At 38.9% G+C, this 283,910-nt stretch overlaps 12 protein-coding genes and 2 long non-coding RNA genes across 29 annotated transcripts; 6 read left to right on the top strand and 8 right to left on the bottom strand.

Moving 5' to 3' along the window:
• Window positions 1–14,118: 14,118 nt before the first annotated feature.
• On the bottom strand, window positions 14,119–20,844 carry PNSL5 (cyclophilin 20-2). The gene is made up of 7 exons (XM_010252333.3): window positions 20,637–20,844; window positions 20,306–20,533; window positions 19,731–19,881; window positions 19,523–19,611; window positions 14,964–15,018; window positions 14,619–14,704; window positions 14,119–14,506 (listed from the first exon to the last, which is right to left on the bottom strand). Exons 1-7 carry the CDS (start codon window positions 20,658–20,660, stop codon window positions 14,354–14,356), a joined length of 786 nt encoding a protein of 261 aa, XP_010250635.1. The 5' UTR covers window positions 20,661–20,844; the 3' UTR covers window positions 14,119–14,353.
• Window positions 20,845–54,549: 33,705 nt separating this feature from the next.
• Window positions 54,550–61,411, top strand: LOC104592825 (ACT domain-containing protein ACR6-like). The gene is made up of 8 exons (XM_010252331.3): window positions 54,550–57,940; window positions 58,186–58,242; window positions 58,854–58,899; window positions 59,066–59,180; window positions 59,289–59,356; window positions 59,688–60,299; window positions 60,602–60,706; window positions 60,792–61,411. The coding sequence occupies exons 2-8, from the start codon at window positions 58,196–58,198 to the stop codon at window positions 61,116–61,118; spliced, it is 1,320 nt and encodes a 439-aa protein (XP_010250633.1). The 5' UTR covers window positions 54,550–57,940; window positions 58,186–58,195; the 3' UTR covers window positions 61,119–61,411.
• LOC104592827 (putative glycosyltransferase At5g11130) lies at window positions 55,501–56,444 on the bottom strand. The gene is made up of 2 exons (XM_019197030.1): window positions 55,684–56,444; window positions 55,501–55,633 (listed from the first exon to the last, which is right to left on the bottom strand). The coding sequence occupies exons 1-2, from the start codon at window positions 56,442–56,444 to the stop codon at window positions 55,501–55,503; spliced, it is 894 nt and encodes a 297-aa protein (XP_019052575.1).
• Window positions 61,412–65,443: 4,032 nt separating the features above from the next.
• Window positions 65,444–76,491, bottom strand: SWI3A (SWITCH/sucrose nonfermenting 3A). Of its 2 annotated transcripts, none has more exons than XM_010252328.3 (7): window positions 76,333–76,491; window positions 75,705–76,225; window positions 69,638–70,138; window positions 67,747–67,916; window positions 67,600–67,649; window positions 66,189–66,349; window positions 65,444–65,786 (listed from the first exon to the last, which is right to left on the bottom strand). In XM_010252328.3, exons 1-7 carry the CDS (start codon window positions 76,406–76,408, stop codon window positions 65,589–65,591), a joined length of 1,677 nt encoding a protein of 558 aa, XP_010250630.1. In that variant the 5' UTR covers window positions 76,409–76,491; the 3' UTR covers window positions 65,444–65,588. The 2 variants fall into 2 exon arrangements, with proteins under 2 accessions (XP_010250630.1, XP_010250631.1); XM_010252329.3 differs by having other exon boundaries at window positions 69,638–70,135.
• A 3,300-nt stretch (window positions 76,492–79,791) lies between these two features.
• Window positions 79,792–111,736, bottom strand: LOC104592823 (catalytic/ hydrolase). The gene is made up of 10 exons (XM_010252327.2): window positions 111,493–111,736; window positions 111,278–111,349; window positions 96,639–96,718; window positions 95,100–95,199; window positions 94,959–95,012; window positions 81,066–81,143; window positions 80,867–80,964; window positions 80,675–80,732; window positions 80,433–80,554; window positions 79,792–80,264 (listed from the first exon to the last, which is right to left on the bottom strand). The coding sequence occupies exons 1-10, from the start codon at window positions 111,700–111,702 to the stop codon at window positions 80,108–80,110; spliced, it is 1,029 nt and encodes a 342-aa protein (XP_010250629.1). The 5' UTR covers window positions 111,703–111,736; the 3' UTR covers window positions 79,792–80,107.
• Window positions 104,337–111,259, bottom strand: LOC148800906 (uncharacterized). The gene is made up of 3 exons (XM_088901861.1): window positions 106,043–111,259; window positions 105,540–105,970; window positions 104,337–105,466 (listed from the first exon to the last, which is right to left on the bottom strand). The coding sequence occupies exons 1-3, from the start codon at window positions 106,344–106,346 to the stop codon at window positions 104,936–104,938; spliced, it is 1,266 nt and encodes a 421-aa protein (XP_088757987.1). The 5' UTR covers window positions 106,347–111,259; the 3' UTR covers window positions 104,337–104,935.
• On the bottom strand, window positions 111,600–136,236 carry LOC104592822 (uncharacterized). Of its 6 annotated transcripts, none has more exons than XM_088901857.1 (13): window positions 135,821–136,236; window positions 134,631–134,693; window positions 134,231–134,325; window positions 130,116–130,937; window positions 129,924–130,023; window positions 129,676–129,753; window positions 128,752–129,558; window positions 126,362–128,650; window positions 126,211–126,277; window positions 123,753–123,868; window positions 123,219–123,527; window positions 122,131–122,175; window positions 111,600–111,671 (listed from the first exon to the last, which is right to left on the bottom strand). In XM_088901857.1, the coding sequence occupies exons 1-12, from the start codon at window positions 135,894–135,896 to the stop codon at window positions 122,165–122,167; spliced, it is 4,833 nt and encodes a 1,610-aa protein (XP_088757983.1). In that variant the 5' UTR covers window positions 135,897–136,236; the 3' UTR covers window positions 111,600–111,671; window positions 122,131–122,164. The 6 variants fall into 6 exon arrangements, with proteins under 6 accessions (XP_088757983.1, XP_088757985.1, XP_010250626.1 ...); XM_088901859.1 differs by lacking the exons at window positions 111,600–111,671; window positions 122,131–122,175 and adding exons at window positions 132,655–132,702; window positions 132,787–132,886 and having other exon boundaries at window positions 122,921–123,527; window positions 130,116–130,928; XM_010252324.3 differs by lacking the exons at window positions 111,600–111,671; window positions 122,131–122,175 and having other exon boundaries at window positions 122,921–123,527.
• Window positions 136,237–150,113: 13,877 nt separating this feature from the next.
• Window positions 150,114–154,562, bottom strand: LOC104592821 (large ribosomal subunit protein eL8y). The gene is made up of 7 exons (XM_010252322.3): window positions 154,456–154,562; window positions 154,014–154,064; window positions 153,703–153,904; window positions 150,987–151,156; window positions 150,753–150,881; window positions 150,578–150,670; window positions 150,114–150,498 (listed from the first exon to the last, which is right to left on the bottom strand). Exons 1-7 carry the CDS (start codon window positions 154,456–154,458, stop codon window positions 150,367–150,369), a joined length of 780 nt encoding a protein of 259 aa, XP_010250624.1. The 5' UTR covers window positions 154,459–154,562; the 3' UTR covers window positions 150,114–150,366.
• A 3,900-nt stretch (window positions 154,563–158,462) lies between these two features.
• Window positions 158,463–192,895, bottom strand: ARP2 (actin related protein 2). Of its 4 annotated transcripts, XM_010252320.3 has the most exons (15): window positions 192,619–192,895; window positions 191,551–191,661; window positions 190,126–190,260; window positions 189,951–190,022; window positions 189,742–189,820; window positions 189,530–189,579; window positions 184,766–184,869; window positions 179,117–179,185; window positions 178,968–179,031; window positions 169,239–169,307; window positions 168,678–168,761; window positions 167,508–167,566; window positions 160,959–161,025; window positions 158,947–159,030; window positions 158,463–158,796 (listed from the first exon to the last, which is right to left on the bottom strand). In XM_010252320.3, exons 1-15 carry the CDS (start codon window positions 192,658–192,660, stop codon window positions 158,716–158,718), a joined length of 1,170 nt encoding a protein of 389 aa, XP_010250622.1. In that variant the 5' UTR covers window positions 192,661–192,895; the 3' UTR covers window positions 158,463–158,715. The 4 variants fall into 4 exon arrangements, 3 of the variants coding, with proteins under 3 accessions (XP_010250622.1, XP_088756383.1, XP_010250623.1); XR_734457.3 differs by lacking the exon at window positions 160,959–161,025 and having other exon boundaries at window positions 192,619–192,893; XM_088900257.1 differs by lacking the exon at window positions 169,239–169,307 and having other exon boundaries at window positions 192,619–192,893.
• A 3,665-nt stretch (window positions 192,896–196,560) lies between these two features.
• On the top strand, window positions 196,561–198,271 carry LOC148800905 (uncharacterized). The gene is made up of 3 exons (XR_016083589.1): window positions 196,561–197,385; window positions 197,494–197,994; window positions 198,166–198,271. It is a non-coding gene; the product is annotated as an uncharacterized LOC148800905 (long non-coding RNA).
• A 9,518-nt stretch (window positions 198,272–207,789) lies between these two features.
• Window positions 207,790–228,103, top strand: LOC104592817 (DEK domain-containing chromatin-associated protein 1-like). The gene is made up of 11 exons (XM_010252319.3): window positions 207,790–208,539; window positions 208,659–208,692; window positions 213,425–213,504; window positions 213,669–213,728; window positions 216,003–216,113; window positions 216,201–216,281; window positions 216,389–216,463; window positions 220,482–221,016; window positions 227,039–227,136; window positions 227,235–227,265; window positions 227,671–228,103. Exons 1-11 carry the CDS (start codon window positions 208,066–208,068, stop codon window positions 227,799–227,801), a joined length of 1,710 nt encoding a protein of 569 aa, XP_010250621.1. The 5' UTR covers window positions 207,790–208,065; the 3' UTR covers window positions 227,802–228,103.
• An 11,172-nt stretch (window positions 228,104–239,275) lies between these two features.
• LOC104592816 (omega-hydroxypalmitate O-feruloyl transferase-like) lies at window positions 239,276–242,080 on the top strand. Its single transcript, XM_010252318.3, has 3 exons — window positions 239,276–239,544; window positions 239,696–240,169; window positions 240,659–242,080. Exons 2-3 carry the CDS (start codon window positions 239,729–239,731, stop codon window positions 241,514–241,516), a joined length of 1,299 nt encoding a protein of 432 aa, XP_010250620.1. The 5' UTR covers window positions 239,276–239,544; window positions 239,696–239,728; the 3' UTR covers window positions 241,517–242,080.
• Window positions 242,081–247,541: 5,461 nt separating this feature from the next.
• LOC104592815 (MATE efflux family protein) lies at window positions 247,542–275,181 on the top strand. 6 transcript variants are annotated; one of them, XM_088901520.1, is made up of 14 exons: window positions 247,542–247,664; window positions 247,831–248,157; window positions 248,223–248,344; window positions 248,489–248,641; window positions 248,794–248,990; window positions 257,668–257,803; window positions 258,301–258,397; window positions 259,165–259,265; window positions 267,829–267,992; window positions 270,568–270,639; window positions 270,743–270,877; window positions 273,113–273,208; window positions 273,292–273,413; window positions 274,381–275,181. In XM_088901520.1, the coding sequence occupies exons 2-14, from the start codon at window positions 247,850–247,852 to the stop codon at window positions 274,442–274,444; spliced, it is 1,767 nt and encodes a 588-aa protein (XP_088757646.1). In that variant the 5' UTR covers window positions 247,542–247,664; window positions 247,831–247,849; the 3' UTR covers window positions 274,445–275,181. The 6 variants fall into 6 exon arrangements, with proteins under 6 accessions (XP_088757646.1, XP_088757648.1, XP_010250616.1 ...); XM_088901522.1 differs by having other exon boundaries at window positions 247,544–247,664; window positions 248,794–248,972; XM_010252314.3 differs by lacking the exon at window positions 247,542–247,664 and having other exon boundaries at window positions 247,671–248,157; window positions 248,794–248,972.
• Window positions 275,182–281,478: 6,297 nt separating this feature from the next.
• LOC104592814 (uncharacterized) lies at window positions 281,479–282,605 on the top strand. Of its 2 annotated transcripts, none has more exons than XR_016084305.1 (2): window positions 281,479–282,026; window positions 282,285–282,605. It is a non-coding gene; the product is annotated as an uncharacterized LOC104592814 (long non-coding RNA). The 2 variants fall into 2 exon arrangements; XR_734454.2 differs by having other exon boundaries at window positions 282,192–282,605.
• The last annotated feature ends 1,305 nt before the right edge of the window (window positions 282,606–283,910 follow it).

Below are 283,910 nucleotides of genomic sequence, written 5' to 3'. Positions count from 1 at the left end.
AAACGATGCAAGTCCTTTTTTATTCCTCAGTTCAACGTTGTCAAATGTGATTCATGTGAACCCAATACTTGGTGGGGTCTCTGGGTTTTCACTTTTCAGTGGATTCCACCCGACTCTAATTAGTTATTAGTGGACTCCACTCCGCTCTCTTACTTTTAAGTTTTAAGAGGCCTTTTTTACCCTTTGGCGAGTTCCTTGGAAGATTATTTGACTCATTAGATGGTCATTAACATTTTTTTTGTCGTTTCAAAGATGATTATTAACTCGGGTAAGGTTTAAATTATTTGACATAACGCATCTAATACAGGCTGCATGGTTGGAATATGTATGTTTTGGAATTATTTCACCTGTGTCAATTGTCAAACCATATTGCCAATATCATGTTGTATCGCACATTATAGGTCCATCTCCAATCAATACACATCAAAACAAAAAGATACTAGTTGCCACACGGCAAAATGGGTTTTCATATTACTGTTTTCCACTTTTTTGGCCCATTATCTTCACCTTAGAAAATCTTTGCCCTTATGGGAGAATTCCTTAGGCTGCGTTTGGTTTGAAGGAAAAATTAGGGAAAGGTAGGGAAACCTTTACAAATCTTGTATAGGTTTCCCTACCTTTTCCTTCAAACCAAACATAGTTTTAGAGAAAACTTGAAATTCTGCATTAAAAAGGAAGAAAGCTCATTAAGATCTACAAATAAAAATCTTCTCAGAAAGTTTTAGATGCAAGAAGAGGAAAAAGATTTTAGGGGGAGGGGATTTCAATGTGTTTTGTTTTCTTCCTTTTAATAGTGTTAGATCAGGAAAATTTAAAAAAAAAAAAGCATTCTTGAACCATGTTTTTTTTCCAGAGGTAAAAACAATTTAATTTTGTTTCTGAAACAATCCATTTTATTGAAACCATCAAAATAGTGATCTATAAAACAAACAAATTTTGGAGTACAGATATTATGTGATTTATGAAATATGATATGAATCACCAGATAAAAAACAAGTTCTTCAAATGGAAACAAAAATACACATACAACCAAGAATATGTTTTCTATGTTTTTGACAATTGAGCTGTTTTCAAATCAGATGGTTTTGATTCATTTTTGCAACTCACAACAAGAAAAACAATTCACAATAGAGAATACCCCCCCCCCCCCCTAAACTTTAGAAGATCTACATATTTTAGCTGTGCAATATGCAAGGTTATGTTGATTGCTTGTTAGATTCATCATGTTTTTACTTGTAATAGATCTACAATTTTTTCCGAAAAAAAAGAACATTAAACTGTGCAATATGCAAGGGTATGCTGATTTCTTGTTTCTTTTTTTTTTTTTTTTGCAAGAAAAAATTGGAATTCATTTAACAGAAAGTTAAGGGAACATTTGGATCCCTTTACATGGTTTCTCAAAAAGATTGGTGAGGTGTACCAAGCTGGCATAGCTATTTACAAAAGAGTTCGTATGCCTAGCTCTCCTTGCCATTTCACGGGTTGGCAAAATAACATCCCTGCTTATATACATGATTTTTATATTATCAAAAAGAGATAGAAGTTCCAAAATATGGTCGTAGAGAGCTTGCTGGTCCCACTGTATCCGGTTGCTTGTCCCTTTGAACTTCGCTAACACTGCTTTATCATCTGAAAACAAAAAACCTGTCTTTACACCCATTCAAAAAAACTTTCGTAGTCTTCTAATCACTGCTCAGAGCTCAGCTGTTGCTGGGGATCTTACCAAACATGGTTCTTCTGCAAGGATAAGATGAGACCTGTGAGTGAACATATACAAATCAGTAGATGCAGTTTGTGTGAATGGGTTCCATGAGCCATCAACAAGAATGATCGAAAATTCTGAGGATAAAACTTGTTCTAAACCCTTTTTTGATTGAGGATCTGATGGATTGAGGAGTTTGAGTCCCGATTCTTTGTAACTGCAGTAACTTTCAGCCTTTCTCAATATTTGGATGGGGTCTGGTTCACTCTGTTAAATAATTGATTTCTTGTTAGATTCATAATGTTTTTACTTGTAGTAGATCTACTAATTTTTTTCCAAAAAAATGGGATAATTAAAAATAAAATAGATAATTTATTTTTGTGTTTTAATGGTTTTGATCGTAAGAAAGAAATATAAGATGGATCTACGAAACATCAATCAAGTCCATAAATCCATTAGATTTTTTTTAATTTTTAGTAACTTACATAAACAAAACTAAAAAAAAAATCAAAACAATTATACCATTCTCATAGATATGATATATTTTTAAATAAAGATTTCATTTTTGTAAATTATTAACTAATAATAAATAGCAATAGATTTATTATTTGCATAAATAAAAATGTTATTTACAAAAATGACTCGAATTGCATTAGTAATTTTTAAGATATTAGTTGGCATATTAAGAATTTAAGATTAAGACATTAAGTAGACTTAATAATTTTAGTAATTACTAAAAGTAAAAAGAATAAAATATAGAATTGCTTCAGTAATTAAAAAATAATTGCTGCATACGATTTGCCTTTCCGATTCTTGAATTTATGGATCTTCTACATGACTAGATTCTCATGGATATAATATTTTTTAGATTAATTATATATTTTAGTAATTATAATTAATAATTTAACTTAAAATAAATAATGGCATATTGATGGTTAAATACATATGAAGCATTATTGATGAAAAATAGAACCCGGTGAAAAATTTTTTTATCTGGTTTAAATTTGCATTTGCAAATAAATAAAGCTTCTAAACTGATAAAAACTAGTGTAAGAAATTTATTGATAAAGTAAATACACACCTGAGATAAGGGGGAGGGTGGAGAGAGAGAGAAAGAGATGGATGATTTTTTTTATTTTTTTTTTAACTTTTGGCAATTCTGGGTTTTGAAAGTTTATATAACATCATATGATCCGTACCTCAGGATGAATGAAACTGGTCCACTAGTGTTCAAGGATAAGGTAAACAAACAGACAAAAGAAGAGGTAACTAGGTAACCTTTTTTTTTTCTTTTTGGAGTAAATTTAGGTAACATAGTTTATAGAATAGAATGGTGCTGGGAATCGAATCACCTACCAATTGAAAACTGCTGGTAAGTGGGAATTTACCTACCAAGTTAATAATGATGGATGAAACGTACGTACAGGAAAGGGGTTGACAAACCTTTTATCCTATCAGCCTTGTTTTTTTTTTGTAGGAGACAATTTCTGCTCTCACACCCAATTTACAGGCACATCTTACCGTATATTAGGAACATCTCCTATGAATAATAACTCATAAATAGAGAGATGTTACCACTACACGGTGGTGGGATGTACCAAAACGATACGACTTTAACTCCTTATGCCAACTTTGAATTGGCTTTTGACGTTTTTCCTATATTGAAATTAAGGGCATGTTTGGTATTGTGGGCATTTTCTCAAAAAAATTGGTGCTACGTTTGCACCAGCTAGGTGTAAATATTTATTTGCACTTGAACCACTGTTTGGTTAATGTGTTTTTCAAAAAAAAAACATCAAAAAACTTAAACGCCTCGAGTTCGTCGAAAAGGGCCTCGATTTCTGTGCGGGAAAGTTTCAAATTCTCACTCCCCCAATGGTCACGAAATGCCAATCTTACCTAGCGCTGATGTGTCAGCTGAATTGGTTAAAAGTTGGCAAGATCCGGTGTATCACGGGCCACCCAAAATGCAACAAAAAAGTTAAAACCCTAACAAAACAAAAGACTTGTAGCGTCGGGACAACCATTCACACACATCAATAGGAGGAGCCATCGTGATCTCTACAGGAGCCATCCCATCCCGATCGGAAAAACACCGGTCGTCGTCATGCTGTTTGACGCCAATAAGCTAGTCCATTTGATAAGGAGGGGGAGTGCCAATAATTCCATTGTTTTATAGGTTTAACCCTAGATCGTTTACCATTTGACGCCAATAAGCCAGTCCGGCCGCTCTGTTCTTCATTCCTAACCAGCTATCTTTCTCTACTAATGTTTTCTCCATTTGATATGTTTTGTTTTCCTCTTTCCGCTTGTAAGCCTCAAGTAGAATTAGGTTTTTACTTTTTAGGGTTACTTGGGTTTTTATATTTTATCAGTTAGAAATAGAATTAAAAATGTGTTTTTTATATTATCACTATTAGCTTCCTATTAATCTTCTTATTCTATTAAAAAAATGTCCTATTGTTAGAAGCCTAAATAGAGAAATAACTAGTTGAATAAATATAAAAAGAAAAAGAAAAGAAAAATGTACTTTATCTTTACAAAATAACCTGAAAACAAAAAAGAAAACCCAAATCATCTTTCATGGAATTTCCCTCGACAATAATAACAATGAATAAAAAAAGGCCATTTTAGGATTAATTGAAAAAGGGTGAATACAAAGAGTACATCTGGATCTCCTACAAGCAAAAACTATGTGCATATAGCATTTAGCTGCCTCACATTAGGAATATCTCTTGTACATGTATATTAAATTCATAGGGAGATATTCCCAATGTGTGACTATACGTACATGATTGCAGTCTTTATTTAAAAGAGATCCTACTACAAATGCAAAATGGACATGGTGGGCACAAGTTCCTATTGGAATGAAAATTTTAGTGTATTAGAACCTATTATTTGATATGGATGGATGTGTGTTTGGCAAGGCCTCAAGCCCAATACTCTTTTGTACGAAGGATAAGAAATTTGTTAGAGAATAAAAACCTATTTAGGAACTTCACCTTTTTTAATATCCCATACTTTGCTAGAGGAGCTGCCACCTTAAGATTTACTAACCATTATCAAAACGAAGAAAAAAGATTACAAACGAGGATATAGCATTAGCCTGCCTTGCCCAAACTCTAATTAAGATACAAATGACTCTCCCTTACAAACTCAGCCTACTCCTTACAATGAAAACCCAAAAGCAAAAACCACAAGAAAATATTAAGTCACTAAACATTTTCCACAGGAAACAAATGAAAGACAATATTAACCTTTCATACCCAAATTTTCTAGAAAGTCAACACACTCATTTCCTTCTCAACTTAGCTTGCATGCTGCCCGAAAAAATAAAATATATGAGTTAATAATAGAAAAAATAAATAAATAAAATAAATGAATTAATAATTTTCCCTTTTATTAAGTTTTAATCCCTGTTGACGTGCATTCTGACGCCAGACTGTGACCTAAGCTAAGGGTGCTTTTGTGTTTACGTTGAAATCAAACCATCGTCACAAGCATGGATTTGTTTTTTATTTTTGATTTATTTTATAATGTATAGTGGAGCACGTGGTATTAATAGTAAATAGAGAAGCTAAGGTGTCCTCCTTATGTATGTTTTTGAGACCCGTGAGAGTAAGGTATGAAAAAGAGTTGGTGATGCAACAAATGCTCTGATTAAACTACTGATCGTTTTGTTTCTTTTATGTTTTTCTTCTTGTTGTCTACGAGAAGAAATTCAATTGATCGATTTTAAACCCAGGTGTATAACGACAAATTTATGAATTTGATGAACCCCCTCCCTCCTCCCAACCTGCCACCAATAGGACAGAGGATTTATATCTTACGGTGTGTTTTGTTTTGTAGGCATTTTATGATAGATATTTATCAAAATACCACTATGTCACCGTCAAATCACATTTTTCTCATCAAATCACTGTCATCGCTATATCAACATTTTTTTCATCATATTCATTTATATGTATTGATATTCACAAAATTGTGTTTTAATTTATGTGTGCATTAAATATTGGAAAAGCTTTATTTTAACATTTTCCACGACAGTTGAGTGTTTATTGTTCACTATTCCGTTGATGTAACGTCTAATTGTCTATAAACAATTTATCAAATATTTTTCTCAATTTTAAAGACAAATTAAATACAAACATTTATTTAATAAACAGAAACTATCTCTAAGTCTCTAACCAATAACCACGAAAGTTTCATGTAATTTATTTGCATAAATCATTTCTTTATTCTTTTTGACATAAAAGTCTTGAACAGATAGATTCCAATCGGGTGGAAGTGAAAACGGGGGGAGTGACTGGTCCCAAAATGTTTATTATTCCCAGGGACAGTTAGCTCGTTGACTGTTGCAGAGTCACTAGTCAGGACGTAGGGAGATTGGATTAGTTGAGCTTGAACCCAAACTCAATGACTGTGTAGCATGCTTGCTGGAACCGGAACCAATGGCTCCGCCCCACGCCCGCCATAAATTGTATACGGCCCACAATCACTCAATCTAATGGTTGGCGTGGGGAATTACCATTGGCTCCACAGCCATCACACGCTCAGCTAATAATCCAAAATCGGACTGAGGCAGAATTCAAATGGGAAGATAGGGAGTCCACGTTCTATGCTGCTTCACCAACACAAGGGAGAGCAGAGCATAGTTTCTATCAACACTAAGGCTGTGTTTGATTTTAAGAAAAAAAAAATAAGAAAAGAAAGGAAAATGTAAGAAAACTTTTACAAACTTTGTATAGGTTTTTCTACATTTCCCTTCCAAACATAACCTAAAAAAGTGTGAGAGATGAAAATGTTGTTTAATATAGAACTTTTATCTGAAAAAAGAGTGAGAGATGAAATAAGTAACCAAAACAAATCAAGGGAAGATTAAGATAACAATAAATAAGTTAAGAATTAAAAATAGAAAAAAGGTGTTGTGCGTAAATTGTAATGAATCGAACCCACTCCACTAAGTAGCCCAGCCCAAGTCCGCTGGTCCAGAGGAGAAAGGATTATGGAAGAGGCGAAAAGTCTGCCGACAGAACCATACTCCATAAGGTTAAGGTTATCAGGTTATGGCCTTAGTGCCTTGCTTATGCAGAAGGGAAAAAGGGGTAAATTAGGAAGGGGGGATGGGGATGGGGATGGGGATTCCTTGGAAAGGACAGGACCACAGTAGCAGTAGGAGGGCAGTGAGCCACATGATCCATCACTTTCCTTCTTGTTAGCAGTGACGCATATCCACGTGGCAGGAATCATCCGTAGCACCAGCAGCCGCCAGGAATCAAGTGGGTCTGCAGTCACGTCTGCATCTTTGTCTGCCTGTTCTGTCTGTCTCTCTCTCACTCTCTGGCTTCGGTGCTCTGTCCCTGTGGGAGTGGAGCCTACCTTTCTTTTCTTTTTCCACGTCGTCCCTACTCCCTCGTGGAGCTGGAGCAGCGCCAGTCAGCCAGAGCAGGACTGAACTCCCAAGTTGGATCCCTTGGGCCCAGTTACTCATGTGCCAAGTATCCAATCGTATCCTCCTCTTTTGTCGCGTCAGGTGAAGCACAGTTTTACTAAACAAGACAACCGCCAGATTCCTCTAGTTTTCAACATTAACACCCCCCCACGTGTACGGCCCAGATGGAAAACCATGCTATGCCCACCAATCAATTGGAGCTTCCGAGTTGGGAGATGGACCGCCCCTACCTAATGTCAACCTTAACCTTAGGGCTACTGGGCTTGGCCAAGCAAAGCACAAGGTCCAAGGGTGGTATCCTAAATTGGGAATTGGGAAATGAGGTCATCAAACTACTTTCATTTCATCAAAATAAACTAATTAAACTCCATCTCCAAATTCCAAAAGGGTGGCATACATCTCCTAATCTCCTTCCCTTTTAATTAAATTAAAACCCACCATACCACAAAACACTTGTACGTGACTTCAACTCGTTCCTTCCATTTGCAAAGGGATTTAATTAAAAAGAAAGAAGAAAAAACAGATTCAACAGAGAAGTTCGATTAAATAAATAGATACTGTGACATGTAAATTTTTCTGTCATTTTTTTTATTATTATATTAACTAAACTGGTCAGATCTGTCCACATCCATCCATGTTCCTTATAAAACTGCCAACTGCTTAAAATATTAGACGACAACTACATACATTTTTTATACTTTCTGTTTTATTTTTAACTTGGCTATTCTTCTTCTCTCTAACAACTTTTAAAAAATGTTTATGTCATTATATGTACTTAAATAAATTCATAAATGTTAGGACATTTTTTGTCATTTTGTATATAGAAATTTTCTATTTTATACACTTATTAACTTTTATTTAATATTATTGTTCAATGTTCATAACATCGGTAAGCAGGCCAACCTCGATACCACCAGACACTATACTCTCATGACATGGACTTACCATAAACCGAGGATTACCCTATAAGTATTAACGTTGATCCGAAGTGTCTTAGCATGTGAGATCTGATGAGGGCTGATTTGGCTCTTCAATGACATGGTGACACATGGCACTTCGGAACAAATAGGTGATACCCAAAATCACTTAGGCAATAATTTGCCTTAGCCAAGTTGGTGGTGTCCGACCTGACGGCCCAGGTGCGATCTAGCTTGACCTGGCGGCCTGGCCCTGTCGCGACCTGGCACGGCCTAGCATAGGCGCAAACAGGCGGCCTGGCACGGGCGTCGACCTGGTGGCCTGGCACAGGCGCCGACCTGGCAGCCTACAAGACGTGCTCGCCGACGAATTTGGCATGCATATCCTAACACTCCCACTATCCTTGGAAGTTGGCCCACGTGCCGAATGATCTGGAGGGTGGTCAATGTGCATGGCGGTTACCTCCGGGAATCTCGAACCACTTAGACGACCTCGCAAAAATCTCGGATACGGTGTGTGAAGCCCACGCCAAACAATGCCTATATAAAGGCACCAACCCCAATGACATGGGGGGGGAAATAAGCATATTCTAGCTCTCATACTTTGTGATTCTTAGCTCATAGTCTATTATGAGAGTACTAACTTAAGCATCGGAGCGAACTCGCCGGGTTAGCCACCCCGGGTCTTCTGACATTGATTCCTTGCAGGTCTCTGAAGAACTACAAAGCTCAACAATCAATCCCGCTCGGCACTCTGGTCAGCTCGACACCTAATAGGCAGCTCGCCGCTCTGGTCAGCTCGTCACCTAACCTGCCTAGCTCGGCCCAGTCAGCTTGTCACCTAACCTACCTAGTTCGGCCCAGTCAGTTCAACACCTAACCTGCCCAGCTCGACCCACTTAACTCAGCACCTAATTTTCCCCCAGCTCAGACCAAATGACGAGGTACTTAGCACAAAAAATCCACACTTCACCAAAAATTGATTCATCAAGACCCATACTAGAATATTCATTAGCCCAAGTATGAGCTCAATTTGGGCGCTTCTTAACATCGTAGAGAAATGCGAGTAAAACAACAAGAGAAAACCCATCTATTGTTTTAATGGCTAATTATGGGATTTACATGACCTTCTCTTTGATCTATCAATTTCATGCTTTACATTCAATGATCAAAATTTAGGGTAAATTACAATGACCCCGTGTACTATGGGGTTAGTGGCAAAGACCCCCCTATAATTCAATTTGCGACAAAGATGCCTAGTGATACCCCCTCGAACATTAAGTCAAATGACCAAAATACCCTACTAAACTTTTTCTATTTTCTAATTTTCTGGCTTCATATTGTTGATCTCTTTTCTCTCTTTCTGTAAATGAATCTTCCCCATTAGAAGCTGGAGCAATACAAAGTGTAAAAAACAAAGTAAGATAATTTCATAAATTAAAGAAAAAGGATAAGATAAATTAGAAAAAGGGTAATTTGGGCATTTAAAAAAGTTTAAATAGTTGAATGATAATTTTTCAAAGTTAACTGATGGAGCGCTAACGGAGGGGGTCTTTGTCTTACAGCTAAAGTTCAGGGAGGTCATTTTCACAAATTGAAGTACAGGGATCTTTGTCACTACCCATAAGAGAGGGGGTGTCTTTATAATTTATCCTTTTTTAATCTTTGTTTTAAATGTTAAGTAACATTGTTTCCACCCCATCTTAAAAAAACGACAGCATGGTTCAATGTGCCAATACACCCCTTCCGATGCATTACGGTGTATCAATAATTTGAACCTTGACTAAATTGAAAGGTTTTATGTTTTTAGTGTCTAGTATAAACTGGGACCCAATCCTAAAGACACAAAAGGACTCCTATTAGAAATTATCTATGGTTTGGAAGAGTTGATATAGGAATTAGACATAGTAGAAGCATTCTAGAGGTATAGCACTACCATAACCATGTATTACCTTGAAATTTAGAAAAACAAAAAAAAAACAAAAGTTACTTTCTGTGGCTATGCTTTTTCTGATTTTAAAATCAAATTATCTATCCATCTAATAAGTAAATTATACTTTTTTAAGATTAAAATATAAAAAATGAGAGAACTTATTTGGGCCGACTCTCACTTTGGTCCCCAAACTTCAAAATGTGTCAATCCAGTACCTGAACTTCTAAAATGTGCTAGTTTATTCACTAATGTTAGTAGTCCATTAATTATCTGTATCACGTGATGTCACATGCATTTGAAACATTTCAAAATCCCAAAATTACCCTTAAAAACACTGTTCATCATCTTCTTTCACAAGACTGTTCATCGTCCACCACTAACTCTAATCACACTGTCAACTCCGACTATAAGTTTGATTCAAATATGGACCCCAACAAAATAAGAGAGTGAACCTAACATTTCTATGATTTCTTTGTTGGTTTCTTTCTTAACACGTGCACTAGTTGTTACTTTGAATCATCTAACAATTTCAAATAATCCTTCAACTCAAAAGGAAAACATGGGTATTGCCTCCATGAATTTGTTTCAAGTGAGGTGGTCGCTTTGGTTCATTCACGGGCACGACCCGTAGGAATAATTAACCAAGCAAGGGTTGAGAGAAATCATGGCAGAGATGTCAAGCATAGATAGGCTCCAACACAAGAATTTTGTATAGTGTAAACACACCATCCAACTTCTATTTTCATCATTTCATGTTGGAAAATGGGGTCACTGAAACTTTGGAGGAGAAGCTCTTAGGTGCGTCTGAAGACACTATCTTTAAAATGTTATTTTCCCCCACTAGTTTGTTGTTGGGTTACAGGCAAATCCGTTCCCATAATACAACAGAGCCTTGGGCGAGAATCTACAACCAACAAAGTTGAAGAGTTTCCGAAGAAACCTTTTGTGAGACTGTATCAAACCGGATTGAGAGAGAGAGAGAGAAAAAGTGGATTTCGAAAATGTGTTTTGACAAATCTGATTCATGCTCCTTAAATAGTTTATGAAAATGTATGAAGAAAAGGTAGGTGCTGGTTTAGAGAAGGCACCTTGAATAGTCACGATTTCAAACATTGTGACTATTTAAAAGGTAATTAACAGTTAATGACTGTTAACTTTGAATTGTGCCTCTTGATCACACTTGATCGAACTATGACCGTTGATCTCATCAACGGTGATCAATGGTCATCGCACCAAAACCAAAGCCACCCTTAGCGAGCCACGCGAGTGCGAGCTAAGTGCGCCTCTAAAGCGCTTCATTATGCTGCATGCACGTGTGCGCGTGCGTGTTGCGCGATATCAAACCTCCATACTCTCCTCTACTATTTCTAAGGAGTGTAAATCAGCTCCTATTAAAATACTAAAAACAAAACTTATAATTTTCCAATGTGGGACAAGTTCAAAACTGGGTTTTGTAAGAGAAAAACTAATTTTCCAAATAAGTGTGCAGGTGCAATTTCTCATGTAATTGACCAATCAAACCCATTGGATTTAATCTCTTATGAGATTAAAATCCAACAATGGAATCTTTTGCAAGGTCCTTTAAATCACATGGTTCCTCTAGGCACATTAGCAAAATCCCGGCCAGTGGACAAGAACTAAATCATGAAGAACAATCTATCCTCTTCTATATCAACAACCAAATATCCAAATCTAACTCTTTGGGCGATCTCAAAGAGGTTATCATCAAGTAGGGATGGCAATTTTCCCCGTCCCCGACGGGTATCCGAGCTCCCTGACCCGTCGGCATCGGGTATGGGGAGTGCTTTGGCTGGGTTGGGGTTGGGGATGTGACTAAAACTAAATCCCCGATCGGGTTCAGAGACGGGGATGGGAAATGCAATTAACAAAACACTAATTAAGTACTTAAATAGTTAAATTCACTAAACACCTTACACCTAAACAAATTAGCAAATAACAAAAACTCAATTACTCAAAAACTCACGAGACTCGACAAAACAGAGAACAGAACCTGGCGGCTGAAACTGAAACCCTACTTCTCTTCTACTCTTCTTCTTCGTCTTTGTTACTTCCAGTTGGACCAGTTCCAGATTTCAGGTGAGGCAACAGTCCTCTCTCTCTCTCTCTCACACACACACACAAACAACTCACAACTTTGTCTCATCAAACAGAAATCTACTTCCAAGTTCCATGGAGATTTCATTTTGGTTAGTACAGCTTGATTTCTGATTTCTTGATTAGTGTATTTCAAAGAGATAGAACTACGAAAAGTTTCTTCTGGTTTTGGTTATGATTATCCCAAAATTTCTCCATGGTCGAGCAAGACCCAGTCATCTCATCTCCCTGATTGGTGTTGATTTAAGTCACAAATTAATCAAAACAGACTTAAAAAATGAAAATAATAAGTCATTTAGTTCAGCTTCTTCAAGCAGAGGACAAAAAGGAACAAAATCACACACAAATTAGTCATTAATTCTTTTTGTAAATGATTCCTTGATCCTCTATTGTTTCAAATCCAAAATAATATCAATGACAGATTGACAAGGTTCATGAACCAAGACCAACCCAGGATCTGGGTCTCCAACAAGGAACTCAACTCCATCGGGGTCAGGGATGGAGGAGTATTTCTTTCCCCAACGGGGAAAGGGGATGGGGATGGGGGATGATTTGGAAATCGGGGTCAGGGATGGGGAATGTAATCCCTGCTGGCCCGCTCCAAACCTACCCTATTGCCATTCCTGTCAATGATAACGGGAAACAAACCAACTCTCACAATAACGACAACAGAGATATTCAAGAGATATTCAACAGGTGGCGGTGTCAATAAGATATGGCAAGAATCCAGCTACGAGTTTGGAAGGATGGAAGCATGGTGGCCAGAAACAACTGCAAGGGCTCAATGATCCACCATCAGCATTGATTCTTTGAGGTTCTAACAAAGACGCCATTCCAAGTAAGTACATTCCGGCACTCCTGCTGAGAATACTGTTGATCTAACTTTCAGAGATGCTAGTGTCATTTTGTAGGGAAATACCAAGTAAAGGGTATTTGGTGCTCTAACACTGAGGATTTAATTTATTTATTCAGAGATGAGCTTTATAGTTCAATAGCTTGAACAGATACGGCCATCTTCATAGAATTCAACTCACGAGTGATCATGATTATTTTGTCTCTAAAGATGCTACGCGTAGTAATCACAACTTTCTACCGAATGTAAATTTCTTTTATATAATTTATCTCTCTCTCTCTCTCAAAGAAAAATGAAATGAAAACAGGGAATAAAAGAATGTTGACGCTACCAGCCTACCACCGTTAACACTTAACTGGGTCAAGTGCTTAAATGAAAATGATGATATTTAATAACAAAATTCCGTGTATTTAGACATGGGCCTATTTATATGATTGGACCAGTGCTATAAATTCGGATACTACACATCATTAATAAACTAAACTAAAAGTGGCCAACCTTTTATATTTTATTAATAAAAATCACTTAAATATCATATTTTATAATAAAAATAAACTAAAAATAACTTCATTCAAATTCGAACTTGATTATCATCATCATATAAACCCTGCTATCACGACCAGAAGATACTACCTGGAGACTTTTCCCTACAATCTTTCACCTGATTTTATTACCAGCTGAGACTTAAGAAGCCCTGGAATTTCAGTTCCAATATCTTAATCCACTTGATAAAGACATTCTATATTATGACCTAAATTGATCATAGTTCATAACATATCATTTCTCATCAAATAATTGAAACGCAGGTAATGATTTTCAAGTTGTTTTCCTGTAATCTGTAATTTGATGTCCAAAAGATTACAATCTTCATTATTTCCAGTAAAACTTTTTAACAAGATCCAACCATTCGATCTCAACCATGTGTAAAACTGGCTGGAGACTTTTCCCTACACGACCAGAAGATACTACCTGGAGACTTTTCCCTACAATCTTTCACCTGATTTTATTACCAGCTGAGACTTAAGAAGCCCTGGAATTTCAGTTCCAATATCTTAATTCACTTGATAAAGGCATTCTATATTATGACCTAAATTGATCATAGTTCATAACATATCATTTCTCATCAAATAATTGAAACGCAAGTAATGATTTTCAAGTTGTTTTCCTGTAATCTGTAATTTGATGTCCAAAAGATTACAATCTTCATTATTTCCAGTAAAACTTTTTAACAAGATCCAACCATTCGATCTCAACCATGTGTAAAACTGGCTGACAGACCACCTGGTCAGCTGGTCCACAAAATATTCCTCTACAATGAGTGAGGGAAAAAACAGTTTTGAGGCAGAAAAGGTCGAGTAATTAAGTAAAGATTTGATACTTCTTACACCATTGGAAGTTCACCACAGTCACTAATTGCCACTTTCTTTTTTGGTCTGTCCCCCCGGTCAGTCTCTTGAGATTCAATCAACTTGACCACGTCCATGCCTTCTAAAACCTGGCCAAACACCACATGCCTCTGATCCAGCCATGGTGTCTGTATTACATCCAATTACAAACATCTATCAATATCCATATCTTCTCAAACCTCCACTCCAGTCCACAGGTTTCACCTGCAACTGAAATTGATTTTGTGATGAATTAATTACCTTGACAGTGCAAATGAAAAATTGGCTTCCATTGGTGTTGGGGCCTGCATTTGCCATGCTAACCACTCCTGGTCCAATATGTGACACTGCAACAACCTCAAAAATTCATACTTCATATAAAAGAATTTAAAGCAGAAAATATGGCAAACACTTGGACAATTGGTTCCATCTAGATCTAGAATAACCACAGATCATGCACACAATAAATAGGATAGGATAATTGTGATAAGATGAAATAATTTATTTTTGAGCTAGGAAATTAGGCAGGTCCCACCCAGTTGCACTTGCACCACATATCATGCTTATTTGTTTATATGCAGATAGCAGCATCATTGATCAACTTACACTTGAAGTTCTCATCTTTAAATGTACGACCATATATACTTTTTCCGCCAGTACCCTGCAATCAATAGTAATTCCCCAAGGATCAAGAAACAGATAAATCATATACCGGATAGCTGAAGCTGTAGGCATTTGTACCATTATTAAAAATGAATACCACATAAGGCAGATAAAGCTTAAATTTTTAACAGGAATTCCTCAATAAACTATCGAGGCAAAAACTATCTCACAAGACAAACGACCAGTGGAAAAAGTTATCATGTTTACAATTCTGAAGAATCAAATTACTAATTAAATGCATTGACAACTTTGCATACTATTCACAAAGATATTAGCACAAGAGATGATAGATTTAATGGCACAACCCAGACATGGATAACCTGTTATAACAAAGAAAAAGAGGCAAAGGGCCCTACTACCCCTGTGCTCCATGCATGAAACCAGTTTTACTGGTTCATTAGTTCCACTGACTAGAACTTGGGTGGTTGGTTCAATCAATACAAAAGGTGTTCTTGAAGCAGGTGCACACATGCCAAGGAGCCAGAAGGGGGGTTTAGAACAAATACTTTGGCTGTTCACTGGTACATTGGTTTTACTTGATTTCAACTCTAACATAGTGTTCATTAACAATATCTGTTATACACAGAACACAGGAATCCTATTCAAAAAGCAAAATATGACCCAAAGTTACCGAGATGCAGCAAGGACACGATGGGATCATGGGATATGGTATTGGAAAGGGAACTCGCTAAAAAATGAAGCATGAATAAAATGTTTACATAGTTCCTAATATTTCCATGGGTACCACAACAAGCAGTGTTAAAGGAATCCACAATAGCATTGCAGATATGGAGAATACAAGAGATGGTATTATAACATGATGAGTTGACAATAGTATTGCAGATATGGAGCGGGAACATTATTGCCCACCTAATGGAGATGAGATGCCCACCTATGGAGCAGAAACATTATTTTTGGATTAGACATTAAATATTATTTTTATTGTATAATAAATCATTTAGTTGATGTATTAGAATCATTAATTTTGCCTAAACTTACTCTACTATGTAGTTTTAATTCTTAGAGTTTACAAGACAAGTTACAATAAAAAAAAAGTGTACAAGACAACTCCAAAGCATACAGCTTTGTATATCAACCTAAGTTTCTTCACTTTATTTGATGGTTTGGAGCCAGATCATCATCAAAGCCTTGTCCTAACTATATGTATTGGATTATTGGAATAAGATAATAACCGTATCTATGCTTCTTTTATCATTTCATAAAATACAAGTGTATATTTCCACATTTCACAATTTTTCTACTATGCCTATAATTTTTCAAATATTTCCATATAACATTTCCAACACGTTTATATATACATACATATATATATGGGCAAATTTCTTAAAGTACCCCTATGGTTTAGGAAATTGACTAACTCTACCCTTACTGTTTACATATTGTCAGAAAACTTAAGGATAAGGATAACATGTTTCCTATATTTGGATGACTGATATTTCACTAACACCAATATTTTAAACCTTGAATTGAAGGTATCTGACATGATACCACACCTTGTACAGGTATCTGGGTACCATGGTATCTTACATTAAAATTCACATGAAAAGCTGTCGTATGGATAGAAAGAGCATAGTGCAGGTGCAGAATCCGAGTCACATGTTGTTGACACTGAAAAGAGCTTGAAAGATGCTCCAGTGATGGTATTACATAGAAAAGGGGTGAGGGAGAGAGAGAGAGAGAGAGAGTCTAATTAGTATTTTTTTTTTATAAATAAGTCTAATTAGTAATTACCCAACCCACATTGACATTGGAGTCTCACTAAAATATATTTATTTTGCAGCAGTAAAGAATGGAATTCTATTAAGCCAAAAAAGAATAAATAAACTGAAAGAAATAGACCAAAATAATTTAAAATAAACTGAAGTCATTGGAGTCTCACCAATATTAGGATGGGGACAATGGACTCCCACCATCAGAGGCAAAGAATCCCTTTTTACAGCAAAAGTTGCAGAGTAGTACTTCAATATTTCATTCACTAAAATGGAAATGGAAGTACAATGCCTCTTATCAATGTTTATCAACTCAAACCAAACTACAAGGTAAAACTTTGAAAACCGGGAACTGGTTGCAATTCTGGTTTCTTAGATCATCAGTTTTTAAATAAAAAATAGGCTGATCAATTAGAAACCCATGAGAACTGTAGAAAACCATTTGGATTTGAACAACCCAACCACTTTTCAACGACCCACCTGGGTCACTATTTTAATACAACTCATAAAATGACAATGGTAAAATTTGAACATGTGACCTCTACTTTATGAAAAATAGCATATTACCATTGATCCATCATGCCACTTGCGTTAGTTTTGGTTTTTCATCTATATTGATTAAATATGAATATATATTTTTTGATCAATATGATTAAATATGAATATAGTATATATATTTTTGACAAAATGTTATTTAAAAAACTTGAACTCTAGTCACTTGAATTAAAACCAGTGGTTTAAAAGGTGTGGGAGGCATATGCCAGAGGCATTAATGCCTCTGAGGCGTACACCTCAGGTGCAAGAGGCATATGCTTCATACAACTTTTGCATGAGGTGTGCTAGAGAAGTATGCCTCATGCACGACTCATACAAAAAGACAGAAAGGAAGCTTATGCCTCCTTCCTCCTCATCCCCCTCCTCTTAAGGAGGCTTACACCTCTTACATTCAAAACTATGCCTCATGCCTCCAAGTAGTGGAATGCCTCGCATCACACCTCTGCATTTTAAAACACCTAACAACTTACACATATAATACAACATACATAATATTTTATATTTTTTATATATGATGTCACAAGTCACTAGGTTGACCCAATTGTCAAACCATATATCTACAATGTATATACTTCATACAGTAGTTTACTACTAGTTAAGGAGGCTTACACCTGTCACATTCTGAACTATGACTCATGCCTCCAGGTAGTGGAACGCCTCACATCACACATTTGCATTTTAAAACATCTAACAACTTACACATATAATACGACATACATAATATCTTATATTTTATATATATGATGCCATGAATCATTAGGTTGACCCAATAGTTGGACCATATCTTTTTTTTTTTTATCAATAAGTTGGACCATATCTCTACAATGTACTTAATACAATAGTTTATCACAATTATCAGAAAAATACAATAGTTTACCACTAGTTAAGGGAGATCATTTCTAGCCTGGCCCAACCAGGCCCGCAATATATGTATATATTATATTATTATATGGAGTATACTATATTATATGTGTGCATTATTGTATAAAGTAATAACATATATTATCTTCACCAGTTTTTTTTTTTTTGATCAATTACAGAATTCACCAGTTCTATTTTGTTCACTCTCAAGTCTCAATCACTTTTTGTTCAGGTAACCTCTGAAGCTGAAACAAAATATCAAATTTTTGAAGTCTGCATGAAATTTAAAAACTCAGTAGGTGTCCTTCCTCAAACACTATTGTAGAGTTAAGCTAGATGTGTGTGTGGCTCCATGCATGCAAGTTAATGAAAAATAAAAGGAAAAGACTGTATTCTACAGTAATTGTGAAGTGACAACTGACAAATTGTTCAAATCCAATGAAAGATTTTATATACAGCTTCTGATGCATGCATCTTAATGAAACAAAGCTCACAAGTTTGGTAACTCCATTTTCTTCTTTTGATAGTCAGTGTTAAACAATGGTGATGAATCATATCCTTTGAGTTTAAAATGCTGAAATTTTAATTGAAAAATACAAAGAGAGATGAAGTTCCACAATTTCCTTATACATGTCAAAATAAGTATTCAAACTGAAATAAGAATCCAACCAAACAATTCATATGGAAATTCTATTCTTCTTCCCCAAAGTGTCACTACAGAATACTTGATGCAGCAGAAGCATGATAAATTGGCTTTAAAAACTGGCATTGTCATGGCTTCTTCCCTCATGAAAATGAACTAGAAATATGTGCGCAGCCTCTTCAAAACAAAGTAATCTTTGGGTCCCTTAATTAGGGTTGCAACTTGGGCAAGCCCAAACCAACCCAGCCCACAATTTTACATGGGCTGGACTTGGATTTTCAGTCCTCAAGTTGGGCTTGGCCCAAAAGTTCGGGTTTTCCAATTTTTCAGGCTGGGCTTGGTCCTATCCCTTAGGTAGCCTGAACCCAGCCCAACTTTATCCCAACCTGAGTCTAGCCCAATTATATACATGTATAAATGCATATAGAGACACATATTTGCACACATACAAGCATATAGCCCGAGCACAACCCAAGTGCACCAAATTTTAGTGCAGGCCAGGCTCAGGTGGACAGTTCGGGCTTGACCTTGGGCTTGGGCCTGAGGTCAAGTACAAATACAAATGTTTCCAATTAACTATATTGTTATATTCCTTTTGTCCATCTTCATGCTTCCATTTATTTAATTTTTTCTGGCCATTCTTTTTCCTTTTTATATAGTCTTGCATAAGAAAAATAACTTGTAAAAATAAGAAACTTGAAAAGAGCATATACATTTCCTTTATCGAAGTCTCCTCCTTGAATCATGAAATCCTTGATGACACGATGGAAAGTGGAACCTTTATACCCAAAGCCCTTCTCTCCTGTGTAATATCAAGTGCAATCAAAATCAAAACCACAGTGTCTTGAAGAACTCTTTGAATTAAACAAAACAAAAATTATGTTCTATATAAGTATGAATAAAGAAGTTCAATAACAAAACCTGTGCATAGTGCACGAAAGTTCTCTGCTGTTTGAGGCACATCATCACCAAACAAACCTATTACTATCCTCCCAGCTAGCTTTCCGACAGGATTCCCAATGCTTATATCAAAATAAACTTTGTTGGTGACTTTAGATTGCAATGGAGCTTCCTGCAACACCATTAAACACATAGAAAAGCATATAAGTCAGAAATTCAAAACCCACAAACATGCAGACTACTGCATTTACCACTAATAACTGCTTATCAGATGACCAAACAAATCTAAGCTTTTGAGAAACCATCAATACAGTATCTGTAATTGCATCAATTACAAGTATAATTCCGCATATGCAGCCCCAAACAATGCAACTCAATAACTCAAATGTGGATGCATAAATGGAGCACTGGAAGAAAAACAAGCATATTAAGCTACTAGTGCTTAACCTTAAAGAACTATAATAATCAGAGCATTTCCTAATGAACAAGAGATATGGAGAAAATTAAGCAAAATAACAAAAATAAATACTAGATTAATTAGTACTTCATATAATTAACTAAATCATGATAGTTTGAAAGACGAATAACTCACTGACCTGGGCTGAGGCTCGAGTGGAGCTAAAGAAAGCATTTCTCCTTTGAGAAGAAGGAAATGAAGAAGATCTGAGAGGGGGACAAAGAAGCGAACCGGATAAGAAGGTCGACAGCGACGAGATATCGGACGGCGAAGTACATTTTTGAAGTCTAAGGGTATTACAAGAAGGGCTGATGACCTTGCACTGTGAAATGGTTCTTGGGCCTGAAACCCTAGTGCCTATGTTCGCCTGCGCGAGCAAATTAACCCCAATTGTCATCTACGTAAAGACATGCTGAAAGAGGAATTGCGAAGAAATGGAAAAATATATGTATATAAATAAAAGTTCTTACGATGGAAGGAAAGGAAGTCGCCATTGATGGAGGTATCGACACTCTTCAGTGTGAGGGATGGAAGCTGATGAGAGCACTCCAACTTGCCGATAACTGATAAGGGTTTATGTCGGGGTTCAAGTTGAATGCTTGAAGTCTTGAAGAGACGGTTAAGGCCTAAGGGGAAATCGCTTCAGTGCTCAAAAGACAGTGCACACACCGTCCGCACAGTCCCTTCAACCTTACATTGAGAATATCTAGTCATCAAACAAACATACAAGTACGGAAATATTCACAATGCACGAATGTTAAAGGCAGTGCGAACGGTATGAGCACTGAAGCCGATCTCACCTAAGAAAAGTCAGAACTCTCCTCGCGCCTATCCACAATACACTATCCCCATGAATTGGGAATATACAGATAAGCAATACACTCCTGATCTATTAGTAGCCCTTTTTGTTAACCGCATTATGTCCGTAAATTTAGTATCAATTTACAGACATGATTCAGTTCACCCTTAAAAATCTCAGCTCCACCCTAAGGGTGGATTTAACTGTAAAAATCTCTAAATTTTATTACTGCCGTGGAATCTTATGGTTCAACCAAACCTTGTTCTTGAGAAAAACATAAAATTACGAGAATTTGCTTTGCTCTCGCTTAAATGATGGCTGTCTCCTTAGAATATAAGAAATATCCCAGCTAGTCAGAAGAAAAAAAAGAATCGGAATATCCGAAAATCGAACTAAAAGTTACATTTGGTAAATTACAAAGATTCGTCAGTGACAAAGATCCCTAAACTTTTATGCTCTTTGGCCGTTAAATCAAATAACGGAAGGCATTAAATTATTAAAATACCTCACTAAATTTAAGCTTCATTTGACACGTCTTTCCCTGTGGATTTTTGGTTGCTTACAAGTTGGGAAGACTGAAAATCGGTCTATTCCCGTTTGACACACAGAAGATCTCGCCACCAAAAAACGGGACACCAAAAATAAGTGAGAAGCCTATTTTAGGCTAATTTCAGGAATCTGTATCTTCTGCATTTTAATCTCACGCAAAAAGACTTGAAATGACACACGGAAAGATGTGCATCTATCAAACGGTCTTTGAACTGTTCAGATCTTATGTCAAAAGCTCAATGCATCTATTGACTGTCAAAGCTACGAAAAAATTTTATCAAAAAAATTTACCAAACGGGCCCTTACTCTATTTCCTTCTTCTTGTCATTCTTTTAGTCCAAAGTCCAAGCCGAACGAACGTTGCTGAGAAAGCAAGTAGCCAAGCTTAGCAAGCGTTAAAATAAAATAAATAAATAAACAAAAGAACTGAGAAAAAGGAAAGAAATCTGAAATCAAATGTGAGCGATTTGAAGGGGAGGATTCACCATTGCAATTATCGAATTTATCGTTTCGTGCTCTGAATTAAAATTGTATGGTTTTATTATTAATATTTATTAAATAAGAAAAATAAATACCCTTCATCAGCTCTTTGCCAGATGTCCACTGTGTATATTTTTCAAAATCCCCCTACTAAATAAAATTCTTCCCATCTCTGATGAATATTTCTTACGGAGTTTTAATGGCGGAAACGTAGTGCTGCAATCAGATAAAAGAAACAATCAATCTTCCAATTTTTTTTTTCTTTCTGAATTTATGCCTCCCCAAGACAAACTCCCTGCTAGCCCAATTTCAATTGAAGAAAAATTATTCAAATGCAGATGTCAATGGAGCATTTCTCCTAGAAAATGGAGCCTACCTACGACCAAGATCCCATCTTAAATCAAGTCTGTCGGTTCTTACCCAAGGAATATGATACTTTTAATCACGACCTTACAGTCTTTTTTTTTCCCACTGTTAATTGAATCTTGCCGAAGGAATAGGCTGCTTTTAGTCGTTGGAGGAAAGTAAGACCTGCAGAACACCCATATGCTAGGACCAAGCCATACGTGGACATGTTCGAAACAAACTAGACTACGATTGGTCAAAACTGCAAGTTAAGAAAGTCAAAAGATTCTTTTTGTTTATCATCATATTCTCATTAATACTTTATGGTGCGCGATCTAAATATTCTTAGTTGGAGGGCAATTCGGATGTCGATCTGTTTTGTTAGCCGGTCGAATTGCAAAAGAGGAAGGCTCGGAGGACCCAGGGTGGCTTATCCAATGTGGGTACTCCAATGCTTAAGTTAATACTTTATTGAGCGAGCTAAATGCTTGTATGTTAGTAGGCTAGTGAGCAGTAAATCACGCATAGCTTAAGACATTGGGGTTGGTGCCCTTATATAGATGAACTGTTGTGGGTTTCACGAAACACCCCTGAGATCTTCGGCCCATGCTGTTAGGAGTCTGTTCCACGCCAAGAGGTGGATTTTGTGCTAGCCAATAAGGCTTATCAAGTTCGTCCGGTCCGGGCAGGATAAGGATAAGGCTTGCAGACGTGCATCATGATCCCAAAGAGGTCGGAGACAGCTAGCTAGCTACTAGAAGTTGGCTACGTGTCACCTTGGCAAATCGGGCCATCACGAGCTACTTGGACCTCGGTCCTAGCCGAGGTGCCCGAGGTACCCAAGGTGACCTAGCTCGCTAAGGTGGCGGGGAATGCCAAGTTAATGTCCAATCAACGGGTTGCTTCCACGTGTCCGTGCATGAATAGGTCGAGCCAAATCACCCCTCATCAAAACTCTTCACAATAAGTATTGACCAGAACTGCAGAATAGGTGGTGCAAGCACATAACTTCAGAAGATTTTCCTTTTTTTTGCAATTCTAGAACTACATAATTGAAAAAAAAAAAAACAAAAGAAAAAAATGACCAAAATGAAACAAGAAAAGATCGAAACAAAAGCTAGAAGGATCAGAAATCAGAAATGGAACATATTTTTCGTCTATATTCTTTAATTCCATAACCCAAGTTAGTGCTTCAATCGAGTTGAATTTTGGCATGTCTTGGCTCAGCTTGACTAAAATACTACTAGGTTTGAATTCAACTCAAACTATATTTTTTTGGCTCGAGCTCAATTTGATTAAATATTCAATGAGTTCAAATTCAACTCGAAAGCTCAAAAATAAATATATATTTGTAGATTTTATATGTATGATATTTTTTATAATATATAGTATATTCTTATATTATATACAATATAAGCATATATTTCCATGTATAGAATATAAAATATATTTTATAATATTATTTATAATAAAATATATATATGATATGTTTTATAATATATAATATACATTTTTATGTATGTATATACATATTAATTGAGTCAAGCTTGCAAACTTTCAAGCCAAACATTTTATTGGTTGAACTCGAGCTTGATTAAAATCAAACTCGAATCAAGCCTAATCAAACTCGTAACTGGTGGCATTAGCAGTATGAACACTATGGAGAGTAGAAAAGGTAGTTTGGACATTTAAAAAACTTTAAATAATTATATGAGATTTTTTTAAATTAACTAATGAAACACTAATGGAGGGGAGTCTTTGTCTAACGCCAAAGTTTAGGGGAGTCTTCATTAAAAAAAATATAGAGGCCTTTGTTACTGAACCCATAGTAAAGGGGCCTTTGTAATTTACCCAATAATATTTGTTGGTGGCTCATGAAATTAACCCCAATATTTATGTATTTTGCAAATTTTACCGGGTCGTGTGCCCTGAAAAGGTGAAAGCTGGAGTAGGAGTAGAAGTAGAAGATCCAACCAAAAGAAATTTGGAAATAGATGGTGCATATTCTAGATTTCCAGCTGTAATTAGACCTGTTCATGGGTCGGGCCGGGCTTTTACTCTTCATAAATAAGATTTTGTTAGGCCCGAGCCCGAGCCCAGCCTTAATAAAAAGCCCGAAGCCCGACCTAACAAAAAGATAGATCGGTGCTTGTGTCTGTGTTCGCCGCCGACCAAACAATAAGAGAGGAATAGAACAAAAGGGAAAAGAGAATGGACTCGCTGTTGGTGCCTGTGTTCGCCAGTGCTTGAGTTCACGTCTAATAAATGAACTAAGCTGAGATTCTGAGAGTGAGAAGGAGAAATGAGAAGAGGAACAACCGAACAATGAAAAGAGAGAGAGAGAGAGAGAGAGAGGATTCATAGTTGGTGCCTGAGTTTGCGTGACTCGCATCTGATAAATGAGCTTTTAAGATCGATTATGAGAGAGAGAGAGAGAGGACTCACTAGTCACCGCTGGAGTTCACTGGTTGCGCCAGTTTTGTCTTCCTGAGAATGCTTGGCTATGTGAGACTATGACTGAGAAGGGAGTTTGTTCAGCTAAGAAAAAGAGATGAGTGATAAGGGGGGGGGGGGGGGGGGGGGGGGGGGGGGGGGGGGTTGAGAAGAGAGGGATTAATATTTAGGGTTAGGGTTTAACTTATACAAAAGTCGGGCCAGGCTGGGCTCGGGCTAGGCTTTTAGGCCCGAGGTCAAGCCCGCGGGCTAAAATACATGCTTAAGCCCATCCGGGGGCCGGGCCGGCCCGTCGGTGGGCTACTCGGCCCATGAACAGGTCTAGCAGTAATTTGTAAACTAGTGGGCCAGGCCCAGGCGATGAGGCAAATCCCTATGTGAAGGGCTTTAGGCCCAGACCACTACAAACATCCGCATTCCTGGTTACTGCTGCCCCCTCGTATCAGATTGAAGCGCGAAAGCATAGATGTACGTCTAAGTAGAGACCGAATTCAGTCAAAGCAAAGTCCATTCAAACAGCCATCATAGCCTTGCATTGGGAATATCTCCCCATGAAATAAAGTACAGAAATATGGAGATATTCCCGATGAAAGGTTGTAAAGGCTGTTCGAACGGGCCTTGCTCTGACGGAAGCCGATCTAGTCTAAGTAAATGAAAGAAAATAACCCATCAGTCATGGTGATAGATTGTAATGGATCACTTTGCAACAATGGAACCACTTTATTCGGGAATAGGGGTTTGGAATCAGAATCAGAATAATTTGTTTTAATTTTAACTGTTTGGTTGAGTGGAATGAAAATCTCATTTTCAGTCCTGCTGAAATGGAATTTTTCCAAGAAAATGACCATTCCCTTTCCATTCCTTGAGAATGAAATTCTATTCCGGGATTTTAATTCTCATTCTAATTTATGCTTGAATCAAATAAACTATGAGAATAGATCTTTTCAATTTCAATTCCAATTACAAACCAAACAGATCCTTACGTTGTGCAACAATTCGTTAATCTAAACAAGTTTACTTCGCTTCGCTTCTGATGAGTGATGACGCTTATCCTCTAATTCTTGCTGCCAGAGCCTTCATTTGTTACTTGGTTATCTTTCACGTGCCCAATGGGCAGTATGTAACTATGCTAGCCCAGGCCCATTTTGGTTGTTAGTTTGTTATTTTTGCTAGTTGATGATCTCAAAGTTGAGCCCATGTTGGACCTACTAACCTTGGCCCAGCCCGATCTATACAAGAGTAACAAATCAAGACTACCTCAGCAGTCAGCACCATCACACCGACGCACGCACAGAAACAAAATACGGATAAAAGAGGTTGTGAATTTGTATCGGCACCAAATTGGAAAAACCTGTTGATCTAACCTAGGCGGATCCCTTTTTTTTTGTCTTACGGTCTTACCACATTTTCGCTCTTTGATTAGTTGATTAGCTGAACCTGAGCTGTTTTATGGGATCTGAGATCAATCATTTTGGCTGTGTTTGGTTGTAATGCAATTTTATTTGCATTAGTACAAATACATAAGAACGCAAATGAAAAAAATGTAAATTTACGTTTAATTTTATTTTGGGATTTATTTTATTCTCTCATGTCTTAATTTACTTTATTTGTATTGCAATCAAATAAAATAAGCTAAAATTTAAAACAAAAATTGGTCAGAATTTACACTCAAATAATTTGCATTACAACCAAACAGAGCCAAATTCCAAACCCTCTGTGAAGTGCATATGACCCATAATTACTCAAGCTCTAGTTGCTTTTATGATCGATCTAGAGCAAAATAATTGGCCCTGCAGCCCCTAAAACAGCTATCAAACTCAGCAAATCCTTAATTCATTTTAGCACACAATACAGGTGGAACAGAGTAGGGAGCATACAAGGTCTACCAACCTTGGCACGCAGAGCCTGCGGTTCTATTTCTATGGGCTTGGTCCCACACCTCCAAATGTGATATGATGGGTTTTGTGAGATTGGACGGCTTAGGGCCTATTACTTATTTGGGCTGAGTGTGCACTCATGACCCACCGACATTTAAGGCCAAAACACGTACTCATAGATGATGGGTAGTTTTAAATTCATATATACTCAAAATTTTTTATAAATTTTATGTATTTTTTTATTTTTTATTATTAATCAAATACAAATTGTAAAAATTCAAATATGATTAGATAAATAACTCATCTAAATATATGATAATCAGATTGAATTGTGAAGTTTCAAGTATCATTGATAGGCTTACCTACTTGGTTAGACTCTTCTTTTTTGTAGTGTTTTATCTTTTTGATATATCTTTTTTTTTGTTCATTTACCAAAAAATGTAAGATTTAAATAGAGATAATTGAATGAGGTAAGAAGTAGTAGTTCAGTTTACAATTTAAACCTTACAATTAAATAGGGATTAAATTCAAAAATAAGTATTTTGCTCACTATTTTAAAAACCAGACAAGATCGAATGGTTGAACCATTTGACCTAGGAACCAGTTAGGTCATTGGTTCCATTTTGGCCTTGAACCGCTACTTTATAAAAAAAACCGTTGAAATAGTTAAAGAATCGCTGACCCAAATGGTTTAACCATAAAATGTTTGACCCAATTAACGGTTTTCGGGTTATTTTCATACTAATTCCAATATTTTTTTTTTCATTTTAAAACAGAAATTTATAACACAAAAAAAATGTAAAAAGAAACTTTCATATATCATAATTTTATTCAGTTATTCCCAATGGCCAAAATTAGTTAGTGTTTTTAGTTTTTTCATTTTCATTTTGATTTTGAGTTTTATCATTTATGTGATTCTTTTTAAGTTGTAATAGCTAGCAAAAAAATGCAACTCCAATAAAAAAAAAATAAAAAAATCAATGCAAGATATGAGAAATCAAACATTGATCTTATATTAGAAATATAAATACACCAATGAAGCAAACGATTTGGGATCTAAGAGAGATTTAGACAAATGAGATAGATGTAAGAAAAGGGCAAATGGTGTTGTAGCAGCAGTCATGGTGAACATGGAAATAGTTGCCACTGAAAGTTCCTTCTTATTCTTCTCTTTCTTTTTTGTCACTTCTCAGCTTTAAGCAACTACCTCCTTTTCAAAGCCTCACACTCCCCTCTTATAATAATGTATATATATGTTGGACATTAACCTAATAATAATGTAATGATCAAAATAAAAATTTACATTATATTTTACATCTTATTAGTTTGACCCGCTTAAATTAGAGACGATTGAACCACTAACCTAGAAACTGAAAGCCAAAGCAGTTTCATTTTCAAGTCAGTTTTAAAAATCTTGTTTTTAATCAAAATAAATTTCCACAATCTTATTCATATTTTTAGTAGTATTGTAAATATAGAATTATAGATGTGCTCATTTTTTCTCTCTCTCTCTATATATATATTGTATTTTTGTGTGTAAAACTAATTTTGACATGCCACACTTACTTTTTGTTTAACATGATAAATATATGATATTATACATGTGCTTGAATGCTTTTTTTTTGCAAAATTTATGTATTGCTTTTATTTTTGTATTTTAAATGTTATTATTTATTTATGACATTAAAGGTTAACCCCCCATTTAACCCAAAAGTTGAACTATTTATTATTAATTTTTATATTTTATTTTGGTTAGTTCTAAATTATGTATTTAATTTTCATTATAAATAAAAATAATTCTTGTTTATTACACTTATTTTTTATTTTGATTAATAAAAATATTATAAATGTGCCTAATTTTTCTACATTTTTTGTAATTTTCTATATTTATTTATGATGAAGAAAGATTTGGCCCGACCTCGCAAATCACGCCACGGGGCAAAAAACAAGTAGCTCGGCACTTAAAACAACGTACCGAGGGTACAAACACCAAAGGGAAGAGACCAGCGGTCCGAACTCCTTACAAGGGACCCGAACTCCCTACTTGAAGCTCGAACCCCCTACGAGGTGCCCGAACTCCCTACTTGGAGCTCGAACCCCCTACGAGGTGCCCGAACTCCCTACTTAGAGCTTGAACTCCCTACGAGGAGCCCGAACTCCCTACAAGGGGCCCGAACTCCCTACTTAGAGCTCGAACTCCCTACGAGGAGCCCAAACTCTCCCTTTGGCCCCGAGTCACACAAAGCAGAGACCCGAACTGGCCCGTCTTATGACAGTTCGGGACCCCCCTATCCAAACTCAAGACTTCACCTCACGCACCGCTCCAGGCACTTCGCTTCCAGAGCATTGAACTGGACGAACCACATCGTACCTAACACCGAAGGAGTCCGTATCCAGGGGCGGCGCACCTGACTGACTTGGGATCTGACGCTTGACGGCCGCACTTCAAACGGCCACCTGCCACCGTCACCTGCCACCGCCACCTCCAGTTACAGAGACGACTCCGACAAAAAAGAGCAGTGACGGTTCTGCTCCAGCAGAGGCAATGACGCCCGAACTGGCAGAAGCACGGAAATAATCATTCCCGACTTGACAGAAGTCTAGGAGTGAGTGCGTGAGGTGGTTATAAAAGGCACTCCACTCCCCCAAAGAGGAGGTATGAAAACTTTGCGCTATCTGGTTTTATCTTGCCTTTGAAGGATTCTGACTTAAGCTTCGGAGCCTTTACATCGGGTTCTCCCCGGAGCTTCCTCATCTCCTCCGTTTCAGGTTCCCTACTACTTAGTTCAGAGGCAAGGTCGTTGACAGTTAAGACTGGCCGGATTGCGCATCATCAATTGGCGCCGTCTGTGGGAACGCTTCAAAAAGCCTCCCTCCAAACTCTCATAACCCCTCTTCTTCTTCAAAAAACCAAACACTCATGGCCTCTTCCAGCAACGCCGGACGTGGCACGAAGACAAACACCACCGGGGAACAACTTCAAGTTCCCGTGGTGTGCGTTGGACAGTTCATCATCCCCCTTTCGGTGGATGGGATCCCCAGCTTGAATGCGCCACAAGCAGTGGCGCCCGTAAACCTTCCTGCCACAAGCATCCCCTTTCCTCCCCCTATTGAGACAACTTTTACTGAACCAACTGCCGTCCCCTTGGCAGCCAGCCAAAACCGGTTGGACGACCTGAAACAGTGCATGCGGGCAATGCAAGCCCAAATGCAACAATTCCAGTAGCACCAGCTTCACCAGCACCAAGTACTGCACAACATCTCCCAGTATCACTATCAACAGCAGTTCCCCCAACTGCCGCTGAATCAGCCCCTATTGCCACCTCGGCACCCTGCTCCAAGACCGGTTAAGGCCTCCCCGCAGGATGGACGCCCCCACCAAGGAAAGGCCTCCCGGCCCCAGAACCCCCCTAACAGCCAGGCCTCGTCTCCAAGCCGAAGAGAGAGAAAAATCATCCCCGCCTCGCAGCTCATAGGCGGGTCGGGAACCTCGCCCGCAAGATCGGCACCTCGGCGCTCCAAGCCCGAGTTCCCACATGGAAAACTGATTCGAGGCCCTAGCAGCAGCAGACTACCAGCATTCCGAGCCTATCGAGCTCGACAACACGGAGGCCAGCAGCGCCAGTACAAGGCCCACTCAACAACGAAGGCGCCGGCGAAGTCGCCGAACCGCCACCCGTGTCTTGTCAGAGCTCAGAGGCAAAGAAGAGACGAGCTCGGACGAGGTAGGAGCTGCCCCGATTCTCTCAGTTCCTTCCCCCCTCACATCAGAACTCCTGACGGTCCCCTTGCCCAGAAATTTCAAACTCCCACCTCTGGACAAGTATGACGAGTCCTTCGACCCCAACGACCACGTTGACGCTTTCCAGTCCCAAATGCACATCGCCAGGGCCAGCGAATCGTGCATGTGCGTGGCCTTCACCGCCACCTTCAGGGGGTATCCCGCACTTGGTACAGGAACCTGGCCCCTGGGTCGATAAAGTGCTGGGCCCAGTTCGTGCAGGTCTTCACCGCACACTTTGTCACCAGCAAACGGTGCCACAGAACAGAGGAAAGCATCTTCGGGGTAGTCCAAAGGGAAGGAGAATCCATCCGGGGCTACATCAAGCGATTCAATGAAGCATGCTTGCAGATACCACGGTTGGACCCCGCGGTGCAGCTCGCGGCGGCCAAAAGAGGGGTAACGCACAAAGAATTCAAATGGCACATGGTAGCTAACCAGCCCGCAACCGTGGCCGAATTCCTCAAGCTCGCGGACAAGTTCATGAGGACAGAGGAAGAAATCAACCAACGAACCGAAGGCGGGAACGAGAAAAGAAAGAGGGAAGGCGAGCCCTCCAACCCAGTCGACAGGGAAAACCCAGCCCGGGAGCCGAAGCCGAACCAGTCGTTCCAAGCTCCCCTAGCAGTTCGGACGGATTACACGCCGTTAAACACAAGGCGGACTGAGATCTTAATGACGATCAAGGATGCCCCATACGTGAAGTCGCCACCTCGCCTAAAGGGAAATCCGAACGAGAGAAATAAGAATTTGTATTGTAGTTTCCATAAAGACCATGGTCATAGTACCGAGTAGTGTAATAATCTCCGGGACGAGATAGAGGGGCTCATCCGTCGCGGATACTTGAGAAATTTTGTACAGCACAACAATAATAACAATAAGGCAGGTCGGCAAGGGGAGCACGAAAAGGATGCCCCGAATCTAGCAGCAGACCTGCCGAACCGTTGCAACGATAGCCTCCGGAAGAGAGGCCAGTTCGGGGAACCATCCATGTAATTGTGGGAGGTTCGGTGGTAGCAGGGTGTACCTCGGTAGCAGCCTGGACTTCAGTTCGCGAAGCGGCCCTCGAGGAACGGAACCCCCCAAAAAGACCAAAGACCGAAGAACCAATCTTCTTCACGGAGGACGACGCGCGAGGGGTCCACTACCCCCACGATGACGCGCTTGTCATTAAACTAAGGATCAGCGACTTCGAGGTCAGATGCGTACTCGTAGATTCGGGCAGCTCAACGGACATCCTCTTTAAATCAGCATTTGACCAGCTATAGTTACAGAGGAGCGAGCTGAAGCCCGCGAACACTCCCCTGGTGGGTTTCAGTAGAGAGGAAGTCAGACCCCTCGGAAAAATAACAGTACCTGTGGAAGTCGGCACATGGCCTTGCGGTCAGACTCAACCATGATTTCCTGGTGGTCGCGACCCCTTCCCCATACAATGCCATAATAGGGCGGCCAATCATGAATATCCTACGGGCGGTGGTCTCCACCTACTATTTGGCCATGAAGTTCCCTACGGACTTCGGTGTGGGGGTAGCGCGGGGCGACCAGCTCGAGTCCCGCAAGTGTTATGTTTCCGCCCTGACGGGAAAAACCAAGGCGGCCGACGACCTCGAACTGGAGCGGCCTGCAGAGCAAGGCGAGGAACGAGCTTCGCCCACAGAGGAAACGGTCGCAGTCCCGACTTCGGACCCAGCTCGCACACTTCAGATCGGTGCTTCCGTGAGGAACCCCTACGAACCGAACTAGTGACTTTTTTACTTCAAAATTTAGATATTTTTGCCTGGTCCGCGGCCGACATGCCCGGCATTACCCCCAGCCTGATAACTCACAAACTTAATACTGACCCTGTAGTCAAACCCGTTAGACAGAAGAAATGCAACTTAGCCCCAGAACGCTGGAGGGCGGTCGACGAGGAGGTCGAGAAGCTCCTCGCAATAGACTTCATAAGGGAAGTCCATTACCCGAGCTGGGTGGCCAACCCAGTGCTGGTAAAAAAGGCGAACGGTAAGTGGTGCATCTGCGTCGACTACACCGACCTGAACCGAGCTTGCCCGAAAGATTGCTTCCCCCTCCCCAGAATTGACCGCCTAGTGGACGCGACCTCGAGACATGAGTTGCTAAGCTTCCTGAACGCCTACCCGGGCTACAACCAAATCTGGATGGACCAGTCCGATGAGGAAAAAACCAGATTCATAACCGAGTTCGGCCTGTACTGCTACAAGGTCATGCCCTTCGGATTAAAAAATGCCGGGGTGACCTTCCAAAGACTTGTAAATAGGCTGTTTCGGCCCCTGATTGGCACGAAGATAGAGTGTTATGTAGACGAAATGGTCGTCAAGACACAGTTTTCACAGGAATTAATACAAGACTTAGATTCTATCTTCCAAATCTTGCGTCAATTTAGCATGAAATTGAACCCTAACAAATGCGTCTTCGGCGTCACCTCGGGCAAATTCCTAGGGTACATTGTCAATCGGCGCGGTATTGAGGCCAACCCGGACAAGATAAAAGTCATCCTAGATATCAGATCACCCCGGAAAGTAAAAGAAGTTCAGAGGCTAAATGGCCGTATAGCCGCTCTAAGCCGCTTCATGTCCAAATCAGCAGACCGCTGCCTACCTTTCTTCAAAGCAATCAAAGGCAAAAGGTTCGAGTGGACCCAAGACTGCCAGTTCACGTTTGACAAGCTAAAAAGTTACCTCGCTAGTGTGCCAACCTTAGCCCGGCCCGAGGAGGGCGAGGTCTTAGAACTGTACCTCTCGGCAAGCGACGAGGTGGTCAGTTTGGTACTAATAAAAGAAATAGACTGGGTCCAGCGATCCATCTATTATGTTAGTAAAATTTTGCAGGGAGCAGAGACAAGGTACCCGCAGATAGAAAAGCTAGCATACGCACTGGTGATAGCAGCTCGGAAACTCCGCCCGTACTTCCAAGCTCACACCGTCATCGTCCTAACTGACAAACCTCTGAGACAAGTTTTACTCAAACCCGAGGTTTCCGGTCGACTGACGAAATGGGCCATCGAACTCAGCGAGTACGACCTCCAGTACAAGCCAAGAACTGCTATTAAGGCCCAAGCCTTGGCAGATTTTATCGCCGAGTGCACGTTTAGCCTCGAAGCCCCTGAGCCGGTCGAGCCTGAGATCCCCAGTTCGGGTGAGCTCGGAGCTCCCAACCCAATAGAGTCTGAACCCCGTGAAGTAGCAGCCAGTGTAGCATCTCTCCTGGTTAGACCAAACACGAACCAGCAGGGCAGCGGGGCTGGAATAGTGCTACGCGGCCCGGGCGGAACAAAGTTGGAATACGCACTACGCTTTGAGTTTGCGGCATCCAACAACAAGGCAGAGTACGAGGCACTGATAGTCGGGCTGAACCTAGCACTGAAGGTCGGAGCAAAGCACGTTGTTATCTGCAGTGATTCCTAGCTCGTGGTCAACCAAGTTACAGGCGAGTACGAAGCACGCGAGCTCACTATGATTGCATACTTGGCAAAAGTAAAAGAGGCTCTGTTCAACTTCCAATCACACTTCATCAGGCAAATCCCGAGGTCAGAGAACACTGAGGCCGACGCCCTGTCCTGGCTAGCCAGCACGAGTCACAATGCCATGAGAACTGTGTACATAGAGGACTTACCTCGGCCCAGCATTCTTGATGGGGCAGAAGAAGTCGCTCCGCCTTTGAAGCAGAGCCGAGCTGGATCAACCCACTCGCGAGCTTCCTGCTAGATGAAACCCTCCCTACAGACCGCAATGCAGCCTAAAGGGTGCAGCGCCAGAGAGCCAAATACATCATAATAGACGAACGGTTGTACCGACAATCCTACACGCTCCCCTACTTGCGATGCTTGCGATCTGCCGAAGCCGAGCTCGTACTCCGTGACACTCATGAAGGCTTGTGCGGCGGACACCTGGGGGGCAGAGCCCTCGCTCAAAAGGCACTTCGACAAGGATACTACTGGCCAACGATAAAGACAGAAGCCGTCGAGCTCGTCAGAAAATGCAACAAGTGTCAGAAGCATGCCAATATCCACCATCAGCCTGCTGCCGACCTCAAGTACCTCACCAGCCCATGGCCCTTTGCACAATGGGGCATCGACCTTCTAGGGCCATTCCCGCCAGCAACAAGTGGGAGAAAATTCCTAGTGGTGGCAGTACATTACTTCACAAAGTGGATAGAAGCTGAACCTCTGGCAACAGTTACAGCCCGAAACATACAGAACTTCTTTTGAAAGAACATAGTATGTCTCTTCGGGCTACCTCGGGTACTGATCTCCGACAACGGCAAACAGTTCGAGGATATCAAGTTCCAAGAATGGTGCCAAAGTATGGGAACTTGTCAGAACTTCACGTCGGTCGCACACCCGCAGGCAAGCGGTCAAAACGAAGTAATGAACAGAGCCATCCTCCGCGGACTGAAAGCACGACTAGACCGAGCTAAAGGGTTGTGGGCGGACGAGCTACCAAGTGTTCTATGGGCTCACCGAACCACGGAAAAAACCGCCACGGGAAAGACCCCCTTTAACCTCACCTACGGCACCGAAGCGGTAATCCCGGCGTAAATCGAAGTACCTATGCTGCGACTAGGATACTACTGGCCAACGATGAAGACAGAAGCCGTCGAGCTCATCAGAAAATGTGACAAGTGTCAGAAGCATGCCAATATCCACCATCAGCTTGCTGCCGACCTCAAGTACCTCACCAGTCCATGGCCCTTTGCACAATGGGGCATCGACCTTCTAGGGCCATTCCCGCCAGCAACAGGTGGGAGAAAATTCCTAGTGGTGGCAGTAGATTACTTCACAAAGTGGATAGAAGCTGAACCTCCGGCAACAGTTACAGCCCAAAACATACAGAACTTCTTTTGGAAGAACATAGTATGTCGCTTCGGGCTACCTCGGGTACTGATCTCTGACAACGGCAAACAGTTCGAGGATATCAAGTTCCAAGAATGGTGCCAAAGTATGGGAATTAGTCAGAACTTCATGTCGGTCGCACATCCGCAGGCAAATGGTCAAACAGAAGTAATGAACAGAGCCATCCTCCGTGGACTGAAAGCACGACTAGACCGAGTTAAAGGGTTATGGGCAGACGAGTTACCAAGTGTTCTATGGGCTCACCGAACCACGGAAAAAACTGCCATGGGAGAAACCCCCTTTAACCTCACCTACGGCACTGAAGCGGTAATCCTGGCGGAAATCGAAGTACCTACGCTGCGACTAGAAACATACGACGAGCTGACAAACGAAGACGAGTTACGCACCAACCTCGACCTACTGGATGAGGTGAGAGACCTCGCGCACATCCGAACTGCGGCCTACCAGCAAAAGGTAGCTCGGTACTATAACGCCAGAGTAAAGAAGAGGAACTTCCGCGTCGGCGACCTGGTTCTCCGTAAGATCATTGTACCCGAACCCGGCGTAGGAAAACTCGGACCAAATTGGGAAGGACCCTACAGAGTAAAGAAAGCACTCGGGGGGGGGGGGGCATATGAGCTCGAAACCCTAGAGGGAAAGCAAGTACCCCGAGCATGGAACATTGTCAACCTAAGGCGATACTACTTATAGACCGCCAAGCAAAGTGGATAAAATCACCACCAAAACAGGCCGCGCGAGTGCGGTAGCCCGGACAGGAAACAGATCGGACGTATGATCGGTTCGACAAATATGCTCAGTTCGGGAGAAAGAACAACCGACACTTAACCAAAAGTCATTCCATTTCAAAAGTAAGGTAGTACATAAAAAAAAAATTTACAAGCCCGGAGCTATTTCTTCATTATCCGAAGGCACTTCAACAATACCCGAAGGCCCCGCCTCGCCCTCGGAGTCTGGCTCAGCGTCAGCAGCATTGGCCATCTCCTGAGTTATGCGCGAAGTGGATATGGCGCTAATATCGAGCTCGGGGTACGTATTCCGGATCATTCACCGGCTTAGCTTAAAACCCCTCCTGTATGAATCCACCATCAGATCATCAAAGCCCGGCGAAGCAATGTACTCGTCGACAACCTTCTTCTTGGCATCTTCGATACCTTGAGAAAAGATCTGCGTCCTCTCCCTGATGTCCTCCTGAAGATACTCGACCTAATGCTGCAGATCCAGCCTCAAGTCCGCCATGTGCTTCACCACCACTCCCATGGCCTCGGCATCCCGCTGAGACCTCGCCTGCCTGATCCGTGAAAAACGTGCAGTCTCTTCGGCAGCATGAGCAGCCTGTTCGGCAGCTCGCGCCTGCCTCGAGCTCCTCTCCACCTGAGCCGCCAAGGCGTGAATAGAAGAATTCACCTACCAAAAGGGACCGAGTGATCAAAAGAACCAACAAAACAAAAACCGAAGAGCTCTAAAGAAAGGAGAACACTTACCACCATGGCATGGGTAACGACACGGCAGGCCACTTGATGCAGAGGGAGATTAGTCAACGCCGCGACCTCCTCGGGGAAGATAGCCTCCTTACTCTTTTGAAGAGCATGGGTCGGCGACAACACACTCCTGAAATCCCCTGGGGCCCCCGAGCCTGAGGGCCCAGCTCGCGTATGAGCAGACCCGGAGTAAGTAGGAGCACCGGAGTATGTAGGAGCCCCTGTGTATGTTGTCAGAGCGTAAGGGCCCCCTGCCGGCTCCTACGTTGGAGGGACCATCTCGAGCTCCCTGGGCAGATCTTCTGGCTGATAGTCCGGCACCTCGGGCTCCGCATCCCAGGGCATCTCGGCGCGACTTCGCTTGGCAACCCGCTTTCTCCTCTTCATGCCTTGGAACAAGTGTCCACCCCGGGTCCCTCGAGAATCCATCACACCTGCGAAAAGAAGTTCGCCATCATTAAAAAGCAAGAAAGATAGCAAGATAAGAATCTCTAAGTGAAGAACCTACCCGAACTCAGGCCGGCCGCAATGAGCTTGGCCTCCGTCAGATACTGTTGACACTTCAGCCCAAGCCGCGCCCATTGCCGAAGGCCCTTCGCCGTCTCTTTGTCAAGCGTGACCCCGGAGTTAGGAGCGGCCATCCCTCACCCGGTCTGAAACGGCCACCCTAGCACACTTCGCACCCCGAAATAGTCCCACTTCCATGCTGGGACCTTGTTGGGGAGCTCGTGTAAAAGCTTAAAGCCCAGGCAAGGAGACAGGTAGTAAGCCCGCCTACGCCCGGGGAGGGGACCCGCTTGCTTCTTAAGCATCAAGATTGAAGAAAAAATCTCCAAGTCCAACGGAAAGCTCTCGTCGCAAAATAAGGAGATTGTCCCCACCAAGTTTCGAATGGAATTCGGGTGAAGCTGGCCGACTGTCACGCCGAAGTGGTTCAAGACTTCGACAAAGAGGGGATGGAAAGGCAATCGCAGCCCTGCGGCGAGCTGCTCCCGGAATATCACGATCTCATTAGGACCGTGTTCCCAAGGAAAACTACCCGAAGGTATGAAATAAGCGTACTCCCCGGGCAAGTTATAGTAAGTAATGAGGGATCGAAGCCCCTCGGGTGTCATGGTCAAAGGACCAAACTTGTCTAACATTCGACCCCGACGAGAGGTGGACGCCAAACTACTCGAAGCGCCACGGCCTACGATCTCGAACTCTTCCTCGAGCTCTACCTCTAGCTCGCTAGGGCTATCGGGGGATGCAACTCGGTTCGTAGAACCTACATCAGACCCGCTGAAAGGACTATCTGAGCCATCCGAGCTAGACATCGGGAGTGAAATGAGATCCAGGAAAGTACTCACCCGGACAAAGGCTGTAGACCACAGGAGCTCGGACAAGCAGAAGACCTTGAGCGCGAACTGAAAAAACCTGGACGCAAACTGGATGCGAGCTGAAACTCAGACGCGAGCTCGAGAGAAATACAGAAGTGACAACAACTGGGGTCCCCCCCCCCGCTATTTATACTCACAGTGACCGAAAGGCAACGACTTAGATCAAAGCCAATCAGACGGCCTACAGCCGCACTGACCGCATGTCCCCCGAGACCGAGATGTGATTGGTGCACGTCTTTCTGAAACTGACAGCGCCGGCGCACATCTTTTCGAAACTGACGGAACGCCAGCGCACGTCTCCTCAGAAAGGGGGTCTGCGGCACGTCTTTTTCAAATTTGAAAAGACGCCCACCGTCGTGCCCCCCAAGCGGCGCGCTTTTTTGAAATTTCGAAATAAAGCCTGCGCCGCCACATCTATCAGCGTTTAGGCAGGCCGGTGCGCTTCCCGCCTAATAGACACTCGAAGAAGCCCAAGAAACCCTGACAACGCACCTCGCGCCAGCAGAACCAAGATTCAAAGTGCAGGGCAAATCTACCTGACACCTTGCGAACTCCCCGCGCCAGGGCAAGACCCTTAGCACGGGGAGTGGGGGGCAATTGATGAAGGAAGATTTGGCCCGACCTCGCAAATCACGCCACGTGGCAAAAAACAAGTAGCTTGGCACTTAAAACAGCGTACCGAGGGTACAAACACCAAAGGGAAGAGACCAGCGGTCTGAACTCCCTACAAGGGACCTGAACTCCCTACTTGGAGCTTGAACCCCCTACGAGGTGCCCGAACTCCCTACTTGGAGCTCGAACCCCCTATGAGGTGCCCGAACTCCCTACTTAGAGCTCGGACTGCCTACGAGGAGCCCGAACTCTCCCTTTGGCCCCGAGTCACACAAAGCAGAGACCCGAACTGGCCCATCTTATGACAGTTCGGGACCCCCCCTATCCAAACTCAAGACTTCGCCTCACGCACCGCTCTAGGCACTTCGCTTCCAGAGCATTGAACTGGACGAACCACATCGTACCTGACACCGAAGGAGTCCGTATCCAGGGGCGGCGCACCTGACTGACTTGGGATCTAATGCTTGACGGCCGCACTTCAAACGGCCACCTGCCATCGTCACCTGCCACCGCCATCTCCAGTTACAGAGACGGCTCCGACAAAAAGAGCAGTGACGGTTCTGCCCCAGCAGAGGCAATGACGCCCGAACTGGCAGAAGCACGGAAATAATCATTCCCGACCTGACAGAAGTCTAGGAGTGAGTGCGCGAGGTGGTTATAAAAGGCTCTCCACTCCCCTAAAGAGGAGGTATGCAAACTTTGCGCTATCTGGTTTTATCTTGCCTTTGAAGGATTCTGACTTAAGCTTCGGAGCCTTTACACCGGGTTCTCCCCGGAGCTTCCTCATTTCCTCCGTTTCAGGTTCCTTGCTACTCAGTTCAGAGGCAAGGTCGTTGACAGCTAAGACTGGCCGGATTGCGCATTATCAATTTCTATTTTAAAATTTTATTACCCAACTGTTACTTCATAGGTTGATCAATTTGATTTGGATGTTTGAATTGCTTAGCCACCACTTGGATAAAGAATGGTTTTGCTTTTCAGTCAGTTTTAAAATATATGGTTTATATTGCTAAAAATATTGATATAGATCTAATTAGTTGTATTTATTAATGAAAAATAACTTAAAAATATATGATTTAATAAGAGAAAGTGGGATTTAATACCTTAAGTATAATAATTAATTAGAGGGGATTAAATGATATGAAAAGTAATAATTGAAGTTACATTTCAACCATTACAATTAGAGATGAATTAAATACACAAATATGGCCATTTTAGTAGCCATTAAAGCTAACAATAAAGATATAATAATATGGCTTTTATACCCTTTTTCAAACAAACAAATAAAGGATAATTTCTGTTAATATATAGATATAACAAAAATAAAATTCCTATAAGTTAACAATAATAAAGCAAACAAGGGGGATATTGAAGTTGAAGGCTTGAAGCCAAGAGGAGCGCTCACAGCTCAGAGGAAATGTCAAATTGATTGATGTGGTTGGCCAGGATCCACTAAAAAGTTACAATTATCTCCTTCTCTAGTATAGGCCATAGAATATGCTTATGGGAAGAGCACCACTTCCAGCATTCCTCACAGTAGAAGTGGAAGGGGCACCAACTTACCGATTATTTTGCAACAAGTTGTTGGTTTCGACCCTAACTTAAGGAGGTGGTGGCCTGGTGGGTCCATGAATCATAATAAATCAGGCATGGTGCAACAAGGTTCAAAGTATTGATATGATAGAGTTTCGGCCGTATTGTATTGGTACTTTGAAACGGCCGAAATATTTATTTTTTTAGTTTTTTTTTTTCAAATTTTGATTTTTTGAAAAGATTATAGATTGTTTTTTATTATTAAAAAAATGAGGGCCCAAAACACTTGGAAACAGACATTTTGAATTGTACCATTTGTAAAAGATACAATAGGATACGGGGCAAGGGGCACATCATATCGATACTTTGAATCATGGGTGCAAGTGCAATCTAGTTTATAGCTTCTTGTTGTAGCCAGGATCTGTTGCAATCTAATTTGTGATCAAAGAAGAATGGATAATGCAACATGGAAGGGGGAACTAATCTTCTTTTCTTTTATTTATGACATACCACTGCTTTTATTGATTGGTTTAGTTTGGTGTTTGGATTTAGGAGGCTGTTTCCTGTTTTTACTTGGAGATGGTCCATCGTATTTCGTGTGCATAAGAGAGAGATGCTGGCCGTGGCCCCTGGCCCAGCGGCCTGAGGCCCTGAACCTTCTAAGCCCATAAGCTTGTGTTGTAGCCTTGTAGGTCCCAGCAAGTGTCACATTGATAAGATAATTGATGGGAGTTTTCAGCTGCGCTTTCCGGGCTATGAGGAGCCATGATTCAATTAATACAATTAGCCGACTTAATCCGTCGTTCCAAGAAAAGAGATTATGTCTCAATCTAACCAACATGGCAAACATTTTTGTCCACTCAATCCATTTCATTACCTCTTACATTAAAAATTCAAACTATTATTTGTTAAGATTGGGGTTACGTGTAGTTCACACCATTCAGTTTCATCTCATCTCCTTCTCCTGTGAGACAAATTATATTATTAAAAATAAACGAAAGAAAAGAAAACGAAGTCATCAAATTCGCATCTTGGACTTTATTCTTTTATCATGTCTTCTCAAGGATCCAAGTCTAATAATGTCGGCTTCAAAAAACAAAAAAAGAGTTTAATAATGTCATTCACTCATTTATTAGGGAATCGATCAGGTTGCAACTAGGGAGGCCGGATCACCAGATTCACCACGGCTCATTAACCGACTTTGGTTGGGAACAAGTTAGTTGGTTAGAATTACATTAGCTTAATTTGTGTTACTGACTGACTGATAATTGTAGCAGTAGAATTTGGGTATGTTGGAACATGGGAAACCAAACCCTCCTGACTTCAAAAATAACCATTGTCAATTGGAGAAGGGAAGAAATAAGGCTGTCTTAATTAGTACCTTATGTTTTTTTTTTTTTTTAAAGCTTTACATGGTCTAACGATGGACAAAATGTTCCTGATTAACTAAAACGAATTCATCATCATTAATTTGCTGGAGATGGTAGATTTTATATAATTGAAAGAAACCAAAAGTTACGGGATCGATCAGATGATATCAAGCTTAATACGGATATTTATAGTCTTTTAATTCCTTTATGCTGTATTTGGTTTGAAGGAAAAAGTAGGGAAAAGAAGGAAAAGACAGGAAAATCTTTACAAACCCTATCTTTTCCTTCAAACCAAACATAACGGCCCCAATCCCCATGCATCCAGTTGAGACTTGAGAAGATGCTCTCCAACTGCTATCAATCGATGCCTTGAGAGACTGGTATACGTATACCTAGCAAATAATGCCATGGTGCAAGTGCAAGTTGTGTCATTAATAGATTTATAATTAAGCCGTATTGGTAGCGATTAGCGACTGGGTAATCGATCATCAGTCGCTACTGGACTCCCAGTAAGTTTACATCTGGGACTGGATGGACCCCTTCACACCACACGTCGAAGCTATAAATTATATTATTACTAAGGTCCATTTGATTTGCGACAATTAATACGGGTTTGAAATAGGTATCGGAATAGTATATTTCAATTGCAACTGTTTGATTGAATGAAATCAGTATCCCATTTTCATTTTTGATAGAATAGTCATTCCTTTTTCTTTTCATAAATATGAGAATCCATTTCGATCAATTCTAATTTTAATTCCGATTCTAAATTAAACCAAACAGAAGAAGGGAATAACCGATTGCAATTCTGACCGTAAACCAAATGAACCCTTGATTAATCAAACTTCAGCACTGACCAAGTCAATTAGTCAATCTAAGTTCAATCAATTGTCAAAATCAGTCATAATTTGATGATTAAACACATTCAAGTAGAGATTCAGAAATGGGGCCTGCATCTCCTTGGGTTCCTTCTCCCCTCTTCCTTAATTACTTTGTTTACTTTTGGAATTTTGCTTCCTATATGGATAATATCTTATGATATTTTTGGATACACACATCAGTTATGACTTATGACCGACTAATACATCTATAAAGGCTTAAAAATATATTTTATATATATATCCTATCAGAAACAATTGTCATTTGTGTAGCGATGTAACATATCGACAAGTTTGAACACACGCGCCCAATGCTATGGCCTAGTGTTTTAACCGTAGTTGATTTCGGACTGTTTGAACCATGATTATTCGTTCAAACAACTGGTTCTGTATCACCCTTAATCTGGTCTTTGGTTAAAAATCGTTAACTTGATAGTGATTTGGACAGTTGAACCATGAATTTAACCTGGATAATTGTTTTAGTCATTTTTTATTTTAATTATTATTATTTTTTTTAATTTTTAAGTCGGTATAGATTATCCGTTTGAACTGAATGGTCGAACCATTGACCTGAAAATCGGTGATCAAAGTGGTTTAAGCTCTAGGTTGGTTTTTTAAACAATGCTATAGCTTATATCAATGTTTTTAAAACCAAACCGGACAGGAAACCGTTCTAAGGACCAGTTCCTTGGTCGAACAGTCTGAGCATCTGATTCGGACAGACAGTCTATTCTGACTTAAAAAAAATATACAATAATAAAACAATAAAAAATGGTCAAAACTGTTGATGTCCGGATCAACAATTCGACCACCTAGTCAACAGGTCATTGACAAAATCAACAGCTTTATGGCCAAAAATTAATTTTAAGGTGAAACGGAACCAATTACCTGATCGGTTCGCGTGTTTTTTTTTAAACCATGGCCTATACTACATACAATTCCTTGTGACTTGTGAGTACACATAAGCAACAAGTCCCTCTTATCTCACAAGTCAACCAAAACTAAAAGCACGGGAGAATATATTATTAAAGAAAAGAAAAGAAAAGCACACTCAGCGTCTCTTTCACACCGCCCACGTCAAATTAAGGCTTGGTCCTCTCCCGGATAGGCCCAATGCCCCAATAGGCATTTATTTTTACTTGGAAAATTGAGTACTGTATGGGCCCAGGATTGGTTCGGTTCGGGTAGGCTACCCAACTATAGTTGGTAGAAGTAGAACCCTCAACTTAAATATCCATCTTTTTTGGTGGGCCCCACTGAATAAGTGAGCATGGTCCTCTCTTGAAGGGTGACGTGGATCAACTTTGATGCTTCATATTGGATAGCATCAGATACGAAGATAACAACAATAACAACGACAGTTAGATTTACAAGGAGGTCACTCTCATCATTGTAACAGTTATGCTCAGGTGCCTCACCTCCTCTTCTTCTTCTTGTATGAGAGGGGATCAACCGTTAGATTATCATATGTCAGATCAGGACACGCAACCAACTCACAAAACAGATTGTTTGTTTGCACTCTACTCTGCTTTGCCTGCATTACAATTACAAGCCGCTCCCTCGTGGTTGTTAAATTTAGCGGTTCTGTGCGGCCCATTAATGGCCAAGCCGTTCAGCCGTTGCAATCATGGACTTGGGCTTAAGCTTGGGACTTGGGTTATCAACTTGCCATCGCAAGAATCAGAACCCCTGAAAGGCTGAACTTCCCTAGTCCCTCCCCCTAGTCTACTCCAACCCTCGCTAATAGTCCAACACAGTGTAAAACTACCGAGTACTATCAACTTGGATTACTTAAAGTATCCAGGCCACGCGTCTTGTAAACCTGAGGTTTCGTATCTCCGGTTCCAACTTCCATGGAATCTAATGGCTGAAGTCAATTCTAGCAACATTTAATGCTTTGAGCCTGAGGACGTCACCACTCAGTCTCCCCCATCGAATTCACATCTGCCCCAAAGCGAAATCAGCTTCAGTCAGTGTAAGACTCGTTCGAACAGCCTGGCAACATCTCCTTACTTGTGTCTTTTATTTCATTTAAGAGGTTTTTATGATTCAGTCCACCTAGGATATTCTCTTGGGGAGATATTTTAAAGGTTGTTGGAACGGACCTTACACCGATTGAATCCGGTTTCTCACAAAGTGCTCCATAAACGTCTCATAGTACAACCCAATCCGTTCCAATGACAAATATGGGAGATGTCCACGGTTTGGTTAATAGAATCATGCTCTTTTTTTGTAAATTAAATTAATAGTATTATTATTTTTTTTATTTTGTCAAACAGAAACTGAATCGATACAACCAGTTAATCGGTTTTGATTTTTTATCGGTTCGGTTATTTGGTTTTTTCGTTTTTTATATTTATAATATATATTATATAAATATATGTATAATATTATTTATAAATAATAAATAATATATAATATATTATAAATATTTTAAAAATATATAATATATTTATAAATAGATCATTATAAATATAATATAAGTATATATTTATATATAATACATAGAAAATATGTGACATATATTAAAAATAATATATATATATATTGGTCGGTTCGATTAATCATCGGTTTATTTGTAGGTTAACCGAAAACTAAACCGATCCTTCGGTTTTTCAAAAATTCTGAACCGAAACCAAATCGATCGGTTTGATTAATTGTATTTTGCGGTTTGATTTTCTCGGTTCGGTTTGGTTTTTCGATTTTTCATGGACAACCCTAGAGAGATGTTCTCAATGCATGTTGAGATGTGCATAGAGAGCGTTTTGGGTACGTTTAAGGGTGCCAATGGACCGATTTTGGATTGGACGGGGTCCAATCCAAAATCAATTTGGATGGATTGGACGGACCAACAAGACATATTGGATTGGACCAATCTGGTCCAAAATATTTATTAGATTGGATTGGACTTGGTCTGTCTGTAACAAATTTTATATTGGATTAAGCCAATATCTAGTCCATTGATATAAAATAAGAATATATGTGTCAATGGACCGGGCTTAGGTTGAAACCAATCTAAATCAAAATGAATTTGAACAGATTGGATGGTCCAGGCATTGAATTGGACCGATCCAAATTGGTCCAAAACATTCATTGAATTGGATTGGACTTGGTCCATTTATAATGGACTCACATTGGATCGGATTGGATTGTCCAATCCAATCAACACCCCTAGGTACATTCTGTGGGAGCAAATTTGAACTCCTCCCCACCGCCTTGATTCTTTTACTTGGCTTCGATTGATACTCTTTTCGCTTTTCCTACTACAAGCGAGAACTTGTGTGATGCATGGGTTTTGTTAATAAGAATGAAACAATCAAAGATTTATAAACAAATTAAAAGAATCAAAATAATGGTCCGATCAATTTGACAAAACAACTAAATTAAATTATAATATGAATGGCTAAAACAAAGTCAATTGCATAGTTTATGGAAATAATCAGAAACAATATAATTCATGGAAAAGAAAGTTAATGTAGTTCATTAATTATTAATTATTATTATGATTAATTTTTAATAATTAATCATAATAATAGTTTATATATTATTATTGTTGTTGTTGTTAGTAGTAGTATATATTTTTTATTATCATAATTATTTATAATAATAATAATTATTATTATTATTGTTGTTGTTGTTGTTATTATTATTATTATTATTAGTAGTAGTAGTAGTAGAAGACCATATTGTATACGGACCGGATCAACTGAACCAATCACTTCACATTCAGTTTTTTTTTTTCAAAAACGGGCCCTCGCTACACCATTTTGTTCATCTTCTTCCCCTGAATGGTCATACGGGTCATGCGTTGACCCGATTAGATTCTAGGTATTTTGGGTGTTTTTTACTCATTTTTTTTGCTAAATCTTCATTTTTTCAATAGTTTATGCATCTATTCATAATAGAGAAGATGTTTGACCTCCTACTTGTTGTTTGGAATCATTTGAAAGAGCTCAAACGTCTGCTCAAGCCAAAAAAAGAGTTGAAACGCCTCCTCAATCCAAAAAGGAGGTGAAACGTCTGAAATGCCTGCAACATTTGAAACCTCACTCCATATAACAACTGAAATATTTGCAATCCAGAGTCTCAAAAACCATTCAACCTAAAAGTTTAAGCTGTTAGGTGAGATCAGCCCATTGGGCTTGAAGCGTGAACAAGTACAGGCCCATTCATACCTTGTGCTGAAACTTATTTAATTATAATTGGGGTAACGAGAATTGAACACTAGACCATTTGGTCAAAATGGCTCTGATACCATCTCAAAAAACCATTCAACCTAAAAGTTTAAATTGTTAAGTGAGGTCCTTGAATAGGTTGATATTCTCTAACACGGAGGAGCTGAAACCAAAGAAGTTGGAGGAAAACCTATATAAGAAACAAAGACGTGAGATGAGAAGAGAATGCAAGGAAAGAATGAAAAAAAAAAGTGGTTGAGACGATCAACCTTTTGGTCTCCTGAAGGTGTTCTCGATTTGAGACTGAGAGGGTGTGAGTGCTGGACATCTGAGACTAAGAGGGTGTTGTCGGTCTCCTGAAGGCCCTGAAGTTGTGTTAGGAAGTTTGAATGAAAATGTTGTTCTTCACGTTTGTAAATGAAAAGGTTAGAGAGGAGAAACGTTTGGTCTCCCACCGTATTTTGGGAACCAAAAGTCATTAATGTGATGTTAAAAAAATGAAAATAAACCTTAAAAAATCCCATAATGCAGATAACTGTGTTCGGAGAGCAACGTGAGCACAGGAAAGTACGCTCCCAAGTTAACCAAAACGCAACAATGTGCCAGATCAGCACGTTGCGGTTTAGTGTGTGTATAGTAACGGTGACAAAGGGTCATCATGCGAGGGATGACACTTGATGGTCAGCCCCATGAAGTTCGGTAATTATAATCACTTTTTTTAAGTTTTTGACATAATTGAAGGAAATGTTCAAAATATCTATGTAGTTATTTTTTATTAAAATGTTTATTTTTCAATTTTTTTTTTCATATCAATTACTATCTTAAGTATTTCTAATTTATAAGGTGTCAACTAGCAGGTTGATAAGGTCTTCAGTTAGTCATAGCAAACATTTTTGGACGGACTACTCCCATTCTATAGCCCTTCAAAAAAAATCCCTTTTCTCAAATTAATTTATTTTTTAAATTTGTTACTATTGAGACTAATTTCTATGGTAAAAATAATACAGATTTTATAAACAATAAAAGAAAGGAAGCTAATTGTGCCATAAAATTTAGGGAAGGTGATTACAATTGGACTGATAAAAAAAAAATGAAAAGAGTATGCTAAAGATAAAACCATTGGACTGATGAAAATGATAGGAGGATTAATCGTTTACCGTTTTCAAAAAACCAACGGTACCCAATCGGGTTAAGAAATGGGTAATCGAGCCGTGAACACCCCTGGTTTCAACGATTCAGAGATCCTCTACCAAGTCAGCCACCGTAGTTAACACAAATTTTAATCTTTATATCATAGATTTATATCTTGCCAAAATTTTGCAAGATTTCATAAATTTGCCAAATTTTCAAATAAAGAAAATCTTAAAGATTTACTGTGATGAACGGTGATTTGGCCCGATCTAACGAAAAAGGGAACACGTGGACACGACTTGACTAAGAGATAACAACTTAGCCTAGCAAGCCTAGTTCGCAACAATTGAGCTTGGGTATTCAATCACTTCGGCACAAGGTCACCTCGGCACAAAGTCACATCGGCATTCAATCTAGTTTGAAACTAAAAGACTGAAGTATCAGCTCGGGGCAACCGACCCGGACCGCCACGTAACGATCCCAGAAGTCTCTCCAGCAGACTCTGAACCTCACAGGATCACGCCGCATAACAGTAGACCTAATCTTTTCCCTGTTCGGATCGGGCGGAATTGATAATATTTATTAATTGACACGTTACTCCCCAATTAAAGCGGAAACGGATCCCCTCAGGACGAAGATCCCGGAACCGATTCACAAAACCTGCGAGGGCTCAACTATATAAAGGCACCAACCCCAATGACACAAGGTACGCGTGATTTTTCTACTCTCTAGCTCTCTAGTTTTCAAAGCTTTCAGCTCGCATCACAGTTTACTAACTTAAGCATCGGAGCGACCTCGACGGGTTAGCCACCCCGAATTCTCTGATCCGCTGTCTTGCAGATTCACCTAACTCGCTGCTCGATTGGAAGTCAGATCATCCTCCAGCAGGGAATAGTCAAATCGCGCTACATCATACTATAATATCAATTCAGATGAATGATATTCACATCAGTCCCCACATCGGGAGATATTCCCAATACATAACTGAGATGTGCCGTGAGACATTATGAGGTGCCCCCTTGTGGGGCGCTGATGTGAACTCAGATGAATGGGCCAATCGGGTTTAGGTATGCGCGTTCACATCTCTTCCCTACAAGGGGCCGCCCCACAACACATCATTACAGTGTATTGGAAATATCTCCCGATGATATCATCATTGGGAGATATTTACAATACACAGTGAGGATACGTTATGGAGCGTTGTGGGGCGGCCCCTCGTGGAGAGGAGATGTGATCTCCAGGTATGCAGTAGTGAGTTCACATGAATTAAATTTTTATGTGAAAAGAAAGAAAACTCAGGAGAAGAAAAAGAAAAAGAATAAGGAAATGGCAAACGGGTAAGCTAGCACATTGTGTAATACAAATACAAATTGGAATAAAATACATTTTGCTTTTTGGACAATTTTTATGCATGGTTGCACTCTCCTGCAAAGGAACTTCTCGATTAGGTTTTGATGATTTTGATATACCTGAATGTAATGTAATGTAAGTGACAAAAGATCGCCAATCCGCTGCCGAACTTATTCCAATTCCAACAGCTCGGACTCGTATCGTGGGGATCGCCGGAATACTTCGTATCAACTAAGGTAACAAAAGAGCCGATTTACATCATCCAAGCCATGTCTAAAGCCCCGCCCGCGTTCGTCACTTCTCTTCTTCTTGCCAATTGTAGATATTTCTTTATTGTAGTTATCAGAGGCCCCAAATTCAAATTGAAAGGAGATAACAAAATCAACACACCTCACATGTTGCCACCTGTCCCATTTTTTCAGGAATTAGGAAAGATCGTGAACTGGGGACCACATGGGCTAGAAACAAAGTGGGCTAGAAAATCTATTAAGAGTGAACATGTCTGTATACATAAGCCATAGGGTGTGGGTCCCCTGTGAACCCATTTATACAAGTCACTAGCGTATTCACTCTTGATAGGTTGCCAAGCCAACTTTGTTTCTACTCCGTCGGAACTCCATGAGCTGAGCCCCAAATGAAATTATGTCTTAGAATACTGCAAAGTCACTTCTTTCATATCATTTTTTTTTATATATTTCTTTTTTGAAATAAAAAAATATACTTAGCTTAAAAATGAAAAAACATTTTTTTATATAGTTGAGAATTCGGAGGGTTGGAACCATCTGTACAAGCTGATTTTGGCTTAGTTGATCGTGGTAGCACCCATCTGATAACGGATTTTGGATAGAGCTGTGAATGGGAAATCTGAAACCCCATATACAATAAATAAGTTTAACATTTTATTTATATAAATTTATTATACATGTATAAATTTAGAAGTAATTAGTTTTTTTTAACCTTTTAAGATTCTTTATTTTAAACTTAATAATATAAAGTCCAGTATATTGGATTTTGGATGGGAATCAGATGTGATCTGATACAAAACCCACTCAATTACAGTCCTAATTTCGATGCTCTAAACATGGGATAGGTGGCAATGTTTATACCCAACTTATTAGCTTTATGTTTTTCCATTTCACCGTTTCAAATGCCAACCCAAAGCTTCATTGGTTCTTAAAATTCCAAGTTGCTACAATGTCTTATAAGTTCAATGCCACATAAATAAAAGACAAAGGGAGAACAAAAGAATTCATAAGTTCACAAAGATGAGAAAAAGGAATGATAGAGATTAAAATAATTTTAGACGCATTAAAGAAAAAGAAAAAGATCAAAGAGTCTTGATAAAAAGATGAGGAAATCAAAAGATGTAAAATTATTTTGAAAATTAATTATTAAATGAAAATGTGTATAGGGCACTAATGGAGGGATGATTAATAATATTGATAGTATTAAAAATAACATGTACCTTCATAAAATCAAAACCAATGAAGTGAAAGAATTGTTAAATAAGATGAGGAAGAGAAATACGTCAAGACCTGCATTGGTATTCTAATATTATAAGTGTGGAAAGGTATGGGAGTCTAAGAGAGGTAGTCTTAGTATGACTAACTAAACTATTTAATAAGATAATGAAAGAATGAAAGATGCCTAATGAATGGAGAAACAGAAACATATTGTCTCTATTTAACAATAAAGGTGACATAAGAAGTTGTAATAATTATAAGGGATTAAACTCATAAGCCACATTATAAAGCTTTAAGAGAAAGTAATTAAACAAAAGTTATGACATGAAACAAGTATATCGAAAAACCAATTTGATTTTATGCCAAAAAAATCAACCATGGAAAATATCTTTATTTTGAGATGATTGATAGAAAAATTAAGAGAGAAGAAGAGAGATCTTCTATGGTATTTGATGAAGCACAAAATATGCCCACCAATAGATGATGCACAATCTGGACGCTCCCTCATGTGTTGCGACTCGGACTCCGACTAGTAGCAATCTGGCTGGGCTGAGCTGTGTGGATGAGCTGCGTGGACAAGTCGCAAACTAGGTATCCGAGCTGAAGTGAGCTATAAAAAGAGAAGAAGGTGAGAGTGCCCAGGTAGCTTTTATCCGGGGAGGGCACTCTGATGCTTAAGTCAGCGAATGTGTAGGAGTAACCTCTGAGAATGTAAGGGAGCTTGAGAGTATCAGTGTGCATACATTTCTAGGTGGATCTAGACGTCCTATATAGGCTCCTGGACTCAGGTAACTATCTTGAGCTCTTTGTGGAGTTGTTTCCTTATTTTCAGGTGCATTAAGGTGTCATTTGCTAGATTTGTGCGATAGTTATAGGTCGTCCGCGAGTCTTGCGGCGTACGGCTCGGTGAGTTGTTCCTGTAGTCGTGGTAACGGTGCTCGAGTGGGCGCGGCGCGCAGGACGTTTTCGGGGCGAGCTGTTGTTGTCAGCGGGCCGAGTTCACTCCAGCTTGGCCGCGCACCTGATGTCGATTGCCACGTACCGATCTATTGAGCTGTCTTTCTGAGTTTGACGCTGCATCGCCGACAACGTCCACGTGTCTGTAATCGTGTGGGGTAGCTGCTGTTGTCGGCGGGCCAAGCTCACCCCGGCTCGGCAGTGCACTTGGTGTCACTTTGGCGAGCTGTTTCACTATGCTGGATGTTGCGTTATCACCAGCGTCCACGTGTCGATAATTGTGTGGGGCGACCAAAATGCCCTCATCAGTATTCATTGATTTAAAGAAAGGTTATGATCCCTAGAGAGATAATATAGTGTATCTTAGAAAAAGGGGTTCCAAATGGGTGTATAAACTTAATTAAACATACACATGAGGATGCAACAAGCAATGTTAGAACACCTATTGGAGATACATCAACTTTTACGGTTATGATAGGTCTTCATTAAGGTTCAACACTTAACCCTCATTTATTTGCATTGATTATAAATGAATTGATTAAACATATTTAGGAGGAAGTTTCATTATGCAAGTTATTTTTTTATGACATTGTTTTAATTGATGAAATTACGTAAATTTAATAATATTAATAGTTCAAACCAAAGTATACTTAGGATCGAAAACCAAGAGATAACTCAATGTAACCTTTTTTAATACCATATTTTGATAATTCATAACAAGGGAGTAATTACAAAGAACATCACCCAAAGAATTAGAGCAAATTGGGCAAAATGAAAAGATGCATTTAGAATATCATATGATAAGTAAATACTACTTAGATTAAAAGAAAAATTTTATGAAACAATTGTAAGGGCAATTATGCTATATAAGGCAAAGTGTTGGCATTCCAAAAATAGCATGTCTAAAAAATGAGTATGGTAGAAATGCATATGTTGAAATAGATGAATGGAAAAATTATAAAGGATAGGGTCAAAAATAAAATCATTTCAAAGGAACTTATGAAGTAGCTCCATCAAGTGATAAAATGAGAGAAAGCAGACCAAAATGGTTTAGATCACAAGCATAGAAGACCGTTGACAACATTCATAAGATGAAATGATTTGTTGCATGTTAAAGGGGTTAGAAGGGTTAGAGGTAGACCAAAAAAGACATGGATCAAAGTAGTAAGAAATGATTCAAGTGCTCATAATTTAACATTAGATATATTATAAAAAGAATGGAATGGCAAAATAAGATTCATGAAACAAACCCATTATTAGAGGTGAGCAAAAAAAAATAAAACTGAAAAACCGAATCGAAAAATTGGTTAACCAAACCAGTCGGTTCAGTTTCAGTTAACCAATTTAAAAAATCGACGGTTAACCAAACCGACCGGTATACATGTTTTTCTATATATTTATATATATTATATATTATAAATTAATAAATACGTATTATATATATTTATATTTTTTATTATATATTTATATATATTTTTATAATAAATATTATAAAGTAAAAAAACAGAAAAACTGACAAATTGAACCGATCAACTAATTAATCGACTGGTTTCAATTTGATTCTAAGTACCAATTTTCTAAAAACTAACACTACCAATTCGGTTCACAAAAAAAGACCCACAGTTTAGTTGCCCAAACCGTGAACACCCCTACCCATTATAGTTGAGATAAGGCTTAGGTGATGATTATGATAAACAAAGAAAAAGAGCTCACAAATATTTAATGAGTATTTAATTTTATGGGTATAAAACATAGGACTCATAAAAGAGTTTCGGACCTCTTAGAACCAGCTGTTATCTGTCCCATATTCAAAATTCAGGACCCACCATTCAATGTATCCCAACTAAAACTTTGGTAGATGCACAACAAATTAATTATTTCATCATGTGACTTTGTCAATTTGATTGTAGAAGTCTCCACCATCCATCTAAATACTTGGTATCAAACGGTTAGAGGCTTTCCATGTAAGCTGATTTTTGGGATGGTTTATAATTAACCTTTCAATTAGATCCATCTTATGGCATGTTTCAATGTTTCAAACATAGGAAAAGTGGTGAAAATATGGGTCCTAGACGCTATAACAATATGAATCTCCTATAGAGAAGGATTTGCACCAAGGCTAATTAACCAATAAAAATTCGTCAAAATTCACGGTGTAATTTTGATTGGTCAAATATGTTATCATATCCGTCCACTCTAGACATTTGAGTGTTTAACCAATTCTCAATCATTACTGTACTATGAAAGAGACTCAATATTTTATTTTTTTAAATTTCTTTTTTTTTGGGAGGGGGGAGAGGGGTAGGTGTAATTAAAATATTTGAATTAAATAACCACCTAAATATCCATACAAAAGATTATAAAAAAAATAAACGGAGAAGTATAATGCAGCCCACTCCAGAATTTTGAAATTACAGCCCACTCCAGAATTCTTGTGGATTTGACATTAATCTATGATTAGGATTTATCTCAACTGTAAAGGGCAAATTTTTTAAACTACCTTTATGGTTTAGCTAATTGATTAAGTGTATTTTAACTGTTTGAAAATTAACTAACACTAACTCTACTGTTTTGAAAAATTATCATTATTGTTAAAATATTGACAAAAGTGCTAAAATATCTATTTTGCCCTTAAATCAAATTTGACTATGTTTTCTTTTAGAGTTTCCCTTAAACCGTCGCCGTTGTTTAACTTATTCCAAGGATTCACACTCTTTTCTTTCCCCTGTTCCACCACTTGCTGCAACTTTAACCAATGGCATTAACATCTTCCTTCCTCCTTCCTTCCTCTTCTTCTTTTTTTTTTTTTTTTCCCCTGTTATACCACCATTACTGCAACTCGAACCGGTGATGATAGCAACTTCCTTTCTCCCTCATTCTTCCATCTTCATGGCTGTTTCCGGAAGTTGCAGAGGCAAAAGTGGTTGAATTTAAACAAAGAAAAGAAAAACAAAAAATAAAGATAGGAATGAAAGGGGTGTTCATAGATAGAGAGAGGGGAATGCCGTTTCTATCATTGGTAACAGAGTTGTAGCTTGGGAGAACACCGTTTCTATCATCGGTAACAGTTGTAGCTTGGGAGAACACCATTCAGCTCAAAATCTCATCGTCTTCTACTGTCCGAGGTTGTTGGCCCATTGCTAGGGTCTCCAATCCGAGTTTGCAGGCCTGCTATAAACCTCCTACTCTTCCCCATCCTATACCTTGGCAACCGAAGAGGCAACTGCGGTGGTGAAGGTGATGGTGTTTTGTGGTCGTTGCTGCTTGATAGCTGATTGTGCGGGTGCATCTCTCTATCCCATGCTCCTTGTAATCCTTACAAAGAGATCTCCCATTCCCACAATTTTCCAAAAAAGTTTTCCATCAGATTCTGCAACAGAGCACGGAAGTAAATCAAAGGGAAATTGTCCAAAACCTATCATCACTTTTTATGAATTTTCTTAAATTCATCCTAACTTTTCAAAACGTCTAAAACTCACCATGTTAACAAGATTTTATTTTTTTAAAACTCACCGTCCCTTAGAACACCGTTAAAGTTCAATGACCCAATTTGACCATATCAACCTAAATGCATGTTTCATGACTAAACTGCCCCTTAATGGTGAATCAGCCTATTAAACATTTTATTGACCGAAATGCCCTTAAGCGCCCAATCCTATTTCATATATAAGATTCTTGCTCTCAACATCAAAGGAAGGCTCTTCTTACTCTCAATGTCCAAGGAAGGGTGCATAGATGAGTTTTCCTCAATTCCCATGTTAACTTCTACATTATTTTGGCATTCCACTTCCCCTTTCTCTGTATTTTCTGGTGTATCTTCTGGAGCTTGCAATCCAATTGCTTCTTCATCCCCTCAACCTCTCCTCCTACTCCCACAAACACCGCGATCTCCGACCATCTCAACACGTCCATGAACGGAAGATCCAGAATCAAACGCTCCGTAATCACCACCGGCACGCAACCGAACTGCAATGCGTCTCCGATTCCTGAAACATCTCATCCGTAGAAAAACAAGCAGAACTTACTGCTCGACAACCTCTCTGCGTACAACGCGGGATCAGACGGCTCAGATTCGACCAGGAACTGGGGATCGCCATGCAATTCGTTCGAGAACGTCGATTTGAGCTTCCCATTTTGATCCCCACTGCCGTTTAGGTTTAAGTAGCCCAGGTACTTGGCAGTTCCGTTGCTGGGCGGCGCGTGAAGATGTTGGTCGTTGAGGTGAGGAAAGCTGACATCTTTGTGAGGGATAAACCTACCTTCGGCTGTCGGAAAACATGAGATTTGAACGGAGTTCTTCTTCAACTCGACGATGTTCCTGTCGAAGTTCATGCCAATCGCGCTACCCGCTACAAGAAGCGTAGAAGTGTGGTCAGCCCCGAGTGTAAGGTTCCAAAAGGGGAAGTCCATCCACAGATTCCTGATCAATCGGACGATCCCTCTGTAGTTACGGGAGGAATTTGGGGGGAAAGGCAAGTAGAACAAATGGGCATCCTTGGCGTTGGTCATTACGAAGGAGCTTTTCAGGAGAGAATCGTGGAAGAGCGATTCGACTGCGGTACCGAAGGGTTGGGGCTTCTCTGGAGTATAGGCGAAGATCTTGAAGGTTTTGAGCATCTTCTGGTAACTGCCTAACTGGCGGGGAACGTTGCTGGCAAGAGATAGGGAGAGGTTAGGTCGGAGAAAGGTTTTGCCTGAACCACATCGTGAAAGCAGAGAAAGAGAAAGGATAAGGAGAAGAGGTGCACATAGAGCCATGAAAGAAGCCATATGCCTTGATCGGAGATGTCCCGCCATGGAAGAGTTGAAGCAGGAGTTTGTTTCCTGCTTGGTGGAATTGTGGAAATGGACTAATAGACACGGTTTCCTGTTTTATCTTTTTCCACGGTTATAGAAGTAGTCAAGCGGTAAAAAGTTCGTCTGGAGTCAGGAGTCAAGACCATTGAGCGTGGGGATTAACTGATAATACAACGCCCATCGTTAATCTGGAAGCTCCATTGACGATTGGAGGGCGGAGTCAGAGTGAGTGAGAGAAAGAAAGGGAAATAATGCTAGCGTTAAACTACGAAGATAAAAAAGAAAGATTTTAGCGGCAGAAGAAAGGTATAATAGTAAATTAATGATGCCCCTTAGTCAAAGTTACGGTAAGTTTAAGTGAGGGTGAATTATAGACAATTTTCCATTTATAAAAAATCCAATTATACAACGCTTTACAAGTACAAATCTTTTTATTAAGAAATCTCTCGTTCCCCCAGGTCTGTATCTATCACACAACCGGATTCAAGGAAGCATTCCGGAAGATATCACCAAATTGGAATTACTACATGTGTTTGATGTGAGTTACAATCGTTTATGTGGAAGGATTCCGGTGGGTGGGAATGTGCAGTAACTGGATAATTACTCACACCACACCCCATTTGTCATCATCCCCGGAGAATAGATCTCTGTCGTTTCCCATGAACTTGACTTAATCTTCCACGATCAAGTTCAATGATCATCCTGTTTCTTTAGCAATGGAGAAAAAGGAATACCCTATTGACCCATCTCTCTGCCTAATATTAAGAATAACATCTATGATATATGAACAAATTGATATCGTCCACATTTTTCACTAACTCTGGGCTCAGCCACCGGGAAACCTTCGATGTATTTCTTCGATTCACCTATCTCGTGAGGTTGTCTTACGTCGTCGGCCCCACAAATGTATCTACCACCGATGAAAACCCTAGGTAAAAAGAACAATTTCAAGACATTTCAGCATGATGAGACAAGCTGCGCAAAGGGGAGATAAAACGAAAGGGCCGTTAGAGTACATTTATTCGATTAGCTAAATCATAAAATAGTTTAACAAATTTATCCAAAATAAAAATATAAATAAATTTTTATCAAAAAAATGAAAAAAAAAGCATAATTATCATGATCTGGAAACCGGTTGGGCATGCGACCAAATGAACCCGGCAAAGGTCCGTACATGTGTGTGTGCCCTTTCCTCCTTGCAGGATGCCAACTCACGTGCTCTTTAAATTCCCGCGCTGCGTACGGACAATAATGGATGAGCGAAGTAAAAGGGGAGAGAGAGTGAGACCCATTGCATTGACGCACTCAAAATTTCATCTCGCCGTGTGAAGGGGCAGCTTTATATAGTTCGGGCAAATGCGTAACTGTTTGAGCGACCAATCACTGACCTACAAGTCACCTACCGCCGGGTGCGTTACCATTCGGGCAGGATGACCAAAGCTTCATGAAATCTGGTTAGCGTTGAAAGACTAGAAGTTGGTCTTCCAAGGGTTAAGGTCCTCAGTTCCTCACTTTCTCGTTTTGTTTTATTCATTTTTTTTTTTCTCTAAATCTAAATCTAAATCTCTTTCTCTTCTTTATTCTTGCTTATATGTTCTGATTCCCTTATCTCATCACATCTATTCTCCTTCCTTGGACTTGGGAGGGATCTTCATGCACCCTCTCGATAACACTGACTATTTCTACTTCTGGATTTTATTCTTAATCTGTTCTTAACTATTGGGTTGTCTGCAAATATTAGAAATTCAGAAATGGACGATGAGTATGCTAAGCTTATCAGGAGGATGAACCCGCCAAGGTCTTTTCTTTTTCTTGTTTCTGTTTTCTTTAATCAAATCTCCCCTTTTTTTCGCATTAGATTACTTTCTGTGTTTTGTGGTAGCAGTTTGAATTTTAATTTTTAGGAGCTATTAAGATAGTAATTTTTGCAAATATTTATCTGAAAAGCCTCTTTCTTAAAGTTGCCTTGTTAATGCCTTTCTCTTGACTTCCCCTATACGAATTATTTTCCGTGTGCTTGATATTGAGTATGGTGTGTTGAAATTTAAAAATTTTGAAGTAGGCCAGTTTCTAGGTTCTCCTTTTTTTTTTCTGTTGAAATTAAAGTTTTAATCTTTTTAGTTTCTGAGTTGTTGTTTTGTGTCACATCTAATCTCTTGTGCTTGTTAAGAGTTCCAGCAGAACTTTGCATAGAGGTGTGAATTAAAAATTTCCCTTGTTTATTTGGAGACTTCCATTTTCCTTTTTAGTTTTGCTTTGCTGCATCCACCTTCTGAGATACATAGAGTAAACAACTATTAATATTTCAAGGATGTGCGCCTCTTTTTATCTCCCTTTACTATCTTCTATTTTCTTCTGGGGTTCATTGTTGGCATTGCTTCCTTGTCTAATTTTCTTCTGTTGATGCAGAGTTGTGATTGACAATGATGCTTGTGAGCATGCCACTGTAATTCAGGTAAATCCTTCATTCTGTTTACTCTTTTTTTTCTTCCTTTTTCTCGGAAGAAAGTTGTTAGTATTGAATTGACTTATGGAATTGCTGAATTCTGTGTCTCTCCTTACACGCCTCCATGAAGTAATCATCCTTGGAAATTATTACTCAACTATGTTTCTTTAATTAGATTGATAGCGCTAATGAGCATGGAATTCTCCTGGAAGTTGTCCAAGTTCTCACAGATCTGAACCTTACTATAACAAAAGCCTATATATCTTCTGATGGTGGATGGTTCATGGATGGTACTACTCTTTCTTCTCTATCTGCCAATTTCCAATTTAAAAGTACTCAAACCTTCTTCCATTTGTTCCTCGGCTTCTTCTTCTCAATCAGAAATGTTAATGTTTCAGTGTTCAATGTGACCGACCATGCTGGTAACAAAATCAGCGATGAAGGAATCATTAATTACATACAGAAGGCAAGTACTTATTTACCAAGCAGTTCAACGTTCAACCTTGCAATTTTTTTTTTTTCGACTAAAGCATTTGCCAAGTAATAGTTGTCCTAGCACCCCTATTGAAGATTTCCATATTTTTGCTCAATTTATGTCTCCTCAAGTCATATCCAAACGAAGAAAAAATAAAGAAGGAAAGAAAAGTTCATGACGTTTTTGGTTATATATACACTCATTTTTTGAAGAGTTTCAAACTGAAATTAGTAGCTAACAGAGAATTCTATGATATGCACCTTTTTTCTGAAATTATTCCTCTCAATGTGAAATCGTTGATTCCTTATTGTAAATGTTGCAGACTCTTGAAACAGATGCCTGCTTCTTACCCTCGTTGAGAGGCTCTGTTGGAGTAATGCCCTCTAATGAGCATACCTCAATTGAACTAACAGGTGCTGATAGACCTGGTTTGCTGTCCGAAGTATGTGCCGTGCTCAAAAATCTTCGATGTAATGTAGTCAATGCTGAGATCTGGACACACAATGCTAGAGCAGCAGCAGTGGTTCATGTGACAGATGAGATGACAGGGTGTGCAATTGAAGACTCAGAAAGACTTTCCACAGTTAAGGAACTTTTGTGCAATGTTCTCAAAGGAAACTATGACCTGAACACAGCAAAAATGACACTTTCATCTCCTGGGGTGATGCACACAGAGAGGAGGTTGCATCAGATGATGTTTGCAGTCAGGGACTATGAAAGGGTTGGGGTAACAGGGATGGGGAGAACTGATGAGGATAGGAGTTCAAGGCCCCATGTTACCATATCAGACTGTGTTGAGAAGGACTATACTGTGGTTACCATGAGGTCCAAAGACAGACCAAAGCTCTTGTTTGACACTATATTTACCCTAACAGATATGCAGTATGTGGTGTTTCATGGAACAGTCAACACAGGGAGGTTGGAAGCTTATCAGGTAAGATGAAGTTCAGTAAGAGTTGATTGCAGATTGCAACGAATGTACCCAGACATGAAATTTGACCTCACGAGTTTAATTTGTTTAGTGTTGATTCAGATAAGTACATGCCTCCTGCAAGAACCAGGCAAATATGGCCAATTGATGGCTAAGCTTTTAGGCCTTGTTGGTCCTGATTATCTGTTTCTTGGGCATTGGCTAAAAATGATCCTATTCATTGCAACACAAATGCCCAACCCTGTGTTGCACGTATTTCAGTCTGTTCTTTGCTCTATATAAAGATATTTCTTGTTTAATTGTAGGAATACTACATCCGACATGTTGATGGTCTCCCTATAAGCTCAGAAGCTGAGAGACAACGTGTTACACAGTGTCTTGAAGCAGCCATTGAGAGGCGCACTTCAGAGGTAATGATATATCACCTCCCATCATCAAGAGAATCCCTAGGAAATAGAAACAGTTTCTCTTAAAATCTATTTATTGGTCTTGCAGGGACTGGAGCTAGAACTGTGCACAGAGGACCGGGTTGGACTTCTCTCAGATATTACCAGGATATTCCGGGAGAATAGTTTGTGCATCAAAAGAGCAAAGATCTCTACAAAGTGTGGGAAAGCAAAAGACACTTTCTACGTTACAGATGTGTCTGGAAACCCAGTTGATCTCAAAACAATTGAATCCATCCAAAGAGAGATTGGGCAAAGCATACTGCGAGTGAAACAGAACCTGAGTTTCTCTCCAAAGCCTCCCCAGGAGACAGCAGGCTTCCTCCTGGGGAACTTCTTTAGAACTAATTTCAGATTGATCAGATCGTACTCTTAACATCTCTGTACATAATCATTCAACAAGAAACTGTGCAGAAATATCAAAAGTTCCGCCAAACACCACAGGAAAAAACTAAAGCATTGTAACTGTGTTCTTCCAACTAGCATCATGGAGGGGTTAAATATTGTATCATCATACAGAAAAATAAATTTAGAGAATACCCCACTGTATACTGTAAAATACAGAAAAGTCTGGTAAATGCTTCTCTTTGTAAATAACATGTGTATAGAACAGTCTGTATGCTGTGATTTGTGAACAAAGTAAATGTAAAAATAGATTTTGTATATTCCCATACATGTTTCACTTCTCTTAGCTGAAAGTTATTATGGAAGATGCTTCATAACCCATCTATCACTGAACCCATGTCTAATTTCCTCATTGGGTTAGGTTGCTAGACCTCAGATGGGCCTGTGCTGCTGCTGCTGATGATTTGGCTATTACAACCACTTCAATTTACCCGAGTATCACTAGGCCTAGCTTTTTGGCTGACGGCAATGCCTATGTAATCATCATCTCAATAGTTTTCTAGGCTATTTTATGGAAGGAAATACAGGTTGAGTACATTGACATTGAAAAGTCAACTCCACTAAACATATGAGCAACAAAGCTGAAATCTGATCTGGACTCCTCCATCCTTTCTAAGATATTAAAAAAGGCCCATAAAATTCCAGACAAAACTTTCTCCAAACAATTTATCTTTTTAGGGATCTTCCACTATAAATATAGGCCAACAATAGCAAACATAAATTGGCTCTGGGACAGCAGCGCCTGACTTTGCATTTATGTGATTTTTGGATGATTAAATATGCCATGGATGAGTTCCATTTAAGGATTAACCAGGCCAAAAATCAGCGTTTTAACTTTTTAGCGTTCAAGTGTTTCTTGTAAAAACATACTCTAGAGTCAAAACACTTTTAAGCCCCAAAACACAAAGCCTAAAATTAGGAAACACAAATCCTGAAACCTATTCAAATGCAACCTTTCTTCCTAACTCACATGTTTATCTCAACTTCCTTCAACAAAGTTCATCTCTTTTTTTTTTTTGAGAAAAGCAACAAAGTTCATCTTGAGAACGCCTTGAGAATGATCAACTCATCACACGCATTAAGAACAATTTATGCTTTAGAAACCATCATTTTAATATTTGTTGTTGTCAGCCCATGGAATATTGAATGGACAATTTATTAATTTACCATCAACCCTTATAGTGGTGGTAAACGTGCACGTGCAGGTCTACTGGCATTCACATTTCACAGCATGGAAAGCTTCTAGGCCTCTCGAATGGAGAATTGGGATAGGCTCCTTGCAGAGCGCGCTTCGCACCGATCTCACAGCCAAATCCCACCCTGTATTCCCTTTAATAATAATTACAAATATTGGAGATATTCCTGATGTGCGGCCAGGATATACAGTGGGGTTGGTGTGAGATGCACTTTGTGAGGAGCAGATCTGGACTCTCAAATGGAAGGGATGCAAAAGTGACCAATTAAATTCAAGGTTTTTAAAATCGGACCGGACAGGTAACCATTCTGGGGACCGGTTCTCGGGTTGAATGGTCCAATCATTCTATTCAAACCAATGACCCATTCTGACTTAAAAATAAAAATGAATAAAAAATAAAAGCAACCAAAAACCGTTGGCTGGGTGACGGTTTGACTGCCTAGATCAGCAGATCGCTGACCAAATCAACAGTTTTGGCCAAAAAAACGATTTTAGGGTCAAATGGAACCAATTACCTGACCAGTTCCTGGCTTTTCCAGTCCGACCGTCCAGTCTGGCCTGGTTTTGAAAACCATGATTAAACTACTGGGTCGTTGGCTGAGCTTTATATTACCATTTTTTTGACAATGGACTACATAAACCGGGTGTGATACCAAAATAATTTGACCAATCGGTGTCCCTTAACAATATTGAACCATGGTTGTAGACAATATGGTAAAATTACCAATACACCCTCTTCATTAAAGTAAAAAATGTAAAACATTTTCACTTGGGGCATACTGATAATTTTACCATCTCCACCTACACCAAACTAACAGAAGGAATGGTCGTTCCAATCTTCAATACGCAAAGAGAGAAATAAGGCTCATAGTACAGGGAAGTTTAAGCAGTTCTCAGAAACTGAAGGGGAAGGGTTTAATAACCTTAAAACCAATCCCTCCATTGTTCCGAAGAAGACAATTGCCCGGGTGTTAAGGTCATTTGTCATTGAACTGAAATATGGGAAGCCGTTGGACCCAATTTTGGATATTCTCGGAAAATTAACATTGTCCCAGTCTCCCAGAGCTCATAAAATAGATGGCGTCTATAAAAGTTTAACAACTCAGATCAAATATGGAGACAAAATAAAAATAAAAGTGAATTATTTGCTTGGGTAGAGCTGTTGATGGGTCGAGTCTGGTTATGGACAGGGTTGACCAGTCGCGAACCAAATATTGTTTCTATTAGGCTTTCCCAGAACAGAACCAAATATTAATGGGGTTAATCAGGTCTATTCGGATCACATCCAATTATACTTAACATCTACAATTACCTATAATAATAACAACTTACAACCTCTTTTTTATAATATTATATATACTTAATAAAAATGGTAATAAAATAATAAATTATTTATATGTTGATATAACAATTGTTTAACCATCTATAAAATTTTCCTTTTGGCTAAGTTTGGAAAGAGTATAATGTATAAATTAAATACATATAACACAAATACAAACAAGATAATACAAAATATAAGGTTTTGCATTCTCACGTATTTGTATTTGTACTCATTCCAAACTGAGCCTTTTAGACAAAAAAATATACGGCCATACCCCCCCCCCCCCCCCGCCAAAAAAAAACTCTGGTGCGAACAGGATTTGATCCCGCCAGAGCTACAAACATCAGATTGTTCAGAACAGCAAGAAACAGTCTGGCAGTCTCCACTCCATTTATTAATCAAAGCACAAACCACAGAACCAGAACGAACATAATCAGTTAGATCAGTTTAATTTTGTTGGGTTGGCCACTTGGCCCAACGCATTGAGAACTCTATACTTGAGGGCTGGTGACACTTAACACCCTGCGACAAAAACTCCCTCTGAACTTTTGGACTTCAGCACTTTACCCCTTTACCCCTACTCTGTTAATGGGGTAAATGGTAAAGGTAAAATTACAAAATGGCCTATTTGAGATTCAGCAGGCTAAGAGCAGAAGCTATCAAATGATGAAAATTGGGTTATTGCACTTCAGCCCCTCGATGATGAGGTTATACTTTAACATGCCCATTTTATCATTTTGATAGCTTTTTGTCTCAATGCATCAAATCTCAAATGGGTAATTCAATAATTTTACCTTGATCATCAACCCCGTTAATGGAGTGAGGACAAACTATTGAAATCCAAAATTTCAAAGGGGTATTTATCACAAAATAAAGTTCAGGTGACAGTCTGTAATTTACTCAAAAATAAATCAATATGGCAATAAGTCTATCAATGGATTCTGAAAATACGATACCCAATTCAACCATCCCTGATTTGGATGTTATCATCGGATTGGATGCAGATTTAATGCCACGCAATCCAATTAAAATCTGAGCCCGATAAAATATTACCATTATATATATCAAGTTTATCAGTTAAAAACATACATAGTACAATTATGTATGTATACATCTATGCTTTTAATCAATAAATTTATTATTCTATATTTATTTACATTAACTAATTATTCATGTGTAATTTAAAAATAATTAGTTTTTAAGGATTTTTAATTTTTTTTTGTCAATTTAAACACATGAACACAGATTAAATTTGAATCCGATGTGTCTGATTGGATTTGGACCCAAGGCTTGACAATTGGATGTTGATGTAACTGGATCCAATCTGAATCCGATGCAAGTACAGCCTTAAGATTCGTAAAAAATAAGATATTACCTCAACATGATGCAACAAAAATTACCTTTGGATAAGCTTCAAGATTTGTGTTTTTAAAACCCAAAAGCACAACGTCCCAGTTTTAGGCTTTGAACCTTGGGGTTTAAAAGAGTTTGTCTTTAAATTGTTATGTTTTTAAGAGAAACTCTTACCAAAAGTTCAAAACACTTTTGACTCAATTTTGTTTTCCACAGCCCAAAACTCAAGCAAAAGTTTATCCAAACAGAGCTTAGGGTGCATCTAAGGTTCTAAATATTGATACGGGCGTTAAAGTTTTTTTTACTTTTTTTTTTAGAGCCGGTTTAAGACTCCACCCCCTGAACTGGTCAGAACCCCGATACATCCTCTGTAGGGGCGTATTGGGGAGCTCCCGAAATAATACGTATGGGCCGATACATGTCAATACTTTGAATCTCGCATCATCAAATTGACTGGAATAGTGATTGAACTTAGCACTGATATTGGAAAGAAGAAACAGATTCATATCATAACTTGTTCCCCCACCCCCGGCCCCCCTTTTTTTTTTGGCCCCATGGGAACTAAGGCTTCGTCAAAATATGCTACCTATAACAGATTTTACAGAAGTATGATCCTTCCATCTTGAGATGCCAACTCTAAGTGCTTCACATATGACATTGATCCGCTCTGCAATGAAATACTCCTTTAGCTCCTCTATATGGGTGTATTCCTTCTCCATTATCAGCTCCAATTCTTCAAAATGTTTGATTTTGCAGTGTATCTTCCTAATCTATTAATCCACACGGAACAGTCAGTCATACAGAATATTGTGATGCTTTGATTCTCGGATGATATACAAGGATAGATGGCAACAAAGAATAAGAATTGGTAAATACACACACACACATGGATGCCATGCGGGAGGAGGATAATCGGGTCAACAAGAGAAACCCACTAAATGTACCCTCTTTTCTGCCAATTGGAGGAATTCCGTGACTATCAGTCACTACCTGAATCTCAAAAATAGAGACTAAAGTAGAGAGAGGAACAGCAAGGAATTGTTGGTTCATTCAGACTTTCCAGTAAACCCAACTAATAAAAAATGTCCCCTCCAAGGACACAAATGCATGCATGCAAATGATCACAAACACACTCCCGGAGGAGAGAGAGAGAGAGAGAGAGAGAGAGAGACCTGCATCTCTATAATAGTTGCCACTAAGCGTTCAATCTCTCTATCCTCCTGATCTGCTAATAACTTGGCATGAGCAGCAGCTGTCCCTAGAGCTGCTGCAATTCCAGTTCTAAATCGCAAAGCTAAAGGTACCAACTTCTCTTGGGGAGTTTCCTGTGGTTCTGCAAAAGAAAACAACCACTAATGTTATAACAACCATTATTTCAACCCATGTGAGGGTATTTGTTTCAATTTATTTAACAAAGCTTTGCATTTTGCATCTCCTAACTGCCGCTGACACCACAGACATGTAAAAGGCCGTTACCCCACATTGGTCCCAGATGTGTAGGGTCTTGGAAGGGGTAGACTGGATAGCCTAACCTCTGGCTTTTTTATGGCACAAGGTGGACACGCTCAGACTCGAATCCACACTCTCACTTGTCAACCAGAGATTTTTTTAGGCCTTGTCAACCCAAGATTTTACCGTTACACCAAGCAGTGGCCCTTGCCACCACAGACGTGTTTGTGCATGTTGTCAAAATCATCAAAATCTTACGATTTTATGATAAGGATCATACTTTGAATCACGAATTCCAAGAGCTTCGATTTGAACCTTGTGTCTGAATCCTTTTCTACAAAAATTTTAACAATTTTCATTTGAATCCTACAATTAGATTTATAAATCTTACAATTACGATTTATATGATTCATGTGATTCACTATGATTCAGAAAAATTCAATTAAGAATTAGTTCTTTACTTTTTTTTTATATTTAGTTTTGTCAAAGGAGACTTGTTTCAAAGCCCTTGATAGAAAACGATTTATTTACGTTATTTAAGACCAAACATTGAGTTTACTTTCCAGCATATGTTAGATTAAAGACCAATTGTATGTGGTTATTTCAATTTCAAGTCAATTTTTTTGATAAGTGGATTATTTGAATTTCAAGTCAAATTTGATGATATCATCTTAGATTTCTATTGTACAAGTGATAAACTCTATTGTTTTAGGCATCATATAAGCTAGATACAGATTAAAAATAGGGTAAACTCACTTTCCTCTATGTATGGCCTTTTAGCATATCTATTAGAATATAGTACTGCAACTCTTGCACATTTCCTTTTGCTAAGGCAGCCAAGATGAACAACTTGTTCAGATGGTTATCAAAGTTGCCAATTCATTAATTCAAGGGATGGGTTACAAAGAGAGTGATTGTATTGGAGGGTGGGGAGGCTGGCGTTTTTACTGTTTTGGTCCTCTCCACAAGTCAACTGCCATTTAGTCCCATCCATATTCTTCTGGCCTTCTGGGAGAAGGTTTTCCACTCATTTGCTTATACATTGATTTTTTTTTTTTTGGATCAATGATTTGCTTATACATTGATTAACACTTTTGATGTTTCTGATCAAACAAAAATCAAGGGTGATCTTACCTGATTGTATGCATTTCTCCCCCATTTCCATGTCATCAACCTTACAGACCCTACAAGGGATAAGGTATTATAGAGGGAAAAACTTTGATGTCCAAACGCAATAACAAAATAAATTCCTTCAGGAAAATCTTAGAAAAGATTACTTACCTGCCTGGTTCATTCTTTGACGTGAGAGACCCAAAATAATTAGTGACACTAACCTCCTCACCCTCAAACATCTCCTGTGCATACTCATTTTCATTGCACAGTGCTGCAATAGCAGCCTTAGTTCCAGCAGCTGCAATATGTGGACCCATCATTGTGGCCAATAGAGCTACCTAACAGAGACAGTCCTAGTTTCAATTTGATGCATACAAGGAGAAGAAAAGAAGTTGGCAAAACAGCAATTATCCAGAAAAAAGAAGCTAGCAAACAATTCCTATCATCTGCAACAATATCTATTATCTTTTTAAAATACTTTGATATTTAAAATGATAAAAACTAAGTAAATAGTTATGTTGCACATTGCTATTCTTGATAGATTTTCATGGCAGGACACTCATGTGATTCACATATTATATGAGTGTTGAAGTCAGTTTTTTTTATTCAAATAATTTGTAGTAAGTGGGCTAGCTAGTCAAATAGCCAAATCATTAAAATTATAAAAAAGTATCCCGTATGGGAGTTCCCCCTCCTAAGTGAGGAGTTCTCTCTCTTTAAGTGGGGAATTCCCTCTCTTTAAGTGGGAGGGACAGGGGTCCTTCACCTAGGAGGAGGGGGTAGTTACATAACCACCCCACTCTCTATCTTAAGGGGAAGCTAGAAACATGTACACACGGAGAGACTCTTCGGAGAAAATTTTCACAAGAGATTCTAAAGAAAACCAAATATAAGGAGAGAAGAAAAGAGAAGTGCTCAAGGGAAGGCAAGGAAGAAAAAGTCTCACTAATACAGGTAGAAAAAGGAAGGTCCTCTCTGTGAATACTTCCTATTTATGTCTTCTGCTATGTATCCTTCTTTCTCTCTCTTTTGTTATTACTTTTGAGAAAGGAAAAAGAGGGAAATAAACCATCTACAACCAGGTGCCTTTACTTGGTTGATTATGGTCCCTCTTTCAAGACAAAGTTAGGGATTAAACCATCTACAGTCTAATTCTCAAAGACTAATTATGGTTCCCTTCAAATGAAAATGAAGAGTAAGGGGGAATGAACCATCTACAACCAGGTGCCTCTACTTGGTTGATTATGGTCCCTCTTTCAAGACAAAGTTAGGGAGTAAACCATCTACAGTCTAAACCTCAAAGGCTGATTATGGTTCCCTTCAAATGAAAATGAAGAATGGAGGGATGAAAATCGTCTACAATCAAATATTCAATTTGATTGACTATGGTTCCCTTTTTGTATGCAAAATTCCAAGGAGTAAGGCTGTCTACAATCAGAATTTCATCTGATTGACTACAACTTATTATGAAGAAAGGAGTGAGAAGGAAATTTTCTTTGTATTAAAGAAAAGAGAAATGTATTGCTGTATAGTTTCTCAATTGTATTTTCTTCTTCTTTCTTCTCATTCTTGTACACCTGATGTAAAAGAAAAGCAAATGAAAAGTTCTTTTTTAAGTATCCTATTGTTCTTTTCTTTTGTTCTATGCGTTCATTTCTCCAAGTCAGAATCAAAAGGTGTTCTCTACTTTCTTGTGGGGATGTAATTAAGGGGAACAATCCGTATGATTCCCTGAATGGGCCTTACCCAAAATAATAAAAACTCAATCACTTGATTGAGTAAATTATGTTGCATGAGAATTTATTAAAATTTTCACACCAACAATGAGACAAGCATTTCTTATTATTTACAAAAAAAAGTGTTAAAAAGCATCATCACATCTAATAAAAATTTGATGTTTATGCTTTATGAGTAGTTTTCACTCTTTTCTAATAGTTCAACAAACAACTTATCTTGGAAATTACCTGAAGACCTCATAATAAGAATATGATAATGAAAATATGCTAAAATCTCTAAAGAATTTCCCCTGCTGGAAAATACTAAAGATTAACATTCTTACCTGTTTCATCAGTGACCCACCAGAGTCTGCAAATGAACCAATGCATCTTCGCTTTAACAGAGGGTCTTGGGTCTCATCCTCTCTGATCTGCCTAGTCTCATCCATATTCTCATGACATTGGTTCTCTGTTTTGATTGGTTCTTGAGTATCAATTGAATTGGCCTGAACTTGTCTGTTGTTGATATTGTTGCCAGAAGAATTGCTAGCACCACCCTTTCCATTGGTTGAGCCCAACATGAGCTCCCCAAAAGGCATCTGTATGAGTCTTAATATGCAATCAAGTTTACTCTTGGTTTGAACATTTTGTGCAACAAGATCCCAATCATCTCCATGCTTCAACACAGTTTCTAGAAGAAGTAGTGTCTCTGCATCAGTCCAGACATCACTTCCATGATCATCACTACTACTTGTGGAATCACTGAACTTGAAACCATCCGCTGTCTTGCTTTCTCCATAATTTTCATTTTTGAAGCATCTTACACAAATTACAAATCCCCCCTGCTGATAACAAATAAATGGGGAGAAGTTACAAATAGAATATCGCAGAACATGAGAATATAAAATTTGCAAGCAAGTGAACTGCAAATTCTTTATAGCAGAAATGAAAAGAGTCATTTAGAAATAAGTCCTTGGAATGATGGAATCTTGGAATAATAAATACCAGAATCAAGAATTTGCAGTCAAAATAATTAAGTGGTAAGACGAAGAGAGAAAAATTTAGTGTCATAGAGAAGTATTGTCATCTAAATGTGCAACATGCATCACAACCCAAGCACTATATTGAAAAATATTTATAAAACGGAGATGATAATTGAAGGAAAAAAAATAACAGTAATGGTTGAAGAAAAATTTTGTTTTTTTTTTGGATGAATGTTAACTTCCATTGAACTTAAAAGAAAATGCACAAGAGAAAGTGGGTGAGAGACAAGCCCTCTTATGTCTCCCCTTTAATTTTAACAAAAAATTACATCTGTACCCAGAATGTTAGATTTCTCCCAGCCCCTTGCTTGGCTAGTGCATCAGCCATCGAATTAGCAGTTGAAGAAAAGTTTTGTTAAGGTATAGGCCTTCTTATGGGAAAGAAGTTTATCTTAAGTTGGCAGGCTATAAGCATTCAGAATACAAGCTTCTTTCAGAGCCTAACAGCATAGCACAGAAAGGAGTAGATTAGCTAAATCTTTTTCCATCTGCTGCTTTTTCATTTCCACCCCAATCCAAGGACAGCCACAGTGTTACCCCCTAGTTCCTAATTATGAAATATGGGTTTTTTTTTTTTTTTTTTTTATATCTTCTTAAGGGCTACACAAACAGGGTGTAGCCCATCCCCCACCAACCCAATTGCAGGCGGGATTCGATCCCAAGTCTCTGCTACGACCGGCAGGAGACCATACCAACCAGCTGGTTGGCACCTTTGCAATTATGAAATATGGGTTTAAGACCTAATTGTTAGTTATGACCTACAAACTAACAAGGTCTTATCTCCCTTTCCATATTTGTTATGTTATATCCTACATCTCCTATTACCCAGTTATGAAATATAGGTAATATTAACTTAAGAAATCTACTCAAGGCAGCTAGGCAATGCCTAGGCATTTCAACCTAGAAAAGCAAGTTGACAACTAAGCAACAATAGGTGTTGCTTCAGCAAAATACAAAATATAAATAAAAGCAATAAGCATACAAAATTTTACAATATATATACAATTAGAAACAAGTATTTTACAAGTACACGTTATATATTACTAAACCACAAAATGAATAAGCAAATGATTGAATTTAGACCTGATTTCAAAGAATTAACAAGATTTTTGAATAATTTAATGTAAAAGTACACATACACATATACAAACAGGGATTAGGAGCGCTAATTAGCTCTGTCACTTCGTGTACACTCGTAATAACACAAAATTATAAAATGGGGCTTAACCGCACCCACTAATATGCTTGTAACTATACCAACTACCTAGTTGGTTGCCTATGCAAAAGCCCACCAAAACTCCCAAGTAGGCTAACTAAACCAAACCCATATCTGCAGTAATTTCCCTCTTTCATGTATTAGTTGTAACTTTATGCGCTAACCAGCAAGGCCCTATCAAATTACAGTAATCAGAAGTCTGCATTTTAGATGAGGCAAGCATCTAGAGAAAGAAGGAAGAGAAGAGAAAGGACATCTTCCTTCTTTCACTGAGGAGATTAAGGAAGCAATCACAAGTCTGGAGTCAGAGAAGTCCCCTGGACCAGATGGTTTGACTAATATGTTTTACTTGAAATGCTGGGATTTTATAAAGCATGGCCTGCTGAATGTGTTTCAGAACTTTCACAGATCAGCATCCCTACAGAGAAGCCTAAATAATACTTTTATTTCTCTCATTCCTAAGATTTTGGAGCAACAAACTTAAAAGACTTCAGGCCCATTAGTCTCCTAAATAGATTTTACAAGATTCTTTCAAAGGTGTTGGCAGAGAGGATGACGAAAGTTCTATCGAGTGTAATTTCTGAGAATTGGTGTGTTTTTGTCCCTGGCAGACAAATGTTGGACAGTGTCTTGATTGCAAACGAGTTGATTGACTTTAGAAGGAGGGATGGAAAACCTGGTCTGATCTGTAAACTGGATATTGAGAAGGCGTATGACCATGTCAACTGGAGATGTTTGGATTTAATCTTGGCAAAGATGAATTTTGGTCAGAAGTGGAGGAATTGGATAAAGGTATGTGTCATCTGTCCTCATTAATGGACAAGTGGTGGGCTTCTTTGAGAGCTCCAGAGGAATTAGACAGGGGGGGGGGGTCTTTGCTTTATTGATGCTGCAGCTGATCAGTTGGAATTCTTTGTTGGTTTGAAATAGTGACTGGGCTGAAAGTAAATCTGGGGAAAAGTGTTGTCTTCCCTGTTGGCCAGGTTGATAACCTGGAATTCTTGGCTGAAGTGTTGGCCTATCAGGTTAGCTATCTCCCAGGAAAATATCTGGGGCTCCCCCTTGGAACTAAATGTAATTCTGTGTCAATCTGGGATCCCGTAATTGAAAAGACGTAAAGGAAGTTGGCCTCTTGGAAGGCCAAATACTATCGGCTGGTGGTAGAGTGACATTTCTGAACAGTACTCTCTCAAATCTCCCCACCTACTTTCTTTCTCTCCTTCCTATCCCTGCCAAGGTGGCTAAAAATTTGGAAGCACTTCAGAGGAATTTCCTTTGAAGGGGGTGGGAAGACAAAAAAGAAAATTCATCTTGTGAAGTGGGACCAGGTGTGCTTGCCTCTAGAGGAAGGACGTTTGGGTTTAAGAAAATTAAAAACTTTTAGTACTGCCCTTCTTAGTAAATGGTTGTGGAGATTTGGAACAGAGAGGGATACTTGGTGGAGGAGACTAATTGCATCTAAGTTTGGGGTGGATTGGAGTGATTGGAGGTCTTTGTACCCTCTATAAAACTGGGGTTGCTCTCTTTGGAAAGGAATTCATAATAACTTTTCAGTGTTCTCTTCTGGTTTAGGTTTCAAAATTGGTAGAGGAAACAGACTAAAGCTCTGGAAGGACCCTTGGTGCATGGATATCCCTCTTGCAGAAGCCTTTCCCCTGCTTTATCAGTGTGATGCAGACCCAAATATCTCAGTTGCTGATACCTATGATATGAGTGGTAATTCTATCTCCTGGAGTCCTCTATTTAGGAGAAATCTTTTCGACTGGGAGCTGGAACCATTTGTGGAGTTCATGCAAGTACTACAAATCTGGGTTTTGACCCTTAAGAAAGGTCTTTCAAGAGTCATCTGGGTAGGAGAGGGCTGCAGATCCCTGATCTGAATTGTGGGATGTGTGGATTAGCACCAGAGACAAGTGACCACCTTTTTCTCCACTGCCACTTTGCTACGAAGTTTTGGGCTCATTTTCTTAAAGTTGCTGGGGTCGGTTGGATCATGCCTAGTTCCATCAAGGACTTGCTCTACTGCTGGAAATTGATGGGCCTTAAGAGAAAAGGGAAGCTGATCTGGAGCACTATACCTACGGCTATTATTGTGACCATTTGGTCTGAGAGGAATAGTCACATTTTTTGTAACAGATCAAAAAATATAGATGACTTGATACAGATTTCTGCTTGTAAGATTGCATCTTGGTTGTCAGTTAGACCTGAGTTTAAGCATCAAAATGTATTTCAGATGCTTCACTCTCAGTGAGTCTGGAGTATGTAATGAGTTTTCTCCTCTTCTTCAGGGAGTTGCTGTTCCCTTCTCTTTCTTTCAATAAATTCTTACCTTACCTTTCAAAAAAAAAAAAAAAAGAAAGGACCTCTTCCAGAGTTATTAAACAAATACAACTTCTTGGTAGCTAATACAAGGAGAATGGTGCAATGCATGAAGCAGTTGGACAAATATAAAACAATATACTGCATAACAAGGATTTAAATTCCACATTCCAGTCATGGGAGAAGCAAAAATGATGTATTCTATCATTTCTGTGCAAAATAAAAAGAAAGGAGCAGAAATTGTAGGTAATTAGACTTGGGTGTTATCTGATTAAGAAAAATAGAAGATTAGCTTTAAGAAAAGAGAAAGAGAAGAGAAACTATTTTCTGTGCAAAATAAAGAGAAAGGAACAGAAATTGTAGGTAATTAAACTTGGGTGTTATCAGATTAAGAAAAATAGAAGATTAGCTTTAGAAAAAGAGAAAGAGAAGAGAAACTATAATAATAAAAAAAAGTTTAATACATTGCATTTTCCTGAAATTTCAAAAGAAGACCCATTTCAAGCCAGGTCAAAATACAGCTCAAAATTGAATTTTTAACCTGTGCAATACAAACAGCCAATTCAGAGGGACTATTACCAGATAATTGCTCTAGATTGGCTGTGTCATCAATTATGTAAAGCTCATAGAGGGCCACATCGCAGGCTTACAAACCCATTGAAACAATCTGTGTGAAAAAAAAATGTAAAGAAGAAAAAGAAATAACCCTCCATATGTTTGGGTTTAACACCAGACCAGGCTGTATGTGGAAGCGTTTCCTCGACAATTTTTGGAGTATTAGTACCCAAACTGTGTGCAATGCAGACACTTCATTCATTTAAGAAAGTCCTTATGTAACACTGTCATGTGACAGTTAAGCCTGATGTTTAAAATTAAACATTGCAGAACACATTTACGATGCCACTGATTCATCCCATTAAACAAAATTTGTTCCTAGCTGGTTATTCGGTATTTCAACATCTACTTTACTTACCAAATTAATATCTCAATAGTAGAATCAAGCTTTCCACTTTTCTAGAGCTGGTATTAACATTATTCTTGAGGTCAAAGTCATTTTTCAGTTGGAAGTTTACTGTTGAACATAAAAGTAAGTTGTATGCAATCAGTTGCCAAACCAAACCATTATGGTTGATCGCAAATAAGAATCCCCAATTTTTCCAGACACGTGCACAAGGGATAGAATTGCCTTCCCATAGTTTAAAATTACTGTGACCACATAGAGAAGATTATTCCATACCTGACTTGAGTTTTCTACAAATTCATTAGATTTCTATTTTCTAATACAGGGAAATTTACATCATATACAAGTAATTACCATAAGAGTAATATCACTGTGTATAATGCACCAGAGTATTAATTGATGCATCAGCTTCTATTGAAGCAAATCTATATTAAGACATGCATATCTGGTTCCAACTACAACATAAGACACGAACATTGACCAGATTACTAATAAGCAAAAGGTCTTGAACCAATTGAGAGTTTTACCAGAAAAAACCAAGCAGATAACTGAAAATAAAATGAAAGAAACCTCCTGGAATGAAAGTATTTATTTCCAATGTTTCATTGCATTAGATGCATAAAGTTACCATGCCAAAGAGATTCTTTCGGGAATGTTAACCAAGTTTGAAATGAGGTCATTCCAACATCTTGCTCTATGAATCCAATTCCAAATTTAATAACATTACAAAATATGGCTCAGCCGTAAATAATGAATTCAGATGTTCAGATGCAATTGAAGGTTAAAATGAGAAAATGGAGAGAAAAGAAAATCCTTCTCGTGGCCTCCAAACAGATCATTAACAAGCTAATTACAAACTCAAATTGCAATACCTTAGCAGACACATAGCGTCCGGAAGCACAACCTTCCCCGCAGTTCTCACAAATCAGCCCTTTCTCACGCATCAAGTCACCAAAAACATCCAAGTAAGACGCCAGAGGCGGCAGTCTGAAGCCGCCTTTATCGACCGCTTCATCCTTCACATTTGGTGTCAAAAGAACAACTTTATTGGGATTGGGAACAGAGACCACTCGAATTCCATTAGGCACTCCATCCTCCAATCTGCCCTTCAACTTCTCATCACCAGACGAATCCTCCGTCGGCACACCAAAATTAATCAATCCCCATCTTTCCAATAACCGAAACACCTTGTGAATCAAACAGACATCACCGATCAAGTACTTACGAACCTCCGTAAACGTGAGCCGCCGCGAAGGCTCTTCCCTGTACTTGTTGATGATGAAATCCCTGTACTCCTTGTAGATCTTGGGTGTTCTTGAGATGGAGCTGCCATCAAAGAACTCCTTCAGGGCCTGTTTCTCGGTTTCGTGGATTTCGTCCCAGGTGAACCAGCCTGAAATGGAATAAATTAGGGTTAGGATTTTGGTGGATGCAAGTAACAGAAATAAGCAAAGAAAAAAAATAGGGGGTTTGGAATCTTTGAAGGTATGGGCAACTTACTTGAATAGCTTGGTATGGTGTAAAGGTCCTGCTCTGGTTCGTTGGCGGGAAAGGATTTCGAACTCGCGTCCTCCATCTCGCATTGGATGTAAGAGTAGAGGGGCGTTAAAAGCTTTTCGAACGGGACAATTATATACTTCAGAGGAAAAACCCATACATGCATTACAAGCGTGGAGAATTATAAAAACTTTATTATAAAATAAATTACAATTAAAAGTAATATTTACCATAATGGCAAAATCGTAAAATAAGCGCATTCAAATAATATTTAACTTAGTCCGAACCCATGCACGTAGGTAAAAACCGAAAAATCGAACTGAATTGAGCAAACTGAATCAGAAAATGAATCGATCTCGGTTTGGTATTTTAGAAAAACCGAAGGATCAGTTCAATTTTTTGATTAATCAAATCGACCGAAATATATATATATATATATATATATATATATATATATAATATACTTCACATATTATCTATATATTATATATAAATATATATTATATTTATAATATACACTATATTATGTATATTTTATAGTATTTATAATAGATTATATGTCATTTATTATTTATAATATAATATATTATATATGTTTATTTATACTATATGTTATAAATATAAAAAATCGAACCAGTCAACTGATTAACTGATGGTATCATTTTAGTTTCAGTTTGGAGATATGGACAAACCGGTAGGACCAATTCGGTTTCTAAAGAACCCTCATGGTTTGGTTAACTGAACCATGAGCACCCCTCCATGCACAGACTCTATTAAGTGAAATTTAAGTAGAAATAGCCATGATATTTCTAATTAGGTTGAGTCCGTTCAAGTTCAACCCAAAATATTATTTTTTAGTTAGTTAGTCTTTTCTAAATTTTTATTTGTTATCAATAAAATTTAAGATTTTATTAATCTTTTGTTAATAATTTAAAAATTTATTCGTTTTAAAATTAAATTCATTTTTATTAATTAATTAATTGATTTCAAATTTTTATAATTAATCTTAAAAATAATTGCAACCATATATCAATTCCATATTTTCATTTTTAAATGGAGTTTGTTTCAAATAATTAAAGGGAATTTAAATTTCCCTAAATTTTAATTAATTATAACTAATTTCATTTTTATTAATTAATTAATTGATTTTAAATTTTTATAGTTAATCTTAAAAATAATTGCAATCATATATCAATTCTATATTTTCAATTTTTAAATGGAGTTTGTTTCAAATAATTAAAGGGAATTTAAATTTCCCTAAATTGTAATTAATTATAACTAATCAATTTCAAAATTACTTATTATAATAATATAATTTAGCACCCGTGGTGGAACCCGCATATTATAGAGATAAATGAGTACCATATACTATATGGGTCACTTGTCACTTGAAATGGATTTAAAATAAACCATTTTAACCCACACCCGTACATGATATGGGGCCATCAAAAAATGGGTACAAGGAAACCCATTTCACTTGTTTTCAACAATTGAAAAAGCAGGTTTTATGAAAATTCAGTTGCACAAAAAGGCTGCATTAACAACCTCATTGATCGGAAAGTTGCCAAATTTTTTTAACCAATTATGAACATGCGTGGTTAATGGAAATCCCAACCACTGGTTGGCATGTTACGAAGGGTTTATCTCGGTTCATTTGAATGAGAAGAAAATAGTTCATGTGAACGAGAACGTGAAAAACTGCTCACGAAATAAAGCTTGGCAAACTTATTTTACATAACGAGACGTTCATGATATGTTGTTTGTTCAATTTTCATGGCAATAAAAAACTTTGAACAAGTGCTCATGAAGTTTTTTTTTTTCTTTTTTGACACCGAAAGTTATAAGTTTCAAAGTATTGAAAATGGAAGGAGTATTATAAAAGACAAGTTTAAGAGATATATTAGAATACACATATAAGATGTGAATTGTGAAAACTCAAAAACAAGTCTCAAAAGTTATGTCAATGACACTAAACCTAGGTTATAAATAACTATAAATGAGGTACATGGACACAAAAAAAAAACTTTAATAGTTCATGTGAAGTATGAACAAGAAAAATGTAAAGTATTGTTGATAGTTCATGAGAAATGTTACAAATGATAGAATAAATAAAATATACATGTATACATACATATATAACTCACATAAATGTTTCTTCAAATTTGTTGATAAGCATGCATGAGATATACAATTCATATAAATGTATTAGGTGGTTAAAACATGTTGCAGTGATAGATTTGTTTTCTCTCAATCTAGATACTTGGGTTCAAATTTTTTCTTATAGTTTTTAAGACTATAAATTTTATTGGGTATGGTATAAAGTAATAGAATTTTAGGCAATTTAATGAAGTAATTTAGAGGAGATGGAATTAGCATCATGAGCAAGGTTCAAAATATCAATATGCCCAATACACCAGTAGGGGCGTATTGGGTGAATCAATACACATTTTTATTGTGTGTGTGTGTTTTTTTTTTCGTAACTGGTTCAAGGGGGGTCAGTTTAGGTCTCCACTACCCCCTGAACCAGTCAGACCTCCGATACACCCACTGTAAGGGCGTATTGGAGGGGTCCTGAAAACGATACGTATCAACCGATACAGGCCGATACGTGTCGATACTTTGAACCTTGATCATGAATTATTGGTGAGAACTAATGGGGCAATTAATGAGAAAAAGATAATAGGAGTTGACAGGAAAGAAGGGAGAGTTAATGGGAAAAGCCTTTAAAGTGATTGGCTACTTAAATTATTTTGTTCAATTTTAAAGAAATAAAAATAAAAAAAGAATATAGAGAAGGGGTTGGAGAAGTAGAGAATTGCCGACATGGGCATCTTTGCACGGGAGAAAATGAAGAGAATGTTGACCCTAGAATTAGATCAAAATGGCAAAATGATGGGGTGCATATGGATCTGATCTAATGTGATAGGTGAATACCCTTTAGGTTAAAAGTAAAATTCTACAATGTAAGGCCAATTATGTTGTATGGAGGAAAGTATTGAACAGTCAAGAAATAATGTCCAAAAAATGAGTGTGACAAAAACACATATACTGAAATGGATTAATAAAAAAAACTAGAAAGGATAATGTCAAAAATGAAATTTTAAACTTATCCAAAATATATATATATTCGGAGAAACCTAAGAGAACCTCTAATAAGTGATAAAAATGAAAGAATATAGATGAAGATAGTTTGGCCATGTACATAGAATACCACCTATGACACCCACAAAAAAAAACAATCTACTAAAGTTGAAGAGGCAAGAAGGGCTAGGGCAGATTAAGAAGGACAGGGGTCATAGTAGAAAATGATTTAAGCACTCAATTTAACAAATGGACGTGGCATTAAACAAAATGAAATGATATGAGATATCACAAGCTGGCCTACTCAACCCAGATGGTTGAGCCACTGAACCAGGGAGCCAGAAGACAATCAATTCCATTTCCATAGCCAGAAGACAATAATGAATGCAAAATTAATCCATTTATAACCTGCTTGGATATGCATCCACCCTCCTATACAATTAAATTCGATTTACAAATACTAGTAGCTTTTAAACTACACATAGTTACTTTTACTATTTGTCAAATACAAATTTAATCCATCCATACTACATTCATGATCCAATTATAGTACAGCATCGATATTTTCATGAGTTAAGGGTACGGATTGGGAGGTCTAGGGAGGCGAGTAGGGTCTAGAATTTATTAAACCCTTCCTGAACCTGCCCCATTGTCTTCCCTATGTTTATCCTTTATAGAATTGATATTGATGAATTTGTTAAGAAGAGACCCATGAACCATGGAAGAGCTGCATCACAGTTTTGCCCATTATCCACTCCAAGTCAGCCTCAGATAATGACGCCTGATGAGCAATAAGTGTAACTGCTTCTTTTGCTCCTTTGTACCCACATTCGGGAACAACATATGGGAAGTCACTGCAATGTTACATTCATAGTAACACAAAAAATGAGATATTTGCTCATTTCCTCTGTTCTTTTATTTTTCCTAATTACCCACCCGGCCACCCCCACGCCACGTGCAAATGCTGATTTTCTGTTTCTCATGGTAGGAGCAGCAAAGATAAATTAAAAGTCATAAACTACCTGCCCCACATGACACGGTTGGCACCAAAGCTCGAGACAACTTGGGAAAGAAGGTGGCATGTATCTTCATATGGGAATGATTTTCTTGTCACTCGGAACAATGCACTAAATTTCACATGAACCTGTCCATTTTAAAACCATCCAGCACAATTAAAATCTTACAGAGCCTTGGGTATATTAAACTAAAGTAAAATTCCTCTCACTATTGAAATTAGTAGCAAAAGATATACAAACATCATCACCTGTGGATATCTGGAAAGGTTTAAAAGCCTAGAGAAAATCTTACTTTCATCATCATTCCTGTCAACGAAATGCATTAAAAAAATGATTGCGTTCATCGCTTCATCTTTCCATGATAATTCAATATCAAGGAAAAAGTGTGCCAAAAGATCAAAAAAGTAATAGGAAAAAAAGAAACATTATATGGAGCTGACAAGGGTGGCTTGCAAAAACCCAAATGATCAAGTAATACAACTGTTGAAGGGAAGTCTGAGCAGAGCTCCTCAATTTCTGAAATATGAAGATCAAGACCCTACAAAGCACCATCTTCAATTCAATATTTGTTAAATGTAATTAAAAAAAGATAATAGTATTTTGAAAGCCATCTTCGATGAAATTATCTCATTGAAATACCTTCATACACATAAAGCCCACTGGAACTCCAAGTTCCCCTGCTTTAGAGAACATTGCCTTTCCAATTTCATTTGTCATCTGCATGTATCAATAATATATATATCAGGATGGAGTAACTATGAAGAAGCCATTCTTTGCACCTGACAAAAGGATAAATTATAGCAGGAAAAATCTAAGAAAATCAAAATTGACTTCTCCTACAACGTAAGATCTCCATATTTTTGACTAATTTGATTTAAGCAGGAAAATATACCTTGTTCTTGTTGTAGCATTTGATTGATGAAGAAAACTAGGTTTGAAAATATTTTCTAACATCCACAATCTAAAGAGGCCAATCGATATCCTCTAGTGAAAGTCAAACTTTTTGTCTAATGCAGTTTATGCACTTAAGCATCTAGGGCCGTAAGATACAATAGGGATTCCATCTCCTAAGGGTTAGGTCTAGCAAAGACAACCCTATCTCTCTGCTCTTATACTGGAATCTCCATTTGAGTCTCCCTAATCAATGATGAGGATTACAAAAAAGCTTCCTAAAATTGCAAAGATGTCAAGTAATACATTTGCAATTATATCCTTAAGTGCATGGAAATTATCACTTAGGCCCTCTTATGCAAAGTCAAATGTCAGTTATGTCCTACACAACAATGTCAGACTCTGATTGGGGTACCACAAAGAATCACCCTCTGAATCAATCACCACCACATGGGATTTATCTAAGAGATGCATAACCACTGGGGCAACTCCAGCAAATCGATTTTCAAAATATCTTCCAAAAATAAATATTTAAATACAATAATAAGTAAGGTTTAAAACTCTTTTAAAGCAATACACTGAAAAATACACCCGGTTGTAATGAGATCTTAATCTGATCATGATACTCCGAGGCAAGCCCTATGAAAGTTTCTCTAGAGTTCTAGTGCAACAAAGATTCCTATATTCACTCCAGAATCACCGAGAGGCAGAATACTAGAGTCCTAATGTAACTAGGATTCCTTACCAAGAGTCATAGTTCAACCAAGAATCTTGCAATACGCATCCCAGTGTTATCAAGGAACTTATAAAGGAGTCCAGTCTAATTGGGATTCCTCTATCAAAGTCCTAGTCCAACTATGATTCTTGGCAAGTATCCACATCAGTCAAGAGTCTTGGCAATGAATCCAGTCTAATTCTAAGGGTATAGATTCTTTTCTAACATTCCCAAAGTCCTAATCAATCCTAGCTACCAAGCATATGGAATATGCTATTCATGTAAGTTGCTTCATCCATGGTATATCAAAGTAGCTAAGTATGACCCTATAGCCTTGAGAACTCCTTAGGTCCAAAGGATAGAAAATCCTTTGCACTTGAGTGGTTCATGCAATTGATAGTGAAACAATTCCTTTAATGAATCAATTAAAACTGAATCATATCAATGTGTATCCCAGTACTCCCTCATGGTAATCTAGAGTATCGCCCCAATGGCTAAGATATCACCATATCTTCATGCTAACCATCCATATGTCAACCACGCAAGTGAGTCGCCTAGGCTCACCCATGGTTGATATGTTTCATGTCTATAAGGAATTAGGTCAATTAGATGCCCTACGATATTACTTGGGGGTGTTCTAGTCATATAAAATGATAATTGTAATTTTTTTTTTATCAATAACAGCACTTTTATTAAAAGAGATATGTAAGATACAACCAGAAAGGAGGGGTAAAATGTCTTAACCCTCCCTTTCAAACCCGAAAAAAACATATTACAGAATAGCCCAAAGCAAATTAGATCTTCCCACCCCCTGTTTAGCCAAGGAGTCAGCCATGGAGTTGGTACTCCTCTTAGCCCATTGAAACCTTATAGTCATGTTCTGAGTTAGTTGCTTGATTTTCTTTCTTTCATTTGAGAACTTCCACATGCTGGAGTCTTCCATTTACAACCATCTAACAGTCAGTTGGGAGTCACCTTCCACCAGCAACTTGCTAATATTCAGCTGCTTAGCCCTTTTGACTCCTTCTACAACTGCTAGGATTTCAGCTCTCAGAGAATCCCCCCAGCCTATAGGTCCTAAGAACATAGCAATAATTCGCCCTTCTTCGTTCCTGAAAATACCACCTATGCCTGAAGGGCCTGGATTTCCTTCACTACTACCATCAAAATTCAATTTGATGAAACCCAAGTCTGGTGGAGTCCAAACAGGTCTGATATCACTAGACATAGGATCTGACCGAGCCACTTCCCAATTTCTAATGATGTCTCCTACTGAACAGGCTTCAAAAAGCTTCAAAGACTTGACCCAATGAGCCACCCTGACATATACAAGTTCTATGAGGGCTTCCCTGTTTTTCTCTTTTTCATGAAATAATCTTTGATTTCTTTCTTCCCAAACCGTCCAACAAACAGCAGCTCTAGCGCATCTCTACAAAATTTTACCTCTCTTCTTTAGGAGTGGAGCTGAACAAGCTTTGCACACTTGAAGGGGAGGGCCACCTGCAACCAAATAAAGAAAAGAACCAACACCAAATATTTGAAACAAAAGGGCAAGAGACAAACAAGTGATAACAGCTTTCACCATTCTTCTTACATAAGATGCACCAGTGTAGGGATAAACACCAATTAGGCCTTTTCTTTTGAAGTAGGTCACAAGTGTTACACTTTTCTAGGATTGCTTCCCAACAAAAAGCACCTACCCTGGGAGGGATGGGGCTACCCCAAACTTCCCGGACTGGAAAAGGAGGCCCACGTACCGGACTAGACTGTGTCAATGCTTTGAAGAAGGAGGAGCAGGAGAAGATACCCAAGGGAACAAGAGACCACACCCTGGAGTCCACAATGGAAGGTTCAAGGACTACCTCATCCAAGATTTTAAGCAGATTCGAAATGGGTTCCAATTCAGAATCTCTGAGAGCCCTTCTGAGACCCAAGTTCCAACCAGTAGCGGAATTAGACAAGTTAGCAAATGCTGCTACTGGTTCATTTTTAAACCTAGACAGAGCAAGCAACGAGAGAAACTGCTCTTTCAAGGGAAAATCCCCCACCCAAGTGTGTTCCCAAAAAAGTACAGACAAACCAGAACCAAGATCGTACCTGATAAATGGAAGAAAAGACTGCAGGACAACATGAATCGACTTCCAAGGGAAGGCTCTTGAAGCCCTAGATGATAATCCCAGATCCCAACCATCTGCCTCTCGCCCATGAATACTTAGGATTATTTTAGCCCACAAATTTTCTTTTTCTTTGGACCATCTCCATAACCATTTCCCTAAAAGAGCTTCATTCTTCTTCCGCAGATTTCCAAGCCCCATTCCCCCTTCACTTATAGGTCTTGTAACTAGATCCCACCTAACTCTATGGTCCTTTCTCTCCTCCCCAGGTTCCCATAAAAAGTTCCTCATTAATTTTTCCAACTCCCTACAAACTCCTTCTGGGATTCTAAACACCAACAAGAAATATACTAGAAGGTTTGCCAAAGTTGACTTAATCAGTGTTATCTTGCCCCCCAAAGACAAGTAGTTATTCTTCCAGGAAGCTAGCCTTTTAGTGAACCTGTCAATCACCGGATTCCAAAAGCTCCTTTTTCTAGGATTGTCTCCCAAAGGAAACCCTAAGTACTTCAGTGGCCAATGAGCTATCTCACATCCTAACACTCGAGCCCTTTCCTCCACCTCTCCCTCACTCATATTAATACCAATCACACAGCTCTTACCCAGATTTACCTTGAGGTTGGTCATTTGTTCAAACACCCTAATCCCCATCTTCATATTGCACACCCAGCTAATCTCCTCTCCATCACAAAACAGAATTGTGTCATCTGCAAATTGTAGGTGAGTGACCGGAACCCTATTCCTCCCCACTCTCCAACCACTTATCAGATTTCTAGAGCCTGACCTCTCAATAAGCCTCCCTAGCACTTCAGCAATTAGGGTAAAGAGAAAAGGGGAGAGAGGGTCCCCTTGCCTAATACCCCGCACAACTGGAAAGTGATCCACCACCTGCCATTTACTAACACAGAATAATGACAAGTCCTAATGCACCCTTTAATCCACTTGCACCACCTCTGCCCAAAACCACAAGACTCTAGCACTTCCAACAACAGAGACCAATCAACCAGATCATATGCCTTCTCCAAATCCAACTTACACACTAGCCCTTTCTCACCTCTACTTTTGTAGTCTTCCACACTCTCATATGCAATTAAGATTTGGTCCATAATTTGTCTATTCGTCACGAAGGCACCTTGGTTATGGGAGATGATCGAGGGGAGCACCTCTCTAATTCTTCTGGATAACACCTTAGCAATGATCTTGTAGAGGCTGTTAACCAAACTGATGGGTCTGAACTCTTTAGGATGAGAAGCCCTAAACTTCTTCGGTATTAAAGCAATAAAAGTAGAATTCAAGCCTAGGTTTATCACACCTCTTTCAAAGAATTCCAAGAACACTGCTTGAATGTCAGCCTTAATTATCTCCCAACAAACTTGATAAAAGGCCATCGTGAAGCCATCAGAGCCCGAGACTTTGGATCTATCCATAGAGAAAATGGCTTCCCTGATTTCTTCCAAGTCAAACACTCTTTCTAGCCACAACATCAACTCATTAGGGAGCTTAGGCCAATCCAACCCTTCAACCCTTAATCTCTTCAGCAGAAGCTTTCTAAAGATGGATTTTAAGTGTTCAACAAAAGCCCCGGCAATCTCTTGTTATTGTGTTAAAACTGTCCCATCAACAACCAGCTTAGATATGGTGTTTTTCTTTCTTTTTCCATTGGCTATTGCATGGAAAAATTTTGTATTCCTATTTCCTTCCTTCACCCATTTGTGTCTAGATTTCTGTCTCCAACTTAGTTCTTCTTTGAAGATTATGTCTCCCAGGCTCTTCTTTTTAACTCCCACCTCATTTCTTTAACTCCCATAAGCAATAATTGTAATAAGAAGTCTGAGAAACAAAAGTCTCATTTTATTAAGTGTAAAGAGACTGGGCTGAATGGGCCCTAACAGCCTCTCTTGTAATATCTTTTATTTTATGTTGATAAGCCACACTTAATGGGCCTGTTATTTATTCTTGTTTATTTCCTTTATGTAACTGCCAAGCCGGTTGTTGAGGGCCCGGGAATAGGATCTCGTCACGGGTCGGTCCACGGGGAAAACCTCCTGTTTTCCCTTGTTCCTTCCTGCTCGTGATGAACCTATCTTGGCGCCTTCGGTGATTTGTCCAAGAGATCACCAACTCTCCTAACTCACTCTTGACTGAATAATTTGATATCTCATTCAATAATGGGGTCTCCTTAAATAGGAGATTACAAGAGTCCTAATCAAAGGGAGTCTCCTTGCTGAATAGGGAGACTTCCAGTTCTATCTTGCTAAGGATAAGATAAGCTAATCCTAATCTGATAAGCTACTAACAAGATAAGATAAACTAAGCTAATCCTAATCTGATAAGCTATTAACAAGATAAGATAAGAGATAAGAACAATAAGATAAGAACAAGCAAAATGAGCTAATCTAATCTAGATAAGGTTGTTGTTGCCGAACTGGGTAGAATGAGCATCACTGAATCCTTGCTGCTGCTGGCGGTGGGCCCGGGGCCTGTTGCCGCCGGCGGCGATGGTACGTCTTCCCGAGGAAGGCGTCCATAACACTGACCGTCCACTTAAGGGCATACTTGTCATCATTAATTTTTTAGATCTTAATAAAATAGGGTTAGAGGAGAATGGAGAATTAATTCGACTCCTTCTCTTACCTCTTCTCTTTGCCATCTTCTTCTCTTATACAGTTATTCAGATCTGTTTTATTCTGCTAATCACTGAATTTAAACTTGATATTAGAGGACTGATTTACATCTTGGTATCAGAGCAGGTTTAATTCCTCTTCCTTCTTTTTCTTCGTTCTTGTACACTCTAAAATCAAGAAAGTGTATGGAGAGATAGGTTCTCTATAGTATAGAGAATCACTTGCCAAGTTGGTAGAAGGGTTTGGAGAGTTTAGTTCTGGCTAGATTTTGCCAAGAAGTGTTGTTGTTCTGCTGCTGCTCGAAACCCTAGCCGACTAGATATTTTCGAGGTTACTAGGAAAGGTGAAGATCGGGTGTGGCGCTCTGCGCTTGGAAGGTGTCTTGTGACTGCTAAAGGAGGGCGGTTCAGGTTTGGAAGAGTTTGGGTTAGTCTGGTAGGTGCGGCAGCATCTTCTCTCTTCCTCCCATCTGCTGGACGGAGCAAAACCCTAGTTTTTCAAGCACCCAAGTTCTGGTTTGGCTTCAAGTAAGTTTACATAGTCAAAATTTTTTGTTCTTTGATTTCCGTTTGATTAATGGAGACATATGGAAGTGAGTTCAAGCAGGTGTCGGTTTCTGGACCCGCCTCAATAGATTTTGTTTTGACTGGTGTGACCACAATTAAGCTAGATGGGACAGATGTGAATCAATCCTCTAATATCAGGTTTAAAACAGTGATTAACAGTACAAATCAGATCTGAATGATAGTGCAAGAGCTGTGTATGTCGAAGAGAAGAGGTAAGAGAGGAAGAAGTTGAATGAGTCTTCCTTCTCCTCTAACCCTATTTTTTATTAATCTCTAAAACAAATTGATGATGACAACTATACCCTTAAGTGGGCGGCCAGCTTGGCAGTTACATAAAGAAAATAAAAATAAGAACAAATAACAGGCCCATTAAGTGAGGCCCATCAACATAAAATAAAAGATAAAATAAAGCATATCACATAAGAGGTTGTTAGGGCCCATTTGGCCCAGTCTCTTTACACTCCCCCTCAAGCTGAGCATAGATGTCAATCATGCCCAGCTTGCTTATATAGTGTGTCAATTTCCCCCTCGGAACTCCCTTGGTCAAGATATCAGCCAGTTGCTCTTCTGATGTGATAAATGGTAAACAAACTTCTCCTGAAGAGACTCTTTCTCTTATGAAATGCCTATCAACCTCAATGTGCTTAGTTCTGTCATGTTGAACAGGATTATGCGCAATGTTGATAGCAGCTTGGTTGTCACAATAGAGCATCGTTGGTTTCTCATAGTCCACCCCCAATTCCTCTAGAAGGGATCGTAGCCATAGTAATTCTGACACACCATGAGCCATTGCCCTGTATTCTGCTTCAGCTGAGGATCTAGCAACTACTGATTGTTTCTTACTCCTCCAAGACACAATATTCCCAGCAACCAGAGCACAATAACCAGAGGTGGACCTTCTGTCATCAATACATCCTGCCCAATCTGCATCAGTAAAGGCTTCCAGCTTCATGTGACCATGCTTAGCAAACATAATACTTTTCCCTGGAGTACATTTCAAGTAGCACAGAACCCTTTCTGCAGCAGCTAGATGAGTATCTCTGGGAGAATGCATAAACTGACTAATAACACTTACTGCATAGGAAATATCTGGCCGAGTCATGCAAAGGTATAACAACTTCCCAAGTAGTCTCTGAAACACTCCCTTATCAGGCAAAGGTTCACCGTCTGTGGCAGAAATCTTATGATTAGGATGAATGGGAGTGGAGATGGGTTTAGCGCCAAGTTTACCGGTTTTAGCAAGAAGATCAAGGACATATTTGCGCTGAGATATGAAGATACCATCCTTAGATCGAGCAACTTCAATGCCCAAGAATACCGAAGATCTCCCAAGTCTTTGATTTCAAATTCAAAGTGGAGAAATACTTTTAGTTTACTGGCCTCTTCAATGTCATTACCCGTGACCACAATATCATCAACATAAACAACCAAGAAGGTCACCAGAGAGTCATTTCTCTTCAAGAACAGTGTATGATCAGATTGTGTTTGAATGTAGCCAAAGGAGACAAGAGCAGCCCGAAATCTCTCAAACCAAGCCCGAGGAGATTGTTTGAGACCATAAAGGGATTTGTGTAGTTTAAACACCTTACCTTTCATTTCTTTCCCATACACTCCTGGAGGTAGAGACATATAGACCTCTTCATGCAGATCTCCATTCAAGAAAGCATTTTTAACATCAAACTGGTGTAGGGGGCAGTCAAAGGTAGCTGCTAGAGAAAGCAAGACCCTAACTGAAGTCATCTTAGCTACAGGAGCAAAAGTCTCAAGATAGTCAATGCCATACATTTGGGTGTAACCCTTGGCAATCAACCTAGCCTTATACCTCTCAACCGAGCCATCAGAGTGATATTTAATGGTAAACACCCATTTACACCCCACTGGTTCCTTCCTTTCCGGCAAGTCCACAACATCCCAGGTATGGTTCTTATGTAATGCTTCAAGTTCAGTCATCATAGCATCCCTCCATTCAGGTTGAGACAATGCTTCCGGTACAGACCTGGGTATCACATGTGAAGAGACAGAAGCAAGAAAGGAGTAGTAGGAAGGAGAGAGAAGGTTGTAAGATAAATGTTTGGAGATGCAATGGGATGTACACTTCCACTTGCCCTTGCGAAGAGCAATAGGAAGGTCAAGGTCAGGGACGGTCGAAGGTGGGTCAATAGAGGGTTGACCTGTTTCCTCAGGAACTGTGGGAGTGGCCAGATGCTCTTCTGAAGGAGTGGAAACAACATGCATATGTCTGAATCTCCGCCTTTGGTAACACCTTTGGAGAGTAGGAGCAGAAGCAAGAGGAGGATCAGGGGTGGGTCCAGTGGAAGAGGTGGACACCCCATGATCAGACTCACAAGGGATGGGAAGAGGAACAGCTGGAGACATAGCAAAGGGTTCATCAGATTTCTCCCCCTCAGGAGGAACACTAAAGAAAGGAGTCAACTCTGCAAAGGTGACATCCCGAGATACAAAGCGGGTGCCACAAACTGGATCAAAACAACAATAACCCTTTTGTGTAGAAGCATATCCCAGAAACACACACTTATGAGCTTTAGGTTCAAATTTATGCCTTTGGTGACTATGAATATGCACATAACAAGTACTCCCAAATACACGGAGAGGGAGAGAAAAGAGATCCTCATCCGAGAAGAGAAGACTGAAGGGGGTTTTAAAGCCAAGGACCCTGGAGGGCATACGGTTGATTAGGTAGGTAGCAGTATGAATAACATCTCCCCAAAACCTTACAGGAACATGGGATGCAAATAAAAGGGATCTGGCAACCTCAACCACATGTCTGTTCTTTCTTTCCGCCACCCCGTTTTGTTGTGGAGTATAGGAACAAGAGCTTTGATGAATAACCCCAAAAGTTTCAAGATAGGTGGAGAGGGTTTTCTCAAAATACTCCTTAGCATTGTTAGAGCGGAATATTTTGATACGGGTATTAAACTGGGTGAGGATGAGTTCATGAAAATTTTTCACAATGATTAGTACTTCATCCCAGGATTTCATGAGATAAACCCAAGTATAATGAGAATAATCATCAATAAAAAAGATAAAATACCTGTAGCCCCCCATGGTTAGCATGTGATATGACCCCCACACATCAGAGTGAACAATATGGAAAGGAGAAAGAGATCTTTTATTACTGATTGAATAGGAATGTCTACAATGCTTTGCTAGCTCACATGACTCACAATGAAGACTAGATAAAGACACTCCTTTAAACATATCTGGGAACAGATGACTTAAAGCAGAAAAAGACAAATGACCAAACCAAAAATGACATAACAAAATTTTGTTAACAGACTCTGACACAACTGACTCTAAAGCAACTCCATGAGGTGATCCCAAGGCTTGATCTGGTGTGTCCAGCAGGTATATTCCGTTCGCCTCATGGCCACTCCCAATCGTCCTCTGAGACTGCATGTCCTGAAAAACACAATGAGTGGGAAAGAAGGTTATGTTGCAGTTCATGGACTTTGTTAGGCTACTAACAGATAAAAGGTTTGTGTTAAGCTTAGGAACATGGAGAACAGAAGATAAGAACAGAGTGTCAGAGGTCTTTATATCTCCTTTACCAGAGATGGGGGCAAGTGACCCATCGGCCAGGGATATTTTCTCTTTCCCAGAGAGGAGATGGTATGAACAAAAAAGGTTAGATAGGCTGGTCATATGGTCTGATGCACCGGAATCTATAATCCAAGGGAGTTTATGATTACCTGAAACTGAAGCATGATTTGCCGAGGCATATGTACCTGAGTGAGCAAAAGCCAATGAAGATGATGTACTGTTAGAAGGGTGAGTTGAAGAAACCGTAGCTTCAAGGTGATTTAGGAGTCTCTCATACTTCTCAAAATCCAGCTTCATTGCAGTCAATTGCTCAATAGTTGATTTTTCTTCACTTTCCTTACTTCCCCCCTCAGGCACTGTAGCAGCATTAGCAGTCTTGGATTTTCCCACTTGACTGCCCTTCTTAGGGTTATTATTGTTCTTAAACCTATCGGGAAGAAGTTCAGGATGAAGCTTCCAGCAGGTGTCCTTTGTATGCCGTGGTTTCTTGCAATATTCACACAACTGCTCTCTTTTCTCAATAGGGCCCTTCGGTTTCATTCCCGCATGTGCAAAATGTTCGTAGATGGACTCTGCAACTGCACATGCCGCCTACTCTCCTCACTACTTATCATAGCATATGCCTGTGAAAGAGTAACTTCATCCCTGGCCAAAATGTTCTGTCTGATAATATCAAACTCAGGGTTGAGTCCAGTGAGAAACTCAAACACCCTATTTCTCTCCACTAGCTTTCTATACATTTCAGCATCCTTTTTACTCTCCCATACCATTGTTTCCATAACATCAATTTCCTGCCATAGGGACTTAGTATGGAGTAGTAGATTGCCACACTCTTCTCCCCCTGTCTCAGGTTCTTCACATCACTTTTCAATTTGTATGCTCTGGCTACATTCAGTTTCTGTGAATAGATCTCAGTTACACTGTCCCATATCTCCTTAGCCGAAGACATCCAGAGGTAGTGCTGGCTTATATGAGGTTGCATAGAGTTGACTAACCATCCTATAACAGTATAGTTCTCTTGCATTCATCTTTCAAATTCAGGGTTTGTCTCTTCGGGTTTCACCTTGTGCCCAAGCAAGATAGTTCGTCCCATCTAGCTTAAATGTGGTAACACCCGTCAAAACGGAATCTACTAGAGCAGGTCCAGAAGCTAGAACCAGATTGAACTCACTTCCATATGTCTTCATTAATCAAACGAAAATCAAAGAACAGAAAATTTTGACTATGTGAACTTACTTGAAGTCAAACCAGAACTTGGGTGCTTGAAAAGCTAGGGTTTTGCTCCGTCCAGCAGATGGGCGGGAGAAAGAAGACACTGCCGCACCTACCAGAGTAACCCAAACTCTTCCAAACCTGAACCGCCCTCCTTTAGTAGTCACAAGACACCTTCCAAGCACAGAGCGCCACACCCAAGCTTCACCTTTCCTGGTAACTCGAAAATCTCTAGTCGGCTAGGGTTTCGGGCAGCAGCAAGACAGCATCACTTCTTGGCGAAATCTGGCCAGAACTGAACTCTCCAAACCCTTCTACCAACTAGGCAAGTGATTCTCTATACTATAGAGAACCCATCTCTCCATACACTCTCTTGATTTTAGAGTGTACAGGAACAAAGAAAAAAGAAAGAAAGAGGAACTGAACCCGCTCTGATACCAAGATGTGAATCAGTCCTCTAATATCAGGTTTAAAACAGTGATTAACAGTACAAATCAGATCTGAATGATAGTGCAAGAGCTGTGTATGTCGAAGAGAAGAGGTAAGAGAGGAAGAAGTCGAATGATTCTTCCTTCTCCTCTAACCCTATTTTTTATTAATCTCTAAAACAAATTGATGATGACAAGTATACCCTTAAGTGGGCGGCCAGCTTGGCAGTTACATAAAGAAAATAAAAATAAGAACAAATAACAGACCCATTAAGTGAGGCCCATCAACATAAAATAAAAGATAAAATAAAGGATATCACATAAGAGGCTGTTAGGTCCCATTCGGCCTAGTATCTTTACAGGGACGAACTATCTTGCTTGGGCACAGTCTATAAAAATCTATGTTTGTAGTAGAGGAAAACTCGGGTATCACACAGGCAGTAAGGTGAAACCCGAAGAGACAGACCTTGAATTTGAAAAATGGATGCAAGAGAACTACACTGTTATAGGATGGTTGGTTAACTCTACGCAACCCCATATAAACCAGCACTATCTCTGGATGTCTTCGGCCAAGGAGATATGGGACATAATAACTGAGACCTACTCACAGAAACTGAATGTAGCTAGCAAACTAAAAGGATTTCTCAACTCTGAATTTGAAATCAAAGATTTGGGAGATCTTCGGTATTTCTTGGGCATTGAAGTTGCTTAATCTAAGGATGGTATCTTCATATCTCAGCGCAAATATGTCCTTGATCTTCTTGCTAAAACCGGTAAACTTGGCGCTAAACCCATCTCCACTCCCATTCATCCTAATCATAAGATTTCTGCCACAGACGGTGAACCTTTGCCTGATAAGGGAGTGTTTCAGAGACTACTTGGGAAGTTGTTATACCTTTGCATGACTCGGCCAGATATTTCCTATGCAGTAAGTGTTATTAATCAGTTTATGCATTCTCCCAGAGATACTCATCTAGCTGCTGCAGAAAGGGTTCTGTGCTACTTGAAATGTACTCCAGGGAAAAGTATTATGTTTGCTAAGCATGGTCACATGAAGCTGGAAGCCTTTACTGATGCAGATTGGGCAGGATGTATTGATGACAGAAGGTCCACCTCTGGTTATTGTGCTCTGGTTGCTGGGAATATTGTGTCTTGGAGGAGTAAGAAACAATCAGTAGTTGCTAGATCCTCAGCTGAAGCAGAATACAGGGCAATGGCTCATGGTGTGTCAGAATTACTATGGCTACGATCCCTTCTAGAGGAATTGGGGGTGGACTATGAGAAACCAACGATGCTCTATTGTGACAACCAAGCTGCTATCAACATTGCGCATAATCCTGTTCAACATGACAGAACTAAGCACATTGAGGTTGATAGGCATTTCATAAGAGAAAGAGTCTCTTCAGGAGAAGTTTGTTTACCATTTATCACATCAGAAGAGCAACTGGCTGATATCTTGACCAAGGGAGTTCCGAGGGGGAAATTGACACACTATATAAGCAAGCTGGGCATGATTGACATCTATGCTCAGCTTGAGGGGGAGTGTAAAGAGACTGGGCCGAATGGGCCCTAACAGCCTCTTATGTGATATCCTTTATTTTATCTTTTATTTTATGTTGATGGGCCTCACTTAATGGGCCTGTTATTTGTTCTTATTTTTATTTTCTTTATGTAACTGCCAAACTGGCCGCCCACTTAAGGGCATACTTGTCATCATTAATTTTTAGATCTTAATAAAATAGGGTTAGAGGAGAATGGAGAATTAATTCGACTCCTTCTTCTCTTACCTCTTCTCTTCGCCATCTTCTTCTCTTATACAGTTATTCAGATTTGTTTTATTCTGCTAATCACTGAATTCAAACTTGATATTAGAGGACTGATTTACAAAGATAAATCTAGCTTTAAATGAACACATCAATTTCCAACAATAAAACCACCAATAAGATAGATCCTTTTATGATCTTCCAGATCAAGATAACATGATTGTATCATGCATCCAATAGCTACAGTTTCTTTTTCACCCTTCACCCAAGACCATGGTTTCTTACTTACTTGGACAACCAAACAAAGTATAAAAGTTCATTTAGACAATAACTTGGATTAGTTTTTGATTTTCATGCAATCAATTAAGTGGTTAGTTAACCCTGCACGAGTTCCATGTACAAAACATACAAGACATAGGGAGGGAAGGCAGCTTTTATCTCTTTGAGCTTTTATATAAACGTATTACTTTCATGATCAAGTTGGACACTACTATCGATGCTAAGAGAAGATTTAATTCAAGCATTGGCGCTGCAATGGTGCATCAAGACTTATAAGTCTCCATAACATTTTTCAAAATCATTCTGACTAATCAAATTGAGAAGGAGATAAGTTCTTGGAAAAAACAATAGCAGAATCTGTGTTAAGAATAGCAAATACCTGTTGACCAGAAGGCCATAAATATGGGTTGAAGCGAACAGCTCTATAACCATCCTATTGCAAGACAAATTCTGTGTCAAAATGAGTTTTACAATGTGAAAATAATCTTGAGATACAATAACATTAAGTTCTTCCAATGACCTTCAAGACAAGATTCTCTAACTGGTTAATCCCACTTCCATCTTCTGAAGGATTAGCAAGACAACAGCCAACAAATTTGGATGGGTACTTCCTCAAAACACTATCCATCCACAAAATTTGAGTAAGCCAACTAAGCCAATGATCCTTTCTATGTGCTAGCGAAGAGGAAATAAGTTCCAATAATAAAAAAAGATATAATTAGATGTGAGACACCGATTCATAAAGTAGTTCTAATGATTCAATCCAAACACAACCTACTGGAGAACCAATTAGTGCTTTAAAAGGTGAACGACTGAAGAAAAAATTAACTCTCCACGGTTGTTCTTGGCTGAGTGGCATGTACTTCTATGGTGCCCTTTTCCAACCATGAAGCATGGCCAAGCAACCCTTCTCAACTAGGACCCAACACCAAGGTGGTTTGGCCAACACTGGACAAAGAAATATTGAATGACAACGTGAGGACTCCAACTTGAGACCTCATTTTTTATAATGGGGACACCAAACATGGATTAAAATAAGTATGAAAACATTCATAAGAGTAAATTGCACCTCTCTGTGGTAAAAATATACAAGCAATTTAATTACTATATAAACAAATAAATTTAAGATGCAGAAAGTTCCTCAATTAATATTATGTAATATTATATGGACAAATTAGGTAGCTCCTGGATTACTATACTTCAGATATCAGTATATCACTGATAATCTTGTAAAAAACATGAACAATTTTACTGATCTGAAGCATTTAGTTTGCAATCCATATAAGATCTTTACACAGAAAATCAACCCAATTGAATAAGTTAATCAACTACAAGGTTTAATCTTTTTTAATGGTTAGAAGTACCCAATCAAGCTGATTTTGCCTGATAGATCTCCTATATGAGGTCTAAAATGTACAAGGTTCAATTTAAAAGATCTTCCACTACTTGTCTGAAAATAAACTAGGTTACCATACTTGTAGTAGTACAAGGGCTATTGAATGTTTCTCCATATTCATATCATACTGTAAAGCCTTCTGGGACAGCTATACTCATTCCCCCAGTTCATGTCAGTCCTATCCCCATCATACATTGGAGATTTTCCTAGCTGATAATATAGGCACCAGTCTCTGACTCCTGGTTCCAGGAGTTCCAAGAAACAACAGTTCAGCTTGGATACATGGAAAAGACTTCAGAGCTGAAACATGGCGTGTAAATAGAGGTTGTAGGGGGGAAATTGCACAGAGCCTCAACCATGTTAGCACATGAAAATTTACGGTTTGCTTAAACTACCTCTCTAAATGACTTACTGGTAAACACCACAGTCCCACCTTATATACACATATATGCATGGAAGCTTTTTTTCCTAATTTCATTGTCAGATGTTCCTTTACTATAGTCTCTTGGAAAGATGGTAAATAAAAGGTAGTTTATGATGAGTATAAATTCTGTATTACCAAAGGGCTCAAAACATATGTAGCCCTTTGCCAGTTAGCCTGCTAAGCACCAGTCATTGGCTGTCAAAGCTAGCAGGAAAAAAGGAAAGCTGATATGAACTGACCTCGTCACCAAAGAATGGTCGAACTTATGATTAATGGGCTGCACAATTAGGGCACCATCTATTCCTGCTTCTTCCATGCACTGTGGCAGCATGGAAATAAAATATCAGACCATCTATTTTCTACATAATGTAATATTTTACATTATTTTAATATTTGTCTCGCATATTATTTCCCAAAAAAGAGAAGGTTAGAACTTAGATAACATTTGGACATTGATCCTGAGATACAGAAAGCATGACACCATATGTGAGACACATTGAATCAAATCATAAGCAGGGATTATATATTTTTTGTTTTTCACACAAACAATATTTTAGTTCTATGTCTAAGAAATGCATAAAATGGTATTTAAAAGTTAAAATCCAAGATTAATTTAAGCCAATGTGCCATATATACTATTATCTATACCACTATAGAAAGTATGAATAACTTTGTGGCACTTTTTTGACTAAAATACCCCTATTTTTGAATTTAGTCTCTCTCCTATTGTGTGGGCAAAAATGTAATCTGAACTACTACTTTTCACCCATTTCAATTCCCTCTCATTTAAGTCTTATATTTAAGGTATTGACACTCGTTCTCTCTCATTAGATCCTATATTTAAGGCTTTTTTTCTCACCAATAAATTCTATTAATTAGATCTATATCCAATACTTTTGACAATATAAAACCTATGTTTTTTATAACTGACCCAAAAATGAGAGCATTCTTCTATCTAGGTGAAAGGTAATCAATTCAACCATCTAGGTCAAATGGGTCAACCCATGAAAAGATAAAAACACAAAAAAAAATGAAAAATACATAAATTTTGTAGGTATTTGGGCACATTTCTAATATTATATATTCATCATATTAGACAAAAATGTGATAAAAATTATTTTTGTACACAGAATATAAAAAATATAGAAAAATTTGGACACATATTATTACTATCATCACCATCATCTAAAGTTGCCACATGCAAAGCATGTGCACATTTGCTAGTATATTTAAAAAGCAATGAGTGGTATAGCAAGTAGAGAAGAAAAGTTAGTATGACTTGACTTCCATTGGTCACATGTCTCTTACATTCATATTGATCATTTTCATAACTTTGGCATGACAACTATCAATTTCTCTGCATGATCTGTAAGACTAACTGATGAAGGGAAATTTGGCCCGGCCTCGCGATCGCCCGACACGTGGCAAAGGCAAGCAGCTCGGGACAGTAGAGCACCCAAAGCGAACATCGGAAGCAAGTCCAAACTCACTACCGAGCCTGAACTCCAGACCGCCGTACTTAGTCCGAGCTCCTTGTTAAGAGCGAGCTCCCTGTCAAAGGTCCGAGCTCCCTAAAACCCGAGCTCCCTAAGTCCGAGCTCGGTACTAGGAGCCCGAGCTCCTTGTTAAGAGCGAGCTCCCTGTCAAAGGTCCGAGCTCCCTAAAACCCGAGCTCCCTAAGTCCGAGCTCGGTACTAGGAGCCCGAGCCCCCTGATTAAGAGCGAGCTCCCTGTCAAAGGTCCGAGCTCCCCAAGTCCGAACTCGGTACTAGGAACCCGAGCTCCCTACTAGGAGCCTGAGCTCCCTGTTAAGAGCGAGCTCCCTACTGAGAACCCGAGCTCCCTGCAAGGGGCACGAACTATACTGGGCCCCAAGCCTCACAAAGCTGGCCCGAGCTGACCCGTGGCAGCTCGGAACACTCCAAACCGAACTCAAGGCACCTCGCTCGCCACTCCAACACTTCACAAAGCACCAAGCCAGCCAGGCGTACCCGATACCAAAGACGTCTTTACCCAAGGGCGGCGTACTTGACTGATTTGGGATCTGACGCCTGACAGCCACCTTTCAAACGGCCTCCTGCCACTGCCACCTGCTACCGACATCGCTAGCCGCAGAGATGGCTCCGACAAAAGGAACAGTGACGGTCCTGTCCGACCAGAGGAAATGACACCCGAACTGGCAGGAGTTCAGAAGTAATCATGTCCGATCTGACGGAGGCCTGGAAGTGAGTGCGCGAGGTGGTTATAAAAGGCTTCTACCCCCCCAGGGATGAGGTATGCTAACTTCCGCGCTATCTGGTTATTCTTGCCTTTGAAAGACTCTAACTTGAGCTTCGGAGCCCTTACGCCGGGTTCTCCCCGGAGCCTCTCTTCTCCTCCCGTTTCAGGTCCCTGTTACTCATTTCGGAGGCAAGATCATCAACAGCTAAAGACCGGCCAGATCGTGCATCATCAATTGGCGCCGTCTGTGGGAACCGATTCAAAAAGCCTCCCTCCAAAATTTTCATACCCTTTCCTTCTTCTCTAAAGAACTCATTACTTATGGCCTCATCCAGCAACGCCAGACGCGGCACAGAGACAAACACCACCGGGGAACAGCTCCAAGTCCCCGTAGTGTGTGTTGGGCAGTTCACCATCCCCCTCATGGTGGATGGAATCCCCAACCTGACTACGCCACAAACAGTGGCACCTATAAGCCTGCCCTCCGCAAACATCTCCTTCCCTCTTCCCATCGAGACTGCCTTCTCTGAACCGACCGCCATTCCCCTGGCAGCTAGCCAGAATCGGTTGGACGACTTAATGCAATGCATGCGGGCAATGCAAGCCCAGATGCAGCAGTTCCAGCAACACCAGCTTCACCAACACCAAGTGTTGCACAACCTCTCCCAATACCACTATTAGCAGCAGTTTCCCCAACTGACACTGAACCAACCACCGCTTCCACCTCGCCACCCTGCCCCGAAGCCAGTAAAAGCCTCTCCGCAGGATGGGCGCCTTCACCAAGGAAAGGCCTCCAGACCCCAGAATCCCCCAAACAGCCAGGCCTCGTCCCCAGGCCGGAGAGAAAGAAAAGTCATCCCCGCCTCGCGGCTCGCAGGTGGATCAGGAACCTCGCCCGCGAGGTCAGCACCTCGGGTCTCAAAACCGGAGTCCCCACTGGTGGGAAACCGATTCGGCGCACTGACGGCAGCGGACTACCAGAACTCCGAGCCCATCGAGCTCGGCAACACGGAGGCCAGCAGCGCCAGCACAAGGCCCACTCAGCAGCGGAGACGCCGTCGAAGTCGACGAACTGCCACCCGCGTCTTATCCGAGCTCAGAGGCAAAGGCGAAGCGAGCTCGGACGAGGTAGGAATCGCCCCGATTCTCTCGGTTCCTTCCCCCCTCGCCTCAGAACTCCTAGCAGTCCCCTTGCCTAAAGATTTCAAGCTCCCGCCCCTAGACAAGTACGACGGATCCTTCGACCCCAACGACCACGTGGACGCTTTCCAGTCCCAAATGCACCTCGCCAGGGCCAGTGAATCATGCATGTGCGTGGCCTTCACCACCACCCTCAAGGGGGTAGCCCGCACTTGGTACAGGAACCTGGCCCCCGGATCGATAAAGTGTTGGGCTCAGTTCGTGCAGGTCTTCACTGCACACTTTGTTACCAGTAAACGGTGCCCCAGAGCAGAGGAGAGCATCTTCGAAGTAGTCCAAAGGGAAGGAGAACCCATACGGGGCTACATCAAACGATTCAACAAGGCATGCTTACAGATACCTCGGTTAGACCCCGCGGTACAGCTTGCCGCAGCAAAAAGAGGGGTGACGCACAAGGAATTCAAGTGGCACATGGTAGCTAACCAGCCCGCGACCGTGGCCGAGTTCCTCAAGCTCGCGGACAAGTTCATGAGGACGGAGGAGGAAATCAACCAAAGAACCGAGGGCAGAAACGAGAAAAGAAAGAGGGACGGCGAGCCCTCTAGCTCGGCCGACCGGAAAAACCCGGCCCGGGACCTGAAACCGAACCAGTCTTTCCGAGCTCCCCTCCCAGCTCGGACGGATTACACGCCACTGAACACAAGGCGGACCGAGATCCTAATGACAATCAAGGACGCCCCCTTCGTGAAGTGGCCACCTCGCCTAAAGGGAAATCCGAACGAAAGAAACAAGAATTTGTACTGTAGTTTCCATAGGGACCACGGTCACAGTACCGAGCTATGTAATAACCTCCGAGACGAGATAGAGGGGCTCATCCGTCGCGGATACTTGAGAAACTTTGTACAGCACAACAATAATAGCAATAAAGCGGACCAGCCAGGCGAACACTTAAGAGACGCCCCGGAGACTAGCAGCAGGCCTGCTGAACCAATGCAGCGACAGCCTCCGGCAGAAAGGCCAGTTCGGGGAACCATCCATGTAATTGTGGGAGGTTCAGTGGTGGCGGGGTGCACATCAGCGGCAGCTCGGACCTCAGTTCGCGAAGCGGTCCTCGAGGAGCGGAACCCCCCGAAGAGGCCGAAGACCGAGGAGCCGATCCTCTTCACAGAAGACGACGCGCGGGGAGTTCGCTACCCTCACGACGACGCACTCGTCATTAAACTCAGGATCAGCGACTTCGAAGTTAGGCGCGTGCTCGTGGATTCAGGCAGCTCAGCGGACATCCTATTCAAGTCGGCATTTGATCGGCTGCAGCTGCCAGGGGGCGACCTAAAACCTGCAAGCACTCCCCTGGTGGGCTTCAGCGGGGAGGAAGTTAGGCCCCTTGGAAAAGTAACGGTGCCCGTGGAAGTCGGCACGTGGCCTTGTGCGGTCAGACTCAACCACGATTTTCTGGTAGTCGCAACCCCCTCCCCATACAACGCCATAATAGGACGGCCAATCACGCATATCCTGCGGGCGGTGGTCTCTACCTATTATTTGGCGATGAAGTTCCCTACGGACTTCGGTGTGGGGGTAGTGCGGGGCGACCAGCTCGAATCCCACAAGTGCTACGTCGCCGCCCTAAAGGGCAAGTCCAAGCCGGCCGGCGACCTCGACCTGGAACGGCCTACGGAGCAAGGCGAAGAACGAGCCTCGCCGACGGAAGAGACAGTCACGATCCCGACCTCACCGACGGACCCATCTCGCGCACTCCAGATTGGTGCTTCTGTCAAGGAACCCCAACGGACCGAACTGGTAAGTTTTTTACTCCAAAATTTAGATATTTTTGCATGGTCCGCGGCCGAAATGCCCGGCATTGACCCTAATCTTATAACTCACAAACTTAACACTGACCCTTTAGTCAGACCCGTTAGACAGAAGAAACGGAACTTAGCCCCGGAGCGCTGGAAAGCAGTCGACGAGGAAGTCGAAAAGCTCCTCGCGGCAGACTTCATAAGGGAAGTCCATTACCTGAGCTGGGTGGCCAACCCTGTGCTGGTGAAAAAGGCGAACGGCAAGTGGCGCATGTGCGTCGACTACACCGACCTGAACCGAGCTTGCCCGAAAGACTGCTTCCCCCTTCCTAGGATCGACCGTCTAGTGGACGCGACCTCGGGACACGAATTGCTAAGTTTCCTGGATGCCTACTCAGGCTACAACCAAATCCGGATGGACCAGTCCGACGAGGAAAAAACCAGCTTCATAACCGAATTCGGTATATACTGTTACAAGGTCATGCCCTTCGGGTTAAAAAACGCCAGGGCGACCTTCCAAAGACTTGTAAATAAGCTGTTTCGGCCCCTGATCGGCACAAAGATAGAGTGCTATGTAGACGACATGGTCGTCAAAACACAGTTTTCGCAAGAATTAATACAAGACTTAGATTCTGTCTTCCAAATCCTGCGTCAGTATAACATGAAATTAAACCCCAACAAATGTGTCTTTGGCGTCACCTCGGGCAAGTTCCTGGGCTACGTTGTCAATCGACGTGGCATCGAGGCCAACCCAGACAAAATACAAGCCATCCTAGATATGAGACCACCTCGGAAAATAAAAGAAGTCCAAAGGCTAAACGGCCGCATAGCCGCCCTAAGCCGCTTCATGTCCAAATCGGCAGACCGCTGCCTACCCTTCTTCAAAGCGATCAAAGGCAAAGGGTTCGAATGGACCCAAGACTGTCAGCTCGCGTTTGACGAGCTAAAAGGCTACCTCGCCAAAGTACCAACCTTAGCTCGACCCGAGGAAGGCGAAGTCTTAGAGCTATACCTCTCAGCCAGCGACGAGGTAGTCAGTTCGGTACTAGTAAAGGAGGCAGACCGGGTCCAGCGACCCATATATTATGTTAGTAAAATCTTGCAGGGAGCAGAAACAAGGTACCCGCAGATAGAAAAGCTAGCGTATGCCCTGGTGATAGCAGCACGGAAACTCCGCCCGTACTTCCAGGCCCACACCATCATCGTCCTGACCGACAAACCTCTAAGGCAAGTCTTACTCAAACCCGAGGTTTCCGGCCGGCTGACGAAGTGGTCCATCGAGCTCAGCGAGTACGATCTCCAGTACAAGCTAAGAACTGCCATCAAGGCCCAAGCCTTGGCAGATTTTATCGCGGAGTGCACATTCAACCCCGGAGCCCCTGAACTGGTCGAGCCCGAGGTCCCCAGTTCGGGCGAACTCGGAGCTCTCAAGCCAAACGAGTCCGAGCCCCGTGAAGTAGCAGCCAGCGTGGCTTCCCTCCTGGTTAGACCAAGCGCGAACTGGGATGAGGAGCCCTGGATCCTTCACGTGGATGGCTCCTCGAACCAACAAGGCAGCGGGGCTGGAATAGTGCTACGCGGCCCGGGCGGAACAAAACTGGAATACGCACTACGCTTCGAGTTCGCGGCATCCAACAACAAGGCAGAGTACGAAGCACTGATAGCTGGGCTAAACCTAGCGCGCTAGGTCGGGGCAAAGCACGTGGTTATCTGCAGTGATTCCCAGCTCGTGGTCAACCAAATTACAGGCGAATACGAAGCACGCGAACTCACTATGATTGCGTACTTGGCAAAAGTAAAGGAAGCTCTATTCAACTTCCAATCACACTTCATCAAGCAAATCCCGAGGTCAGAGAACGCCGAGGCCGACGCCCTGTCCTGACTGGCTAGCACGAGCCACAACGCCAGGAGAACCGTGTACGTAGAGGACTTGCCTCGGCCCAGCATTCTAGGTGGGGCAGAAGAGGTCGCTCCCGTCACCGAAGCAGAGCCGAGCTGGATCGACCCACTCGCAAGCTTCTTGTTAGACGGAACCCTCCCCGCGAATCGCAACACAGCCAAGAGGGTGCAGCGCCAGGCAGCCAAATACGTCGTGATAGACGAACGGTTGTACCGACGATCATACACACTCCCCTATCTGCGATGCTTGCGCCCAGCCGAAGCCGAGCTGGTACTCCGCGACATCCATGAAGGCTTGTGCGGCGGACACCTGGGGGGCAGAGCCCTCGCCCAAAAAGCACTTCGACAAGGATACTACTGGCCAACGATGAAGACAGAGGCAATCGAGCTCGTCAGAAAATGCGGCAAGTGTCAGAAGCATGCCAGCATCCACCATCAGCCCGCTGCCGACCTCAAATACCTCACCAGTCCATGGCCCTTCGCCCAGTGGGGCATCGACCTCCTGGGGCCATTCCCACCAGCGACAGGCGGGAGAAAATTCCTACTGGTGGCAGTAGATTATTTCACAAAGTGGATAGAAGCCGAACCCCTGGCAATAGTTACGGCCCGAAACATACAAAACTTCTTCTGGAAGAACATCGTGTGTCGCTTCGGGCTACCTCGAGTACTGATCTCCGACAATGGCAAACAGTTCAAAGACATCAAGTTCCAAGAATGGTGCCGAAGTATGGGAATTAGTCAGAACTTCACATCGGTCGCACACCCACAGGCAAATGGCCAAACAGAAGTAATGAACAGAGCCATCCTCCGCAGACTAAAAGCGCGATTGGACCGAGCCAAAGGTTTGTGGGCAGACGAACTACCAAGTGTTTTATGGGCACACCGAACCACGGAAAAGACCGCCACGGGTGAGACCCCCTTTAACCTCACCTATGGCACCGAAGCAGTGATCCCGGCGGAAATCGAAGTGCCTACGTTACGACTAGAAGCGTACGACGAACGGACAAACGAGGGCGAGTTGCACACCAACCTCGACCTACTGGACGAAGTAAGAGACCTCGCGCACATCCGAACTGCGGCTTACCAACAAAAGGTAGCTCGGTACTACAACGCGCGAGTAAAAAAGAGGGACTTCCGCGTCGGCGACCTGGTTCTCCGTAAGGTCATGGTGCCCGAACCCGGCGTAGGGAAACTTGGGCCGAACTGGGAAGGACCCTACAGAGTAATGAAAACACTCGGGGGGGGGAGCGTACGAGCTCGGAACCCTAGAGGGCAAACAAGTACCCCGAGCATGGAACGTTGTCAACTTGAGAAGGTACTATCTGTAGGCCACCAAAGCAAGTACGCCGAAGTCATTTCATAAAACGAACTGAGGGACCGAAACGGTCAGTTCGGCAAAAAACATAGCTCAAAGACACCAGTACATGAACAAAAAGACTTTTCATTTCAAAACAGATGTGTACATTTCATTTCATTTCATTTTACAAGCCCGGGGCTACTTCATCGTTATCAGAAGCCTCTCCAACAACGCCCGAAGGACCTGCCTCCCCCTCGGAGTCTGGTTCGGCATCCGCGGCATTTGCCATCTCCGGAGTGATGCGCGAAGTGGATATGGCGCTGGTATCGAGGTCGGGGTACGTATTCCGGATCATCCACCGACTCAGCTTGAAACCCCTCCTGTAGGAGTCCACCATCAGGTCATCGAAATCCGGCGAAGCAATGTAATCGCTGACAGCCTTCTTCCTCGCGTCTTCGATGCCTTGAGAGAAGATCTGAGTCCTCTCCCTGATATCCTCCTGAAGATATTCGACCTGGTGCTCCAGGTCCAGCTTCATTTCCGCCATACGCTGCACCACCACCCCCATGGCCTTGGCGTCCCTCTGAGACCTCGCCTGCCTAGATCGCGCACGGCGAGCAGCAGCATCAGCAGCACGAGCATTCTCCTCGGCAGCTCGCGCCTGCCGCGAGCATTTCTCCACCTGGTTCGCCAAGGCATGAATGGAGGAGTTCACCTGTCAAAGGAAAACGAGGTCAGAGAAACGAATGAAAAAATAGAAGCCAAGCTCTGAAGAAGGGATCACTTACCACCATGGCATGAGTAACGGCACGACGGGCCACTTGGTGTAGAGGGAGTTCAGTCCACGCCGCAACTTCCTCAGGAAACATCGCCTCCTTACTCCGTTGAAGAGCATGCACAGGCGACAGCACGCTCCTGAAATCCCCCGGGGCCTCCGAGCCCGACGGCCCAGCTCGCATATGAGCGGACTCGGAATAGGCGGGAGCGCCCGTGTGTGTGGTTTCTGCATAAGGACCCCCCGTGTGTGTGGTTTCAGCATAAGGAGCCCCCGCCGGCCCCTGCATAGGAGGAACCATCTCAGGCCCCTCTGCCGGACAATCCGGCACCTCAGGCTCTGCAGCTCGGGATGGCTCGGCGCGAGCTCGCTTGGCCACCCGCTTTCTCCTCTTCATCCCCTCGAACAAGTGCGCACCTCGTGACCCTCGAGAATCCATTGTACCTACGAAAAGGAGTTCGGCATCAGTAAGACGTAAGCGAAGAACAAGACAAGATCACTAGGAAAAGAACCTACCCGAACTCAGGCCCGCAGCAATAAGCTTGGCCTCCGTCAGATACCATTGGCAATCCAGCCCAAGCCGCGCCCATTGCCGGAGGCCCTTCGCCGTCTCCTCATCAAATGTGATGCCGGAATCAGGAGCGGCCACTCCCCAGCCGGTCTGAAACGGCCACCCCATCGCACTTCGCACCCCAAAATAGTCCCGCTTCCACGCCGGGACCTTATTGGGGAGTCCGTGTAAGAGCTTGAAGCCCGGGCGAGGGGACAGGTAGTATGCCCGCCTACGCCCAAGAAGGGGACCCATTTGCTTTTTCAACATTAAGATAGAAGAAAAAATCTCCAGATCCAGAGGGAAGTTCTCGTCGCAAAATAAAGAGATCGTTCCCACTAAGTTCCTAATAGAGTTCGGGTGAAGCTAGCCAACCGTCACACCGAAGTGGTTTAGGACCTCGACAAGAAGAGGGTGGAAGGGCAGTCGCAGCCCCGCGGCGAGCTGTTCCCGGAAAATCACCATCTCATCAGGGCCATGTTCCCAAGGAAAGCTCCCCGTAGGGATAAAATAACCGTACTCACTGGGCAAATTATAGTAGTCTACGAGGGTTTGAAGTTCCTCAAGCGTCATGGTCGAAGGGCCGAACTGATCTACAACCCGGCCACGGCGGGAGGTGGATGCCAACCTACCCGAAGCACCTCGGGTGGTAGGCCCGACCCCTCCCTCAGGACCTACATCGGGCTCGCTTGAACTACCGTAGGACGCAAACTGGTTCGTAGAACCCACATCAGACCCACTTGAACAGTCTGAACCCTCCAAACCAGACATCGCGAAACGGAACGGGATTCCAAAAAATACTCACCCGGGAAGAAGACTGAAGCAGACCGCGAGAACTCGAACAAGCAAGACCTGGGACGCGAACTGAAAAGCCTGGACGCGAGCTGAAACTTAAGGCGCGAGCTCAAGATATACGACAATAGCAAGGACGGGCCCCCCCCTGCGCACTATTTATATCCACAGCGTACGGAAAGCGACGGCCCAGATCAAAGCCAATCCAACGGCCCACAACCGCGCTAGGACGCACGTCTTCCAAAACCAATCGGCGCACGTCTTTTAGAGACTGACGGAACGTCGCGCACGTCTTGTCAGAGGACAGGTGTCGGCACGCGTCTTCCCGAAACTGACGGAGCAACGGCGCACGTCCCCTCGCAATAAAAGCGTCTGCAGCGTAACTCCCGAATAACTAACGTCACGACTTCCGAACGCGCGCCCCTTTTTTGAAAATCAAATTGGAGCGAGCGCGCTCAGTACGGACCAAAACCCTCCCACTACCTTACAAACTCCCTGCGCCAAGACGGAACCGTTGTCACAGGGAGTGGGGGGCAATTGATGAAGGGAAATTTGGCCCGGCCTCGCGATCGCCCGACACGTGGCAAAGGCAAGCAGCTCGGGACAGTAGAGCACCCAAAGCGAACATCGGAAGCAAGTCCAAACTCACTACCGAGCCCTAACTCCAGACCGCCGTATTTAGTCCGAGCTCCTTGTTAAGAGCGAGCTCCCTGTCAAAGGTCCGAGCTCCCTAAAACCCGAGCTCCCTAAGTCCGAGCTCGGTACTAGGAGCCCGAGCTCCTTGTTAAGAGCGAGCTCCCTGTCAAAGGTCCGAGCTCCCTAAAACCCGAGCTCCCTAAGTCCGAGCTCGGTACTAGGAGCCCGAGCCCCCTGATTAAGAGCGAGCTCCCTGTCAAAGGTCCGAGCTCCCCAAGTCCGAACTCGGTACTAGGAACCCGAGCTCTCTAAAAACCCGAGCTCCCTACTAGGAGCCTGAGCTCCCTACTAGGAGCCTGAGCTCCCTGTTAAGAGCGAGCTCCCTACTGAGAACCCGAGCTCCCTGCAAGGGGCACGAACTATACTGGGCCCCAAGCCTCACAAAGCTGGCCCGAGCTGACCCGTGGCAGCTCGGAACACTCCAAACCGAACTCAAGGCACCTCGCTCGCCACTCCAACACTTCACTTCCAAAGCACCAGGCCAGCCAGGCGTACCCGATACCAAAGACGTCTTTACCCAAGGGCGGCGTACTTGACTGATTTGGGATCTGACGCCTGACAGCCACCTTTCAAACGGCCTCCTGCCACCGCCACCTGCTACCGACATCGCTAGCCGCAGAGACGGCTCCGACAAAAGGAACAGTGACGGTCCTGTCCGACCAGAGGAAATGACACCCGACCTGGCAGGAGTTCAGAAGTAATCATGTCCGATCTGACGGAGGCCTGGAAGTGAGTGCGCGAGGTGGTTATAAAAGGCTTCTACCCCCCCAGGGATGAGGTATGCTAACTTCCGCGCTATCTGGTTATTCTTGCCTTTGAAAGACTCTAACTTGAGCTTCGGAGCCCTTACGCCGGGTTCTCCCCGGAGCCTCTCTTCTCCTCCCGTTTCAGGTCCCTGTTACTCATTTCGGAGGCAAGATCATCAACAGCTAAAGACCGGCCAGATCGTGCATCATCACTAACCAACTCAAGAAACATCTAATATTAAACTAATGAGACCACAAATTTCTATAATTTAAGTAAAAATCTCTAGCATATATTCTATTTATTAATTACAAGCATGCCAAGCTATTGTCTATCCCAACATGTACATGTAATTCAATAGTTTTAAAAGTTTGAGCTCAACAGTAATGGAGTCAGCGGTTGATGTATATGCAAAATGAACATACAACATCTAAAGTAACAACTACGGTTTAAAAAGGTGTGCAACCAATGTAACAATAATATAATTGGAGTGTAATAGCAGGCATTTCGCCCTACAACTTCAAGGATCAACATCTCAAGAGAATGGATTCCTCCTGCTATGAATCAAATCAAATTCATTGTTGATGGCTGTAGTCTTAGAAATTCAGGTATTTCAGGCATGAAAGTATTTAGATACAATTCAGGTTCAATCATTGCACTCTCTACTTGGGAGCAATAGGTGTGAGTGACTATTATAGTTGAACTGCATGCCATCCTTCAAGAATTAAAGCTATGTAAGAGGCTAAATTTACATAACATAATGCTGGAAGAGAATCTTAAAACAGTGGTAGCAGATAAGGAAAAATAGTCACGGAACATGGCAACATCCAACATCTGCAGATATTGAGGGAAACCAAATAGATTCCTAAGAAGGGAAACTAGTCACGGAACATGGCAACATCCAACATCACTTAATGCTACATGTAAATAGCAGATATGGGGTTAGGTGGCAAGATAAGAAAAACATTAGAGTTTTCTTTTCATTGTATTTGTAAATAGTACTCTTTTCTCATTATCAATACAATTTTCAACTTTACCAATAAAAGAAGGTGTACACCTCAAGGCCAGGCAGAGCCAAAATGCCTCAAGACTAGCCTCAAAAATGGACAACTAAGCCTAAGCCTTGCACTTGTGAGATATATTCCTTGAGGTAGAAGGTGCAAAGGTGCACAAAAAGGATAGACCTTGCAATTCTAAACCAGACACATATCCTAATGTAAAAAAGAAAAAGACATGAATTTTTTTTTTTTTTGATTAGTAAAAGTTTTATAATGATCAATAAAGAGGGCTTCCCATACAGAGGCACAAGATGCAGCCTCAATTACACAAGCAGAATTACAATTGAACCCAATATAACCAATTCTTATGCATCCCTTGCTTGGATAAAAAGTTTTGCCACCCCTTTAGCCAATCTCCTTTCCCATTGAATTCTTATGGTCATGTTTGTGGTCAGCCATTTAAATCTTTTCATTGCTTCCCTATAGGTCTGGATTACTGTATCCAGTTCCTTCAACCACCCAAGTACCAGTTTAAAATCATCCTCAATTAACAATCTATCATAGTTCAGCTCTCTAGCAATCTGTACTCCCTACAACAGTGCTTGGAACTCAGCATGCACAGAATCCCCACTCCTATATGACCTGAGAATAACACAAGAATATGACCTTCCATATTCCTGAAGACTCCCCCAATTCCAGACAGCCGTGGGTTACCTAGGTTGCTGTCATCAAAATTTAACTAAATGAATCATTCTTGAGGGGGCCATTCAGACTGTAACAGGTCTTTCCTTCACAATAGAGCTTTTGCTACCAATTCCCAATATTATCTTTTTTTTTTATATTCATGAAATATTATCTTTTCTTATTTCATTTGTTACAAGGCCACTAAATACGACATAGTATAGTTGTATTCTGTTAAAAAATCAGAGAGATCAAGACCCTACCTCTCTCTCTTTTCTCCACATCATGAGATAGAACTCTGTAAAGCCCCTTTATTTGAGTTCTCCATGGTTTTCTCCCTATACGGCTATACCCAAGAAAATCAAACAGGGTTTCTTGCATTGGATTCCAGATCCTAAGGTGACATACGATCTACTGTCTTGGTTTTTTACATGTTTGTTAACCTAAAACATAAACCAAATTGGTCAAAATTATAAAATCTATATGTTGATAGGTCAAAATTTTAAAACAAAATTGGTAATTTAGACATGGCACCAATATTAGGACATGCAATGTAGATCCATTGTATTGGAAAGTACAGCCACAGTTAGGACTAAGTACTTGTTGAGTTGTTGTAAACATACACAAATAACTGAACTCCGGCTTTTACACAATGACCTTACTTGAATTCCAATATATGCCATAAGATTAACAAAATCGAGCGGGAAGGACTCAAAAAATACAAGATTTGGCAAAACAAGAAAACTCATAGTGTTCACAATTACTACAACTCTTAGAACTATTTTCTTATTCTACTCGAACATGAAGAATTAAAAATTCCGAAGTTTGTTCATTTGGGCTTGTGATCACGTATCTGCCGTACGTTTAAGAATGATTGAGGGAAACAACCCAAAGAAACGAAATTAAGCATATCTCGAACGCTCATCGTTGTTCACAAATATTGCAACTCATATGACTATTTACTCATTCTACGCGCACATAAACAAATAATGAAACAAAACTATGGATTTCCTCCATTCTGGCCTGCTTGGGTTTACTTATTTTCTCTGAGATTAACATTATTTTTTGTGGGCGGGGAGAGGGGGGACACGAAATTGAGTAAAACGGGCCTATTGGGCTCACATATTTGCACTGAAGCTAACAGAATTGAGAAAAAAGGCAAGAAAACCCCGAAATTCTATTAAAAACAACAAATTTTTACCAGGAAATGTGAATCTCCAGGAGTTTCAGAATTAAAACAAATATGTAACCCATAGGAAAATCAGAAAAAGGCTGAGTTAGCAACCATACCTGGAGCAAAAAATCGACGTTTCCAGGTAACGTTGGTTCTTGGCCTGGAAAATACGGGTACTTATGTGCTGCCTACAAAGAGAGAAAAGAAAATGCAAGGAAAGAAACCAAAATGCCCAAAGAAAAAAAGGAAATTATTAAAAATAATTAAAAGAAACAGACTAGAGATTATAAGCCTGAAGAGGTTAGCGTAGCAAGAGATTTTGGTTGTGTACCTCTTCGGGAGATGCCCAAACATGCAAGTGTGAGTCGATGATTTTGGGAGGAAAAGAGGGTGCTTCGTACCCAGTCGTCTCCATTTTTATTGCAGAGCTTCGGAATTGAAGTTTCCTCGGCAACAAAATTGGAGGTCGTGAACAAGAATGACAACATAAGATGATAGCCGAGATGGAACCTGATGTCAGAGGCTTCAGTGTCACTGCCATGAGACGGAGACGTGATGATATGAAATTATCGTGCTGACTCGCTGAGTACCTTTTTATCAATCTTTTGGTCGGACCAGTCCGGTGAAATGAAATTATTAATTATCATGCCATAAATAAATACCTTTTTATCATTATTTTGGTCGGACCGGTCCGGTAAAATGAAATTATTGTACTAAATACCCTTATGCCCCGTTCGCTTTTCGATAAATCACTTACCGGGTGAATGCACTTATTTGGGACTCAGGTAATCATGTTCTTTTATTTAAACAAGGCAATGACTATCTTAACCATAAAAGTTCTATTATTAAAAGGGGTATTTTTTTCCCATCTAAGTATCAGCAACTTTTCCTTAGATAGGAAAGTTAATTTATCCACCTAGGAGAGATATCATTTACCCGAATATAAGTGATACCAAGAAAAATAAACTTTCACTGGTCCCCAAATAAATCTGAAAAATGAACATGTTCCCACTCTCCAAATCCAAAAAAAGAACACCCTCTTAATGATTACCATGTCTATGAGACAGCATAGATTTATTATTTATATAGGGTTGAGCTAATGAATTTTTATATAAGATATGTGATCATTTTGGATGCCATTGTTGGGCATCTGACTGGAGTGGAGAGTAAACTCTTGCTACGAATTATCGCCTCAGATCAAAACATCACTTCCTCTAATTCAAGTTGGGGCCATGGCAATACATATCAAAGGCTTTGATTTGGAATGTGGTTTGCTGGTTGGGTGGGTGAAGTTCTCCTGGCTGGATAAGGGATTCCCATCACTTATTAACAATTTTCTATGTGGATGGATAAATGATTTACCTAGGTTTCAAGAGAACATTACTTGCTTAGATAAATGAGTTGATTGAAAATCATTCTTTTTGTGAGACCTACTAATACCAAAATATGAACAGGGATTTATTTATTTTCTATAGGACTTACCAACTTACCTGCCTCAACTTCCTAGAAAACAAACGAGACCTAGAAACAATTTTGTCATGCTGAAACCACAATAAAAAATCACTCAATTAACCAGAGTCTGAATTTGCTACTAACAATGCTTCCAACATGATCTATAGCTACAATCTCATACCGATTCAATAAACCAATCAGACTGAAATCTAACAATAGTACAACACTAATTAGGATATCGGATGTAAGTATCGTATTGATATTTCAATCCTCAATATTGATTTTGCTCCGCTGAACTTTGCAGACACTTAACCCCATAACACTTTGCCCCCACTCCATTAGGGGGTTGATGCATTGATTGACAAGAAAAATTTGTTAAAATGCCATTTAACTTGATTCAAAAAATGGGCATTGTTCTTCGTCTTCTATGTTGGAATAACGCAAACTAGGAAATGAGGTGGCCGTCCAACTCACTGTAGGAGGTTCTCTATATTTTATTTTATTCTCTCTCTCTCTCTCTCCTTATTCTTTCTCATTTCCCACTTCCGGTAGTCATTTCATCTTTAACCTTTCGATCCTCAAACCAGAGAACAGCAACCACTCCCTCCGCCCATATCTCTCTCTCCCCCTTTAGTTTAAGGGAAAGACAATCAAACTGTTAGTGTTTGGTCTGCCTATTAGACTGATAACAGTCAAGGAAGAGAGAGAGAGAGAAGAGAGAAGGAGAGAAACAGAAAAAAAAGAAGAGCAGAAGAGAAACAAGGAGAAAAAATTCTGGTTCAAATGAGAGAAAAAGTTCACTCTCCCATTCGACCAGATGTATTTTATATTATTAAAGTAATGTGAAAAAGTCACATATGCCCCTACTTAAGTTAGGGACATCCTTTAGTAAACAAATCTTCCCACTAGTTCCCTGTATTGACATATGCAGTGTCTATCACTCCACTCAGCACCTTCTCTCTAACAAAGTGATAGTCAACCTCTATGTGTTTGGTTCTCTCATGAAACACCGGATTAGAGGAAATGTGAGTTGCAGCCTAATTGTCACAGTAGAGCTTCATTGGAGTATCAACAGTGTATCCCATCTCCTGTAGAAGGTTCCTTAGCCACACTAATTCACAAGTAGTATGTGTCAGCTCTATATTCTACCTCTACACTACTTCTTGCCACCACAGTCTGCTTCTTGCTTTTCCATGTCACCATATTACCCCCAACAAAAGTGCAACAGCCTATGGTAGATCTCCTATCAGGTACAGAACCAGCCCAATCAATATCAGTATATCATTTTACTTCAAGTTTTCCACCACTTTTGTATATCAAACCACGACCAAAAGCCCCCTTTAAATACCTTACAATCCTTATAATCGCATCCCAATGTGGAACCAGAAGTTTCTGCATGAACTGACTTACCACACTAACTACGAATAAAATGTCTGGCCGAGTGATGGTTAGGTAGTTCAGTTTACCTACCACCTGCCGATATCTGCCAAGTGTTCAAACACTGCACCCATATCACTGCTCAGCTTAGTGTTTGTTTCCATAGGAGTTTCAGTTGGTTTAACACCTAACAAACTTGTTTCTTCAAGCAAATCAAGAGCATATTTCATCTAACACAAGTTAATACCATGCTTGGACATTGCTACTTCTATCCCCAAGAAATACTTCAATTTACCAAAGTCCTTTGTTTGAAAATGTTCCTACAAAAAGATCTTCAACCTGTCAATGCCCATTTTATCATTCATGGTAATGACAATATCATCTACATACACCACTAATAGGGTCTTCCCTGCCTGAGAGGCATGACTGAAGATGGAATGGTCAACTTGGCATTGTTTCATACCAAACTTCTTTACTACCTCATTAAATCTACCAAACCATGCTCGAGGAGACTATTTAAGCCCATAAATGGCCTTCGGTAGTTGGCACACCTTACCATCCTCCCCCTGAGAAACAAACCCTAGTGGTTGCGCCATATAGACCTCCTCGAACAGATCACCATGCAAGAAAGCATTATTGATATCAAGTTGATAAAGGGGCCAATCATACATCGCAGCAAAAGAATCACAACACAGACTGAACCAATCTTAGAAACCGGGGAGAAAGTCTTTGTGTAATCAAAACCATAGGTTTGGGAATACCCTTCGGCAACCAATCTAGCTTTCAGCCACTCTACACTACCATCAGGTAAGTACTTAACCGTATAAACCCACTTATAGCCAACAACCTGTTTACTATGAGGAAGAATGGTAAGTTCCCATGTATGATTATGATCCAGAGTTGAGAGTTCTTCTTCCATCGCACAGCACCATCCTGGAGAGGCAAGGGCTTCTTGGACATTCTTAGGTATAACAACAGAGGATAACAAAGAGATAAACTAGCGATGGGAAGTGGAAAGGTGAGTCAGTGAAACATAATTAGAAATAGGATGAAGGGTACAACTGCGCTTACCCTTCCACAAGGCAATGGGAAAATCAAGATTAGATACTAGGGTCGAGGCTGGTGTGGTAACAGCTGTCGAATCTGTCGACGATGATGAAGCTGGAGGAGGTGTCGGTACATGTGGGCAATGTGTATACACGTCATGGATCGGTGGTCGTTCAACAGGTGGTGGCACTGGAAGAGGAAGGGGAGGAGGTGATGAGGAGGAGGAAGAAACATCACCGGACCCAAAGAAGAATGGAGTAGACTCAAAAAAAAATAACATCAACACATAGAAAGGAACGTCAAGAGCTAGGGTAATAACACTTATACCCTTTTGAGTCTAGGAATATCCAAGGAAGATGCACTTAATAGACCATGCATCTAATTTGTCCATTCCTGGCCCATATTATGAACAAAACAAACACATCCAAAAACTCGATGAGAGAAAGGAAACGGAGACAATGTAGGAAATAATGTGGTGAATGGGGAATGACCATCAAGGATAGACGTGGGCATCCGGTTAACCAAGAAGTAGGAAGTAAGCATTGCATCACTCCAAAAGGATTTGGGAACATTCATGTGATGCATGAGGGACCGAAATGTTTCCAGGAGGTGACGATTCTTTCTCTTAGCCACCCTGTTTTGTTGTGGGGTGTAGGTACATGAAATCTGATGGATAATGCCATATTGGTCTACGTAGTCCTGAAATGATGAAGAGAGATATTCACGGTCATTATCAAAACGAAAAATTTTAATGTGAACACCAAATTGGTTGCGAATCTCAGCATAAAACTTTTGAAAAATGGTAAATAATTCACTTCTTTCTTTCATTAAAAAGAGTCACGTCATCCTTGAATAATCATCAACAAAAATGACAAAATATTTATATTCATTGTATGACATCACTTTATAAGGACCCCAAACATCTGAATGAACCAAAGAAAAATGACTCAATACACGATTATCAACTCTAGGATTAAAGGGAACATGATGATGTTTCCAAACTGACACGACTCACAATCCAAAATAGAAAGATGACTCAATGAAGGAACCAAAGACTTCAAAGTTTTCAGTGAAGGATGACCAAATTGACAGTGCCACTGAAGAGGAGAGAGGGACGATTGGAGAGCTGTTGACGTACTTCCACCACCATCAAGATAATACAATCCACCAGCTTCATGCCCTCCATCAATCTTCATCCCCGTCTTGAGATCCTGAAAAACACATGAAGAGGGGTAAAAGGTAATGGAGCAATTAAGAGACTTGGTCAACTTACTAATTGACATAAGATTAAAAGGAAATTTAGGGACATACAAAACTGTGGATAAGGATACAGGGTCCATGTTAACATTACAAACACCACAAATGGAAGATGTGGAACCATTAACAAGGGTAATAGATTGTGACGTGGGGCAATGAGAGAGGAAAGAAAACACACTTGGAGTTCCAGTCATTTGATCGAAGGCTCTAGAATCAATAATCCAGGGATTGGGTGTGGATGCCAGACAATCCATACCTAAGTGTGCGAGAGTGGTCGTGTTCTGCTAAGATGTGTCATGTACTAACCTCTCATACTCATCACGGGGATTACGCATAATCTCATTCCCAGCAACATCTATGGATGTAGGAGGTACTTGATCGGCTAAATGGCTCTCCTGTCTGAAGCTATTGTCACTGGTCATGGCATGATTGGCTCAAGTGGAAGGTGGACCATGCAAGTCATACCAATAATTGATGGTATGTCCATCCATACCACAGTGTGTACACCTCCTTGGACTCGAACTACGTCCTCTGCCATGGGCTCCCCTGAATCTCGACTTCTAGTATGACCACCACCACGGTTATATGTAGGTTCACTACCACCACTCTGGCCATATGCCGGTCCACTACTACCACTACGGTCAGACTGAGCTCCCCGAGCTCCACCTCTAACACCACAGCCTCTGGATACTGTTAGGACTGATCTATCAGAAATATTAGGGTTCTCGGTAGATCCAATGGAAATCCTCCTGAGTCGAGCAAACACCTCTTCTAAAGAAGGGAGGGCTGACCCTCCTAGTATCAGAGCCCGCACTGGTTCATATTCAGATTTCAGCCCCACCAAAAACCGAGTCACATCAAGTTATTATCTCTGTTGTTGCTGAATTTTGACATCAGAAGTGAGGGGGTGATAAACATTCAATTCATTACGAATGTTTCTCATACTAGCATAGTACTCCTCAAGACTCTGATTACCCTGTTGTAAATTAAAGTATTCCTGGTACAACTGATATACTCTGGTTGTGTTGTCTTGATCCGAATACAGCTTCTTAGCATGGTCCCACACTTCTTTGGCAGTATCAAGGAACATGAAATTTACACTAATCTTGGGTTCCATACTATTCCATAACCATGTGATAATCTGGGCATTTGTCTACTCCCAATCATCATACTTAGGAGAACCGATGGAAGGTTTTTCATCCCTTATGTGCTTCACCTTCTTCTTTACCTTAAGAAAAACTTCTACAGATTTGGCCCAAGGTACATAATTTTCTCCATTCAGCTTAATGGAGGTCATTTGAACATTCAGGTAGTCAGTAGGGACCATCACACTAGTCTTGCTATCACTGTTGTCTCCCATTGTTGAATTCTAATATTGCTGAATTCGACAAACAACACACTAGATCACACTACACCCTGATTTCAGCACTTACTACTGCTGCAAATTGCACTCTTTACACCACAAATCCAACTCCACGACTGCCTGAAACTTCCCAACACTGTTTGAGGAACACCCCCCTTCGAATCACACTGAATGGTGCACAAACCCTAGCACACTACAATCTGAAATCCCACCATACAGTCTGAAATAGACTTCTCATTTGATTCACACAAAAAAAAATGCATAAAACCTCTTACCTGATCACCGAAAATCAAACCACACAAGACACCCACTGCACGACATGAATCAGCCCTCTTCTCTTCATCGATTAGGGAAGGGCTTCTTAGAAACTACAGCAACTGACCACAAACACCACAACTGGAGGCATAGAAACCTCCAAGGGAAGAGGGCAATCACTTCTTTTCAGCCCTGTCCCTTATCTCTAGCTGATGGCAAAGAAAATAAGAGAAAACCCTAGGTTGGGTGCGCAGATAATAGAATTCTGGGCAAATCCGATATGCTTGGTTTAGTTCTGATACCATGTTAGTGTTCGGTCTGCCTGTTAGACTGATAATAGTCAAGGAAGAGAGAGAGAAGAGAGAAGGAGAGAAACAGAGAAAGGAGAAGAACAGAAGATAAACAAGGAGAAAAGATTCTGGTTCGAATGAAAGAAAAAGTTCACTCTCCCATTTGGCCAGATGCATTTTATATTACTAAAATAATGTGGAAAAGTCACATATGCCCCTACTTAAGTTAGGGACATTAAATATAACATAAACTTACACATCAGCACCTAAACACAAGCATAAAGACAAAATTACCCCTACATACTCGACACTAACACAAACCAACCTCTCTACTGCAGCAACTAACCAAAAAACAGAAACCACCGAACATAGTAAAGATCGAGCTCTATTGGACTCATTGTAGTTGCTTAGTTTGGAAGGAGTACAAATGCAAATATGTAGAGTGCAAAACCTTATATTTTGTATTATTTTCTATGTATTTGCACTGTACATATTTGTATTTGTACTCTTTCCAAACTGAGTTGAGACTAGGGGTGTCCACGGTTCGGTTAACCGAACCATGGCCCTTTTTGTAAACCGAACCGGTAGTACCGGTTTTTTCATTTTGCCAAACTGAAACCGAACCAGTACCACTGACTAACCAGTTCGTCGATTTTGGTTTTTGCTTGGTTCGGTTTTTATATTTATAATATATATTATATAAATATATGTATAATATTATATAATATATAATATATTATAAATATTTTAAAAATATATAATATATTTGTAAATAGATCATTATAAATATAAAATAAGTATATGTTTATATATAATGAATATATATTTATATAAAATACATAGAAAATATGTGACATATATTAAAAATATTTATAAAATATACATATAAATATATATATCGGTCTGTTCAATTAACCGTCGATTTTTTTATAGGTTAACTGAAAACAAAATCGGTCCTTTGATTTTTTAAAAATTTCGAATCAAAACCGAACCGACCGATTCGATTAACCATATTTTACGGTTAGATTTTCTCGATTCGATTCGGTTTTTTGATTTTTCATGAACACCCCTTACTGAAACCACACATCTCCCGAAAATGATAATAGCCATAATCTGGGTGGCTATACGATGCCAGGGTGGAGTTGGTTGAAGTTGAGGGTGGGAACTCTTGACCTGTCATCGGGATCAAGCTACAAGAATCGTGGTTTCATTGTTTATTGGTTGTGGTATGGTAGCCAACGGTAGGGTCACAGGGTTGACTTGGAATGTCTCGATAAAGGGAGCTCAAAGGTTAGTGATTGTGCTGAATTTGGTAATAGAAGGTGCTCTGGCTCGTCTAGCACTTGGCGATCCCTCAACTTCAGACCCTGGCATCGTAGCCACCCACCTCCACAGTGTAGTCACCTCATGCCGAAACCCTATTATCATCTTCAAGACTTCAACATCAAAGACCTTGTCAACCCAATAGCAGTCCCACTCTACTTCCCCTCTTACTCCATCATCCCCTTCACTCGTTAATCACACTGCCAAGGCCCTTTGCATCCCATCCATCACCAATGTGATTGATTATCAGTTGCTAATCTCAGTTGGCACCCCAAAATCATAAATGTTTGACTCGTTATAACCATCATAGTCTCTGCAAGCACATACGTAAACTTCCATCAACAACAGTCGTCCTGGACATTGATCTTCGTTGCTTATTGAACCCAACTAACTACTCTATTGAAACCCTGAATGGGTTGATACCCGAACCCTTAACTTTATTGCTTGTTCTAAACTGATGGGCTCTTGGACGCTAAACCCACTAACCAGTTGATAACTGAAACTGACCCTAATTTTTTTTTTTTAATGTGTAAATCAATTAACGAAAGCAACAAAAGATTATAGCAACCAATACAACCATCTATAACAGTGGTTTACACTTTGTTCAGTCAACTATGAGGCTCGTTCAACTTTCAAAAAAAGTAACAATTCAAACAGTGGGTTTGCATAAGAGAAAATGCAAAATGGTCTCATAAAATAAGCAAAGGGTAGTTTAGGTGTTTAAAATACTTAGACGAAGTTACAGTCACACCATGCTAATGGGTAATGGCAGGGGGACAGTGTTGGAATATGCTCCCAAGTCCCAGGAACTCTTAAAGTGGGCCTCACCGCCTCAGTCTTATGGTGAGATGTGCAAACACGTGTTAGAATGATTTTTTTTCACTAAATGTCGTTAACCACAAATTACCCAATATAAAATCATTCAATAATATAGAAGTCAGCAATATAGCAACTTACAACTAGCTTCAGCAGTCCAGCAAACCCCAACTCCCAGTCTCCCACCCCCCAAAAAAATTTTATTTGCTAAGAGACTAAGGCCCTGTTTGATGATTAAGTACTTGTTAAAAAAAGTATTTGTTTTACAAGTACTTATTTTAACAACCCTTTAGGCTGTTTGGTAACCCACTTTTTCAAATCACTTATTATGTTTTTTAGTACTTATTGGGGTGAGAATGTTTGGTAAGTTATTTTTTCCCATAAGTGCTTATATTTATACAAATGACAATTTTAACCCTTACTTCACTCATACATATATACAATACTTTTCACATGTTATACTATACATTTCAACTGAGAGCCCATATGAACCCCTACGTGGGCTGCCATGTGAATAGACCTGTTCATGGGCCGGGCCGAGCCGGGCTCGGGCCGGGCTTTTAGTGTTCATTAACAGAAAAATAATAGGCCCGAGCCCGAGCTCGACCCGACCAACGGGCCTAGAACTTGGGCCTGAGCCTGGCCCTGATAAAAAGCCTGAAGCCCGAGCCCGAGCCCGAGCCCAAAGCCCGACCTAATAAAAGAAAATCAAAATTTTCCCTATTCAAATAGACATTATCTATTTTAATTCAGATGTTTTTTTCCCCTATTTAAATGAACAATGGGCCTACAAGTGAATCAACAACCTTCTCAAATCAAAAAATTTATTCAAATGGACATCACATAGGGTTTTTACTTAGGTTTAACTATAGGTCGAGCCGAGTTTACTTAGGTTTAACTATAGGTCGGGCCGGGCTTTTTGGCCCGAGGTTAAGCCCGCGGGCCAAAAAGCCTGTTCAAACCCGTCCGGGGGTCGGGCCGGGCCGACCCATCGGGCCACCCGACCCATGAACAGGTCTACATGTGAATCTAAATAATAATAATTATTATTATTATTTTTTTATTTATTTTTATTATAAAATTATCATAATAATTATAAATAATAATAAATCAAGATGTCATGTTTATATAAAGATGATTGATCATCCATTCATCCCTGCCTCATTCACCTTAAAACCTGAAACTAGACCAAGAGAATCAGTTCTGCATATCCACTTACTAGGCATAAAATCCACAACCAGCAACCATACACTTTTGATCTGTAACAAGGCAAGGTCTCAAAATGATAGATTTGAGATCAGATAGCTTATTAATTAAACTTCTGTGTGACGTCTGGAAACAAGTTTCACATTCAAGTAACACCAAAAATCTATCCAACCATCTAAATATTGCAGTATTTTTATCATTAAACAAGGTAAAATAAATCCTTTCCCATAAAGGTTTGACAAGTTCATTTCATCTGATGAAATCAGAAAACCCATGCACCCTAAAAGTAGTTTCAGAGATCTGAGATCAAGGAAAACATTTGCACTACATATCAGTCAATACATATCACGAATATCAAAAATATATCAGTGAGTTGAGTGCCTATACTGTTTCAGATTTATGTTCCAGAGATCTGAGATTGAGCTCTATTTCAAAGATCTGAGGTCAAGCTCTGTTTCAGAGATCTGAAATCGAGCTACGAACTATGTTTCAGAGAACTGAGATCGAGTTCTGTTTCGGATTTCAGACTTGATGCAACCAACAATAGATTTCACAATAATAGATCTATGTATAGAGAACTAACCTATTGTCGCCGGTCGTTGTTCAAACAGTAGATTTCACAGTAGATCTACAAAAAATAGAGTTCATGTTAGAGAAAAACAAAAAAAGAACGATTAAATGAAAGAAAAACTTCAAAACATAGAGGAAAGAGGCCAAACGGTAGGTCTGCCGGCCACGGTTCCTCACCACCAATCGTCGCCGGTGGACCTGCAACTGGTGTGCCGCTATTGCTAGGGTTTAAAGATCGAATGAGTGGGAGAAGAGGGAGGTATAATCTCACGGGGTATTTTAGTCATTATACAAATTTGTCAGGGACTGGTTCATCCTATTATTTTGGAGAATTACTTCAATAAGTACTTGAAAAAAAACCAACTTGAAATCACTTTTTCAAATAAGTACTTCTCCACTTTTTTACCAAACACCCATAAGTACTTAAAAACCACTTAATATGTGATCTCATGTCTTAAAAGAAGTACTTGTTAAAAATGTTCTCAAACACTACCTAAGACTGTTTATTTGTGAATGTACTCTACTGAACACAAAATGGTTTAGAGTTATAAATCCATTTAGTTTGTATCCATCAAATGGATACAGTAATCCACTCTTCTTAAGATACGAAAATGTAAGAAAAAACAATTTTTCCCTCTTAATCGTTTCACTTTTGTATGGCAACAAACGCAACCTAAAAGACAAAGTAATGAACTTTTCAGTACGGTCGCTTCAGCCATTCTCAATGAAAGAAATTACACCCTGCCTGTTTTCAAGTGGACAAATGAGGAAGAAGAACTATTAAAATGGAAACTTAGGTGTGATTTGCAAATTGCAATGCTGATGACTTGGATTCATTGGTGAAAATTACATCATTGGTATTCCTTGTAAAAATTCTTGACTGTCTATACAAAATCTTTATTCCCGACCGACATACATCACACTCGGAACTCGCCCCCGTGAAGTTAGCCCTCTCACCTCATCATCAAGGGGAAACTTTTAAACAAATCAAAGAATTTTCGCATACAAACTTTACACGAGATGTACACCTGTACACTTCTCAAGACAAAAAAAAATGGTTAAGTGGAGAAGGTGGCTAATCTTCAAGGCGTTGAATCTCACCCATCATGATACGATTACTGGAAACCTTGAAACCAAGTAATGCAGGATCAATCTGCCTCCCTTTCTTCCCCTTTTTTTTGCCACTTCGACTTCCTTGCGTGGCATCAGATGACTCCATAGCTCCAGCACTGGGATCAGTCTCTGGCAGTGTAGGTTTCTTTGCTGTGCTCTTAAGCATGTCTATGAATGACGTTTCTGACACATCTACAACACTGCAAGATGAGTTGCGTCGAAATCGTATTTCTTTCTTGCTAGATGCAAGATGTTCAGAGGCCTGGATTGCTGGATTCACGCCAGAGTCTTGCATTTCTGAAAATTTCACATGTTTAATTAATAAAATAAGTAAACAGAGAAATTAAAGTGCTTCAAGGGAACAAATAATAAAAACATCGCTCAAAGAATACAGCTTTAACGATGGAAAAATCTACTAAAAATTTTTCAAAACCCGTAAATGTTCAAAGGGGGTTATACAAGAACGTTTTGGAAGAAAATTGAATACGCACACCATCCAGAAAACAGCTACTGCACTTTTACCTTTGACGGTTCTGTTGGTGCTTAGCTCGGACAAAGATTCCTGTGATGAGTGCGCACGTGAAACAGGTGGAAGTTTAGGCAAGGAGTTACTAAGCCCTTTAGACAAGATGGATACCCTGTCAAAAAGAAAATAAAAATTATAAAACGTATGAACGTTAAAAAGATCATTTTAGCATTCTGATAATCAGTTCACATCTAAATAATGAAGATGACTCATTAAGAAACTCCATCCATAAGGATGATAAAGCCACCTTCGACAACAGAAGAAATTGCATTCTGACTCCCACCATTTATTCAAATATGACAAGTCACTAGCAGCAATACATAAGGCCAACCACAGCAATACATAAAGTATGAATTTGGTAACAATGTGTAGAGTTTAACCTCATGAAGCACATATCATTGGTCATTTTTATTGTCATTTTCTAATTTGCCATACACTTGAAGAAATGCATAAAAAACTATGAAGTCGAAATAGATTTCAAATATATTTTTTCAGTAAGGATGAAGACTAAAGAATCTCATTAACATGTTTTTTAGAATCTAGAAAAGTTGCAAATAAGTCATTTTTCTTCAAACAGTGTTTGGACAGTCAAGGCCACTTGATGCAAGAATCCAGTCGCGAAAATGGAATATTGAAATAAAATCTCTTTTTTTATCCATTAACACTCTCTTAAACTATTGATTTATTCAAATCTTTTATGAAAACTCATCATAGTGTGCAATTTACTATATAAATATGTAAGATTTTAGGCCACTATTATCAGGAGATGGACTTCAAGCTCTTTTATGAAAATGTGAAGACTATTCAACTATAAAGCAAGATGAAAGCGTTCAAGGGGCCATCAATGTTAAAAACGAATTATATGGATTGTAAACCTACAAATACAAGCAGAGTACTTCTAGTTTTCCTTAGGCTTAGTAGCTCTTCCTCGCTACCGGCTTTGATTTTGAATATCCATGCAGTTTTCTCACCCCACATTGTCCAAACCACAGGTAGTGGGATCATATCCCAGGTGATTTTATCCCTTCTGCTTAATCCCATCAGCCACCATAAATGAAAAAAAGGCATAGTAGCTCTTCCTCCCTTGATCACTGTTTTTTCAGAAATTTACGGTGTGGACTCAAAAAGAGTTTTTAATTCAATTAGGATTAACTTATAAAATAAAGCTCCCATGACTCAAGTTAGCAGATAATTTTTTCATGACCAACAGGATTCATGCAACCCCATATAGTTGGGATAAAGGTTGAATGATGATGAATCCAGACCACCACAGATCTAGATTTTCATTCCTCTAGCTTCTGCTATCATAATGATACATGCCAGTAACAGATATAGCATTTCCTACCATGATGACCAGATCTCTGCTTTGAACTGCAGAGCCCCTGTTAAGCTTTTGATAATTAGTGAACTAATAATTATGTAATAACAATTATTAATTTTCTAAAAACTAATATTTATTTATCTGTTTAGAATTCCTAAAACCTCAGCAATCGAAGGGAAAAAAAGAACTTGGACCTTGATATGCACCAATTCTATTTTACATAGTCAAGGTTGCAATCTACCACTTCTATTTGGGCATTTCCTATACTCAGATAATAACTCTGGATATACTGTAAGATGTTTCCCTCAACTCAACTAAGTCATCATAAAATGCATGTGACCAGTTAGATAATATAATGTATCCTTTGCTCAACCTGAAACTTTACCATTTGGAAACCCTTCAGGATAGCATACATTTGAAATATAGATATACCTTCCAATGATTCAGTAAAAAAAAATGTCAATCATTACTAATCATAATAATGTTCTTGTTGCACTAAGAAATCAGTAGGGATTCAAGTTATTTGCTTAATTATTTTTTAATGATTTTATTTCTGATACATACTGATTTTACATGGATTTGGGTGTGGGTACATGGCACTTGGACCCATCCCAATATACGCAAAAAAAAAAGAGAGAAAAATCAAGATTGAAATAACCAAACAAAACCAATACCAACAGTCACCTCTGCTTCCAAGTTAAACATGTATAAACATCCAAACCTAAGTTAATAAGTCACATGCAAAGAATTACCAGGAGGTGAAACTTAGATCCTAAATTATTTGGTGCAACTGATACATTATGCTATGAAAGCAAACAGGGGAAACATGGATATGGACTCAGCAACTGTGATGACTGATGCATTAGCAAGGCAAGGGGTTAATGGGGACAAGTGTTTTGGGGGACAACAATGTAAATCATGCTTCTAAGAACAATTTAGGGTTAAGTAGCAGATACTATTCTACCATTTCAATTCCCTTTCCATTTGTAATTAGCATTAAAAAGGAAGTTCTATATGATGACCACAATGCAGAAACCAATATATGCTGAGATGATGGATGAAAAAAATGACAGCCATAACATCAGAGCACTCCCACCCCCCCAGAAAGCTAGCAACAAAATAATAATACTTACTTGTCCTTAGCTCTCTCTTCACCAACTGCAAGCCCCATTTCATAGTTGTAGAGGCCAGCACTTCCACCTGAAATGCATAATAAAGACACTCGTATTATAGCAAACAAAAAACCAGCTCTTACAAAAAGAATGAGAATGATCAAAAACTAACCAGAACTTCCAACTAATGCATTCCTGATTGAAGCATTAAATTGCAGGTCCCCATGGTCCATGAAAGTCCCTTCTGATTGTTCAGCCATGCTTTCCTGATCCTCTGAAAAAGATCTGCTAATTGCAACCTTACTTTTAGGCACACGTTTCTTCCCTTTCTTCCCCTCCTTCACCTCTGAGAAGTCATTCTCTGCAGATGACTTATTTGTCATGTTAGAATCAGCATAAAAGGACTGACCAGATTCATTTATTCCTGACAGAAGCTGCTCTTCTTCAATTAATGCTCCAGAATTAGACCTAACGGACAATCTTCCATTACTTTCCAAGCTGCTGGATAGGTCATCCATGCCCAGCTTTACAAACCGATCCTGTAGGGTGTTGACTGAATTAGAACTATGAAGCCCTTCTGCAAAAGAATTGCTTAGCCCTGTTTGCTTCTCTTGGAGGAGATTAAACGGGAGATCTGAAGGATTAGATTGAGAAAAAAACCAAGAAGGTTCCCTCCTTTCATATGATGGAGTAGGAGTGATTTTGCCCATTTCTAATGGCTGAGTAGACTGAAGACCGAACTTATGATAGAGCAATTCCATCATAGCCCTTCTGGAATTTTCATCACTTCCTTCAGTTGCCCATAAACCAGGTCCAGTTCCAGTGGAAACAATGTTAGCATCTGGCTCCCTTCTCTGTCGCTCTGATTCAAGATGCAATTGTTGAACCCGAGCTGCTACATGGTTACTTGCAACTTGCCCATTGCTCTCAGGCCAATGGCTATCTAATGCATCAGGGTGTGAAGCATGAAACTGGTTCGGAACTTGTGGATGATGAGAGTGCAGTCCAGAAGAGAATGAACCCAATTGACTGGCTGAGTGCATGTGATCATGTTCATGAAAGTCTAAACCTTGAGCACGAGCCAGTGTGCTTACAACATCCAGGTTCATTCCAGGAGTATTAGCAGGCAAAGGCATTGACCAATCAAATGGAAATGAGTTCTGTTCATAAATACTTTGCCGAATTCTCTCTTGTACTGGAAGATTCTGCTCAAGATTGCTTATTTGCTCCTCATAGGAGGAAGCCCTCTGTTGTCGCTGGTAAAAATCCAACGGACCAAATCCTGCAGACTGAGCCTGGTGAGGATTAGCAGTACTCCTGATAAACTGACCAGTTTCATCAACTGACCAGACTCCACCAATGAGTTTTCCTTCCTCAATTCCAGCCTGTCGCCTTGATGCCATGGTTAACTGTCGTGCCTTTAGCTGCTCTTGTTGAAGAAGAATTTGCTGATCTAAAGGAAGCATTTGTGCATGCTTTGCTCGTGATAGGATCTCCAACAGATCATCATGATGTTCTCGTTGTAGGCTCTGGCCATATTTTGCTTGGATAAGTTGCTCAATATATGGATCATGGTGCCTTACAAGAGGATGTGATTGTTGCAATTCATGTAGAAGGTGCTGCCTGAAAATAACTTGGTCAAGCATATTATTAGCTCTGACAGGATCAACATGTGATTGCCCAAAGTTAGGATCCTGCATCTTTTGATGCATCAACTGTTCAAGAAGCAACTGCCGAGCTTGCTGCTGTTGCTGCTGCAGTTGCATTTGATGGCGATGAAGCTGCTGTTGCTGCAACTGATGCTGTTGTTGCAGTTCAAGCTGTCGTTGCTGTTGAATTTGAAGTTTTATTAGTTCCAAATCAGGCAATGGTTGATTAATTGATTGCTGGTTATGAAGAGGATTCCTATCCTGTGGGAGAGATGAACCTGAAAACTGGTCTATAACTGATCCATTCAAATGGAAAGGATGTTGAGACAACATGTTTTGCTGTGGTAGGTGATGTTTTTGCAATTGTTGTGACATCAAGTGTTCTGCTAGATCAAAGCGGTTGGGTTCTTGTTCCACATGTGACAAATAATTGTTATCAATGGCATCTTGAAATAAATTTTGTTTAGAAAGTGTAGTTCTTCCAAAACCACCAGACGATGTCTCTCCAACAAGAGTGCTCTGCTTTTGGCCAGCAAAATGGACATCTCTTCCACCCATAGAATTCATAAGGTTGCCCTGATCACTAATGCTGGAAGACATACTGGATGATGAGGTGCGCTTTAGATGACTTCCATCTAGTTCGGACCACAGCAAGCCAAAAGGATGCAACTTATTGTCCTCCATAGAATCAGTCAGCTCATTTGACAGAAATGGGTGGCTGGTAGAATTTGCCAATGTATCCTGAAGTTTATCAGAAGGTTTGCCAATTGGATTCCCACTGCTACTTCCAGGTCTCCCAGGAAATACAACCTCTACAAGAAACAGATCAGGAAAAATAAAAAATTTGGCCTGAAAAAGCAGACAATATAAAGAATGACAACAATAAAATTATCAGCGTAACAAGATAACTAACCCTTGTCTTGGGTGGCAAAGTCATGAAAAACTTGGCCATCAGAATAATAAGGTTCTTTTGGATCTTCACATTTGGATATTAATGGCTGAGAATGATGACTTGAAGAAACCTCAATTTCAGATGAAGACCAGCCTTGATCATCCACAACACCGGTAAGACCAGCAGCAGATGCTTTACCAGCACCCGCACTGCCCCCAATAGCATCAGATGGCTCTACACGAGAAACAAGATCTGAACTAGAGGCCAACCCTGCCTTGGATCTTAGATGGGGCATTACTTCCCCGAGTTCTTGGAAAGGGGTTCCTTCTGGGGCATCCGACAAACAAACAGGTAAATCAGTTCCGAAAAACCCTTGCTCAAACCATGAAATGATATCAATACCCAGAAATGGTCCCTGAATCTCCCCCTGAGGATCACGGTAGTATAAACTTAAATCCTCAGGTGATGTGCCACTGTCTAATAAGTTTGCTTCATCATTGCTCTTTACACACTTCATACTGCTACTAGATGCTTGCAGAAGTGATGGTGGATCAAATAGGGAGCTTGAATCATTAGGAAGATTAGTACTGATATCCAAAGAAGCAGATGATTCAATTTCCCCAGATTTAAGATGTTTCCGCACAGCAGTATCTTCTGACTCCCAACTTTCACTAGTTTTGATCACAATGTCGTGGTGCTCTTGACGAAAATCTGCAGCAACAAATCCATCACTACTCTTCGTAACTGCTAGAGGAATTCCATCAGAACCCATTCCAGCCATTATTGATGAGACATTCTGTTCACCCCTTTTAAGACAACTGTCTACCTCTGAAATAGTACAGCAACACTTCTTTCAGATACAAAACAAATAGCACAAATAAACTCAATTTACATGCAACCAAATATAGGTATAAAAACAAATACTCAATAGAAATTTTCCATTACCATCTCCTATGTTCATTCTTGAAGCGCAACCGTCATCAGATCCAGTCCCAATTGTTTGAGAAGCATCAATAGCAGCATCTGCAATTATCATAGCTTTAGTATAAACAGAAAAATATATTTCTTACTTCTACTCAGTATAACAATCTAAGTTCCTTAAGAAAAGAACACTTTCTCATGATCCAAATTCCCCAAAAAAAAAAAAAACAAATGACTGGACATTATTTTTAGGTAATTTCAATTTTGCTTACCTGTGGCATCCTCAATTGAACTCCCAATCTTGTCCTTTGATGAATTATATAGTATTCCACTGCCAGTAACTTCCCCTTTCCATATATCACTAAGGATAGCCTGTTAGCATAACATGTTTCGTTGAGAAGAATAAGAACGTTATTGAGTGATATGTTTTACAAGTTAATTCATAATCCAGAAATAGAGCATACCTTCTCTTCTGGATCAGGTGCAACAAAAGCCAATGGTTCAATGGAGCTTATTTGTGTTATTGGGGGTACTTGTTCCAGCCCATCAGGCAAGGTATCAAAAGATGGAGAAAGCTTTTGTTTGCGGTAAATGTCAAGAAGTTTTCCCCTTGGATAGCAAAATGTACCGACAGGAGCACCAATAGGTCCTGCAGGTGAAGGCCTGGTAATTGATGCAATACCAATAATGGTAGCCCTCCCTCGTCCTGGAGTAAATCCCGTACTCTCTGTCCTTCCTCTCTCCAGTGCAAATCCAGGTGCAGCACGGTATGCAGTTGATCCACTTGAATGAACTTCTAACCGATGCCGTGGCCTCCATTTGTCCCGAGAATCACTTTCACGCTCAGAAACGGCACGGTTTCCACCTCCACTAGATTGTTTGTCACTAAGAGCATCTTCTTTCTCACCATCCATCCTCTTCTCTGTTCGAGATTCTTTGTCTTTATCTTCTGGACCCCACCTTGATGACCATTTGCTGTCTCGCCGTGCTTCGTGCCCAGGATTACGACTGTTAACATCATGCCACCTATCAGAGGATGGCAAGACTCTACCATCACCTGTCTCTCTTGTTGTAACATTGTCAACACGTCGATCTTCTTTCCTACGGTCTCTTCGACCAAGTATGCCAGTTTCTCTCTCTTCTTCACGCCAACGACGGCTACTTTCAACATCAGCTGCAGTCCTCCTCCAATCTTTCTTGTCTTGAGATACATCTAAACGCCAGCCATCTTTCTGAACTGGATCTATGGAGTTCCCATGAGGCAATGAACTTGGAGCCTGCACAACCTATCATACATTAAAGAAGACCAATATTTTATTGCGAAAAATCAAGAGTAACTAATAACTGATGGCCAATATACTGAACCAGTACAATTATACTTTTAAGTATGACTATTTAGATTTGATAGTAATTTGAAGTTTAAAAAACATCAACCAAGGCGACTTATCAGCCAAGCTGGATAAAAGTATCAAACAAGGTTTTGAATTGTGATCACAAACAAGTGGAAAATGTTCCTTCCCACATTATTGACTATGATACCGAGATACACAGACGAGCATCATACCGTGGGAGATTCTTAATCTTTTAGTGTAAATCCCATATCTAACACAATGCCCAGCTCTGCCCTTGTCGTATCTGGATAACATAAACTACAGATACCTCACCAATTGCACTATTTTGCATCGAACTTTTTTTGGCAAATCAGTATAGCAAGGTTGTTAAACAAAAACTCAGTTAATTTGGCCCCCCAGACTGAAATAACATGAGACAAAATTTTGTTATGATCATCAAAGAGATAATGATAATTCTTTCATATTGAAAATCTGATACTAATACTGTTAGAAACCCTTAAAACCCATTTAAAACTAACTGAAATTTTAGTTAATTCAGTATATTCCTGACTTAATATTCCAGAATACATAATCATCTAAACCTTGTCGTATCTGGATAACATAAACTACAGATACCTCACCAATTGCACTATTTTGCATCGAACTTTTTTTTGGCAAATCAGTATAGCAAGGTTGTTAAACAAAAACTCAGTTAATTTGGCCCCCCGGACTGAAATAACATAAGACAAAATTTTGTTATGATCATCAAAGAGATAATGATAATTCTTTCATATTGAAAATCTGATACTAATACTGTTAGAAACCCTTAAAACCCATTTAAAACTAACTGAAATTTTAGTTAATTCAGTATATTCCTGACTTAATATTCCAGAATACATAATCATCTAAACCTTGTCCAACTATATGGGTTCAGCTACATGAACCTTGTTCCGCCACTCCATTCTGTTCAGTGCCATATCCATTGTTAAATAATGGACCCTTAAGTCATTCCACACTACTTCAGTCCACATGTCCCTTTTGGTCTGCCCCTAGCTGTTCTAGTCCCTTCAACTTGTAAGTTGTAACAAATCACTTCTTACCAGTGCAGTAGATGGTCTTCCCTGCACATACCCAAACCATCTTAGTCTACTCTCCCTCAGATTATCAATTATTGGAGCTACTCTACGTTCCCTTAAATAAGTTCATTTCTCCTCATGCCCTTAAAATAAATATTCCAAAAATTCCCATTAAAATATTTGAAACATTCTAAAATGTTCACTAAAATAAACCTGGACAAAAGGTTCAGTTTAACATGCCAAAACCAATGTATTCCAAAATTTCATTAAATCCCAGAAATTTAAAACCATGAAACATATTTCTCAGAATGAGATCTGTAACATCTTCTGTGTTCATTGTTAAACTACAAGTTCTCATGCATGCAGCTTTAAGGTAGAAAACAGGATGTAGAGAAAACACTTTTTATCGGTAACAATTAAGAACTTCATTAATGATTCAAGATGATCTTCAAGATGTATATACCATTTACAAAGCAATGAAGGGATCAAAATCCAAAATACATTTCAGCATCCAAAATACATTTCAGTAACCCTGATCCATTAAGAGCCCCATACATAATGATGTCATCCCAATGGGTGTTCACTGCTCACCCTACCTCAATGTCTGTCTGCCAACTCCCTTGCTGCCTTGCATGCAATGAAATCTGCCAAAGAATTAACAGGCCTAAGGATTCATGATATCTGCTTGACTTTCCTGACGTAGATGTTTAGTTTCCACTATCATGTACCTTAAAGCCCATGCCTGCTCGATTCTCCCCTTACCATCTTTTTATTATTTTGGACTCCTAACAACCTTGAGAGCCCAGCTACTATTGCTAATCTCAGCCCCTACAAAACATCAAGCAGATCTGCTTTAAAGGAATTCCCAGCCCCAATAGGTCTAGAAAAGGCAAGCATAATCTATTCTCAATGATTTTTTAACACCCAACCAATACTTGATTATCCTGGGTTACGATGGCTATTACCACCAAAATTCATTTTGATTCTGTCCACTAGTGGAGGGACCCACATCATGTTCATTTGATTTCATAACAATGATGAGAAAACCCAGCTGACCATGCCCTAGTAATGTAATCATGGAGAAACATGAGAACTCTGTAGTCCTAGGCCAATGAATAAGGGGCCATTTGATAACAGCTGAAGTTGCTGAACTAAAAGACTTTTTAAGTTGTCTTTCAGCAGATAAAATCATTTTTTTTCAGTCGGCAGATAAAATCATTAAATAATACAGTATTAAAGGTATGGTTATATACCCAATTTCAGCTCCAGCTATTAAGAAGCTCACAACTTACTCAAAAAACTTAGTCACTAAAAGGCAAAGCAGTAAGCTTTTCAGTTCAACCACTTTGGCGATTATCAAAGAACCTCTCTTCTCTTGACTTAATTTTGCCTAGGAACAACAAGATGATTAACAAACAGCCCCTATTACACCTTGCATTACAATGGTAACCTTGCCCTTATTTAGACTGATTTGTTATGGTCACTTGCTGTTACAATTTCAGTTTTAACCTCTCTAAGTTCTTCCGCGTCCTTTTGGTTGTTAATTTGGGATAAGGATCAAACTAAACAAACCGAGGGCCCTGTGGCTTGGTTTCCTACTTGATAAAGATAATCACATCCACTAATGTTTGTTACCATTCAGGAATCTGATCATAAGCCCAACCTCAATAGTATAACATGGAAGGATAAACTGAACTGCTGATAAGCAAAAGAATTGGAAAGAAATTAAAAGAAAAGCACACAAGTTTTTCATAAATAACTTACTATGAAATAAAAGGTTCTAAGTTTCCTATTGTAGGGTTGTAGCCAACCATGCATATTTTTTATATAAAGAAAGAGTAACATCTAAAGCTGGTAACTAAAACTTGCAAACAAGAAAAGACAAATTTGATGCAAATAAAACTGTAAATAACAAGCAAGTTCACATGCAAAACAAAAAAGACAACTAATTCTAGCTCCGTTAAGAAAACAATTTTAGGACCAACCTATAAGAGATCATCTATAAGGTAACATTCAGATAATTACAATTGAAATGAGAAAAAAAAAAAGAATGCTTCAAAAAATATGAAATGAGAAAAGCACGCTTCATATCACTAGCAGTCCTTCACATGATATTCCCATGGAAAATAAGATAAATGCCTCTATAGTTAATGAAGGCCCATAGTTTCATACCCCTGATGTTCCAGAAAGTCCTGTTTTGGTCTCACTTGGTTTAACATAAAGCCATTGAGGAGAAAGAGGTATGCTGCTCTCAGATGTTGCTTGATCTGCAAATTACCAAAAAAGCAAGCCAAGTAAATACAAAATATTTCTAATTTTCCACAAAGGCATAACTTTGTGCAAACAAGAATAAAATAGCAAGAAGTAAGACATGGCCAATGATGCTGCAGGGAATGACATGATAAAACCGGTTTACTGGTGGTGAAATCTATTTGCCCACTGTTGTAATTTTTTTTACCTTCAATGAAAATTTCTTTATTATTGTCAAAAAATAGTAGCTTGACTAAAAAATCAAATTTCACAATTTAAAAATAAATTGATCCATTAAAAATACAAGGGAAAAAATAACTACCCTTTGATTCATCAACAAGCCCTGCAGGGACCTTTTCCTCGTCATGTCCTCCTAAAGCTTCCTCTGTAAGGGTACAAACAAATGAGAACAGTTAAGACATACCAATGTTCATTTAATATTTTCACCTGAGGGGAAGTATAAATAAGTAAGGCCAATCATAGAGAATACAGAGACCTAAAAAAATAGCATGTAATAGAGAAAATCCTCTCATGATAGTGTGATTTCAGTTCTGAAAGAAAACAGAAAGACAAAGGGAGTCATTGCTTGGTGGAATGGTAAAAACTTAGGCTGACAAGTGCAACAACAAGGATTTAAGTTGGAAGCACAATTACTAGACAAAAATAAATGGCAGGGTTTGTATCCCTATCTAGTACACCCCTCACAAGACCAAGGAAAGCTGGGATCTCTCTTAGTTAGTTGTGCTTAAAGGACACAGAGAGACAAATCAAATTAAAATACATATTGCATCAATTTTAACCCTAAAATCATTTAGAAATCCTATTCTTCTTGATGACTTAGGATGTGCAACAAAAAACTGTATGCAAAATCCCTAGGTTGAAAAAGGGGAACCAGAAACAGAGCATAAACGTTATGACACATATTGTATAGCACATAGTAAAATCAATGCAGGAGCCCGCTTCCAACCAATTTGTTAACAGGTGTTTCGTTATGAAAAATGAAATATAGCATTTATTGCAGAACTAGTTTTATTATGAAACAGCCTTTCAGAAATCATAGAGCCATGGAGTGTACTGAACTAAACGCGAAGAAGTGGAAACAATTTGTTTATCCAAAGGAAGTAGAAACAATTTTCCAAATAACCAAATTTGGAAAAGCCTTGTAAATCAATACTAGATTCCTGATCTGAACTGATAAAGTAACTGGAAAAACAATAATTATATGACGTGATCTTCGAAACCCTAACAAATCGATCTTCTCACCTTCTGACGCTAAAACCCTGACAGAGATTTAAATATCATAGTACCCGAAACCAAAACCACGAAAGCAAATGTGGATTAGAAGAAATCGCAACGAACAATCCATCAATCGAAAGCAGAGACTCCAATACTTAAGATCGAGCAGTGAACACTAAACAGTAACTTCATCACAACTAAAATCCATTTAACCGGTGAAGAGTAACAATCAGAAATAGTAAAGGCTAAATACAAGCATTCGGGAACCCTAAATACCTTTGGAGGCCCATAGCTCATCAGCCGGTTTCAAGGACAGAAGATCATCCGGAAGATCAACCTTGCCTTCAGCCATCTTTGCAGTGGATCGTCAGAAATTACAAGGTGAAGATCGAAATAGAGAATAACCGAATTAAGGTTCTACTAATCCAGTCAGAGGAGCGGAGCACAAATAAACAGGAATCCGACGGTACAAGAGAGTTCAGAGGGGGTTGTGCGTGGCGAGGAGAAAGCACGAAGAGATCGAAAAAGGAGATACTTGGATGCTGAATTTCTAGGGTTTCGAAACTCAAATGAAAAGGTGTGAATTACAGAGAGAGAAAGATAGATAGCAAGAGAACCGAGCATGAAGAAGGTAGAAAAGGGTGAGGGTTTGGGTGGTCAAAACAGCGAAATGAACTGTGCCTATGGAGGAGCTTTAAAAAAATAAATAAATAGGGGAATGCCAAACTCACGCAATATGATGTCGCGTCTGGACCCCCATGAAACAAATATTAAGGATGCAAGTCGGCGGGCTGGGCCGAGTTTTAGCTCAACCAGGCCCAATCGTAAGAATAGGACCTCAAGACCGAGCCCAAGGTGAAGCTCAAATTATCCAACCCAAGCTCAGCTCATACTAAGATTTCATGCAATGAGGTTGGGCTTAGATCCGGGCCAGGTTCATGTTGGTCTATCGGGTATGACCTGGCAGGAGCGTCAGCTCGGCACAGGCACAGCCATATCCCAAAAAAAAAAAAAAAGAAGAAGCCCAAGCTTCCCAAGGAGAGACCCCGAGCTCCCCAAAAGGAACCCGCGCTTCCCAGGAGGTGGAACCCGAGGTCTCCCTAGAAGTCCCGAGCCTTGCAAGGAACTCCACAAAGGACGAAGCTCGGACTAACCCGCCTCGGGTCAGTCCGGGCCACACCCCGGCACCTCAGCTCCAGGTCGTGTGACTGTATAACCGTACCTGACAAGGAAGCCCGTACTCTAAGGTGGCGCACCTGATTAATCAGGGATTTAACAAAATGACAACTGTACTCCAACGGCCACCTGCTACCGCCATCTTAGATTGTTGCAAAGACAGCCCTGACAGGGAAGACAATGGCGGTTATGCCTGCCCCCCACAGAGGCGGTTATACCTGATCTGGCAGAGGTTTGGGAATGAGTGCACCAGGGTAGTTATAAAAGGACCTCTTCCCCCAGAGTAAAGGTATGTGATATTTTTGCGCCTTCTGGTCTCAGAGTCTCTCATTCTTCTTGCCTTCTCAAGAGTACTAACTTGAGCATCGGAGCATTCCCACCGGGTTCTTCCCCCGGAATCTCTTATTTCCACCCTGTTTCAGCCATCTTCTGCTCCGACAGAAGCAAGGTGACCGGTAGTTAGGACCGACCGGATTGTGCATCATCAAATCCAATGTTTAAATTCCTTAAGACTATGTTTGATTTGAAGGAAAATGAAGGAAAAAGTGAGAAAACCTATAAAAAATTTGTAAAGGTTTCCCTCCTTCAAACCAAACACAGCCTAAGGGCTACGCCTGAGCTCAGCCCAAAAATTTAAAATGCCTAAACTATTGGGTGCAAACCAACCTAAGGATCGAAAATTTTGTATTATTTCGTATGTATTTTTATTGTATATATTTGTATTTATATTCCTTCCAAACTGAGCTTAAGGCTTATGATCAAAGTAGCGAGCACAAATCATTCCCAACATGTTAATGGACCAATCATTCTCAAGGCCATGAACTTTGTTGAAAGAAAGTTGAGAGAAACGCCTGTAATTCAGGATTTTAGAAAATTAAGGTTACATTTGGGTATATTTCTATTTTTGTACCATAAAAGTACAAAAGTATGAAGCATTTATTGGGGAGAATATTCCTCCCTGCTGGACCTAAGTCTTTGTAATATTTTATCTGTTATCTATCAAAAAATGAAGTGTTTATTGTATTCTTGCTTGGAAATGCAATTGATAAAACATGCTTCCACGCATGCTTTTCAAAATAAAAGTAAAACATGGAATTTGGATACAATAGGGTGTTGCATATGTGTGAATGCCATGTGGCATCTATATAATGCTGCCACATAGTGTGCCAAAAATGCCACAAATGCCATATGACATACATGTATCATCAAATACATTCAGATGTTACATGTCATCCATATATGTTATCACGTGATGAATATCATATGACATCCATGTATATTATCACGTGATAGGGGCTTAAGTACCAAACATATAGTTAGTGCATATGTTTTAAAGAGTATAAAGTATTTTAAAAGCCTAAAAGCACAAAATATGAAAAGCCAATTTCATACTTTTTGAGCCATTTGTGCTTAAAAATAAACCGCCCAAATAAATGCAGTATTGGTTTTTATACTTTTAAAAAGCTATCCAAACATGGGCCAAGTTAAAAGGGGCAAAATGGCGTCATAAACTAACATAAGGGTGATTTAAGGTTTTACAAATGACAAAATGAATATTCCATGGAACTAACTGACGGAAGAAGGTGCCAACCTAGCTTGCTTGTAAAGTCTTTAGTTGGTTGTAGTGGAGACCCAGGATAAGTCCTATCTAGGAGTGTTCATGGTCCAATTTGGTTTGAGCTGAAGAAGATCTTACACCAAACTATTAAATTACAATATGAGAATTTACCAAACCAAGCAAATCATTTTAGAATAAAAATTAACCAAACCAAACCATTACATTACAATTTGGTTCAGTTTCTAATACGATTTGGACCATATATTGTACTTAACCAAATTAGAAAACCCCAATGGCATATCTACATAAATAACAAATATAATTCAAATAACAAATTAAAATGTTAACAAGCCACCAATTACATTCACACTTTCCCAAATATAATTGGCTCCTTGGGCACCAAATTACAAGTCAAAATTTGAAACAAACAACAAAAATGCATGAAATGTTAAATGAATACAAACATACATACATACATCATACATATGTTCAAACATATTATTATAAATATTATATATATAACAATATATTGATAATAAATTTGGTTTACAGATTTCTCTAATTTATAAAGTCCAAACAATCAAACCAAACCAAAATCGTTTTAACACCATATCAGACTAAACCACCAATTCCGGTTTGGTTTGGTGTAGTTTGGCATTCTAAACCATATAATGAGCACCACTTTTGATTTGGTTCACTTGAATTTCGAGGGGTGTTTAAGCATTCAGGGGAGTCTTTGTCACAAAACAAAGTTCAAGGGGATCAAATTTTGTTTCAATAGTGAATTTTAGTCCAACACAATTTAACCAATTTTCATCTTCCATGGGTAATAACTTACTCACCTATGGGCAAAACTTTCATAGGTAAATTGCCAAAAACTTATATAGGGGAAAGTTTTGTTTTTATGAGACCCACACTTCACTAAGGCTCTGTTTGGTTTGTGGGAATATTTGGGTGGGATGGGAAAAGATGGGATGGGATGAGATGGGAAAGTGTAAAAATTTACACTTCTATTGTTTGATTTTATATATGGGAAAATAATGGGAAAAGCATTGTTCATCATCTCCTACCTTCGGACAGTGCCACCGGAGACAGTAGTTTGGACTAACAGGTAGCAGCAAACCGTTCAGACTAAAGAGAAACCTAATTTTCCTATTCAAAAGAAGAAGAAAAAGGAGGAAGGGGAGTGACTATTCATCATTTCCTACCTTCAGACTAACAGGTAGCAGCAAATCGAACTCCATCTCTCTCCATTTCTAAACCTTACTCGTATATTCCTCTCCTTCTCCCTCCATCCTCTTCTTCGTTCGTTAGTCCTCTATTGAACGTCTCTGTCAGCGGCGAGGGAAGAAGTACACTAGAGTACCAAAGCCATTTGGTGAAATCTCACCAAACTAACTTCTGGGTTCGAACGAGGAAGGGGAAGTAGCAGATCGCCAGTGGTTTTGGTGCGACCCCTCCAGTTCCTGCATTTGGGTTCAAATGAGGAAGGGGAGGTAGCAAATCGTCGATGGTTTAGGTGCAACCCCTCCAGTTCCTGCTTCTGGGTTCGAACGTCTTTGTCACCAAACCAGCTCCTGCTTTTGTATTCTCCACACAAGTCATTCCTACTTCCTCCTCTTTCTCAAAATTTTCCACCGAGGTCGCACAATTTTAATGTGACCTTAAATCCACGATTTTGGGATCTGACATCCCACATTTTTCTCATCCCATCCCTCTCTTTCCCTCAAAATAAATGAGAGAAAAAAAGAATATTTTTGGAATATTCCCTTTTTTTCTCATCCCCATCCCACAAACCAAACAGAGCCTAATAAAGGAATATGAGAAACTTGGTCAACTTTCCCACTCACTAACTTTCCTTCCTCAAATGAATGGGGCCTAAATGCAAACTTTTGCTTTGTTTCCCACTCAAGTAATGGGGTTGTTCATTCTCTTATAGCTCGTGATTTTGATGTCATTGTTTGTTAGGGATGTAATCATCCAATTTGTTTGGATAATTTTTTGTCTTAAATTACCCGTAAGTTTTAGAAAATTGATTAAAATTACCCTTATTATTTTACAAAACCCTTTAAAATACCCCCTATGATTTTGTACGCATGTGATTGCATCTAACTATTGTAACTTTTATAAAATCCAATTTTACCATTTATCCATCGATTACAATAGAAATCCGTCAACCCACCTTTAACCGACTTAATTATAACTCCTAAATCAATCATATTTTACTTACTAATCTAGAACTTCGAGTAAAAATCAAAAGAGAATCTTTATGAAACATGGGCATTCATAAGAGAAGTTTATATAACAAGAGATGTTTGTGTTTGACAATGGTGAGAGCAATTTAGATGGAGAGGTAATGGGAAGGAATCCATGGTTCATTTCTATGATAGAAGACATGGCAACAATGATTAAAGAAGGTTGCAGCAATAATATAACAACTTATTCTTGAATTGGAACTTATTGATTGGTGTGGAAAATTCGACAGCTCCGATATCTCCACCTGCATGTGGGCTCATTGCTAGCAGATCTGGTGGTCTTCAACTTCTATAAGCCAAGCAATGGTTCATTAGTAGGAACGATCATGGGCCGGACCGAGCTAGGCCCGGGTTGAGTTTTGTTAGGATATGGGCTACCCAGGCCCGTCCGGGTTTAATAATCTGTGTCTAGGCTTGGAACCGGGATGGGCTGTGCTGAGCTGGACATGTGAGCGTGCCCAAAAGACGTCAGTTGATAATTCAACTTTCAATTAGGCTTGGACTTGGACTTGGGCCCTCAACTATGCTAAAACATTAAATGACGATTCAACTTTTAATTATAAATATCTATTCTATATTTATTTAAAATAATATAACAGATAAACATCTGATTTTTCTATCAAAGGTATATCAATAAAATAAAAAAAAAAGAAACCAAAGGCAACCTAAATTTCTTAAACACCAAGATGGTAACTTGTGGTATAGCAGCAAAATTCTTTCCCTTATTTCTATCTCAAACATTAAATAACTTTTTCAAATATAATATTTTATATTTATAAAAAAACTTTTCATAGGAAAACGTGTAAAAGACAATTACGACATGTCTAAAGTACGAAAACTCTTAAAAAAAAAACCGGGCCGAGTTGTTCGGTTCTAATGCTTTCAGCACCCAAGTGGCCAAGCCCCGTCCCATATTTCATGCGGGCTTGGTACAAATCTAGACCGGGTCGGACCAAAAAAAAGAAAAAAACAAACACACACCCAAGCCTGGAATTTTTCGGGATGGGTAAGCCAGACCATAAGTGGTCATCCCTGTCCATAAGGGTAAAATCAAGGGATGGTAGTGGTTTTCAACTTGAATTTGGGAGTTTCATCAAACAAGCTGAAGGAAATTTTCAAAGTTTTTGGTATGAACTACCAACTAAACACTTACCAAATCGCATGTAATTCTATGGTTTTTGATTGATTTCATGTTAAATTGTTTTCCTGTTTCATTCTTCCCCCCACTTCTTGGTTCTTTTTCCTTTTCTTTGAATGTTTTAAGATACCTATTTCAGTGGAAAATACAAAGTAGGGGTTGATCTTTTCTCTTTGGCTCACTCTTGATCTTGTATTAACTTCGAGAATATTTGAGCAAGATAATGATAGAATTTGTTGGCATCATATCATATTATTATGGCCGGTTGTTAAGATTTTGCCAATTTAAATTTTAATGTTGGTTGTGCAAATAACAATTTTGATTAGAATTCGAAACCAAACATTCTAACAATAGTATACAGAGGATAATGTATATCAATCACAACTCATTCTGAATAGTGAAAGAAAAGCTCATTTTAAACGGTCAAGTGTATACATTGCAAGTTCGTAATAGGAACCTTACTTCAACATTGTTTTAGGCGGAGGAGCAAATTAAGCTGATGAAGTCTAAGGAGGAAATAGTATTCAAAAGTAAATGCAGGGAAGTGGAGATTTTGTGGGTCATCAAAATATGTGGTAGCAGGAGGAGGAGAATAAGTTATTATAGGAAATTGGGGCTTCTGCCGAGGAAATTTTGCATTTGAGGGCCAAGTTAAATAAATTGGAGAAGAATGAGGTTGAATTGAGCATGTATATTGAGAAGTTGCAGAGAGAGGCGGAAAGGGAAAGGGAGGACATGATTGGAGAAAGATGGAAGATGAGGATTACCCTGTTGGATTAATTGAGAGTTTTGAATGGGCAATGAAGAATAATGAATATATAGTAGATATTTCGAAATTTTATGTGATATTTCATGGGTTTTAATTTAGCTTTATTATCACCATAATGCCAAAGGCATGGTGCCTATTTGAAAATTTAAAGAATTATAAAGGATACTAGTAGAGTAGCCCACGGGATATTTGAACCAATGGATGACCAACCACAATCAGGTATAGATCTTAACTAAATTGGGTGTAGCCACTTGGTTGATTGACTGCATGTGCATGTGTTAGTACCAGTCTGTTCAATTATTGAAGTTTTGTTTCAAAATGAAATCATACTTTAATTTCTTTAATCGTAGGATCGGTAAGGTTAAGAAAACAAAAGTGAGTTAAAATATGATGAAGGATTTCATTTAATATACAATATAAAGAGTTGTATGTGTGTGTAAGTATGGAAAAAGTGTAAACAGCTGCTTGTAATTTGTATATGTACCTTGTGTGTGTGTATAAGGAAAGAAATAAATCAAGAACAGCTCAATAAACTACCATGTCCATAAACGGATAATGCCTGCTATATTTTTAAGTAATTCAATAAGAGCAATCCCTCCATAAGAACTTGTATGAACCGTGTGAACATGCCCTTAGCTTGCAAGTTGCAAGTGCATGATGTTGAAAACAAACAGCTTAGATCTTCATGTTGAACTAGTATTAAGTTTTGATAATTTTTTTAAGGGTCTTTCATTTTAAAAGAATCAAGTGTGTTAGAACTTACAAATTACAAAACACAAGAAAAATGCCTAAAACTTATAATACAAACCTGATTTGGGTGAATGTAAATTTATTAAAGACACAGAATTAAATATTGAACTAAACCAAAAGACAAAAAAAAATGCTTAAAACTTATGAATCTAAACCTGTTAAACTAAAACCCTAACTACTTAAAATTAATTAAATAGGAAGGAATATCAATGGAATACACAATTCTAAACTAAAACATGGTGTGAAATTAAACCAAAACTCCTCTTGCATTTTGACAACTTAAAAGAGTGAAAGAAATAAGAGAACTTTGCAATTGTGTTAAAGATGATATTGAGTATGATTTTCACATATATTACTGTTGAAACTTCTTGAGGTGAACAGAAAATTACTGAATATGAAGCACAAAAACATTTAGAGCTCCATTAATGCCAAGCATCTAAAAAGCTGTATTATTTATGTTCACCAATTCTTCCAATTGATCACACCTTATTCTTTTTGGTTTTCAATAAAAATAAATTAATAAACACAACTACAGGGTAAAGCACATAGATGGTAATAAAATAGTGAAGGTAATTTTGGAATAAAAATCAGGGCTTTCAAGACAAAAACTAATAGATTTTAAGCAATGGTAAAGCAACTAAATAGAAAAAAGTGAGGGATGGTAATTTTGGAATAAAAATCAGGGATTTCAAAACAAAAACTAATAGATTTGAAGCAATTAAATAGAAAAAAGTGAGGGATAATTTTGAAAATTAAAATCAGGGTATTTTGACCGATGGGAGAAATGATAAAACAAATAAAAAGGATATCGAGGGGTAATTTTGGAAACTAAAATCAGTGTGTTTTAACGAATGGAACGATTAAAATTCCCATTTTTATTAATGGTCAATAGAAATTAGACATTTCAATATTTTTGTCAACATTTAAGGGCAATATCAATTTATCAAAAACCTAGGGGATTTTGTAAAGATAATTTTAGTCCATTTCCTAAAACTTAATGTAGTTTAAGAAATTTTCCTTTTTTTATTTATGATGATGAAATCCTTTTGATCTCGAGCTTTAGTAGTTAGTTCAGGAGTTGTGATTTTAGTAGTTTTTTTAGTTGATTTTTCTAGTTTTTGTATTTGTATGATGTCTTTCTATATTTTCTGTTTTCTTCCTTTAATTGATTTATTGCCTTTTATGCCATAGAAAAGAAAAGCTCTGCACCTACACCAGATTCAAAGATAGCCACGTTGCTCACTTGATAGCTTGGACAATGGGAAAGGATTATATACAGATTTGCACAGCTGCTCAATCAAGTGCAATGCCAAGTGCCAATCATACTTAATGGGTGTTACAAAACAGTCAGGTTAGAGATTTCTAATACTTTTTTTCCTCAATTTTTTCTCATACATACTTCCATTCAATACGTGACAGCACACGTGTATTCCCATACGAATGAATATTAAAAAGAAAATGTTGTAAGAGATAAGAACCCATTTTAAAATCATTGTAATAGATCTGGACTTGGGACTTCCTTCTTTGGTAAGAAGAAAGGCAAATAGATCGGGATAAAGCCCCAACTCTTAGAGCAATATTAAATTAATTCCCATGGAGATTTAAAGCTAAAAAAAAAAAATCTCCCTTTAAGTCCTAAGTTCGCGAGCCCATCCCTTCTCTCAACACATGACTGTTAGATCACCTGAGTATTTTTTGGCCAATTTCTTGGGCCTTGTTCATTTTTTAATAAGTTATTTATCCGGGTAAATGCAATTATCTGGGTAAGCTTTTCATGGGAAATACTTACCCAGGTAAGTATATTTACTCATACTTTTTATTTCTCAAGTAAATAATGTAATGACCATTTTAATCATAAAAATTTATTATTAAAACGGGCATTTTTGTTCCATTCAAGTGTTAGCAACTTTCTCCTAGGTGGGAAAGTTATTTACCCACATAGGAGATGGGTATCACTTACATACCCAGGAAAATAAACTTTTCCTTATCCCCACATTAATCTGAAAAATGAACATGTGATTCTTGGTTAATGGGAACCAAAATCCCATTGACCAACTTTTCCCCTCTCAAAATCCAAAAAAGAATGCCCCCTTGAAATCACCCTGATCTACACAATTCTTTGGAAAATTGGTGCATCTACATGAAGGGAAAACCTCTTTAAGAAGATTGACTTATCATTAGTAAACTTTTTATTTTTATTTTTAAAATATAACTAGTGTAAGAGCATGTGTTATGCAAGTTTGCAAAGTATTAATCAGATATACTATATTGTATTTGGATTTAATATTTATGTCCTGCTATGTAATTAATCATTTCTTTTGTCAAACGAGATATGGTGCTTTAACATGCTATTTTTGTTCTCTCACTCCGTCAAACTACAAATGGACATTTTAATAATTTTACCTAGAGTTGACAATGTTGACCCACCCAACTCACCCTCCTTAAAGCCCACCCACACCAACCCATATATCATATATAGTCTTCACTTCTACTCCTCACCACCTCTATACAACTCCATCTCCACCACAAGAAGATAGAGTCAAGTGACTACCTCGCCCTTTCTGCTTTCCCTTCCCCCTCTCCTGTCGTTGATTCCAGTTGTTTCTCTCGGTCCCTCCTCAAGTGACTACCTCGCCCTTTCTTCCTCCCTTTGTGACCCTCTCTCTAGCTCCATTAATAGTCTACTCTATTACCAATATCCTAATCTCCCTTTGTGACCCTCTACTTCTTTTGTGTTGTCTCCTCCCTAGTCGAAAGCCCCATAACCCTTGCTCTCAATGGATTCAAAGTCAAGTCATTCTCCTTTCAGTTTTTTTTTGGTGCAATCATCCTTGTTATCCCAAGTGGCAAACCAAAGAGGGGGTGAATTGTGTTCTTCAATCGATTAAGGTATTTTGATTTCAATGAGTGAGTGTGAATGCTATGTTGCAAGATCAATGGCTAGTTGTAACCATGGCTTTCAAAACCAGACCAGATGGTTGAACCGGAAAAACCGGGAACTGGTCACTTGACCGGTTTCTTTTTTCTCCAAAACCGTTGATTTTGGTCAGCAAACTGCTGAATCGGCTAGTTAACCGTTTGAACTGTTCAAACGGCTTTGCCCGTTTTTTAAATTTTTAATTTTTTTTAATTTTTTTTGTCAGAACAAGCCAGCTGTTCAGGTCGAACAGTCAGACCGTTCGAACCGATAACCGGACCCCTGACTGGTTCGGTTTTAAAAACCATGGGTGTAACAAATAATCATAAGTGCAATAATATAAAACATAAGAACACCAAGCATTTATAGAGGTCCGACTAAATCCAACCTATATCCTCCTTCCCATTCCCCAAGTATACTACCTAAGATTTTTTCACTATACTAGCTGAACTTTCAGGTGCTAGCAAAACCTTTACATAGTTAGACTTTCGGGTGTCAATATAACCTTTCATAGTTGAACTTACGGGTGCCAACAAAACCTTTTATCAAATAGACTTGCAAGTTCTATCGAAACCTTTCATAGTTGGAATTGGGCTCAATAGGTTTTTTTTTGGGAATCGCTAAAATCTCTACCTTCCTCACTCAACACTTTCCAGCTTAAGGTTTTTTCACTATTTTCAGCACATGTGAAGCTTAATAAATCTATCTTTTGGTTTCCCCACCTTTCCCCTTTTGTTTTCTTTTACTAAACCCTTTGAATCTTACTTTTACCACTTGAGTTCTTTCTCATTCTTCAAGAATTATATATCTAGGGTTTGAAGATGAACAATATGGCTATTTTTAATTTGTTACAAATTAACCAAACTTCGAAAGTCGAGAAGTTTTAAAGCTTACTTAAAGAGGAAAGAGCTGTTGTAATTCAAATGGTCAAGTAAGAACACTTGTTAGTAACTTTCTCGCATGAAGTAGTCAAATGCTTATCTCTAGTAGTTAACTATTTGCTCTGCCAAGCTCTGTTGTACTACTTTGTTCTAGTAATATACTGCTTACTACAGACAACTGTGGAAAGCTCAAGTGATTGACACCTAAGGTTGGGGGGACCACATCTCCGCCCCACAATGTCTCGCCCCAAAGCACATTCCTGCCATGTATTTGGAACATCTCCTGCTGATGATATCAGAATCGATGATGTCATCATCAGGAGATGCTTTCAATACATGGCGGGGATGTGCTGTGGGGCGAGACGTTGTGGGGTGCAGATGTGAACTCAGGTTAGGGAGTCAACTCCTTAGATTCCTAAATTTTTAAAAATAGATTGTTGTGATGTTTCACTTATGTTATGATTCAATAAATACCTTAGGCCCTTCCTAAGTTAACCATTCATCTCTAAGTTTTGGGGTTAACCAAGGTAGGTTTATATATAACCCAATATGAATATCTTTGCTGCTTGTTACATTAAGTTCCTAAGAGATATGATTCTTAAACTTAACTTTCTATGAGGGGAATATTTCACATTTCTTCTATCTTCATTTACTCAAACATGGGAGATTCTTGTGATTATCTACATACTTGAATTCAAGCCATATTATCTTCAATGAGTTTGTTACCACCAAATCACATAGGATCAATAATACCAACACAACCATTCGAGCATCAAATCTTTACCGCCTTTCTACAACTTTTGAGTTGGAATATATAATGTTTTAAATTTTTATCATTTTTTTTTGTGTTTTTATGGAATTCAAGCCATATTATCTTCAATGAGTTTGTTACCATCAAACCACATAAGATCAATAATACCAACACAACCATCCGAGCATCAAATCTTTACCGCCTTTCTACAACTTTTGAGTTAGAATATATAATGTTTTAAGTTTTTATCATTTTCTGTGTTTTTATGGAATTTCTAATTTTTTCTCAAGCATATATTTGTTGATTTTTTTTATCATTTTTATGTATTTCCTGCAATTACATATATATAATTTTTATTATCAGAGAAGTACGGACAGACCCAATGTAGATTTCTGATTTCTACTGCAGAGCTATAAACATTCAAAAGGTCAAAAACCCACACTCTATGCACCCATACCCACCTATAAATTGGCATTAATTCCAAGCGGACACCTACCCCAAATGTACTTTGAGCCTACAAATTCTGACCCTGGGCTTAACCGTCATTCTCCCTTTTATTATTTCTATATTTTATATGGTTTCAAGACTTTTAGCTGAAATCCAAAGCCTTTTTTTTCTCATTAAAATACTCTACATAATTTTAAATTTTCAAACAGATAAAGATGGGTGGCTTCTAACCCACAAACTAGCTATTAATATGGGTCAATAGTGGGTTGTGGGTTATGGGTCATTCATGGGTGAGTTGGTACCCAACCACATCCAACCAAACCCAATTCACCCATTTGCCACCCCTACTTTTATCTTTTTCTTTAACGCCTGTTTAATTTTTGGATTTTGAGAGGGGGAATATTGGTCAATAGTAAATAACTTTCTCATATGGGGGAAGTAAATAACCAATACTTGGGCCCCGTTCGCTTTTTGGTAAGTTACTTACCCAATTAAATGCAATTACATGGGTAAGTTTTTCCTAGAAAATGCTTACCTAGGTAAGTGCATTTATCTAGGGCTGTTCACGGGTCGGGTTGGGTCGGTTTATTGGCGTTTTTCCAACCGACCCGACCTGGTCGGTTTACCTAGAAATGAAACCAAAACCAACCCAATACTAGGTAAAGTCGATCTGGTCGGTTTTGTGAATTATTCTCCCGGTGTGAACGGTAAAGGTTCAAGTCTAAGAAGCGAAGGCTGGATGCCTGGAAATTAAAAATGATTTGATGGATTAAAGCTGATATTTTATATATCAGAAATTTTATATATAATATGTATATTTCCAAAATAAAGCTAAAATATATATATATATATACATATATATTAAAACTGAAATATATTAGATATATATAATATATCTAAGTGAGTTCAATTTCGGTTTTCACACACGAAAACCGAAACCGAATCGAACCATCGGTTTATGTTTTTCTGTAACCCAAAACCAACCGGTGCTAAAGAAAAATCAGCCAATTCGGGTTGGATTAGACCGAGTTGGTCAGTTTGGGTCTTGTTATGAACAACCCTACATTTATCCATGTTCTTTTATTTTTCAGGTAAATAAGGTAATGACCATTTTAGTCATAAAAAACCATTATTAAAATGAACAATTTTATCTTATTCAATTGTTAGCAACAGTCCTCCCAAGTGGAAAAATTATTTACTCGGCTAGGAAATGGGTATCACTTACCTACCTAGGAAAAATAAACTTTCCCTATTCCCCACATTAATCTGAAAAATAAACATAGAATTCTTGATCAATAGGAACCAAAATCCTATCAACCAACTTTCCCCTTCTCAAAATCCAAAAAAATAAGAATACCCCTTTAAGTGAAACAAAATTGCCCCAATACTACCACAAAAACAAGCCATTACAGTGCACATTTAAACATCTCCAAATGACGGAATGCGTTCTGTGAGAGACTGCACTAACTGTTGGGGACTGTTGAAAGCGTTCTGTTGGCAGCAGATCCCTTCCCCGTGCAGTGAGTTTCATGCCCAGACCCAGAAAATTGTGAGTAGAGAATTAGAGATTACCAACACCCTTACACGAAAATAACGGATAATGCTTTACTTGGCATAGCAATAATTTTTTACGCTGGCCAATTGAGGAAAGGGTTCTCGACTGGTTTAATGATATCTTGACAACTTCAGTCTCCAGTTGTCAGTGGGTAAAAAAATTAAATGATATGAAAAAACCGCTAATATCTGAAAAACTTCTTACCAGTCAACTGGAATCATAAACGGTAACCAATCAGGTGTTATTTATCAAAATTCATGGGTGGGTTTTGATTGGTCAAAACTCTTCCTATACGATATCTTTTCCGCACCATAGATTTTCCCTGTGAATCAAGACTACCTTCCTTTCAAGCAATAAGCTATATATAACACATTTTCAAAGAACAGAAACTAGTAAAGTGTTCAATATATGAAAAGTTGTGTAATGAAATGTTCCCTTCTCAATGTTCTCAAAGATAATATGGTAAAGTAAAGAAGGATGCAGTTTAAGGTGAATGAAGCATGAGGTAACTCATAAAAATTGCTTGGCCTTGATGACAAGGAAAATTTGTAACTAAAAGAAAAATAGGCAAAACCTCTTTTATGTTATATATGATACTTCAAAAAAAAAAAAAACGGTAGCACTCCTAGGTCATTCTCTGTGCAGCTTCCTTGGCAAGAAGCTTCTCCTTTGCCTTGGTTTTTGCCTGAGATTTGGAGCCCATAATACCACCTCCCCATTTCTTCCGGTATTCATCATACTTGTCATTAAAGTTGGCCTGTAACGAAAATTAGTGTCAAACAAAGTAGTGAAATACAGTCGGTAAAATAGGACAGAGCAATCAGACTCCAACCCACCTTGATCGCCTCTAAAATTTTGCTGAACTCCAACTTATCCTCATTCTTTACCGTGGTCAAACACAACACTGCTGCTGTTTTCTTGTGGACAATCTAAAAGATATGATATATAAATCAATATTTGATTAGAAAAATATCTTTGATAAGGAGATAATAAATGAGAAGAAAACAGTACCGCTCCCAAGCGTGATTTCCCCTTCACAATGCAGTAGGGTATCTCCATCTTCCTGCACAATGCTGGAAGCCAAACTACAAGCTCTATTGGATCCACATCATGCGCAATAACAACCAACTGTGCCTTGTTCTGTAAAGCAAATAGCAAAACCATTGTTACATTACTTAAAAAAGTAGATTACAACTAAATGGCAAGAAAGATAAAGTATATGTGTGCAACAAGCTAAAACCATACCTGCTCGATGAGATAGGTGACATGGTTTAGTCCATACTTCACAACAATTGGCTTCTTAACCTCAACAGTTTTCCCTTCAGCCTCAGCCTGGGCCCTCTTAAGAAGACGCTCCTTCTTTGCAGCTCTATCCTCAGGCCTGTACTTGAGAAGCATTTTGAATAGGCTTGTTGCTGTAGACGGGTTTAACAAAGGTGGTTTCACGTAAGCTTAACGCCATCTCAATAAAGAGGGGCATATTGACACACCATAGAATACAAAGAATTGAATAGATTAAGAAAATAAACCAATGGATATAATCTATTTAATCATATATGCAGATATACATGGGGAGCAAAATCATCTATACAAGCTGAACTTCAGAAACAGGCCCCATTACAATGGCAGCCACACAAAGGCATGGGAAGGCCAGGCAAGAGAAGAGAAGCAAGTTTCTTAGGAAAAATTTCAGTGGACAGGCAAAATGGAAAAACTGATGTCAAATGAAAATCTTCAAGAAAAAACTTATGAATGCAGAACATCAAAGCTTATGCCAAAAGTTTCCCCAAATCATTACTTTTATGGTTAATCATCATTGCATTTCATATTATAAATTCATAAATAAATAACAGGATTTTTGCAGTTGAATATATACCTAAGATGCATGGTTATAAATGTTGACATAATTCCTAATATTTCTACTTCTATGGATACCAAATTACCAACACAAATTATTACTGAAATCAACATATTTGTCAATAAAGTCAACATATTCATGTATTGTTTGCAAACAATACATGTTTGAACTTACATTATTGTCTAGTTTTAGCTCTTTTGTCTGTTAACATTAGCTTTTTAGAAGCTAAAATACAACCTCACAACATATATTTTGTCTGTTAACATTAGCTTTTTTGGCTCCCTTTATCAAAACAACATAACAATCTAAAAGAGTGTATCCATGCTCCCTTTATCATTTCATAAAAATATTATCATTGTATATTTTTGCACATTTCACAATTTTACAACCATGTCGATTTCTACATTTCGACATGTTTCGTATATTTGGATGACTGACATTTACACCAATACCAACATTCAAACCTTGTCATGTGAACACCAACCATGCACAAGACATTACAAATCAACTGACAAGATTTTGTCATGTGGAAACTTTACACATGTAGTTTTGTGAATGTTTGCAAACAATACATGGCGGTATAGAACCAGATTAAAAATATTAAAAATGTTAAACATAATAATAGTTAAGAATATAAACTTAAATTTTAAAGCAAATGTTAAACAAAAACTATTACCTCAAATCAAAAGACATAAGCATAACATGTAAAACATATTCGAATGAAAATAATCAAGCATAAAATAATGTTAAACATTTTTCATTTCTGATTTTACAAGCCGCCTTTGTACCAAGCCCCTTGAAGCAAGCCCAACAAATCCATATTCGGGTCTTAAATTATAAATCCCTACAAAAAATGATTTTTTAATTTTAACTGTCTTTTATTAGGATGAATGAATAAACAACAATACAAGTGAGGGGTTCTTGGAGCTTTGGTGCCACTAGGCATAAAAAAAGAACAAAAAGCACAAGTTTCGAAAAGGCACACACCTGGGATGAAGCACAAGGTGTCCCAGACACACACCTTTTCATAATGCTGCACCAGGGGTCTAGGCAAGGTGTATACCTTAAAGTGTGCCTTACCTGTGCGCCTAGGCACAACTTCAAACACTTTCTTTATCACGATTTAAAAATTGGCATTTCCCTCAGTCACTTAACCTCTAAGTTAAATTTAAGCATATAACTCCTTTCCAAAAAAACCGATTCTCCTATTAAGTATACATTAGCATATATTTCCATGGACATTGGTGCCACCTTACACATGCAATCACCATAGTTGGGCTCTGCTAAATGAAAATGATATACTTTGATCAGGACTAAAAGCTCCAGATACTCTTTGTAACATCTTGGACTAGGGCTAGAGATTCCTATTCCAATTTCAATAAAACACGCATACCATGGACTAGGACCTAGGTCTTCCAATACTCCAACTATAAATAAGAGGAACCAGAAGCACAGTTTAACTTTCTTTTGGCATTTCAGAATGCTTTTAGTGAAAGTTCTGGAGTATTTAAAAATCTTCAAATATTTCATATACAAAATTTCAGTAAATAATTTTGGTTCTTAAATATATTACATTTTTATACCATATTGAGGTATTTTTAAGAATTAAAGAAAATCTAGTTTATGATGTTATGGTTAGCAAGCACCCCGTTGAATTTTCCATTAGGACCATTACAACACAAGAATTCAGAGATTCACATACACATGATGAAATTATGATCTAAGACGATCCACTACCTCAGCAAACGAATTGCGTTAATCCATGAATTTACCATTATAACTTTACCATCGTCACCCAAGCCTTGTCCTGTTTCATCATTACATTATGTTCAGTGACATATCCATCATTAAATTATGGGTGCTTATTGCTTAAATCATTTTTTACTACTCCCAACTTCCAATTAAGTCCTCTTCAGTTTGCCCCTAGCTCTTCTAACCCCTTCAACTATTAACAGATCAATTTGGCTAACGGGTGCCGCAGAACTTCCAAAGGCTTAATCAAGACACTGTGACCATACCCAAATACACTATACCCGGACATGAAACTATTAAGAAACGGCAGTATCCTGTATGAATATAATCTTCTCATTTTCAGAATCATACCTAGGTTCTTGTCAAGTGTCTTTGTGAACTGGTTAAGCGCAGGTGGGACCTTCAAACGCTGCTTAAGAATCCTACGTTGCCTCTGGATGCGAACAACCTTAGGCCATTTCACAAACCTATGCAAATCCCTCTTCGGAGGCAATGCACCGCCAATGCCGAACTGTTTTGGACGCTTCTCGAACAATGGATTCACCACCTTCTCCTGAAACCCCCAAATCTCGAATTATAAATAAACAAACAACAAACGGTAGAATCAACTCATAGAGCCAGTCAAAAATGCTTATCCACCCCAAGTCAAGAACACGAATTACCGGTTTCTTCTTCAGAGGTGCTGCAGGTGCTTTTACGCCTTTTTTCGGGGCCTGAAATTTATTAATTCGACAAATAAATCATGTATCTTATGACATATCAATTCAAAAACTTACCATAAACGAAATGTGTTTAACAGAGACAATCAATATAATTAGACACCAATGTTATTCCGTTGGCACGTAATTGCCTGGATCTAACTTAATACAAAGCAAAATTGGCTTTCTGAATACATTTATGAGATGATTTGTTGTGAAAACGGCCCTAGAACCATAAAGAAAGCCCAAGGCAACAAAACGCTAGCCTTCAAACTGGTTGTTGAAGATTCAAATCATCCAAAATGTCTAAAACTAGGCTTCTACACCAATATGATCTACTTAACAATGGAGATGTAGGGGAAGAAAATGACGGATATGGTGAGACAGGACTAGCATTTCGATTTACCATCTGTGCGGAGAAGCTTCAGTCTGTCCCTTCGTCCGCTGCTGTAGGTAAGGTCTTGAGAACGGCGACGCAAAAACCCTACAACGAGACCATCATGTTGGTGGGGAAGAGAGCTTAAATAGCAACGAGATAGCGAGGCTACTTTGGTCATGGGCGGCTTTCCCGACCCGGAGACCCGTTTTGACTTTTGAGGCTCGCGGGCTCGGGCTGTAAGTATTAAGCCCAATTATTTTTCGGACAGGGCATGCACTTTTTAAATAAGCCCAACTATATTATATTACTATGTTGTGATATATTATAAAAGTTGGGGTGACTACATGTTGGGAGACCTGTTCATGGCTGGACTTGGGCTTAGCTTTACCAAAATTTGAATGGGCTCGGAAATAGTGTAAATCAAGCCCAAAGCCCAGCTCGTGATCAGATTTAAACTTAGTTGCATAATTGCATCTTGGGCAGCAGCAATACTTTTGATGTGCAAGACATGCGATTGGAAAAAAACAAGTTAAAAAAATATGGAATTAGAAGATAAAAAATTAAGGGTATGTTTGGTTTGCTGGAATAGAGATCTAGAATTAGAATCAGAATAGGCCCAACTGTTTGGTTGAGAGGAATTTGAATCCTTTTCACATTCCTGCTCAAATGGCATTCCCCCATTTGAGGGAATAACAATTCCCCTCCCCCTTTCTTTCACATTCCTGCTCGAACGGCATTCTTCCATTTGAGGGAATAACAATTCTCTCCCCCCTCCATTGGGAATGAAATCTCATTCTAGCTTATTCCAATTCCAAACGATCTTGATTCTAAACCAATTTGATCTTAAGATTATTCCAATCATCCAAACCCTCTTTTGTTATAGTCAATACGATGATTTTGTTTTCAAAGCAAAAAAAAAATGCCACATTAGTAAAATCATTTTGCGTTTTGTTGATGGGCAGTCTTTTTGAAGACAATATCACGACATACTTGCAAATACTCCCTTAGTAATATGCGATATCTATTTTTCGTTTGTTTCCTTTGGTATAAAGTATAAACATAGAGGAGGACAGGTACATTGGGGGGGGGGGGGGGGGTACACTAGGAGATGGAAAACCAAACAAATTACCATAAAAAAAAAGGTGCCTAGGGGGACTGTCAAACAAAATGAGAATCATGAATTGTAAGGGCCTACGGTAGGCTGACTTGTTCACAGGCCGGTCTTTTAGAAAAAACCAAGCCCAAGCCCGGCCCATGAATAGACCTATCTTTGCGTTCAAAATGTAATTTCCATATGCTCATTTAATGTCATTTTGTATATTTGTCTTATTTCTTCAATTAATAAAGAGAGACTTTTTGAGGTATTCTTGTTACTACTTGTATATGTTCTTTATTATATAGTCCAAAGGTCACATTATAGGGCATTCAAATGATGAGTGAGACTCATCATGGGAGATCTAAATGACTCAGTTCCTTGTGAACTATCCCAACTAAGGGTGAACTTGGGCAATTCACTTTATGATTGAAGCATGAAAGAGTTAATAGTGATACCTTAAGACTTTGGGTTGCCATGTGGGTGTGTATCTTATGCACATTGATACTTATCTAATTGAATTGAATTCATCATAAGATTTGTTAATCACCATCAATGAATGTGATTACTCAAATACAAAGACTTATCTACCTTTGGACCTAAGGAATTCTCATAAGATTTGTTAATCACCATCAATGAATGTGATTACTCAAATACAAAGACTTTTCTACCTTTGGACCTAGGGAATTCACATAAGATTTGTTAATCACCATCAATAAGATTTGTTAATATCATGATTAATCACTTTGATATACTATGGATGAATTTACTATTGATTCCTACTCTAGGGATTGCCAATAAAGAATTTGCACCCTTAGACAAAAGAGTGTCATAACAAAGAAGTTGGTCTGCATCAAGACTTTGGCTATAAATCCTAATTGGACTAGGAATCTAGTAAAGCAATCCCGGTGAGAGTAGGAATCATAAGTCTTTAGGTAACACTAGGATGAATGTGTGAGGAATTATAATTAAACTGAGGCTCTTGGGGAGGAATCCCAGTTGCATGAGGACTCTTATATCCAACCCTAGAACTCACGAAGATAATTTATAGGGCTTATCCTATAATGTCCTCATCGATTAGAGAATCCCTGATATGCTCAGGTTATTATATCCTAGCAATTTTTTTGAAAACTTTTCCAAACAAATTTGACATATTCAGGAGGTTTTACTATCTAAGTAAAACTCTTGGATAAATCCATGGTTTTCAAAACTGGATCGGACCGGACGGTTGGACCAGAAAAATCGGGAAATGGTAAAGTGACCGATTTCATTTTTCCCCAAAACCGGGATTTCTCAAAAAAAAAAAGTTGATTTTGGTCAGCAAATCGCTGACCCAGGCGGTTAACCATTCGAACCGTTTGAACAGTTTTGACCATTTTTTTTATTTATTATTTTTTAAGTTTTTTGTCAGAACAGCCCCGAACGATTGGACCGTTCGACAAGGTAACTGGAGGGAACCATGACAGGTTCGGTCTCCGGATTGGTTTTAAAAACCATGGATAAATCCCATATTAATAGTAGTTGTTCAGACAGCGACACACATGTGGTCAACCAAAATTGGACTTAACTGTAATATTAAAAACATTTTTAATCCTTACCACACATAATAGAGAGGAAATAAAAATTCCTATCGGATTTTCCTTCTTTCATTCTTACTTAACTCTTAAGTTTTGTAAACCTAAATGGATCTCACACCCCCAATTTGTTTGCCTCCTTATGTAAGATATAGAGAGCTCTAGAACAACAATAATTCCAAACCCTAGAGTAAGAAATTCAAACCCTAGAGAGTGGAGGTCAAACTGTTATTTTTGGTGCCCAATAAATGCAAACTAAAGAGTTGTGAAAGCTGCAAACTGTGGGAGTAATGTGATTTCTGTCAAAGAACAACTTAGACTAATTGGATTATTGCATTTTCACCGAGAGTAAATTTTAGGATTAAAAAAAAGCATTCAAAGGAGATTTCTCAAAATTCTCTCTAGCCTAAAATGTGTTTGCAATATATAGGTATAAAGTAAAAGAAATGGCAATATAGTCAGATTCTCATGGAGGTCCTGGATAAACTATCAATTGATTCATTTAGTTTGTTGTTATTTCGCTTTTAATTGGTGTCAGAGATTCATTAAAAAAAAGCGATGTCAGTGCCTCCGATGTGTTTAATCTAATTATTTTAATATGTTTAAACTGTTCTAACAAGTTGAATCATAATATACATATGATGCATATGACAATCTCAGTAGAATAGCCACAGCTATGGCATTTTGTAGCTTATTCCGTGGATTAATATCGAAAGCTCTGTTTGGACCAAGTTGAACCTTAGTTTTCACCGTTTTTATTTTAGTGTAAGAATGAAATGTTAAATGTGAATGGAAAATCACCATGGCCTTCTATCTCCCTCCTTGACTCATGAGCTGGTTTTATGTAATTTTCTCCAATTGTTCCTAACAATTTTGCATACATTGCATTGGGATTAACGGCAATTGTAAGGGAACAAATGAACAACCAATTAAAATCTGATTTCACCATAGCCAATTATTATTTGTTAAATTTATTATAGAAAATTAGGGCTTTTGGAAAAATTATTTGTGGGACAAACTACAGAAGCTCACTAGAGCAATTAAGAGATAATGTTCGATGATAAAGACCTGGATTATGTTGAAGACAACCTTTTCTGGTAACTGGGCATTCTAGTTTTCAGGACTTGGAGCTTGTTTTGAATATCTTAGCTCTCGGAGGAAAAATTAGGCAGGTTACAGGTGCATCAGATGGATTATGATGTGACGACTGAAGAGCTTTGGGCTAAGGATGCCTGACATCTGATTTAGAGTGATTTTAAGTCATAACCTGAAAGTAGGATGCTGATTAAAAATCACCTGAGATTAGGGCGTTGATAAAAAATCCCTTTGATGTTTCATCGGAAAATGTCAAACCGAAACGACGACAGTTTGGAGGAAGATACCAAATATGAAAGCCGTTGATAAACAAGGTTTAAAAAACAATTAGCAATTAGTTCAAATAAATTGCTAGTCGGCTCAAATTCAACGGTCTGTCTTGACTCTTAACAATAAAGATATGATGGATCATACGAGGCATAATTTCTCATCCAAACAAACGATACTGATGATTCTCACCCCCATAAATGCCTTACAATGGCTGGTTTTAGACACTTCCAGGTACCATAAGCACAAATGCTTCAATCATGCCTGACCGCACTTTCTCAAACAAGCAAGACCTTCTTCCAGATATTCCTGTCGACTAATCCAGAACTCTGGTGCATCCTGCACAGAGTTTAAGCAACCATAGTAAGCCAAGGGGGTAATTAGCTGACCTCACTGCAACAGAGATTATTTCATGAATGCACACACATTTTACTTTTGCTTTCTTTTTCTCCTTTACCAATTTTTCCTGGAGTGGGGCGGTGATTTTACCTTCATAATTCCTGCAAGGACGGCACCTCCAAGGTACACCATATGCTTTCTTCGTGGTGGATCCTCTATTCGCAGCCGTAGTTTCTGTTCACAAAAATTTAGTGAAATAAGGTTAAAGAGTTGTTGACACTGAATGACAAAAGAAATCCAGGTCTAGGCATTGACAACGCATTTATATCTATCTATTTATCTTAAACTGGGGATTATTTTTTTATGGATTTGACACTTTTCAGACGTATGAGATCTGAAAATTTTGCTTTTTCAGGCTGCACGGGGAGTTTGGGTTTAGGTCTAATTAGAAAATCTGAAAATTCATCAAAAAAAAAAAGAATTAGAGAATCTGAAACACAAATTCAGATATGAAATGGTAAGACCTGGTTTCATGTCTTACCAAAATCAGAGGCATTCAGACATGATAAAAGGATGTTAATACCCTCGTTACTGTCATCTATTTAATAATAATAATAATAATAATAATAATAATAATATTATTATTATTAAATATTATTTCGTAATAGAAAAAATATGGCACAGAACAACAATCTTCCAGAATTTGTGCCAATACATTGCACGTGTTTTCATGCATCCAGGTGGCTCAAAAGTTGTTGCATTATATTGCTTCTCAATGCAAATTATCTTTTCTACAAAAAAAAGTGTAGCTGATATCGATTATATCAAGGTTTTAAAAACCGACCCGGAATTGGAACTATTCTGGCCACCGGTTTCTGGGTCAGCGGTTTGACCATCCGGGTCAAATAGTTCGGACGGTTTGAATATTTTAACAGTGATATGTCATCTTACCCATTAGATTGGAATATTAGGGTAAGATGCATATAAATATAAGAGAAAATAAAGATTGAATGATAGGTATTTGAGAAGTTGTTGGCTGAAACTGAAAGAGTTTAGAAGAGAGAAGAAGAAGAAGAAGAAGAAGAAGAGGACTTGCAGGCTGCAGCGGCGATGACGGCGGCGACTTGCAGCGGCAACAGCAACGGCGATGGCGGCAATAGTGACAGCGATGGTGAAAAACTGGTGATGAAAGTAGATCTGAGATTTCTCAGTCTCAGATCTCACTCTCTCTCTCTCGCAGGTCTGTCATCTAGAGTCTAAACTTCTCTCCCATATCTCTAATGTGAGATTTCTCTCTGTCTCAGACATCTCTCTCAATAGATCTCAGATCTGAGAGATCTTCTCTTTTTATTTTGTTCTGACAAGTTAATAAACCGCAAACTGTTTTCCGGGGCGAATGGTTCAACAGTTAAACCGTCCAAGTCAACGATTCGTTGACTAATTCAACAGTTTTTTACTAGAGACCGGGTTTGGGGTAAAATGAAACCGGTCTCTTGAACGGTTTCTGGTCCGAACGGTCCGACCATCCAGGTCAACGACGGTTCAAAAACATTGGATTATATACTTAAATGAAGCTCATATCATTTGAATCAACCAAATTGACTGTCTCCGTCCTTAAGCATTTTCTAATGGCAACCCTGGATGTAGCTGATAATAAAGGACTTTCTTATAATAATATAAATCTATTAAAAGAAAAAAGAGATTACAATAAGTCACCCGAGAGAGGAAAAAAAACCAAAAGAAAAAGAAAATAACACTTCACCGTACCACAACCCAACTCCAAACCCGCAAAATTATAACCAAAAGAAACACCCCAACTGACAAACCTTCCTAAAACAAATTAAGGAAAACAAACCGAAAAAAATGATATGACAACAGATTTGAACTGGAACCCTCCAACTCGAAAGACTGACAACCTACTCAATCTGACAACATAACATACCCTCCATCTGCTGGAAGAGACCGTACAACATATAAACATTATATTCCAACTAATCATCACATAGAAATTTTGCTCGATTACCCTACGTCTCTAGTGGTTTGAACGGCAACATCTTTTCTTCTCTTAATAACATAGATATTCAACTAAAATTATCTAAGGATTAAACAAACTCATCAGCATGCAGTTATGCTTTGCAAACAGTCAACTACTGTAAAATTACCTTTAGCCCATCTTTATTTCCCTTCAAGACAACTTCAAGATAGCGATCAAGAATTTCTTTCTCCAAACTGTAGAAACAAATCAGAAAGTGTCTTTCAACTACATTTTTTATGAGAAACTTACATTAAAAAAAATAACTTGAAAAAAATTTGGGGTCACCTCCCATCACCTGCATAAAAATTGGACACTTTGTGCAGAAAAGTACCAAAACCTGTATCCAGTCCACCCCTCCCAAGACCCCAGATCGTTGGGACCAACATTAGCAAATGGCCTTTACTAGGAACCAAAATATGAGACAAGGAAGGTTTTATAATAGGGATTTTTAAGCAGACACATGCTGATACTTTTACGAGAACATTATCTTATTACTGTTTTCAGAAATTATTCAAGTCAACTGGTAGACCATATGGATGAAGTAGCAAATTGTGTTTGCATGCATCAGATTGTCAGGAATTTCATTGATGTTCATATTCTGATAAGAAAAATGTCTTTTAAGTTTCACAAAGGCCATTACTCAGTGTTGGTCCCTACCATCCTGGTCTTAGGAGGGGTGAACAGGAAATGGACCTAAGCTCCAGCATTTTTAGCACAAAATGGCATCTCTAAGACTAGCCCATACTTTCAGGCTTTTCAGTTCAAGCTTTTACCATAAGATGCAGATTTTACCATATATTCAAGTTTCATACGGTAGAGGCAGTTTGGTCAGCTGAAATATAGATTTTTGCATATTTATAAAAAAAAAAAAGAAATTAAGAAAAAAAACAATGAAAAAGGTCCAGATTGATCTCCCCACCCTCTACTTCATTAGGGTTTAAATATATATACACCAAAACCATACCTACTTTTCTTCCTTTTTGTTTTTCGAAAGAAATTAAAAAACAACTTCCTTTTCTTAATTAGAACCGTAGGTTGACATAACCCAGTGATGCCTACCTCATCTGTATATGTACAGGTTGGAAATCCTGTAGTAGACCGCCTATCAGACATAGAGTCGGCCCAATCAGCATCAGAATACCCTTCTATTTCAAGTGTTCCCCCACTCTTGTATATCAGACCGCGACCCGGGGCCCCTTTTAGATACTTCACAATTCTCAGAACTGCATTCCAATGAGGAATCAGAGGTTTTTGCATGAACTGGCTTACCACACTAACTGCAAATGAGATGTCTGGTCTGGTAATGGTTAGGTAGTTCAGTTTGCCCACAAGTCGTCGGTATCTGCCAGGGTCTTCAAACACTTCACTCATATCACTGCTTAGCTTGGTATTTGTGTCCATGGGTGTTTCAGCTGGTTTGGCACCCAACAAGCCTGTTTCTTCCAGCAAATCAAGCACATACTTCCTCTGGCATAGGTTAATCCCATACTTGGATCTCGCTACCTCTATCCCCAAGAAGTATTTCAGTTTACCCAGATCCTTTGTCTGAAAGTGATCCTGCAAATAAGTCTTCAGCCTGTCAATACCAATGCTATCATTCCCAGTAATAACAATATCATCTACATACACCACCAACAGTATTTTTCCTCCCGGAGAGTCATGACTAAATACTGAATGGTCAACTTTGCACTGTTTCATGCCAAACTTCTTTACCACCTCACTGAACCTACCAAACCATGCTCGAGGAGACTGTTTAAGCCCATATATAGCCTTCCTTAGTCTGCACACCTTACCATCCTCCCCCTGAGCAACAAACCCTAGAGGTTGCTCCATGTAGACCTCCTCGAGCAAGTCACCATGCAAAAAGGCATTCTTGATATCAAGCTGATATAGTGGCCACTCATACATGGCTGCAAGGGAGATCACAACACGAACTGACCCTATCTTAGCAACCGGTGAGAAGGTCTTTGTGTAGTCAATGCCATATGTTTGGGAGTACCCTTTTGCAACTAATCGCACTTTCAGGCGTTCAACACTACCATCAGGCAGATACTTAACCGTATAAACCCACTTACAACCAACAGCTTGCTTCCCAGGAGGAAGATCAGTGAGGTCCCAAGTATGATTATGATGAAGGGCTGAGAGTTCTTCTTCCATGGCACGGCACCACCCTGGAGAGGCAAGGGCTTCCTGGACATCTTTAGGAACAATAACTGATGATAACAAGGTAACAAACTGGCGATGGGAAGCGGAAAGGTGAGTAAGAGAAACATAATTAGAAATGGGATGAAGGGTGCAAGTACGTTTACCTTTCCACAAAGCAATGGGTAGATCAATCTCAGATGCTAAGTGGGGGTCTAGTGCCGAATCCGTCGACGAAGATGTAGCCGGAGGAGTAGTAGCTGGTGCACGTGGGCGATGTGTATACACATGACGGATAGGTGGGCGTTCAACAGGTGGTGGCACCGAAGGCAAGGATTTGGTCACGACTGGAACAAAGGGAGGAGAATCGACAACGGGAAGTGGAAGAGGAAGAGGTGATGAGGAGGATGAAGCATCACCAGACCCCAAAAAGAACGGAGTAGACTCAAAGAAACTGACATCAGCACACACAAAGGACCGTCGAGAACCAGGATGGTAACACCTATACCCTTTCTGGGTCCGAGAATAGCCAAGATGCACTTGAGAGAACGGGCATCAAACTTGTCGTTCCCGGGACCCAGATTATGGACAAAACAGACACACCCAAAAACTCTCGACGTAAGAGGAAACGGAGACAAAGTGGGAAACAAGACCTGAAACGGAGACTGACCATCAAGGATGAACGTGGGCATCCGATTAATCAGAAAACAAGAGGTAAGCACTGCATCACTCCAAAAAGGTTTGGGAACATGCATGTGATGCATTAGGGATCTTGCTGTTTCAAGGAGATGGCGATTCTTTCTCTCAGCCACCCCGTTTTGTTGTGGGGTGTAGGTACACGGGGTCTGATGTATAATGCCGTGTTGGTCTAGGTATTCCTGAAATGATGAGGATAAATATTCGCGGCCATTATCAGAACGAAAAACTTTGATGTGGGTACCAAATTGGTTACGAATTTCAACATAAAATTTTTGAAAAACGGTAAACAATTCACTTCTTTCTTTCATTAAATAGAGCCACGTCATCCTTGAAAAATCATCCACAAAAATGACAAAATATATGTATCAATTATATGACATTACTTTATAAGGACCCCAAACATCTGAATGAACTAAAGAAAAAGGACTCGACACACGGTTATCAACCCTAGAACTAAAGGGAACACGATGGTGTTTCCCAAACTGACACGACTCACAATCCAAAACAGAAAGCTGACTCAAGGACGGAACTAAGGACTTCAAGACTTTGAGCGACGGATGACCAAATCGGCAGTGCCACTGGAGAGGAGAAAGAGATGACTGGAGAGCTGTTGAAGTTCTACCACCACCACCGTCAAGATAATACAGTCCACCTGCTTCATGCCCTCCACCAATCTTCATCCCCGTCTTGAGATCCTGAAAGACACACATAGAAGGATAAAAGGTAATGGAGCAGTTAAGTGATTTGGTCAGCTTACTAACAGACATAAGGTTAAAAGGCAATTTAGGAACATACAGAACTGATGAGAGGGATACAGGATCTAGGTCAACATTACCAACACCACAAATTGAGGATGTGAAACCATTAGCAAGGGTAACAGATTGTGATGTTGAGCAATGAGATAAGGAGGAAAACACACCTAGAGTTCCAGTCATGTGATCGGAGGCTCCAGAGTCAATGATCCAGGGATTGGGTGTAGATGCCAGACAAGTCATACCTGAGTGAGCAAAAGTCGCCGTGTTCTGCTGTGATTGGATAAACCTCTCATATTCATCACGGGGAACACTCACCATCTCCTTCATGGAACCATCTGTGGATGTAGGAGGCAACTGGTCAGATGAATGATTCTCCTGTCTAAAGCTGGAACTTGAGTCACCGGTCGCGGCATGATTGGCCCAGGTTGAGGGAGGACCATGTAAATCATAACAATAGTTGATGGTATGTCCATCCATACCACAATGAGTGCACTTCCTCAGGCCTGAGCTACGTCCTCTACCACGGGCTTCCCCTGAATCTCTGCTCCCAGTACGACCACCACCACGATTATAAGTAGACCCACCATTGCCACTTCGGCCATATGTAGAACCACTACCAACACCACGGCCAGACTGAGCGCCCCGAGCTCCACCTCTACCACCATGGCCTCTCGATGCAGCAAAGGCAGATCTATCTGAGATATTAGAGTTCTCAGTAGATCCAATAGAAATCCTCCGAAGTCGAGCAAATACCTCTTCTAGGGACGGAAGAGCTGATCCCCCTAATATCTGAGCCCGTACTGGTTCATATTCAGACTTTAGTCCCACCAAAAATCTAGTCACATCAAGCTGCTCTCTCTGTTGTTGCTGAATCTTGACATCAGAAGTGAGAGGATGATAGACATTCGACTCATTACGTATGTTCCTCATGTTGGCATAGTACTCTTCAAGACTCTGATTGCCCTGTTGCAGATTAAAGTACTCTTGATAAAGCTGATAAACTCTGGTTGTATTGTCCTGCCCCGAATACAATTTCTTCGCATGGTCCCACACATCTTTGGCAGTATCAAGGAACATGAAGTTCACACTAATCCTGGGTTCCATACTGTTCCACAACCATGTGATGATCTGAGCATCATCTTGCTCCCAGTCTTCATACTCGTGAGAGTCAGATGAGGGTTTTTCCTCTCTGATGTGTTTTACCTTCTTCTTTGCCTTCAGAAAGACTTCAACGGATTTAGCCCAAGGCACATAATTCTCTCCATTTAACTTAATGGAGGTCATCTGAACATTCAGGTAGTCTGTAGGCACCATCACACTAGGTTTATAATCATTATTGTCTCCCATTATGTTATCACCAATTCTGCACACTTGCTGACTTCTATTATCACTGAGATCTGCACACTCCACACCACTAGGTCACACCTGTCACACTGATTGCAGCACTAATTGTTGCTGGAATGTGTGCTCTTTACACCACAAACCCTAAATCACACCTGTCACACTGATTTCAGCACTTGTTGTTGCTGAAAAGTGTGCTCACACCACAAACCCTACTCCTACAACTACCTGAAATCTCACCACTATATGATCATATCTCTTCCTTCAAAATGCACAAAGAAACCAGCATAAACCCTAATTCTTACTGGCCGAAACCCTAGCAAATGGTCTGAAACACACCTTCTATTTAATCCATAACAGATATCATGCACTGTTCAGATGAAGTCCACACCCATGCGAGCAGGAGAGCAGTCCACACACAACAGCCACACACAGTTCGGCCCTCTATTCTTCCTCTACTAGGAGAGGGCGATCTCAGAAATCACAGCAACCGACCACATACGACCTGACTAGAGGCATAGAGACCCCCAAGGGAAGAGGGGGATCACTCCTTTTCAGCCCTTTCCCTTATCTCCAATCGAACACAGAAAAAAAGAAAACCCTAGATAGGGTGCGCAGAGAATGAACTCTAGGCAAGCAGAAATCTAGGCAGATTTAACCTAGCTCTGATACCATGATATAATTCAGGTCTGCCTTAGAGTTCAGCCTGACTGAGTTCAGTTATGTAGAAGAAGAAAGAGTGATAAAGAAAGAGAGAAGAGAGAATTCTGGTTCGAACTGAAATAGTCAACTTGACTTCTCCCAGTGGGCCAGTAAGTATTTATACTATTATTAAAACATAACTGAAAAGACCTATGTGCCCTTACTTAAGTTAAGAGCACATGTTTCAACACAACATTACAGATCAGAAACATCAATCAAGGTATAAAGACAGAAATACCCCTACGCTAACAAGTACCACCAGTTCTTGCTATGGAATAGGAAAAAAAACTATTCTAGTTTGTAGAAACAGGTACTCCCCACCACTGCTGAATGATGTTGCTTCCTCTCATTAGGGATGTCAAAGGATTGGGCTTAACCCACACCCAACCCAACCATTTCCCACCCAAACCTGTCCAGCCCTGTGAAAGGAGATGATGTTGGGGCACAAAGCAGGGCAAGATAATGAATGAAAAATATTTATAAAAATAAAAGGGAAGAAAACACTTGATATCTACATGAAAATATTTAAATGCTTATGGCACGACAATCTAAGAATTGCATAAATCAAGCCAAGCCAGAGCTGAAACTGTGATGAGTTGAAATTTCAGAACCCAACCCAACTCTAACATAATTAGACTCATAGGAAACCCATCCCAATAAGGGTGGGCCAGGTATCTTATTGGCTTCCCTAGATTCCCTCTCTCTTGCATCATGAAACATCTGAAGTAAAAACATATGGATACAGTTCAGGGATACAGATCAGAACGCTCAAATATATTATGTTGAAAATCAGTAAAAGCACTTATTCAAGATTTTGTTATAATATAAAAACTAACTTTACCAATTATATTGTTTAAGCCCTGTACAAGGAGATTTGAATAGGGTATTCAGAGTCCAACCAGGTATGACAATTGGAACAGACCAGACACCATAAATGGTTGCTAATAATATTGAAGTTAACAAGGAACAAATAGAACATTTGTTATCATTATTTTTCTGTTTATGAGTGTGTTTCTCAAACAGTAACAGAACATTACCGACTTGGTAATCCAGGATACATCGTACTCCCGCCACTTAGAACTATGTGCTGGTAGAGCTGTAACAATAAAACAAGTAGGAGTAAGATTAGTAGTGAGATAGAACATCAAAACCACAAAGATAATATCCACGGAAGAAGAAATATGATTTTGCCAATTTGTGCAAGAAAAAGCCAAAGCTTAGGTCCATATCTAGTGTTCCCCTCACAAGACCCCAGATAGCTGGGACCTGGGACCAACATTGGAATTGGATAATGGCCTTTTTCAGGACTTTCTCAAATTTCTAATTATCTATTTGATAGTTATGTTTTCAACTGGAAGTAAATTCTAAGTTCAACTATAACGAATCCCAAATACAAGTAAGAAGATGAATTGACATTCCAATAAGTGGCACACTTGAGAATATAGTCAGTAAACATGTGGATGGCATTATGTGAACAATAACACCGTTACTTCACATATCTAAAATATTGTCACCAACTTATGTTATAATACTATCTCTTGTACTCCACAAAGCACCAGTAGCTTTCACCGAGGAATATGTTTCAGTAATATTTCATGTCAGTACCCATGGAAATGGAAATACGTTATGAAAATATTAGGAAATTTATGGACATTTTAAACCATGCTCACCACAAGGACATCTTCATTGAGTCATCTATGTTGCTCCAAATTTTCATTGAGGAAATGAGTTGCAACTTGGGAAGGTCAGGTGAGGTTTAGAAACCTAGGTCCATACTAAGAGCTGGCCCAGCCAGTGGTAAAGCCCAAGCTGGCATCACAAGCCCAGCCTGAAATAAACACCAAGACAACATGGACCAGGTTTATGCCTAGGAAGACCTGGGCTGGTTTATTGGTGTTGATGGTCTTCTTGAAGTTCATTTCATAAAAATAAAATGGGGGGAAATCCATAGAAATATGATTGTATGCATAATACAATTGTACATCATAAATGTAGATGAATACACATCATAATAGTAATGGCTATAACGTGAAGGGTGTTTAAGTTGCCAAAAAAAGAAAGGTTGTTTATGTACACAATATACAATTGAATTAAAGCACATGATCTCTTTTAAAGCAGATAATTGTGTCCTTGGATACACTAATCGAGAAGTAGATCAAAAGAAATCAGTAGTAAACTCATAAGATAATCACTAACAATCTACTTACCATCATACGGTTATCAATATCCATTTCTTGAATGCAACGGAATACCATATCAGCCATTCCATCACCTTCAACATCTATGAGTTCCTAGAGAAAGACCAAAATAAGGTTAATTATGACACAATAACAATAGTTTACATTTACAGAAAAGGAAATCCAAAAATACTCCAAAGCCAACAGTGTTCCAGGTCTTGTGATTGCTCCATCAAGACTCATTTTGCTTTCTCAACTTAAGATTTACAAAGAAAATCCTATCATTCATGAACATTTGAAGAACATCATAAATTCAGTGATTTCTCTTATTATCATTAAGGGTAGACTATTACTCTCCAGGCACCAAGCTAGCAGCATAAAGTATGGTTTCTTTAAACAATAGAATTAGAGAGATGGTTCTATAAATAAAGCAAATTGGCCATATAATGAAGTGGGGCATGTAACTGCAGTATATATTCATTGTGAAGAACAAGCAGTTCTAATCAACAATAAATACTTGGCACAAAGAACTTTTGTCAAGCACAAGAAATATATAGAACGGATAAACCTTGAGAAAACTGACAGACTTACTGGAGTGAAAAGAGCCTCGGGAGCCTGGAACCGTTCAGTGCCAACTTTAATAACTCTTCCATCTGGCAGCTGATCAAGTTGATGTTTAACAATGAGAAATACAAAACCAGATATAGAAATTCATAATTTGAGCAGATAACAACTCCACTAGTGGCATTTTGCCTTTGCTCCTTCCCCAAGCCAGAATGGAAGGTCATAGGCTGTATCGGTTTATTTAACTTTGCATAAATACTTGATCATTTTTTCAGGTTAAGCCATAGGTGAACTCAATGGAAGAAACATAATGCAATGGCAACTTCTTGACTTGATTTCCAAATCAGATGAATGTAGTACAAAACTGAGCTTTAGTCATGGTGAGGTTGTTAATTTATAAAATTAAAAACTTGCACAAGTTTTGCCTCTAACCATGTAAGATTTAGGATTCTTGCTCTTCTCTACCTTCCTAGTCTCGGAAAAGGCTCCCTCTCGCCTTTTTTTCTATGGTGAATTGGCAACTATTCCAGGGGCTTTAATTCTGGAGATCATTAAGAACTGAAGGAATTTTGGAACAGGACTGCATATGTGCAGTTTTTTTATCAGTAAAAAGTAATTTTGTTAAGGAAAACTTAAAGACTACAACCACTCCAAACAACAAGAGATCACAGAATTGCCCAAAAACTGCTGTCTTAAAGCCCCTTGTGTTTAGCTAAAGTGTCTGCCAAACCATTTGCTGTTCTTCTCACCCATTTAAAAGAGAAATTTAACTCCCTTATTAAGCTTACGATCTCCCTAAATTTGTATCAGAAAACCCAAGGGATTTGGGTATTGCTTCTTGTCCAAGAAATGGCCACCTGAGAGTCCCCTTCCACCTCTAGATTGTGGAAACCTCACTGTTTAGCAAATTTTAACCCCTGCAGTAAGCTGACCAGTTCTGCTGTCAGTGCATCACCATGCTCCAAGGGTCCTGAATACAAAGCTACCACTCTTCCTTCTGGATCTCTGAAGACACCCCCTACCCCTGCCAGCCCCATATTAATTATAAAATTTCCATCAAAGTTCAGCTTTAGGGATTTAGATGTCGGAGATTTCCATTCCATAAATAGACTTTCCTTTTCTTGAGCCAAGAGTGCCACCTCTTTCAACTTCTCAAAATATCATTCAAAGAGAAATTTTGGAAAGTATCCAAAGTTTTCACCCAGTGTGCAGCCTTTAGTTTTACTAAATCTATGATTTCCGCCTCATTCCTACTTTTATCATTGAAAATTCTTCCCTTCCTTTCTTCCCAAATAGTTCAAACCACAGCTGCCCTCACTGTTTTTCACATTAATCTTCCTCTTTTCTTTGACTGTCTCAAGAAACTAGGATCAAAGAGGCCCACCACATCCTGAGAAGGGGTCCACCTGTACCCAAAAAGAGAACAAAGATACTCCCAAATACAACGCACAAAAGAATAGGATATAAAAATAAGCGAAATAGATCCATTATTGTCCTTGCAAAGAAAACACATGTGAGGGGAGAGACTTTTATTTGGCCTTCTTTTCTGCAGCACATCATAGGTGTTAATATTTCCAAGAAAGACCTCCCAACAAAGGGCCTGAACTTTAGGAGGGATAGGCTTGCTCCAAATATCTTTCACCAGAAAATTAACCCCTCAAGGTATTGGGCTGTGTTAAAAAGTTGAAAAATTAAGCACAAGTGAAAGAACCAACCAGGGAAATTGACCACACCCTAGTGCCCTCCAAAGTTTGGTCCAAAAAAACTGACTCAAGTCAAGCCAATAGAAGGATAAGAGATTCACATTCCAAATCCCTAAGACCTCTTCTAAATCCAAAGTCCCATCTTAAGCCCGAGTCAAAGATAGCCACAAACTTTGAGATAGGTTCAGATTTGTAAGTGGAAAGTGCAGAGAGCAAGGGAAATTGGAATTTTAGAGGAACATCGCCCAACCAAAGGTCCTCCAAAACAAGACTTTCATTCCAATACCCACATCGTAATGAATAAGATTAAGGAACAAAGGACATACCTTATATATTGCTTTCCAAGGAGAGACTAAAGTTGCATTGGGGGCTACCTTTGCATCCCAACCAAAGTCCAGCTGTCCATGTATGCTTTTAATGACCTTGTGCCAGAGCCTTTCTCTTTCTAGGGTAATCTCCACAGCCACTTCCCTAAAAGAGTTAAATTCTTTTGAATCAAGCTCCCTATCCCTAGTCCCTCCTTCTCTTTAGACCTACTGACATGTTCCATTTCACCAAGTGGTCTCTCTTATCATCCCCTAGTTCCTATAAGAATCCCTCATAATATTTTCTAGTTGCCCAACAATTTTAACAGGGATGTGGAAAGCAAAGAGAAAATAAACTAGAAGATTTGCCAGAGTGGCCCTATCAAAGTTATTCTTCCTCCCGTTGAGACATAATTCCTTTTCCAAGATGCCAGCTTCTTAGCAAATCTCTCCAACACTGGTTTCTAGAACCTCTCAAATCTCGGATTACCACCCAAAGGGAATCAAAAATACTCTAGGGGCCAATTTTTTACTTCACAGCCTATTACCTCAGCTAATTCATAGATAACCTCCTCTTGCACTAGAAAGGTTCTCTAAGGAGCTAATTGGTGCTTTTAAGTATCTAAGAGAGACGAGGTTGTCATCATCACAAAACATAAGTATGTCATTTGCAAACTGCAGGTGTGTAACCACAACCTCCTCCCTTCCCACTCTCCAACCTCTTATTGAATTATCCAAATCATCCTGCTAAGGACCTCAGTAATCAAGGTGCATAGGAAGGGGAAAGAGGGCCACCCTGTCTCAAACCTCTCTTCGCAGGGAAAAAAATCTCTAACAATCCCATTAGTCAAAATTGAATATTGCACTGAACTCAAACACCCCTTGACCCCACAACCTCCATTTTTCAAGGTCCAGATTACAATTGAGTCCCTTTCCTCCTCTATTCTTCTTTGCCACATACTTATTTGCCACTAAAATTTGGTCAACAATTTGTCTTCCCTCTACAAAGGCCCCTTGAAAAGGTGAGATCATTATAAGTAAAACCCTCTTCAGTATGCCTGAAAGAACTTTTGCTATTATTTTGTAGAGGCTACCCACTAAACTTATCGGCCAGAAATTCTTTGGAGTTGTAGCTTCCTTATTCTTGGGCACTAACGCAAGGCAATGAAGGTAGCATTTGTTCCTAGAGAAATTTCCCTAGTTTAGTGAAAATCATCAAACACTTCTTTCAAAACATTCTTCAAAGTCTCCCAACAGTCTTGATCTATCCATAGAGAAGGCAGCCTCTCTAATCTCCACAATGCTGAAAAAAGCTTGTGAAGGCTTTGGATTGGATATAAATCACCCGAGTCCAATCCAACTCAAGGAGACTTTGTCTTCTCCCTGCAGAACAAGACAATCTTGTTTGCCATTCCCTTCTTGAAGCCATTTGCATCTAGATTTCGGTCTCCAAGAGATTTCTTCCTTTTGCAAGAGATCTTCTAACTCCACTTTCAACTCCCACCTCTCTTCTCTTTCCTCCTTGTTCAACTCTATCAAAGCTCTTTTTTTTTGTCTAGAGCCTCAATTCTAGGAATGGCAACGGGGTGAGTTCGGGTATGAATCATATTCCTCATCCCCAACCCTGATTTAAAACAAATGCACATCCTCAATCTCTATCCCCGTCGAGGATAAAAGTTACTCTCCATCCCCGATCCCCAAAGGAAACGGGTCCCTAGTATAGGGCGGGGACTTCACTCCCCATCCCCATCCTCGTCCCCTACTGAGGAACCCTATTAATCCCCATCCCCACCCCCACCCTTGCCAAGGCAATCTCCATCCCTGACCAATGGGATCGAGGAGACCGAGTACTCAACGGGGATGGGGAAAATTGCCATCCCTCCTCAATTCTAGAGGAAATTCCTTCTTGTGCTTCTTCAAGTCTTCCAAAGTGGTCCTTGCTTCAAGCCTTAATCTTCTCTTTCAGAGCTTTTAGCTTTCTCATGAATCTAGCACCCTTCTTTTTGCTCCTTGGTCTCTCCTCATCCCACCAAGCTTTAATCCTCTCCTTGTTAGAAGGGTCCTCCAACCACATATTCCCAAAGTGACAAGGTGAAAGCCCACCAAATAATAAATATTGACCTAATCAAATGGGACAGTGATCTGAAGTTACCCTAGGCAAAGCCCTTGTCGTTAAGTTCTCCCACAAAACCTCCCAATCAACCATGAACAAAAATCTATCAAGTTTGGAGCAGATTGGGTTAGCTTGAAAGTTTGACCACGTGAACTTTGCTTGTAGCAGGGGTGATTCCTTCGATTCAAAGGACTCTATCAAATTGTTAAATTTCCTCATACTAAGAGTGAGGCCCTGATCTAGGTTGTTTGCTTCCTTTGAAAATTTAAGGACATTGAAATCCCCTCCAAGACACCAAGCCCCCCTAGCCCTCTAACTTCACTTAATTCCTAGAATTGGTCCCTTTCTCTACAAGATTTAGGACCATAAACGCTGGTCATCACCCACTCCTTCCCATCACTAGCTCCTTTGAATTTAGTTGAGATTGAGTAGTTCCCTAAGAGTTCTTCCAGGCATTCCAAATCCTCATTTTTCCAGATAGTGATAATTCCCCCTGAAGCTCCCCAAGTGCAAAAGCCCAACTTAAGCCTCTAATTCCCTAGATACTCCTAATCCGCCTTCTATCTAATTCTAATAATTTGGTTTCCTGAATTAAGAAAACACCTAGCTTCTCTTTCCTCAATACAATCCTTTTCCTTTTTTGCACTTCTTAATCCCCTTACATTCCAACTAATTATCTTCATGCTAAAACGATGACAAAGGCCCCAAAGGAATCTTGCTTCTTTAGCCCGATCTCTTTTTTCCTTTCCTCTTGTTATCCACTTTCTTATAGGAGACCTCAGTAGCCAACTTCTCTACTTCACCTTTTTTCTTTCTTTTCTTTTTGTATTCTTTCCATTTTCCCTTTCTTGCATAGACTTTGACACTTGCTTCATCTTCCCATTGACCCTTCCCCTTTCCTTTCTCTTGTTTAGAGGGGGCTCCCCACTTGGGCTGACTAGGTCATTTTCTTCACCACTAAACCTTTCCTCTTCTTCTAACAAAGCAGTCAGGTTGTTGAACACTAGGCCTAGTATTCTACCCTTGTCTGCATCCTCACCCTCCCCAACCTCACAGACCTTGCATTCAACTCAATGGCACTAGGGCAAATAGCACCATGGGCGCCCAAACATCAGCTGGATCTACAGGCACAAAGAGAGGACTACATGAGGACAAAGGGAAAAAATGCAAGCAGAAGGGGTGCAAGCACAATAAGAGAAACAAAAACTAAGTGGTAAAGGGGGTTAGCCCTATTATGTTCTTTCGCAAGCTTCCCTAGGTTCAAAACCTTCTCGGTCATCTTTCTTATCAAGAGACACCTCGACGGCATCCTTCTTCTATCCCTCATGTAAGTCTCCGCTTAAGTCAACAGAGTCTACAAAGATCTATGACTGTTTAACCTAGCTTTGGCATTGCAAAGGTTGCACTAACATGTTTCCTAGAAGTGGAGTGGGTGAATCTTCACCAAGACCGGTGAGCTCTTTTCTTTCCAAGTCCAAGACCTTGACAATTTTGTCCTATGAAGGATCTTCACAAAGTAACTATGTTCCTAAGCAATCCCCTTCAAATTTCTTATAGGCTTTTGTTGAGTTAGGGCTTCCAATGCTTGACAATTGATCAACCTCTTCTTCTCTAATTTCAAGACCCTGCAAGTTTTCCCCGGCACTAGATTCCTCCAAATCTTCTTTACAATTTCCACAATACCTCGAATTGGGCCTATCAGGTGTTTTGGAATTTTCCAAAGGGAGTGGTCTCCAAACAAGATTAACCTCCCTCTCCTTTCTCCTCAGTTTCCAGTTAGTGTCATCTACAAGGGGAGCTGACAATCCTATTTCCTTCGTTGGACTAGTGAGGGGGGGACCCAACTTTGGGGGGACGATGATAGACCCATAGTTGTCAAGGCAACGCCTAAGCGACAAGGCGCCCTTGGAGGCTCGCCTTGCCTAGTCGCCAAGTAGTTTTGTGCACTATGTTATAAAATACTTTTATATTTTTAATTTTTTGACATTATAATTATAAAATAGGCATTATTAAACTAGAATACTCATTTTATGTATTTATGTACTAATTTCCTTTTAGTATTTTCTTATATGTTAGGGTTTAATCAACAAAAACATTGCTAACCGTTGTATTGAACCCATGGTTCAAAGTATCGATACACCTCTGTGTATCGGCAGAGGTGTATCAGTACTTATAATGATACTCCCTCTATTTTTTTATTTCTTTGATTTTCAATTTCATTTTTAAATATATATATATATATATATATATATATATATTATTTTAAAAAAAGGGTTCCCGAGAACACTTGTAAACATGTGTATTGGGGTGCAAAAGATACAACACAATACACCCAATACGGGACGTATCGTATCGAAGTTTTGATCCTTGATTGAATCCTCAAAGATTTCAAAACCTAAACCAATAAGCAAGGGAAGAACTTAAAATTTTGTCTAATCAACACATTTTCTTCTTACAGATCTTCTTCTTCCACCTTTTCTTTTCTTCTTTTCCTATAACAAAAGTAGGGGTTCAGCCCCTATATTTTTTGAAATTTCTTTCCTTTGTTCCTTTTCTTCTCATAAAATGTTGATTTTCTAAACTTAAAACATGAAATTTATACTTCTCTTGTGAAAATTATGGATAATTATTAAGGAAAGATGGTTATGGAACCTAGGGAACTACCCTAGGATATAGGGGTTTTACTTAAAAAAAAATCCATCGCCTAGACGACTAGGTGACAATGCGCCCTCTTGTCACCTAGCCTCACCTTGGCACCTTAAAAACTATGGATAGACCCTTGTTGTCACCCCTCGACTCTCTTAAGCACATTACATGATCACTTGAGTGACCACATGTTTTGGGTAGCCCCAATTCAAACATATTATGTTGAGCCACCAAATGAGTTATGGCTTTGGGTGGGCCCGATTCTCCAGAATATATAATCCCCAATTCAAAGTTCACTATACCTCTTCCCGCCTCTTGGAGTTCCTTACGATGGATGCAACATGGTTCTAACAAGACCTCAGGGAAGGTTTTAAATTGGACCCTATGATGAGAATCTAATGGTCCTCCTTGGCATAAGTAGTAAATCGGCACACTTCTTTTCTTAAGCCCATTTGTTGAGCTTCCTCATCATTTGACTGTTTACTATCTCTAGCCAGTAAGTAATATCCACCTAAGCTTCCTTGTGCCATCTCATCATCTTCTTCCTCCATTCCCTTCCAAAGCTCAACCTCCAACACCAACAGGGTCCATGTTTTGTAGACTATTCCATCTACCATCACTTCTATCGTGCAAGGAACATTTTGCATCCTTACCCCCACCAACCTAAATGAAGTTGCTCGAAAGTTAGAGGTATTGAGATCTACAAGCACACCTCTACATAATTGAGTGGTCTTCTGGAAAATTGATTCAGACTAGAGGTGAAAAGGTAAACCAACCATCTTCACCTCAAGATTTTCACCTAGATCAATTGAGTTGGACCTCGAGCTCCATCTTCATACATACACAAACCCTTCCCTGGTCTAAACAACTTGAAGTGCAAAGACGTCTCTCAAGGGAATCTTGAGATCTAAAATTGCCAAACAATCTTGGAATGGTTTTGAAGTTAAATCTCCTTCAATCTTCAACTTCCTTCTTAAAGCTTCAGCAACCTCCTTCTAGTTGCAAACCTTTTGCTTAGTGGTTACAGAAAAATCTTTTACTCCAAAGATCTTTTGTAGCCGTTGTCTTGAGCTTGGAAGCTTTAATGCAACAGGACATTTGAACTTCTTTTTGTCGTCACTCTTCATAACATTCGTGTCCAAACACCAAGGCTCTAATTCTTTGTTGTGTTCTTGTACTAGCCATAACCTAAGCACCTTTTCTTCCTATCTAGTAGTCCTGACTCGTCTCCAATATCAGATTCCATCCCTTTCTCTATTTTCCCATAGGAAAGTAAAGCAGTTGTTTCCTATTTTTCCCAAAACGCTCTGTTAATGCAATATACCAGCCCTTCCTATTCTTTCTTGTTTTTTTTTTATCGATACTATTCTTTCTTGTTTCTACTACGTAGAACTTTAAAAATTTTGATATATTTCCCCCATCCTTGCAGTTTGGTTGATTTACAGGCTCCCACCAAGAAGCACTTAAACCAAAGCATGACTTCGCTAGAAAAATCATGATCATCTTTCCTTTTCGTATTTTCAGAATCTCCTAACCCTTAGCACTTGTCACTTTGAAAATGAAGTTCTTTGCCTCCACCTGTAGCCCCTTACTCCATCTTCTTGCATGCTGGAATCCTTCATCTTCACTATGTTCTGACCAATGTTTTGAAAATCATAATTGTATCATAAATCATAAAGAGGTTTGAATCGAATTGTATGGTAAATCGTAAGATTTTTCGGATTTTCTAAAAATTGTCAAAAACTATAAAAATACCTAAACACCTCAAAAATTAGGAAAAAGAATGACTTTGTACTAACTTTTAGCCTATAGACATAAGATAAATAGGTAATAGTACTGTAGTAGTAGTCTGGTAGTGAATTTGACAATTACACCACTTTCATAAATCATAATTCAATAGAAGACATGGGTATAATCAAGTTCAACTTCAATTTAAGCAATAAAAAAAACTATATCCTTAATTGTATTGCTATTTGATATCATCATATAATTATATAAATATGAGATTTACATGGCATCATGTTCATGTCTTACTCTTCATCCCCAAGGCTCAGCAAAAAATAACTAAAAGGTTATCTAATATTCTAATTCCTAATATTTCGTCTTTAAAGTTTCAATGATTTAAGCCAAATCATCAATACAAGAACAAGATGATTCAAAAAATTTAAGCCACATCCAAGAACATGATAATTCAAAAAATTCACACATTAAATCATCAATACAAGAATACAATAGTGAAACAATGCAATTAAAGAAATTAATTTCTGAAGTTTAATAATTTTTTTGGTAATTAATACCATTGCATAATTGGACATAACTCGTAAGCACATTCCATTGACATAAATAACTAAATAACCAAAGAGATGCTGTGTGGACAAGTATAATAAATTAAAAATCTAGCCAAATTATAAGCCTAACCATCTCCACTAAACCAGCATAAATAAAGATTTAAAGACTAAAGCTAACAAAGAAATCCTCACTGATCATCAAGGAATATAGAGTTCTTGAGTGTTCAGATGCAAAGATGCCCTGTGGGGATGAGCCCCAGTTTTGAGATTAGAGAAAGAATGAGGGGAATATATCAGGGCTAAAGCCCTATTTTCATGCAGGAAAACAAGTAAAAAGCTTGAGGAGAAGCCATTGTTTTGCGCATGGAAAAAGGGTGAACTGTAGAAGAGTGGAACCCCTGTTTTATGCAAAAAAAAAGATAAAAATTATGAACATCTCAACATGCTAGCCTCCAATAAATAATTCTCTCTCCACACCTGACCAAACATGCATACCTACTTGCGACTACATCGAATATAAGTTCCCCGTTTTGTATTTTAATTGTCATGACAAAGCTAAGAAAGAAAGAGAAACTTGAACCCTTTTTTTAAGCACTCAACAGTAGAAAAATATGTCCAAGTGCATGCCAACAGAAACTCCAGTTTATTAAGATTCTTTCAAAAAGACTACAATACATTAAGGTATAACCGTATAAACTTACAGTATAATTCTTAACAAGGATGGTAGTCTCCAGTCCCAATTGGTATTCCCGTTTGTAATCATAACTGCAAAAATATATATATATGCCATCACTGGGTAGCAATGAAATAGCTTCACCAGAACGACCTTAGACAGAAATAAGTGATTCACCTGATATAGCAGAGCTTCTCTTTGATGTCCCTAACAGTCTCAAAATCTGCAGTCCTATTCATTGAATACCTTTAAGAAAAAGAATAGAGTTTGAGTGAAAAAAAGAGATACAAATCTTGGCAATAAATCCGATTAAAATATGAGGAAGTAGAGAAGAGAAGGAAAGAAGAGAGAAAAGAAGAAGAAAGAAAGGGAGAAGAAAAGGTTTGGAGCAATGGAACAGTGCTGGCGGCGCCAGCTTCTATTATATTATATAGGGCGGCAGAAAAAAGAAGGGAAAAGACTCTTGTGCCCCTGCTGTAAGTGAGTACAATAACAGAAATAACAGAAAATAAAAAACGCTTTAACTAGCCAAACAGACCCCAACACAAATAACTAAATTATTTCAACACTCCCCCTCAAGTTGGAGCATAGATGTCAATCATGCCCAACTTGTCACACAAACCATTGTGCCACACATGATGAAGACCTTTGGTGAAGATATCTGCAAGTTGTTCTTCTAAGTTGACATATGGAGTACATACTTCTCCATTTACAAGTTTCTCTCTAATAAAATGCTTGTCCACTTCAATGTGTTTCGTCCTATCATGTAGGACTGGATTAGCAGCAATATTGATGACAGCTTTATTGTCACAGTAGAGTGACATAGGAATGCTCACTGCAAAACCCAGTTCACCTAACAGATTTCTTATCCACATGATTTCAACAACCCCATGAGACATCGCTCTATATTCTGCTTCAGCACTAGATCTAGCCACCACACTTTGTTTTTTACTTCTCCATGTGACCAGGTTTCCTCCTACAAAGGCACAATACCCACTGGTAGACTTTCGGTCATCAACTGCACCTGCCCAATCAGCATCAGTATATACTTCCACCTTTAAGTATCCATGTTTCTGGAACAACAAACCAGCTCCGGGAAACTTCTTGAGGTATCTAAGGATCCTCTCTGCAGCTTCAAAGTGAGTTGTCCTAGGATTGTGCATGAACTGACTAAGGACACCCACTGCATAAGCAATATCAAGCCTGGTCATAGACAAATACAAGAGTCTCCCTACGAGTCTATGGAACTTCTTCACATATTTCAAAAACTCTCCCTGACTGTCTCCCAGCTGATGACTAGATTCAATTGGTGAGTCAATTGGTTTTACCCCGAACTTGCATGTATCTTCTAGTAGATCTAGTACATATTTCCATTGGGAAATAAAGATGCCCATGTGAGAGTGGACAACTTCAATTCCAAGGAAATAACGTAAGGGGCCTAGATCTTTCACCTCAAATTGAGTGGCTAAGAATTTTTTTAGTCTCCGTATTTCAGCCTCCCAATCTTCTGTGATCACTATGTCATCCACATACACAATTAGAGCTGCAATTTTCCCTTCACCTTTTTTCACAAATAGAGTGTGATTTGACTGGCATTGTTTGAACCCCATCTGTTGAACTGCTAAGTGGAACTTACTAAACCAAGCCCGAGGTGATTGTTTCAACCCATATAAAGATTTTTTAACCTGCACACCTTTTGTTCACTGCCTTTGGCATAAAAACCTGGAGGTTGGGTCATGTACACTTCCTCTTCCAAGTCACCATTCAAGAAAGCATTTTTTATGTCTAATTGGTGAAGTTCCCAACCAAGAATTGTTGCCAATGAAAGAAGAATCCTGATAGAATTCATCTTGGCTACTAGAGCAAGTCTCTGCATAGTCCACTCCATATACCTGTGTAAAACCTCTTGCTACCAGTCTAGCCTTGTACCTTTCAACAGTTCCATCAACCTTGTGTTTCATTGTGAACACCCACTTGCAACCCACTGGTTCCTTCACTTCAGGAAGATCCACCAACTCCCAAGTGCCATTTTTGTGTAATGCATCAATTTCTTCCTGCATTGCATCTATCCATTCAGGTTTAGATAAAACTTCTGCCACATTCTTAGGAACGGGGACACTGTCCACAGAAGAGAGGAATGCACAGAATGAAGGTGAAATGGGATCATAGGACACAAAATTAGAGATAGGATGATTAGTGGTACAAGATCTAACAGCCTTTCTCTTAGCAATAGGAACATCAAGATCATTGATGACAGAGGAATCAACATTGAGAGGAACAGGCATATCAATAGGAGCAAGTGTACCTGGCTGATGAGACGGATCTACCTCTGGCGAATCCAATGATGTTGGTTGCATAGTGCCAGGTTCCACGGCTCTTGAACTCTACTGGCTTTTATGGCGACAATGAAAGACACAAAATGGAGGAGGATCGGGTAAAGGAAGTAGTTGAGTTTGAGCCGCCTGTTTCTCCTCAACCCTACTCTCCCCCTGAGGAGAAACCAAGAAAAATGTTGATTCTCAAAGAAGGATACATCAATGGAGACATAGTACTTGCGAGAGGTAGGATCATAGCAACGATATCCCTTTTGAGATAAAGGGTAACCAAGGAAAACACAAGGAATAGCCTGAGGATCAAGCTTACCTCAAGTAGGGGACAAGTTATGAACAAAGCAACGACACCCAAAAACACGCATCAGAATGGTGGACAACGGAGCTGTAGGAAACAGAAGCTGATGTGGGGCCTTATACTCTAGTAACCGAGATGGCATACGGTTGATGATGTATGTAGCACACAAAACTGCATCCATCCAAAAACGTTTTGGCACATTCATATGAATTCATAAGCCACGAGCTACTTCGAGAAGGTGACGGTTCTTTTGTTCAGCGACACCGTTTTGTTGGGGTGTCCTGGCACAAGAGCTTCGTTGAAGTGACCCACTCGAAGCAAAAAACTCCATGAGATCACTATGGAATTATTCCTTCGCATTGTCCGACTGGAAGATATGGATTTCAATTTGGAACTGAGTGAACACCATGCGTTGAAAGTCTTTCACAATTTTTGGCACTTCATCTCTATATCGCATAGGGTAAACCCAAGTGTATCTAGAGTAATCATCAATCAAGGTAATGAAATACTTATATCCAACCTCAGTGGGTAGAGTAACAGGGCCCCAAACATCAGAATAAACAATATGAAATGGAAATTCAGATCTTTTATTTCTCAAAGGTAAAGAACTTCTACAATGTTTACTCAATTGACATGTCTGACATTGTAACTGACTCACTGACAAGGACTCAAACAACTTTGGGAACATAACTTTTAATGACTCAAAAGAAAGATGACCAAGACAACTATGCCATAAATAGGCTTGACTCTCACTGGACAAACTCATGGACTCTGTAGCCACAGAGACCAGCTTTATTCTCCAACACGTAGACACCATCCACCATGCTTCCTCTACCAATCGTCTTCCCCGAGGCCAAATCCTGATACACACATGAAGACGGAAAAAAAGTGACTGAACAGTTCAAGGAGTGAGTTATACTACTAATGTACAGCAAATTTATAGGTAATTTCGGAACATGCAGTACATTAGAAAGGGTAAGGCCGAGTGGGAGAGGTATGGTACCTTGGCCAGCTATGGTAAAGAAAGAACCATCAGCTAGTCTCACCTTATCTCTCCCAGAGAGAAGGTTATATGTCTGAAATAAATTTGACTTACCGATCATGTGGTTTGAGGCTTCGGAGTCAATAACCCAAGGAGAATCAGTGGTATGAGATGACACATGAAAGGCAGTGGCAGCGTTACCTGATGTAGACGCGAAAGAGGTAAAGGGAGTAGGACAAGAATCCATCTGGCGGAGAGTCCTACCATACAATTCCAAATGGTCACGAAAGGAGTTGATATTTTCTTCCTTAGGGTCAGAACTGGGATGCCTCTCCTGAGTTACCAATGGACTAGTCTCTGGAGACGCCATATTAGCTGAGTTATACTTTTTTTGATTTTGCTGACTTGGTTTCTTGCCCTAATCAGGTGTTGACTTCTTACCCAAATCCTGTACCCATTTAGGTTTTCCATGAAGATCCCAACATGTATGTCTAGTGTGTCTTGTCTTCTGGCAGTGAGTGCACCAAAGTTTACTCTTATCATTTGTTCTCTTCTGAGAGTCACCTTTCTTAAAAACACCCCCAACATTTGTATCTGAATTTCCCCGGACAGCTAGGGCAACTGACTCCCCCTCTACACAATTCATCACACTTCTTCTACTCTCTTCTGACTGCACTAAGGCATACACCTCCTAAACTGATGGCAAGTCTTTACTACCCAAGATTTGCACCCTGATGGACTCATATGAAGGATTCAGCCCTAGGAGGAAGGCAAAGACCCGTTGCTGAGATACAAGTGACTTATACGCCTTTGCATCTTCATTACACTTCCAATTCACATTTTGGTAGTGATCAAGTTCTTTCCATATCGATGTCAAATCAGAATAGTACATCGAGAGACTCCTCTCCCCCTACTTGCAAGTAGAGGATTCAACTTGCAGTTGGTATATCTTGGCATAGTGTCTCTGCTCTGAATAGGTGGACTTTGCTTGTTCCCATATCGCACAAGCAGTTTCAGCTCACATAAAAGTCTTCCTTACCTATGGCAGCATGGAAACCAAGAGCCATGACATCACCATACTATAATCTTGGTTCCACCTATCATATTCAGCACTTCCGTTCTTCGATTCCTTCACTCTCCCATTGATGTATCCTATTTTCCCCCTAGTAGTGATGTAGAGTTTTATTCCCCTAGACCACTCAAGGTAGTTCAGACCATCAAAGAGAATAACAGCCATGGGGAAATTCATATCCATTCCCCCACTCACTCCATTGTGGCTCCCTGAAATCTCTGAAGTAGCAGAATTTTCAGACGACATGGTAAACACAAAGTTTTTTTATCTAAACTCTCAACTTAGGATCCCTCCTTATATCAACAAAAGCTCCACACACAACAATTCAGTTCTAGACTTAATCTGAGTACAAAAAATAGCACCAATTTCCAAAGAAGAACTATGACGAGACTGATTTTCAGATCTGCATGAAGAACAATCCCAGCCTACTAGTTTTTCAGTAAGTTCCACGACAACATTAATCAATAAGAGAGACCCTAACACACACAAAATCAGACTAACAAGCAGAGAAAACAGGTCATCTATGATCTACAGTCACCTTTTCACAGGTACAGGATCACACAATCCAACAATTAAAAAAAGATATAACCCTCACAAAAGTCAGCCGACATTCAGTGGTTTGGATTCATTTGTTCTCCACTTGGTACACGACCAAGGAAAGAAATAAAAGAAGAAAGAAAACTTTAGGGTTGTACCAGTTGCAGATCTGATTTGATCAGCCCAGATTCAGTCCTCTGTTCCGCCCAGATTCAGCAACTTGAAGAGAAAAACTTGGTCGCCCAGATTCAACAGCCTTGCTCTGATACCATCTTGGCAATAAATCCGATTGAAATATGAGGAAGTAGAGAAGAGAAGGGAAGAAGAAGAAGAAAGAAAGGGAGAAGAAAAGGTTTGGAGCAATGGAACAGTGCTGGCGGCGCCAGTTTCTATTATATTATATAGGGAGGCAGAAATAAGAAGGGAAAAGACTCTTGTGCCCCTGCTGTAAGTGAGTACAATAACAGAAAATAAAAAACGCTTTAACTAGCCAAACAGACCCTAACACAAATAATTAAATCATTTCAACAATAAACAAGTGACAAATACATATATATTTGCATTTTGGACAATGCAGACTAATTTCAGATACAGAAGCCTCCCTCACCCTCTCCGTAGGAGCAAATCTACAAGATAAGATGTAATATGCCGGCCTGCCACATTCATTCGCTTTGTGAGATGGGGGAACGAGTAGCCATCAACAACTGGAACCTGGAAGACAAATTTATTTATGCATTTATCATCATTATTATAAATATTATTAGAATTAGATGAGTGAGAAACAGGGAAAGCATCCTGTTGTATTAGACAAGCACAAAAGAAAAGGTGCAGCAAGATAAGCCCTACATGATCTCTAATATCTATAAAATGACTCATTTACAGGACATAATATTGTGCATTTCACAGACAGATAAAGCTACTACTATCATTGTAAAAGTTAATAAAATGCAGATCACAGAACTCCACCAGGGCAGAAGCCAAAAAGTATATCAGTCTCTCAACCCTATTAATCAGTGCCCAGTCATGATGCATCTTCTATTTTCAATGTCGTGCTACTTCTTATTATTCAAGTTACCAACAGATTGCAGAACATTTGAAATTTCATAAGTGATTTTCTCTACCAAAGCCCATTGGTCAAGTGTCAACTAATGCACACAGGAAAATAACAAGAAACATGTAAATTTTTACCATTGATGAATCAGAAAGTTTTTATAAATCAGAAAAATGGAAGAAAGGTCAAATATAGTATGGGATAAAACACAAAAAGCAACCATGCTCTTTTCTACAAAACCAGAAGAAGGCAAATCTAGCATTTGCCTTCCCTGGAATGGAAGGCATCTTCAATTGTAGTATTGGCCTAACTTCTATTTCATAAGACAAGGTGCTAAATAGTCGACCAGAGATCCAACCTCCCCTGTAGCATGCCTCAGTACGAAGCCACTCCGCCCAGACTTTCATTTTAAGGAACCTAGAGTAGCTCCAAGTGATAAAATAAGAAAAAGTAGACTAAGATGGTTTAATCAAATGTATATAAGACCATCTACAGCACCCATAAGAAGAAATGATTTAAGAACATTGGCTTAAGTGGCTAGAAGGGCTAGCAGCAGACCAAAAAGAACATCGGTTAAAGTAGTATGGAATGATTTAAGCCCGTGTAATCTAACAATGGATATGGCAATAAACAGAACAGAATGGCAAAACAGAATTCATATAGATGACGCCATAAATTTGTGATCCCCTTCAACCTCCAAGTTTGTGGGATTTAAACAAGAACAAATATCAAGCCTTGCAATACTGATATTAGTTCTTCTAATACAGAGTTTTCTTGATATATAGGACAAGAGTACATCAAGATAAACTTTATTGATTATGGAAAAAGAATGGTATGTACAATAATTTGGTTCTTATTATTGATAAAAAATCTGGTTCTTATTGTAAGGCTGGTTTACTCCATCTACCCTCCTTTTACTCTTACATCCTTTACAAATAGCTCCCATTTTCTACCCCTAATACAATAAATCCCTAGGAGTAGCTCAGTCATGTGGATAGATGGCCATCTACAGAACCTGTTGGGAAAAGTGGATAGATGGCCATTTACAAGTTGAAGGAGCTAGACTAGGGGCATACCATAAAGGACTTAGGTGGACGTAACAGTGTTTCTAAGGCTGGAGATTCTTCATGCAGCAACAGAAGTGGTGCACTAAGAAAGAGTGTGGATTCTGATGAAAGAAATAGCATGCAAGAGGGGCCGGGAGATGCTCATTAGCAGGTTCTTGGCAGCTCATCTCTGGTAGAGAACCCAATTCATGCTCACCCCTCTCCTCCCCAAATCTGTAGGGTTTCAGAAAATAAGCCTAGCAGAAACAGCACAAATAACTCAGAATCTGGGGGGAAGGCTGGGGAGGTGAATGTGTCAGAGGCAGGTGCTTCTGTCCCGATTAATGATGGAAAGGAGTCGTTTAGTGAGGTAAGTTGTCAAGAGGTCCAGGATGTTAGGGCTGAAGATTTTGGTGCAACTGTTTGTTCTGGCAGCAGTCTCACAAGTTTGTACGATCAAGTTGCCATGGCAGACCATTTAGTAGAAGTTTTCGTTGAAAAGATTGAAGTTGATTTGGGTAGAAGGAGGTTGGAGACTGTTGTTGCAGGTTCAGCTGAAAAGTCGGAGACAGAAGTGAAATCCCATCTCATGCATGTTACAAAGGTTTTTTCGTGCTTAAAAGAGGGGATAGTCAGGGCTGGTCCTGGTAATAAATACAAGAGAGGATTTAAGAGAAGAGGGGTTAATGCAAGAGCCACAACCAATAACAATTTTGCTGGGGTTTGTCGTGAATCTCATGATGACAAAATCGGGTCTGAGGGATGTTCTTCAGGAGGGGATTTAGGAAGGAATGGAGTTTCAGAAGAAAAGAAGGAGAGTGCAAAGAGTTGGGGAAAGAAGATAAGTCAAGTTTAGAGAGGGAGGATAAGAAAGATGGTAGCAAGGGTTTAAGGAAGTTGGTTGAGAGAGAAGTGGAGGCTGGAAAGGCTCTGGGTTTGTATTTTTGGGGTGGTAAGGCTTTTTCCAGAAGGGCCTTTGAAGAGTTCAAGAGAAGGAAAAAGGAAGAGAGGTTGAAGAAGCACGTAACAGGGGAAGGGGGAGAGATTTTAGATGAAGGGGAGGGATAGGAGGATGAGTTAGATGGGGGGGGAATAATTCTTTTTATCGGGAGAAGTCCGGGAAGTTTGTTTTTGCTGAAGTCGGAGAAAAGAGTTGGGATGTTTTCTCAGTTTGTTCAGTAGGGTCTTTGGGTTTGATTGTTTTGATTCAGAACCAATTGCTGTTCCTGAACTATCAAAAAAAAACAACTGTTGTTCCTGACTGGTGCTTGTGTGGAGTTGTTAATTTCTGAACCTGACTTTCTTTGGTCCAGCTTGTTGGTTGGGTTGGGTTTCTTTGAAGGGATGTGTTGTCTAGGGGGTGCATAGTGTGCTTCTCTCAGGTGATATCTTATCACCTTTCTTATTTATTTTCTTTTTCTTTTAATGAGATTTTATCTTTACCTTTCAAAAATAAGATCGGATTTTTTTTTCTTTTTTTCTTTCAATGAGATTTTTATCTTTACCTTTCAGAAAAAAAAAAAAGAAAGAAATTATTTAAGTGCCCATAATTTAACAATGGATATGGCACTGAACAGAACAAAATGACAAAACAGGATTCATGTAGCCGACCCTATATAGTTAGGATGTAGAGATGATGGGCTGAATGGGCCTTACATTCATGTAGCCGACCCTATATTTTCTTTGTTTTTTATTGTTATCAGTTCAGCCGCCGTACTGGGGACACCCTTGTAAATGTACACTGAATTGTAATCAATTCTAATAAAAGATGATTAAGGGATTGCAGAGAGATATGATCAAGCTCTCTTCCATCTCCCTTGTAAATGTACATTGATTTCTCTCAATGTATGCCATTCTTTGGGAGTTTTACTGTCATAGGAAAAAAAAAATTTACAGAAAATTGTTGAAAAACTGAAGCATGCCTCTAATATCATATATTCATCATATCGGCGTGTGATAAATAAGAATTGTTGGTATTAATGATGGAAATGGCTAAAATACAAACAGGAAAGAAAAAAATAAATCAATGCCTGCCATGACCCACTGACCAGGTCAAACAGTTCAGTGGTTCAACCAGCCGGATTACTGAGTCATTGACTAAGTCAATATTGTTTGCAAATCAACCATGTGTTGAAAACATTAGGGAAAGAGTTGGCTAGCCGACTCCACCCTTCCACGTAAGCTGCACATATCTTTTAGTGGTCTCCTCCTAACTAGCTGATTTTTCTTTTTAATTGGTAATGGTAAATTTTATGGATATTAAAACTACAAACTATAAAGTGTGCCAAGCACCCTTTTTCGTTTTAGGCTAGCACCAGCTACCTAACCCACAATCAGAAAATTTTCATTTACAGCTCCCCAAAATCGCATTCTTCTATGCCTTGGTGTATCACCAAGGCTATCGACTGATCTATGGACCAATATGGATTCCATAGCTGTCTTATCTCTCTCACTGTGCCTATAATGCCAAGAAAAAATTTGTTGCCTTTGGACCAGCTCACCACAACATTGGAGCCTTCTTCCACCAAAAGATCCTTATAGTCAAGCATTTTTACTAATCTCAAACGTCAAACCCTGTGAGGATTCATCAAATAAGGTGCACAACAGGGGATAGAACATGGAAGTAGAATGAGTGAGCGAGTTACTTAGATCTTTTTCAAACTCAAGGACACAATGTGGAGAAGCAATGCAATTATGAGAGGATCAGAGGAATACCCCCCAGTTTAGGATCCATAGCACCATAACTTTCCATGAGGATCCATTAGAGAGAAAGAATCCTCTAATATCATGCAAATAGACAAACAGTACTTTTCCAAAGCCTTGGAGTTAACTTAGCTTCAAGCCTTTTGGAAACAAGGCAATAACCACCAAAAATGGGGTTTCAAATTCTGGTTCTGGGCTGGGGAGCAATAAAGCACAAGATGAAATTTTGGCAGAATTTTGGGAGAAATTTTCATATTCAAATAGGAACCAGTGAAAATATTTAAACATGAAGGAAAAACCTCCTTTTTCCCACCAAATTCTTCTCAACCCCCTATTTCTATACTCCTCTTATTTCTCTAAAACTTCCCGATTATTTTTTAATTAAAATGAAGGAGACATGTTCTTTATAGTCCTACAGATATTGTTCCAGAGAGCTGGAAATCAGAACATAATTCTCAAATTTTGGAACTTTTCTCAGGATACAAAACCATACAAGACATATACAATAACTGGAGGTATAACCTCATAATGCCTCTAAAGTAGAACGTAAATGGTTCTCAAATCATCTTACCACATGAGTAACACCATCACCAGAATCGATAACTAGACCAGTTAGCAAGCCTGTAGACAACATAACATCAATCATCAACGACATATGGCAGGAAAAGTGGTTCTTAATGTCCATGGTTATACAACTTCCAGTACATGTTGAAGTATCATCTAGAAATATCCATGAAATTTTGACAATTTTAAAGTCTTAACCTTCAACGGCCCTTTAAGCACCTTGAGCATACAATGTCAAAACAGCTTGGATTTGAATGAAGACATCTGTGAAACCGTACTTCTCAAACATCGTCTCTATCTGCAATTTTGAGACCAATCCATAAGGAATAATTAGAAACAAGTAATGAGAAACTACCTACCTCATGGTTTAAAAGATTATGAAATTCATGATGGGAAAAAAAAGCATCAAGTTTATAATGAAAACCCACCATTTTTTCACGGTTTTTTGAAGGATTAAGAGGTGGATCTGTGAGTAATATCTTACATTCTGTTGGGTCAACCTGTTCAAGGACAAAGCTGAAATTAATTGGTTTGGTTATAGGGAATTATTTATCTAAAGGCCTAATGCATGCCATAATAGATCAGAAGCACTAGGGAACTCACCTTCAATTCATTGAAAAATGCATGGTCCCATACATGGCCCATATCTTCCCAATTCTGCACAATGCCATTATTAACAGGATATGATATATCCAACTGATGTCGCAAATCTGCACAAGCTTCTCCCACAACAATGTCCTAATGAATAAGAAAGCAATAACACATTTCAGCAGTTCAGCTATGCAAACTTAAGCTATAGCCTATAAGTAATAAGCAGCATACAAGATGTATCAACTATCAAGACATGAATTAGTGTTTAGTTTACAAACACAGAAGAACCACCACCCAACAAACTGGTATTCCGATAGAACATATGAAGGTGTATATTTATTACTACATCGGACATGTAGTAATAGTTTACAAACACAGGAGAACCACCACCCAGCATACAAGATCCAATTATTACTACGTGTTGTAACTGGGTAGCTAGGGCTGTCAACAAATTCCAAAAGTCCAGAACCCAATCCAATTATTTCAGATTCAGATTATCCATTTACATTATTGGATCATGTTTGAATTTTATAAATTGTATCTGATTAATGACTGGATCAGGTGCAGATTTAACCTCATCCAATCCGACTAAAATCCAAATCAAATTATTTTATAATATTTTTTGTTTTTAATAATTCTTTCTTTAATTTTAAGAAATGTGAAGCAGAGTCGGATTAAATCTGAATCTAATTCAATGCCAATAGGATTCAAATTCGATCCAAGGTCCCCAAATCCAATCAAATTTCAGATTAGATTTGGATTTCAATTTTCATTAGTTGTATTGAATTTGGACGTTGTTATTTCTGATCTGATTACAGCCCTATAGGTGGCTTAAGAGTCAGGATGGGCCTTGAAATTATGATACATCATAGGAGAGTTGAAGTAGCTAACACAAGGGTTGGGAGATGTTGCAAAATGGGTACCTAGATTGGCTAATGGTTTGGCAGATGAGCTAGCAAGGGAAGGGGTGGGTAGGAAGCAAATGTATTGGAGTCTGACTGTAATGCTCTTGGTGATTAGCCGAGGCAAGCCATTTTTTATTCATGTCTGTACTAGCATTTTTTTTTTATAATTCTATGTACTAGCATTTATTCTATTAATAAAAAACTTTAAAAAGCTTCTTACTGATAAAAACAAGATACATCCCATGGCAAGAAGGTCACACGTCACATGACTGAGAATAGCTTGTGAAGACATTAATATTTGTTAACCAACTTGGCAATAGGCTGAACAAACTCTGTTTGACAACCTTACCAATTACCAGTATCATATTCAAAGCATAGATCTATTTAATTCGGTCATTTTCACAAATACAAAAAGGATTTATCCATCTCCACCAATCCAACTGGAGACGATCTTTCTAACACTGGTAATAAATGAACATCTTCCTTTACCAAGTTGGCAGTGAGCAAGATTAAAATTGTCAGAGTACCTCACCTTCAACTCTTGTTCTGTTAGTGATTCTTCATAGCGCAGTATGGGTCTTCCAACCACACAAGGAAACACAGAGGTTGGGAAATTCTCTCCGGAAAAACCACATTTAACATACTGCATGGAATATGAAAATTTATATTCAGAGAGGAAGAGGCTAAAGTATACTTATAAATTACATAACAACAAAGGAAGCCAATCAATATAACATTCACAGACTTAGGGTTTCCTGCCATGGATTTTTTGGCAAGTATCTGGAGCCATGTTACCAATGTTCTTTTTTATCTGTTTTCCCCCTGACCCATATGCATTTCAGAATTCCAAAAGACATAGATTCATGTGGCTTGTAAAAATATTATCAAATACTACACCATTTAAAGCTGTTGAAAATTATGGTTAAGAGGCTGAGATTTTGGCCCTCCTCAAATATGCTGTTACTGTTAAGATGAGAATATCCTCTTTAGTCGTTTAAGGGGATTCTGCCAATGAGATTGGCCCTTGGGGGTTATTTTACCATCTGAATAAAATAAGGAATAATTTCTCTGGTTCGGTTAAGATTAGGTAGATCTAAAGAATAAAGAGAGCTCACTTTGATTTCTGGCCCTTGGCACTGCAGTGCATTTATCATGATACATGCCTTAGGCCGCGTTTTTACGCTTACAAGCTGCTCAACTTGAGGATCTAAGAATTCCTTTTGTCTATGATTTTAGTTTGTGATTGAAAATCCTACATAAGTTATCCCCGTACATTGTATTTGATTTCCGTAATGACTTATCTTGTCATCACCGATTCATGGATCCCGACGACTTCTGGATTTAAAGAATTCGTAGCTACAGATTCTAATTTAATTCTACCATCATGCTAAATTTCCCTAGTTTTATAGCAACAATAAGAATTTTTTCCTACAACTATTACGTTGTTTGCCATCGAATGGACGAGATTTTTCGTAGATCAATGGTTTCTTCTTAGGATACATCTGGAAACTGGAGGAGCTAGGTAGTAGGTAATAGCAAATATAGATAGAGAGATCAAAAGAAAATTGGAAAATATATATATATACATATAAGGAAATACCCCGGTGCCGTTGTCGCAGACGACGACTTTCTTGTTGTCCATTAGTTGGCTACTGTTGTGTTTTTCTTGCACTACCGGTTGTCGTTCAGACGGGGCACGAATAAACAGGAATCCAACGCCACAAGAGAATTCAGAGGAGGGTGTGCATGGCGAAGAAAAGGCACGGAGAGATCGAAGAAGCAGATATTTGGCGTTGAATTTATAGGGTTTGGAAACTCAAGTTAAAAAGGTGCGAGTTGCAGAGAGAGAAAAAAAAAAAAAAAAAAGAGAAAGCTAAGCGATCCGAGCATGAGAAAGGTAGAAAATGGTGAAGGTTACGGTGGTGCTTCAAAAAATTACATATTTCCACCTCCTACTTCGTGGGTTGTGAAAAATATCCCTGGTAACTTTCATTTGCGACAAAAACCTCTAAATTTTTATATTTCAATACTTTGTTTCTCTCTTAGGCCTTGGCATTTCGTTTGTTCTAATGTTTGGCGTTGGTGAATTTTTCTTTGCTATGAAATCTAAATGTAGAGAATGTTGTTCTTAATTTGGAATTCTAAAATTGTCAAATATTCATTTTGACTCATGAGAGTTTTTGTTTATTTTTTTGAAAATATTATTGGAAAATAAAAAGTTGTATAATTTCACTTTAGGCTTAATTTGTAACGAGTACAAATATAAATATGTACAGCACAAATTTATACAAAATATAAGGTTTTGCTCTCTACATATTTGTATTTGTACTCCTTCCAAATGGAGCCATAAGAAATAAGAGATAAGAGGAAAAGAACACCAATTGTTCTCTTATTAAAGTCAAAAGATTCCTCTTAAAATGTAAGAATTAAGAGAACGAATAGACTATAACTTATCACCATTTATCTTTACACCTTGTCGATAATCAATTTAATCACGACCTTCCCTCTTTTTAAAGGCGAAACATCATATTTCATTCAAATATGAACCTCGTATAAATACAGAGTAGTGGTGATAGTACCAAACAAAAAAGTACAAAAACATTGTTTTAAAATAAAAAAGTGGTAACAGTACCAAGTAAGAACACAAGTCTCTAAAAATAACAAAATATGCACAGTGGATAAAGGAGAAAATGAATAAACTTTTGTAACAGATAACATGTGAGTCAAAATCACCAATAGAATAGATAAACGAGTACTTCTCCAACCACCGAAAAAGGGATAAATACAAGTAGCGATTCGTCATAACTTTAACCATACGGAACCACTGGTTTTTTTATGTAGATAATTTCTATACATTTTCTTCTTTTTGGCTTTCTTTTGTTGACTGAATGCAATTTACAGGGTAATAATTATGAGAACATCCCCCCCCCCAAACCACCACCAAATACAACTCTGCCCTCCTTACTCTAGCTAGAAATCACCATTGCATTAGCTGATCTTTTAATCCATTTGAAAAAGATCTCCAAACTGGAACTAGATCCTTGGCTTCTCTAGCATGATGATGATATGACCACGGGCCGTCAGTGTTGTCTCTGAACCATCCAATTAAACAAAGGAGATTAAGGCCCTCAGGTGAGGATTTCATTTCTGAAGTCAGCTCTAACCGAATACCCCAATCCCAATATGATATCTCCTGCATTCCCATAATCCCCCCTTTCCTGAGAATTCCAGGTTCCCCAAAGAGCATCCATCTCCTTGTGGAGAGAAATAATCCAATCCTGAACCATCATCTATGCTGGAGGGAGGAGACACAGCAGATCATCTTTGAACAATATCATCGAGAGTGTAACCTCTGAACTTCTCCCATCTCTGTACCCCAATATGCAATTCTGGTACAGATAATACAGATTGGGATTTACTCTGATGGTGTCTAGTTTGAGAAGAACCTGCTAAGAAATTTATTGAGTTTTGTGGTGGAACTCCATTGAATAGTGGACTCTATTGGGTAGTTTTGTTTCAGATTTTGTACCATCAGCCCATATAATCTGCAAGGACCTAGAATGCATATTTTCCTGAGTAAGAGCCAGAAAGCACAATGAGTAATCCTTCCCAGCTCAAAATAGTATGCTGAAATCATTGCCTCAGAATCATCAATTAGGACAACCATAATATTAGTAAAACCTTCAATTGATCAAAAAAAAAGATTAGTAAAACCTTCACATGTTGCATTCAGTACAAAGAGTGGTACAGTTGTGAGTTGGTAGCCTTTTCTTCAAGATTTTCTCAAGATTGAGCCCCAGTCTGGTTTTACTATCCTGATCTCTTCCTGATGGCATATTTAATCTTGAGAATCCTACGTTTTACTAATAATTGGACCTACAGCATCTATACTATATAAAGCAGATACTTGCCTTGGGTTCCATGTCCATCATAAAAGTTAAATTTAAATAACATATTATCATATATGGTTAATACTTGAACACATGCATAGCATGTGCTCTTACACTAATGTTAAATAACTTTGTCAGCAAGAGGTATTGCATCAAATTCATCTCTTCTAGACTTCCTCATGAATGGCTCGTAGACTGTAGGTTAAAATCAATGGGCAACCTCTGAGAAATAGGCTCTTCTTTTGGTGCCCATCATTTTATGATTCAGCTTGTTTTAAACATAAATGATGCAAAACATTTGTTTTTACCTGCCCTATGATTCAGAGGAAGGTATCTGAGGTGATTATTGGTTCTTGTCATGTCTTCCTGTAACAAAGTTGAGCATACATGTGCTTCTATCTCATCCTTTTCCAATTTTGTTTTTCGCTCTTTTTTTGGATGGATAAGTTTATTTTTGCTCTTAGTAAGGAAAACAAGTAAAACTTTTAAAGAGAATACACTACAGATGTTCTCCTGAAGGGTATACCCAGAATAGTAGTCATCTGTTGCATTATCTTCCTTGGGAGCCCAACAGACAGCAGAGTGAACAAAGCAGAGAATACAAGGAATAGCAGTCTCCATTGCATTATTTTTGTTGGAGCATGTAGGTGTTTGCAAAATATCCGAAGTATTACTCAAGCCAGAGGCATATTGAAGCCATCAAGTAACAGTTGTTGATGTTAACAATCAATACTGGTAAAAGGTTCCAAAGTATGATGCAATTCTGGGATACATTGAAGCTATGAATGATGACAACATTCACAATCCAAGTGTTTCATATGATGTTTGTTTCGTGGAACAATGACTAGAGAAGTTGCTTTTGGTTAGAAAAAAGAATTGATTTGAAATAGTGAGTGACTGACACACTTATTGGTGCCAAATATATATACAATAACACCTGAAGAATTCTGAGATTTCATTTTGGTTTTCAAGAAACTTGAAAACCTAGGTGTGTCCATTGATTTCAACCAAGGTCTATTTTCATCATTTCTAATATGTCTGAAAAAAAATGGAATTCTGTGATTTTTCTTTTGATCTCAAATGAGATCTAAATGTGTCACATGATTAAAATGTTGGCTGATTTTAGAAACAGATAAAAAGCATCGAGCACGCTAGCAAGAGGCCTCAAATGCTGAGACATTCAAACCGTTTATTTCAGTATTATACTTAAAATAACTGAGTCATATAGAGCATGCAACATAGAAAAAAAAATATGCTGTTAGGAGTTAATTAGACATGTGAAATTATTTACAACGGGTTTGAGGGAGTTAGAGGTATCCTTGGTTTTAAATTTGTTCAATTATTTAGGTGGGATCTTTCTTGATCTGTAAAAATCTGATGGTATGATTTAGATCCCCACCCCTTCAGTCTTCTTCTCTTGTTCCTGTTTATTTGCTGTGTGGATTCTCCTTCCGTCCTCTCTCTCTCTCTCTCTCCACCCCCCTAAGACTTTCTCAGTGAAAAAGATTTGGTATAGAGTAGTGTTACCTAAGGTGAGGGCCTTCTGTTGAGAGGCTTTTCATTTGAAAATTAATACTTATTTGCATCTTCAGAGTAAAAGACTGAGTTGGTGTTTATCTCCTCACATCTGTATCCTTTGTAATGCAAGTGGGGAAGCTACCTATCACTTGCTGATATCATGTTCTTTTGTTTTTGGAAATTGGGAATGGTCTTTTGCTCTTTATGGGTGCAGGTTGACTTCTCCATTGGATGTGGAAAGGCAAGGTCCAAAAATGCTATTACCAAAAGCATCATAGCAAGGGTAGTTTAATGGGTCAAACAATTAGGCACTTTGACTCTTTATCCATTGAGGACATAATAAGTGGGGGCAGTCTAGTTCCATTAGGTATTGGTGGAACCTTTAGGGATTGTACTCATACTGATCATATATTCAGTACTGATAGGGAAGGGAAGCTCAATAAAAGAACTATCAGCAGCATTGCAAGGACTAAGGAACATAATTATAGAAATATAGGAGATTCAAGCAACTAAATGACTCAAAATTAGGAGCTGAACCCATGGCTGTACAAGAATATCATGAACGAGATTAAAATGCAGAAAAGGAAAACAGTTATAAGTGTAAAATGGGTACAAATGTCAGCCAAAGGGATGGCTGATACTCTTACCAAATCAAGGGGTAAACTGAGGGAAATTATTTGGGGGTTAGGTGGAAAAGGGTTGTAACATTGGACCATATATCATCTCTATGTCTGTTGGTGATCAACAATACTGGTGGACCATACATTTCTGATTCTATAGCCATTGGCCCCTTCCATGCCATGAAGAGTGGGATTCTCACCTCAGCAGCAGCTGGAAACTTTGGATCTTTTGCTGGTACTGTAAGTAATTATGCTCCATGGATTCTCACTGTAGCCGCAAGAACTACTGATCAAGAGTTCAGGAACAAAGTTGTTCTGGGGAATGGCAAGTCTGTAAATGTAAGTCGTTCCATCCATCTCCCTTTCTTCATTATCGATCACTTGTAACCTGTAACCATTCATCAGCTAGCTTAGATTAATTTCATTTGTTTTCTCTACAATGTGTAGGGAGTTGTAATTGACACAGTGTCTCCAAACAAAAGTTTCTATCCTCTTATAAAGGGTGCTGATGCTGTTCTTAATACATCTCAATACGCGGCTTATGCAAGGCAACTGACTCTTACCCCGTGCATTAATTAATTATATTACTCCTTTCTTTTGTTAATTACAAAAAATGTTCAGTACCTCTGATTTCATGAACAAATCTTTTTTGGTTTCTTCATTCCAACCTAACAACTTCAATGGCATTCACAACAATGCTGCAATATGTCTTGACTACAGTAACTGTTACAAAGATTCATTGGACCCCAAGAAGGTGAAAGGAAAGATTGTATACTGCGACAACTTTTATGATGCACCCGATTACAATGTGAAGAAAATGGGAGGGGTTGGAACCATACTAAAATCGAATTTCGGACCTTTTGATTATGCCTCCGTTTTGATTTCACCATCGACCACGGTAAACCATACTCGAGGGCAAATAATAATGGACTACATTAATTCCACAAGGTAATTCATGAAAGCAAGCTCTATATATATACATTGATACTGTACTGCTGTTTTCCCTTTGTTGCTCTTTCCAAGTAAGTTTATCAATACAACACTCAATTGACAGAGGAACAACTGTGCTGACTTGAGCCATTTCAATCTGTATTTTTTTCTTGGTTGCAATTTATCTAGTTCTCCCAAAGCCGTGATATTCAAAACCCAGGCCATGAAAGTTGCTGCTCCATCTGTGACTACATACGTTTTCATCTAGAGGACCTAATCCTGTATCAAACAAAGTTCTAAAGGTAAAAGAAATGGGTGTCAGATCTCTTTTATTGTAGAAAACTCACCACGTATATCTCTTGATCATCATTTACCATCATCAAGACATTTATTTCTAGCTTGTGCCATTAACCATGACACCATTTTCTTGCTAGATATTGTGTGTGGCAATTAAATGGGTCACTTCACTTATTATTTAATTGAATGATATTGAATTCCTTCTGATCTGATATTTTCTCAATTCATGATGAACATTCAAAACAGCTTGATATTGCGGCTCCGGGTGCCAACATCTTGGCTGCGTACACAGGAATCGTGTCAATTTCCGGCTGGCCAGATGATGATCGGTTTTCCAAATTCGTAGTGATGTCTGCTACATCCATGGATGGATAAAACTAAGCTCACTTTCTCTCTCGCTGATCATCTTCAAATGTATTCTTCAATGCACCCAAATGGATAAGTGGGGTGGCTGCCTATGTCAAATCAATGCATCCAACTTGGTCGCCGGCAGCCATCAAATCTGCCATCATGACAACCGGTAAAAACTCTTACGCCTTCTTTCTTTATTTAACTTCCTAAAGAAAATGGATAAAACTAAGCTCACTTTCTCTCTTGGTGATCATCTTCAAATGTATTATTTTGATGTAAATATGTATGTTTTGTATTAATCAGCTACGCCAGTGAATTCTACTGTCAACCAAGAGGCCAAATTTGCGTATGGTGCTGGTCAGGTGAACCCACTGAAGGCTGTCTCACCTGGATTGGTCTATGACATGAATGAAATGCAATACATTGAGTTCTTATGCAAAGAAGGTTACAGCGGTACAACCCTAAGTATGATAATTGACTCAAATCCTATCGACTGCTCCTCACTTCCATGCAGCTAACTGTGAATGAAGCTATTGAGCCGGTAACTGGCGTGTTCAGAAGGACAGTCACTAATGTGGGGTTAGCAGGGTCCATATACAATGCCACCATAAATGCAGCACCTGGTGTAGAGATTACTGTCGAGCTCATGAGTCTGTCATTTTCTAGCATTGGTGAGAAGAAGAGCTTCACTGTATCGGTCAAGGCAAAACCCAAGAATGATCAGAGCTTCACTGTATCGGTCAAGGAAAAACCCAAGAAGCATAGCTTCACTGTATCGGTCAACATTTCCCCAGTTTGTGATCCCATATTGGTTGGAGATAGTTTGAATTCTTTTCAAGTTTCGGATACTTCTTTAAAGAAATATGCAAAATCAATTATGATTATTCTTTTTTAGTGATTGGTTGAATATTGTTCATTTCATGTTTGCAGCAGTATTACATGATCTAGATTGATTGTTGGGTGATGAAAAGCTTTTTTTATTAAAGAATCAGTATGCACCATGCATTTGTTTTATTAATTTTATGCTTTAGGTTTCAGCAGGTGCCAACTGAAATTCTTATTTATAAAAAAAAAAATTAAAAACCTAAGCCAGCGGTTAAACGAACCGCCACCTTTGGTAAAGCATTACACTTAACCGGCGATTTATATAATGTCTAGGCCGGCAGTCCAAACCGCCACTTTTGTCGAAATAAAACATTAATAGCGGCGGTTTAATCAGATGAAAATTTGGTCTAAGTCGGCGGTTAAAACCGCCGGATTTGATTATAAAATTTAATTAAGGTGGCGTTTTGTGGTAGTGACAAATTAATCTAAGCCAGCGGTCAAGGGCGCTGGCTCAATAACTAAACTGGCGGTTTGTGCGATCGCCAGCTCAATAACTAAGCCAGCGATTCTCTAAAAACCGTCACCCAATGTATGGTTGGACCGGGTCCCTAGGACGGCGGTCTTTGTATTCTAGACCGGTGCCCATGACCTAGGGCGACGCAAGTAAAGAAGGCAGCCACTGAATCGGCTCAAATCTATGCCGGCGGTTTAAATGGCTAAGTTGGTGTTTTAGCAAGTGTCGGCTTAGCCTGTTTTTCTTGTAGTGGAAATTGAGAGAGTGAGAATAAAATGAACGACTAAAATATAAATAAAAGAATAATCCCATGATAACCTCGAGATGGAGACTATTTCAAATAAAAGAGAAATACATAATCTCTATAAACTCAAAGGTAAAAACTCTCTCAGAGAATAAAGAAATATAACCTCGGGAAAAAACCCATAGCCGTAAGAGAATAGTCTCTCAATAAATTAATCGATTAACTGCAAGACTTTTCCTTTGAATGATACATAGTAATTTTCCTTAAATGGAATATAGAACTTTGACAAGTTTTGTTGCTTGCAAATCAATAGTGGACATTTTAGAGAACTCCCATTTCAACGGTGTGTTATTCCGGCATACATTGGGGTTTGTATATGCATACGAGGATACAAATCTCTTGTATTTATTTTTCCTTTTTTATTCTTCTTGCTTCGTTCTCCTTTTTACTTTATTTTTTTCAATTACAATATACACCTATTAGTTCTCATATAATCTTTGACACAAATATTGTCAGGACCTTTTTTTTATTTATTTTATGTTCAATTATTGTTCGATTTTTCTGAGAATTTCCTTGAACCGGTGATCTCTGTTGCTATTTGTTATTCTTATTTGCATTGTATCCTTGAATTAATTGATACGTATGCTCAGTTTTTAGAGAATATAAATGCAAATATATACGGTATAAATGTATACTAAATAATACAATATAATAGGTTTTGCGCTCTAAATGTATTCTCAACTTTCATGGTATCCTTCAAAGTCCAAGTGTAGTCTCAACTTTCACTTGCGAGGTAGTAGCCTCTATTTTCACAAATCCATACTCAATGCCAACAGTTAGCATTCCATCGGTTATATAGAACATGTTATAGTGTGCATCATAAAACATTTTTAAATTCCAACATTGCAATTTTTTTATAGGTAAAATTCAAAAATTACCTTTTTACATGTTGTGTGAAACTGTTTTGTTATCTTCTATGCCTCTAAAGCCTTAATTCTTAAGGCTTCATTTTTTCATTTTATTTGTCAAGTTTGAATGAATAAATGGTGTTGAAGAAATCAGTACGTGCAATAACCATTGTATTTGAAATTGTTTTTTTATGTTTATGAAGTAAATTGGATACTAACTCATTGTATTTGAAATTGTTTTTTTATGTTTATGAAGTAAATTGGATACTAACTCATTGTATTTGAAGCCCTCTTATAAAAAAGATTAAACCTTTCATTCTCTTTTGACGGTGTTTCTTGCAATTTGATGAATTGAATTTGTGTTGAAACCGATGGTTGGATGACATGCTCCCGTAATTCAAACAATGGTGGAGGTTAATTCTTTCAAGTTTCAATTGGACTTGGAAAGAAAAAAAAAAAAAAAGACGTGACATTTGTTTTTCTCTTGGTGGTGATTTTTTGCAATTTGAGGATTTGGATTTGAGCTTAAGCTAATGGTCAAATAACGTACTCCTATACTTCAGATGATAGTAGAGATCACTTCCTTTACTTGGGCTTCAAAAAGTTTGATCAAAATAATGATTATGCCAAACCAATATTTTCAAAACCGACTCAAAAACATAACCGTTCTGGCCACCGGTTTCCAGATCAGTGGTTTGACCGTCTGGATCAAACGGTTGGAACGATTTAAATGTTATAAATGGTGATATGTCATCTTACCCATTAGATTGGAATATTAGGGTAAGATGCATATAAATAGAATAAAAAAGAGGGTTTTACTGTTTGAGAATGAGAGATTGCCGATGGCTAAGAGAGTTTATAAGAGATAGAAGAACAAGAACAAGAAGAATGAGGAGGAGGTTGGCTATAGAGTCGACGATGATGGCAACGGCAACGGCGGCAAAGTTAGATATGAGATTTCTCTTAGATTCATATCTCTCTTTCTTAGATCTGTCATCTAGATTCTTAGCCTTCTCTTCCAGATATTTAATATCTCTCTCACTAATCTTTTAGCCTTCTCTTCCACATATTCCATATCTCTCTCACTAATCTTTTAGCCTTCTCTTACAGACTCTTATCCTTCTATTCCAGATCTTAGTCTTATAGATCTCATATATGAGATCTCCCTCCCTCCCCCCCTCTCTCTCTCTCTCTCTCTCTCTCTCTCTCTCTCTCTCTCTCTTTCTCTCTCTCTCTATATATATATCCAGTAGATATCAGATATGAGATATTTCTCTTTTTATTCGAATCTAGCTCTTATTTAATAAACCGCAACCATTCTCCAGGTTCAACAGTCAAATTGTTTGGGTCAACGGTTCGTTGACTAATTCAATGTTTTTGACAAAAGACCAGGTTTGGGGTAAAATGGAACCGGTCGCCTGTACGATTTCCGGTCCGAATGGTCCGACCGTCCGGGCCAACGACAGTTCGAAAACATTGTGCTAAACTTCAAAGGTGTTATGGCTTTGCTATTTAGAAGATGGTGTATGTATTTCCTTCTTCCTAATAGCCTTTTTACTTTCACTTGTTTTTTATCTTTTACCAAAAGTTCTCCACTTCTTGATGGGAACCGTTATTTATGGGTTTCTTGGTCTCATATCTTAGTCCCGTTAATTAAGGATTTGATTAACTCTTCTTACTATTTTTAGTGAGTGAAAAGGGTTATAATTATTACCGTTATTAAAGAAAATAAATTGCCATCCATTATTTTATCTTTGATCATGGCCGATTTCCATCAATGAGAACATGTGATTTAATTAACTGGATATTTTATTGGTTATAGCTACATTTATAAATAAGAGTGTTGGTAATTTACCATTTATATAGAGAAGGGTTTTTAATCAATTATTCATTCTTTAATTATTGATTAGATTTCCATATTTAGAAATTGGAATGGGTTATAGTGATTATTTCCATTAACCAATAAAATTTGCAATTCACATTTGAATTGGAATGTGACTTCATAATGGATCCTAAATGGACCATTCCATTATGTTAATAGATTTACAAAAACAAAACTTAGATGTCAAAGCATATGCACATATTTGAGAGTATGGGGCATGGGCGCATGGTTCAAATAAGATGACCCATACTTATGGGGGTAGGGCTCATTTAGGAGCCTACAAAAATTTCAATGTATATGGTGTGACTGCAATGTGTTGTATGGTTGGTGTGGGAAGCCAATTTAGACTCCAAATATTGGTTGACAACCTAATAGCTCAAGCGTGCATTGGATTGAATCATTAGATAGTTAATAATTATACGTCCAACTGTTTAATCAATGGTTTATGACAAGTTTGATCCCAACCATTGTAAATATATATTTTTATGATAAATAAAATTACCAATCAACCAATAAATCAAAGCAAAGTTTGTAGGAAAGGATGAGGGTATTAGACCAAAAAAGTCTCCCGATCAAAAGTTTTAGCCTGTTGAGCTAGTTTATGGGCTAGCGTATTCCTCAATCGAGGAATATTAAAACAGAAATGAAAATTAAATATTAACAGTAACAGAGAAAAAATAAGATGTGGTCCATCAGTTGCCATAGGTTAGGGGGAACATTACCCACCCCATTCAAAATATTTAGTATGGAAAAATAGTATTATGCATCCATTTTTTTCGAGACACCAACAAACCACTGGTCAATACAATATTCAACTCCATATACAACACCGACATGTCTAGCAAGCATCTTCCTCCTGCAACATCCACAAAATTCCTGTCTTTAAAGACACAAACATAAACATAAGAATCATTCACAATCTGACTAAGACCACCATTGCGAAAGAAAACAAAGTTTGCATTATTTATCAAACCTTAATATTAGGCCCCGTTCATTTTTCAGTAAGTTATTTATCCGGATAAATACAGTTAGCTGGATAAATTTTCCTTGGGAAATACTTATTCAGACAAGTGTATTTACTCGTGTTCTTTTATTTCCCAAGTAAAAAGGGAAATGACCATTTTAAGCACAAAAAATCAATTATTAAAATGGTCATTTTTGTCTCATTCAAGTGTTGTAAACTTTTCTTCCAGGTGGGAAAGTTATTTACCCATCTATAATCAAGCGATACCTAGGAAATTAAACTTTCCATGATCCCCACATTAATCTGGAAAAAAAAGGGATTCTTAGTCAATGTGAACCAAAATCCCATTGACCTACTTTCCCCCCTTTCAAAATCCCAAAAAAGGAATGCCCCCTTAATTTGTCCAAAGAGCTCATTCATGACATACTCCTTAACATCTATTTCAACCCCCAATTAGATTCTGCCATGATCTGGAGAATGTCTAAAGTAGCTTTTGTGGGATGACCATTGAATCCCTTACTTGGATTTATATGGGCACATCCCATTCCCACACATGAATGGCAATGGAGGTGGGTTAGGGGCACCAACCATAATCTCCATCCATGGTCCTAACTTTATGTCAACTTCCTATCATTTACTCATTTGTATACTTTTTCCTTAAAACCAAACACAACTTAAATTAACAATCTATATTGGAAAAATGTGTGCGTGTGTGTGGTTTGTAAAAAGAAGGAGAAAATCAACAATCTAAATTGGTTTAAAATCTAACCAACATTATTAATCATCAAGATAACATGAAAATTGAATATTCTTTCATAGATGTATTATTGCACATATAATACTATTATTTGTAACATATTTATATATAATCATTATTGGAGTTCACATGTGCGCCCCATAGCACATCCTTGCAGTGTGATGAGAGCGGATTTGGTCCTCTACTAACATGGTGACACATGGCACCTCAGAAACAACTAGGTGACATCCGGAACCACTTAGTCTACAACTTGCCTTAGCCAAGTTGGTAGTTTCCCACCTTACGGCCTGACCCAGGTGCAAACTGGCGGCCTAGCACAGGCGTCGACCTGGCGACCTGCGAGACGTGCTCGCCGTCGAATACGGCATGCATATCCTAACACTCCCACGATCCTTGGAAGTTGGCCCACATGCCGAACGATCTGGAGGATGGTCAATGTGCATGGAGGTTACATCTGGGAATCTCGGACCACTTAGACGACCTTGCAGAAATCTTGGATGCGGTGCGTGAAGCCCATGCCAAACAATGCCTATATAAAGGCACCAACCCCAATGGCATGGAGGGGGGCAAGTAAGCATATTCTAGTTCTCATACTTTGTGATTTTTAGCTCGCAATCTACTATGAGAGTACTGACTTAAACATCGGAGCGACCTCGCCGGGTTAGCCACCCTGGGTCCTCTGACATTGGTTCATCCCAGGTCTCTAAAGAACTACGAATCTCAACAATCAATCCAGCTCGACACTTTGGTCAGTTTGACACCTAATAGGTAGCCCGACCCTCTGGTAAGCTCGTCACTTAATAGGCAACTCGACACTCTGGTCAGCTCGGCACCTAATAGGCAGCTCGACACTCTGGTCAGCTCGGCACCTAATAGGCAACTCGACACCTAATAGGCAGCTCGACACGTAATAGGCAACTCGACACTCCAGTCAGCTCGTCACCTAACTTGCCTAGCTCGGCCCAGTCAATTCGGCACCTAACCTGCCCAGCTCAGCCCAGTTAACTCAACACCTAATCTGCCCCCAGCTCAGACCAAATGACAAGGTACTTAGCACAAAAGATTGATTCATCACAGTGTATTGGGAACATCTCCCGATGATGTACCAAAAATGATGATGTCATCATCAGGAGAAGTTCCCAATACACGACGGAGATGTGCAATGAGACGTTGTGGGGCACAGATATGAACTCTCATTATTACGGCGGGTAGTTACTTCACTCCTCGTCACTAATAATAAACAAAAGTTTTAAAACCATCGTTGACTCATATGGTTAAACTGTTTGGCTCGAAATTTGCTAAAATCATTGGTTTTGTTTTACTCATGGATTGCATTTATTAAAAAACTGTTGAATTGGTCAAAAAACGATAAACACAAACGATTAAACCGCCAAGTCATTTGACCCGGGTTACGGTTTACTACAATCCATTTCTCTATTCTAAAACGATTTTCATATTCCTCAATATTTAACATTATTTGAGAGGTTTGTAGTGGTGACAAATAAAACAAACCACATACAACCACCTCATCGAGTGGAGCTTTTTTGAAGTGGTGAGTGGTGGCCTTTGCGAAGCAACAAAGAGACACATAATTGATAGGTTATTGCAGGTTGTAACGGTGACCTTCATGTAAAACAACAGGCTTTGGCGGCAACAAACTTGTGTCAAAGTGACCTATGATTGATACTCGATTTGCAACAAATATTTATTAAATGGGGCATTGTTTTTTTTTGGATTTTGAGAGGGGAGGTTGTCAAAGACATTTTGACTCCCATTGACCAAGAAACCCATATTATTTTATTTTATTTTTTTCAGATTTATGTGGGGATGAGCATAAGTTTATTTTCCTAAGTAACACTTACTCGATGGGTAAATAACTTTTTCACCTAGGGGGAAGTCACTAACATTTGAATGGGACAAAAATGTCCATTTTCATTTTTCAATAATTAATTTTTACATCTAAAATGCTCATTGCCTTATTTATCTGGTAAATAAAAGAGCATGGGAAATGCACTTGCTGGGTAAGTCTTTCTTAGGAAACACTTACATGGGTAACTAACTTACCCAAAAGCAAATGGGACTTTAGAGATAGTACTTTTGATTCCCTCAATTTCTCCCAAAATTTCTATTGGCTTTCAGAATGCTATGTATTGTAGCTTCCATTGATTACCCAACAAATTCCATAATACATTGTCTTACTTTCGATCATTAGTTCATTGCCTTTGATTCCTTAACAAAATGGTTTTATGTATGTAACATATCCATGGCAAAGGGATTCTCATTCTATAATGAGACAGGATCTATTCCTCACAAATGGGCACCTCATAGGTACATCCACCATGTATTGAGAACATCTCTTGTGAATAATAATTAACAAGTACGGGAGATGTTTCCAATGCATGATAGGATGTGCATGTGAGGCGCCAGCTGTGAGGAACAGATCCGGTCTCGTCTATAATGGTCCAAGTGTCTAACAGAGTAATAGATAGATTTTTAGATGGATTGAACCAATTGAACCAGTCGATTGAACCGTTGACAAAAAATAGAAGGGCAGAGTGGTTCCATCGATTTTTAAAACCTTGTAACGAAGTTTATCAGATACCTCAATTATTTTCCATTCCCGTCCCCATCTCGGTATACCAACCCGATCGGTTTGGGGACGCCGGATACAAAAAAACAAGTTATATTATATAATGACAAAGAATCAATAGATTAGGTACCTTTATACTCTAAAGACAAAAACGTACCGTCTGGTTAATTATTAGTCAGTGCCTCTTAGATGTGCCTAAAACCGCTATCTATAATGCATTGGGACTTTTTGTATTGAAGTTTGAAACTTGAATATACATCCAAAAAGAACAGAACGGAAGGTTTTTAATATAGCGGCCTAGCGGGGAGCCGGGGACCGGGGGACGAGTCAGTCGGGGACCGTAGGTCCGCAAGCCCACAGAGTCAGAGATACATGAAACCGTAGGAGTACTAAAGCCCGCTATATTTTTGGCATGAAATTTCAAACCGGCTTGTTGAGCCCGCCCTTGTTAAATACCCACATGGAATTCAAACTCACTTTCAAATCCACCTCAGACCATTTATGTCACACTCCTCCCCCATAGTCTATCTCGTATCCCCTTTTCCCACTCGAAAACTGGTACTCTTGAAGCTCGAAACACTCTACAACGGAGTCAAGCGCGGGCTTGTTACAAGCTGACGGTTATCTACTCAGGCGAGATTCCATGTGAAGTTTTCAGATCAGCTGCTCCAAAGTTTACTGGTGTTTCTTGGTTTTACACATCTTCACACTTAGGGCTTCATTTTCTCTTTAACGCACTTACTGGCTGTTCACCGCAATGGCTTCTGAAACCCTAGAAGAGAAGAAATCCGACGATGGATCTCCTGTCAAGGAGAAAGAAGAGGGCAAAGAGGAAAGCAAAGAACACGAAGAGGGAGTCAAGGAGAAAGCAGAGGACGGAGAGGAAGACAATGAGAGAGGAGATTCAGAGATGGCGGTTAAGGATGATACTCCAGAAGAGAAAGAGTCCGAAAAGGTAGAAGCTGCGGAGGAAGAGAAAGAATTGAAGGAGAGCGAGGGAGGAAACAAGAAAGTCAAAGTGAGTCGCAAGCGCGGTTTGAAGAAGGGTGGCGACGAATCAGAAAAATCCGGGGAGGACTCGACTCAGAAGAAGCAGGCAAAGAGGAAGTTGAGCTCGGATGAACCGGTTACACCCGTTGAGAGACCCGTACGAGAGAGGAAAACCGTGGAGCGCTACTCAGAGCCATCGTCCGAGAAGGTTTCGGCGACTAAGGGGTTTTCTATTTCTAAGGTAGGATGGGCTGTTGGGCAATGGGCAGGGATTATTTTCTTTTTAGCTTGTTGAGCTGGTTCTTGCTTTTTAATTCAGGATTTGAGTTTTTGCTTAGTTGGAATCTTATGGTATTTCAGGGTCGTGGTATCCCGCTCAAGGACATTCCAAATGGTAAACATCATTGACAATAAAAACATCCTATGTTCTTCGTCTATCCAGTATTTCCTTAAATGGTGATTCTTGTTCGTCTCTAAAGCACATTGCAGCTACTGACGTGAGTTGCAATCCAATTACTAAAAAGGATGCAAGTGGATGTAATTAATTAATTCATGACATACTTGACCGGGGAAGTTTGTATTGTATCGTTTTCCCCATGCCAAGCACAATCGTTAATAGAAGTGTATATATTGCATACATATATGGGAGGTGTTATGTCAATGACAAATGCTGAAACCATCTTATGAGAGCTACTATCCTAATGTATTCCACTGTTTTATTGTCATGGTTGCCTAATAAGTAAGCCTCTAATATGCTAGCTATGGTACTTGTATATGTTGGGGTGCTGCGTTCTGTTATTTTTAGTGCAGTTCCCTACACCTCATTCTTGTCCCTGTTTTATGTTGGTTATGCAACGCCTTAGTGTTTTCAAGTTATTTTAACAATACCTGTTATTCCACTTCTATATAGATAAGACCTCGTAGATATGCAATTTTGCTCATTATATTTTGCTGTTGTATACCATTACAAGTTGTTTCTTATCTTGTTTCCTTTCCCTTCCCTCATTCTCTCTTGCTTGCTCTCTTATAGAAATTAAATTTCTTATTTTTCTTCATATTTCTTCATATTTCAATGAGTTATAATGTGCAATATGTCACTTTGAAAAAAATGAATGTTTAGTATAATAATTCGTGCAATGGAAAAAACAGGATTCATGTAGTTGACCCAATGTGGCTGTGACAAGGCTTAGTTGAGTTGAGTTTGTGTAAGAAAATAACGGTTATCCTTGTTCTATACAAGGACTTTAAGAAGCCACATTGACTAAAAGAACAAATACCTAGGTTGCTACCTGAGAAGAAATTCAATATAATGCAACCATAACATTTATCCAATTCAATAAAATGCATTTAAAAGCAAGAACCATATATGCTAATGTCAAATAAAATGATTGAACTATAAAAAACTTTCATATATGTTGATTGATGTCATTAGAAAAGGACTTTGTTAATATAAAAAATCTGAAGTACATGTAATAGCCCCTAACATACACAATATAATGTAGGTTGGTATGGCATGCCACAATACAAATTACTCTCCCTACATCTTCTCTGACCAAGGAATCACCTATCATATTTATTGATCTTGAGATCCAGTGAAGTGGATTTTTCCCCTTTGGAAGCTAGAGACCTGGCCTCTCTATGGGATTGTTTAAAGACACAGTCCTCAGTGATAGTGCATACATTGTTAATGTTGACGAACTTCGAATTTGCATTTAATCTTGGGAAAGGGTCCGTATGAACTCTCCAAGATTTTGTATTGTGATCAGTGATTTAAAAGAAGGCGTGCCTAGGCGCACATGCGAGGCACATTTTGGGATATGCGCCTCGCCCTGGTCCTAGGCGCACCCCTTTCAAAAGGCGCGCGCTTGATGCGCCTTGCGCCTCAATCCAGGCGTGCACCTTTTTAAAATTTTACGATTTTTGCTTTTTTTTTTTGAGTCTAACGGCTGGGCTAGAGGCTCTGCCCCTGGACCCCCCGACCATGCCTCTCGAGGCAAGCCCGAACAAGTATATGTTAGGGTCTGAAATTCTTATTTCTCACATAAAAAAATAATGATTTTACAACTTTCATTGCCTTTTAAGAGGATATTTTATTGCAATGAATGAATGGACAACATCAACAGATAGGGGGTTCTCTCCTCTCCGGTTTGCTCGGGCTTGCCTCGAGGGGCGTGGTACAAAGGTGATTCATAGAATCAAGAATGTAATATGTTTTACATCACATTACCTACTTAAAGCAATGCAATTAAGGACAAATAAGATATTGTGGGTTTTTCATGCTTGAAAATGCTTTATATGTTTTCTTTGATTTTTAAATTTTTATTTGAATACACTCTACATGTTATGTTTATGTATTTTAATTTTAGATAATAGGTTTTTTAAATCATTTATTTTAAAATTGAAGTTTATATATTTTTATTAACATTATGTTTAGTATTTTTTGATTTTTTTTTCATTTAAAAAAAAGACATTTTTTTTGAATTTTCTGACTTATTTTTTTGTTTTTTTAGCTTTTTTTTTGTAATTTTGCGCCTTTCCTAAAAAGGCGCGCGCCTCGCTTTGTGCCTTGTGCCTCAGGTGCAAATTGGCCCTTGAGCTTTTTTTTGCACCTTGCGTTTTCAAAACACTGATTGTGATTTTGGAAACTGTTCTCAACTCAAGGGTGGTGTCAAGGAACCTAATATACACTTGGCTGAAATAAATTGTGCAATTTTGGATGCTGGTTTGGTTTTACCAGAGCAAATGATTCTGGAATTACATGATCCAAGTCTGAACTGTAGGAAACGTGAAGGGAAATTGAAAAGTAAATCCTGATTTCATGGGTTTAAGTCGAAGAGTTGGGCCTTGGGGGATTGGGAGCAGGTCTAGGAAGGTGGGTGGGGGTTTGTCTAATGCTATATGATTGCATTATGTGATTAGGAGGCTGCTTTAGTGTTGACATTCTTGCAATATGGAGAGATTTCTAGAGGGTGAATGCAAAAAATTCAATGAGTTGTGTTGAAAATTAATGTGATTCCTTCTAACTATTTCTAGGGAAGAACATTTTATTTGGTGAGCCATACAAGGGGATTAAATTTGGAGGGGTTTTTGGAAATTCAGTGCAAAAATATGAGAATTTTTGAATATGGAACTGGTGGAAAATAGAGTTTTTAGAGGTTATTTTTGAAAATTGCTTTAGTAGGATGAAAAGGAACTTAAAGCGCAGTGATAGCTCAATGAAACCTGCTTTATACCAATGTTTGATAGGGATAATTTAGAGAGAAAAGTTTTTCTCTAGATGAAGTGTGAATGCCTGTGTTAATTGGACATTTATGTGGGAATTGGAATTTTACATGTGTCCAACAGTTTGGTTCATCAAGATGAGAAAGAACAAACTTGCATACGTGTCTAAGGAAAAGTAAACATGAACTTTAGTCAACTTCCAACGAGATGAGAAAACATGATCAAGCCAACTTGGCCCAAGTTGCACCTCTAGTTGGCACATGGTAGTTGAACTCAACAAACTTGTACTAGAACTCAAGACAAGAGAGAAGCAGAAGAAAATCGTAGGATCTCTCCTAAGGTTTCTAGAATCATTCTAGACCTTTGGGTATTACTCACCAATAGTCACACAAGCACAAAACAACTTTTGAGAATTCATTTGTCATGTTATTCCAGCATCACATTGTACATGTTGTAGGGGCCATTTCTTGGTGTAGTTGTAAAATCTCAGGCTTATATGTGTGGGTACACATGCTTGACTCTGATGGTGGCCTTTTGATGCAAAAAATGTTGAAGGTTTGGGCTGTATTTAGTGCACCCATTTCACGACCCCATATTATTTGGATCAGCAGCTGAAATCAATTTTTTACCAACTGCCTCTTCAGGTATGTTAGTAGTGGTAGGAATCATATGCAGCTTAGGGATTGGAATAATAGAAGAATCAAGTTATCCATGGTATGCAATGAAACTATCTATGTTCAAAATAAGACTAATCCCCATGGTTATTTCTTGTAAGCCTATTTTCTTGGCATATTTTAGTGGTCAGAGTCTAAGCTTCAATTGGGATCCTATGACTGGAAGATTTAAATTCAATAGGTGTTTTACTGATGAATAAAGTGATCAAATCCATTCTAGGTTGGGTTTAATTAGTGAAATGGGGGCTAGAGGAGATGAAGGCCTGATAAAGATGAAATAGAGTAATTTGGAAAGACAATTACATGCTGAAAGGGTTTACATGGATTTAAGGTGATTTAGTTGAGGTTCCTGAACTATTTATGCCCAAGCATCCTAGTTAGAGAGAAAAGAAGCCAGGTTTTAAGATTTTTTTTAGAATTAGAAGAACTCTATCCATCAATAGGTTCAAATTTGAAGGATGGGAAATAAGTTAGACAGTCGCCCTATGGTTAGAAATCATTTGTACGATTTAAGAAGAACTCCTAAGTGTAGTTGCCTCACACAAGTCAACTTCCAGAAGCGAGCACTCTAGTTTCATTTTTTTGACCTGTAATATACTGTTGTTTACAACTATTTATATGCTAACACAGCTGGGTATTGCCCAATTGAACTTAAAAGACCAAACAACCTTGTATTTTTAAAACGAAAACGCTGCCTCTTAGACTGACCTCTAAATTAAGTTACTTAAAAACAACGGTATATAAATCCTAAATGACAACTACAATCAAAACTTACTACTAATTAACTACAATCATTTCATGTTGACTACTTTATGGGCTGTTTATGATTTCCATTACTACCATTCATAGCTTAAATAAGATAATAACTTGGTGCATCTTAATCTTTTTAATGTTAGTGAGGGTTGAGTTTTTACCCCTCCCTTTGTTTTGTAATTTTCTATCATCTTTTTCTTAATGAAAGTTGTTGTTATTGATAAAAAAAACTTGGTGCATCTTCATGGTTGTTACTCACTTGGCTTTGTTTTTACTCTGCGTATTTGTGATCATATCATCATTGTTTTGATTCCTTGTTTGAACTCTTGGTCTTGTGGGAATGTTGTATATCTGGAGGAAATTTCTGTAGATGTTACTTCTTATAAAGTTTTAGGTTATCCCTACCAGTCTTGTTGGTTCCTGGTTTGAACTCTTGTTCCTTATTTGCAATTTTTTTAATGTTCTGAGCTGTTTCAGTGGCTTTCAAATTGTCAAAGAGAAAGGGCGATGAAAACCTTCAATTGCTTCACACGATTCTTTTTGGAAAGAAGACGAAGGTGATCAATCCTTTTTGATGGTTCCCTAAAATTGATTCCAAACTTTATCTATATGGTTCTTAATTTTTTGTTGTTACCTTGCCTAATTGTTGGAGTATTGTCACTCAATTTTGATATTGGCTGTTAAATATCCTGCAGATTGTAAACACAATACTTTTTTGCAGGTACATAATGTGAAAAGAAACATAAATCAGTTTTCTGGTTTTGTGTGGACTGAGAGTGAGGTACTTTATTTATTTTTTTCCATTTCCTCTTAAAGAATCTTATTTTTTGTTTTTCATATGAGAACATTGTGCCATTTTGCATATGGTTGGCAATGGGGTGGATTAATTGGGTAACCTTCTCTTACCCGTCATTATTGGTTGTGCTTGTATGCAAGCAGACTCTGATTGAGTTTGATTTAGAGCACCTAAGACACCCACATTGTTTTTAGAGAAATACAAGCGGACTTTCTAGCTTTGGTGAGTTAAGAATAGGGTATTTTAATGTTCTTCTCTCAAGCCATCTCTCTTTCCTCGTGCCTGTATCATTTTCCTTTTGCGGTTGCATGGATGTTCTTTCTTTCTCAAACCATCTCTATATTAAATGGATCTCATGGATGTTCTTTTCTTTTATATTAAAAAGCCATCTCATTTTTCTTCTCTCAAGCCATCTCTCTTTCCTTCTAAATCTAAATTAGTAATGTTCTTTCTTTCTTTCTCTTTCTCTTTGTTTTTTTTCTTCTTTCTTTCACTTTCTTTTCCTTCAATTTGTTTTACTTTCCTTTCTATACATTTTTTTTTTAATTTTTTCTTTATTTTGTCTTTTTATATTGGGTGTGCCTGAGGTGTACACCTCTAGCACGTCTCTTGAAAAAAGTGTATGAGGCGTATGCGTCTTGCACCTGGGGCATATGTAGGGGTGATCTTTTCAGCTCGGCCCGGCCAAGCCCGGCTTAGAAAATCCAGTCTTGGGCCTAGGTTTTTGGTAAGGCCTGACTCGGGCCCGCGATAGGCCTGCAAAATTTAGGGCCGGGCTTGGGCTTGGCCTGGATATTTATAAATAATATATATCTTTATGTATATACGTTATTTAAAAATATTTGATGATTGATGTTTGATATATTAAACAGAGATTAATAGAGATTTGTAGGAGATTAAAGATTTTAATCCTACGGTCTTAGGTCTTACCAAATTCTAATCTAGTATTTAATGAAATATAGAAATTACTAAACCCTAATTATTCTCGGCTCTCTCTCTCTCTCTCTCAACAATTTCACAAAACAATTGTTGTGCCTAATCTCGCTCTCACCAAAAGATGAATCTTCTAGTGATGAAGACTTCCATTGATGAAGATAAATCTGAAGTTTAGAGTGGTTGCAAGTTTTGGGTAAAATTGAAACCATTTTCAATATTTTATTACTTATTTATTTACATTAGTTTGAACTATTTTTCTTAGTTTGCTAATATATTTTTTATTTCACTTTTTATTTGTAGGAGGTAAGTGGAAGATGGAGCCTCTTATAGAGATGTTTAAAGTTGTTTTGTGGATATTACATGACAATGGATGGTTTTTTTTGATAGATATTATAGGTTCTAGGTTGATTTTTTGTTGATAGAAAAATTGGTTTGTTAAAATTATCATTTTTTAGCATAGTAATACCAATTGAAACTTATAAATTGCAAGGTATAATTATTTAATTTTTTTTTTTTTTTATGTTCGAAGCTTTTATCTTGATGTTAAGTTTAAAGTTTCTTATAGGTTACTATAGACTCCACAACAATAAGTGAAAAAAACTACAATTGTTTAATTTTGGAACTGAAATACAATAATTAGGCCTGGAATCTTGGCCCGGCTCGGCATGGGCCCATGTAGGGTTGGGCCCGAGCTTATATTTTTTGGTCCATATTGTTGGCCGGTCTGGTCCAGGGCCTAGCCTAAGCCCGTTGTTATGAAGGCAAAGCTTGACCTGATTCATCAAAAAAAAAAGGGCAAAGCTTGGCCTGGCCCAGCCCATGATCACCCCTAGGCATATGCCTTAGAGGTGTCAGTGCCTCTGGCCTATGCCTTAGGTCATTTTGGGGGTGCCTTGCCTGGGGGCGCGCCTCTAGGCGTACACCTTTCACACCTTGAAAACACTGTAATTAGAACATCCCTTGCTACACTTCCCCTCCTATCTCTATACTCTTTTATCTCTTCTATTTACTTTAAGATGTTCTGTAGTTCTACCTTACTGATATCCTTGCCACCCACTTGGTTCATGAGTTGGTGGGTCATGGTTAAATTTGCTCTGGCTAGGTATGGGGTGCTTTTCTTAATATGTCTAATGAAAGTTACCGTTTCTGATAAAAAATGGTATGGGGTGCTTTCCTAGTTTTGCAGATAAGGTTTGCATTTTTTCTTTATATTACTAATTTAGATCTAGAGGAAATGTAAGTATTAAGCGGTGCTATTTGTTGCTTTGCAAATCAAAATGGTGATCTTTTTTAATCATTAATTAATGTTCTCTTTTTTTGCAGGAAAAACATAGGGCAAAGATAAAAGAAAAGCTTGACAAATGTGTTAAGGAAAAGTTGTTGGATTTCTGTGATGTGCTTGATATTCCTGTTAACAGGGCTGCTACAAGAAAGGTTGGTTACTATTTTATAACTCTCTTTGTGGTCTTTGTAGTTTATAAGCATTAATAGATATTTTATAGCATGTAAGTATACTTTCAGGAAGAATTATCGGTGAAATTATTGGAGTTTTTGGAATCTCCCCATGCAACAACAGAAATCTCTCTTGCTGACAAGGAACAGGTTTTACACTACTACGTTGTTTAGACTTTTAGTAGCGATGATGAGTTTGACTTATGCATTAATTGATTTGGTTGGATTTTTTTGAAGAACTTTGTCACTTATCTCAGGCGCAGAAAAGTAAAAAACGCAAGAGAAAGACACCATCAAGTACAAAAAAAGCATCTGGAGAAGGATCTAGCAAGGTCTGTGTTATGTGAATAATGTCCTTCTTTGGTTGAAATTGAATGTTACTTGTATGGCACCTAAATATTTCATTGTGTTTGGCAGACGCATAACGACTTCATTCATGAGTGTTCTTTCCTTTTGTTGTCAAGAACATATTCTTGCTGTTCTATCAGCAGCCCTACCTTAGGAGATTATAGATGTTAAAAGTTTTGTTATGCTTAGCATGGTGTAATGTACTAAATATTTCAATGTGCCGGATTTTGATGCATTTGCTAAAGCCTTCATCTGAGAGAATGAAGTCTTGTTTCTCTATGTTTTATTAAACTTTATTTTTTTGCTTGTATTTTGTGCAACTTAGACTATGTTCAGTTAAAATAGTGCTCTATAGAATTAGTACTTGAAGCTTGAAATTGATTCTTAAAATCAGTTATTAGAATGACTTTTGAGCTCAAGAAAGAGGTCAGACACTTTGAAATATTATTGTACATCCAAGCTTAAAATTGTTTCTAGAATCACAAAATTCATCACAATTAATTTTCTAAAAGCATGCCAAATGCAGCTAAAGTCTCTTTAATTTGTGCAGTATTTTTCACCGCATCAGTTTTTGATTTTTTAACGAATATTTCTGGATTTGCACTCATGTTTTATATTAGTGAAGCATTATAATTTATGGGCTCTGTAGATCTTGGGTGGTCACTTTGATTGTTGAGGGAAGGTATTGCTGGTTTAGGACTTATCAATAAAAGATATTGCAGGTATAGGGAATAACAGCAAACATTAGGTCCATATAAGGATGCCAATGAGTTGGGTTAAGTGTTAAACATGCACTGAATTGGTCATATTGGATTAGGGTTAGATTGGCCTTAGTTGAGTTTTGGGTTTAGATTTACCAATGCAAACATTGCATCATTGAAATATTGTTTATATTCGTCTTGGTGAGTTTACCGATGTGATTAGATCCACATTTGATTGGAATATTAATTGAGTGCAAATTTTAAAACTTGAATATGATCCACTTCTGTAAACGGATAATTTGAATCTCAGATAACTGGATTGGATGCCAGATTGGGTTTCAGATTTATTTGATCCGGTTCTGAGAAAAGAGCACTCCTTTATCAGCAGGAGAACTTTCTATTAAAATAAAAAAAGGTGGTATAAAAGTTATATACATGAAGGCAATTAACTAAGAAAATCTGTTCACCAGCATTCTGTTCAAATGAGATATGGAAAAGATGTCTCTATGAGTTTGACTTGTTGAATAAACAAAAGGTTTTTGGCAAGGTACCAACGTTTGAACTATTGACAAATACACCTGATACCAGTCATATGGTATACAAGTGTCACGGACCTATGGTAGTGTTAATGACTGCCACTAAAAGGTTATAGTGACAGTTTTAATTTCCACAACTATAGCTCCATCATTGCCGGCATAGGTCAAGAATTATAAAAAAAGGTTATTGATTATTTTCCATATGTTTTGAACAATGTTTTAAAAGTTGTGCCTCAGGTGTGCCTAGGTGCATGGGGGAAGTATATTTTAAGCTATGCGCCTTGCCTTGGCCCAGGTGCACCACTTTCAAAAGGTGCATGCTTGGTGTGCCTAGGTGTGCCTCTCGTGTGCCTTGCGCCTCAGTCTTGGTATGCACCTTTTTATTTTTTTTTGTGGTTTATTGCTTTTTAAAGGATATTTAAGATCACAAAAACATTTCTTTTGGGATTAAGATTTTTAAGAGCCTAAAGTTGACTTGTTTGTGCTTGCCTCAAGGGTCTTGTTAGAATGGTGGTTGTAAAATTAGCAATAAAATATGAAACATTACAGTAACTATTTTAGATAATGCAATTCAGAAAGAAATGTAGAAATTAAAAGTTTTTTTGATCATTATAAGAAGTAATTTTATTATATTTACTTATAGAACAGATGAGTACAAATCAAAAGATAGGGCTTTCATTCCCAAAAAGCAAACTCCAAATTGCATTAAATCCCAATACAGTTGTTGCCTTCCAACCAAGGAACAAAATTTTATACGATACACCCTGTATCGGGTGTATTGTATCATATCTTTTGGATTCTGAAACACCTGTTTACAGGCAGGAATCCTTTCTTTTTTAATAAAAAAATATATAAAAACTTATATAATAACCAAATTAAAAAAAAATTAAAAAGAAATATAAAAGTGCCTGTTTTTAGTACCGATACACAGAGATGTATTGATACTTTGAACCTTGCTTGCAACCCCCTACTTAGCAAGGGAATCGGCAGACCCATTTGCATTCCTTCTTACCCACTTGAATTCAGCGTTTAGTTCTCTTGCATGCTTTCCACTTCCCCGAAAGAATGTTTGAGTGTCCATGGGGTATGTCTTTTACAGTTTACCCATGATATACTTAGTTTTGAGTCATCCTCCACCTCCACCTGTCTGTAACCCTAGTGTTTTGCCAACCTAAGACCTTTCATTAATGCCTTGAATTCCACCTTGGAGGAGTTACCCATTCCAATTACCACTGAATATAATGCCAAAATCCTGCTTTCAGAGTTTTTGAATACACTTCCTATTCCTGCCAAACATGGATTTTGGAAGGAGCTCCCATCGAAATTCAGGTTTATGTTGTTGCCTTCAGGAGGTTTCCACTCCATCCTCATTAAATCTTTTTACTCTAGAAGATTTCTAACTCCATCCAGACTCTTAGTTAAAATATTATTTACCGAGAACCTGGAAACAGTCCAAGTTTTTTAGTCTTTACTCTTAGTTAAAATATTATTTAAAAGTTTGATATGATTGAATATGTTTTGTATGCTATTTTTTATTTTATTTTTGCACTATTCACTTTGAATATGTTTTATATGCTATGTTGTGTGTTTACATTTGTGCTGATAGGCTATTTTAAAACATTTAGTTTAAAATTAAATCATATTTTAATTAAAAATATTTTTAATATTTCCCAATTTATTTTGATTTTTTTGTTAATTTGTGCCTTCCATCAGAGCATGTGCCGCGCCTTCCATCAAACACTGGTTTTAAACTCATTTATTTAACAATAATTTATGCCAAAAATGATTTTACCTCAAATTTTATAAAAGTTTTGAAAATTAAAAGATATTTATGATGTGTATTCTAAATTATTTTCATGAGAAGAAAGAACTATGGGATGGATATATCAGTGATCTATCAAATTCATTGATCTAACAACAATTTGATGTGCCCTTGTAGTGAACTTTTATTACATTGGAAACTCAAACATTATTTGATGTATGATCAGTAAAATTATTGTATGATATGTATATGGGAAAATCTTTGATGTAGAAAAGATATGGTATGGAAGGAGTTCTGTCCAATCAAAACCCACCCATGAATTTTTGTAAATAACACCTTGTTCCCTATTACATTTATGATTCTGGTTTATTGGTCAGTTGTTTTTTGGATATCATATCTTTTCTATATCATAGTCGAACCCTATGTATATATATCTAGACTCTTGGTATTGTTGATTGTTATGTATCTCTTCATGTGAACTATGAAAGTTTGTATTCTGTTTATACCTTATTTGTGGGTTTTTCAACTATAGATTTATTGTTGGTGTGATTTGTTTGACTTTTTGTGAGATTTACAATAGTTTCCTCAATGTATCTATTTGTATCAATTTCTCTCCACCATATCCATTGTATCCAAACATATCAGGATATGCATAAGCCTTTTGATTTGATACTTGATGTTGATACTTTGATCTTTGCAAACAACTATAGTGGTAGTTGATATAATTTTATGATTGAAGTCCACAACAATCTTGTCTTTTTGGATTATGTTTTAATGCTTGCTTATCTATTGAAGTATTTTGGGTTTTCAAGATGTGCCAGTGGGTCTTCAACATTAAGAAACATATTTATTTGGAAAAAGAAAGCGATTTTTTGAATGTTTTATTGCTAATTTTGTCTGGTAGTTAGGTTCGGACAACATCGTTAAAGTGTTTTAATCCTTGTGGTAATCTCTATCTATTGTGACAATATTTTGTTTGTCTGTTTGTTCTTTCTGCAAATAGAAGCGGATACGAAGCACTGGAGTTGATAAAAAACAAAAGCGCAAGGCTGAAGAGGAGGTTGAAGATGAGGATGAATCTACTGACGTAAAAGCTGATTCTGATGAAGGTGATGATAGCGACAAAGTGCAAAAAGAAAGTGATCATGATGCAAGTGATTCAGGGGAAAGTGAATCAGAAAGGGAGGAAGACAAACCAAAGGGGCAGAGACAAAGCAAAAAGGTGTCTGCCAAGAAGAAAACCAAGGACACAGAATCCAAGAGCAAGGATACATCTGCACCAGTCAAAAAGGGTACACCTGCAAAATTTGCTAAAAGCCCTTCAAAATCAGCAAAAAGTCCCTCTAAGTCTACTGTAGAAAAAGCTTCTGCTTCTGATAGAGTTTCCAGCTCACCTTCTAAATCTAAGGCGTTGTCAAGCAAAAAGCAACTGGGGTATGAAAAGAAAAGTGAGAAGAATATAACTACGTCCAGTAAAGACAAAACAAGCAAAAAACCAGGAGGCAAGTCTGCAGGAAAAATTCTTACCAAGGATCAAGGTATTTGTAATACATGCATGGCAAACGAATATATGACCCCCTAATTGGTTGCATGTTTATAACCCTTGTCCACATCTTTCACATTAAATATCTATATCTATGAATAATAGCCTTAGTTTTTTCCCTGTTTTTTTGCAAGTCTGGTAATTAAATAATTCTTGTTGCCAGATTTTCTTGGGTAATGTATCATATGTTTTGAAACAAGAGGGTGACATGGGAAATGGGTAGATGCAATATGTGTCTTATTTCTTCTCCGCTCTGAATCACCTCTTATAAGTGGGCTTTTCTTCGACGTACATGGTGAAACCAAATGAACATTGATGACTTACCCAAATGTTACCCTATTGGGCTTAGAAAATACAAATGCAGAGAACAGGTAAATAGATCTGCTGGGTCATCATGGTTTGGGCTGGACTTAAGACCTATGGTATAGGCTTTGGCCTGGCCTGAAACCCAGGACTGAGATATAAAGCTTGGCCTGGATTCTTGCTGGGTTGGGCTTTGTGTGTGTGTGTGTGTGTGTGTGTGATCACACACTCCATTCTGCTCTAGTGATTCTTACTGCAGAAATCATCAAATCACTGATACTAAATCAAGAGTAATCCATATACTCAATAGAACAGTTGATCGAAAATTATAATTGATAAAAGTAGTAGAAATAAATAGAAGACTCATTTAGGGATGTGACTGTTTTCCTTTTCTTATTTCCTTGTATTTGTCCTATGGCTCCTCAATGTGGAGTGCTTTGGACTTTACATGAGTCCACTTTAAAGAACACTTGTTCCTAAGTCTTGTGATGCTAGAATGGGAGGATGATACACATAAAGATCAATAGTGCTGAAAGTCTTGGATATATTCATGGAAGTTAAGAGTCCACCAAGTATGTGTGGTTCTTTATCTTCATGATCATATTTTGGTCAACTGCGTCTCTGTTCATGGCATTTGCTGATTCAAGGTGCTTCTTTGCTTCAAGAGTAGATATTATCACATTTAGAATGTGATTTGTTATCATGGAGTCTCATTCTATGCTCGAATATCTTAGGGAGGAGAACCGAGTCTAATGTACTTTTATGACCATGATTCTTTGCACTTGATAATAATCTTTCTAAAAAATATGAAGTTTGCCCCAGTGATTTAAAAGATGTGCCTTGGCTCTCAGGTGAGGTACATTTTAAGGTATGCGACTCGCCTTGGTCCTAGACATAGCACTTTCAAAAGGTTTGTGCCTAGGCTTGCACATGGTGCTCCTTGTACTTCAGCCCAGGTGCATGGTCTGAGAACCCCCTGTTTTCTAATGTTGATTCATTCATTTGCAAAATATCTTCTTAAAAGACAATTGACATTATAAAATCCATTATTTTTGTGTATGGATTAAGAATTTAGGACCCTAACATGGATTTGTTTGGGCTTGACTCGTGGGGCTTGGTACAAAAGTGGCTCATAGGATCAAGAATGCAAGATGTTTTACATGACATTAGCTATTTGAAGTAATGCAATTGGGGAAACAAAGAGATTGTGGGTTTGACATGTTCGGAATGTTTTATTTTTAAATTTTTATTTGAATGTGCTTTACATGTTATGTTTATGTGTTTTATTTTTAGATAATATGTTTTAAAACATTTATTTGAAAATTTAAGTTTATATTTTTATGAATATTATGTTTAACACTTTTTTTTTCCTTTTGCATTTTTTGGAAATGTCTGGTATTTTTCCCAATTTTGCGTCTTGCTTCAAAAAGGTGCACACATCGCTTTGTGCCTTGGGCACAAATTGTCTCTTGCGCTTTTTTTTCTGCCTTGCTTTTTTAAAACACTGGCTTGTCCTTTGTTCCAAGGGTGCAACAACAATGTTTTAAAACACTTGCTTTTCTGAGTGAGCTTATCATGGGATTGCTAAGGTTGGGAGGGTGGAAACCCTCTTTACTCACTTGCAGTTTGCTGACGACACGATTCTATTTTGTGAAGACGGTAATGTGAGCTTTATCAGGACTTTGAAGTCGGTGATACAACTGTTTGAGCAAATATCCAACTTGAAGGTTAACCTTGGGAAAAACTGTGTTGTGGGGGTGAATTTGGTTGTAGGAGAGATCAGGGAGAGTGCTGAAGTGTTGGGGTGTGAAGTCTCAGGGTGGCCTTTGAACTACTTAGGGTTGTCTTTAGGTGATAATCCTATGAGAGAGAGCTTTTGGAACCCGGTGGTGGAAAGGTTTGAAAAAAGACTGGTGTCATGGAAAAAGAAGTACCTCTCTCTTGGTGGGAGAATTACTCTTATTAAGGCCACGCTTGTTAATTTACCTATCTTTTTCCCGTCGGTGTTTAAAATCCCAATGAAGGTTGCTAATAGATTAGAGAAGTTAATGGGAGATTTCCTGTGGGAACCGGGAGAGGAAAAGAGGGATCATAGAGTTAGCTGGGAGATTGTTTGTAGGAGTAAGACATGTGATGGTTTGGGGCTTGGGAATATTAGGAGAAGGAATACGACTCTGTTGGGAAAGTGGTTGTGGAGATTCCCCTTGGAGAAGGAGAAGCTATGGGCTAGAATAGTGGCAAGCATTCATGGGCTGGAGCATAATGGATGGGACGTTGGAATCAGAGCTAGGATCACAAGCAATTTTCCTTGGAAAGCCATTCATGACTTGTTACCAATTTTCTCCCCTAATATTAGGTATGATTTGAATTCCGGTAACTCCATAAAATCTGGGAACAAACCTGGGTGGGGAGTGCCCCTCTAAAGGATCAGTTTCCTCTTTTGTTTTCTCTTTCTGATATGAAAAATGAGCCAATCTCGTCTTTTACCACCCCGTCCTCTTTCACTTCTGGGATTGGGTGGAACTTGGGTCTAAGAAGGGATTTGAGGGACTCAGACTTTGACAATATTTTGAGCCTTATTGCAATTCTTGATAACGTTGTCTTAGACCCCACTAGGGCGGATTCTAGAATTTGGACACCTTCTCCCAACGACATTTTTTCTTGTGGTTCTTTCTTCAAAGTTTTAAGTCAGTCCACTAGTCCTACCTTCCCTCATTTTTTTGTTGATGATGTTTGGTGCATAGCAATACCTCTTAGGGTTGGTAGTTGTTGTTGGGAAGCCTATCTGAAAAGAATCAACACTGGTGATCTACTCCAAAAGAAGAGACCCAATACTTGTTTGTCACCTCAGTGGTGTGTTCTTTTTAAAGAGGATGGGGAGATTGGTTTTCACCTTCTTGTGTCTTGCCATTTGAGAGGTCAATTTGGGAATGAGCTTTGTCCCTATTTGGATGTAGTTGGAATACCCCATCAGACTTGCAAGGCCTTTTTTCCCCTTCTTTTTTCAGGTGGCGGATAAAAAGGGGAAGGACAATGTGGAGAGGACTAAGGGCTGTAGTATGTTGGACACTTTGGGAAGAAAGAAACTCCAGGATATTCTCAGAAGCTCAGAGAGGAGCAGCAGATCTGAGGGCTATCATTCATATTAGGGCGGTACAGTGGCTGAAATCTTTGGAGCTTTTCACAGATTACAATGTGGATGACATGTTGAGGAAGTGGGGTGAAATTGCAAATTGCACACAGACTAAGTAATATGTGTGGCTTGGACCCCTCCACCTAGTGGATTCGTGAAACTAAACTTTGATGGGCGTAGCAGGGGAAATCTAGGACAATCGGGGATTGGGGGTGTTTTTAGGGATGAAAATGGGGTCATTTCTGCTATGTTCTCAGGCCCAATTGGAGTGGGTGACTCCCTTAGAGTTGAGATTTTTGCAGTTATGGAAGGAGTACAGAAAGCTAAGGAGTTGAACATCATGAAACTCTTAATTGAAGGGGATTTAGAGGTGGTGATAGGGTGGCTGATTAAAGATCACAATGGCTTATGGAAGTACAATAATGAGAGGTGGAAATTCAAGTGGCTGGTGCAGGAGATGGAAGTTAAGATACTTTGGGTTAAAAGATCGGCTAATTTCCTAGTGGACGGTTTAGTTAAAGAAGGGGCAGAAAGGGATTCACTTTTTTGGGATAAGCTGTAAATATAACGTGTTTTCTTTCTTTTTTTTCTTTTCTTGTGGTTCTTTGTTGCTCTTGGAAGATAAGCGTGTTTGTCTTCCTATTGTAAATCTTCTTTTGATGAGTTAATGAAAGTGTTATTGATAAAAAAATAGCAATTCATCAATATATGCATTAATGATAATGGTTTCTTCATCAAATTAACAATTAATGATTGGTGTTAGGTCTGGCCTGCATGGTTATAGCTAATGATTGGTGCAATCTTAGCTATAACATTAGCTTTGCCCCGCTGTAAATTTTTATACCGGTACTATCTTCTTTACCATACATCTAATTTTCAAGACCTTCTCTCTCTCTCTCTCTCTTGTGTATTAGTTAATAGCATTTTGCCACATTATGGATGGTTTAATACCCTAGGCTGATTCTAAATGAAATCCAAAGTCAACCTGTTCCCAACTTGGCCTAAAAACTTTGGGTTGGGTTAGAGTTAGGTCGGAGGTTCCATGGCTTGGGCTGGGTTAGTGTTTGCCTCAAATCATTCTGAGCCAGCCCAACATGCACCCCTAATTATGTCACTCCAAGATTCTGGTGAGGTACTCTAGGCTCCATTTGGAATACTGCGAATACAAATATGTTCAGTGCAAATACAAGTGGAGCTTGTGTATGAACTGTGCATATTCGTATTTGCACTCTCCCCAAATGGAGTGTATGGGCTGTGCAAATGCAAATCAATTTAGATGTGCTCTTTTCTTTGTGTATGTTATGTTTGTGCAAGATATGGACTATTTGATGTATACATTATTTTTTTGATGTGTTCCCTAATGAATGATTTATCTTTCAAACCATCTCGTGGGTTGGTGACTGCTAACAGTGGTTAAGACCTATTGATTTGGCTGCCCAAGTGGCATATTGTTTTGATTGCCAGACTGGCCATTGATTGGGTTTTCTGAGTGGTATGCTGGACATGCACATGCAATGTTGATCTGTAGTGGTGGTTTGCCATAATCCAATTATTTACTTCAGATGTTGAGCAATAAGATTTAGATTGGACCAGTGGCTTTCCACTTCTGGTGGGATCTTCTAATTAGGATGGTCAGTATGTTGGGCCTACTTTTTTTTGGCCTTTTGCTGTTTTTGATGTTGACACTATTATTCTTTTTATTTGTGTTTAGTTGTACTGTTCTTGTGCTGAAGCTTCAGCGGAAGTACTGTGCTTGGTGAAATGAGTATCTCTAGGGGGATTGTGGTTAAAATGCAGCCATCGAGTTTGAGTACCAAAATGCCCCTAGATATACCCCCCATGCCTATAGTGATGCTTCAGCAGCAAATCCAACTCATGAGTTTTGATGTATTGGTGTATTGGTATTTATTATCATCACCATTGTCTAAGCCTTGTCCCAACCCAATTGGGTTTGGTTAGCTACATGAATACTTTTTTTTGCCACTCTCATTGGTATTTATAGTTGGTATTTTTTTTTTTGTATTTATGTTGCTTAGTACTTTGGAATATATATTGTTTTTGGGACTTCATTGATGCTTTCTGTATGTTTTCAATCAGCAATCCTTTTTTTGTTTGTTGCAAATAAGAGCATTTTTTAAAACGTTTTGGGAATTTTGGCCATTTCATTTTGATACGCTCTTGATTGAGTGAAGCATCCAGAAAGGTACCTAATTGATATAAGGCCTTTCATTTATATAGACAGAGGAAAGCTCTAATGCTGGTAAATATGCAACCAATTGATGTCATGACTGCATCCTTCAAACTTCTTCCTATCTTCTGTCATTGCATGTACTGATCAAAATATTTGAAGGCTTCTTAACTGTTAAGCTTGTAACTTATCTGTGGGATGCCAGACCTAATTTTGTTTCTCTGCAGCATCATGGTTACAAGCTACCATGTATAATCTAAACTATGCAAGCTAAAAATATCAACCATGTCACATTTATTCTAAAACTTCAAGTGTTTCAATATGTCAGTGATGTGTTGGCTTTTATTTCTCACCTGTAACTCCTTTTCTAATCTCTTCCTTTGGAATTGTTAGAGAGGAGCAAAGCAAAGGTGAAGGGCAAGGTGGAACCAAGCAGAGAAGAGATGCATGCTGCAGTCACTGATATCGTCAAAGAAGTGGATTTTAATACTGTGAGTAATTTTTTCATTGTTTAATTCTATTTCAATTAGTTCCATTTGGCCTATCTTTCACCATCGTTCACACAATATGCCAACTGATTGTAATGCAGGCCACTCTGTCAGATATTCTCAGGCAGTTAGGTATGATTTCCTTGCACATTACAAGGGATTTGCTTTTTCTTTAGCCTTGTCTTCTCTCGCAGTATTTAGGCATCAAATTGCGAACGGAGCCATGAGTTTGGTCCTGTATTTCTTTCTACTTTATGTTTTATGTTCATGCTTGAACCACCTAAATCGTAAGGATATTCAGTGTAAATGGTGTTTGTGGGTGGGTGTGTGCTGTGTGGGACTTCTTTGGAGCAAACTAATCTAGGCCTGTCAGGTCTTGGATATTGCTTACCGGGTTTAATGGACTTGCCAAAGGCTGGGCCCAGTTGAACACGGGGTTGGTCTGGGTTGTTCTTTAGAGTTTGGTATAATGTGATCTAGTAGGCCCTGCTTATGACTACACCTTGGTAATGTTTTATTCTTCTTATAATGTGATAGGTACTCATTTTGGAATGGATCTAATGCATAGAAAAGGGGAGGTGAAAAGTATAATCGAAGAAGTAATAAACAATATGACAGATGAGGAAGATGAGGAAGATGCCGAGGAGGCTGACAACGATGCGGAATAAGAGTAGATATACTACTGTTGATGTAGAGTAAGAGGGATTTTGAGATAATGCAATCTAGATCGTTCTATTTGGCCCAGAAATCTCACTTCGTGGTGCGTTTCATACACATTTACAGCTGTACAAGTTTTCCTAGGTGATTAATTATTGTTGAGCATCCGTGGAACCATGTTTCTTGAGCATTTTTAAGTTGAATGCTGCTTCGGCTTGTATGTACTATAGAAGCGAATTTATTTCTTCTGATACCTTGTATGCAATGATTTGTATTTCTGCATCGAATGGACTATTTATTGTATGATTACTGATACTGGTGCGCATGAGCATTTGTTTCGCACATTAAATGCTGTTTTGCAGGCATCCGGATGAATGCCGTCTTTTGTTTTAGTGCTGCACTGGCTTTGGGGCTGTCTGTTCGGGAACGGCTTCAGTCAGGGCAAAGCCGGTTTGATCAGCCTTTACTGCTATGCGTTGAGAATGTCTCCGTATTTATATGCTTTATTTCATGGGGAGATATTCCCAATGCAAGGTATGAAAGACTGTTAGAACGGTGTGGGCATAGGTTTGCCCTGATGGAAGCCGATTTCGTCTGTTCGCCGGGTCTGGCCTAGTGCAGCACCGAGCATTTGTTTAGCACATATATGGTGTTTATATGTACTATTTTGAGTACACCCAACACAGCAGTCTTTTAGCATGACCTGTTTATTGTTATTTGTTGGAGTTGGACTGCCAGTGTGGGTCTGGTTTGGATCATTGTAGAGCACGGTTTGGATCACTGTGCGCGAAATAAAATGCGAAAGTTTACTTCTGTACCCGGTTCATTCCTCCCAACCCAGGACCTCATATAGCTAAGGCACTGTGCGCGAAATAAAATGCCAAAGATGTCTTTAATTTAGTCCGATATTTTATTTTGTTTTCCTTTTGGACAATGCTAAGATTGTTTTATAGTGACAATGTAGCTCTAGTTGTTTTGGTCTTTTCATATCTAATGAAATAACAATTTTATACATCTTATAGCTTGATCACGAGAAACTTCTATAAAACGTTGAATGGGATATGCATCTAAGATATTTTGATCTGTGGTCTTTAGCTTGTTTGGAACCAGATGAGGCTCAAAATGCAGAGCCTATTGATAATCAGAACTGAAGCTTTGAGTGGCAATACGAATAATATCGTATATGTATTGGTTTTCAGAGTTACTGAAACTCTGAGTACTAAGATCCATCAATTCAGGGGTTTGCTATTCATTTAAACGTTAGAACCCCTAATAATATCCATTTGATCATTATGGAGCTGAAAATGAAGTATCAATTGTTTCTCTTTTAGATGCTTGAAATTGAAATAAAAATTCAGTATTGAGTGCATCGATACTTTGAACCTTTGTGATACATTCTGATGTGTATGATGTATCTATTTCTACATTGACTGGCACATGGTGTAGATGGAATGATTTATGTTTATTGGTTTCACTTTTGAAGCACAGTTTCACTTATTATAGAATTATAGATTTGTATATTTAAATATATGAGATGCAATGCTATATTGGTGTTTACTTATAGAATTATTGGTTTCACTTTTGCTTGTATTTGTGTTTATATGAAATCTCCGGTAAAAACTGGGGAAATCCAAAATGTGTGTCTGTGTGTGAGAGAGAGAGAGAGAGAGAGAGAGAAAGAGAGAGAGAGAGGTTTTGATGTAGGGGTGCCCTGAGTTAGCGTTTTATTATGCTGCTCTTTTTTTGGTATTTCATTAATTCATTATGCTTCTTTGGGCTTAGGTCTTTGGGTTGGGTCCATTCAAATTTTGACAAAAGGTCAAGAGAAGCGCGTTCAAGTTGTACCCGTATTTTTTTATGGTTTGAAAGACTTACAAAATCGGTCTATGAAATCAATTAATTGAACAACTTATATAAAAATGTTTTTTATATATATTTTTTGATAATTTAGAGAAGCAAAGTAATAAAAACATAACAATTATTTCAGTTATTACATTTGATATGATATGCATTTTAGAAATTCTAATTGGTTTTGTATTTTTTAAATTAAGATTATATGTTTCCCTAAGTTATTAGTTAATAATTTAATTTACACTAAATGAGTAAATAGTCCATGTTTATTTTTTTACAAAAATAAAAATTTATCCAAAATTGACTTAAATTATAGTAGTGACTTTTAGTATATGTTTGGCATTGATGCTGTAGTCGCAACACCGTTTTCTAAGAAAATGGTGCTGCTGATGTGTGGCTTGGAGCATTGTGCCTTTATTTTTGTTTGGAATCGTTGCTGCCAAGTAGGGCAATAACAACTTCTTTTGTTTGGTACCAATGCTCTAGGAAACGTTTTCAGCACTGGTTGCTCTAACACCTATAATGCACCTAGATTTAGGGATGTCAATTTTCCCCATTTCCCCGATCCCCGTGGGGATCCGCCCCAAATGGGGAAGGGATGGGGATGATTTTCCCCCCACGGGGACGGGGATGGGGAAATTTTCATCCCCGTTAGCGGGGATGTCCCCCGTGGGACTCCACTAATATATATGTATATATATATTTGTATGCATACATTAGATTTGTATATATGTACACATACATCTATATATTGATATTTTTAAAAATATGGTTGAATATGTTTGAATATTTTCGAGTAGGATTGTAAATTTTAATTATTTTGTTTTTATTTTTTTAAATAAAATAAAAAACAAAATAAAATGATAACATTATAAAAAATCACGGGGAATAGGGATAACCTTGTCCTCGTTAGCGGAACGGGGACGGGGATGGAGAGAGGCTCCCCGTCCCCACCCTACCCCGTTGCAATTCATAGTTAGATCCCAATAAGGATCTCATCGACAAACTTGGGCCATGTCTAACTGTCGTCTCTTACCATCATTACAGCTCTTCAGCGAGCAGGATACATCCTCAATGAATTGGTAAGGCACCACCGGTAAAGGGTTCATGAACACTATATCTTTCTTGCTGTTACCTTGTCATTGGTTTTCCTCACTGATCAGCCTTGTCTACTTGGTCCAGTGGCCCCTTGCCTCTAGATTTATGAATCTTAAAATAGTTGCTTTTTGATTTACACCATGAACCCTTTGATCTTTGGTCTTATACATTTTTGTGGGTCTAATATTTCTTTAGGATAACCATATAATAGATTGTTTGGTGTAATATTTGTGAAATTATTGTAGGATATCTGCATATCCTAGACTCTTGGTATTGTTGATTGTAGCATTATTTGTGATGAAGGGTTTTTTGGCAGCACTTTATTGTTCTAACTACTTCCTTGTGGTTGATGACTCAGAGGTCGAGCTGGAGTATTTCTACTGGATGAATGCTTAGATGCTGAACTGACTGGATTGAATTAGGAGGCTGCTCGGGTGCCAAGCTGGGTAACTCTTCGAAGAGACCTACAAGGAAACAATAGCTCTTCGAAGAGTCCTGCAAGGAAACAGTGTCAGAGGACCCGGGGTGGCTAACCTGGCGAGGTTGCTCCGATGCTTAAGTTAGTAGTCTTGTAGTAGATTGTGAGCTACAAATCATAAAGTATGAGAGCTAGAATGTACTTAATCGTGTGTCCCCTGTGTCATTGGGGTTGGTGCCTTTATAGGCATTGTTTGGCGTAGGCTTCACGCACCGCATCCGAGATTTTCAGGAGGTCGTGCCTTACTAGTTCGAAATCCTCGGAGGTAACTGTTATGCACGTTGACCATCATCTGGAACGTTCGGTATGTGGGCCAATTTCCGAGAAACGTGAGAGTGTCAGGATATGTATGCTGAATTTGTCGGTGAGCACGTCTCGTAGGTCGCCACCTGGACCTCAGTTAGGCCGGTTCGCCCCCGAGGGAGGTTGCTCCTCGCGTCGAGGTCACTTTAGTTAGTGACGAGGTGCTACAGGTTAGTCCTGGATGAGATGCTTCTAGTCAACCTGAGTTGTGGTCGAGGTCGCAAGGTTGGTAGTGAAGGCAAGTCGCCAGGTCAGGACGAAGAGAAACCGCGATCTGGGACTCCAAGTCATTGCTTAGGTGGTGTTATGTGTCATCCAGTTGTTCTAAGATGCCACGTGTCACGATGTCATTGGAGGGCCAAATCTGCCCTCATCAATTGCTTCCCACTCTCGAGCTGAGAGTAGATTGACAAAAGGAGTAGAATGCACCTTTGGCTCGGAATGACTGTTTGATGAGCTCGTAGTCGTAAGCGTCGATCCAATTTGCTTCTCAGATCGGAAGGGTTCGAGTGCTTGCGGCCTTACGCAGGACCTCGCTATCTTGATTTTCGGGGCACGAGAGCGGACTCATCCGCTCGAGGAGAGGTGTAGCAGGTACCCCGATGACATCTACCTTATTAGGGATGCAACCATCAAGGGGTTCTGAAATCTGACCTATTACCTCAAGAGCGGAGCTCCTCATGCTGTCCTCAAGAAAGGGTTCTAACCATGTGATTTTTTTATCAGGTCGCTCCACCTAGGTAGACTTCGACGCAGTGTTACTTGAATTGGTTCTTAAAAGAGTAACCATCGATTTTGACGCGGAGCCTGAAACCGAAGTGAAGAGATTGACCAAGTTTGCATCCGTCATGGTATTGAGAGCGAACTAGTCTCTCCTTTGTTCTCTTTCTCGTGCTGGATGCGAACTACTTTTTTTTTCGCCCATGCAAAAGAGGCGGCTAGGTCTTATGCGGCGCCAAGGTCTTTCATCAGCTCGACACCTTAGCCTTTAGGCTCTGGGAGTGACTTGTGGTCCACTCTCCTTATCCTTGATCTTTGCCCATGCCGAAGAGGCGACTAGGTCCCATGTGGTGCTGAGGTCTTTATTTTCTCGGCACCTTAGCCCTTAGGCTCTGTGAGCGACTCATAGTGCACTCTCCATAATATTATTTAGTTGACGTGCGGCCTGACCTTTCCGCCTAAGCGGGTAGTCATTCTATAGTAATTTCTCATATGTCTGTTTCTACGTCATCCTATGGGATTATCTTCCAAGGGGAGTGCTTGCGAGACCACAAAGTACATGTTCTGCCCCTCCTCTTGTGAGGGCTGTTGATACTTAATGTCGTTGTCGGTGTGAGTCGGCAGTTTGGGGCCACGGTTGCACTGCATCAGCCTCGTAGTGACGTCAGTCATCCATTCCTACAAGAAGCCACTGGGAGTTCGACCTGTAGGGGCAGCACTACTGACTCTAGGTTGACAGTTCGCACGGGAGCCTTGGATGGCTCGACCTACAAGGATGTCCATGCAGTCCGCTAGCTGTTGTCTACCGCGGGACCTACGAAGGGCTCGACTTGCAGAGGCAACCTCCCGACATAGGGCTAGTGAGGCCTCGCTCTGGCTGATTGCTGTTGAGGATGAGTTGAGGTCGTTCTGCTGCTGTCTACATCGAGCTTCTCCCATGCTCAAATATGGAAATTTATGTTTCATCTCATAGAACTGTCGCGCTTCAATCTTGGCGGGAATCGTTGATGACTCCACCACGGGGAGAGGGGTGTTCACATGCGGTAGCAGGGTATCTATCTGAGGCACTAGGAATGCTGGGTTCGGCCTGAACTTGTCTGATTGCCATAGGGGAGTTCTCAAGGTTCATCATAGATGTTCTTGCCCCCTACTAATTGATATTCGTTCCGGATGTTGGTGCTGCTAAAAAATGGAAATTGGAGAGTGAGAACTTATATTTTTAAAAGTTGAGATCTTAGTTTTCTAAAAGATGAAGACTTAGCTTTTTATAAGGTGAGAACTTAGCTTCTTGTAGCGTTTCCTACAAACAACGCCAATTGATGAAGGGTTTTTTGGCAGCACCTTGTTGTTCTGGGTACTTCTTTGTGGTTAATGACTCAGAGGTCGAGCTGGAGTATTTCTACTGGATGAAGGCTTAGATGCCGAATTGACTGGATTGAATTAGGAGGCTGCTCGGGTGTCGAGATGGGTAGCTTTTCGAAGAGACCTGCAAGGAAACAGTGTCAGGAGGACCCGGGGTGGCTAACCCGGCGATTTCCAGGATGTCGTGCCTTACTGGTCCGAAATCCTTGGAGGTAACCGCTATGCACATTAACCATCCTATGGAATGTTCGGTACGTGGGCCAACTTCCGAGAAACGTGGGAGTGTCGGGATACGCATGCCGAATTTGTCGGTGAGTATGTCTCGCAGGTCGCCACCTAGACCTCAGTTAGGCCGGTATGCCCTCGAGGGAGGTCGCTCCTCGCGTTGAGGTCACTTTGGCCAGTGACGAGGTGGTACAGGTCGGCCCTAGACGAGGTGCTTTTAGCCGACCTGAGTTGTGGTCGAGGTCGCCAGGTTGGGGTGAAGAGAAACTGCGATCTAGGACTCCAAGTCATTACTTAGGTGGTGTCTATGTGTCATCTAGTTGTCTAAGATGTCATGTGTCACGATGCCATTGGAGGGCCAAACCCGCCCTCATCAATTTGTAACTCAGGCTGTGTTTGGAAACAATGCAAATGGAGTGCAAATCCTAGTTCAGAATAAATTTGCACTTTGGTTCACTTTTGCTTGTGTTTGGCAACATTACATTTATGCATTGACAAATGATAGACCAATGCATATTTATATTGATAATAAGACTGCGTTTGGAAATGATGCAAATGGAGTGTAAATCCCGGTTCAGAGTAAATTTACACTTTGGTTCACTTTTGCATATGTTTGGCAACATCACATTTATGCATTGACAAATGACTGACCAATGCATATTTACATTGATAATAAGATGTAAAAGTACATCAATAGAAAAGAAGTAAGTTTACATTCAAGTGGTCTTTTGATAAAAAAAAAGCATATGCTTTATTGGAATTTATGTTTGCATTGATTACGGTTAAAAGTTTGTTTGGTAAGAAGGTAAATTTGTTAGTGCAAAACTAACCCAGTTTTGCAATTTATATGAAACGTTTTGTACTCTACGTATTTGCATAATTTCCAAACGCAGCTTAAGATGTAAAATTACATCAATAAAAAAGAAGTAAATTTACATTCAAGTGGGCTTTTGATAAAAAAAGAATCATATGCTTTATTGAAATTCATGTTTACATCCATTACAACTAAAAGTCTGTTTAATAAGAAGATTAATTTATTAGTGCAAAACTAACCTAACTTTGCTATTTATACTAACCATTTTACACTCTACATATTTTCATTCACACTTAATTGCACCGTTTCCCAACGCCGCCTCATTTCTAATTATTTTAATTAATTTGATATTGTTAATGTATTTGTAGGGCAGGTTCGTTGGACCGGAGATTGGATGGAGATGCTAAAGTAACATTTGATGGAGTATTTAAAAATTGAGTTGGGCGTACTGCTTGTGTTGCTTTGGATGAGGATGATCAGGATGGATTCCTCGGTGCCATGGTGGTGCTTTGCCTTGGTCTGGATGCCGAAGCAGTTGAAGCTGAAGCTGAGATGCCCCTAAATTGGCTCTTCTGTCAGTAGTGCTGCTGCTAAATCTACATCTCAGCGGATTGTCTTTGTGGGTGATTGTTAGACTGTGATTGATATGAAGCGCAGCCCTACAATTTCATTTCCCTAGCAATCTTCAGCAATTTTAATTTTTTGTTGATGCGTGCTAAATGGCATGTAGCTTTTGCTCTTTGAATAAGTTTCGACACATTAGTCTGTTCTTACTATCTTGTTTTTTTAGGCTCAGTTTGGAAGGAATACAAATGTAAATATATACAGTACAAGTGCATATAAAATAATATAAAATATAAGGTTTTGTATTCTATAAATTTGTATTTGCACTGCTTCCAAACTGAGTCTTATGTGTTAGCTAATTATTATCGTGTAGTGCTTTGGAGGTGTGAATGGGCTGACTCTCCGTCAAGTATTTCTCCTCCGTTTTTTCTGCTTCATAAAAATAGTATTTATAGGACAGGAGTTTAATGATTTATCTCAAAGTTTATCCCTGTTATTTTGCAACAAATCAGTTCCCAAGATAAAACAGTCCATATGCTCAGTTCACAAATTGTACCTGTGAAAAGCACCCCTAACCCCCTCACATGCATATAAAGATATGTATTACTTTCCTTCTATGGGTCCCTATCTGTAAGGAGAACAATCCTATTAATATACTCCAATCTAACCCTTTTCCCGATCAAGGAGGAATAAGAGTCTTTTTCTTACATGCAAGATGAGAGAAAGAGATAAAAGACAACTAAAACAAAAAAGAAGAAAATAGATTCCTGAAATTTTGAATTACCCTCCCACTTGATAGTGATCCATTGACCCAAGCAATTGATTGTTGACACGTTTGATCCAAACTACGGTTTTTGATCATTTTTGTTATTATTTTTTAAATTGCAACAGGCCAGCCATTTTAAACCAGATGATCAAATTGCTGATCCAAAATCTAATGGTCAAAGCGATTCCAGTTCCGAGTTGATTTTTAGAACATTGCATTGTAAGTTTTATCATGCCTGTACGGGGAATGGTATCCATTATCCAGGCATGTGTGGCACATGGGCAGGTCATGAATATTAGATGAAGGGGATGTTTGGAACCGTGGCCGTTTTTCAAAAAAAAAAAAAAAAAAAAAAACAGTGCTATGTTGCATCCACTTAGACGTTTCAACAAATGCCCATGTATCTCATTGTTTGGTTCAGCCGATTATTAAAAAATCGGGCATGCCTTGAAAATTGGGACCCCACCGATGCACGAAACGTCAAATTTGGCGTTTCATGGATCAGTGAATCGTTTCTCCCAACGGTTGACTGATTGGTGATTATGTGTATCCTATGTGATGTTTACCTGTTAGCACATACATGAAAAACAGTGATGAAAATCACCTTACCAAACAACATAGTGTTATTGCTCACTGCGTATGTGGCTGGAACACTAAAGCATTTTTTTTTTTGGTGTGAAAAACGGGTCTTGAAAGCATGACCATTTTTTCTTGAAAATCGGTCTCAATAAACACCCACGCTTCCAAACACCATTGGAAACATTTGATCAGCTCCCCTGTACACGTAACATGACCAGGTACCACCACTGAGAACAAGGAAAAAAAGGGGAGATAAGGACTGCACTCCACATATTCTGAATTAAACTGCAGATTTACAATAATTCAAAATTATAAACACTTATACCTATAACACCCATACTCGTCCGTGAATTGACATCACTTCCAAGCTAGCACCTTCCCCAAACTCTACGGTGGACTGAACAGTAAACTCCAAAAAAAAGTTGCTGCTCCAATCCGTAATATTGGACCATTGGTGATGGGTCGGTCCATTTCAAAATTCAATGTATCATATCACTAGTATGATTTAGGCTCGCCTAGGAGATTAAAAAAAAATAATAATAACTTTCAAGAAACCCCTATTTTCCCGAATCCTAAAGCTAATTATTGTAAAAATGTTTTTTTTTTTGGAAATAAGGCTATTATTTGCCGTTTTTTTTATCAATTCTGTTTAATTGCAAATGTGGCATGTATGACATCGGCAGAAATGGCTTGTGAAATGCTCAGATGCCAAATGCCTACTTTTTAAACGGAAGATGGACATGCAGAAAACACATCCAGTGTTTTTACTTTTTTTTTATTATATATTTCAAAACTTGGGATGGATTGGGGTCTTAACTTCTTTCCCAGTTCAGGGTTAAGTAATCCAAACCTGTTATCTAAGGAGACCCTGAAGCATGGTTTTCGAATTATTGTTGATCCATATGGTCACACCGTTTGGCCTGAAAATTGTCCAGGCAACTGATTCATTTCACCCTGACCTAATCTTTTGTCAAATCGGAGGGTTGACTTAGGTAATTGATTCTATTTTGCCTGTTGACCTGGGCATTCGAACTGTAGACCCATTCTACCCAGACAATGAGTTTTGACCTTTTAATTTTAATTGTATTTTTTTAAAAAAAATTTTAAATTACAACATATTATTCATTCAAACTGAATGGTCGAATTAACGGTGGTCTAAGTGATTCTGGTTTGAATTGGTTTTTAAAACATTGCCATGAAATATATAAGAAACGTGAAACAATACAACTGGATCCGATCCATTCCCATCTTTGCGCACCCTCACTTGAATCAAACAACCAAAATCCGACTAATTCAGCCACCATGTGATGTTATGCTAATAATAGCCAGGCGTCATCATCTTGAGCAGAGAGGGAGAGTGTATATAATTTGTTGTGTTCACACAGTACACCTCTGGCTCGCTTATGGGTGTATTCATGTAATCAAGGTAAGTCTTCTAGTTTTTCTTTTGCTCCATGGGGCTGCACAAAGGGTAATTCATCCTCCAACCCTGGTGCAGCGGCATTTGATCCCAAGCCTCCATTACAATCACAGGGATTCTTACCAATCAACCAACTAACCAGTGTTGGATTTTAATCTCATAAGAGATTAAATTTAATGGATTTAATTGGTCAATTATATGAGAAATTGTACCTGTACACTTGTTTGGAAGATTAGTTTTTTTCTTATAAAATTCAGTTTTGAATTTGTCCCACATTGAAAAATTATAAATTTTGTTTTCAATATTTTAATAGAAGTTGTTTTGCACTCTTTAGAAATAGTAGAGGAGAGTATAGAAGTTTGATACCATGCAACACGCGCGTGTACGTTGTGTGCGGTGCTTTAGAGGCACACTTTGCTCGCACCCGTTTGACTCACGAAGGGCGGCTTTGATTTTGGTGCGATGCTGTTTGTTGATGAGATCAATGGTCACGATTCAAAGTTAACAATTAATACTTTTTAAATAGTCACAATTTCATACATCTTCATAAACTATTTAAGGAGCATGAATAAGACTTCAAAAATACACATATTCGAAATCCACTCTCTCTCTCTCACAGTCCGGTCTGATACAGTCTCACATAAGATTTCTTCAACTTTGCTAGTTGCAGATTTTCGCCCAAGGCTCTGTTGTATTTTGTAAATGGATTTACCTATCCAAACAACAAACTCAGTAAAACTGAATGGGGGCAAATAATGTTTTAAATACAGTGTCTTCAAATGCGACTTAGAGCTTCTCCTCCAAAATTACAATGACCCTATTTCCCAAGAATAATCATGTATTCAAAGTAAGTCTTCTAATTTTTCTTTTGCTCCATGGGGCTGCACAAAGGGTAATTCATCCTCCAACCTTGGTGCAGCGGCATTTGATCCCAAGCTTCCATTACAATCAGTAGGGATTCTTACCAACCAACCAATCAACCAGTGTGTGATCAAGACGAGTCGAGAGACAAGAGAGGTCGCCTGCTTATTGGACCACCAGGTGGGCCTACCGGCCGAGGGGATAAAGGGTGGCAGCATCATAACAAAGCGATATCTTGAATACGGCGTATAAATATTTTAATGTCGTCGATTTATATAAGAATAAGACGACTAGAGAAGCAAATATTCCTAATTTGATAGTTGAGATACCCAAAAGAACAATTAAACAAAATTCGGATGCCAACCCCACCAACCAAACCCCCACTCTCTCCCTGACTGTTGATGTTTGGTTCCATGGTCAGTAGCCAACCCCCCACCCATACGACGTAAGCAAAATGTTCGGACGAAACAACTCCACTGCCCCAGACAAAGGGGAACCGCCCCTCTCTCTCTCTCTGCACCCTAACTTATCATCTGTCAACACTTGTTTGTTTTCATTTTCATGGAAAAAAAGTTAAAACCATTTGACCAAGTTCTGTCCCTGCTCTTTCTATATAAAGCTCCACTCGGACCTTCCATGAAGAACATACCATACCCATTTCTGCCTCTGCAAGACTGCAATTGATATTACAGGATTCAGTGCACTCTCTACAGGTATTTTTGTGACAACCCTCTTTTCGGTGCTGTAAATCTTGTTTGCTTTGTAATAGATAAGAACTTTGCATTTGAATGCAGTAAATATACATTAACTTTCTTTCCTCTGCTTTTGCTTTCTCTCTATATGGATGCTTTGCTGTGCTTCCAGGTTTAAGTTGTGAAGCTAGGCGAGTCTGTTGCAATGGTGAACTCCAACGGAATTGCCATTGAACTTAGTGTCAAGCAAGGAGAACCAACCCTTGTTCCTCCTGCGGAGGAGACAAAGAGGGGACTGTACTTCCTTTCAAATCTAGACCAGAACATTGCAGTGATTGTTCGAACCGTTTACTGTTTCAAGTCAGATGGGAAGGGAAATAAGCAAGCTGGAGAGATCATCAGGGAAGCCTTGGCAAAGGTTCTTGTTCATTACTATCCACTTGCTGGAAGGCTCACGTTCAGCTCAGAGGGAAAGCTTATTGTGGATTGCACAGGGGATGGTGCTGTTTTAGTTGAGGCTGAGGCAAATTGTACACTGGGAGAAATTGGAGACATCACAAAACCTGATCCAGTGACCCTTGGTAAGCTGGTTTATGACATCCCTGGAGCAAAGAACATACTAGAGATGCCTCCTCTGGTGGCTCAGGTCGGTATGCTTTGTGCACTAGAATTTTCACACAGTTTTTCTTTTTCTTTTGGATGCATTTTTAGCTGTGTTCTGTAGTTTGCAAAATTAGCCAAGTTGAACGATTCTGGTTAAAAGAAAAAGGACAATATATTCTTATTCACGTTATATAATCTTTCCCTTCTCTGTTTTTAAGTAATCTCTTCAGAAATTGATTTTAAGGTTATGTAGTATCCGAGTATCTCTCCCCATTTCTTCAGAAGTGAACCTTTGTCAAATTCTGGATTTCTGGCCACGTTTTTATCCTAAAATCAGTTTACGTGAGTTAAAAAGCCTAAACCTTCATATACAAACTGCAAATACTATTCACGCACCCTTCTTTTGAAGTTCTCTGTTCCCTGATAAGCCATGCATTTTAATTAAATTAAAAATAAAGAAAAAGAACGATTTCCTTTTCTTACACTGCAAAGCTGGAAGGGCCTTAATTAGAGTTCTATCTTTGTCTTCCAGGTAACAAAGTTCAAGTGTGGAGGATTTGTTCTTGGTCTATGCATGAACCACTGTATGTTTGACGGACTCGGTGCTATGGAGTTTGTGAATTCATGGGGTGAAACTGCCAGAGGGCTGCCGCTAACAGTTCCACCAGTTCTAGACAGAAGCATACTGAAAGCCCGATGTCCACCAAAGATGGCATTCTCCCACGACGAATTCTCAGAGATAAATGATGTATCCAACACTGCAGAGCTCTACCAAGAAGAAATGTTGTACAGGTCGTTCTGTTTTGATCCTGATAAGCTTGAGCAACTGAAGTTGAAAGCTATGAAGGATGGGGTTCTTGAGAAGTGTACTACATTTGAAGTCCTCTCTGCATTTGTGTGGCGGGCTCGAACTAAATCTCTAAGGTTACAACCGGATCAACAGACAAAGCTCCTCTTTGCTGTTGATGGACGGTCTAAATTCAATCCTCCACTGCCAAAAGGCTACTTTGGAAACGGGATTGTATTAACAAATTCTCTATGCAGTGCAGGTCAGCTGCTAGAGAACCCTCTTTCATTTACGGTTGAGCTAGTTCAGAAGGCTGTTAAGATGGTTACTGATGGGTACATGAGATCAGCCATAGACTATTTTGAAGTAACAAGAGCTAGGCCTTCTCTGGCTGCAACACTTCTGATCACTACCTGGTCTAGGTTATCTTTCCACATTACAGATTTTGGGTGGGGCGAACCTCTTCTATCTGGGCCCGTTTCTCTTCCTGAGAAGGAGGTGATCTTGTTCCTGTCTCATGGGAAGGAGAGGAAAAGCATAAATGTTCTTTTGGGTTTGCCAGCTTCTGCCATGAAGGTCTTTGAAGAACTTATGCAAATATAGAAACAAAAATTGAGTTTGCACTCACAGCATTATTATATTGCTTGACAATTCTTTCTGGGTTTTCTGTATTGCAAGAGGGAAAAAAAAAACAAATTGTGTTAGATTAAATGTTCTGGGCAGAACAAAGGAGAATTACCAAGGCTCAAATGCACTACTTCATGCGCCAGTTATGTTAAAACAGAATTATCAGAAGGTTTTCCAGAGAAGTTCAAGTCAGGATCAGGCAAATTGAGCTGAACTTCACCAAGGGAATTAATCAGACAAAAGAAAAGCTGCCCAAGTTCAAATCAAATCCAGGTTTCCTTTTTCTTGTTTTATCTCTCTTGGTGATAGCTTAACAAAAGGTCTATTGGGTCCTGTTTAGATCTTATTGTGTGATTTAATTTCTATTGTCTAGGCAAGCTTAATTATGATGTATAGAAATTTGAAAACCCGGTATTTTCAGACCTATATATATTGTATATTGTTCCATTCCATCTACATTGCTACTATTTGGTAGAAGATGTCAAGTTTTAATTAACTTCAATGTGCATCTTCCAAGTTCCAATTAAGTGATCATTCAAAGATATATTGTGCATGACATAGAAACTAATGAAATTACCTTTTTTGGGATAAAGTAGAAGCCATTTAAGTAGCAGTGGTTATATGTCTCCATCACCAGAAAACAAGATAATAGCGGCTCACATGCTCCTCGTTTTCAGTACTGACCAACCCATGAAAATGTAAGTTCAACCGGTGGAATTTAATTTTAAGACGCAGGATCCAACACAGTTCTTTAGTCTTTACCAACCGAACATTATTTAATGGTTAGTTGATCTGCGTAAATGACTTGATTTTGAGGCTCCATTAATTCATTCTAGTTCCTTCATTGTGGATAGGGTCTAAAAGTAAATGCTCAACTATGACTCGTATCGTATTCATGTTCGCTTTTGGAGAACTTTGTCTCCATCCATTCTTTGGTGCCCCATTTCGAGTTTGGCTGTTGGGACTTGAGAGAAAGCAGCTTGAGATGTTTTAAAGCATGAGTGTGGGGGTAAAGGAGAGTAGTGACAATTGATAATCAATATCCTTTTAATTAAGAGACAGCTTGAGTCGTCATGATGGGATAGTACGTGAGATCGATGCACACCTGTAGAGTAGCCTGTGGGTAGCAGATCCGGACTCGGTCTGTCGCTCTGACCATCTCCACCCTTTTATGTTATCCTTATCGAAGAGACCCAATGCAACATGCCCCAAGCTCTTTCCTTGGTGTATATTGGTTTTGACATTCTAGTCTCGCAGCAGCCAAGGTTTTTAAAACCGGGCCGGATAGGGAACCGTTCTGGGTCCAGTTTCTGGGTCTAACGGTCTAACCATCTGGTCTGAATGGATGATTCATTCTGACAAAAAAAGAAAAAATTAATTTTTTTTTTAAATCCAAAAAATGGTCAAAACCATTTTTGGGTCGAACAGTTCGATGGTTTGACTGCCCAGGTCAGTGATTCAGTGACTAAATCAATGATTTTTGGCCAAATAACGATTTTAGGGTAAAATGGAACCGGTCACCTGACCAGTTCCTGATTTTCCGGTCCAACTGTCCAATCTGATCCGGTTTTTGAAGACATTGCTTGCAGCTGCCTTATACTCATTTCTTACTGTTCTAGAATTTTAGGGTCCAATTTTTGAATTGGAATTGAATGGGAATCAAAATTTGTATTAAAATGGGAATTGAAATAAGGTTCTACTTGGTTAACGAAATTAAATAGGGGTCTAGAATTAGAATCGGAATTGGAATGGCCCATTCTGATTCCAACTGTTTGGTTGGCTTCTGGGCAGAGTCGGAATCCCATTCCCATCTTTTTGAAATGACATTCTCTCATTTGAGGGAATGGCCATTCCCTACCCCTCCCTTGGAAATGAAATCCTATTCCTGCTGATTCTAATTCTCATTCTCATTACTGTTTGAACCGAACAGACTATAAAAATTGATCATTCCGATTCAGTTTCTGAAAGATTTTAATTTCCATTCCATTTCTGAATTGATCATATGATTAATAAAAAGGTTTTCTATTTACTGTCAATATTAATAAGGTTATATTATCAAAAAGTGAATTAGTTTTTAAGTTGTTATTATCGTTGCTAGTTATAGATGTCAGTAGGCCTAATTAATCATATTAGATCTGATTATCTGGATAAATAATTGGTTCAGTTCTAAGTCAATTTTATACAACTGATTTTTTTTATATATAAAATAACACTATACTAAGAAAAGGAATTTACAAACTATTTACTACAAACCAGAGGGCTGCCCCACCAAATACACTCTCTCACAAAACACTTAGCTTTCTGAGCTAGGGTGTGAGCAGCTATATTACAATTCCTTAGAATATATTTATACAAAATCGAGCCTAAATCCATTTTAGGCATACAAAATTTGATCTATCTAAAAATTATGTTTCCAAGCCAAAACACATGAATGTGAATTGAGAGCCTACACAATAATCTTTACATTAAAACAAATAAGATTAGAATGGATGCCCATTGATTATCCTTTACAAGAAGAAGAACCTTCTAAATTGCTCTTAATTCAACCACCACATGATCCTTAAATGTACCTCGCACCTGCGTTCGTAATAAAATTATTGTTACAATAAATAACACAAATCCCATAAACAATCCTACCTGAAATTAGCAATACCCCATCACATTGAATGGTCATACATTGACCCAAATCAACTAATCTTTAAGGAAATAAAATTTCCATCAGAATCTTGAATTATACCATTTGACAAGTTGCTCCTTAACTTAAGCATTCTGCTATTCTTTTTTTTTTTTTTTTTTTTTGGTAAAACAGCATTCTGCTAATTGAATTCAAAACTCAAGTAGTTGATCTATTGGCATTATTAAATATATAGTCATTACGAGCTTTTTAAACAAAATACCAAGCAATGGTTTACCTTTCCAAAACATCATCAGAAGAACACGAAAAGGCCAAAGAATTAACAATCTCTAAAATGAAGTCTACTAAAGAGGAATACCGAGAAATGACTCATACTCCAAGGGCTATCAAAAAGAACAAACCTAGTAAAATGGCAATAGAAAAACAAATACAATACAGATTCTTGAGCATTATTGCACAAAGGACATATGTCATCCACATTTATGCCTAATTGAATTCAGTCTTTTTATGCCAATACCTAATTGAATTAAGTCACTTTTAGCAAAAATAAGCCTCCTAATGACTTACACAAAAGACAAATGTCATCCACATTTATACCTAATTGAATTAAGTCTTGTTTTTTAATGCCAATACCTAATTGAATTAAGTCACTTTTAGCAAAAATAAGCCTCCTAATGACTTACACAAAAGACAAATGTCATCCACATTTATACCTAATTGAATTAAGTCTTTTTTTTAATGCCAATGCCTAATTGAATTAAGTCACTTTTAGCAAAAATAAGCCTCCTAATGACTTACACAAAAGACAAATGTCATCCACATTTATACCTAATTGAATTAAGTCTTTTTTTTAATGCCAATGCCTAATTGAATTAAGTCACTTTTAGCAAAAATAAGCCTCCTAATGACTTACACAAAAGACAAATGTCATCCACATTTATACCTAATTGAATTAAGTCTTTTTTTTAATGCCAATGCCTAATTGAATTAAGTCACTTTTAGCAAAAATAAGCCTCCTAATGACTTGCTATACATAAGTAATTTAAACTTGGAAGGAATTTTAAGTTTCCAAACTTTCCTTTTCGAATTTAAAATTCTTCTATCCAACTGAACATTAACCAACTTCTATTTCAAAAGATAAAATTACTTAAAAACTTCCCAATATTAGCCATCCCCTTCCAAATAAACCTATCCTACTCATTATACGGAAAAATATGTATGTCTAAGATAGAACTAATTCACCTTGCGATAAGAATTGGTTTACTTTTTCTTGTGCTTAGAATTAGGTTGAGGGATCAACCGCTCAGGACTTGGGAGAATTATGAATGGCAATTTCTACTCTATCTGGTGGGTATCCGCTCCCATGGGGCATTTTCTTTTTGTTTGAAGGATGAATTTTGGACCCTCCCGAATGTGCATATTGTTGGAGACCATATGAATTTTATGTATAGGATAATTGATAGTTTATATATTTTACATGTCTTAATCAATTAATTGAAAATTTTGTTGTTTATTCATGTTATTTTACTTATTTATTATTTATATATAATAAGAAATTAGATACGGGTTTGGATTCTCAAAATCCAACTAGCTATGAATTTTGGGATAGGTATGAGTTGGGAGATGGATAAGGTCTAAAATTTACAAAAACCTCCCCAAACCTGCCTTATTGCCATCCCTAAGGAGAACCAACACATCCTGATTAAACCATACATAATCCTTAATTTGCACAATGGAAGTTTGGACGCAGGCCTCTTCCCAATATAACTCATTCAAATATGAACAAAAAAACTAAGTTGACAATTGGTTTAGTGGAACTTTAATTTGCTTTGAGAAATATTATATATTGAAAATTCCAAAAATAAGTTAAATGCAAGGTTCAAAATAATGTAATATATCAATGCAGATCATATGATATGTATCGGTTTTGAACCCACTAAAACACAAAATACAAGGAATTAGAGGAAATCTATATTTAAACACTAGAACCACTCCTAACATGTCCATCATGAAAAAACCAAGGCAGAAAAAAAAGGAAAATTACAGATAAATACCCTTTTACTTTGGGGATAATGATACTTAAGGACCTCAACTATCAAGTGCAACCAAGGTTCAAAGTATCAATACTGTTGGTCTGTATCGGTCCTTTTTTTTTTCAATTTTGGTTCAGAGGGGCCGGTTTAAATCTCGGCTACCCTCTGAACCAGGTCCTGACCCGATACAACCCTTGTAGGGACGTATCGGGAAGGGCTCGATACGATATATATTAATTGATATGGACTGATACGTAATGACTTTTTTAACCTTTAGTGCAACAACAATTAACAAATTTATTATCAGGATCGTATAAAATGAATTTAAAAATTTAGGGTATTTGATTGTCACACTTAAAAGTTGAGACCTATAATGTCACTTACCCATAGAATATAGGGTACCTAGCTATAGTTTTCTAAAAAAAGAGTTTCGTCTATTTGAATTGTGTGTAAAAATCATGCATCATGCATGTTGCTATTTTAAATTACAGCTTTAGGATTTGAATCTATACACAGGAGCATGAAATCTTTGCTTTAGGATTTGATCTCTTTAAATACGTAATGGCTTCATTTTCATTTAAAATATCTAGAATTAATGAGTTTTTTTGGTAGAAATATAGAATTAATGAGTAAATTGTCTATTTAATCATCCTGTTTTATTTTTGGGTTGAAATCATTGCAAAAGCATCTTAACTTTGATCTTCGTATTCATCAACTACGTGAAGGATTAGTTTAAGTGTAAATATAAACTTCAAACATAGGGAAGAGTTTGTAATTAATTAATTGTAAACAAAGTTCAAGGACGATAATAAAATTTGCCCTATATGTTCCGTTTTTTCCGTTGAAGGCACAGGCATACCCTTTTGGGGGTGTGCATTATATGTACTAGACTGCCAAACCGAATTGAACTAACTAAAATGGATGGTTTAGTTTAGACACAAAAATGGTTTGGTTCAGTTTGGGTATGTCATTTGGGCTTTCGGATTAAGCCCAATCGAATTACTCAAATTGTATTAGGGACCACAGCGACGGTAATAAAATATTTTGGTTTGATTTAAAAAATTCTCTAAAATCTTCTCCAGACTGCAGAGAACCGGACCATGAACAACCCTAACCCTTGTATGATTGGCTGTTATACGAACTAAACCGTTCTTCGGGCCTTCGACCCACCAGCACTGAGTCGGGCTCAACGAGAGATTGAACCGAATGAACGGCGTCAACCATTAGCTTGAAGTTGCTGTCGGTTCCACGCCTTGGGTTGGGTTGGGCCTTAAAATTCTGGATCCACGAATCCAAGCTTAGGTTGGTCTTGGATTTTGGACTTTTTAGTCATGGCAAACGGGAAACCCCAAGCTAATTGTGAACTGTGACAATCCCTTCCATTCTCACAACGCTCATCCTGGAAGATATTTTCAATTCAATTGGCTCGTTAGCCACCCGTTATTTCGGTTGATAGGTAAGAGAAAAATATATGGTTCCCGGGCATTTCTAGTTGAATTGGAAGTTGGAACTCGAGACCCCAAAACCTTAAAATCTTGCACTTATCATTTTCTAATAAAAAAACCTTCAAACCTTTCTCTTTCTTCTTCCTTCCCCTGAAAGAGTGTCTGTGTGACTGTCAGTAAACAGGACTTACAGGATATGTCGAGTTGTTTCTCTCATCCAATTCCCTATGCTTGCTCTCTACATCAGAATTGTTATTGCCCCTACTCGACCACTTCGTCATGTAAATCTCCAACATTCCGAGGAAACCCTAATTCTACCGTTCGGCTTCAAGCCATCCCTAGAGCTTCACCTCGCAAAAACCCTGCAAGCCGCTTGGAAAACCCAACACGAAAGTCAGAACGTCAAGTTCTTCGTGAACCAATTGAGAATCAAAGCCCAAGTCCAAATATGTCGTCCGCTTCCTCGTTCTTCAATTTGACTACTGGTCTTCTTCATCGCTTAAGGTACCCTAATTGCATTGTTGAAATCTTAATTCCCTGGATTCCCTGCTAAATCGTATAACTTGCAGGGACAAGTTGAGGGTTGATGAGATTGCGCTGGATATTTTGTCCATTGCATTGCCAGCTGCATTGGCTCTGGCTGCTGATCCAATTACATCGTTGGTTGACACTGCGTTCGTTGGCCATTTGGGTATGTCACCATTCACCTGGATTTTCTTTCTCCTGGCTCGCTCTAGATTGGGGTCCTTATGGATCTTAATCTTCTTGTCACGGACATAATATGTGGTTGAATATCATGGTAGAAGTAAACTTATTATGATGCTCTCTGTTGTAGGATCTGTTGAACTAGCGGCGGTTGGCGTGTCAATTTCGGTGTTCAATCTGGTGTCCAAATTGTTTAACGTTCCCCTACTTAACATTACGACATCTTTTGTTGCCGAAGAGCAGGCCTTGATCAATGACGACAATGATCTCTCTCCCATAAATGGTGGGAGTACATATCAATCTTTCATTACATAAATTGGATTAATTTGAATTGCAGCTTAAGCTTAAAGTTATTGCGTTTCATTCTTTATTATTAAAATTTCTTGCTTTATTTGATACCATCCATTTGTTAAGTATTTCTTACTCTTACTCTAGGCGATGAAGGTTTTGATTCTCCGTCCATGCCTCGAGAACGTATTGGCGATAAACAAGACAAGAAGTACCTCCCTGCAGTTTCTACTTCTTTAGCGTTAGCTGCTGGCATTGGCATCTCAGAAACCATTGCACTCTCTATTGGTTCGGGATTCCTAATGAATATCATGGGTATACCTGCTGTACGTAGAAGTGATCCAGTACATATAAAGCTTCCACTAAAATCTCATTTTTAGTTTCTAAATGGCATATAAAGGACTTGCATGTATTTGCTCAATGACTTTCTGGGTGAATTGTGAAACCATGATAGGATAGTTTTGTCCTCAATGGCTCAATCCATCCTCTTGGGTTCCATTCCTAGTTCCTACCCCCATGATAATTCCGTGTTTATTTCATACTTGAGTGATGTTAACTTTCTTGATCATGTATATGCTTCTAGTTCTTTTGTAAGTTGATTGGCATAACAGCTGGCATGTCTTTTTTATTCTTTTTATTTATTTATTGCTTAACGGGGCTACACAATTGGAGGGGTAGCCTGTCCCTCAAAACCCATAACCCCCCCAGCCCTGGTGAAGGCGGGGATCAATCCCAAGATGTAACTTTCTGACTGAAGCTTGAGATCTTGCTCTTCTTTTTGTTGGATCCCAAGAGAATTGAATTCTGTCCTGATAGTTTAGCTAAGGCTGAGGTGCACAAAAAAATGGTGTGATGCCCTTTTTTTTTGGGGGGGGGGGGGCTCTTTTAATTCTGTCTTCATGTACATGCTTTCCTCTTAATATAAGAAGCATTTTCCTAAAAAAACAAAAAATTTGTCAACTTCTATATGTTTGGTTTGGTCATGTTGGATAAGTTATTTGCAATATTGATGGTTGCCTGTTTGTCACAAAAAGCTCCATTGGTTCTTCAAAAGAAACCCCCAATTGAGGCATGAAAATTCTTAACCATAGCAACTCTAAAAACCATGAGCCATGGCACAATACTGGGTTTTAGCGTCTGACCTTGCCACCATTGACTGTCCTTTGCTTCTCCATGACACAATACCACCTACAAAAGTGCACTATGCAGAGGTGGATCTCCTATCATCTTGAGATTTAGCCCAATCAGCATCAGTATAAGCTTCTAACTTGAGATGGCCATGATGAGAGAGTACAATAAACTTCTACCAAGAGTGCCCTTGAGATAGCATGCATCTAAGGCTGATGTATGTACTGACACACCATGCTTACAGCATAAGAAATATCTGGTTGTGTTAAGCAAAGATACAATAATTTCCCCACCAGTCATTGGTTCTCTAGTTACTCCACTGGTGATATCCTTAGGGAGTGGCCAGTGATAGCATCTATTTCTACCAGAAAAATCAAGCCTAGTATACCATGGTCTCCTTTACTATATAGCATATGGTAAAATTAAACTTTTAAAGGTGAATCTTGGGTTACCCGGGGCTTTTAGGAGTAGGAGGTGCATTCAGAAATCATAGAGGAAAGATCATGTTGGTATTTTCAGGTCCAATAGGTATTGGAAATTATAAAGAGTTGAACTATAAACAGTGCTTTGAGGGCTGAGATTGGCAAGGGAGGCAGACTGGGAATATGATCATTGAAGGGGACTCGTGGATACTTATAGATTGGTTAAAAGGAGATATGGTGGAAGCATGGAAGTTTAGACATCAGATTAGGGAAGCAAAAATCTTAACAATTACTTTGGAAGCTACTTTTACAATGGATTCCAAGATTTTCCAACATACTTGTTGACTCCTTAGCTCATGAAGGAGTTAATAGACAAATAATGACATGAGGGAGTACCCTTTCCCTTTGGCATTATATGTAGTGATAAATTTCGTACAGAGTTAAGGGCTGAGCATGGGGCTCTGTCTATTGTACATGTAGTGGCTATACTGCTTGTATTGCTTGATGAACATAACCAAGAATCGGTCACACACACAAAAGAAAAAGAAGATTTTTTAGTAATAGAAAATTGGTGATACCAAAGAAAGAAATAGATGACTTATGCTAAATCATGTAGAAAAGTTGTAATAAGCATCTAATTGGTGGATGAATCATTTATGGATCCAATGAGAAGATTGCTTGCCTATAGAATTTATTTATTTTTTTGATAAATGAATGAATTTTATTAGGTGCCAAAGATAAGGAGTACAAGCATCCCAAGGAGAGGCATGAGATGTGACCTCTCCAGAAAAGTTAGATACAACATTCTAGACTTGCTAGAATAAGTTACAAACTAGCCCAAAATATAGGGGTGTCCATGGCTCGGTTAATCGAACCATGACACTTTTTTGTAAACCGAACCGGTGGTACCGGTTTTTCCAATTCTCCAAACCAAAACCGAACTGGTACCACTGGTTAACCGGTCCACTGGTTTTGGTTTTTGACCGGTTCGGTTCTTCGGTTTTTCGGTTTTTTATATTTATAATATATATTATACAAATATATGTATAATATTATATAATAATAATAAATGATATAATATATTATAAATATTTTAAAAATATAATATATATAATATATTTATAAATAAAACATAAGTATATATTTATATATAATACATAGAAAATATGTGACATATATTAAAAATATATAAAATAAACATAAAAATATATATATATATATATATATATATATATATATATATATGTCAGTTCGGTTAATCGTTGGTTTTTTTGTAGGTTAACCAAAAACTGAACCGGTCCTTCGGTTTTTCAAAAATCCCAAGTTGAGCAGTTCGGTTAATCGCATTTTGCGGTTCGGTTTTTCGGTTTTTTATGGACATCCCTACCAAAAAAGACATTCCTATCAGAGCCAAGTCAAAAGTTCAGAGAGAGAAAGAGAGAAACAAAAGATTGGTGGGTGTGTCACCTTATGATAGTTGACACCCTAAAAGATATATTTATATTAAAAAAGGTAAAAGGACAAATCTGCCCTTAGTGTACAAAAGAAAGAGAGTACATAAATTAGATGTACAACAATGATGAGTAAAAGTACAAAAATAGCCCTACGACTAGATCTTCTCACTGTTTCTACACTCCCCCTCAAACTGATCCCTAGGAATAAGCATCAGTTTGTCCATGAGAAATAGATGCTGAGCTCGAGTCACTGCTTTAGTCAACAGGTCTGCTAATTGGAGCCCAGAGGAGACATGAGGAAGAGATATAATACCTTCAAGAAGGAGATCGCAGATGAAGTGGCAATCAACTTCTATGTGTTTGGTGTGCTCATGGAAGACGGGGTTGGAAGCAATTTTGATTGCACTGACATTGTCTGCATAGAGAGGAACAGATGGTGATGGTTCATTAAGTATTTGAAATAGAAGAGCGCGGAGCCATATGATCTCACTACACACGGAAGACATAGCCTTGTATTCAACTTCAGTGGAAGATTTGGATACAATAGGTTGTTTCTTGCACTTCCACAAGATAAGAGAGATTGTCCAAGAATACACACCAGCTAGTAGTGGACCGTCGGGTGTCAAGGCATCCAGCCTAATCAGCAACCGCATAAGCCGTAAGGTTAATAGGGGATGAGGAAGAGAAAAATATCTCGTGTGACAGGGTGCCTTGCACATATCTAATGATCCGATGAACTGCAGATAAATGAGGTTGTCTTGGAGAAGACACGAACTGGCTCACCAGCTGAACTGCATAAGATATATTTGTCCGAGTCATGGTGAGATAAATTAAACTGCCCACTAGTTGACGATAAAGGGTAGGATCTTCAAGAAGAGAACCATCATCTTTGCTGAGTTTCAAATTCAGTTCTAGTGGGGTGTCCACAATCTTGGAATCACTAAGATTTGCCAGTTTAACAAGATCAGCCGCATACTTTTGTTGGTTAACAAAATAGCCCCGAGAGTTTCCGCTAACTTCAAGCCCCAAGAAATATGTCAAAGGCCCCAAGTCCTTCATCTTAAAGGACTCAACTGTTGTAGCTTAGCAATTCCTTCTGTATCATCCCCTGTAATGAGTATATCATCGAATAATCAAAAGAACTTTGGATAAAGCTAGCATCAGTGATGACAGATCTGAACTTCTCAAACCAGGCTCTAGGAGCTTGCTTCAGGCCATAAAGTGACTTCTCTAGACGACAAACAAGCTACGGGTCTATACAATATCTAGGAGGGGGTTCATATAGATTGTCTCCTTCAACTCCCCATGGAGAAAATCATTCTTGACATTCATCTGATTGATTGTCCACTGTTTGGCTGCAAATATAGCCAGACCTAGCCTTGTATCTGTCTAGGCTTCCATCAAATTTCAGTTTCATAGAGTAGATTCATCGACTTCTTACAAGAGATGTCTCAGGTGGAGCTTTGACCAAGTCCTAGGTGTCATTCTCAAGAAGGGCTCGAATCTCAGAATCCATGGCATATTTCTAGTGTGGTTCTGCTACAACCTGTTGGTAAGATCTGGGAATGTTTGTGGTAGATAAAACAATAGAAAAGGAGCTATGGTCTGGTGAAAAACCAAATGTTCAGGTGGGTGAGAAATTTTAGAGGAACGGCGTAAAGTGGGTGCAATGGGTTCAAGGGGAAGATCAGGTGCACTTACTAAGGCAGCTGGATTGACTGGATCAGCAACTGGTGGTGGAGTAGAGGGGGGCACTGAGACTGAGGACCGTTGCTTCCTGAAGTAGGTCTGAAGTTGTTGCGGAGGTGGCAATGGTATATCTGAGGTACCTGTAGAGTCAAAACTGTGCAACAAGAAAATGGAAGGAGCTGGGAATTTTACAATATGTTCAAAAAAGGACACACTCTCAAGAAAAACTACATTACGAGAAATTCTAATACGATGGACTGAAGGATCATAGCAAAGGAATCCTTTATGTTTAGGACTGTACCCCATAAAAGTACACAATGCTGCTTGTGTAGTTAACTTTGTGTGTTCATGAGGTGGAAGGTGAACAAAACAAGTACAACCAAAAAACCTGAGCATAGATAGATCTGGGGGTTTGTGAAAGAGAGATTGAAAAGGAGAAGAATTAGTTAAAGCAGATGACGGAGGATGATTTCTATGATACACAATAGTGCTGGCCGCCTCCACTCAAAACCAAGAGGGTACATGGGAATCTTGTAGAAGTGTTTTGACTACACTCAAGATATGCCCATTCTTCCTTTTTGCTACCCCGTTTTGTTGTGGGGAGCCTGAATAGGATTTTTGGGATTGAATTCCATGTTGTTTTAAATAAATCTGGAAGTCCCTATCAAAATACTCTCCCCCTGAATCCTATCATAGCACACATATCTGAGCATTAAATTGGGTAGTAACATTGGTATGGAAGTGTTTAAATATAGTGTACACTTCAGATTTCTTTCGAAGAAAATAAACCCAAGTGAAACGGGTGTAGTCATCAATAAAGGTTACAAAGTACTTGTATCCCAACCGTGAGACAGCTGGAGACGACCAAACATCACTATGTATTAAATAAAAAGAAACTGTAGCATGCTCAAAGTGAAAAGGAAAAGGTAAAATATGACACTTACATAAACCACAAGTAATGCAATCTTTATTGACATTCTTAAAGGAAACAGTAGAAATAGGTAAACTACCAGAAGCAAATAATTGATCAAGTTTCTTAGAAAACAGATGACCAAGGCGTTAATGCCACAAATGCCAATCATTATTATAATTAAAAGATTCAAAGCTAGAAGTGGTGGAAAGCAAACACGAAGTAGAAACATGTGCAGTCTTATTCTTCTCAAACTCCAAAGCAAATAATCTTCCCAGTCTATGCCCCTTCCCCTTTACCTCCCCAGTTTTCCGGTCATGTTTCAAACAACCATCAGAAGTGAATGAGACAGTGTTACCTTCCTCTACAAGTTGGCCAACAGAAATCAAATTGGTGGTGAGCTTAGGTACAAATAAAGTTTTGGATAAATGAAGCGAAGATGACTTAAAAGTAGATAAATACAAATCATCACACCCAAGTATATCCAATTTTTCACCATTTGCAGTGATAATATGTTTATTGGGAGGATGGGGTTTGCGATACCGACCGAGTGTGGCCCCTGTCATATGGTTAGAGGCTCTTGAGTCAATATACCAGAGGTGGTTTGGTGAAAGACAATAGGTCGGTGACTTACCAGACAGACCAATAGCAGAGAAGGCTGAGGAAAAGACCGAGGACATGAGCTGTCGTTTTGGCCAACTCCAGAAGTAATAGAGGAGGCGGCATTTGAACCATCTACAACAGTCTGATAGGGCTTGTAGCTTCCCTTCTTTTGATTTGATCCACTACCTTTTTGAGGCCGGGTAGGACATTCAGTAATAATATGGCTGAGCTGCTTGCAATAAGTGTATGTATTCTTTTTCTTACAATGGGAGACAACGTGCCCAAACTCCTTACATTCATAACATTGTACCTTAGAGAAGTCCTTCCCTTTTGGTTTAGTTGCTAGGAAGACAGCATCAATGTTGGGATCTTTTCTCCCATCCAGTGTAGTCTGTGTAGCAAATATGGTTTCCGCTTTCAAAATTTCCCCAAGAATAGTATCTAAGTCAGGAAGTGTTCCTTGGCTTAGGATATTAGATCTGATAACTTCAAACTCAGGCCTTAGATGCATTAGGAAATGCATAATCTTCCTTCTGTCAAAGTGTTCTTTCATGTACTTTACACAATAGTCTGACTGATCATTTCCCATGTGAACTAATTGATATTTTGTCCAAAGGTTGATGAACCCTACATAATATTCCTGGACCTTTTTGTCTCTCTGATAGTACGAGAAGATGTCAACCTCTATCTGATACTGTCTAAAGGTGTTCGATTGCTGATAAACCTTTTCAAGATACTGGTACATCTCATAGGCTGTTCTGTACCCTCTCATAGGAATAGCAGTATCAATTTCGACTAAACCTAGGATCCATGATGCAATTTTTGCATTGTCGATCTTCCATTGATTAAGGCCCTTAATATTAGAATCATTAGGTTTAGATACAAAACCATCCAGATATCCCCAAAGACCCTTAGCTTCGACATGGAATTGAAAGTTAAACTTCCATAATGCATAATTTGTGCCATTGAATTTAATAGGAAGAACCTCCACCCTTTTTGATGCCATTGGGAGACAAACGGCAACAACACACACTTCCAGAAAACCAATAAAATTCGAACCAGAGGATGAAGAAGAATGTACCTTTCAATTGATGTCCAGAAAAGGTAACTGTAATGCTCTGCCGAACTGAAGAGTGGATCGAAACCCCTCAAAATCAAAACTGATCCAAACCAAACCAAAAGGATTCGGTAGATCTGCTTTGGGAGACACCAGATCTAAGATTTCGGGCTGATCCGATGTCTCTACAAGGAGATCTAAGAAGAAAGATGAATCCGATGGTGCAGCAGTCCAGGAAGATGATTTGTAAAGTTCAGATATGTAGCCGATCTAGGAAGAGGATTAAAGGACACTCAGGAACCTCCCAAATACTATTAGAGAGTTCTTGAACCAGTAGTAACAGAGATGATTAAAGAGATACTATGTGTAGATCAGGTCGTGACCTGCTCTGATACCATGTCAGAGTCAAGTTGAAAGTTCAGAGAGAGAGAAAGAGAGAAACAAAAGATTGGTGGGTGTGTCACCTTGTGACAGTCAACACCCTAAAAGATATATTTATATTAAAAAAGGTAAAAGGACAAATCTGGTCTTAGTGTACAAAAGAAAGAGAGTACATAAATTAGATGTACAACAATGAAGAGTGAAAGTACAAAAATAGCCCTGCGGCTAGATCTTCTCACTGTCTCTACAATTCCTTGGATACCTATTGCTTGGCCAAGGAATCAGCCACAGTATTTGCCAACCTGCTTACCCATTTAACATCAACTCTCATATTACTGGTTAGCCACTTCACTTTTTTGAGGAGGTCTCTATAGCCCCAAATGGTAGTGTTTGAGTTTGATAGCCACCCTAGTACCACCTAAGAATCTCCTTCATTAAAAGATGTTCCACGGTATTACTGGTTACCCATTTAACATCAATTCTCATATTACTGGTTAGCCACTTATCTTTTTTGAGGAGGTCTCTATAGCCCCAAATGGCAGTGTCTGGGTTTGATAGCCACCCTACTACCACCTAAGAATCTCCTTCAATTAAAAGATGTTCCACCCCAAGCTGGTTGGCAACCTGGATCTTGAACCGCAGCTAGTAACTTAGCTCTTGTAGAGTCTCCCACTCCCACCGGCCTTGAGAATAAGTAAATAATGCTGTTGCCCTTATTCCTTAGCACACCCCCTACACCCGAAGGCCCAGGGTTACCTTGGCTGCTCACATCAAAGTTCAATTTAATGACACCTTCTGGAGGAGGTTCCCACTCTACCACACTTCTATTCTTCCTAGTGGAGGTATTAGCCACTTCTAGCCAGTTTCTCCAAAGATCATCGAAGGAGAATTCAGCAAACAGGGCCAATATCTTAAGCCAATGGATTACTCTAGTTAAGATGCATTCCTTCACTTCAGCAAAACTTCTTTCCTTCTCTAGGAAGGTTCTAGCATTCGTTGCCTATAGAATTTATCCAATTAGATGATTTTAACAATCATGTGGTTGTACTTGTTTTGGGTGGAGAGAAAGGTATGTAGTTTACTTGCCAGCATTATTTAATCAGAATAAATTTTGGGTATATAGTTTGCTTTTTATGTGAATCTTCTTCATGGTTTACCTGATAGTATGTATTGGTTTTTCTAGTCCATTTTAATTTTCTTTTCAGTATGAGAGCTTGTGAATGTTTTTGGTCATGTATTTAAGCATTCTGAGATTTACTTTATTTGCTAATTTTTCTTTTATAACAAGCCTTAGAGAATTATCCTACATGCTGAAATGCCTTAATGTTGTCTGAAGAGTTCACCAGAAAGCATTCACCTAGATATACTCTTTTACAGGACTCACCTATGCGCTTGCCAGCTGAGCACTTTCTTACTCTGAGAGCCTTTGGTGCTCCACCAATGGTCATTGCGCTTGCTGCACAAGGCACCTTTCGTGGATTTTTGGACACAAAAACACCTCTTTATGCCATAAGCACGTACTTCAAACTTATACTTTGATTTGCTAAATTTTCTTAGTACCTATATGCTTTATTTTCTTCATATATATGCACAAATTAGACATTTAACTGGATTCAAGTTAAATCTTTTAGATCCATTTATGATAAATGTAATTTGAGTAGTATCTTATATATCAATTACTTTATTATTGGTATACCCTTTAATTGGAACAAAACATAGTTGGAGTCAAAGCTCTACCTGGTGCTTAGCTAATTAGCTGATAGCATGATAAAAGTTTGTGGTAAATGTATATTGTCATAGAAGTCATTGGATATTTGAAAAGTTAGTGTATGCACAAATTTTGGACTTGCTGCTGGGAAAGACAGCTTAATGTATAAGCTAAGGATACTTAGTTGTCTTCATCAATAGTTATTTCTCCTTTCTGAATTGGTGAACTTCCAGTAACAGTTTCAAATGATTTATGTTGTTCTTCTTTTTCTCGTTTACCATACCGAAATTGATATTATTCAGGTGCTGGAAACTTGCTCAATGCGATATTGGATCCAATTTTGATATTTCTCTTTGGTTTTGGCATTGGTGGTGCTGCAATTTCTACAGTGATTTCAGAGTATGTAAAACATGTGGTAAAATTATGCCTAACAATTGGCCTTTGCACAGAACATTATAGTTGTCAAAATCTTACAGTTTAAAATATAATTTACCATTTGAATTGTGAATTCCAAGGATTCCAATTCAAACCTTAATCTAAGTCCTTTCTGAAAAATCTTACAATTATTGTTTGAATCTTATGATTTATACGATTCGTGCAGTTTGAATCAATTCGATTGGAACCTAGTTCTCTATTTTATCATTCTTTTATGATTCTATTTTTTCCAATAAGATGTTCTTTTAAACCCTTAATAGAATGAGATATTCTTAGGTTAATAAGACCTATTTTTTATTTAGAAACCTTATTTGAGTTTCTTTTCCATTGTATGTAAGTTAAATAGTCACTCTATGTGGATTAGTTGGCGTTTAAGTAAAACTTGATTATATCAACTGAAGTTCTAGTATAGAGATGGTAAACTCATTTGTGTCACATAGTAGATATGGATTAAAAATGGCACAAATCACTTTTCCTACATATGACCAACTTTTTTAGCATATGTTTTTAATTTTTTGACAACTTTCTGAAAAATAGAACTAATGTTACAATTTACTATATGAGTCACAATTCAGTTCATTTCATTGATAAAAAACAATTCAATTCATTTCAACCTTCTCTACTGTTGATGATACAATTATGTTTTTCAGAACATTCTTCATTCCCTGTTAACTTAATTTGTTTCTTTGACTTTATTATGCTCTTGACCTCCTTAGTTGCTTTCTTTTCAGATATTTAATTGCTTTTATCCTTCTCTGGGAGTTGAATGCAAAAGTACTGCTTATCCCTCCAAACATGGAACGGATGGATGTTGCTAGATATCTAACTTCTGGTATGCATCTTTCAACTTAACTTTTATGGCATTTGCACACTATTTCTTCAGGAACTTGTGATGATGTTAAGTTTAGGGGCTGGGGAGTGAACATTATGGAACGACTTGAGATTTGTAAGTTTACCATCAGCCGGATGTTAGTATATAAGATGATCAGAAAGTCGCTGATTATATGCAAAGAGTATTGTGATCACTTGAACATACACTCTCTCCAAAGCCACACGTCCTACTACTCGTTATGATTTTCAGTCAATCTATAGGCTTAGGCCCTGTTTGGCAATGTTCCCACCTGTTCCTGTTCTTTTAGAAATTCCTGTTCTAGAACAAGAATTTTATTTCTTGCTCCTCGGGAGTAGCAGAGACATTTGGCAATTTGTTCTTCGAGAACGAATTTTTGTTCTACAGGAACAGAAGTAGCGTTTGGATAATGAAATTATTTCTTAACATCGGTTAGAGATGATTGTGGTGGGAGATGCAAGTTTGGCCAGAGCAACTGTGAGTTTAAAATAGAGCAATGACGATACAAAACCAAGTACAAAGAGAATGAATACAACCTACCTGTTGACGTGTTCCTGGCCAAAAATGTCACCGGTGCTTTCTACCATTCGCTTGCCGTCCAGTTGTTGATGCAGCAGGAGCCAAGGGAGTCCCTCCTTCCTCTGAGATGTGCAGCAGCAATGGGAGGAGAAGTGTCGATTGAAATGTGGTTGTTAGGGCTTGTTTCTATCACTTCGTGTGAAATACCCAACATTACCAAAGAATATTTAATACCTAGTTGGATTCACGAGAGATGGAGAACAGGTTTATAGAAGCTGAAAAATGGAGGAAAGAGATAAAGATTGAAGCAATAGTTTTCATTCTTGAAGAGATAAGGATTAGAGGCCAGCAGAGCTTGAAGATTAGGGAGGCAAAGAGAGCTACAATATTGCTGGAAGGTCTTGAAGTAATAGAATGGATGCAGAAGTTTGTTTCAGAAGCAAGTTATAAAGGTAAACAGATGAACTTTACGAAATTCAACGTTGATGGAAGGAAGAGGTATGAGTTGGAATGCAAAAAGAATGCAAAAAGTTGTTACATAACTCTGCAGGAATTCTTTGGGGGAAGAAAAAAGCAGGTGGTCTGTTTCCCAGAAAGTAGAAGGGGTAATGGATGGAAGGCAGTGGCACAGGTCTTGAGTGACTTCATTCAGCAGATGAAAGCAAAACAAGTAGAGGATGTAGCAAAGGAAAAGAAAAGGGATATGCAAAAGAGAGAGGAAGATTCCAGTGACAGAAACTGGTTGATTGCAGAAAAAGGAAAAAAAAGCTGCAAACTTGTAGCATCAATAGAAGAGAAGAACTGGGGGAAGAAATTTGTGGTGGAAACTTCATTGGAGAGGTATTGCACAGGCGATACTCAGAGAGTTGAACCTGCAAAAGCCGATGGTGATAACTCCTTATGCCTCTTGTAAAGCCCTGTTAGATATGGGTGAAGATGAAGTAGAGATTTCAGCTCTAGTTATTTACTCAGAGGCTGGTGCTGCCACAGTCTCGAAATGGTGTCCTCTTTCCAATACCAAAAGTTTATTGATTGAGGACAACATAACAGTCAGATTGCTTGGGTTACCTTTCAACCTCTGGAAGGAGGAAGCGTTACAGTCAATAGCTGTAGTCTGTGATGCAAGATTAGATGGTGTGTTTGATTGTGATCTCCATTCAGTAGCTGTGTTGTTAAGTGGTGTTAAACCCAGTGACATTCCAAGGAAGATAGAGGTTGTTTCAGATGGTTTAGTTTACCCCATTTGGCTTGCTACCTCCATTGAAGCCTAGCTATGGAAGGAGGGTAGAGAGAGGAAGATGAAGGGGCAGAACAGGCTTGGTTGCATGGTTTGCAAGGCAAAGTAGTCTCTACAAGAGAAGCTAAGACAACTGTGGTCCCCAAGAAAAAAGAGAAAAAAGAGGATGATTTAAACACTTGGGGAAAGTCTGCATGGCAGGGTGGGCTGAGGGATGGCAGGTCCTATGTTCAGACGGTGACAGGGGAATTAATTGGAGACAGGCTTGCTGCAGTTCAAATTTCAAAACAAATTGAACAAGGGTTGGCAAGGTTTCAGGGCTCGAGCCAATCCTGTGAGCCGGTTCAGTCTGGTTCAACGAACCAAGGCCAGTCACATGTTCTCTTAAGTAAACACGTGACCGGCAAGGGGATAGAGGGGTTGGGCCCAGGCCCATCAAGATATAATGGGTCTGATAAAGTAAATTGGCCGGTTAACGTAAACCGGGTGGACTCAGATTTTAAAAAGCAACACGGCCTTTTAAGTGGGCACGTGACCAAAGAAGCTAGCAAGGGGACAGAGGGGTTGGGCCCAGGCCCATCAAGATCTAATGGATCTAATAAAGAGAATGGGCTGATTACTGTAAATCGGGTGGACCCAAAACTTAAAAAGTCACGCGCCCTTTTAAGTGGGCACGTGACCAAAGGAGTTGGGGAGATGATGGACCGAAAATATGGTCTATTAGTGTCTCCCTTGAGCCATTCGCAACCAGCGCCTGCAGGAAGTAGGGTTCGCTGCAGTGGTGCGGCAAACATGAACTGGGCATGGGTCCCAAGCTTGAAGAAAAAGGGCGTCTCTCCGTAATGGCGCAATCTGAGGTTCAAGAAGCCTCATCCGACGACAGTGGAGACAGAGTTCTCCATCATTCCGGCGATAGATAACCAGAATACCATGGATGCTTTTGAGGATTGTGAGACGGAGGAAGGAAGCAGCTCAGATTCAGAGTCTGAAGGCTCTTCAAGTTTTGGAAGCGTAGAACTGAAGAAGGCCAAACCCCTTAGCGACAATGAGAGCCTACATATCGAGCTGCTGTTTTTGGAATACGAAGATTCGGTTTTAAAAGATTCAGTTCAAGAAAAGTTCACTCAACCCTCACCCTTACCTAAGGAAGTGGGGTCTACCGCAGCTCTTATAGAGGAGAGGCAAAGGTTACTGGCTCCTAATTTTGCTCCCAGTTCGCTAGAGCAGCAAGGCATTGATAGAAGACTAAAGGAACAGGACATACCTCGGTCACTGAACACAGAGGTATCAATCAGGGGACAGCATCTAAAGGCAAATTCTAATGCAAGGACTAAAACAATTTTGGTTGAACATAATGAGGACCCACAGTCACCTCTTTTGGAAGGAATAGAAACAACCTTGCCCCTTTGTTCTGCTTCTTGAGATCCATTGGCCTCTTTCCACAACCTGTCAAGTAATATTGTCAATTCGTTTTTTGGTACTGATGTGGGTTTTCTGCTTGGAACATGTACTTTTGCAGCTCAACTTGATTCAGAAGCCATGGATGGAAAATATTTAATTGGGGATAAGGAGGGTCAATAACGAGAAGAAGTGGAAAGGGGAAGGAAATTACAGGACGAGGAGTTAGAGAAGATCTGGGATCAGATCTGTAGGAGTATAAGAGAAAGGAGGAAGAGGTAGGGTAGGGTGGGGTTCAAGAAGGTTTAGTAAAAACAGGGGCTCAGAGTAGCAAAAAAGCTGGGGATGAATCAGTTATGGGAAAGAAGCAGGAGGAGGAACTAGAGAGGATTTGGGGACAGATTTGTGCCCTCCTTGAGGTCATAGGCAAATAGAGGAATTTGAGGAGGAAAGCCAAGGACTTCCGGAAAGGCAAAATGAAACAAAAGCAGCCTTAAGTAGATCTGGAACAATTAACAACTGAAGGAAGAAGAAAAGATCAGAGGTGGAAAGGCTGATATTAGATATATAAGAAAATTTGGAGTTTAGCAGAAGAGGGGAGAGAAGGAAAGGCTCCACGTAGGGGCCTGACCTCAAGAGGGGATGCCAAATCTTTTATATCCATGAAAATCATCAGTTGGAATGTAAGGGGAAAAGCCGGGTATAGTGATGCTACAAGAGACCAAACTAGCCGATATTGATAGAAGTTGGGCAAGAAGTATTTGGAAATCTAGAGGAATAAACTGGGTGTCGGCACCTTCTTGGGGGGCCTCAGGGGGAATTGTTACTTTTTGGAGAGAGGATGTTGTGGAGGTGGTGGAGGAGCTAGTAGGAAATTTTTTAGTGTCATTAAAATTCAGGATGGTAGAAGATGGATTTACTTGGGCACTAACTAATGTGTATGGACCAAGCAATTACAGAGGGAGGAATGATTTTTGGGAAGAACTTTATGGGATACAAGGGCTTTGGGATGGTCCGTGGTGCTTGGGGGGAGACTTCAATGTAACCCGATTTACGAATGAATCAAATAATCCCCAATAGGTCATCACAACCAGCATGCGGAGATTCAATGATTTTATTAATAACTGTGAATTAAAAGAACTCCCAATGCTGCAAGCCCTCTATACTTGGTCCAACTTTCAGGAGACACCAACCTGCTCCAAATAAGTGGGCGGACTTGATAACTAGGGCTTTACCAAGAGTTACTTTTGATCATTGCCCCATTGGTTTAGGACAGGAATCCTTTGGGCAAGGACCCCGACTTTTTAGGTTTGAGAACATGTGGCTGACTCACCTGGACTTTGTGAAGAAGGTTGAGGAATGGTGGAGAGAAGACTTAAGGGGGGTGAAGTGGAAAGGGGTAAGATTCCACAAAAAAACTTAAAAGATTGCGGGCACATGTGAAGTAGTGGAATAGAGAGCATTTTGGGAGAATAGAAGAAAAGAAATCTTCTTTGTTGACCCAAATAGAGGAATTGGATGTGAAGGAATCTCAAAGAACCATAAGCCCTCAGGAGAGAGATCGGAGATGGGAACTAAAAAGAGAGTTAGATGAAGTTGTTTTGAGAGAAGAAATTTCTTGGAGGCAGAAGTCTAGATGTAAATGGATTAAAGAAGGAGATGAGAACACTAAATTCTTTCATAATCTAGCCAATGGAAGGAGAAGGAAAAACCTAGTGTCCAAACTGGAAGTGGATGGAATAGTCTTTGATACCCAAGAGAGGATAGCCAATTGTTTTGTTGAGCACTTCAAATCCATTTTGAGGAGACCCCTAAGACCTAGTGTGGAGTTGGAAGGCGTTACCTGGCAGAGGCTTCCAGAAGAGAGTAGAAGTTGGCTGGAAAGGAATTTTGAGGAGGAAGAAATCAGAAAAGCCGTTTTTTCAATGGACAGGTCAAAAGCACCAAGGCCAGATGGGTTTACAATGGCTTTTTTCCAAGACTATTGGAACGTAGTCAAAGAACATTTAATCGAGGTCTTTAAGGAATTTGAGGATAACCCAGTGATGAGTCGTGGAATTAATGCTACTTTTTTAGCTTTAATTCCCAAGAAGAAAGAGGCCAAGCATCCAAAGGATTTTAGACCTATTAGTTTGGTGACTAATGTTTACAAGATTGTGGCTAAGGTCTTATCTTTGAGGATAAAAAAGGTGCTTCCTTGTCTTATTAGCCAAGGGCAAGGAGCTTTTGTTCAGGGGAGACAAATTGTATATCAGATTCTAATAGCAAATGAATGTGTGGAGGAGATAAGGAGATCAGGGTATCAAGGTTTTGTTTACAAACTTGATATTGAAAAGGCCTATGACTTGGTGGATTGGGGATTCTTACTACTTGTGCCAAGAAAGTGTGGGTTTGGGGATAAATGGTGCAAATGGGTAAATGGTTGCTTGTCCGATTGCCATTATTCCGTCCTAGTCAATGGGGTAGTTAATGATTTTTTCCTGCTAGTAGGGGTTTGAGACAAGGTGATCCTATGTCACCATTCCTTTTCACTTTAGTCGCCGATGCTTTTAGTAGACTCCTCTCAGAAGCAGATAGAACCGTATCTCTAAGAGGGTGGAGAATAGGTAGAGACAGAGTTTCAGTAACCCATCTCCAATTTGTAGACGACATAATAATCTTTTGTGAAGGTTGTGATTTGATGGAGGTAAGGAATTTGAAGGATTTAATAACTCACTTTGAGAGGGCCTCAAATTTAAAAGTAAATTTTGAGAAGAGCTGTGTTGTGGGATTTCACTTGAACAGGGAGGAGTTGGAGTCTATAGCAGCCTTGTTAGAACGCACTTGCTCTCAGTGGCCCCTATCCTACCTAGGACTTCCTTTAGGTGCAAATCCAAAGGAAAGTAATGCAACCTGGTGGTGGAAAGATTTGAAAAAAGATTGGCAGTTTGGAAGAGAAACTATATTTCCAAGGGGGGTAGAGTTACTTTGATTAAAGCAACTTTAGCCAACTTGCCTTTATACTTCCTGTCAGTCTTTAGAATTCCTAAAAGGGAGGCAGAGAGGTTGGAAAAACTAATGAGGGATTTCTTATGGGAACTTGGTGAAGAGAAAAAAGATCACTTGATTAGGTGGGAGGTGGTGTGTCGGAGTAAGGAAGAAGGAGGTCTAGGATTAGGGAATGTGGTGAGCAAGAACGAGGCTCTTTTAGGTAAGTGGCTTTGGAGGTGGCCCTTGGAGAGGGAGAGGTTGTGGCATGAAGTAGTGAAAAGTATCCATGGTTGTTCTGAATCAGGTTGGGATGCGGGAGTATCCCAAAGGGCTTTGTTCACTACACCTTGGAAGGCTATCTCTGGCATTCTCCCTAAGTTCCTCAGTTTTGTAAGGTACGATACTTGCTCTGGAAATTCCATTCTTTTTTGGGAAGATACTTGGGTGAGCTCTCAACCCCTAAAAGACCGTTTCCCTTCTCTCTATTCCATCTCCCTTTTTAAAAAGAAACCCATTTCTTGGTTCCTTCCCCCCCCCCCCCCCCCCCCCCCGTTTGCCCGTTGGCCTTAAATTGGGATTTTGGGTTTCGAAGAGGGTTAAGGGATGAAGAATCTCTTTGTGTTTCCGAGCTGTTGTTGCTTCTAGATTCGGTGTGTTTGGACCCCCCTAACCCAGATAGAAGAGTCTGGTCCCTAACCATGGTTGGCTCATTCACTTGTGCTTCTTTCTTTAAAGCCCTTTGCTCCAACCCCTCCTCTCAAGTCTTTCCTGTTAAAGAGGTATGGTCAAGACCAATTCCCCCCAAAATAGCTGTGTTCTATTGGGAAGCCTATTATGGTAAGATCTATACTGCGGAAAACTTGCAAAAGAGGTATGGTCAAGACCAATTCCCCCCAAAATAGCTGTGTTCTATTGTAACCATTTGCTGATATCATGCTCTTTCGCTACCAATATTTGGAACTAGGTTGTTTCTTTATTTGGGTGCAGGTGGAATTTGCCCTCTGAAGTAAAGTTGTTGTTCACTCCGGCTGCCTTTGGGAGATTGACAAAAAGAGGGAAGCTAATGTGGAAATGTATCAGAGCCGCTACGTTGTGGACTGTATGGGAGGAGAAAAATGCAAGAATATTTCAAAAACAGGAAAGAAGTCTTGCTGAAATCAAGGAATGCATATTGACAACGACTATCTCATGGTTAAAATCTTCACACTTGTTGGCAGATTACTCCTTCGATGACTTAAGGAGAAATTGGGCTGCAATGGCTGCTATAGTCTCCACCAAGATCAAATCACAAGCTGAATGGATCCCCCCCCCTCCGGATGGTGTGGTAAAATTGAATTTTGATGGTAGCAGCCAAGGTAACCCAAGGCCTTTGGGAATAGGTGGGATTCTGAGAGACAAAGACAGCAATATGTTGTCTCTATTTTCAGGACCAGTGTGTGAAGGTGATTCAGTAAGGGCAGAGCTACTAGCAGCGGTACAAGGTATACAGATGGCTAGTCAAATTGGAGTGACCAATCTGCTAGTAGAAGGGGATTCCAAGGTAGTAGTAGGCTGGCTAATCAGCCCAGAAACAGCTTGTTGGGGCTACAGGGATCTGCTAAAGAAAGTTAAATGGATGACAAGGAATATGACTGTTAGGTTTCAGTGGGTCAGAAGATTAGCAAATGCAATGGCTGATTCTTTGGCCAAGCAAGGGGTGTCAAGGGGAGATCTTTTTAGAGCTACTTTGTAATTGTGTCTCAGGCCTGGGCAGTTTTGGTGTATATGGTTCAGTCCTAGGGGCGGTAACATCTCGTGCCTCCTCCTAGGCTGATTGTATTACTGATATCTGATTTAATAAAACTAATTTCATTCATAAAAAAAAAAGAAATACCCAATCCCTTCTCTCACGTTGGAGTCGATGGCACGTGTTCATTAATAGGGGTTAACGTTGTGGGAACCGCATGTTCTCTGGGAACGCATTCTTTGAGAGTGTCGATTTTTCATTCCCAAAGAACATGTTCTTTGGGTGTTGTTCTCACGCGAGAATACCTTTTTTTTATTTTTCTTGTACCAAACGCATTCCTGCTCCGCAAGATCACCGGGAATGATAGAAACGTTCTCATGGAACGTTGCCAAACAGGGCCTTAGTGACCTAACAAGGATAGAAACTCTCACTGCCATGTAGAAAGCCTCAAAATAGAGTTGGACAAACTGTAAGACACTCCCCACCTGAATATTTTGTGGAATCCCCTATTTTCTAATCAACCTGTAGCATTAGTATCCAAGATAATCCTTAATGTGTACATGTGAGATGATCCTACAAATATCTCCTAATTAATGTGTCAGTTGATATGTATAAAGAGCATTTAACACATGGTATCAGTTAGTTTATAGCCTTTATTTCCTTAAAAGGGAATCCCAAGTGTCAATCTTTTGCAGGTGGCCTTCTAATTGGAAGAACCATAGCTGTGCTTCTTACCATGACACTAGCGACATCCATGGCTGCTCAGGAGGGACCTATTCCCATGGCTGGTTATCAAGTCTGCTTACAAGTTTGGCTGGCAATCTCTCTTCTTAATGATGCTTTAGCACTTTCTGGTCAGGTAAATAACTTTTCAGTTCTCAACTATACATGGTATTCTAAGTAATCTGTTGAAAATTGAACAATGCCAGTAAGATGAGGCATGAGAGAACAGAAAACTGTAAAGCATAGGAGGGCCAAAATCTGGACAGGGCTACAAGAACTTCACCTTGGAATTCTATTAATGCTATCCTCCTTTCTTTTCTACTGCACGTTAGGTATATAATCCATGTTTTGGAAACCTTGTTATATTTTGGGAACATGTTTGAGTGAGCAATTTTCCTTTGAAGCATTGATTTCCTCTCTTATATTCTCTTTCTAATTGCAAAGATGAGCCGATTTCCTCTTCCTTCGTTCCTTCTAACTCTAGGTCTCGTTTTGGTTGGAATCTGGGCTTTAGGAGAGTTTTCGTGATTCTGAATTAAATAGTGTCCTGTCTTAGCTTCAAATTTTGGAAGTTTTTTTTATCCTTCAATAGGGGACAGTCGGATTTGGACTCCCTCTCCTTCCAACTCCTTTTCTTGTGCCTCCTTTTTTTCGACCTTAATTCAACATCGCAACAGTCAAGGTAGGCCTTTTTCCTGTCAAGGAGATTTGGAGTAGACCGATTCCTACTAGGGTGGGGGCTTTTTCCGGGAAGCTGTTTTGGAAAGAATTAACACCTATGATTTACTTTAGAGAAAAAGACCAATTTGGTGCTTATCCCCTCACTGGTGTTGCCTTTGCAAAATGGTGAATCTTGCAACCACTTGTTAATTTCTTGCCCCTTTGTTTCTTTTATATGGGATTGGTTTTTCTCTTTGTTTGGGTGTAGGTGGAACACCCCCCCCCCCCAACTGTATAATGCTTGTTTGCTTCTACTTTTTTGGTTAGCCGAAGAAACGGGGATGAATCTTATGGAGGTGCTCAAGAGTTGAGGTTTGCTGGAAAATTTGGGAAGAAAGAAACTTGAGAGTCTTCTCTGAGAAGGAGAGAAGCATGGAAGCCTTAATTGAAGTTATCGCCATCAGGGTGGTTCATTGGGTGAAGTCCTTACCCCTTTTTGAGCACATCTCTTCTAATGACCTACATAGGTAGTGGAAGGAAGTGGCACACTCGGCTCCTCATGCAACTACCATTGGGTGATCTTGTTCCCCACCAGGTGAAGGTTTCATAAAGCTGAATTTTGATGGTACTAGTGAAGGAAATCCTAGTTCTTCAGGCATTGGAGGGGTTTTCAGGAATGATGAAGGAAGAACCCTTGCCTTTTTTCAGGTCTAATTGGTGTTGGTGACTCATTGAGGACAGAAATATTGGCCGTAATGGAAGGAGTTATGAGGGCCAAGGAATCGAATGTCCAAAAGTTGATTATTGAAGGCAACTCAAAATTAGTTATAAGCTGGCTACAGAAGGATGAAGTAGGATGGTGGAATTATGTAAATGAAAAAGGAAACTAAAATTGGTGACACTTGGAATGGAAGTTAGATTCCAATGGGTTAAAAGATATGCCAACTCCTGAACTCCTTTGCTGATGCATTGGCTAAACAAGGGGGTGGGAAGAAATCATTTATTTTGGGCTGTGTTGTAATCAATTTTTCTCTAGAAGAGCTAAGAGAGATTGTCTCTCCCAGTTCTGATTGTACTGTTTCTTATTCCCTTTAATCTTTATGGAAATGTCCAGTTATTGATGAAAAAAAAAAAACTGGACAGGGATTTTGTGCCAATACATAGATTTAGGCCTCCCTGAGCTGAAAGCTTTACCAGTTAAAACATGCAACATATGGCCTTTAAAGTGCCTTCCAATATTTGTGAATGCATTCAGTTATGTATAACTTTCTTATGGAGAAATATATGAAAATTTAGGATATTATGACCATAGTCTCTTACGAGGAAAAACAATTATTATCATCGTTTCCCTCTTTGGCTTCTCAAATCACTTTGTCATATTTGCTCTGTTGTCCGTTATCTTCCTATCATGTAGGTTTGGTTCACTTACAGTAACCTATAGTTTTGGTGGATCATGTATTTCTTTACTCCATTGTTTTCCTTACAAATATGAAGGAAAGTAGAACATATTAATCATATTTTCTTACTCCGTTGTTGTTGGTAACATGGTATTGCTAATTTCAACATTTGAACATATTGATCATTTGTATAACTGTGAGGGGTTTTTGCCTTTATAGTAATACAAAGTAGTACCATTTATTAACAAAAACTTGAACATATTCATCACTTCATCTAAAGCCACATAAAATCCTAACTGGGTAACATGCTTCACATCCAACATTCTTGTCAGCTAATTACTATTACAAATGCTTCAATATATTATGTTAGAAAAGATATAACCAATCTCATTTAAATGCTCTAGGAATTACCAGAATCTCAAGGGCAAAAGTTTAAAAGAAAAGGTGGAACTGACTAGAATAGAAAAATGATTTAATATTTGCACGAGGATTCAGGGTAAGCCAGTAAGGGGATTCTTGAAGTTTGCTGTTCTTTATCTTCACTTACTGTAATTCATGGTTGTCAAATAATTACAATATGCAAAATTGATAGAATTTTAATGGTTGAAGCTCCATTATGTATCATCACCCCTTAAGCTGATTTTTCTTCCGTAGGCCCTTCTTGCTGGTGATTACTCTCAAGGGAATTATAAACAAGCTCGCCATGTGGTCTACAGAACTTTACAGGTAAATATCATCTACTGTCAGCCAATTATTTCTAAGCATTTTATTTTCCTTTTCCTTTTTAGTGAAGTTATTCTTCCTGCAGAGACAGTGACTATTTTAACAGTCTTTTGGATCCATTCAGATTGGTTTAGTAACAGGGATTGCTTTGGCTGTTATGTTGTTCATTGGGTTTGAGGCATTTTCTGGCTTATTCAGCACTGACTCTGCTGTTTTGGGAATTGCCCGATCTGGTATTTTGGTAAGGAATTACTAACCTGAAGTATCTTCCCCTAACAAAGAAAGTTGAACTACCTGCTGGGCACATGAGAGGATTATACACTGATAGCCTACTGGTGCACGTATCAATAATACAAGGAATGAGGGCCAATGTCAAATAGATTCCAAACAATAACTTGTTATACCAAAAATCAGTATGTATGGATGTTTCTGACTATTAATTTTATTGACTTAAAACTGCAAATTGGAACTGAGCAAAAAAGACTATAAATTTGAAAGTGACTGATTTAGACAATGTACTACCCAACGACTCACTGTTAAAAAAAAAAACAAGGTTAAGTATAGCAGAATTTTAGCCTGAATAAAATCTTGTTACCCATTTCCATTTGATTGATGGAGTGTGCAACTCCATCAGATCTTTTGTTTTAACCCAAGATGTTCCTGCTCCAACAATAGATTTTTATGCCATGCTTTGTTTTGATTGTTCACTTCTATTTTCTAAATTTGTCCTGAGGTATACAATATCCCAAGAACTTCTTGCATCTATATCTTAATTGCTAATCTTTAGATCTTTTGTCGCTAAAAAAATACTTGACCGTCAATTTGTACATCTAATTTTGCTGTTCTACAATTTCACTATCACATAATGACAATTATCCATTTTTAAGGTTTGTATGGAATTTGCCCTCAATCATTTGATTCGCCATTTTTATGTAAAATATCTTATTAAATAATCATGAAAGCCCATCTTGTACAATGATTATCATCAGTCATAAGGGGTTTTAGCCCATTACAAACTTACCTGGATGGGGTTTGAGTCTGAGAGTGGCCACTTTGTGAAAAGAAATACCAAAGGTTAAGTCCATATCCAATCTATCCCTCCCAAGAGCCCAGATAGCCTTTTTAGTATAGAAAGAACAGTTATTTTTTTCCTTTTTAGTTTTTATTTACTACTCATTATCTTCCTTTTTAAACTTCATTGTTCATATATACCTGTAGTTATACAAATTTTGATTTGGATAGGCTGGCAAAGTTGTAACCTACACCATCTGGAATAATAGCCAGTACAAAACAGAGATGTGAGAAAGGTCATGATCCATCCATTGTGTGCAATAACCGTTATTTTGTATATTTGCCTTGGTCTTAAAAATGATCATCTAATGGTGCTTGTAATCCTTGGAGGATCATTCCTTTCTTTTGGAGTAAAGTAACAAGAAGTGAGGTTGGTTTTTCCTTCCAGTCATGTTTTTCATATAATGGTTCTGTCCTGAAGGATCATGTTTTCTGTTGGAACAAATTAACAGTCAATTAGATGGGTTTACCATTTCTTCCACCTATGTTTTGAGTTCGGATCTGGTCACAACAACCAGTCATAACAGCCTTTTCAGCTGTGCATTGGGAAAATCTTCCTTGTCCTCCAAGGCAAGATGTTCCCAATGTACAGCTGGAATGGCTGTTGAGACTGGTTGTTGGGACTAGATCCGGTCTCCTATGTTTTCTATTGTGTCAAGATGTTGCAGACATGTTGGCTGGAAAAGGCATTAGTTGTCAAGTTTTGACTCTGAACTATTGGAATCTTGTTTGCTGCCATTTTTTCATTTTTTTATTTATGTATTATTTATTTCTCTTGTTTTGCTAATAAATCATTCTCTTGCAATCAAGAAATGAATGTGGCAAAATAGATTATAAAGGTTATTTGGTCAAGGTAAATTATGGAATAGGTGATCCCGCGTAGGACCCATTATTAAGTGGCTCCCATCCTCTTCTTTGTATGTATACCAGTACCCTCTGTCCCTCCATGCAGTTGAGGCAGCAGGTACCTTTGACTCTAAGGCTTCGTTTGGATCCGCTGTAAAACGTTATCAGTGTAAAAGTACACTGATGATGTTTTACACTGAACCGTATAATAGGTGACCATTACATTTTGAAAACCGTGATAAAAAAGTGTAAAGTTTTACATCGATAAAATCGATGTAGTATTTACATCGATAATTGATGTAAAACTTTATGCTTGATGAGGTTTTACATCGAATCCCAATGTTAAACTCCACTCCATCCAAACGCCAACAAATCTAAACTGGAGTGGAGTTTTACATCGATCTTCATTTACACTCCTTCCAAACACCAACAAAACTGAACCGGTGTAAACTTTTACGTCGTTCTTGATTTAGACCGATTCCAAACGCAGCCTAATTGCCTAGATAGAAAAGATTGGTAGGGAAATCCAATGCTGTCATGCTGACAAAAATTTTTGCAGTTTGTTGCTGGTTCTCAGCCAATGAATGCACTTGCATTTGTTCTTGATGGACTCTACTACGGGGTTTCAGACTTTGGCTATGCAGCATATTCAATGGTAATATCTTTCAGGTGGCTTTTCTTTTCATCTGTTGTAAAGTAACACATCTTGATTTTGAATGAGTGTTTCATTGTTTTCAGGTGCTAGTTGGATTGGTCTCTTCTGTTTTCCTATTGATTGCCACTCCTCTATATGGCCTTAGTGGAGTCTGGGCAGGGTTGTTTCTTTTCATGACACTGCGAGTAGTTGCTGGATTTTGGAGGTATGCTTGAAGCAAGATAAACTTCACTGGATTCTAGAAGTGGAGGAACCAAGAGAAAAAGTATATAGCAATTTAGGGTGTCTTCAGTTCATGATTGCATTCGTGTTTCATCTGGATCCAGAATGCACCATGAGTGAGAAATGACTGTTCATTTGGTTGTTGCTGATTCTGGAACCAGCAATACATGGTTTCAGAACCTGCAAAATGGCCATTTTTTGTTCACAATTTTTTATAGCTTTCTCAACCAAGCATTGCTAATGTAAGCATGAAATAGCAGTTGTGTGTAACTCATGTATACATGTACTTTCACTGTTCTCTTTTGATTGTACGGTCTTTATTAAGTAGAAACATTATTAATGGAGCTATATTGGTGTGTCTACAATCCAAAGGGATAGTGAAAGTATACATGAGTTACATAATCAATACTTGCATATCATGGTTCAGAAAGTGAAAGACAAACAAAAGAGCCTCTGTTGCATTGTCTGCTTCACACACACACAAAGACATTTTCTGAAAAAATTGGTACATCTTTTGAACCATATCACCTTTTTCAGAATCATGAATTGAACACCATCGTAGTTAATAGAATACATGGTTATTAGTCATCAAATAGGAATTAAGAACACATTATGGGGTTAATGCCTATTGGTGGAAAGCCCAGAAGTCACACAAATTAGGGATCCTAATCGTTTGGTCATGTGTTCTCACTCTGGGAGGGGGGTGACCCAGCCCTGGGGTTTGATTCTGTAACTAGACGAATGACTAAGAATTCCTTCTTTCTTCTACTCATGCAAAAGATAAGACTCTGAACCTGACAATCTTGGTCTCATGTGCATAATTGAACTGCTAGTAGCTTATTGTAGCATTTAAAGGTCATAGTATTCCCTCTTTCCTTTACTCGCAAGTGAATGTTGTAGCATTTCTTCTGGTTTTGTTTCCTTTGTTAATTGATGTTTGTAAGTTCCAGGCTGAGCACAAAAGGTGGACCATGGAAAATGGTGTGGTCTGAAATTGATCAGAAGAATGACTGAGATGCAGTAAGTTTTGCTTTCAAACACATCCATTGTCTACTCACAGTGATGAAACATGATGAACCCACTCACGGGATCAGAAGCAGTAAGGAGTTCAAATATCTGAAGCCCGAAATGTCAAGGAAATTTTAGCAACGAAGTCATGGATAGCGAGTAACCACATGTACTGACCCCTGGTATCTATTTCAGAGTGCAACTGTTCAGAAATTCATACAGTAGTGCACCCTTCGGACCTATAAGGTTGTACAAGGTATCGGATTTTGAAAGTTGCAGCTATATGCATACATGTTACAGATGACATACCCTTCATTAATCAAGGGATGACATGTTAGCTAGATATCAAGGAGGCTGAATTTCGATTTCAGCTGGCTAAGTTTCTGAAAATTAAGTTACAATTCTATAAACGATCGGTGATGACATGATTGAAGATGGGATAAAGGGTAGAAGGGGTGCTGACGTAATTGAAGATGGTAAAAGGGAGCAGCATTGTTGAGTGCAAGACATCTACCTATTCGGTTACCTTAAGGTTTAAGCTTCAATTGTATATCAAGCTTCATGTATCTTACTAGATTCGTCATGCCCTGCCTTTTCGAAATGTACTTATATTTTGGTAGCTTCTACTGATGTCAGGTGTATGACCTTTAGGTTGCGGTGTCTTTCACTTCTTGCTATTGTAATTTGTAAGTAAGATCTCATTCTGCAGTTATCAGTTAAAAGCATATTTTGCATCCTTATAAGCCAGTTTCCTCTTTCTTTTTCCGAATGTTGAATTTATGAAATCTTACACTCGATGTTAAAACGGTATTCTCTTATTCTCGATGTTAAAAAGTTTGTACCTTTGTTTGCTCGAGAGAATCACTATCTTTGGCTAAAACGGGCCATGCCGCCCGCGGCCAGCACGGCACAACATGGCATGACAAAACGCGGGCTGTGCCAGGCTTGGGGTTTCAGGTCCATGGGCCGGCGTGGCACTGAAGGATTGAGCCGGCCATACCACCTGCAGCCTGTGTGCCAGCCCAGCCTGTGGCACGGCCCATATATGTAATTGTTTTCAAATTTATTATATTATTTTAAATAGACCTTTCATAGTTTTGGCCCAGCCTAGCCCAAGGCTCGGCCTACGGACCAGTCAGCCCATGGCACGGTAAGGGCTTGCGTTGGCTCGAGCTGTGTTAGGCCGACTCCCCAAAATATCCTAGGGGAGGGAGGCACAGCCTGTGGGTCATGCCATGTCGGCTCAGTACGATTGGTTTTATAGGTTTTCTCCCTTTCCCTTCCTTTTTCGTCAAACTAAACACAGCGCATAGAATTTACATATTTCCTCTCGAATTCTCCTCTTTGTTGAGGAAAAATGCAAGGCTTCTACTTGAAGACCTTTGGCAAAGCCTAAAGAACTAAATAAATAAGAGAAGCAATGTTTTAAAAAATGACATGGAACCAGAACCGCTCGAGCCACCGATTTTTGGGTTGACGGTTCGATTGTTCGGCTTAAATGGATGACCCATTCTAACAAAAAATTAATTAAAATAAAAAATGACCAAAACTATTGAACGGGTCGACAGTTCGATCGCTCAGGTCAACAAGTCATTGACCGGTTCAACGGTTTTTGGCTAGGGACCAGGTTTGGGGTAAAATGGAATCGGTTGGCTGGACAGTTCCTAGGTTGAACGGTCTGAGTGTCCAGGTCAACGACAATTCAAAAACATTGGAGAGAAGAGTGTATCCACCCTCCTTATGCTATGTTTGGTTGCAATACAAATTTATTTGCATTGATACAAAACTATGGTAATCCAAAATGATTTTGGTGTAAATTATGATTTATTTTTATTTCAAAATTTATCTTATTTTGTTTCATTACGGTACAAATGAAGTAAAATAAGAATTCAAGCAGAATAAAGTGAAGCCCAAAACAAAATTAAACTAAAATTTGCATTTATACTAATGTAAATAAAGTTACACTGCAACCAAACACAGCCTTAACTTTTTAAATGAGATTTGAGTAGATATTCTCCCTTTTTAATTAATTTTTTGAAATTCAAAATAGTCTTTTGTTTGATTTGATTTTAGGCAAAATACCTAGTATCTACTCTAATACACTTCCATAAGCATGAAATGATACTAAGAATATATTATAGGCCAATCCTGCCAATCCTACCAATCCTAGAGAGAAGAAAAAAAGATAAAAAAACTTTGCTTTTTTTGGGGGTAAAAAGTTGAAGCTCTACTTGGGTCTTAGATAAAGAGAGAAAGCCATGCACAGGAAACACTTGTTTAGGAGTTTTTTGGGACCCCTTTTTTAATATATATATATATATATATATATATATATATATTAAAAAACAATTTTTGAAAAAATAAATAAATTAATTAAACGGAGAAGTACGGACAAGACCATTGCAAATTCTAATTTCTACTGCAGATCTATAACATTTCAAAAGATTAATTACCCCCACCCTATGCTCCAATACCCACATGTGAATTATCATCAATTCCGAGCTGATACTTACCCCAATTGTACTTTGTGCTTATAAATTCTGACATTGGGCTGAACAGTCATTTTTTGGCTACGCATTAATTTCTAACTTAATCCTAAAATGATTAAAGAGACAAGTGTCCTTCTTTTTGTCTTTTTTATGATACAAAATAGCTTCCTTTAATACCATGTGTAAGAGGAAAAGACAAACATGTCAGCTTTTTGACCACTTTTGTAAGAGGAAAAGACAAAAAGAGAAATGACTGATTTTATAGTTCATCATCAAAATATCCTGATTTTATAGTTCCAATTCTACCCCTTCCTAATTTTTTATTTCTAATTCTATCCCCTCTCCCCTAATAGATTTTTTATTTCCAATTTTATCCCCTCTCCTCTTAAAATGACTGAAGTGAATGGAACAAATACATTTTGGGCATCCTATTCCTCCCTAATTTATTATTTCCAATCATATCCCTTGTTAAAATGCCTGAAGCAAAGGGGACAAATAGATTTTGGGCGAACATCCTCATTTCTTCAATATGAGGTTCCTATTTTTTATTTTAATTAAATAATTAGTTTAAATGGAAATTATATTATAATGTTTTTAAATGTAAAGAAATTCTCTCAAAAGGAAAATTGAACAAAAAAAATCTCTAGAAGAGAAAAAATATGTAAATGCTTACTCATTATTGATGTATACCCCATATGCATTTTATATGTAAATTTATTTCAAATTTTTGTAACTTTTAAGTATTTTTTACATGAAATTAATAATAACAAATTTAAAAACTAATTTTTTCAGTAATAAACTACCAAGACGGGCATCTCAGTTTATTTTCACAAACAAGCTGATTACCACTCTTTCTAGACCTAACAAAAACAAATAATCAAAGATTGCTTACATCATTATCAACACACCTTGAAATAACCAAGAAATTAAATCCAATCCCAAGCTATTTAGTTCTGCATAGTTCCATCTGCACATCCTGAACCAGAAGTGACATCATTATAACTATCAGCTCAGCTTAGCTCAGAGAGAGAGAGAGAGAGATATTTGGAGAAATGGATGAAGCTGTGGAGATAAAGAAGGGTAGACCTAATGCCCAATACTCAAAATCCAGTCCCTGTGACCCAATTCCATAAAAAGACTGAATTCAAAAATCACTCTTCCCCCGGCTTTTGCAGATATATCAGTTTTTCTTAACATAAAGCTGATATACATTATATATACCCAACTTGCACCCAGAACAGATCTTGTTTATTTATCCCTTTGCTTAGCCAATGCATCTGTAATTGCATTGGCTATTCTTGCTACCTAATTAAAACTGCAATGCAATTCCCTTTACAGCCTTTATCTCCCTCATAATGCTCCAGTATTGTGATTTCACAAAGCTATCACTTCCTAACCAGCCCAGCAGCAAGACAACATCAATTCAACTAATAGATGATAGATCTATGAACAAATTGAAACAAAAAATGACACAAAATAACTTATAACAACTGGAGTGTTTAATGATTTTATCACTTTTTACCAGTTAATGATTTTATCACCTCTAATATTCCTGCCTTGTTATGTTTCTGGTCTGTTTTTTTCAATAAATGTTTCTGATTTATCACCACATAATGTGGAACCTGAACATCTGGCCCTCCCTCATTGCACTCATCATATGACAATTTAAAATAGTTGGATTAAAATATCATGAAAATTAGTATGAACTAAAATATTATGAAAACAGAATTTTGAATTAAAGTATGTTTGAACTTCAGTTCTCTGCACTCTAGATTGTTTAGTTAATGTATTGTTTTAATTTTTTTGAATGGAATTTATTTATACACTACTTTTTTTGTGCTATTAGTCCAGATTGGCCAATTTTTTTGGACTAGAAGCAATGTTCAAAGTATCGATACAATACGAGTTTCGGCCGTATCATATCGGTACTTAGAAACTGCCGAGACACTTATTTTTTTTTAGTTTTTTTTTTCAAACTTTGGTTTTTTGGAAAAATTATAGGCTGTTTTTTATTTTTTTGGCTTCCCTTCCCCAGCTTAATCAAATACCAGTTTCGGAACTTATTAGTAACCCAATATGTAATCCCCTCTGGTATCGATGTCGGAGGATTAAGGGGATCCCTCAATGCTGCTACAGGCACTCATGAGTTCGGATTGGGTAGTGTGAAGGAAATAATAGAAGCACCCGTCGAAAGTAGTTCAGTTTTACTGGGGCTTCCTGAGTACAAATCCCCTCATGGAATGGCATTCTTAGTTGGTACGACTGTTCTAGCTGTTCTTTTGACGAGTGTAGCGGCTAAGCATATGGTATAGCATTTCGAGATTGGCTTATTTATAAGGAATGAGGGAGTCAGTTTATACAAAAATGGGGTTCGAAACCCCCGGAAACAGGCGTTGGACTGTATCGTTTGTAAAAGATACGATACAATACGTTCGATACGGGGCTATGGTATTGATACTTTGAATCTTGGCCATAAGTAAAGTATAGAAAGTAGAGAACTGTGAAGCTGAAATATCATGATGAACTAAAATATCATGAAAATTAGTATATGAATTAAAATTATCATGAAAACTGAATTTTGAATTAAACTTAAGCTCAGAACTGTGCCATATCTTGAGATTTTCTTAAATTAATTGAATCCTAGTAATGTTATCTAATGTTGGTCATTCCTTAATTCCTTTTCTTTTCCCCTTTAGATATATTATCTATTAGATTAAGCCCATACAAACATGGGTTAGAAATAAATCCTATAGACAAAGAAGATATGTCAGTCTATAAAGGGCACTTATAACTCTAATAATGAATCTCATTAGCAACCATTCCCTTTCTGCAATGTTAATATTGACCTTTAATTATTGAAAATTTTGGACTCATCTCTTTCATGTTTTTGGCCCCATGTGACAATGGGTCATCTAGTTTCTGCATATTGAACACGATTTATATGATGTAGGCTCTTTAACCCTTTGCTCTAGAATGGTGGCAACATAAAATTTTCAGTAAAAATGAATTGAAGTTTCTTTTTAATTCCATTCAACATTTTGTTTGATCCATAAAATTATATTGAAATTTCTTTTTCTTTTTCTTTTCTTTTGTTTACACAATTGTCTTGTTTTTCATTTTTTTCCCAATACAAGTTAAACATTCACATGGTTCATACAAGTTATTGTGGAAGGATTGCTCTTATTGGAATTACCTGCACGTGGTAGTTTCTTAACCTTTCATTAATTTATTTGCCTCCTTGTGCATATACAACTAAAGTTACAAACTAAATACAGATGCATCAATTACGGTACCTGTTTACACTTTTTGCATATTTTTATATATTCACATTTACATTATATATTAAGTGGAATCATTAATCGTGTTTTAAGTTAATTTTGTTTTCTTAACCTTATCAGTCCTGCTCAATTAGGATTAAAGAAATTGAAGTTTATTTTTATTTTTGGTCAAAGCTTCAATAATCAAACAAATTGATGTTAATACAACCAATTAAGAATCAACCTAAGTAACCACACCCAACTTAGTAAGTTCTATACCTGGTTATGATTAATCATTCACTGGTTTAAATTCCCCGTGCATAGCACAGGCCATTCTACTAATTTTCACTAAAAAGTAAAAAATTCATTTTTTCTTCATGAGACCCAAAACCAAGAGATCAAAACTTGGGTGACCAAGCACTCCATAAATGAGGGTAACATTTCCTCACTCACCAGCGAAGTCGAACTTGGATTTGTTCCTGATGGAATATTATCATACCAACTTCACAACACATTCAGCTGTACATGGACATCGAGAACATTTGCCCATAAATGACAACAAATATAAATATAGGAGATGTTTCTAACGTGTAGTTGTAATGTTTTATGAGATTGATGTAAAGAACAGATTTAGATTTATTTCTTATTCTTAGTGGATTAATAGCCAAGATAAGAGAGGTGTCTCTTGATAAAATGGTGTTCAGATTCAGAGGACCAACTAATTAATATTCAGATTCAACAAATACGAGTTTAATATCACCATTTTTTTGTATGATTTCTAATTAAATGGTGTCTGATCTCTATATTTCTTCGTCCTAGAGTGTTGGGTAGGGTTTTTGGTCAAGTTGATTATACTTGCATCATCACACATAATAGGAACTTGATCAAATTTTTACCCATAATCCTCTAAGGTTTGTCTCATCCAGAGCACATAAGTTTCACACCAATCAACTACTATGTATGTATTCTGCCTCTGCGCGCTGTTGAAAAAGCCACTGAAACTTGTTTCTTACTATGTCATGATACAAGTGAATGCCATAAGAAATGACATTGCATCCGGCAAAATCGGCATCGGAGTATCCTATGAGATTGAAATCTAGGGTTTTTAGAAATCATAAACCTAATTAGATGCCCCCTTTCAAGTATTTGAAAATTATTTTTTCTGCTAGAAAAATAGCACGCAAACATACAACAAACATGATATCCAGTTTACTAGCAATCAAGTATGGTAGAGCACCAACAACGTTACAAGGGTGTTCCGTCTCTGTTAAGATAAGGTCCAAAAGCGGTAACAGGGTGTATGAAGTTGGATTGAAACATAAAGTGATTGATAGAGAATTTAAGGCTGCGTTTGGTAGAAGTGTAAAATCGAACCGGAGTAATCTTTTCACCCCGGTTCCATTTTACAAGCATTTGTTAAACATGTAATTTTACACCGAAAATTACATTTTACCGTTAAATTACATCGATAATCGATTTAAAATTACATCGCGCTCTCTCTCCCTTCTCTTTTCTTCTTCTTCTCCTTCTCGCTCGCTCGGTCTCTCTCTTCTCCTTCTCTCTTCCTCCGACGAGAATAGAGAGGCGGCGACAAAAACAGCAGTGGTTGCCTTCCCATGACCGTTTCAGAACTTTTTGAGCTCTCGGAGAGGACGATTGAAGTGGGTGACCGTGGGAAGGTACGCCTATTCACTGTGCGGATTTAACGAAAAACTGTATGGACCAATTCATCGATTTCGCTTTGTAATCTCTCTTAGTCCCCATTCGGTCGGGATCTCGCCGAAATCTGGATGCTCGTATTCCAAATTCAAACAGGCCTTCGTCGATCTACTTATTGTGCTGGTAGTTTCGAAGAAACAATGGTCTAATTTTGATCAATTTCTTTTGCGATGCGGATCTGTTTACTTATTGTCTTGTAGATAATTTTAGAAGTTGGGTTTCTTTGTGCCGATTTCCTTTCATTAAAAACAATATCTCCGTACACTTCCTTTTGTTTCTCTCGGTTAGGCAGGTTAGTAATTCAGAGTTGCAGACTCAAAAGTGGTCTGAGATATGCCTCACTTCATGTTCTCTCTTGGTGATCTCTCCATCTGAAAACAGAACATTTTGAGCTCGACCGGTTGGGGCCGTTCTACTTCATCAGCGGAACTGAGGAGAACTGCCAGAAGGGAGAGAAGATGAGCGTGGTCGTGCTGTCGCCGAGACACCATGGGTCTAGCTTGTCTGCTCCGGCTCCTGCACAAGAGGGACCGACGCTCACCGTCGCTCGCGGTGCTCTGTTTCTTGGCCAACTGGCAAGGACTGCAATTTCTCGGTTGCAATGGACTTTTACACCACTGTTCTTCCAAATGTAGATAAGTGTAAAAACAACACAGAACCAGTTCGACTTTTGCATTTATCCATCTGACCGTTTTTCATTTACTCTAGTGTATTTTTATATTTACATCTCAAACAAACGAAGCCTAAAGAAATTGATTATAGAGAGGAAGTGACGTAAAGGTCACCATTTTGAGAATTGCAAGCAAAAGATAGGCCTGTAAACGGTATATGGAAATTTGAATTTGATATTTGACTTAAATGAATTGAATTTGGGTTATTCAGATTGCATAAATGGTTGAATTCGAGTATGTTTGATTAAGTTTCACTTTTGTTGATTGGGGCCATTATTGAATATTTCTTGTTCTCCATTTGTTTTTACTCTCTTTCTCTCTTCTTTGAAAGATGAGTTTTTTCTTCTATTTTTTTTCTTGTTCTAGATTTTTTGAGGTTTTTTGTATTGTTAACAAATGAGTTTGTATTTTCTGAGGCTTTTCTATGTTATTCACAGGTCATGATTGTTTTTATGTCTTTCTTTTGGATTTTAGGTTTAAGGTTTTCTTTGTAAAATTGGTTAAATCGAACCGAGTTGAATATTCAACATTTTAATCAAAATCGAATTCGATTGAAACTTTTGCATATCCTATGGATCTCGAATCAAATTCACTTATCTTGTAATCAAAATCGAATTCAAATATGGCTTGATTCGATTCAAATTTACTTCATTTACAGGCCTAAAAAGAGATGGTCATTTACTAGTTGACCATTTGAAATTCATTTTGCATGGTGAGGCATTGCATGATAAGGAAAATGGAGATGAGGTGCATCTTCAACTTAAGAATGGGGTTCTTTAAGTTGTTAAACCAACAATGAAGACGATGCCGATGATAATTAATATGAAGTTTTAGCTTCCAGAATCAACAGATTGGTGGGGGAAGAAAAACAAAAAAGGAGGATTTTCACCTTTCTTCGCAATTTGAAGTTGCCGCATACCCTGGTTAATTAAGGCAGTTTTCTCTATGAGTCGAAAGGCATGGATCGTCATCGTTCTATGGTTCATTTGGCATCTGTTGGCTGTTGCATACTAGGACCTTGGCACAGAATTTTTTATTATTTTCCAAGAACCTCGGACAGCGGCAACATGTCTTCCAATGCATATTCAATCCTCAACCAAGATTTTATTGAGCTTTCAGGGACACTCAATGCATGTTGTATTGACAGAAACATATAAACAGGAGAACACTACTCTGTTGGGTTCTCCAGAGATGATGCCACAAACTTTGAAACCTTAGGGTCATTGAAGAAACTTGGAACTCTACGTTTCAATTTGGAAGGAATACAAGTGCAAAACCTGGTATTTTTTATTATTTTGTATTTGTATTCTTTCCGAATTGAGCCTGTGAAACAAAC

This window comes from Nelumbo nucifera, chromosome 3 (genome assembly GCF_055504915.1).
Source record: "Nelumbo nucifera cultivar China Antique chromosome 3, China Antique-T2T, whole genome shotgun sequence".
Taxonomy (NCBI): domain Eukaryota; kingdom Viridiplantae; phylum Streptophyta; class Magnoliopsida; order Proteales; family Nelumbonaceae; genus Nelumbo; species Nelumbo nucifera.
The sequence above is the reverse complement of the archived record's forward strand: the minus strand, read 5'-3'. Positions and strand labels throughout refer to the sequence as shown.

Excerpts from the sequence above, each read along its gene's own strand:
- PNSL5 (XM_010252333.3), bottom strand. The coding sequence starts at position 20,660 with ATGGCGACTTCCTTTCCTTCCATC. Across the intron at positions 19,612-19,730 it reads CTTTCGTGCACTATGCACAG|GAGAGAAGGGCTTTGGGTAT; the intron begins GTTTTGTTATTG and ends GATATTACACAG. Across the intron at positions 15,019-19,522 it reads GAGACTTCGATAAAGGAAAT|GGTACTGGCGGAAAAAGTAT; the intron begins GTATATGCTCTT and ends TATTGATTGCAG.
- LOC104592827 (XM_019197030.1), bottom strand. The coding sequence starts at position 56,444 with ATGGCGGGACATCTCCGATCAAGGCATATGGCTTCTTTCATGGCTCTA. Across the intron at positions 55,634-55,683 it reads CCCGCGTTGTACGCAGAGAG|GAATCGGAGACGCATTGCAG; the intron begins GTTGTCGAGCAG and ends GAGATGTTTCAG.
- LOC104592825 (XM_010252331.3), top strand. The coding sequence starts at position 58,196 with ATGGACGATGAGTATGCTAAGCTTATCAGGAGGATGAACCCGCCAAG. Across the intron at positions 59,181-59,288 it reads TGGTGGATGGTTCATGGATG|TGTTCAATGTGACCGACCAT; the intron begins GTACTACTCTTT and ends TTAATGTTTCAG. Across the intron at positions 60,707-60,791 it reads TTGAGAGGCGCACTTCAGAG|GGACTGGAGCTAGAACTGTG; the intron begins GTAATGATATAT and ends TTGGTCTTGCAG.
- SWI3A (XM_010252328.3), bottom strand. The coding sequence starts at position 76,408 with ATGGAGGACGCGAGTTCGAAATCCTTTCCCGCCAACGAACCAGAGCAG. Across the intron at positions 67,917-69,637 it reads GTGGGTCACTGATGAAACAG|GTAGCTCTATTGGCCACAAT; the intron begins GTAAGAATGTTA and ends TGTCTCTGTTAG. Across the intron at positions 67,650-67,746 it reads TCAAAGAATGAACCAGGCAG|GGTCTGTAAGGTTGATGACA; the intron begins GTAAGTAATCTT and ends TATCCCTTGTAG.
- LOC148800906 (XM_088901861.1), bottom strand. The coding sequence starts at position 106,346 with ATGTTGAAAAAGCAAATGGGTCCCCTTCTTGGGCGTAGGCGGGCATAC. Across the intron at positions 105,971-106,042 it reads TGCTGCGGGCCTGAGTTCGG|GTACAATGGATTCTCGAGGG; the intron begins GTAGGTTCTTTT and ends TCCTTTTCGTAG. Across the intron at positions 105,467-105,539 it reads CCGTTACTCATGCCATGGTG|GTGAACTCCTCCATTCATGC; the intron begins GTAAGTGATCCC and ends TTCCTTTGACAG.
- LOC104592823 (XM_010252327.2), bottom strand. The coding sequence starts at position 111,702 with ATGGCAGTGACACTGAAGCCTCTGACATCAGGTTCCATCTCGGCTATC. Across the intron at positions 96,719-111,277 it reads ACGTCGATTTTTTGCTCCAG|TGCATGGAAGAAGCAGGAAT; the intron begins GTATGGTTGCTA and ends ATGCTGCCACAG. Across the intron at positions 95,013-95,099 it reads TAGAGAATCTTGTCTTGAAG|GATGGTTATAGAGCTGTTCG; the intron begins GTCATTGGAAGA and ends GTCTTGCAATAG.
- LOC104592822 (XM_010252324.3), bottom strand. The coding sequence starts at position 135,896 with ATGGCTGAAGGCAAGGTTGATCTTCCGGATGATCTTCTGTCCTTGAAA. Across the intron at positions 130,024-130,115 it reads CACCTGATCCAGAAGAGAAG|GCTATCCTTAGTGATATATG; the intron begins GTATGCTCTATT and ends TTATGCTAACAG. Across the intron at positions 123,869-126,210 it reads GAAGAGAGAGCTAAGGACAA|GGTATCCATCTTGTCTAAAG; the intron begins GTAAGTATTATT and ends TCTTTTTGACAG.
- LOC104592821 (XM_010252322.3), bottom strand. Across the intron at positions 151,157-153,702 it reads GACACTTGACAAGAACCTAG|CAACAAGCCTATTCAAAATG; the intron begins GTATGATTCTGA and ends ACCCGTCTACAG. Across the intron at positions 150,499-150,577 it reads AAATTTTAGAGGCGATCAAG|GCCAACTTTAATGACAAGTA; the intron begins GTGGGTTGGAGT and ends TTTTCGTTACAG.
- ARP2 (XM_010252320.3), bottom strand. The coding sequence starts at position 192,660 with ATGGACAACAAGAAAGTCGTCGTCTGCGACAACGGCACCGGG. Across the intron at positions 191,662-192,618 it reads TCTGCGACAACGGCACCGGG|TATGTTAAATGTGGTTTTTC; the intron begins GTATTTCCTTAT and ends TATTCCATGCAG. Across the intron at positions 158,797-158,946 it reads TCCTTGCAGGAATTATGAAG|GATGCACCAGAGTTCTGGAT; the intron begins GTAAAATCACCG and ends AACTCTGTGCAG.
- LOC104592817 (XM_010252319.3), top strand. The coding sequence starts at position 208,066 with ATGGCTTCTGAAACCCTAGAAGAGAAGAAATCCGACGATGGATCTCCT. Across the intron at positions 208,693-213,424 it reads GCTCAAGGACATTCCAAATG|TGGCTTTCAAATTGTCAAAG; the intron begins GTAAACATCATT and ends GAGCTGTTTCAG. Across the intron at positions 216,282-216,388 it reads CTCTTGCTGACAAGGAACAG|GCGCAGAAAAGTAAAAAACG; the intron begins GTTTTACACTAC and ends CACTTATCTCAG.
- LOC104592816 (XM_010252318.3), top strand. The coding sequence starts at position 239,729 with ATGGTGAACTCCAACGGAATTGCCATTGAACTTAGTGTCAAGCAAGGA. Across the intron at positions 240,170-240,658 it reads TGCCTCCTCTGGTGGCTCAG|GTAACAAAGTTCAAGTGTGG; the intron begins GTCGGTATGCTT and ends TTTGTCTTCCAG.
- LOC104592815 (XM_088901520.1), top strand. The coding sequence starts at position 247,850 with ATGTCGAGTTGTTTCTCTCATCCAATTCCCTATGCTTGCTCTCTACAT. Across the intron at positions 259,266-267,828 it reads TGCTAGATATCTAACTTCTG|GTGGCCTTCTAATTGGAAGA; the intron begins GTATGCATCTTT and ends AATCTTTTGCAG. Across the intron at positions 267,993-270,567 it reads CTTTAGCACTTTCTGGTCAG|GCCCTTCTTGCTGGTGATTA; the intron begins GTAAATAACTTT and ends TTTCTTCCGTAG.